Source organism: Hoplias malabaricus, chromosome 11 (genome assembly GCF_029633855.1).
Source record: "Hoplias malabaricus isolate fHopMal1 chromosome 11, fHopMal1.hap1, whole genome shotgun sequence".
Lineage (NCBI taxonomy): Eukaryota > Metazoa > Chordata > Actinopteri > Characiformes > Erythrinidae > Hoplias > Hoplias malabaricus.
The window spans coordinates 30,835,964-31,115,077 of NC_089810.1; the positions used below are offsets into that span (position 1 = coordinate 30,835,964).

Here is a 279,114-nt window from a genome sequence, read left to right on the forward strand (position 1 = left end):
ATGGGAAGATAAAAAGTGATTTCATTCAATTCATTATCTTTCTAAACTGCTGTATCCTGTTGTACAAGCTCTCAGAACTCGTCTGGAGTCTATTGATTCCTATGAAATTGACTTTCCATGCAGTAGTTTCCTACTATACAGCCTTGTCACATTTTTACAGGTGCTTTCACATGACACTGACTGTATGTATGCATAAAAGCTAAGAACCTTTCATATATCAGCTCATTCAGGCCAAAATACCTTTATAGAAAATGGGTGTTGCTAATCCCCTAAAATAAATAAATAAATAAATACATTTATTTATTTATTTGTTTTTTTATATTCGTGAGTCGTGATATCTGTCATTCAAAACTAATCACCTTGTTACCTTATGCTTATCGCTACCTCATGTGACTGAATACCACCACATCTTCATAGAGATGCTTCAAAATATGATGCAAACTTTTCAGAAGAGTAGAAACTACCCATTAATTTTTTATTATATTATATATAATGTTATATATTATTTTATATAAGAAATATTGCATGAGTTTTTCTAGAATGTTTTAGAACAGTCACACAAGCCATACAAGTCATTCACTTATTTACCGTCAACTGCAACCTGTAGTTTGATATGAAACATTTAGTTAAGCAGATGCAGCTCAGTGGAAAGCTAGGTGGGTTAAAGGTTTTAGCAGTTTAAACTAAAAAAAAATGAACAGTCTGATCTCTCATTAAGCTTTTAAGCTTATTCTCAGTCTAACAGGTTACTAAATATTGGCAAGCAGTGGGAGGGAAAGAAGCTGAAGGTAAGCGACAGGGCTGAAGGCAAAGGTTGAATCAGGTGCCAGTCTGTAATCTATGCATTTGAACAATATTCAAGACCTGTAGTGTATCTAGTGGAATGGAATTAGTGGGTCTTCACTATTGAAACAGAACCTCATATCTTCAAAATACTGACTTTTTCAAAAGAAGGAATCTTAACTTTGTTTGGCAAGTAATGTAAAAGTACTCAGGTAAAGGTAATGTCTATGATTCTGGGGAACTGCATTTCTATCTGGTTCATTTATGTTCAGAAGCTTTGTGTCTTTTTTTAAATTACAATTTAGAATGCCTTTAAAGTAAATCTGGATGTAGCACAGGATAAAGGACATCCTATTCTGCTCAAAATATGTCAAAGAGAAATGGAGGTACATTTTCTTTTCCTGACAACAATGCTATGCAGAAATAGCTTAGGTTGATTGTAGGTCAGATCTAAAAAAAAAAAAAAGACTGTAGCCTTGATTGTTCAGACTAGTAACACTTAAATATTTCATACAAAATAGATATTTTGGAGCGTTTTTTTAATTTCCTCTGAAGAAACATTTGACAGGATGACCTCTACCTGTCAACTCCAACTGGTGGAAAAAATCCCTCAGAAATTCTGCAAGATACTACAGCATGGTGGAGCAAAGATGAGAAGTCATCAACTTAAAGAGAACACAGCATGTTAACAATGAACACAGTTATATTCAAGCAGAACTTTAAATGTAATTCAATAACAAATTCAGTTCACTCATTGGTTAACTTCGCAACTTTTAAGAGTGCACTTCTGCATTTGAGTGCTCATCAGAAGGTTGTTTATACCTTTATAAGTGTTTAAGTTTGCAAATGTATAAGTTTACAAGAGTCCAGCTTCACTCCATTTGATTGTTTGGCAGAAGATCCGCCACCTTACACAAAATATTTTTTTTTCTTTGTAATAACATGTAATCCAAACAAATTATATTTATATCTATAGAAAACAAACATAATGAGATGATTCATAGGTATATTTCCAGTTTTCTCCAGGGAGGAGATAAAAGACTGCAACTTATGCCACATCTTGTAATCTCAATTATCATCATTACAAGTGGTACATATGACTTTGTCAGCCTTTCTGACACAATTTACAACTGGGAAACTTGGTATTCCTTAGTTTCCAACATCACTCGAATGCAGCAGTAATTCCACTCCTACAAGGCCCTGCTCCGATATCTTTCAAAAGATCTTTAAATGCAAAATATAAAGCACTTCCATTATTGAAATGCTCTTAATTTGATCATGAAAGCTTAGCAATGGGTCTTTGGATATGATAAAACACACACACACACATGTCTAGCCAGGGCTGCTCTATTCATTTTGCAGATTGTCAGGGAGGCTTTTGGAGCATGCCAGTTCAGTGTTATATTTTCATTGCCACTTGTCTGTAGCAGATCATGGCTCATTTTTGATAAGGCACACATTACGGCAGGAGTGCAAATGGTACATGAGGCCCATGAAAGCTAATCAAAGAGGTGTGTGTGTGACAGAGAGAGCAAGAGAGACAGAGAGAGAGAAAGAGTGGTGTGGGAATATTCACAAACAATTATCAGTTTAATGTCAGAACATGCAGAGTGCATTGATGCTTTGATATGTGCGAAGACTAGAGAACTGAAGGAGTTTATGAGGACCTGTGTTACGCCTTATAAAGATAGTTCAAATAACTTCAGTTTGCATTTAAGTTGGTTTTGTTTCATCTTGAATGCCCACATGAATGGAACAATTGGATCTTCATATTCTGTTTGGAGTGCCGTGTTGAAAAAGAGTCCTTGCCATGTGTTGCATGAGTGAACAGTGAAAAAAAATACACAAAATATCCAGAAACTTTTAGGCAGTTTATAATTTGTCAATTCTTCTACTTTAAAGTACACACATTTTGGACACACAGTTCTTTGTAGAAAAACATGAAATGTTATAAGATATTCAGGGACAATTTCAAGACTTTAGATGCTCAATGCCAAGTGTTGGCTAAAACAGTGCTCTACATTCTCTCTGTTGATTAAGCAAAAATGACATTGCTGTTATTCTCCTCCAAATTCTTTGGCTGTCTCATGATTATAACACTTACGTAAACAAAACTTATCACTAACACCGAAACATATGAACAGACAACAAGATACTTACTGTTCCAACTTGTGTCTACATGTCAGTTTCAGCTCACTCTACTGAGTAAAGTCAGTCCAGTATTAACTCTTCAACAGATGCTCTCACTACCTCTCTCCTCCTTGCTCTCTCTGCGTTAATGTCTGTACCAGGAAGCCTTACACATTTCTTGCAAAAGATCTCTGCCCCATGGTTCTGAAGTTGCATGGCCGTGTTTCTTTTAGAAAATCACTACAAGGAGCAGTGAGAGAGGCACTATTCTCCCTATTCGGAGGAGTCTCACAATCTTTTTTAAGCTGTCATTTTTAGGGTAAAAATACTAAATAGTGATTCTTCTAATCAAAAGCATGTGTCAAAAGTAAGTTTTTAAATTGAGATTTAAAGATATAGAGTGTGTCTCCAAACTGTAACAGGAAAACTATTCCAGATTTAAGGAGCTTTTTGAGAATAGGCTCCTCCTACTGCAGTGTTTTTCCTAATGAGAGGAACTAAGAGTATTATTGAACAAAGTATACATGATAGGTGATAGGGTAGGAGAAGTTTAGTAAAATACCGTGGGCCTAAACCATTTAGTGTTTTATAGGCAAAGATAAGTATTTTATAGTCGAGGCAAAATTTTATGGGTGGCCAGTTATGGGTTTTTATTGTCAAATTTTTAGCTCTTGTGAGTACTCTGGTTGCTGCATTTTAAACTAACTGAAGCTTGTGTAGCATTTGCATGAGCTTCCCCTCCACAAGCATATTGCAGTAATCTAGCTGTGAAGTTTTAAATGAATATACTAGTTTTTCTGAATCTTTTAAGGATAAGATATGCTGAATTTTGAATATTGCATAAGTTGAAGAAGGTGGTTGGAAATTAGTGTCAAATTGCCGAATCAAATGCAACCCAATGGCAAGACATAGAGGGTGAATAATAGAGAACAAAGCACTGACCCCTGTGGAACACCATATTAAACTAACGTATGAGGTGAAGATTTATTATTCAGATAAACAAATTGATAATTGTCAGGCAAATAGGGTCTGAACCAAGAAAGGGCCAGACCCTTTTTTCCCCCAGATTTTCCAACCTGTCAAGTAACATGATCTATGGTATTAAACCCCACACTAAGATTGAGCAGCACCAGAATTTAGATAAAGCAGTGTAAAGCTTAGCATAAAATAAAACAAAACTGCAAAAGAACTATGAGTAAAGTATGGTCCAGATGGTTTAGTAGGCTTCAAATGTATGAATTTTATCCAGTCCGTTTGATGTATTTGTTCCTATGACTTATGTTTTCAATTTATGATTTGATGAGCAATCTGATTTCAGAGTCAGATATTCATCTTTAACACAGTGGTTCAGTTAATGTTTTGTCTGATAGATGTCTTTGGTCTAAAGCATATCCCACTTCCACGGTTTGGATGGCAGCATTCACAGTTGATGCGAGTAACCATACCGACAAAGCAATAACACCAGGGTTTGTTTTGATGCCAAAAATCCTGCCAAGTGTGAACACACCTTCACATTGGCCAAGCCCTTCCACAAATAGAGCAATTGTTAGCAAACTTGGCACATAAATGCAGAATTAATGACAGTTACATCACCACACACAGCTGTCTCTAAGCACTACATCAAGTAAAGAAAAACTGAAAACTATTCTCAACAAATCTTAAATGGAAATAGCCGTGAATTGGCCAAGTGTTTTAGAAGAGTGCATAATATTCCAATCATCTATAAGATTTAGTTTATTTCCTGAAACTGTTGGTTTAGATTTATGAACTAAGGTAAGGAAATCTTTATATAAGTTACTGTTTTTTCACTCATTCAATAGGATATTTACCAATTTTCATTGCCAGTACCAAATCCTGTTAAATCTTTCCCAATCACATGATGCTACCAAGTTAGGAGGGTGAACATTAGCACATACATACTACTATACATGTGATACAAGCTACACTTTTTTGCTGAGCTATTGTTAATTCAACATTATCAGAAAGCTTATCACGCTCTGAGAAATTCACTAAAAATGCATTTATGGCAGAAGACTATAATTTTTATCAGTTATTTATTAAAATACCTTAAACATTTTTTCATTTATTTTCTGGTTTAATGGGTCATATGTAAAATAAAAGAATAGCCTTAATGACATTTTAATAATTTGTTAAAAGATCAATGGGGTCAAACAAAGGGACCTTGGCTCTCTCTTATTAATCATCCTGATCATATTCTGTCTAGTGAATTTGTTATAATGCAATCAGCTCTGAATTATAATGTGCCTTTTAGAATAATAAATCACTATTCCATGTCTTTTATTCTATCTGTTATCTAACAGTTTTTTTTTAGTAAGTAGTGATTTGAGTAGTGATTTTGTAGGCATTTTAACTGATTTTAGTAGTGATTTTTCACATGTCATAAATATTATGCAGGAGGCAGTGTAGAGATCTTTAAAAGCAGTGCAGATAAAGTGAGTGTACACTGCAAGACAGATACGACCCAGTAACAACCACTAAATAAACAGTGAACATGTTAACTGAAAATACTCTATATATGTAAAATGATATTGTGAGCCAAGCAGTGAAAATAAAAAAAAAGTTAGGCTTTGCATTGTAAGTAGTGTAATTAACATATAAAAATATATGTGCATATAGTCCAAATAACATGGTATAACAGTGTATAATGATATTAAATTGACCACCATATTTCCAATTTAACTTTAAAATTAAAAATGTAATAATTTAGACCCCACATGCCTCATGCTCTGTACATCCCACATGTTTGAACCAAGCATACTCAAAATATCTTGCCCTAGAGGTGTGTATATTGGTGCCATCAATTAGGTTTGGAATTTAAGGAGGGAAGCAAGGGCTTGAAGTAATATTTTGAAAGATGGTTAGGTTAATGCTTAAACAAGTTGCAATGCCTTGACCATTTGAATATTGACAGATTAAAATTTTGCAAATTTAAAGAGGTACTTTTGAGTTTTCATCTTCTCTACTTCCAATGTAAAGTTCTAGTTTACTAGTACCATGACTCCAAAGTTTGTGAAGTGTCCCTACCTTAGCTTGTCCCACATGGCCGTGAATGTAGTGCACAGAACACAACTTTCATAGTGAGTAATGTAAAAGGAATCGCATATGTGTGGCACCAGTTATCAGGCACTCATTAAAGTGCTTCCTGGGGATGTAAACTGTGTGTGTGTGTGTGTGTGTGTTAGACCAAATTTCTCTCTCTCTCTCTCTCTCTCTCTCTCTCTCTCTGTCTGTCTGTCTCTAACATATATTACCTCATTCAGACATTCCCCTGTGTTCCTTTATTCACATTCAAAATAATTTCATTCATAATTGAATGGTGCAAGGGAAAACAAATCACTATATTTTACCTATCAGGTTTCTACTTCTGTGTCTGTGTTTTCATCCAGCACATCAGTGGTCCCAAATGTGTGGCACTACTCAATGGGAATAATCCTTCTGTCATCCCTGCAGCGGCGACAGTGAGAAGTTAGGATCAGCATAAGCCTCAAAGTATCATCAACTGCTCTTTTAAAGAGGAGCTAGAAAGAGAAAGATAAAAGTAAATAAAAGTAAAAAAAAAAAGCAGCAGTGCTGAAAGAATCAAGGATAAGAAAATCATCTCTTCTGAGGGGAAAAAATGCTATACAATATGTGTATGAGTTTTTTTTAAATTGTGGCCACAAATTTTTATTTTGTTCTCATGAATTATTCTCAGTTCTTTAAATTGACATATTGTATGAAAAATATTTTTACCAGTGCACAACATTTTTTGTGTATTTTTCCACAATTTACAAAACATTATTTAATATTGTATGATGTATGATATTTTAAGTTGTTCAAAACACCAGGTCTTTTATTTAAATGAAGAAACCAACCTTTAACACACACACACACACATACACACAGAGACATACATGCAATAAAAAAGTAATTAATTTTTACTAATTAACTTTGGTATGGATTAAGAGATTGTCAATAGCCAAAAGATTATATTCATCTGTTAACCCATGTGTAAAAATGCAGGTCACCTATATTCCTTCTTTGCCACAATAACAGTTTCTATTCTTCTGGGAAGGTTTTACACTAGATTTTGGGGTAACACCTTAGAATAGATCTACATTTACAAAGGTCTATAAATGGTTAACAAATTATTTTTTTAATTAATTTGTGTTAATTGTGTTAATGCTCATTAATTAAGTTGTAAACACATTAAAAGTAATAAACAATCACATATATTAGCACATATATTTTTAATAACTTTAACCATTCAACAACTGAGTCTGATCAAATAACCACTGCTCTTATTTCATCCTTTGCCGCTACATTTTCAGTACATTCTGACACTTTCAGTATTAGACAAAAAAGGGTCAATGTTTTTAATAAAAACATTGACAAAAAATAAAAAATAATAATAAATTGATTTTTAAACTCTTTATAAACCTAGTTAAAAAATAGTCTTTATTTTAAAGTGGTACCAATTTTGGAACATTGCAGTGAGGTTTTATAATTTGTCCCTAGATAATACTTAGAATTTGCCCTTAATATCATTTAGCCAGACTGCCTTCGGTCTTACCATTTTAATACAGTATAAATGACTAGCAGATATGCCTATTTCTCCCTCTTATTCCATAATATTACTGAATGTGTAGCTGTCTACACAGCTGTCCTTACAGTACAGCAGCTGTAACTGTTCTTCTACTTTTTACCCAGCTTGTAAATGCCCAAGCATAAATGATACTCTGGTCTTGCTCAACCACCATAGTGTGTGTTATTTGACCTCATGGAGGATATTTTTGGCACCAGAAGAGAGCCACATCGATTTGTAATTGTTTCCATACATGGATCATTTTGTATTCATTACACACAAGGAATTAGAGAGGAGATAATGGCCCCAAACTGAATCTTCAAAACCAATTTTAATCTACGAACTCCCGCCAGATAAAGCTACATTGATTTTGAAAATAATTTGGAGGTCTATTACATCGCCTTTTATCAGCTTTCATTATCAGAGGACCAATATTTCATGTTTTGTTGTTTCATTCATCAACTAATTGTTCAATCCGAAATATCAATATGTTTGTGCTAGAAGGAATTGGAGTGAGCGTCTCTCCTTTTTAGAGGATTCAAGAATGCACTGCAAAGATCTGATCTTTCTAATTTGTTCACTATATATATCTCCTATTTCTCATGTTGTTATTATTGTCAGAAAATTTTACTTTTTTTCTAAACTTTTCACTTTTGTTAAGTGATTGTATGTGGTTAAAATGTTGTTTCATTATATAATAATAATAATAATAATAATAATAATAATAATAATAAAAATTTTATTTGTTGGCACCTTTCATGACACGCAAGGTCACTTTATATTAACATACAGTAAGTTATTACAGCTACAACAAACAAATGATCACAACACATAAGCATAAAACAAAGGTATAAAATGTGTTAAAGTGAATAGGCCAGCTTAATAAGATGAGTTTTCAGAGCAGTTTTGAATTCTGCAATGGAAATCAATGTTCGGATATGAGTGAGGAGTGTGTTCCAGAGTTTGTGTGCAACATAGGAGAATGCCCTGGCACCCATTGGGCTAAGATTAATGGTTGCAGATAATATAAACAAAAACAATTTTAAAATAGTGCAGATTAATTTGCACTTTTAAAGAGATTATGCTTGAAGCAAGCAAAATAACTTACAGGTGGAATAAGATGCTTTTTCCAAATTAAACAGCTTAAATCAAATCTAGGTACATCTTAAAAACTCCTATGATATTTTTACTCATAATTTCATAATGAGAAGTATAAGCTACTTTTACCTGATTTAACATGATTCAACTTTCCAAGATATATTTCAAGCTACCAAGCTCTATGATCCAAGGACCACGCTGCCCCTGCCATAATTGGAAATATTCCAATAAATATGGAGTCTGAATGGACCTCATTTAAAACCACTAGGGTGGAAGATTCTGGATGTGGCCTTTGCCAAAATCATGTCAGCACCTGCAATGGTGCCAGTGAGAGAACCCAGTCATGGACACCAGTAGCAAGGGAGGTAGACATGCAAAGTAGAATTAATGTGAAGGTGGGCAGTATGAAAGACTTCGTTTTTTTCTAAACATATGTTAGAATAATGTAGTCTATAGAATGTCTCTCATATTTTACTGGTATTGTGCCCAATGATTCCAGGTAAGACTCCGGACCCACTGCGACCCTGAACTGGATAAGTGGTTACAGATCATGAATGAATGAATTAATTAATTTTACTGGTAAATATAGCCCATTTTAACAGCTGGCTTATTCACCTAATGCCTTTTTCTTTTGCACATACTCTTCCCCCTTGATCCCAGCTCCCAGCACCCATCCAATCTTTTCAAGAGTATAGAATGTCCTGTGCTGACACCCCTATAGGTTTCAGGTAAGTGTAGTTTTAAATATGAGCAACTGATTTTGGTACTTCTGCCCTTCATTTTTCTCATCCATTTCCAGTGTGAAATTGGCTCCCATCAGATAATATTTTAATGAATCCAATGCCCATTTCACAGCTAGGGCTCCTTTTATTTCCCTGGGGAACAGCTTCCCTTTTTTTTTTTTTTGATCCTCCATAGTCCCTTGCTCCAGTACCCGATGAGTCCATCTGCACTATGGATGGTTTTTTAGTGAATGTAAAGCTGGCCCTGAGTATAAGCATGTTTTAAAATTGTTAAAAGCTGTTTAGCAGTCTGACTTTTTCTAACCCTACTGCCCAAACTCTAAATAAGGTGTCAGGTGTCAGCCCTGAATCCTCGTTTCTTTGGAGGACTATATTCACAAGATGCCATCCCACATTGTACTGTGGAATTCTACATAATCAATGTAAGCTGCAGCAAAGTCTTGTTGGCTCTATTCCTCCTAGCTTCAGAATAGTCTCCACATACCTCTTTAAGTCTGGAATCAGGCATGCTGGTACTTTGCAATTCGACTCTGCCTCATTTTACTGCATTATGTTTGTAGGTCTTGGCTCTTCTCTGAACAATTGGGCTGGAATAACATGCTTTAGATTTATCTGCTGGGAAGTACTGCTCTCTGATTTCTTTTTCATCTTTGACTGTCCGAATCCAGAGCTGTTCTATGATGTCTTTACTCGTATCTCCCCTTGGCCTCAGAATTTAGATGTGAAATGACTGCAGATTTTTCTTGCTCTCCTAGAGTAACAGTTCATAGCCTGCCTGACTCGTCTTTGGACTTCATCTCATTTCTGAAGTTGATAACAGAACGAGTGACTTCTGTCAGCTCTTTGGCAGCCTTGTTTGCACCACTACGTCTGTCAGCTCTGCTTCTTTTCCATGTCCTTAAAGACACATTCTGTCTTGTAGTCCCTCATCTTGAGCACATAGGTCAGGATGTTCATTTTCATTCCTGAATTTTCTCCTTCCAGTGCCTCTTTTAAGAGATCCAGAGGGCCCTGACATCTGTTCCTTACAATATCTGGAAAGTGAGAAGGCAGTAGATGCTTGTTGTACTTCTTTGTATTCGAATAAATGGCAAGGAAGCCACTTGAACCAGTCTGATCCAGTTTCTGACACAAATCTGGAGGAGGTATGGCATGGTGTTGATACTGTTTATAGTCAAAAATGCAAAAACATTTCTAATCTTTTTACAAGTGAAACTTGTTCCTTGGCCTGGTTCAGGTGGTTTGGGTACCCTGAAATGGGTATGCCCTGGTTGCCTCCCATCAGAGGTGTATTAGGTACTGCTAATTTGGATGAGGCCTTAAAACAGACCCAGGACACACTTGAAGATAGATATGGAGATTATGGTTACACAAGAAATGTTTTAAGGGAAAGCTTGTTAAAATATGGTGGGAAAGCAAAAAATGCTCAACATACTATATAAGTAGATTCTTAGAATTAAAGCCCTGCCCCTCATTATAATGGAAATGTACAAATGGAAAATTTAAGCTAAATCTTAAAAAACCTGTTATGTACTTTTTGTCAAATTTCAAATTTGTTTTTGAAGTGTATTTTTTGCTATTTGTTTTGGGTTTATAGGTCACTCATAATTCAGAGATTTGAGCCTGGTGTTGCATGCATGAATATAACTGTCAAGATCTCCAACAATAGGACAGACTTGGGTTTATGCCATTTTTTATGGCATATAAAATATTAGTTTGAAATATCCTCAAACCCAAATATCAGTTTGAAGCACATGACAGAATTAGTTACTATTTATTGAGCTATATGATGATGCTTGGCTATTTTCATACAACATACTGTATTTTTGGGTTCATATGCCTGTAGTCCTTAAATTCCTTTAACAAACACCTCTCCCTGGTGATTAAAGTGAAATGTGGTTATGTTAGTGTTAGCAACTGAATTTCTAGTATATGAGAGTTCATTGTCATTTATGTTTTTGACCCATTTGTTTTTTGACTTGCAAATTCATTTTGGGTTAACCTGTGTATATTGTGGGTGTGTCCTGCCCTGCTGGGTCTAGTCACAGCACTGCCTGGACACTCTTGCAGTGTATAGCCCTTTCTTTTTCATACCAAAATGCTTGACAGAGATATGGTGATTGTGCAAGCCACTGATGCAATCCCAACTGGTAGTCAGGTTCCTGCAACAAATCAGTGCTGAAACAGGCCTTGTGACATGTTGTCACAGGCCTTGTTATGTTGGAAATGTGCATGTGGTTCCTCAACCTGGACATATAGTTACTAATAAATGGCCTGTTCTGTTCACACACAAAACTGGTTTTTATCCCGTTTCTCTTTGTTCTATTTGTTTCCATTCTCATTTACGATATTTGAACAGCACTCTTATGTGGTCATTTTGTGTTTTGCTTCATCTAACCTGGTCTTTGCACCCTCAGATAAAAGCATGCCCTGCATGTTTGGAGAGTCTCAGATGTGTCCAGAGCTATGATTGAAGAGACTCAGACAAAGAGGACAGACAGCTTTTTAGTGTCTGCTATCCACACAAGACACAGGACAAAATCAGAGCAAATCTTTTTATCCCACGTTTTAAGCAGATCATAAAAATGACTTAATAATTCATATATACTCTTTAAATTATGATTGGTCCTTTAAATAACATTCAGATTTAGACCATTTACACAGGCGTAAATGGAATGCATTTACTTTTATTATATGCATGAAATTTGATGAGCAGTTTAACAAAAACTTCTTCCACTTCTAAGCAAATGCTTTTATTTACTCTGGTCCACTGAAAGCATCCTAGAAAACAAAATGATTCACATTAATAAACTGGAAATTATGTATAAATTGATTTTTATGTACTTAATAAAGTAAGATCAGATGAGATCTTACTTCAGTAAGATCAGTAAGAAACATTTTGGAAGAGGTGTAAATTTAGCCAAATTATATCCAGTTGAAAACTGGGCATGAAACACTTGTAAATGCTGGGAATAAACAAGCTGTAGATGATGCTAGAAATTCTGCTTTTTCTGATTTATACTACACCCCACAGGCATATACAGAAGCGAATGGTTTATTGGAGTCTAAAATTGTGAGAAGGTAGGAGTAACACTACAAAAATAAAATCATTGTATATTGAAAACATAATTTCTTAAAACATCATGCAAACCTGTTATTATGTCTGGCATTTAATTTGCCATTCTCTGTTAATAACAGTGTTCTCAGAGCTATTTTCTTTCTTTGCTGCATTTTCTTTTAAGTTAGTACCATTTGCCAAACACTATCTCACAAACCTTTTTAATTAGCCAACACATGAAAATTAGTATAATTCACACAAAATGAATATAATTGATCCAAATGGTTTTTAAATGAGCCCATGCTTCCCATTACTAGGGGAAAAAATATCACAGAGCACCCAACAATCCTGAAAGCCTCAGGTATCTTTTTTATACAGTGATAGAAAATGTTATAGCACAAAGAAAGCACCGATTTGATGCACTTACACATGCCAATAACTTCACTATTGGTGAATTGACATGAGTTTGAATGGCCTCTGATTAATCACCAATTAAATGCTCAGTTTGAAACATTTAAATTAATGTTTTAATACTTATTTACAGCACATAATGTAAATCTGTAAATTCAGCCAATCCATAGGCCTGCTTTGTACCCTTTTACATTTGTGCCTTTCTTGTTAGACAAATTCTTTGCATGGCATCTTCATTGCATGGCACACTTAAGAAGTGCTTTATAATTAGCTGTGGATTTCAATCAGGTGGGCTAGACCCATCGGGAATTGCTTATCTGTGCAAAGCTGCTTTACTTTTCAAGACTAGATTTGAGTCTGCACTGTCTGGGTTTTTCTTTGCATTTGCTGTTTTTGCTTTCAAGAGTAGACTTGCTTAGCCAGCCAGACTCTCTGTGGATCCCTGTGTCCTGGACTAAGCCGTGTTTGTGGAGCGTCTTTATGCCTTGCAGTGTGTCTGGTGTCTGTAAACCATATTTGTGTTATTCTGTAGATGCTGCAGAGTCTCTTTTCCCTCTCTCTCACACACACTTACTCACTCACTCTGATTCTCTCTCTTATGGATCTGACTCACTTTGATTGTGTGCCGTTTATCAGCCTTTGCAGAATGCATGCTGTGTGTGTGTGCTGAACAGGACTCAAATGTATTTCGTCTGCTTCTATCAGTATGGATTCATGTGGGAGAGCCAAAGATAGCCAGTGAATAGGCATTCAGTATGCAATATGTATTTGTTTGTACATTTGTATGCCAAGGTAAGTGTGTATGCAGTCTGTATCTGTCTGAATGCATGTGTACTTTTGTTCGTGTTTTACTCCAGTGATCCTCTAAGAGGCAGCAGTGCCCCACCAGTCTAGAGTTGACTCCACCTTCTGCCTGCCAAGCTTCTTAAGTGCTGGCAGGGCTCATGGCAATGGCAGAAGAAACAGTCTTCGTTTTGAAGCATGCACTCTTTTTTTTTTTTTTTTTTTTTGCTCACTGTAATGTCCTGCACAGCTTTAGCAGCCCATGGGTAACAAAGTGTAGCTTTCCCTTACTGACAGCTGTGGCCATAGAGTGTTTAGGCTGGCTTCAAAAACACAGGCTGTCCATGTATGGGGGCTTTCATAAATGCTGTCACTACCTTAATTTAATTTCTTACTCAAAAAGAAATCAAGATTACTAAATTAAACAGCAAAAATTAGAAACCCCCAAAATGATTTACATCATAACTTGTTTCCAGAGACATACAAAGATTCTCTACGGATAGTTGCTATGAGACTGATTTCAGCTATGCAACAAACATGGATAATTAATGTTCATTCCTTTCATTTAACAGCAGGAAGATGGCCTTCCATGTCATCTAGAGCAACTGGAAATTAAAAATCTTTTTTTTTTTTTTTTTTTTTTTTTTTTTAGAAATGTTCACAATGGCAGTGATAGAAACCATCTTATTTGTTATAATGTCTCTAAAAGCAACACCACCGAATGTTATTACATGAAATATCTATCATTATATTTCCAGGATCAAACTAATATCATACATCTGACACGTAGTTTTCACATGCAGTTTAATGTAGTGAATAACATGGTGGTATGTTGATGCAACAGCTAAAGTCCTTCTAACAGAGCTCCAGGGTCCTGGAGTTGTGAGTTTGATCCCCGCTTCAGGTCGCTGCCTGTGAAGAGATTGGTGTATTCTCCCAGTGTTTGCATGGGTGCTCTCTGGGTGTGCTGGTTTCCTCCCACAGTCCAAAAACACATGTTGGTAGATAGCTTAGCCAAAAAAATGGTCCACAGGTGTGAGTGTGTGTTGCCCTGTGTTGGACTGGCATCCTGAATGTGCTCCTGCCATGAGCTTAGTAATTTCATGTAAGCTCAAGGCCCATCCTGACCCAGAACTAAATAAGTGGAGACAATGAATGAATGAATGTCATGAAATGCTGAGAACTTTCTTCAGATGTTATGTTGCACTCTTGGAAGGTGACTATACAAAAATCTCATTTAAAGCAATGTCATTAATTATTTAAGCAGCTTTGTGTAAGATTTGTTTGTAAAACCTGAAAAAGTCAAGAAGTCGTTACTGATTCAAGATGAAAATATCTGTTAAAATATAGTGTCCTGCTGCTCCATGTATAGCCTGAAATATTAGTTCAATTGCTGGAATTGTTGGGTCATATTTGGTAAGGGTTTTTCAGACATCAGACATTTTTACAATTTAATGTCAGATGCACAAGCTCAAAAAGTGCTCCAGATACATGGGCTGGTTACCTGGGTAACATTACTGGAGGAATGGCAAAATATGCTGTTAGAAAATGGGTGAACTTTCAGTTCCTATTTTACAGACACATGGCTTCTTATTTTACTTTTCCAGTCCACTAAAAAGGGTGCACTCAGCTTTGTGTTAGTTGAAATATATTTTAACATACAACATTAACATTTAGGTTACAAATTTATGAGCTCTCACCTGCAGCACATACATTTCTGTTCTAACATAAGTCATGCAATAGTTACTTACAACCTACCTTGTTCATTTTTAGACACAGTGCATTAAGGAGACTTGTTTGGGAAAAAAATTCCAAATTTCATCATTTTGATCATTTATAAGTTTCAGATGATTATATTTTATGTTGAAAAACTATGTTCAATATATCTGACACAAACCTAACTTAATAACATAAAAAATATCTCTTTCACCCTGAATGCTCTTTTAACCTGAACATTGTCACAATCATCATATTTGCATATTTGACATGGAACACAACACAGCCCACATTACAAAGTGTTCTTCCATTTATGTTTGGTACAATCCCATATTTCTACCTGAAAGGATGCCAATTTCCTACATTTGACATCCATACAGAATGTAATTGCATTGGCATTTAATAGGACTGAAAATAAAAAGATGTTATAAACATCTCCATGGCTCTTGTTTATTAAAAAAATAGCTAAAACCACTTTGGCTGGCAGTAAAACCACAGTTACTGTTCAGGTTTTCTTTATAGTGGCCTTTTAAGGTGATGTCACAATATGCTATACAGGCTACAAAATAGCATAGATAAAAGATGGATGTGATCTAAATGAAAATCCCCATTTAAAAAATCTAAATAAATAGATAAAACAAAAATATCACAACATATCATGCAACTAACTTTTAGATATTGGCCAAAGTTAATTCCCTCCCATCATTCCAGTAGGAGGATTGAGTTCCTAAGGCAATTAGTTATGTCTGAGAAGCAAATGTGAGCTGTTTCTCATAGCATTGCAAAAAATAAATAAATAAATAATAAAAAGAAACGTGGGGAATAACATGTGCCATTTACTAAAGCTTTTATCTTCTGTTGACTTCTGTCAGTAGCATTGGTTTTCTAGCCAGTAAGGTAAACAAGTTAACCTACATTTCACTGTAAATAAAGCATCAAACACTTCTGGATTCTGCGAGCCACAGCCTTTGCTTGTCTTTGATATTTTGTGAGTTGCAAAAAGTGCTGAAATATAATAAACAAATGTGCCAAGTGTGTGCATTTAGATAAGCACCCAGATGTCTATCATCAACATTTAGAAGCTTTAGATGCTAGCTGAAACATCCATCCATCCATTATCTGTAACCGCTTATCCAATTTAGGGTCGCGGGGGGTCCAGAGCCCACCTGGAATCATCGGGCGCAAGGCGGGAACACACCCTGGAGGGGACGCCAGTCCCTCACAGGGCAAGCTAGCTGAAACAGTGTAGTCCATTACATTTAACACCCACATGAATGGTGTACTTTGTCAGAGAATTTAATATTTTAATTGGTACCACATTAAAATAACTACTCTTATGAAGGTTTACAAATGTTTTAAAAATCTGTTTACTCAATTCAATGTTTGATGTTTAAACTTATTAACAAACATATACTGATGCTGACAGGGTTAATGTCGACTGATGGAGAAGACCAAATAAAGGTCTGTTTTGCAAGATCTGAGGTTTAACAGTGCAGATAGATGTGGATACAAAATTTGGCAAATAACATCACTGTTTCACCTTCTACCTAAGTGTTAAAAAGGAATATTAATGGATTTTAATGTGTTCATAACTTAATTAATAACATTAATAAACAGAACATTAACCATTTATAAACCTATATAAATGTATTCTTATTCTAAAGCTGTACCTTTCTATTTGTACTATATTTCCAACCAAGAACATGTTTGTTGTGGGCTATCAATCTAGTTCATAGTTGCAGGTATATTAGATTAATAGTTTAATTAGCATATTATCACTATGATGCTAGACAGATGATGTGTTAAATATAATGTTTTAGGCTGAGATTATCTTTCATGTACCTCCATACTTCACCCTGCTAGACTTGCTACCAGCAAAATGGTAGCATATATCAACCAATATGATCAGCACTAGGCAATCATTAGGGTGTGTAAATCATAACAGACCAGTATGGAAAGTTGGTGATGTGGGCACTCATAAACAATCCTGTCATTAGGAAATGGATGTAACATAACCTAGGATGGCTGAAACCCCTCACTAAAGATCAGTAGATGTTTATTAATGTTCAGAATGATCAGTTGTGCCCAGTTAGGGTGGCTCTTAGTGTCTGCTTATATGTTTAGATCTTCATTGCAAGTATCTTATTTATGGTTTATAGGATTAAGTTTGAGCATATCAGGTACAGATTAACATGACACATATGCTTGTGCTTGTTGTTTTTGAAGGCCGACATGGAGAGAGACAAATGTATCCTTTCTCTTCCATGCCGTGTGAAGTGACATATCACTCGAAAGACTAGAAAAAGTGTGAATAGAAGAGATCGGAAGATGGTATGTGAGAGATAGGGAGAGAGAGACGGAGAGGAAAAGAGTACCTCGTGCACAGCCCAGCTGCACAGATGGTGCGGCAGATGAGACGAGAGGAGGAGGAGGCAATGCTGGGACAAGGAGGGAGAGTGAGACAGAGCAGGATGGGAGAAGGATGAGGAATGCCATAAGTGCAGATGTGTGACAGGACACATAAGGAAGCATTTGTTGGAGTCCTTCCAAGGATTCGGAGAACAGCACAGAAATGTTCCTTTCGTTCTACAATCCTTGATGGAGAGAAATGACGAAGGATTGGGAGGGATTAATCTGGGAGACCGAAGAAGAAAGGGATAGAAGGCTTATAAAACAGCATCTAGAGCAAAGGAATGGAGGGTTATTACTATAATTATTGTCACTTAGACATTTGCCCAGAATGACTTACGAATACTAATTACACAGAGCAATAGCAAGCACAAGCACAGCCACTTGGGATTAGGTGCTTTGCTCAAGGGCACGATGGCAGTTGCAGTTTACCATCATCCTCTTGGATGATTTCTTGGTTTATAGCCAAGTTCTTGTGCCATTGGGCTTTAAAATGGCAAAAACAAGGAGAGTATGATAGAAGGAATACAAATATGACATTAGCAGGCCAACAGCAACCTGAAAATATATGAATGGTTTTCGCAGAACCAAAGCAGTCAACTCGGCTGATGAATATATTGAGGCACAAATATAGAACAGGGGCTTTCTTTCATGAGCTAAACCCACAAACATGATCCATTATTCAGTAGCATTCTTTTTGAAAGCAGAAGTGTTTCTTGGAAGACTCTAGTTTGTCCCAGTTGTGTACTGAGCTGCGTTTTCAGAGTCCAGAAGATGTTCAACAGATTGCCACTGGTGCCTTAGGCCTTTCTTAAAGTGGAAGCAAGTGTTGCAGTGTATCAAAAGTCAACATGACAAAGCTATTAAAGCCCTGTGCCAAATCAGTCATGAAATATTCCTCCCATGTCTTTTCACATTTCTTTATTTCTCTTTTGCCTCCTCGGTGTGGTGTGAGACTTTTGTGCTCAAGTGTTTATGCTCAAGTGCAATTATAATTAAGTTGCATATTTCTTACAGTCAGACTGTATGGGTGGATTATGTTAAAGAAAAGAAAATTAACTAAAAACTTCAAATATACTTCCTTATTTGCAAGTGATTCCAAGGATTGTAGGTGTTCCACACACTACTCACAAACTGATTAAGGAAAACTAGAGGAATGTGGGTGTAAAGGGTCAATTCTTCTAATTAACTAACTTAATTATCATCACATTCAATCACTGCATTAAAAATAGCCACATATACACTGAACGATCACTAAATTAGGAGCACTTACCTTGTATCTACACACATTGTCCATTTTTTAACTTGTACAAGTGGATCGGACACAGCAGTTGATGCTCGAGTTTTTAAACACTGTGTCCACTCAGTGTATATTTTGTTAAACATACCTACCTTGTAGACTTCCCAAATCATACCTGCTCTGTGGTGGGTCCTAACCATTTAAGAACAGGGTAAATGTGGGCTAAGAATTTATGCACCTCCCAACATGCGTTTTTGGACTGTGGGAGGACAACACGGAGAACACACCCAAATTCTCACACACAGTGACTGAAGGCAGGACTTGAACCCACAACCCAAGGTGCCTTGAGCTGTGTGAAAGCGACACTAATTGTTATATCTCTGTGCCACCCCACAACAGAGGAACTACAATCTGTAATTGTTAAAGTATAAAGTGTATATGGTTAGTGGAGCTAGAAGAGAATTGAGAATCATCCATGCAGTAGTCAAAACATACAGAAGTCCTCAAAACCTTGTTATAATAGTGAATTCAGCCATTTTAAGGTGCCCTTGTTCAAGTTCAAGAAGTTTATTGTCAATTCAGCAGTATACAGTGTTTACAGTACACAGTGAAACGAAATAGCGTTCCTCCAGGACCAAGGTGCTACATAAAACAATACACAACATTAAACTGCAACTAGTGCAAAGCTAGTGCAAAAATAAAACAGTGCATACACATTAAAGTGCAAAAGATTCACATAGATGTTCAGTTATGCACCCACATTTTTTATGGGAATGGGAGACAATTAAATAAAAAATGTTACATATATCATTAAAATCTTAGAAAATGTCGTGGCCCAACAACTTAGTTCATATCTACATAAGAATCATATATATGAAAAATTCCAATCTGGATTCAGGCCACACCATAGTACAGAGACAGCTCTAGTCAAGATAACAAATGATCTTCTTCTTGCCTCTGATCAAGGCCACTTATCCCTGTTGGTGCTTCTTGACCTCAGTTCAGCCTTCGATACAATAGACCACAATATTCTCCTAGAAAGGTTAGAAAACATGGTTGGAATTACAGGGACAGCCCTATTATGTTTCAAATCTTACTTAAGAGTACGTTATCAATTCGTAAAAGTAAACAATCTAAATTCAAATTATTCTAAAGTAAGATTTGGAATTCCACAAGGCTCTATTTTAGAACCATTATTATTTACATTATACATGTTACCGCTAGGCACAGTTATAAGAAATCATGACATTAACTTTCACTGTTACGTAGACGACACACAATTGTATATTTCAGCCAAGCCCGATGGCAAACCCAAATTAAAGAAAATAGAGGACCGTGTAAAAGACGTGAAAGGCTGGATGTTGCGTAACTTCCTCCTTCTAAACAGCAACAAAACAGAGGTCCTGCTTTTGGGTCCAAAGGTGGCAAGAAATAAATTATCAGATTTAATTTTAAATCTCGCTGACTTTCCAGTTAAACCTGGTTCAGCAGCAAAAAATCTTGGTGTCATAATTGACCCGGATTTATCATTTGATCAACACATAGGCAGTATCACTAGGACAGCTTTTTTACATCTTCGCAATATTGCTAAGATTAGAAATGCCTTATCCCTTCAGGACGCAGAAACATTAGTACATGCCTTTATTACTTCAAGGCTTGACTACTGTAATGCACTACTGTCAGGATGCACCAGCAGCAACTTCAACTAGTTCAAAATGTTGCAGCCAGGGTCCTCACTAAAACTAGAAAATTTGAACATATCAGCCCAGTTCTATCATCACTTCATTGGCTGCCTGTAAAATTCTGCATCGACTACAAAATTCTGTTATTAACATATAAAGCTCTACATGGGTTTGCTCCTGAATACCTTCAAGATACAATTTTCTATTATGAGCCTCCACGTTTACTCAGATCACAGAATTCTGGATTTTTAATTGTTCCCAGAATTCAGAAGGCCTCAGCTGGGGGAAGAGCCTTTTCTTATAAAGCCCCCAAACTCTGGAATGATTTTCCAGAAAATGTTTGGGACTCAGTCGCAATCTTCAAATCTAGGCTAAAAACTCATTTGTTTAGTTTATCTTTTGGTAGTTAATGCTCCCCCATAGATAAAGGCGGGGGGTCCATGGACACAGGAAATTATAGTAAACTGAGACGCTGGTGCTGTCGTCCCACCGCTTCACGCAATCACTCAAGTTTGTTGACGGTGGAGCGGAGGGATGCCTGTGTTTCAGGATGCTACCGTGTCTGTGTGTCCTTCTGGTTCTCTTCTTTTAGTTAAAGATGTCATAGTCAGATCTGCCGGAGTCATTAGCCACACTCTGGAAATGTTCACATTTTCTGCTTTACAAACACCAAACAGTTCAAAATTAATTCCATCTCTTTACATTTTTCCGAGTAAAACGACTGCCCACCTGTCTGTCTGGACACTGATGGATGACTGTCGAGACCCTCCTCCACGCTTCAGACCAGCTGCCCACGCTCCAGCAACCACCAAGTGCCTTGAAGCTGCCCCTACACTGAAGTTCTCATGGACTACTAACTATCATCACCAGTAGATTGACCAGAGGAGGATAGGTCACCCCTTGTGAGCCTTGGTTCCTCCCAAGGTTTCTTCCTCAGCTGGGGGAGTTTTTCCTTGCCACTGTCGCCCCTGGCTTGCTCACTTGAGGGTTTTTACCTTTTTTTTTTTACATTTCATGTCAAATCTTTGTCTTACTGGAATTCTGTGAAGCTGCTTTGTGACAACATCAGTTGTAAAAAGCGCTATACAAATACATTTGAAATGTAGTTCAGTTCTTTTGATGTTTAACCCCTGTATTACCTCTGCCTGAATTCTGTATACTATGTATGCGCCTACACCACAGATTTTTCTGTTTCACAGCACAGATACCTACACGCCTAAAATCAAAGTGATCAGGAGCTAAGAAGCAAAGGGGAATAGGGCTTCCCTAAAGAGAATTGTATCAAAGTCTTGGCTGGAGCTGGATCTCACGCATACAGTTGGAATGGAGCTGAAAGTTCGAGCTAAATGTGCACTCTCCGTACAGAAATCACTCCTTATCCTCGCTTCAGCAGTGCAAACTCACTGGCAAAAGTTCATAGCATGAGAATGATTCGTAGTTGAGTTCTGAGTGGGTAGATTTAGGTTCTGTGCATATAAATGTTATATTCATCCAAGCCATGTACTGGTGTTTTTCTGCCTGGATTTATATACAGTGTCCAATATAATCACTGATGATAAAATCAGCAAGTAAAGATTCTGGAATTTGCCTTATTGTTTCTTAGCTTGTTCTGAAATCTGATCTTTCCAATAAAACTCCAGGAAATAATTCACTTTATCATTTTTCCTTCTCGAAAACCATGCCACAGGTACTAGACATTCGAACACTCAGCCAAAATGATAATCTTGATTTTTTTCCCCCTAATTCTTGATGAGAACAATTCCTCTATATACAATGAGGATTTAGGACAGAAGATGGCCACTGCAAATGCAGTGTGAATATTTGACATGTGTTTTTGGAAATATTCTTGTGAATTTTATTTTTCTGCTAGAAAAACTAAGCATGACCTAGGTTTAGGCAATATTAAATATTGTCTGAGTTTGCCTGATGTGTTCACATATATTCACATAAAACTCTGAAATCGTCCATAAATAACTCCTTACAGTGCTGCTGAGGCATTTATATTTCTGACACCATCTATCCAAACTTTCCCAAAGCTTTAAGAAATAAAACAGCACACAAAATCTCAGACACGCCACCACAATGGGAAAATGGGCTGCAGAGGCCACAAGATAATATATTAATGCCATTAAATATATTGAAGCCACAAGATAATATATTAAGGCCATGATATAATATAATCAGACCACAATATATTATATTAATGCCACAAAATAATATTTGGTCATTGAATAATATATTGTGGCACTTAAATAATACACTGTGGTCACAAGATTTTATATTGAGGCCACAAAATAATTTATCATGTTATGGCCTCAGAATACAACTGGGGGCCAAAATATATTATTTTGTGTTCGCAAAATATATCATGACCTCCAAAAATTATCTTGTGGTCACAGTATAATTGTGATAATAATACTGAGGGCACCAAATTATGAATTATCTCATGGCTTAAATATATTATTTTGTGGCCTATATATATATATATAATTATGTGACCATGCCTTATTAAAAACAACCACCCTTTCATTTTAGTGGCTCTGTATGACAATGCATCCTAATCTCTATCCTTATGTCTTTCCTTTTAATATTTAGCCTCTTTCATCCTTAATTTCTGTTCATTGTATTTCATTTAGCCTAAATGGTAAACCGTGTGTGAGGAACTGTTGAATTCCAAGAACTGTGTAAGCTGAGATTCAGTGAAACATTCAGGCAGTACTTCATCTTTCCCCTGAATAGCTTAGGCATGAGTGGGGTTTTTAAGAGGCTGAGGAATCACCTGTGCCAGTCCTACAAGTGTTAGTCCTTCCCCTGCTACATTAGAAGCCTTATCTCAGGTTGTCACTTCAAGTAGTTTTTGGACCACGGCGGTGGTGCTGGATTCAGATGGTAATGCATTTTCCCTGGTGTCAGCTCAGACTGTGCCTATGGAGAGAGAGAGAGAGAGAGAAAGAGAGAGAGAGAGAGAGAGAGAGAGAGAAAGAGAGATGTGCTGTGGGAATTATCCTCTTTCATTGCTAGAGAATGTAGTTGGGGGGTCTTGGGGTCACAGACAGACAAAAAAAAAGACAGGATAAGGGGTCTGTAGAGAAGGAGGGGAGAGAGAATAAGAAAAAACCTGAAAGATACACTGATGCTCCAGCAGGGGTCCTCGCCTCAGGGGCTGGACGCTGCTGATGGCCCATCCTGGGGTGTCTGTTATTGGGAATCACTGCGTAGAGAGCTGTGGCTTCCCTCAGAGACTCTAAAACATCTCCTTCATAGTCCGTATGAAAAACAGCTTGAAGCAGAGCTAGCGTGATTTGGAGCTGGCCTGATAAGGCTGATAGTCTGGCAAGTCACTAGTAGCTGAGGCTCATTTATTGACACCCTCACAACCTTCCTTGATGTAACATTTACATCATGTAGGATCATTATTTCCAAAATAATGTGAAATACAGCATAGGCAAAGATAAAATATTCCAAATTAAGTCAACTAGTGAGAGATTTCCCATCAAATACATTTATGCGGAGATGAAACCGGTACTCTCTTGTTAATTTGTGCTGGTAACACCACAATTAACCTTTCTTAAATAGATGTATTTTTCCATCACTCAGGTCATTGAGCTTATGATAAAATGAAAACAGACGGGGAGAAAATATGACCCAGGATGAAGAACTACTTCATAGATACTGGATTAAGCCTTGGAGTTATAATGATACTTTTTTTTCAGTACAAATCAGAAATAGCTCGTCTGAATCCATCTACCTCTGAATATCACTTAAAACTAGTGATACCGATAACGATACTGAATCCCAATCCGATACTTATATTTTCCTAGATAATACTGTTACACAGTGCACACTTCAAGTATATTATAGTTATTATAATCAGCCCAGTGTATCTGCTTGACACTGAATATCTCATGTTAAGAAATTGCCTGCATCCAAGCTGCTGCTTAATTTTAATTTATAACCAAGTAAAGAAAAGGTGTTTACACAAACAGCTCATATAAATTCCACCAAGTGCATAACTGAAGTAGTAAAAATAGCACATTTCAGAATCAAGTAATATAATCCCAATACCACTATGAAGTACCAGAGTAACTTAACATGTCACAACAAATAAAAACTGCAGTTCCACTCAGTCCATCAGATTTACTGCTGCTGCTTCAGACTTTTTTTGAAAGCTTTGCAGAGGGCTTTTAATTTGAAATTACAGATACAGGAAATGGAGATGTGGTGACCCAAATGTGTGTTTGGACTGTGGGATGAAACCAGAGCACATGGAATAAACCCACACAGACACAGGGGGAACACATAAAACTCCTCACAGTTTGTTACCCTAGGTGAAACTTGAACCCACAACCCCAGGACCCTGGTGCCACTGTCCTGCTGGGGTCCCATTTTACAAACTGTAACAACTTTGTAGTTCATGTTGCATGGATTGTTAATGTGCATCTCAGCAATTGTTACACACCCATCATGAACTGTCAAAACTGCTGTATAAATTGTACATTTATAAGCATCTCATTTTATAATCTGTAAGAACTTTTGGCTGAAACTTTTCACTGCATCCCTAACAAAAATCTATAAACCATGGCGTCCTTATATTACATTATATGTATTTATATACATCCTTTCATTTACTTGATGAAAATGGAAATGTAATGAAAAGCAAATCACTTCTGCTTTGAGAGATTAAGATGGCAATTAAAGTGATTAAGATTATCTTAACTCTGTGAAACCATTAGGGAAGAAGTCTAGAGTTTGGGTGTTTGTGTCACCCTGCTCTGTGCAAGGAGGCTGGAGAGGCCTTGTAGGGGACGGTTGAGTTTATCACTCTTAATGAGAGCCTCTCCACTCGGCCACGCTCCATTACACTGAGCTGATGACAAATGGCACGGTCCTTCTCGTCTGACTGACCTCGGGGGCTTTTTAATTAATCAGTTCTGGCCACCAAGCAGGCGGTGGTCAATGGGCTCTGTGGAAAGGGTGGCATCCTGGAATGTCCTAAAACTTTGGTAAGTAAACATGCCTTGTGCCTGAACTCACCCAATCAAAACAATCGCAACCCTCTACTTTGCCTGGCCTCCATTAACTGACCTTTGGCAGGTGCTGTAGTAAATACATTTGAGAGTTTCTGATGTCTGTAGGAAGAGATCCTAACTCCTTGTTTATTCACTCCAGCTTGCTCTCTATTCATGGCCTGTCTCTAAATCTTGCTTGTATACTCAGCAGGTCATGACCTGGTTGAGGCATTGCTCCACATACCTGTTCACTGGTTGCATGGAAAAAACAGCAGGAGATATCATGTGAGTAACTGTGAAAGGAACATGCCTCAGTGTCTGTGTAATACATTAGTTCCCATGCTTTTAAGCAGCTGAGAAATATTAGGTACACAAATAAATTTTAAAATGTTTTTATGTAATATATAATTGTAGGTCAATATTCAAATATTGTCCTGCATTTATTATTTTATGTTTTTATTTTAATTCGTATACAATAAAAAATGACTATTTTCTTTTATTATAAAAAAATATTAACTTGCTACACTTATGAGTGCAAACATTAAAATCACCAACTATAAATCATTTGAATCAAACTCATACATATTTTTGGATACAGTATTATCCCCAATAAAAGAACAAATCCATCCACATGCTTTTGCAGCACATTTGCTTGATGGAATTCCTTTGATAACAAATGAAAAGATTGAAAGAAGCCATTTTTAAAATACTTAATTTTTAAATTTTTTTTTTTTTGAAAAAGAAAAAATTTATTAAAAGTTTATCAATTAAAAGTCACTTTTAATACTACACAACAGCTAACATAAGATGATGGAGCAGGAGAAAATTTATGTTTTGAATTACAGTTACAATTACACAAATGTTAAATTTATTTGTACACCTAATATGTACCCAAAACTGTTTTTCAATGAACAGTAGGTGTTAATGAATGTGACAATGTGAGCAGCCGATGATCATGACCCACTAAATCTATATGCTTCGATTATGGCAAGCAGTCAAAAGCAGTGCTGTTTAGTTGATTAGTTTTGTAGCACATTTGGTCTGTATTCGGTTTCATGCAGCTATCCATCTCCAGAATTTAGAATGGGTTTCTACCTAAATCATCTGAAAGACAATAGTTCCCACCACCTAAGGAGCAGGAATAAGAAATAGCCTCATCTATTTTCATGTTTTTCAATATTTGGAGAGCTCGTTGTTGTATTTCTGCCATGAGCAAAGAGAGAAGCAGCATAGCAAGTCTAACCGAGTCACATTTTTTTTTTTTTTTACTTGTTTACTGACATGGGGCTTTGTAAACATATTAGATAAGTTTTCGGTGCACAAACAGACTGGAGAGCTAGCAAATGATGAGAAAACATCTGAATTTGATAAAAAAGATTTTTTTACAATCATGAACTCTGCCTTTAACTTACAGTTTTCCTTCTGGTTTCCAATGCCTCCTGTGTTTGCTACCCTAATAAAAAGCATAGAATATGGTCTGTTTATTCGCTTTTAATGTCTTACAATGCATTTACTTTCAGGTATGTGCCATTTTCACACTCTCAAGAGAACATAAAAAGATATATCCCCTAATATTTCATGGAAAGGACTGAACCTCAAATAAAAATTTGTTTTTATAATAATATTACTCACATAAATAATAAGAACATAATGGGATTTTGGGAATCCCTCCCCTCCAATTACTTCTGCAATATGACCTGATATTAATGATCCATGCCCTATAGAACTCACATTGATTGTGAATCAGTGCTGTAGAACATAACCTCTTAGAGAGAGCTGGGTTTCCTTCTCCTGAAATAAATGCCTTCCTGGGTGAAGAAATCAGTTCAAAATTCGAGCTGTTGATTGTTAAGGTTATGGCTGCTATTTCCAAGGGTTTGATACCTGCAAATAAATAAAAGATAAGGCATAGGATCAAAATACACATAATGTAAGTATGGCTCATGGTGTACTCCTCAGAATTTCTTATTTCAATGCACGATCTCTTGTTGGTGGATAAATAGCATTGATATTTATGATGTAACCCGGTTAAAGTGAAAGAAGCAGCAGAAATGCATGAAGACACGAAAATAGGTAAGCATTGTACAATGTCAAATCCAGATAAATGGAGTGAGCGGATGTAAGAACATTTTTGACAGTGTTCTCATGAAAACCCAGTATATCCAGATACACCATGAACTGTCCAATATGTTTCAGTGCTTTCTGTCTAGCTGAACAGCTGAAAGTCAGTCATCTGTATAACAATATATAACACTCCTCCGTCTAAGTGGTGCTGTGGCCTCTTTGTTGCATTTGATAAAAACCTGAGAACTCTGGACAGGGACTAGATGTAGACGGATTACACTGAGGGACAAATCTCAGACATGCTTATTGAAAATGTATGTAGGAATCTGAAAGCAGTCCATCTATAAGCTTGGAGAAAATAACCAATTATCTAACATACAGAAAGCATTTAACGCTAGTATCTTGAAATAGTGCTTTCTGAGTTTTGTGCACAGTAGAATTGACTCTCTTACATTATTTTGTAACCAGAAAATTGCCTGAGAATGGACTACTTGCTCATAAAATGCAAACTATCACTGTGGTGGTACCCTCAAGGGTACATATACAGTGTGTTTAGAAATGGAACATCATTATACCATATTCTATTTCTTTAGACAATTGTAGATTTTGGATGTGTGTTGATTTCATACTCCCCATTTCATCCGCAGGACTTATATTTTATTATTTTATTTTACACTGTAATTGGTCAAACCTATATGTATGTATATGTATGGTCCCCAATGAATGAATTATAGATAATAAAATCATTCACAAATGTTCTGGTCATACTCAGCTAATCATGAACAACATTATGCTCAGGGTTAGGTTTAGGAGTAGGTGTGGGTTTTGACTTGAGCTTAACATTAATATTAGGGTTAGGTTTAGGGATATATTTATTACATTAAACTTATAGATATTTAGTTGATGGATACTTAAAGACATACTGAGCAAACTCTTCAAACCATAAACAGTGGATCGTACAAATAAAGTGTTACCCACAACTGGACTTTAAAACCTTTGCTGTACTTTTAGAGGTTTACATTTTGCTTTAGTGAACAATAATGGCTCCCATGATGCATAAGTGCCCACTCCCATTGATATGTTTGAAGGTGTTTATGCTCCTGTTATTCTTCATCATAATGTTGAGTGTTCCCCATGGTCAATCCATTCTATTTTAAGGGTAAGCGTTAGTTCGTAACTTAGTGTTTGTCCACATAGTCCACAATGGAACATCTGGTGAGAGTTAAAGATTTTCTTTCAACAGATAACATACGCTTTTTTTAAAGTTGAGACTCTCATACCCCTGATAGTGATAGGACATTCCAGGTCAGAGAGTCCTCGAAGCTGTCAGATTTGATGAATTGTGGTGTGCTGGTAGAGGTCATAGCTTTCTGGCTTATATGTAAGTGAAAGGGTATCAGGGGACTGATGTCCACAAATTCAACCCTGACCCCCTTGGACAGGATTCTTTTCAAAGAAAGTTAAATTTCAGCATGAGTGACCTCTTCTGTGTGTTCAGAAAAGATTGGCAGGAGTTGTCTTCTTGCCCGTTTGGCTTGGGTTATTGTTCTGCATTTGACGAGAGATGGTGCTAATTTTATTCCCGCTCACTCAGTAAAATTACCTTGTCATACATTCTAAGGCCAAACATTTGTGGACATCCGCTTTTCTTTTAAAATCAAAAGGATTCACAGGGTATTTGTTTGTGGATTTGATGTCATTCAGCAACACTCAAGTGCTAATTTTGAATGACAAAATCTGAACCCCAAATATCACTCCATCTCATCCCAAAAGGATGGAGGAGCCCCATTACTATAGAGTACACACTTTAATGCTGGGTGACTTTATATTTATTTTGGCAAGAGGCACAGCATTTGGCATGATCACTTTAGATGATGTATGTACTCTGTATGTATCTATGTAGAGCTGCTCCACAGAAAGCCATTTGGTAGATTAATGCATTTCCATGGAAATCATACAGACTTTATGCACAATTGAATACGTGTCTAGCTAAACTCGCTCATTTGAACTCACTACCAATGAACCTAGAAGTGGTCCTGCAGCATATCCTGTATTTATTATGATACATCCCTAATACAACCCTTAGCATCTAGCTCCTCAAAAATGTTTTCCCCCTTTTCATCTGGGTATAAGGATAATAATAATAGTAATAATAATAATAATAATAATAATAATAATAATAATAATAATAATAATAATAATCCACCCCCTGCTGGTCAAAGCTGGAAGAACATGCTAAATGTTAGACTTATTTTAACCCTAAGATGCACCTCGCTAGTAGCAAAAAAAAAAAAATTGTGGAAGGAAAAAATAATTATTTTGCTTTTGATGATTAAAATTGTACTGTGTTTCTAGTAAGTGATGCTAGAAATATTTAGTTATATTTTTGTTATACACTGTTTTTCATGTGTATAACTGACAGACAAAAAATGTGGAACTTAGTCTCAGGAACATACTTTAAACTTTTTTTTTCACATTGTCATTCAGGGCTTCATTAGTTTTTTAGAGGTTGTAGGTAGAGTTTATAGTCAATGCAGACAGAGCTCTGTCATCATCTCTTAGCTCTGCATTTGGTTGGAGAGCAACTCAGCAGCTACAAAACTGCCTGACTACAAGTCTCATCCATTCACATAAAATCCTGAGATTATTTCATCATGCCTATATCATCATGACATACCAGTGCACCTGACGGAAGCATTTTACTCAGCCTAGTAGTGATTGATCCCAAGTTGACCAAGCTTATTGAGATGCTGCATCAGCCATTAAATATGCACCCCATAGTGCTGACAACTTGACAGTCAGCCAGTAGGGACTAGAGTGTCAGAATACAAGATTCAGAGCAGTCTCCAGAGGGGGAGACTATCCACAGGGAGAGATTTACTCTTAACTTACTATTGCTTTAAAAAGAGCTGAAATTTCTGTGGTAAGGAATGCACACACACGCAAGTGGAGCCTCTCCACATCATCTCAAGACATAACTCCACCCTCCCACCTGCTTCCCAAGCCCCCGCTAATCTGACAGCTGCTATTTACCCACAGAAAGTCAAGACATATTGGACTGTGACATAACTGCTTGTCTCCTTTTCCCTTCTCTGTACAGTGTCAGCAAAATGGAGCAGTCAAAGCAGAGCCTTGTCCTTGGATTATCAATGAAATAGGCCTTAATATCTGCAGGCACTCTAATTTTTCACTTTTATTTCTGTGCTCAGTAGGCAGGAGGATATGGGATGACTTTTGGCTGATCTTAATTATCACAAGGCTGTAGCTGACTCTCCTGATTAGAAACCCCAGTGAGGGAGGTTAATAATACAGTGGTAAAACATGGTGCACTTCCCCGCCTCCCTACTTCTTCTAATTCTTGAAGCAATTGCACATAACAGGTTGGACTTTGTTCTTATTCTTCTCTGAGAATTGAATGACTGAGGATTTATTCATAAGCTTGCTACAGAGTAACATTGCTGTGCCAGCTGAATCATTTTTCCCCTCATACTATACTAAGGCCAAATGTGGCAATATTTTAAAAGGGAATCACTTTCAGTTGTGCTCAGACAGCATGTATAATCTCCATAAAAACTCATTCATTCATTCATTGTCTGTAACCGCTTATCCAGTTCAGGGTCATGGTGGGTCTACCCAGAATAATTAGACTCAAGGCAGAAATACACTCTGGTCTGGGCGCCCTCACAAACTTGTCCACTCGCACTCACCTACGGACACTACTGGATAACTACTCAACATTAATGTGTTTTTGGACTGTGGGAGGAAATCCACACCGATACAGTGATCTAAGGAGAAGTTCAGACCTAGGACCCCAGGACCCTGGAACTGTGTGGCAGTTACACTGCTCCCTACTTCCTTGTAGCAACTGTTAAAATCAGAAACCATCTTTGAAAAGTTTGTATATGACTCAGCTGAATGTGAATGCTCCGACCACTATTACTGTCTTTGCTGCTTTTAAAATGAAAAAATATTATATGCACACTACTTGTAGCCACTTTTCTAATTCGTCCAATTTAATTGAGTCTAAAGCCTTTCCACACTGTAAAAGATGTCCCTAGATTATATGCTGCCAAACCATGACAGTTTCTGTAACAGTAAATATATATATATATCAGCCAAAAATATTGATTTTTACACATATCTGTACTCGATAAATACTCCAATAATCCAATGTTAAACAAATTAGCACTGTGTTTATAAGGGAAATATTCCATAATATTCAGATAACAAACAACACTACAATTTTTTGCTGTTACTGTTTTGTGAAAAATTCATCCTTTCACTGTTAAATCCACAAACCATTTATAGGCAATACAAGTGGCCAAGGACTAGGAGGAGCAGAGACTTAGAGAGCATCCAGCTTGTCTAATGACTCCATTTGCTGTGATTTTCAGGAAACCCTGTTTCTTTCTTGTTTTTTTTTTTTATGACCTTCTATAAAATTCAGGCCTCTTTCCATTTCCACTTGAAATTACATACACAAAACTGGAGGCTTCCTGCTCAGGAATTTGTAATAGAAACAATTTAGTGGTATTGCGTGTTTTGGGAAACGGTCGAACTTCAGATGTTGGTTAGTTTAATAATGCATTGTACAACGTTAGTTCAATGCTAGGCTCCGTTATGGTGTGGAAAACACACCCCGGGTCAGTACGACTTCCGTAAACATCACAAATTCTCTTTATTTTGGAACTCCTGCACCTAAAATAAAATATCTGACGAGTGAAAAATCTATAGAATTTTATATGAGCAGTGATAAAGCTGGTCTCCCTTCAAAATATCTGTGAGGGCGACTCAATGGCAATTTATTTGTTCATGACCGCAGTTGTTTGTTAATCTAATTCGCTGTAGAAGAAAAGTAACTTTATTGAAGAAGACATTTATAGTAAACTCCTGGATAAAGCTCTCCACAAATACTGTACAGTATGTAGATAAAGAGAAAGCATTATGAATCTAGTGATTACTGGTGGTATTTCTACATGAGGTGACCACAGAAAGATTTGGATTTGGAATTAGATTTGGAATCTTAGATTAGTTAGATTCCTGATTAATCTGTACAGTGCAATGTGGCAGTTGCCTAGAGTGCTAGCTCTCAATTTACCCACTGAACAAGTCGTCATAGCAATCATTGACCCCTTGAAAAATTTGGCAGGAGCCGCCACTCATGCTATCACTAATATTTTTCCATAACAACTTTCCTGGCAAGGTATATTTTGACCAAAAATTTAATATAAAATGTAAGGTTGCCAAAAAAAGCACACTGCAATATTGTGTATTTCTGTATATTTTTGTGGTAAAATTCTGGCAAACACATCTGTCAGTATTTTACCATGAATTAAAAAAAAAATTAGTTTTATGTTTTTTTTTGTTTTTTTGTTTTTTGCAGTATATGATAAGCTTTCACTGCAGTTAAGTGTAAAAAAATACCCACTGATTAAAACTCAAATAATTTTGAATTCGCAGATATCTGACTTTGTTTAATGTTAATATTTACAGACACCAATTTTAATTTCACTTTTAATATATTAACATTTGTGTTTTGTAACATTTGTGTAACATTTGCTAACAGTATATTGAGACTTTTCCCAGTCCTGTATAATGATCGTATTGACATTTTTCCCCCACAATCTGATTACTGAGTACTAAATCTTCAAATATGAACTTAATTTACCTAATCTTAACAAAATCTGCTTATTGTTACATCCACATAAACACTGATATGACATGTACATATATAATGTGCTGCTACAGAATACAGATTTACTTTTCATTGGCAGAGAGAAGCTGCCTGTCATCTGTCCACTCATATTAAAACTGACAGCAGGGTAAGACCAGAGTGGATATAGGTCACAAATGAGGAGAGATGTTTGTGCTGGGACAGCAAGGAGAGAGTGTGCATGCTTGTCACTCATACAAATCTCCACCGCCTGAGGAGAGATTACTATGCTGTCCCTGGGCTGGTGGGGGTACATTAACACACCATCAAAATATAGCACCGCATTGAAATTCTTATCTGCTTGTTTCAAGTATTCTGCTTGTTAACATGAGGCACAGCATATTTCATCTGTAGTACAGATGAGCAAGGTAACCTGGCCAGGATTGTGACACCAGGTATTGGCCCTCCAAATTACTTAAGCTGTCCACTAGAAATTTGATGCAGATTCCAAATCCAATTAAGTGAAATTAGCTTTTGTTTAAGGAACACTTTTTTTAAGGTGTTTATTTTTTACCTTAAATTTGCAGACTTAAAATCATCATTATTTTTCACTGACCTGCAATAGTGAAAACAGACCTCCTGTCATTGATACTCTGGGCTCAGCACTGCAGAAACTGCACTGTGTAGGAGGGTAGGTTAGGGTAGGAAACCACCCCTTCCCCCTCCATCTTGATTATAGGGCAGAACTCTATAACAGTAGTGGGAGCCCAGGAGCAAAACTTGATTCATTTTCATTCATTATCTGTAACCACTTATCCAGTTCTAGTTCTAGTTCAGGGTCGCAGTGGGCCCAGAGCCTACCTGGAATCATTGGGTGCAAGGCAGGAATACACCCTGGAGGGGGCGCCAGTCTTTCACAGGGCAACACACACACACACACACACACACACACACACACACACACACACACACACACACACACATTCACTCACACCTACGGACACTTTTTTGAGTCAGCAATCCACCTACCAATGTATGTGTTTTGGACTGTGGGAGGAAATCGGAGCACCCGGAGGAAACCCACACGGATACGGGGAGAACACAGGATTAAAAATATTAAATCTTACCTAGTGTTCCTTTAAGATGCAGCCCTGGTCCATGTAGATATTCAGTGGCACAAATTAAATCCTCACAGTAATTTTCTAAAGGCTGTTAAAATAGCAAAAATGACAAACTCTGATCATCTTTGACATTAGGAAACTTATTTTATTTTAAAGGTGAGTATCATTACATAGTGTGCATTTTATGAGGTGACTGTCTCTTTTTACTGAAGGACAGGGCCCTTCACAATACAACAGCCATGCTGTGTTTTACAAGGGACTCCATTCATATTTTGAGCAGCAGAGTTATGTCTCAGATAGTGACAAGACGATGGAGAGAGATAAGAGCTAAGCTGAGCCAGCACCAAAGCTCAGAGACTTCAAAGGAGAAAATACGTGGAATTGAAAGAGAAGGAGGGCTCATTGAATAAAATGACTCACACTCCTCTGAGCCAGTGTGTGTGTGTGTGTGTGTTTTTGTAGATAAGTGACATAATCAGTGAAGGCATCATGGGCCACTGTGTATGTAGCCATTGAACCTAGTGTTTTACCTTTAGGATGTTCAAATGACGCTTATAAACAAATGCTTCAGATGCAGATAAAGTCATTGAGGCTACAGCAAAAAACAAAATGAACTGGCAGAGCAGTTTGTCTCTGTGAGATAATGAGAAATATGTATGGGTGTCCTGTTCTGTCAGTGGGTGGGGAAAGATATTTTTGTTGTTTGCTGTTCTGCTTAAGCAACACTAAGAACACAGTGTAAGATTTGGTATTTTTGTTCTTTGTGTGCTTCCTCTACTGCTACAGAGTGTAATCCACTTTTGAAACACTGCCCTGAAATCAACAGGTGAAAGGCACTAGGCAACAATCATGTAATCACACTATATGCCCATACATTTATAGACATCCACATGCCTAATTTTTCTTCTGAAATTAAGGGTATCTTGAATTAGTTTCCAGTTTTGGATGTTCCAACTTTGGAACATGTTTTGAAGCATTTGACTGCATTCAGATGCATAACAATTAGTGACCTGATCTTTAGTGCTGATCTTTGATGATTAGGTCTGGATCATCAACATCACTCCAACTGCCAGATATTAGATGGTGCTATCACTCCACAGAATGGAAATCCACTGCTCCTCAGCTCAATGCAGGTCTCCTCTATACCTCTCTGGCCAGTACTTGGCCTTGTACCTGGTGACTTCAGATTTAAACATGGCTGCTCCCAAATGATGCATTTCTATGGTCGTTGTGTGGGCAATGGGTGTAGCTGATGTAGATAAAAACATGGAGGATATAGTTAATTCAGCCAGCATGATGTAGCAAAGCAGTTTGACTCTAAGTATAAACAAGAAAGATGTATTGGTCTCTTGCCAGTCTCTCTGGAAAGGGCATTTTCATTACAACACTCCCCTACTATCCTTGCAGGCTCCAGACACAAGATGGGCACTGGCAGGAATAACAGAGGCTCTTTTTTTCTTGAGCGTGCGCTAGTGACGAGGTGAAGAGAGGGAGGAAAGCCGCACAGCATGTTTGTGCACTGGTTCATTTCCTGGGCTCCTGCAGGGCCGGCTAGAAGGTGAATCTGTCTGCATCCTTCTGAAAATCCCACAGAAGAGCTAATACTAAGGCGACAGAGGAAGAAAAGGATCTGGGGTGGAAAAGGGTGTCTCTGTATGTATGAGGAAAAAATAGAAAAGAAAAGGAAGAAAGACTGCCATGAATATAGCTGCTGGCTTCATCCTCTGTACTGCAACATGTCTCCCATGTGAACAAGCCTCAGATCTAGTAACGAAACACATGAACTCTTTCTTGAAAGAAGATCAATGGCCTTCCTTGAAGTTCAAGGGCATTTAAATAAGAATGGTTATTTTTCTTTTATATTTATGGCCTGGTAACCCCTGTTTGTCACTGTTGGAACAAAACCTTTCATCCCCAGAATGGTAACTTTACTTGAGGAGAATTAAATGTCCTTAAACTGTAATGAAATATTATGGAAAATATGTTTTAAAATCTATTTTTGACCATTTAAACTGGTATATTATTCATGAAATTGTAGGCAAGGACTGGAGTTTTCAAATGATAAAAAAAATTCAAACCTGGCACTAATATTTTTTGAGATAGGAGCCTGTGGTCCATTGACATTGCCAAGATTTCTAATTTGACTTACATGCCTATGTCTTTGTTTGAATTCACTCATCACTGACATCATGAAACTACAGCCCAGCCATTGCTGCCCACCATGAAGGAACCCAGCATAAAAAAATATTCAGTTTTCTATGGATCTGTTCCCCCAGCTTTAGCTTCTATGGATTTGGCACTTCCTCTCAGACATGTGGGTCATGCCTGGCCGGCTCTACCCACTGATCCCCTGCTGACCCTGGTTGGATTTCAGTAGTGTGGACCCAAGCCCTCAGGCGTGGCCCTCCTCTCGGGAGGAGAGCTTTTGAGATGCTGGGAGAAAATGCTCTATTTGTGTCTTTAGCTTGGTCATAGCAGAGGTTGCTCTGTGGTCTTTTTAAGCAAGATAATCTTCATAATAACAAATTCAAATCATATTGCCATATTTATTTTGATATGTAAAAAAGAAAAAAATTATTTTATGTCACATACAAACAATCAAATATATAGAACATTATATTTCATATGTCAGTTCACTTTTATTGTTGTTATTTATAAACATAATGAAACCATAAAGAAAACAACAGTATGAAAACAACAGAAACCATAAACAAACAACAATTTCATTCATTCATTCATTACCTGTAAGCTCTTATCCAGTTCAGGGTCGTGGTGGGTCCAGAGCCTAACTGGAATCATTGGGTGCAAGGCAGGAATACACCCTGGAGGGGGCCTTAACAATTTGAATGCCTTTATTAATATACATACACACTTGCTTAGCAACTATCCGGTAATAAACCAATATTTTGCTTTGCCCAATTTTGCAATCAAGCTATAAGGGCAGAGGATAATTGTTACTTCCTCCAAGACATGTGAAGCAAACATCCTAATATTTAGTTAATGTTGCTAACAAAATGCCATTGAACAGCCCAACATAAGCAGAGAAATAACTATTTTTAATTTTATTGTTAACCAACCAGTTTGTCTGTGAAAAAACAAAACAAAACACATTTTAAGACTTAGAATGCTTCCACACCATGTCCTGCTCTCCAGTCCTTTGCATGCTCAAAACAAATGTATTTATGAAGTCCCAGTGTCAGTAAATGGATAAAAAAAATAAATAAATAAAAAATAAAAACTGTCCCAATCCATTATGCTAGGCTTTCTCTTACTGTTCAATAAAGATACCTCCAAACTTTGAAAATCATGAAGCTGTGATATTGCTCTAGTCCTGTTCCAAATGGGGGAAAGATTTTTTTATTTTTGATGCAAATAGAACTGACTGTATATTCAGAACAGTGCTAAGTGCAACTCGACTTGTAAATGATTTTCTGTGGTTACTTAAAATAATAATTAAAAAAAATTATAAAAAATGACAGACAAGGTAAACTTCAATCACATACCAACAAAAGTTGTTTTTCCTCCTTAAATATACTGTTCCAGCTTAAAAAAACGTGGCACTTCTTAAAGTAAACAAACCAGAGATTAAAATTTCCCCATAATTTTAGATATTCACTTCACTTTTAAGTTTAAAGTGTTTGAACCAGACTTGGGTGTATTTTTCAGAAAACAATGTTGCTTCCAAAAAGGCTTTATTGAAACAAATTGCCCTGTCTAGTGTTGTTAATGTATAGGAACCAAAGCGTAGGGTTGGTGTGAGGAGGGAAGAGAATTAGTAATAATTCCGTATTTGAATATTTGAGTGTTTAAGAAATTGTTCCTCATCTCCCACACCTTGTTGTTCAGTATCGTTCCATGTTCCTCATGCAGCCCCTGCTTGCACTGTTATGAAATTACAACTGAATGTAATACAGAGAGAGAGAGAGAGAGAGAGAGAGAGAGAGAGAGAGGAATAGTGTGAGAGACATAGCAAATGAGTGTCTAAGCTCAGGAAGCTCACAAATAGGATTGATCTCCAGGCGTAGTGAAAGCGTGGGAGTTCAGGGTTTGGCATAATAAAAGGTGCTTGTATCCACAGGGGAAAATCCTCTTCTTCCTTGCCATCTTTCTCTCTTTCTCTCCATCCTCATCCCTCACTTCATTCCCTTTGGCTTCCACCCTGCTACTCAAGATCAATTATGACTGACAGGCTCTCTGCTTGGGTGCTTATTGCGGTTGCTTGATCTCTGATTAGGCTCTATTCCCTCTTCCCCTGATGGAGAGTCAAGTATCAGAGCCATCTCTCTCTTCTCCCTCTCTCTCTCTTTTGCTCTGCCTTTTTCTCTCCCACTTCATCCCTCTTGCTCTCAATCTGTCTTACTCTCTAATGTTCGTCTCATGGTGCTTCAGCAAGTACCTGTCTGTGTTTAAGGTCGTATATTCCAATTCACAAGGCCTACTTTGAGGTGAGACATTCCAATTCATCAACGTGAAAGCTTGATCTTTCATGTTGCACATTTATGAGTGGTATTTATGACTGGAGGTGCTCTAGATTTATGGTTTGAAGATCCAGCAATGCTCTTTTTTCTTCATCGGTCTTGTAACAAATACTGTTTGGCTGTGAGCTTTATATCTTTATACATCCAAGAACACCTCTCTTCAGTCATGCTTGTCCTCAGTGATGTGAATCTATTGTTTGTAAAAGAACATTGATCTAAGCAAAATCACTCACTGCAGTTTTACTCCACATCCAAAGCCATGGTAATCATCGCTGAGCACTTGCACAACATTACACTCCCTGTTTACCGCCAAGCGCAGCACTGATGCGCCAGATAACAAGCCCAACATGGCATTTCAATTACTATTCTGCATAAATAAGTGTGCAGGGCTGCAATTCACCCAAACTCTTCCCAAATGTAGGCACTGATGGGATTGTTATTCTCTGCACTGGGTTAAGTTACAGGCCACACACATACACCCGTAGCTCTGCGAGCCTGCTTAATCACATACCGTCTACAAAATTGAGTCAATTGTGGAATTAAATTGATTTGTTCAAAACAAAACACTGGTATGAATTGTTGGTGGAGGCTCCCAGCATCTGATGGTGTTGAATCCACTCATTTGTCTGGCACTTTGGAGAAGTAAACACTAAGCATGCTGGAAATATTGGTGTAGCACACCCTGGGGAATGATGCTTTCAGTCGTCTGTGGTATTTAACGGAGGGGAAACTGTGATGTGACAACAGTGGTGATATATCTGCATCCAATGTATAAAATGAGTAAGTCCAGCTATTTTAAGATGTCCATGGAGGAAACAGATGTTCCGATACCATAATCTCCACAGAAAGTCAACATTACCGAAGTTAAGTCTCTTAATTCTGCAAGCAATGCATTGTACAATAGTAAATCCGTATTAAACACCTGTCAGGTTCAGCACGTCTTCAAATAATAAACCTTGTATTACAGAAAATCCCTCCCTGTAGGACAGAACTGAAGCACTTCAGACAGTAAATGTGGTCTTTAAGGTAGAAAGAAAAAACAGCTTGAAACCATTGTAACTGCTGATCCCACTAGTAAGCATAGTGGATTAAAAAAAAACTGTGATCTGTAACTTATACTTTCAGGAATATCAGCTTCTGTAAATAATTTTTTAATGTTCTGCATTTTAAAATTTATTTTAAACAAGTGAGTGTTTACCTCAGTTAATTCTTCTTTAATCTTTGATTTTTAATCTTTATTAGTTATAGACTGATACCTGTGAGGATGGTTTTCACATTTACTTGCAATTCTCTATTTTACCACATGATGTCACCAATTTGCAATCTCTCTGCAAAGTTTGAAATATACGCATGTAAATAAATATATATTATATTAAATATATGCTCCTTTTTACGCAAAGTATTTTTTTACAGATCACAATTTCTGCGTAAGATGTTTCGTACGCACATTTCAGACCTGTTTTTGTGCATACATACCCTTTATAAATGAAGTCCCTGGTCACCTCTAGTCGGCCCACAAGTAGACGGAGATTCAGATACATTCAGTGCACTAATCTGTCAGGATTCGGCCAGTCGCATTCTGATTGGCTTATCTGCATCTGCTCTGCATATACGTACTTTCATGTATCATTCTGTACTGGCGCTGATACTGGTCCGACATAATTCATAAAGATTGCCTCCTTTAAAACATCATGTCAAAATAGCAAATTTGTTATTGGTCCATTTCAGTCAGATTTGTTTTCTTGCAGTAATAGGTGGTTCTTGGCCAGGTTAAGTGACCAAAGGTACCAGTGTGATCTGTCATTTATACTGCCAGAAAACTCCTCAGATTGGTCTAAACATCCAAACCATACAAAAAAGAGATTTCATACTGTACTCAAACTGAAACTGGCTCAGTTTGAATTGAGCTGAGACTACTTCTTTTAGCTGGAACAAATTTTGATCCACTGGTCTGAGGCATCTTTCACACAAGCTATATTGGTGCAGACAAAACTGGACAGTATGAACCAAATAAGGCATGTGTGAAATCACCTATAGGGTCCGATTTTGGAGCTTAAATGTACACTATGTAACATAATCCTCTAAGTTATTTTATATGCTGAAAATATTCATGTTCAGTTTGAAGGTTCAAGTCAAATCTAACTTAATGCTAGCACATGGTTACATTGGAAACTGGAGAGCTCTTACTCAATTATAGCTGGCACTGAATTTAATTTTCAAATTTAGTTTCTAACTTAAGTTTGCATTTTTTTCAGTATGCATATTATTGCTCAAAAGAATCTGAGATAGGTCTTTAGCCTCGGATTAAATTTAGAGCTGTTTCCCAACACAGCCTGGAAATCATCAGCTTATTTAATCTCTGAAGTGACTGATGGAAATGTTTAGCACATAAATAATAACATTTTTTCATCACATTTTTGACACTGGAAGTTCAGAGGGTGGTGGCCATAGGATTCCGAATTGCTTGTGAATATGAATATTGGGCTGATTTGATGTATTTTCATGCATAACCTTTGCTGAGGAAAGCCAGTCTCATCCAGGCCTGGCTGAGTGCTGTGTTTATTTATGCTTTCAGCTGTGAAATGTCAGTGTGACAGGGGCACCACACAGGCAGAGACGAGAAGCTACTGTAGCTACTGACCCCAATTTATGAAAGGTGCGGGGGAGACTCGTTCAATACTTGAAAAAAACAGAGGAATGTATCATTGTCATGCATCCAGCATCCTCATAGTTAACACTGCTAACTAGCTATTTACTTAAAAGTAGTCATTTAAATGTGTGTATAAGTGCAAAGACATACTGGGAGTCAAATGCTGCTGTCATATCAAGTCTTTAAATGCTACTTTAAACTATTTTAATTATTTTTTTCCATTTTTAAACACAATTTATAAATGTGTATCTGTATTCAAACTTAATTAATAATTAATTAATAATTGTATAAATATTATTTATGTAAATATAATATTATTTATGAAGCATTATATGGAAATCAATACTTTATATTATCTTTAAATATCTGGCATAGAAAAGCATGTAAATCTGCTTTTAAATGTTTTACAAATAGCTATAATTTCTTATAAAGCACTTTATAAGGAATGAGTTATAACAGTGATTATATATTATAACCCATATGTTTTGCGTGTTTGCAATATTATTATCAAATTGTTTTATAATGCATTATAAAACACAAGATTATGCATGTATAAAGCCTCGCTTCAAAAGAGGTAACTGAGCTATGTTCATTGAGTAATGTGTAGTGCAGCGCAATTATCACTACTGCACGATGCTGTTGTGGGCGGCTGCCCTATGTGGCCCGATATCGATACCGATACCAATACATGGTGGTGGTGGTGGTGGGGGAGGGTATGGTTTTTGGGGTAAGCTTGAGTATCAATCTTTTTACATGAATATTGATCAATACTAATACCAGCGTTGGTATCGATATTATCGATGTTTGGATCGATCCGCCCACCTCTACAGCACTGTGTAAAAGCCATTTGAGTCTCATGCTCTATTTCTTTTGTTCTCTTTAACTTTCAGTCTCATCTTTCTATTGCCTTGCCTTTTTTATCCTTTGTTTTCTCACTGGTACCCTACTGAAGCTTTTATATTTCTACAACTATCACTGCGCTTCTTTATCCTCATTGTTTCTTTTACTTCATTCTCTCATGGTGTGTTTCTCTTCCTCACTCTGGCAATTATCTCTCTCTCTTTCTATCTCTGTGTATCTTATAACCTGTTTCATTTTCTGTCCATGTCTTGCTTTTTTCTCATTTTATCTTTTTTCTCATTCCTACTATGTGCATATCACTCCCCCTAGTTGACTCTTCCTTTCACCTTCCCACTGCCGACTTCCATGCTCTCTCTCTCTCTCTCTCTCTCTCTCTCTCTCTCTCTCACTCCATGCAGTATTACTAAAACATAGCAATAACTAGAAGAATAATAACTACAACAAATAAATATATTTATAGAGTAATTTTAAAAATAAGTCTTCAACTTAAATTTTCTTCTTATTTTTATTACTATTATCATGATTAGATGAAATATTTTTTTTTACATTTTTAACATAGCTTATTGTGGTTGGAGTCAGTAGGAAGGTGATAAGCGGCATGCGGTTTTGTGGTTTGGGTTAAAGTGTGTGGTTTACTGGGGGTAGGACTTGGTAGTGTTTCACGCTGTCTCTCATGCTGTTTCATAATTACCAACAAGGGGGAACCTGTGTCACTTTCCAAAAACGCTTTTTAATTTCACCAATTCTGTAAAAATTTCACATGCATTTTTGAAATTTCAAAATTTGATCTTAATTTTTCACACTGAAAAACAAGAATTTGCAATTCTGTTGACCTCACCAGTCTCGGGCGGCCAAGACTGTACTGGTCGATTTCTATGGTCAGGCAGTGGTCACTGAGTCTGTACTTGACCAGGATCTGTCTCTGATTTGTATCTCCGACAGTGAGGCTGCAGATAACAGCTTCAACTAGTTCTGATTATAGGATTATTGTTTATTTTGCTGAGGTTTATGAGTTGTTAGAGGATTAAAATCCTTAGGACCAACTGACTGAGGGAAGTTTTCTCATGTTTCAGTTGTTGACTGTGCATTGTCTCTAAGTGCAGCATTTATCCATATCCCTCCATAATTCCCCTTCGTTTTTCCTGTTGACCCCCATCTTTTTTTCTCTGAGTTAAAATGAGGCTCATCCCTCTTTTGTCAATTCTGTGGCTGATAGTATAAATGTGGTGGTCTTTCTCTGCTAAGCAAGGCACCACGATTCACCCTCCCCCTTTCCAACTCAGCCCCCTGCCCTAATAGAGCTATCTGTCACTCTGATATGACTTCGTACCTAATGTTTATTGAGTTTTATTTCCAGCAACAACCATTAAAGCAACAAGTGAAACACACTGGTAGGAGAGAAGGTTCCCAACATTTTACTATGAGGAGATGTGCAATATAGATAGAAAACTGTCAGAAAATTAGGAAAAATTGGCAGCAGGGAAATTTTCTATACTTTGTGCCTATGAATATAAATGGCAGGCACTTGAGCGGTGGTCTCACCCCTGGCCTCCATCTTCAGCAGTTGTTTTAGCATAATAAGCACATTAACTCCACCCATGTACGTGCACACACACACACACACACACACACACACACACACACACACACACATACACTGGACTCTGCTCTCAAGATGAATCTTTCCCTACCACATAAAATAATTTACAAACATTATCTCTCTTCATGAATTATTCACTGAGAGTTAGAGAGTTCAAGGAAAGTGCTTCCTGTGGATGAGATCAGAGAGGGAGAAACCAACACACTACATTCTCTCTCTCTCTCTCTCTCTCTCTCTCTGTGTCTGAGTTTTGAGCACTGAGACATAGTTTCAGTTTTTCTATTTCTTTCTCTATATCTCCCTTTCTCCAGTTTCCCATCCCATCCCTTTTCTTTTTTCTTCTGTCTTTCTCTCACTCTCCATCTCTCTCTGTTAAACACTGATATATATTTTTTATCATTTAAGTTAATCAATTGCAATAAGCTGCAGATAGAAAAAGAGCTTTAAGACATTTCTTTGCGTCTCATGGTTATTTCAATTTTTTTTTTGGTTCATTTTCATATTTAAATTTCTTCTAAAAGGTACGGCTGAATATATTTTTACAGGGTTCCTTGAGGGATTAAATACAGACACGTTGCTTCCCCGAGGCTGCTTTTGAACATTTCTTTAGAAAACTAAATAATAAGAAAATGTCTCTCACTGTTTGTCATGTATCTTTTTTATTTTAATAATCTGCAGAAGCTTCTGGGATTTTATTTTCTGCTAGTGAAATTTCCTTGAAGATGACATTTAAGATGTGATTATTGCACCTGAGCACACATCGGAAAACAGCTGAACAGAAAGTTAGGTCCTGAAGAGAATATCAACCTTGACATCAAGGCCTTTTGACATATTCGTAATAAAAACCCTGCCTACACCTGAGGTAAACATCTGTACTTTTTTTTTGACTAATTTTTATAACTCCCCCATATATCAAAGCTGTCTTATGTCGTAACATCTTCTGGTGGTGTCAAAATGAAAAGAGGAAACCAGTCTGGATGCAATAATTTCTTTTATTGTGTGCTCAGGTTCCAGGATGAGGTCTAGAAGATCCAGAAGGTCTCAGATGTCTGAGATTGAATACAGCCTTTGTCCAGGCCTGTGTCCAGACTGTGTCTAGGCCTGAATCAGAAATACTTTATTGATCCCAGAGGAAATTGCAGTTATTAAAGTTGCAACCATAACCATTCATGTAAAAGAATTAAAAAAATGTAATAATAATAAAAAATAAAAAAAAACCAAGAAAGACACAGTGGCACAGCAGGTAGTGTTGCAGTCACACAGCTCCAGGGACCTGGAGGTTGTAGGTTCAAGTCCCGTTTCGGGAGACTGTCTGTGTTTTGACTGTCACAGTTTGGTGTGTTCTCCCTATGTCCATGTTGTGGTTTCCTCTGGGTGCTCCAGTTTCCTCCCAAAACACAAAAACACACATTGGTAGGTGGATTGGTGACTCAAAAAGTGTCCATAGTTGTGAATGTGTGTCACCCTGTGAAGGACTGGCAGCCCTTCCATGGTGTGTCCCTGCCTTGTGCCCAGTGATTCCAGGTAGGCTCTGGACCCACCGCGACCCTGAACTGGATAAGCAGTTCCAGACAATGAGTGAATGAAATTATTGCACTATGAACCATAGTGTCACACACTGAGGGAGAAGTTATCGAGTTAGGTGGCCACAAGTAGGAATGACCTCTTGTGGTGCTCTGTAGTCCATTTTAGTGGACCTCCTGTGGCACTCTGTAATGCATTTTGGTGGACTGTGTCTAAATTGACCATATATATTGGACACACTAAATTTAGGGGTGAGTTAAGGGAGCGTGTGACCCTTCAAAATGTGCTTGATGTTAATAATTAATAATTTACAACACTTACAAATTACTTTTTTTGTTGAAACAAGCAGAGATTCGAGTGACACATTAAATCTGGAGAGGGAAATTTATTGTTTAGAATGAATGAATGTATTATTTGTGGCATGTACAGGACGGTAAACCACATGTCAAATCCTTTCATTTGGTCCGAATGTACTGGTTTAATAGCCTACAATCCTGCTTACCTTCCTACCTCTCCATCTGTCCACATATGAGGGCTCTGCTTTTCTGCATGTGGTACTCATTGTTCACAAGATTTACACAGCTAAACCTGCACATTGCTGAAAGCTAGTGAGCTAGTTGCAAAGGAATTGCAGAGAAAAGTCCTCCAATACCAACAACTTTCAGTGCTAAACAAAAAACCCTCCAAACTCTCTTGAGGACTTCTTCAGCTGTAGTCAGGCTTTGTGTATTAATGTGGTCTGGGTTAATGGCTTTGGAATAAAGACTGAAGGTAGGAGTAGAGGACTGATTATCTACTTCAGCTTCAGTGGAAATACACTCCTGTGCAGGAGTCTTGTTTACATAGGACACTCCCCAGTTGTGCCTTATTTACATGTAATTCATGCCAATGTTTCATTACATTTAATTCTTAAATCATAGCATTTAATTCTTAATTCATGAAGTTATTTCTACTAAGAACCAATAAGAGAAAAGCATTAAATAAATTTTGAGCCAATGGTTATCATCATAAGTAGTGGGAACATAGCTCATTTACTTGCCAGAGCTTTAGTGCATCATAATTACAATGTTTTAAAATAATAAACGTGAAATATCTTACTTTTTCTACTCTTACACTCCGAAAACCGTTTTGTTTATTCTGAGTGGAAAAGTATTCAAAACGAGCAGTTTGTTTGCGGTGGCAAACAACTTACCACAACCGAAAGCAGGGACTTGAACTTGCACTTAAGCTTCATGTGGACAGATCCACAATCACTTTACTAATAACTTAAAGAGCTTTTATAGGCAATACATTCTTATAACGACCCAAAGTCTCAGTACACCTAAGCATTAAGGATACACACAAAGGATGACAACACAAATTCATTAAGGCATAAAACAGAAACATTAAAACAGTCTCTTAAATCAGAAATTAATGAAAACTATTGTTTGGGCTTGTTACATACTGAATAATATTTGATTTTGCCAGTAAGTCATGACTGGTTGACCAAGCTTCTTAGAGGTTTTGGCTTCTGAGATGAGAACAGGCTCGATTTGAGGGAATAGGAGACCCTGCATTGCATGTGAAATAAAGATTCTCCCTGAATGCTCTTATCTATAGGCTGGATGTTGGCTTGGAAGCTCCATTAGAATTGACCTGCCTGGGCTTTGATCATGTGGCTGCTGCCTTGTGAATCCACATGCCCGTGATGTCTGTGTGTGCAGTTGTGAGCTTGTCTCTGTGCTGCTGACATACACACATAGCAAACATTCTTCTGTCTCATTCTTTCTGTTTAAATGACACTGTGGCAAAATAGTGACATTCTACATATCTGCAATATTTTAATATTTCAAAGTGTGAGTTTACAGGGGAAATTAAAAAAAAAATAGTTTAATAATTGTTCAAAGGCTGCACATTGTATTTGAGAGTTACATGATAGAGCTTGTTCATTCATTTTATTTCTATTTTATTTTCCTAAGGAATAAGTGTCACCTTGCAGTGACAACTTCTGCTCTCAGAACATTGTTCTGAGTTTATTTCATTCAGCCACATTTAAATTAGTGTCATCTGGATCACAAACACCATTCCAGCCATCCCAAATGCATTGGATGTAGTGCCATTTTCAAGTTAGTGCTTGGTGATTTTACACCCTTCTAGCTGACACTTTGCATTGAGCATGGTGAGCTTAAGCTTGTGCACATATGCTATAGTGCATCCCATTATACGTTATTCTTGCTTATTGTAGTGGACCCAGATCAAGAAATGAAAAATTAAGACTCTTACTCTCCACTCTGATGATAAGTTTTGGGACAAGACCTACATTCCGCAGAGTGTGTGTGTGTGCTAAGAGACTCCGCACCCCCCCCACCCCCCCACAAACACACACACAAACCCACGCACACACCTATGTCTGACAACAAAGGCTAAGCAGAACACTTTTCCTTGACCCCCCAAATAACCACTCCCCCTTCTTCTGGAATGTAAAGTGAAAACCCAAGTTTATGACCCCATTAAGCCTAAAAGGTCAATCAGAGCCTTAGAGACCAGGATTAAAGTACCCCAGCTTTATTGCCATCAGCGTCAGGATGGCAACCCCTTATCTAATTGTAAAAATCAACAGATGACCCAGTCTCGCAACTCAAACCAGTTCAAACCAGACAAACAGCATGGACCAACAGTGCTCCCAAGTGGACATTTGCGAAATCACTTTTCGCCCTATCTCCCTCTAAACACATAATGGACGCATATGGGACACTGTTTATAAACATGTTTTATGCAATGTGTATTAATGTTATCCTCTGTTATTCTCAGGTGACTGTCTACTCACTAACCGAGTGATGTAAATTACTGTTTCAATCACCAGGAAAAATTCCTCTCTCCATTTAGAAAGACGAATTAATTTCTAACATCTAGAATAGTTGAAAGTCACGTGAACCTCAGACCCAGGATCCAATCAGAGAATAGAGACCTCCCAAATGGGCGTGACCGCGCCTCCTATTGAAAAAGGGGAGCCATTACATATATTTTAACAGATTAACATTTCTGTTGTCGTCATAATCTGCTTCCCAGAGTCTGTGACTGCAGGATAGGTCAGCGAGTGGTGGTTTAAAGTACCAAAGTATGAATCAAAGCTAGAAAAAATTTCACAGTATAAGCTGTCTTGATTATTGCCCACAAGTCAGTTCACAAATGATTTTAATGAGCAAAAACATGAAACATTTTTTCAAGATAATAACAGTGTTGTCCTGCTATTATGTATGATTCCCATTGATTGAGACCAGGTTTTCATCTTTTATCTGAATCCAGCATTGTCCAGATCAACTGAATTTTTGAATATGCTTTTAAATGTGGTCTCAGGGCAAACAGGGTAAACTGACATCTCTTTTGGGGCTAAGTATTGTCTCATTTACCATACAGTACAGTCTTGTGATGAAATGCAATAGAAAGAGCAGTGTCTACACATTCAGAGAGTAATTTAACTGTATTTCTGCACTGCAGTATGCACTGCAGATTGCAAGGTCGAATTTGATGCACAAGTGAATTGTTCAGTGCCAGGGATTAAACATGGTTAATGAGAAAAAGATTTACTTTCATAAGGGTGTCATGGTATTTGCTTATGGATTCATGAATGTCATGTGTAAAGCAAAATAAAAAGCAATTACTGTCATCTGTAATCACAGCAACACCAACAAAAAAAGCTAGTGTCAGTTGTCATAACATACTATGTCATGTCACCCCAGAAACGCAAAAGTCACCAAAAGTCTATTTTATTTGACACAGCTGTTATGTCTTCTTGACAACAAAGTTGAAAAAAGAAGCTTTTGGAATGAGTGCTTAAGTGTTTATGTATGCTTGAGCATTTATACAGTGCCTTGCGAAAGTATTCAGGCCCCTTGAACTTTTCAAACTTTTGCCACATTTCAGGCTTCAAACAAAGATATAAAATTATTTTTTTGTGAAGAATCAACAACAAGTGGGACACAATTGTGAAGTGGAATGAAATTTATTGGATGTGTCAAACTATGACAAATTAAAAAACTGAAAAGTGGGGCGTGCAATATTACTCAGCCACTTTAATACTTTGTAGTGCCACCTTTTGCTGCAATTACAGCTGCAAGTCGCTTGGGGTATGTCTCTCAGTTTTGCACATCGAGAGACTGAAATTCTTGCCCATTCTGCCTTGCAAAACAGCTCAAGCTCAGTGAGGTTGGATGGAAAGAGTTTGTGAACAGCAGTCTTCAGCTCTTTCCACAGATTCTCGGTTGGCTTCAGGTCCGGATTTTGACTTGGCCATTCCAAAACCTGGACACGTTTGTGAACCATTCCATTGTAGATTTGGCTTTATGTTTTGGTTCATTGTCTTGTTGGAAGAAATCTCCATCCCAGTCTCAGGTCTCTTGCAGACTCCAACAGGTTTTCTCCCAGAATGGTCAAGTATTTGGCCCCATCCATCTTCCCATCAATTTTGACCATCTTTCCTGTCCCTGCTGATGAAAAGCAGGCCCAAACCATGATGCTTCCACCACCATGTTTGACAGTGGGATGGTGTGTTCAGAGTGACGAACTGTGTTGCTTTTACACCAAATATTGTTTTGCATTGTGGCCAAACAGTTCGAATTTGGTTTCGTCGGACCAGAGCACCTTCTTCCACATGTTTGGTGTGTCTCCCAGGTGGCTTGTGGCAAACTTTAAATGAGACTTTTTATGGATATCTTTGAGAAATGGCTTTCTTCTTGCCACTCTTCCATAAAGGCCAGATTTGTGCAGTGTATGACTGATTGTTGTCCTATGGACAGACTCCCACCTCAGCTGTAGATCTCTGCAGTTCATCCAGAGTGATCATGGGCCTCTTGGCTGCATCTCTGATCAGTCTTCTGCTTGTTTGAGATGAAAGTTTAGAGGGACGGCCAGGTCTTGGTAGATTTGCATTGGTCTGATACTCCTTCCATTTTAATATGATTGCTTGCACCGTGCTCCTTGGGAAATCTTTTTGTATCCAAATTCTGCTTTTAACTTCTCCACAACAGTATTCCAGACCTGCCTGGTGTGTTCCTTGGGCTTCGTGATGCACTCTGCACTTTGAATAGAACCCTGAGACTGTCACAGAGCAGGTGCATTTATACAAAGACTTGATTAGATCTGGCAACCCGTTTGGCTGTTTCTGTACCCGTTTGGAAGCTGTTTTGATCGCTCGGGTTTTCCTGTTTACTCGTTTCCACTGTTATTTCTATATTTATATCTGTTTTTATAACCTACTAACCATCCATAGATCTATCTTTTAGATTGTCTCCGCAGGAATATTCATTACAGAGGCACTAAAACTGCCGCTGGACCCTGGAGTAACGTTCTTGGTGTAAGTTACTAAAATCAAATAAAAGCGGTAAGTACCTGCAATTCCATGGCTACTACTGGCTGTTTTGCCTGCTCAGAGTGTGGCATGTTTAGTTTAACCCCCTTTTCCACCTCTAGCGATAAAGATAGTGGTTGTGTTTGTACTAAGTGTCAGCTAGTTAGCTCTCTGGTGGATAAAGTGGACCAGCTAGAAGTGCGCATCCGGAGCTTATTATTGTTAAGGGATAAACAGCGAGATTCAGTGTTAGCAACTCCGGGTGCCTTAGGGAGAGTTAGCACCCCCACGACTCCGGCGTTAGAGCCCTCACAGCGGGGTGAATGGGTGACGTCTTGGTGTCATAGCCGGAAAGCTAAGGCTGATGCTAACGCTGAGGCCAAAGCTAGCCCACCGGGACACCACGCTCCTCCGATTCGCGTGTCAAACAGGTTTGCCCTGCTCAGCGAAGCACCCGCTGAGGAGCCTGTTAAGAGTGCTCTGGTTATAGGAGACTCTATTGTTCGACACGTGAAATTAGCTACTCCTTTAGGGGCGCCGGCAGTAACAGTTAGCTGTTTATCGGGAGCCAGAGCGCCGGATATTAGTGGCAACCTTAGACTGTTAGCTAATAGGAGATATTCGAGGGTAGTCATTCATGTAGGGGCCAATGATATTCGTCTGCGGCAGTCTGAGGTAACTAAGGGTAATATTACAGAGGTGATTAAACTGGCCCAGACGATGTCCGATGCCGTAATCTGCTCTGGCCCCATACCAATTAGTCTTAAACAATGTGACACCTTCTCTTCTTTTGAGGTACTCTCCACTATTATTACAAATCCGGTCACAAAAAAGGACGCATTTTTATTATGCAACATTTATAGACCACCAGGGCCTTACTTAGAATTTCTGAAAGAATTCAGCGATTTTGCTACAAACCTAGCGGTGTGCAATCATAAAGTTATAATTGTAGGAGATTTCAATATCCATTTTGAGAAGGAAAGTGACCCACTAAAAAAGGCATTTACCTCAATCTTAGACTCTATTGGTATTTCTCAAAATGTAACAGGGCCTACACACTACTGCAGCCACACTTTAGACTTAGTTCTGACACTAGGTCTTAACATTGATAAAATTAATATCTTACCGCAATCCTCAGCAATCTCCGATCATTACTTAATTTCATATGAGCTACGTTTTAGCCATAATATATGTAAGAACCCTCGCTATTCTACAAGGCGTATAATAAAACCATCTACCGCCCTACAATTTATAGAAAACCTACCAGAACTATCGACCCCAGTTCCAACTCCATCAGACCCAATGGACCTAGATGTACTAACTGATTACCTAGAAAATACCTGTCAATCTACTTTAGAAAAGGTAGCACCACTTAAACATAAAAGTATAAGACAGAAAAAGCTCGCACCATGGTATAATGATAAGACCCGTACTTTAAAACAAACATTACGAAAACTAGAGCGGAAATGGCGATCAACCAAGCTTGAAGTGTTCCATTCTGCCTGGAAGGACAGCCTTATAGAGTATAGAAATGCCCTCACTAAAGCTCGCTCAGCATATCTGGCCTCGCTGATCTCCAATAATAAAAATAATCCGAGAGCACTGTTTAGTGTGTTTTCTAGAATTACAAAAAATCAAGCAGGTTCTGAACAACTAATTCCAGCAACTCTTACCAGTAAAGATTTTATGGACTTTTTTAATAATAAAATTGAGAATATTAGACAACAAACTCAAGCCACAGGATCAAATCCATCCTGGCTGCCACCCGATGTGAATGATATAAAACATAATATAACTGTAAAAGAAAGACTTGAAACCTTTTACCCACTCCCACAATTAGAACTACAGAAGATTATCACCTCCGCAAACTGTACAACTTGCACACTTGATGCAATTCCCACAAAGTTGCTCAAAGAAGTACTACCAGCTATTATCGATCCTCTTTAAACTATAGTAAACTCATCCCTTAGTCTGGGCCGTTATTAAACCTATGATCAAGAAACCAAATCTTGATGCTAGTACACTGTCTAATTACAGGCCTATTTCTAATTTGCCATTTCTGTCCAAGATCTTAGAAAGAGCTGTGGCCCAACAACTTAGTTCATATCTACATAAGAATCATATATATGAAAAATTCCAATCTGGATTCAGGCAACATCATAGTACAGAGACAGCTCTAGTCAAGATAAAAAATGATCTTCTTCTTGCCTCTGATCAAGGCCACGTATCCCTGTTGGTGCTTCTTGACCTAAGCGCAGCCTTCGATACAATAGACCACAATATTCTCATAGAAAGGTTAGAAAACATGGTTGGAATCACAGGGACAGCCCTATTATGGCTCAAATCTTACTTAACGGAACGTTATCAATTCGTAAAAGTAAACAATCTAAATTCAAATTATTCTAAAGTAAGATTTGGAATTCCACAAGGCTCTATTTTAGGACCATTATTATTTACACTATACATGTTACCGCTAGGCACAGTTATAAGAAACCATGACATTAACTTTCACTGTTACGCAGACGACACACAATTGTATATTTCAGCCAAGCCCGATGACAAACACAGATTAAAGAAAATAGAGGACTGTGTAAAAGACGTGAAAGGCTGGATGTTGCGTAACTTCCTCCTTCTAAACAGCAACAAAACAGAGGTCCTGCTTTTGGGTCCAAAAGTGGCAAGAAATAAATTATCAGATTTAATTTTAAATCTAGCTGACTTTCCAGTTAAACCTGGTTCAGCAGCAAAAAATCTTGGTGTCATAATTGACCCGGATTTATCATTTGATCAACACATAGGTAGTATCACTAGGACAGCTTTTTTACATCTTTGCAATATTGCTAAGATTAGAAATGCCTTATCCCTTCAGGACGCAGAAACATTAGTACATGTCTTTATTACTTCAAGGCTTGACTACTGTAACGCACTACTGTTAGGATGCACCAGCAGCAATTTAAGAAAACTTCAACTAGTTCAAAATGCTGCAGCTAGGGTTCTCACTAAAACTAGAAAATTTGAACATATCAGCCCAGTTTTATCATCACTTCATTGGCTGCCTGTTAAATTCCGCATTGACTACAAAATTTTGTTATTAACATATAAAGCTCTACATGGGCTTGCTCCTGAATATCTTCAAGATACAATTTCCTATTATGAGCCTCCACGTTCACTCAGATCACAGAATACTGGATTTTTAATTGTTTCCAGAATTCAGAAGGCCTCAGCTGGGGGAAGAGCCTTTTCTTATAAAGCCCCCAGACTCTGGAATGATCTTCCAGAAAATGTTCGGGACTCAGACACAGTCGCAATCTTCAAATCTAGGCTAAAAACACATTTGTTTAGTTTATCTTATGGTAGCTAATGCTCCCCCATAGATAAAGGCGGCAGATCCGGGGGGTCCATGGACACAGGGAATTATAGTAAACTGAGACGCTGGTGCTGTCGTCCCGCCGCTTCTCGCCATCAATCAGGTTTGTTGACGGTGGAGCGGTGTCTGTGTGTCCTCCTGGTTCTCTCCTTTTAGTTAAAGCTGAGTCATTAGCCACACTCTGGAAATTTTCATATTTTCTACTTTATAAACACAAAACAGTTCAAAACTAATTCCATCCCTTTACATCTTTCCGAGTAAACAACTGCCCACCTGTCTGTCTGGACACTGATGGATGACTGTCGAGACCCTCCTCCACGCTTCAGACCAGCTGCCCACGCTCCAACAACCACCAAGTGCCTTGAAGCTGTCCCTACACTGAAGTTCGCATGGACTACTAACTATCATCACCTGTAGATTGACCAGAGGAGGATGGGTCACCCCTTGTGAGCCTTGGTTCCTCCCAAGGTTTCTTCCTCAGCTGGGGGAGTTTTTCCTTGCCACTGTCGCCCCTGGCTTGCTCACTTGAGGGTTTTACATTTGTCTTTTACATTTCATGTCAAATCTTTGTCTTACTGGAATTCTGTGAAGCTGCTTTGTGACAACATCAGTTGTGAAAAGCGCTATATAAATAAATTTGATTTGATTTGATTTGATTGCACACAGGTGGATTCTATTTACCATCATCAGTCATTTGGGACAACATTGGATCATTCAGATATCTTCACTGAATTTCTGGAGTTAGTTTGCTGAAGTCCAGTGAAGATATCTGAATGATCCATTTTTTTACTTTCAGTAAAGGGGCCGAATAATATTGCACGCCCTACTTTGTTTTTTCATTTGTTAAATAGGTTTGATACATCCCATAAATTTCATTCCACTTCAGGATTGTGTCCCACTTGTTGATTCTTCACAAAAAAATTATTTTATATCTTTATGTTTGAAGCCTGAAATGTTGCAAAAGGTTGAAAAGTTCAAGGGGCCTAAATACTTTCGCAAGGCATTGTAAGTCTTTATGTATGCTTAAGTCAGTTGTGACTATGCATCTATTTACTCATCTCCTTTTGTGTTCATGAACAACCATGGTAACCATGCTTAATGGTAACCATTAGGACACTGGGAACATAAAAGCACAGAAGTAAAGAAACTTTGTTCATTCGTTCATTCATTATCTGTAACCGCTTATCCAATTCAGGATCGCGGTGGGTCCAGAGCCTACCTGGAATCATTGAGCACAAGGCAGGAATACACCCTGGAGGGGGCAAGAAACTTTGTGCTGCAGATATTGCTTTCTCACCTGAAAGAGCACAATAGAATTCACAATTGTGTTTAGAATTTGGCATTCATTTTGTTTGTTTAACAGAGTCAAAAAGAGCAACCCACTGGATGCGCCAGCCGGGAATCAAACCCAGGTTAAAAGAATGGGAATCTCACATGATACCACTATATCACTGGCACTTGTTCATGCAGAGCAGCAGGTTTTCATCATAGATATAACACTAGGATAGACAGCAGATTAACAATGAAATTTTGGATCCTACGTGTACATTTATTAACAGATAACATTCTGTTTTTCCAGTACGTCCCCAAGTGCAGAGTGAATTTTAGTTTCTTGTCACCAAGATGTGTGATTTAGATTGTGGCTTTCACGAGGACTTGGCTATGCCATTTCCTTCATCACAATGTTGTGCACTTTGAAATTCACTAAAAAATAAAGTTGAGGACAAGAGAGTAGAGGTTGCAAGAGGCAGGCGATGAGCTTAATTTGTCTGGTGAGCTGAGCGGTATGGCTGTTGTTACTGAGTGTAAAATTCCGCCTACCTCATAACAACTTTCGTTGACTTAAGACAGCTGTGTCTCTTGCAGTTCATTCAGAATATAGATCTTGGAACCAAAGCCAACGATTTTTAATGGCTGGGACTTAATTCGATTAGGACAAGTTGGTTTACTTGTGAATGTATTCCCTCTAGTCACATATCAGTTAGCACTAACAGGACGAGGCGACACAATAGTCAGTACAGAGATATTGTGGTAATCATTAGGGCACTGGGAACATAAAAGCACAGAAGTAAAGAAAATTTTCGCTGTAGATATTGCTTTATCACCTGAAAGAGCACAATAATATTCACACCTGTGTTTAGCATTTGGCAATACATTTTGTCTTGTTTTACAGAGTCATGAAAAGGAACCCATTGGTTGCGCCAGCCGGGAATCGAACCCGGGTTACAAGAATGGGAATCTTGCATGATACCACTACACCACTGGCACTTGGTTAACAGCAAAATTTTGAATCCTATGTGTACATTTATTAACAGATTACATTCTCTTTTTACAATACATCTCCAAGTGCAGATTGAAGTTTAGTTTATGGTCACCAAGATGTGTGATTTAGATTGATATGCCGGTATTAGTGATTTGAGATTCCAAGGTCTACATTTTCAACCCAAAACTTTTTTTTTTTCCATTACATAAAAACAGATTCAAATAGGGTTCCTACAGACAATTTGTAGCCCAAAATAGATTTCAATTTATCCTGTTTCCCCTGAGACAAGAGTGGATTGACATATTCAAAAATTCAGATGATTTGGTCAGTGCTGAATTCAGCTAAAAATCAATACCTGCTCTCAAGAATAATGCAAAATAGCAGGACATAATATTTACTGTCTTGAAAAGAACGCAATGTTACTTTTCACGTTTTATAAGATTGCGCTCATTGAAATCACTCAGAAATAAACGTGTGGACAAAGATTTAGGCTGTGGCACATAATATGGCAATTCTTGCAGTTTGTGTCCTGTCAATACAATTCCTCTTAAAGATAAGACTGCCCAAGGAATCATGCAGAGGATTTTATAGAAAGTCCATAGACCAATGCGGCTGAACGCCATTTGGCATGATATGCTTTTTCCATCTAATTTATAAGTTGACCCAGATGGGACTCCAACCCACAATCCTCAGCTCCGAAGGCTGATGCCTTATCCATTAGGCCACTGGGCCTCTGCACTAATTGATAAAGTTGTAACAAGCTTTATATGTGCTCATGCATCTGTTTACTCATGTCCTTTGGCTTTCACGAGGACTTGGCTATGCCATTTCCTTCCTCACAATGTTGTGCACTTTGAAATTCACTAAAAAATAAAGTTGAGGACAAGAGAGTAGAGGTTTCAAGAGGCAGGCGATGAGCTTAATCTGTCTGGTGAGCTGAGCTGTATGGCTGTTGTTACTGAGTGTAAAATTCCGCCTACCTCATAACAACTTTCGTTGACTTAAGACAGCTGTGTCTCTTGCAGTTCATTCAGAATATAGATCTTGGAACCAAAGCCAACGATTTTTAATGGCTGGGACTTAATTCGATTAAGACAAGATGGTTTACTTGTGAATGTATTCCCTCTAGTCACATATCAGTTAGCACTAACAGGACGAGGCGACACAATAGTCAGTACAGAGATATTGTGGTAATCATTAGGGCACTGGGAACATAAAAGCACAGAAGTAAAGAAAATTTTCGCTGTAGATATTGCTTTCTCACCTGAAAGAGCACAATAATATTCACACCTGTGTTTAGCATTTGGGAATACATTTTGTCTTGTTTTACAAAGTCATGAAAAGGAACCCATTGGATGCGCCAGCCGGGAATCGAACCCGGGTTAGAAGAATGGGAATCTTGCATGATACCACTACACCACTGGCACTTGATTAACAGCAAAATTTTGGATCCTATGTGTACATTTATTAACAGATTACATTCTCTTTTTACAGTACATCTCCAAGTGCAGATTGACGTTTAGTTTATGGTCACCAAGATGTGTGATTTAGATTGATATGCCGGTATTAGTGATTTGAGATTCCAAGGTCTACATTTTCAACCAAAAACTTTTTTTTTCCATTACATAAAAACAGATTCAAATAGGGTTCCTACAGACAATTTGTAGCCCAAAATAGATTTCAATTTATCCTGTTTCCCCTGAGACAAGAGTGGATTGACATATTCAAAAATTCAGATGATTTGGTCAGTGCTGAATTCAGCTAAAAATCAATACCTGCTCTCAAGAATAATGCAAAATAGCAGGACATAATATTTACTGTCTTGAAAAGAACGCAATGTTACTTTTCACGTTTTATAAGATTGCGCTCATTGAAATCACTCAGAAATAAACGTGTGGACAAAGATTTAGGCTGTGGCACATAATATGGCAATTCTTGCAGTTTGTGTCCTGTCAATACAATTCCTCTTAAAGATAAGACTGCCCAAGGAATCATGCAGAGGATTTTATAGAAAGTCCATAGACCAATGCGGCTGAACGCCATTAGGCATGATATGCTTTTTCCATCTAATTTATAAGTTGACCCAGATGGGACTCCAACCCACAATCCTCAGCTCCGAAGGCTGATGCCTTATCCATTAGGCCACTGGGCCTCTGCACTAATTGATAAAGTTGTAACAAGCTTTATATGTGCTCATGCATCTGTTTACTCATGTCCTTTGGCTTTCACGCGGACTTGGCTATGCCATTTCCTTCATCACAATGTTGTGCACTTTGAAATTCACTTAAAAATAAAGTTGAGGACAAGAGAGTAGAGGTTGCAAGAGGCAGGCGATGAGCTTAATCTGTCTGGTGAGCTGAGCTCTATGGCTGTTGTTACTGAGTGTAAAATTCCGCCTACCTCATAACAACTTTCGTTGACTTAAGACAGCTGTGTCTCTTGCAGTTCATTCAGAATATAGATCTTGGAACCAAAGCCAACGATTTTTAATGGCTGGGACTTAATTCGATTAAGACAAGATGGTTTACTTGTGAATGTATTCCCTCTAGTCACATATCAGTTAGCACTAACAGGACGAGGCGACACAATAGTCAGTACAGAGATATTGTGGTAATCATTAGGGCACTGGGAACATAAAAGCACAGAAGTAAAGAAAATTTTCGCTGTAGATATTGCTTTCTCACCTGAAAGAGCACAATAATATTCACACCTGTGTTTAGCATTTGGGAATACATTTTGTCTTGTTTTACAAAGTCATGAAAAGGAACCCATTGGATGCGCCAGCCGGGAATCGAACCCGGGTTAGAAGAATGGGAATCTTGCATGATACCACTACACCACTGGCACTTGATTAACAGCAAAATTTTGGATCCTATGTGTACATTTATTAACAGATTACATTCTCTTTTTACAGTACATCTCCAAGTGCAGATTGACGTTTAGTTTATGGTCACCAAGATGTGTGATTTAGATTGATATGCCGGTATTAGTGATTTGAGATTCCAAGGTCTACATTTTCAACCAAAAACTTTTTTTTTTCCATTACATAAAAACAGATTCAAATAGGGTTCCTACAGACAATTTGTAGCCCAAAATAGATTTCAATTTATCCTGTTTCCCCTGAGACAAGAGTGGATTGACATATTCAAAAATTCAGATGATTTGGTCAGTGCTGAATTCAGCTAAAAATCAATACCTGCTCTCAAGAATAATGCAAAATAGCAGGACATAATATTTACTGTCTTGAAAAGAACGCAATGTTACTTTTCACGTTTTATAAGATTGCGCTCATTGAAATCACTCAGAAATAAACGTGTGGACAAAGATTTAGGCTGTGGCACATAATATGGCAATTCTTGCAGTTTGTGTCCTGTCAATACAATTCCTCTTAAAGATAAGACTGCCCAAGGAATCATGCAGAGGATTTTATAGAAAGTCCATAGACCAATGCGGCTGAACGCCATTAGGCATGATATGCTTTTTCCATCTAATTTATAAGTTGACCCAGATGGGACTCGAACCCACAATCCTCAGCTCCGAAGGTTGATGCCTTATCCATTAGGCCACTGGGCCTCTGCGCTAGTTAATAAAATTGTAACAAGCTTTATATGTGCTCATGCATCTGTTTACTCATGTCCTTTGGCTTTCACGCGGACTTGGCTATGCCATTTCCTTCATCACAATGTTGTTAACTTTGAAATTCACTTAAAAATAAAGTTGAGGACAAGAGAGTAGAGGTTGCAAGAGGCAGGCGATGAGCTTAATCTGTCTGGTGAGCTGAGCTGTATGGCTGTTGTTACTGAGTGTAAAATTCCGCCTACCTCATAACAACTTTCGTTGACTTAAGACAGCTGTGTCTCTTGCAGTTCATTCAGAATATAGATCTTGGAACCAAAGCCAACGATTTTTAATGGCTGGGACTTAATTCGATTAAGACAAGATGGTTTACTTGTGAATGTATTCCCTCTAGTCACATATCAGTTAGCACTAACAGGACGAGGCGACACAATAGTCAGTACAGAGATATTGTGGTAATCATTAGGGCACTGGGAACATAAAAGCACAGAAGTAAAGAAAATTTTCGCTGTAGATATTGCTTTCTCACCTGAAAGAGCACAATAATATTCACACCTGTGTTTAGCATTTGGCAATACATTTTGTCTTGTTTTACAAAGTCATGAAAAGGAACCCATTGGATGCGCCAGCCGGGAATCGAACCCGGGTTACAAGAATGGGAATCTTGCATGATACCACTACACCACTGGCACTTGATTAACAGCAAAATTTTGGATCCTATGTGTACACTTATTAACAGATTACATTCTCTTTTTACAGTACATCTCCAAGTGCAGATTGAAGTTTAGTTTATGGTCACCAAGATGTGTGATTTAGATTGATATGCCGGTATTAGTGATTTGAGATTCCAAGGTCTACATTTTCAACCAAAAACTTTTTTTTTTTCCATTACATAAAAACAGATTCAAATAGGGTTCCTACAGACAATTTGTAGCCCAAAATAGATTTCAATTTATCCTGTTTCCCCTGAGACAAGAGTGGATTGACATATTCAAAAATTCAGATGATTTGGTCAGTGCTGAATTCAGCTAAAAATCAATACCTGCTCTCAAGAATAATGCAAAATAGCAGGACATAATATTTACTGTCTTGAAAAGAACGCAATGTTACTTTTCACGTTTTATAAGATTGCGCTCATTGAAATCACTCAGAAATAAACGTGTGGACAAAGATTTAGGCTGTGGCACATAATATGGCAATTCTTGCAGTTTGTGTCCTGTCAATACAATTCCTCTTAAAGATAAGACTGCCCAAGGAATCATGCAGAGGATTTTATAGAAAGTCCATAGACCAATGCGGCTGAGCGCCATTAGGCATGATATGCTTTTTCCATCTAATTTATAAGTTGACCCAGATGGGACTCCAACCCACAATCCTCAGCTCCGAAGGCTGATGCCTTATCCATTAGGCCACTGGGCCTCTGCACTAATTGATAAAGTTGTAACAAGCTTTATATGTGCTCATGCATCTGTTTACTCATGTCCTTTGGCTTTCACAAGGACTTGGCTATGCCATTTCCTTCATCACAATGTTGTGCACTTTGAAATTCACTAAAAAATAAAGTTGAGGACAAGAGAGTAGAGGTTGCAAGAGGCAGGCGATGAGCTTAATCTGTCTGGTGAGCTGAGCTCTATGGCTGTTGTTACTGAGTGTAAAATTCCGCCTACCTCATAACAACTTTCGTTGACTTAAGACAGCTGTGTCTCTTGCAGTTCATTCAGAATATAGATCTTGGAACCAAAGCCAACGATTTTTAATGGCTGGGACTTAATTCGATTAAGACAAGATGGTTTACTTGTGAATGTATTCCCTCTAGTCACATATCAGTTAGCACTAACAGGACGAGGCGACACAATAGTCAGTACAGAGATATTGTGGTAATCATTAGGGCACTGGGAACATAAAAGCACAGAAGTAAAGAAAATTTTCGCTGTAGATATTGCTTTCTCACCTGAAAGAGCACAATAATATTCACACCTGTGTTTAGCATTTGGCAATACATTTTGTCTTGTTTTACAAAGTCATGAAAAGGAACCCATTGGATGCGCCAGCTGGGAATCGAACCCGGGTTACAAGAATGGGAATCTTGCATGATACCACTACACCACTGGCACTTGATTAACAGCAAAATTTTGGATCCTATGTGTACACTTATTAACAGATTACATTCTCTTTTTACAGTACATCTCCAAGTGCAGATTGAAGTTTAGTTTATGGTCACCAAGATGTGTGATTTAGATTGATATGCCGGTATTAGTGATTTGAGATTCCAAGGTCTACATTTTCAACCAAAAACTTTTTTTTTTTCCATTACATAAAAACAGATTCAAATAGGGTTCCTACAGACAATTTGTAGCCCAAAATAGATTTCAATTTATCCTGTTTCCCCTGAGACAAGAGTGGATTGACATATTCAAAAATTCAGATGATTTGGTCAGTGCTGAATTCAGCTAAAAATCAATACCTGCTCTCAAGAATAATGCAAAATAGCAGGACATAATATTTACTGTCTTGAAAAGAACGCAATGTTACTTTTCACGTTTTATAAGATTGCGCTCATTGAAATCACTCAGAAATAAACGTGTGGACAAAGATTTAGGCTGTGGCACATAATATGGCAATTCTTGCAGTTTGTGTCCTGTCAATACAATTCCTCTTAAAGATAAGACTGCCCAAGGCATCATGCAGAGGATTTTATAGAAAGTCCATAGACCAATGCGGCTGAACGCCATTAGGCATGATATGCTTTTTCCATCTAATTTATAAGTTGACCCAGATGGGACTCCAACCCACAATCCTCAGCTCCGAAGGCTGATGCCTTATCCATTAGGCCACTGGGCCTCTGCACTAATTGATAAAGTTGTAACAAGCTTTATATGTGCTCATGCATCTGTTTACTCATGTCCTTTGGCTTTCACGCGGACTTGGCTATGCCATTTCCTTCATCACAATGTTGTGCACTTTGAAATTCACTTAAAAATAAAGTTGAGGACAAGAGAGTAGAGGTTGCAAGAGGCAGGCGATGAGATTAATCTGTCTGGTGAGCTGAGCTCTATGGCTGTTGTTACTGAGTGTAAAATTCCACCTACCTCATAACAACTTTCGTTGACTTAAGACAGCTGTGTCTCTTGCAGTTCATTCAGAATATAGATCTTGGAACCAAAGCCAACGATTTTTAATGGCTGGGACTTAATTCGATTAAGACAAGATGGTTTACTTGTGAATGTATTCCCTCTAGTCACATATCAGTTAGCACTAACAGGACGAGGCGACACAATAGTCAGTACAGAGATATTGTGGTAATCATTAGGGCACTGGGAACATAAAAGCACAGAAGTAAAGAAAATTTTCGCTGTAGATATTGCTTTCTCACCTGAAAGAGCACAATAATATTCACACCTGTGTTTAGCATTTGGCAATACATTTTGTCTTGTTTTACAAAGTCATGAAAAGGAACCCATTGGATGCGCCAGCTGGGAATCGAACCCGGGTTACAAGAATGGGAATCTTGCATGATACCACTACACCACTGGCACTTGATTAACAGCAAAATTTTGGATCCTATGTGTACACTTATTAACAGATTACATTCTCTTTTTACAGTACATCTCCAAGTGCAGATTGAAGTTTAGTTTATGGTCACCAAGATGTGTGATTTAGATTGATATGCCGGTATTAGTGATTTGAGATTCCAAGGTCTACATTTTCAACCAAAAACTTTTTTTTTTCCATTACATAAAAACAGATTCAAATAGGGTTCCTACAGACAATTTGTAGCCCAAAATAGATTTCAATTTATCCTGTTTCCCCTGAGACAAGAGTGGATTGACATATTCAAAAATTCAGATGATTTGGTCAGTGCTGAATTCAGCTAAAAATCAATACCTGCTCTCAAGAATAATGCAAAATAGCAGGACATAATATTTACTGTCTTGAAAAGAACGCAATGTTACTTTTCACGTTTTATAAGATTGCGCTCATTGAAATCACTCAGAAATAAACGTGTGGACAAAGATTTAGGCTGTGGCACATAATATGGCAATTCTTGCAGTTTGTGTCCTGTCAATACAATTCCTCTTAAAGATAAGACTGCCCAAGGAATCATGCAGAGGATTTTATAGAAAGTCCATAGACCAATGCGGCTGAACGCCATTAGGCATGATATGCTTTTTCCATCTAATTTATAAGTTGACCCAGATGGGACTCGAACCCACAATCCTCAGCTCCGAAGGCTGATGCCTTATCCATTAGGCCACTGGGCCTCTGCACTAATCGATAAAGTTGTAACAAGCTTTATATGTGCTCATGCATCTGTTTACTCATGTCCTTTGGCTTTCACGAGGACTTGGCTATGCCATTTCCTTCCTCACAATGTTGTGCACTTTGAAATTCACTAAAAAATAAAGTTGAGGACAAGAGAGTAGAGGTTGCAAGAGGCAGGCGATGAGCTTAATCTGTCTGGTGAGCTGAGCTCTATGGCTGTTGTTACTGAGTGTAAAATTCCGCCTACCTCATAACAACTTTCGTTGACTTAAGACAGCTGTGTCTCTTGCAGTTCATTCAGAATATAGATCTTGGAACCAAAGCCAACGATTTTTAATGGCTGGGACTTAATTCGATTAAGACAAGATGGTTTACTTGTGAATGTATTCCCTCTAGTCACATATCAGTTAGCACTAACAGGACGAGGCGACACAATAGTCAGTACAGAGATATTGTGGTAATCATTAGGGCACTGGGAACATAAAAGCACAGAAGTAAAGAAAATTTTCGCTGTAGATATTGCTTTCTCACCTGAAAGAGCACAATAATATTCACACCTGTGTTTAGCATTTGGCAATACATTTTGTCTTGTTTTACAAAGTCATGAAAAGGAACCCAGTGGATGCGCCAGCCGGGAATCGAACCCGGGTTACAAGAATGGGAATCTTGCATGATACCACTACACCACTGGCACTTGATTAACAGCAAAATTTTGGATCCTATGTGTACATTTATTAACAGATTACATTCTCTTTTTACAGTACATCTCCAAGTGCAGATTGAAGTTTAGTTTATGGTCACCAAGATGTGTGATTTAGATTGATATGCCGGTATTAGTGATTTGAGATTCCAAGGTCTACATTTTCAACCAAAAACTTTTTTTTTTCCATTACATAAAAACAGATTCAAATAGGGTTCCTACAGACAATTTGTAGCCCAAAATAGATTTCAATTTATCCTGTTTCCCCTGAGACAAGAGTGGATTGACATATTGAAAAATTCAGATGATTTGGTCAGTGCTGAATTCAGCTAAAAATCAATACCTGCTCTCAAGAATAATGCAAAATAGCAGGACATAATATTTACTGTCTTGAAAAGAACGCAATGTTACTTTTCACGTTTTATAAGATTGCGCTCATTGAAATCACTCAGAAATAAACGTGTGGACAAAGATTTAGGCTGTGGCACATAATATGGCAATTCTTGCAGTTTGTGTCCTGTCAATACAATTCCTCTTAAAGATAAGACTGCCCAAGGAATCATGCAGAGGATTTTATAGAAAGTCCATAGACCAATGCGGCTGAACGCCATTAGGCATGATATGCTTTTTCCATCTAATTTATAAGTCGACCCAGATGGGACTCGAACCCACAATCCTCAGCTCCGAAGGCTGATGCCTTATCCATTAGGCCACTGGGCCTCTGCACTAATTGATAAAGTTGTAACAAGCTTTATATGTGCTCATGCATCTGTTTACTCATGTCCTTTGGCTTTCACGAGGACTTGGCTATGCCATTTCCTTCCTCACAATGTTGTGCACTTTGAAATTCACTAAAAAATAAAGTTGAGGACAAGAGAGTAGAGGTTGCAAGAGGCAGGCGATGAGCTTAATCTGTCTGGTGAGCTGAGCTCTATGGCTGTTGTTACTGAGTGTAAAATTCCGCCTACCTCATAACAACTTTCGTTGACTTAAGACAGCTGTGTCTCTTGCAGTTCATTCAGAATATAGATCTTGGAACCAAAGCCAACGATTTTTAATGGCTGGGACTTAATTCGATTAAGACAAGATGGTTTACTTGTGAATGTATTCCCTCTAGTCACATATCAGTTAGCACTAACAGGACGAGGCGACACAATAGTCAGTACAGAGATATTGTGGTAATCATTAGGGCACTGGGAACATAAAAGCACAGAAGTAAAGAAAATTTTCGCTGTAGATATTGCTTTCTCACCTGAAAGAGCACAATAATATTCACACCTGTGTTTAGCATTTGGCAATACATTTTGTCTTGTTTTACAAAGTCATGAAAAGGAACCCAGTGGATGCGCCAGCCGGGAATCGAACCCGGGTTACAAGAATGGGAATCTTGCATGATACCACTACACCACTGGCACTTGATTAACAGCAAAATTTTGGATCCTATGTGTACATTTATTAACAGATTACATTCTCTTTTTACAGTACATCTCCAAGTGCAGATTGACGTTTAGTTTATGGTCACCAAGATGTGTGATTTAGATTGATATGCCGGTATTAGTGATTTGAGATTCCAAGGTCTACATTTTCAACCAAAAACTTTTTTTTTCCATTACATAAAAACAGATTCAAATAGGGTTCCTACAGACAATTTGTAGCCCAAAATAGATTTCAATTTATCCTGTTTCCCCTGAGACAAGAGTGGATTGACATATTCAAAAATTCAGATGATTTGGTCAGTGCTGAATTCAGCTAAAAATCAATACCTGCTCTCAAGAATAATGCAAAATAGCAGGACATAATATTTACTGTCTTGAAAAGAACGCAATGTTACTTTTCACGTTTTATAAGATTGCGCTCATTGAAATCACTCAGAAATAAACGTGTGGACAAAGATTTAGGCTGTGGCACATAATATGGCAATTCTTGCAGTTTGTGTCCTGTCAATACAATTCCTCTTAAAGATAAGACTGCCCAAGGAATCATGCAGAGGATTTTATAGAAAGTCCATAGACCAATGCGGCTGAACGCCATTAGGCATGATATGCTTTTTCCATCTAATTTATAAGTTGACCCAGATGGGACTCGAACCCACAATCCTCAGCTCCGAAGGCTGATGCCTTATCCATTAGGCCACTGGGCCTCTGCACTAATCGATAAAGTTGTAACAAGCTTTATATGTGCTCATGCATCTGTTTACTCATGTCCTTTGGCTTTCACGAGGACTTGGCTATGCCATTTCCTTCCTCACAATGTTGTGCACTTTGAAATTCACTAAAAAATAAAGTTGAGGACAAGAGAGTAGAGGTTGCAAGAGGCAGGCGATGAGCTTAATCTGTCTGGTGAGCTGAGCTCTATGGCTGTTGTTACTGAGTGTAAAATTCCGCCTACCTCATAACAACTTTCGTTGACTTAAGACAGCTGTGTCTCTTGCAGTTCATTCAGAATATAGATCTTGGAACCAAAGCCAACGATTTTTAATGGCTGGGACTTAATTCGATTAAGACAAGATGGTTTACTTGTGAATGTATTCCCTCTAGTCACATATCAGTTAGCACTAACAGGACGAGGCGACACAATAGTCAGTACAGAGATATTGTGGTAATCATTAGGGCACTGGGAACATAAAAGCACAGAAGTAAAGAAATTTTTCGCAGTAGATATTGCTTTCTCACCTGAAAGAGCACAATAATATTCCCACCTGTGTTTAGCATTTGGCAATACATTTTGTCTTGTTTTACAAAGTCATGAAAAGGAACCCATTGGATGCGCCAGCCGGGAATCGAACCCGGGTTACAAGAATGGGAATCTTGCATGATACCACTACACCACTGGCACTTGATTAACAGCAAAATTTTGGATCCTATGTGTACACTTATTAACAGATTACATTCTCTTTTTACAGTACATCTCCAAGTGCAGATTGAAGTTTAGTTTATGGTCACCAAGATGTGTGATTTAGATTGATATGCCGGTATTAGTGATTTGAGATTCCAAGGTCTACATTTTCAACCAAAAACTTTTTTTTTTTCCATTACATAAAAACAGATTCAAATAGGGTTCCTACAGACAATTTGTAGCCCAAAATAGATTTCAATTTATCCTGTTTCCCCTGAGACAAGAGTGGATTGACATATTCAAAAATTCAGATGATTTGGTCAGTGCTGAATTCAGCTAAAAATCAATACCTGCTCTCAAGAATAATGCAAAATAGCAGGACATAATATTTACTGTCTTGAAAAGAACGCAATGTTACTTTTCACGTTTTATAAGATTGCGCTCATTGAAATCACTCAGAAATAAACGTGTGGACAAAGATTTAGGCTGTGGCACATAATATGGCAATTCTTGCAGTTTGTGTCCTGTCAATACAATTCCTCTTAAAGATAAGACTGCCCAAGGAATCATGCAGAGGATTTTATAGAAAGTCCATAGACCAATGCGGCTGAGCGCCATTAGGCATGATATGCTTTTTCCATCTAATTTATGAGTTGACCCAGATGGGACTCGAACCCACAATCCTCAGCTCCGAAGGCTGATGCCTTATCCATTAGGCCACTGGGCCTCTGCACTAATTGATCAAGTTGTAACAAGCTTTATATGTGCTCATGCATCTGTTTACTCATGTCCTTTGGCTTTCACGAGGACTTGGCTATGCCATTTCCTTCATCACAATGTTGTGCACTTTGAAATTCACTAAAAAATAAAGTTGAGGACAAGAGAGTAGAGGTTGCAAGAGGCAGGCGATGAGCTTAATCTGTCTGGTGAGCTGAGCTCTATGGCTGTTGTTACTGAGTGTAAAATTCCGCCTACCTCATAACAACTTTCGTTGACTTAAGACAGCTGTGTCTCTTGCAGTTCATTCAGAATATAGATCTTGGAACCAAAGCCAACGATTTTTAATGGCTGGGACTTAATTCGATTAAGACAAGATGGTTTACTTGTGAATGTATTCCCTCTAGTCACATATCAGTTAGCACTAACAGGACGAGGCGACACAATAGTCAGTACAGAGATATTGTGGTAATCATTAGGGCACTGGGAACATAAAAGCACAGAAGTAAAGAAAATTTTCACTGTAGATATTGCTTTCTCACCTGAAAGAGCACAATAATATTCACACCTGTGTTTAGCATTTGGCAATACATTTTGTCTTGTTTTACAAAGTCATGAAAAGGAACCCATTGGATGCGCCAGCTGGGAATCGAACCCGGGTTACAAGAATGGGAATCTTGCATGATACCACTACACCACTGGCACTTGATTAACAGCAAAATTTTGGATCCTATGTGTACACTTATTAACAGATTACATTCTCTTTTTACAGTACATCTCCAAGTGCAGATTGAAGTTTAGTTTATGGTCACCAAGATGTGTGATTTAGATTGATATGCCGGTATTAGTGATTTGAGATTCCAAGGTCTACATTTTCAACCAAAAACTTTTTTTTTTCCATTACATAAAAACAGATTCAAATAGGGTTCCTACAGACAATTTGTAGCCCAAAATAGATTTCAATTTATCCTGTTTCCCCTGAGACAAGAGTGGATTGACATATTCAAAAATTCAGATGATTTGGTCAGTGCTGAATTCAGCTAAAAATCAATACCTGCTCTCAAGAATAATGCAAAATAGCAGGACATAATATTTACTGTCTTGAAAAGAACGCAATGTTACTTTTCACGTTTTATAAGATTGCGCTCATTGAAATCACTCAGAAATAAACGTGTGGACAAAGATTTAGGCTGTGGCACATAATATGGCAATTCTTGCAGTTTGTGTCCTGTCAATACAATTCCTCTTAAAGATAAGACTGCCCAAGGAATCATGCAGAGGATTTTATAGAAAGTCCATAGACCAATGCGGCTGAGCGCCATTAGGCATGATATGCTTTTTCCATCTAATTTATAAGTTGACCCAGATGGGACTCGAACCCACAATCCTCAGCTCCGAAGGCTGATGCCTTATCCATTAGGCCACTGGGCCTCTGCACTAATTGATCAAGTTGTAACAAGCTTTATATGTGCTCATGCATCTGTTTACTCATGTCCTTTGGCTTTCACGAGGACTTGGCTATGCCATTTCCTTCATCACAATGTTGTGCACTTTGAAATTCACTAAAAAATAAAGTTGAGGACAAGAGAGTAGAGGTTGCAAGAGGCAGGCGATGAGCTTAATCTGTCTGGTGAGCTGAGCTCTATGGCTGTTGTTACTGAGTGTAAAATTCCGCCTACCTCATAACAACTTTCGTTGACTTAAGACAGCTGTGTCTCTTGCAGTTCATTCAGAATATAGATCTTGGAACCAAAGCCAACGATTTTTAATGGCTGGGACTTAATTCGATTAAGACAAGATGGTTTACTTGTGAATGTATTCCCTCTAGTCACATATCAGTTAGCACTAACAGGACGAGGCGACACAATAGTCAGTACAGAGATATTGTGGTAATCATTAGGGCACTGGGAACATAAAAGCACAGAAGTAAAGAAAATTTTCGCTGTAGATATTGCTTTCTCACCTGAAAGAGCACAATAATATTCACACCTGTGTTTAGCATTTGGCAATACATTTTGTCTTGTTTTACAAAGTCATGAAAAGGAACCCAGTGGATGCGCCAGCCGGGAATCGAACCCGGGTTACAAGAATGGGAATCTTGCATGATACCACTACACCACTGGCACTTGATTAACAGCAAAATTTTGGATCCTATGTGTACACTTATTAAGAGATTACATTCTCTTTTTACAGTACATCTCCAAGTGCAGATTGACGTTTAGTTTATGGTCACCAAGATGTGTGATTTAGATTGATATGCCGGTATTAGTGATTTGAGATTCCAAGGTCTACATTTTCAACCAAAAACTTTTTTTTTTCCATTACATAAAAACAGATTCAAATAGGGTTCCTACAGATAATTTGTAGCCCAAAATAGATTTCAATTTATCCTGTTTCCCCTGAGACAAGAGTGGATTGACATATTCAAAAATTCAGATGATTTGGTCAGTGCTGAATTCAGCTAAAAATCAATACCTGCTCTCAAGAATAATGCAAAATAGCAGGACATAATATTTACTGTCTTGAAAAGAACGCAATGTTACTTTTCACGTTTTATAAGATTGCGCTCATTTAAATCACTCAGAAATAAACGTGTGGACAAAGATTTAGGCTGTGGCACATAATATGGCAATTCTTGCAGTTTGTGTCCTGTCAATACAATTCCTCTTAAAGATAAGACTGCCCAAGGAATCATGCAGAGGATTTTATAGAAAGTCCATAGACCAATGCGGCTGAGCGCCATTAGGCATGATATGCTTTTTCCATCTAATTAATAAGTTGACCCAGATGGGACTCGAACCCACAATCCTCAGCTCCGAAGGCTGATGCCTTATCCATTAGGCCACTGGGCCTCTGCACTAATTGATAAAGTTGTAACAAGCTTTATATGTGCTCATGCATCTGTTTACTCATGTCCTTTGGCTTTCACGAGGACTTGGCTATGCCATTTCCTTCATCACAATGTTGTGCACTTTGAAATTCACTAAAAAAATAAAGTTGAGGACAAGAGAGTAGAGGTTGCAAGAGGCAGGCGATGAGCTTAATCTGTCTGGTGAGCTGAGCTCTATGGCTGTTGTTACTGAGTGTAAAATTCCGCCTACCTCATAACAACTTTCGTTGACTTAAGACAGCTGTGTCTCTTGCAGTTCATTCAGAATATAGATCTTGGAACCAAAGCCAACGATTTTTAATGGCTGGGACTTAATTCGATTAAGACAAGATGGTTTACTTGTGAATGTATTCCCTCTAGTCACATATCAGTTAGCACTAACAGGACGAGGCGACACAATAGTCAGTACAGAGATATTGTGGTAATCATTAGGGCACTGGGAACATAAAAGCACAGAAGTAAAGAAAATTTTCGCTGTAGATATTGCTTTCTCACCTGAAAGAGCACAATAATATTCCCACCTGTGTTTAGCATTTGGCAATACATTTTGTCTTGTTTTACAAAGTCATGAAAAGGAACCCAGTGGATGCGCCAGCCGGGAATCGAACCCGGGTTACAAGAATGGGAATCTTGCATGATACCACTACACCACTGGCACTTGATTAACAGCAAAATTTTGGATCCTATGTGTACATTTATTAACAGATTACATTCTCTTTTTACAGTACATCTCCAAGTGCAGATTGAAGTTTAGTTTATGGTCACCAAGATGTGTGATTTAGATTGATATGCCGGTATTAGTGATTTGAGATTCCAAGGTCTACATTTTCAACCAAAAACTTTTTTTTTCCATTACATAAAAACAGATTCAAATAGGGTTCCTACAGACAATTTGTAGCCCAAAATAGATTTCAATTTATCCTGTTTCCCCTGAGACAAGAGTGGATTGACATATTCAAAAATTCAGATGATTTGGTCAGTGCTGAATTCAGCTAAAAATCAATACCTGCTCTCAAGAATAATGCAAAATAGCAGGACATAATATTTACTGTCTTGAAAAGAACGCAATGTTACTTTTCACGTTTTATAAGATTGCGCTCATTGAAATCACTCAGAAATAAACGTGTGGACAAAGATTTAGGCTGTGGCACATAATATGGCAATTCTTGCAGTTTGTGTCCTGTCAATACAATTCCTCTTAAAGATAAGACTGCCCAAGGAATCATGCAGAGGATTTTATAGAAAGTCCATAGACCAATGCGGCTGAACGCCATTAGGCATGATATGCTTTTTCCATCTAATTTATAAGTTGACCCAGATGGGACTCGAACCCACAATCCTCAGCTCCGAAGGCTGATGCCTTATCCATTAGGCCACTGGGCCTCTGCACTAATTGATAAAGTTGTAACAAGCTTTATATGTGCTCATGCATCTGTTTACTCATGTCCTTTGGCTTTCACGAGGACTTGGCTATGCCATTTCCTTCATCACAATGTTGTGCACTTTGAAATTCACTAAAAAATAAAGTTGAGGACAAGAGAGTAGAGGTTGCAAGAGGCAGGCGATGAGCTTAATCTGTCTGGTGAGCTGAGCTCTATGGCTGTTGTTACTGAGTGTAAAATTCCGCCTACCTCATAACAACTTTCGTTGACTTAAGACAGCTGTGTCTCTTGCAGTTCATTCAGAATATAGATCTTGGAACCAAAGCCAACGATTTTTAATGGCTGGGACTTAATTCGATTAAGACAAGATGGTTTACTTGTGAATATATTCCCTCTAGTCACATATCAGTTAGCACTAACAGGACGAGGCGACACAATAGTCAGTACAGAGATATTGTGGTAATCATTAGGGCACTGGGAACATAAAAGCACAGAAGTAAAGAAAATTTTCGCTGTAGATATTGCTTTCTCACCTGAAAGAGCACAATAATATTCAAACCTGTGTTTAGCATTTGGCAATACATTTTGTCTTGTTTTACAAAGTCATGAAAAGGAACCCATTGGATGCGCCAGCCGGGAATTGAACCCGGGTTACAAGAATGGGAATCTTGCATGATACCACTACACCACTGGCACTTGATTAACAGCAAAATTTTGGATCCTATGTGTACACTTATTAACAGATTACATTCTCTTTTTACAGTACATCTCCAAGTGCAGATTGAAGTTTAGTTTATGGTCACCAAGATGTGTGATTTAGATTGATATGCCGGTATTAGTGATTTGAGATTCCAAGGTCTACATTTTCAACCAAAAACTTTTTTTTTCCATTACATAAAAACAGATTCAAATAGGGTTCCTACAGACAATTTGTAGCCCAAAATAGATTTCAATTTATCCTGTTTCCCCTGAGACAAGAGTGGATTGACATATTCAAAAATTCAGATGATTTGGTCAGTGCTGAATTCAGCTAAAAATCAATACCTGCTCTCAAGAATAATGCAAAATAGCAGGACATAATATTTACTGTCTTGAAAAGAACGCAATGTTACTTTTCACGTTTTATAAGATTGCGCTCATTGAAATCACTCAGAAATAAACGTGTGGACAAAGATTTAGGCTGTGGCACATAATATGGCAATTCTTGCAGTTTGTGTCCTGTCAATACAATTCCTCTTAAAGATAAGACTGCCCAAGGAATCATGCAGAGGATTTTATAGAAAGTCCATAGACCAATGCGGCTGAACGCCATTAGGCATGATATGCTTTTTCCATCTAATTTATAAGTTGACCCAGATGGGACTCGAACCCACAAACAAGAGAGTAGAGGTTGCAAGAGGCAGGCGATGAGCTTAATCTGTCTGGTGAGCTGAGCTCTATGGCTGTTGTTACTGAGTGTAAAATTCCGCCTACCTCATAACAACTTTCGTTGACTTAAGACAGCTGTGTCTCTTGCAGTTCATTCAGAATATAGATCTTGGAACCAAAGCCAACGATTTTTAATGGCTGGGACTTAATTCGATTAAGACAAGATGGTTTACTTGTGAATGTATTCCCTCTAGTCACATATCAGTTAGCACTAACAGGACGAGGCGACACAATAGTCAGTACAGAGATATTGTGGTAATCATTAGGGCACTGGGAACATAAAAGCACAGAAGTAAAGAAAATTTTCGCTGTAGATATTGCTTTCTCACCTGAAAGAGCACAATAATATTCACACCTGTGTTTAGCATTTGGCAATACATTTTGTCTTGTTTTACAAAGTCATGAAAAGGAACCCAGTGGATGCGCCAGCCGGGAATCGAACCCGGGTTACAAGAATGGGAATCTTGCATGATACCACTACACCACTGGCACTTGATTAACAGCAAAATTTTGGATCCTATGTGTACATTTATTAACAGATTACATTCTCTTTTTACAGTACATCTCCAAGTGCAGATTGACGTTTAGTTTATGGTCACCAAGATGTGTGATTTAGATTGATATGCCGGTATTAGTGATTTGAGATTCCAAGGTCTACATTTTCAACCAAAAACTTTTTTTTTCCATTACATAAAAACAGATTCAAATAGGGTTCCTACAGACAATTTGTAGCCCAAAATAGATTTCAATTTATCCTGTTTCCCCTGAGACAAGAGTGGATTGACATATTCAAAAATTCAGATGATTTGGTCAGTGCTGAATTCAGCTAAAAATCAATACCTGCTCTCAAGAATAATGCAAAATAGCAGGACATAATATTTACTGTCTTGAAAAGAACGCAATGTTACTTTTCACGTTTTATAAGATTGCGCTCATTGAAATCACTCAGAAATAAACGTGTGGACAAAGATTTAGGCTGTGGCACATAATATGGCAATTCTTGCAGTTTGTGTCCTGTCAATACAATTCCTCTTAAAGATAAGTCTGCCCAAGGAATCATGCAGAGGATTTTATAGAAAGTCCATAGACCAATGCGGCTGAACGCCATTAGGCATGATATGCTTTTTCCATCTAATTTATAAGTCGACCCAGATGGGACTCGAACCCACAATCCTCAGCTCCGAAGGCTGATGCCTTATCCATTAGGCCACTGGGCCTCTGCACTAATTGATAAAGTTGTAACAAGCTTTATATGTGCTCATGCATCTGTTTACTCATGTCCTTTGGCTTTCACGAGGACTTGGCTATGCCATTTCCTTCCTCACAATGTTGTGCACTTTGAAATTCACTAAAAAATAAAGTTGAGGACAAGAGAGTAGAGGTTGCAAGAGGCAGGCGATGAGCTTAATCTGTCTGGTGAGCTGAGCTCTATGGCTGTTGTTACTGAGTGTAAAATTCCGCCTACCTCATAACAACTTTCGTTGACTTAAGACAGCTGTGTCTCTTGCAGTTCATTCAGAATATAGATCTTGGAACCAAAGCCAACGATTTTTAATGGCTGGGACTTAATTCGATTAAGACAAGATGGTTTACTTGTGAATGTATTCCCTCTAGTCACATATCAGTTAGCACTAACAGGACGAGGCGACACAATAGTCAGTACAGAGATATTGTGGTAATCATTAGGGCACTGGGAACATAAAAGCACAGAAGTAAAGAAAATTTTCGCTGTAGATATTGCTTTCTCACCTGAAAGAGCACAATAATATTCACACCTGTGTTTAGCATTTGGCAATACATTTTGTCTTGTTTTACAAAGTCATGAAAAGGAACCCAGTGGATGCGCCAGCCGGGAATCGAACCCGGGTTACAAGAATGGGAATCTTGCATGATACCACTACACCACTGGCACTTGATTAACAGCAAAATTTTGGATCCTATGTGTACATTTATTAACAGATTACATTCTCTTTTTACAGTACATCTCCAAGTGCAGATTGACGTTTAGTTTATGGTCACCAAGATGTGTGATTTAGATTGATATGCCGGTATTAGTGATTTGAGATTCCAAGGTCTACATTTTCAACCAAAAACTTTTTTTTTCCATTACATAAAAACAGATTCAAATAGGGTTCCTACAGACAATTTGTAGCCCAAAATAGATTTCAATTTATCCTGTTTCCCCTGAGACAAGAGTGGATTGACATATTCAAAAATTCAGATGATTTGGTCAGTGCTGAATTCAGCTAAAAATCAATACCTGCTCTCAAGAATAATGCAAAATAGCAGGACATAATATTTACTGTCTTGAAAAGAACGCAATGTTACTTTTCACGTTTTATAAGATTGCGCTCATTGAAATCACTCAGAAATAAACGTGTGGACAAAGATTTAGGCTGTGGCACATAATATGGCAATTCTTGCAGTTTGTGTCCTGTCAATACAATTCCTCTTAAAGATAAGACTGCCCAAGGAATCATGCAGAGGATTTTATAGAAAGTCCATAGACCAATGCGGCTGAACGCCATTAGGCATGATATGCTTTTTCCATCTAATTTATAAGTTGACCCAGATGGGACTCGAACCCACAATCCTCAGCTCCGAAGGCTGATGCCTTATCCATTAGGCCACTGGGCCTCTGCACTAATCGATAAAGTTGTAACAAGCTTTATATGTGCTCATGCATCTGTTTACTCATGTCCTTTGGCTTTCACGAGGACTTGGCTATGCCATTTCCTTCCTCACAATGTTGTGCACTTTGAAATTCACTAAAAAATAAAGTTGAGGACAAGAGAGTAGAGGTTGCAAGAGGCAGGCGATGAGCTTAATCTGTCTGGTGAGCTGAGCTCTATGGCTGTTGTTACTGAGTGTAAAATTCCGCCTACCTCATAACAACTTTCGTTGACTTAAGACAGCTGTGTCTCTTGCAGTTCATTCAGAATATAGATCTTGGAACCAAAGCCAACGATTTTTAATGGCTGGGACTTAATTCGATTAAGACAAGATGGTTTATTTGTGAATGTATTCCCTCTAGTCACATATCAGTTAGCACTAACAGGACGAGGCGACACAATAGTCAGTACAGAGATATTGTGGTAATCATTAGGGCACTGGGAACATAAAAGCACAGAAGTAAAGAAAATTTTCGCTGTAGATATTGCTTTCTCACCTGAAAGAGCACAATAATATTCACACCTGTGTTTAGCATTTGGCAATACATTTTGTCTTGTTTTACAAAGTCATGAAAAGGAACCCAGTGGATGCGCCAGCCGGGAATCAAACCCGGGTTACAAGAATGGGAATCTTGCATGATACCACTACACCACTGGCACTTGATTAACAGCAAAATTTTGGATCCTATGTGTACACTTATTAACAGATTACATTCTCTTTTTACAGTACATCTCCAAGTGCAGATTGAAGTTTAGTTTATGGTCACCAAGATGTGTGATTTAGATTGATATGCCGGTATTAGTGATTTGAGATTCCAAGGTCTACATTTTCAACCAAAAACTTTTTTTTTCCATTACATAAAAACAGATTCAAATAGGGTTCCTACAGACAATTTGTAGCCCAAAATAGATTTCAATTTATCCTGTTTCCCCTGAGACAAGAGTGGATTGACATATTCAAAAATTCAGATGATTTGGTCAGTGCTGAATTCAGCTAAAAATCAATACCTGCTCTCAAGAATAATGCAAAATAGCAGGACATAATATTTACTGTCTTGAAAAGAACGCAATGTTACTTTTCACGTTTTATAAGATTGCGCTCATTGAAATCACTCAGAAATAAACGTGTGGACAAAGATTTAGGCTGTGGCACATAATATGGCAATTCTTGCAGTTTGTGTCCTGTCAATACAATTCCTCTTAAAGATAAGACTGCCCAAGGAATCATGCAGAGGATTTTATAGAAAGTCCATAGACCAATGCGGCTGAACGCCATTAGGCATGATATGCTTTTTCCATCTAATTTATAAGTTGACCCAGATGGGACTCGAACCCACAATCCTCAGCTCCGAAGGCTGATGCCTTATCCATTAGGCCACTGGGCCTCTGCACTAATCGATAAAGTTGTAACAAGCTTTATATGTGCTCATGCATCTGTTTACTCATGTCCTTTGGCTTTCACGAGGACTTGGCTATGCCATTTCCTTCCTCACAATGTTGTGCACTTTGAAATTCACTAAAAAATAAAGTTGAGGACAAGAGAGTAGAGGTTGCAAGAGGCAGGCGATGAGCTTAATCTGTCTGGTGAGCTGAGCTCTATGGCTGTTGTTACTGAGTGTAAAATTCCGCCTACCTCATAACAACTTTCGTTGACTTAAGACAGCTGTGTCTCTTGCAGTTCATTCAGAATATAGATCTTGGAACCAAAGCCAACGATTTTTAATGGCTGGGACTTAATTCGATTAAGACAAGATGGTTTATTTGTGAATGTATTCCCTCTAGTCACATATCAGTTAGCACTAACAGGACGAGGCGACACAATAGTCAGTACAGAGATATTGTGGTAATCATTAGGGCACTGGGAACATAAAAGCACAGAAGTAAAGAAAATTTTCGCTGTAGATATTGCTTTCTCACCTGAAAGAGCACAATAATATTCACACCTGTGTTTAGCATTTGGCAATACATTTTGTCTTGTTTTACAAAGTCATGAAAAGGAACCCAGTGGATGCGCCAGCCGGGAATCAAACCCGGGTTACAAGAATGGGAATCTTGCATGATACCACTACACCACTGGCACTTGATTAACAGCAAAATTTTGGATCCTATGTGTACACTTATTAACAGATTACATTCTCTTTTTACAGTACATCTCCAAGTGCAGATTGAAGTTTAGTTTATGGTCACCAAGATGTGTGATTTAGATTGATATGCCGGTATTAGTGATTTGAGATTCCAAGGTCTACATTTTCAACCAAAAACTTTTTTTTTCCATTACATAAAAACAGATTCAAATAGGGTTCCTACAGACAATTTGTAGCCCAAAATAGATTTCAATTTATCCTGTTTCCCCTGAGACAAGAGTGGATTGACATATTCAAAAATTCAGATGATTTGGTCAGTGCTGAATTCAGCTAAAAATCAATACCTGCTCTCAAGAATAATGCAAAATAGCAGGACATAATATTTACTGTCTTGAAAAGAACGCAATGTTACTTTTCACGTTTTATAAGATTGCGCTCATTGAAATCACTCAGAAATAAACGTGTGGACAAAGATTTAGGCTGTGGCACATAATATGGCAATTCTTGCAGTTTGTGTCCTGTCAATACAATTCCTCTTAAAGATAAGACTGCCCAAGGAATCATGCAGAGGATTTTATAGAAAGTCCATAGACCAATGCGGCTGAACGCCATTAGGCATGATATGCTTTTTCCATCTAATTTATAAGTTGACCCAGATGGGACTCGAACCCACAATCCTCAGCTCCGAAGGCTGATGCCTTATCCATTAGGCCACTGGGCCTCTGCCCTAATCGATAAAGTTGTAACAAGCTTTATATGTGCTCATGCATCTGTTTACTCATGTCCTTTGGCTTTCACGAGGACTTGGCTATGCCATTTCCTTCCTCACAATGTTGTGCACTTTGAAATTCACTAAAAAATAAAGTTGAGGACAAGAGAGTAGAGGTTGCAAGAGGCAGGCGATGAGCTTAATCTGTCTGGTGAGCTGAGCTCTATGGCTGTTGTTACTGAGTGTAAAATTCCGCCTACCTCATAACAACTTTCGTTGACTTAAGACAGCTCTGTCTCTTGCATTTCATTCAGAATATAGATCTTGGAACCAAAGCCAACGATTTTTAATGGCTGGGACTTAATTCGATTAAGACAAGATGGTTTACTTGTGAATGTATTCCCTCTAGTCACATATCAGTTAGCACTAACAGGACGAGGCGACACAATAGTCAGTACAGAGATATTGTGGTAATCATTAGGGCACTGGGAACATAAAAGCACAGAAGTAAAGAAAATTTTCGCTGTAGATATTGCTTTCTCACCTGAAAGAGCACAATAATATTCACACCTGTGTTTAGCATTTGGCAATACATTTTGTCTTGTTTTACAAAGTCATGAAAAGGAACCCAGTGGATGCGCCAGCCGGGAATCGAACCCGGGTTACAAGAATGGGAATCTTGCATGATACCACTACACCACTGGCACTTGATTAACAGCAAAATTTTGGATCCTATGTGTACATTTATTAACAGATTACATTCTCTTTTTACAGTACATCTCCAAGTGCAGATTGACGTTTAGTTTATGGTCACCAAGATGTGTGATTTAGATTGATATGCCGGTATTAGTGATTTGAGATTCCAAGGTCTACATTTTCAACCAAAAACTTTTTTTTCCATTACATAAAAACAGATTCAAATAGGGTTCCTACAGACAATTTGTAGCCCAAAATAGATTTCAATTTATCCTGTTTCCCCTGAGACAAGAGTGGATTGACATATTCAAAAATTCAGATGATTTGGTCAGTGCTGAATTCAGCTAAAAATCAATACCTGCTCTCAAGAATAATGCAAAAGAGTAGGACATAATATTTACTGTCTTGAAAAGAACGCAATGTTACTTTTCACGTTTTATAAGATTGCGCTCATTGAAATCATTCAGAAATAAACGTGTGGACAAAGATTTAGGCTGTGGCACATAATATGGCAATTCTTGCAGTTTGTGTCCTGTCAATACAATTCCTCTTAAAGATAAGACTGCCCAAGGAATCATGCAGAGGATTTTATAGAAAGTCCATAGACCAATGCGGCTGAACGCCATTAGGCATGATATGCTTTTTCCATCTAATTTATAAGTTGACCCAGATGGACCTCGAACCCACAATGCTCAGCTCCGAAGGCTGATGCCTTATCCATTAGGCCACTGGGCCTCTGCACTAATTGATCAAGTTGTAACAAGCTTTATATGTGCTCATGCATCTGTTTACTCATGTCCTTTGGCTTTCACGAGGACTTGGCTATGCCATTTCCTTCATCACAATGTTGTGCACTTTGAAATTCACTAAAAAATAAAGTTGAGGACAAGAGAGTAGAGGTTGCAAGAGGCAGGCGATGAGCTTAATCTGTCTGGTGAGCTGAGCTCTATGGCTGTTGTTACTGAGTGTAAAATTCCGCCTACCTCATAACAACTTTCGTTGACTTAAGACAGCTGTGTCCCTTGCAGTTCATTCAGAATATAGATCTTGGAACCAAAGCCAACGATTTTTAATGGCTGGGACTTAATTCGATTAAGACAAGATGGTTTACTTGTGAATGTATTCCCTCTAGTCACATATCAGTTAGCACTAACAGGACAAGGCGACACAATAGTCAGTACAGAGATATTGTGGTAATCATTAGGGCACTGGGAACATAAAAGCACAGAAGTAAAGAAAATTTTCGCTGTAGATATTGCTTTCTCACCTGAAAGAGCACAATAATATTCACACCTGTGTTTAGCATTTGGCAATACATTTTGTCTTGTTTTACAAAGTCATGAAAAGGAACCCAGTGGATGCGCCAGCCGGGAATTGAACCTGGGTTACAAGAATGGGAATCTTGCATGATACCACTACACCACTGGCACTTGATTAACAGCAAAATTTTGGATCCTATGTGTACATTTATTAACAGATTACATTCTCTTTTTACAGTACATCTCCAAGTGCAGATTGACGTTTAGTTTATGGTCACCAAGATGTGTGATTTAGATTGATATGCCGGTATTAGTGATTTGAGATTCCAAGGTCTACATTTTCAACCAAAAACTTTTTTTTTCCATTACATAAAAACAGATTCAAATAGGGTTCCTACAGACAATTTGTAGCCCAAAATAGATTTCAATTTATCCTGTTTCCCCTGAGACAAGAGTGGATTGACATATTCAAAAATTCAGATGATTTGGTCAGTGCTGAATTCAGCTAAAAATCAATACCTGCTCTCAAGAATAATGCAAAATAGCAGGACATAATATTTACTGTCTTGAAAAGAACGCAATGTTACTTTTCACGTTTTATAAGATTGCGCTCATTGAAATCACTCAGAAATAAACGTGTGGACAAAGATTTAGGCTGTGGCACATAATATGGCAATTCTTGCAGTTTGTGTCCTGTCAATACAATTCCTCTTAAAGATAAGTCTGCCCAAGGAATCATGCAGAGGATTTTATAGAAAGTCCATAGACCAATGCGGCTGAACGCCATTAGGCATGATATGCTTTTTCCATCTAATTTATAAGTCGACCCAGATGGGACTCGAACCCACAATCCTCAGCTCCGAAGGCTGATGCCTTATCCATTAGGCCACTGGGCCTCTGCACTAATTGATAAAGTTGTAACAAGCTTTATATGTGCTCATGCATCTGTTTACTCATGTCCTTTGGCTTTCACGAGGACTTGGCTATGCCATTTCCTTCCTCACAATGTTGTGCACTTTGAAATTCACTAAAAAATAAAGTTGAGGACAAGAGAGTAGAGGTTGCAAGAGGCAGGCGATGAGCTTAATCTGTCTGGTGAGCTGAGCTCTATGGCTGTTGTTACTGAGTGTAAAATTCCGCCTACCTCATAACAACTTTCGTTGACTTAAGACAGCTCTGTCTCTTGCATTTCATTCAGAATATAGATCTTGGAACCAAAGCCAACGATTTTTAATGGCTGGGACTTAATTCGATTAAGACAAGATGGTTTACTTGTGAATGTATTCCCTCTAGTCACATATCAGTTAGCACTAACAGGACGAGGCGACACAATAGTCAGTACAGAGATATTGTGGTAATCATTAGGGCACTGGGAACATAAAAGCACAGAAGTAAAGAAAATTTTCGCTGTAGATATTGCTTTCTCACCTGAAAGAGCACAATAATATTCACACCTGTGTTTAGCATTTGGCAATACATTTTGTCTTGTTTTACAAAGTCATGAAAAGGAACCCAGTGGATGCGCCAGCCGGGAATCGAACCCGGGTTACAAGAATGGGAATCTTGCATGATACCACTACACCACTGGCACTTGATTAACAGCAAAATTTTGGATCCTATGTGTACATTTATTAACAGATTACATTCTCTTTTTACAGTACATCTCCAAGTGCAGATTGACGTTTAGTTTATGGTCACCAAGATGTGTGATTTAGATTGATATGCCGGTATTAGTGATTTGAGATTCCAAGGTCTACATTTTCAACCAAAAACTTTTTTTTTCCATTACATAAAAACAGATTCAAATAGGGTTCCTACAGACAATTTGTAGCCCAAAATAGATTTCAATTTATCCTGTTTCCCCTGAGACAAGAGTGGATTGACATATTCAAAAATTCAGATGATTTGGTCAGTGCTGAATTCAGCTAAAAATCAATACCTGCTCTCAAGAATAATGCAAAATAGCAGGACATAATATTTACTGTCTTGAAAAGAACGCAATGTTACTTTTCACGTTTTATAAGATTGCGCTCATTGAAATCACTCAGAAATAAACGTGTGGACAAAGATTTAGGCTGTGGCACATAATATGGCAATTCTTGCAGTTTGTGTCCTGTCAATACAATTCCTCTTAAAGATAAGACTGCCCAAGGAATCATGCAGAGGATTTTATAGAAAGTCCATAGACCAATGCGGCTGAACGCCATTAGGCATGATATGCTTTTTCCATCTAATTTATAAGTTGACCCAGATGGGACTCGAACCCATAATCCTCAGCTCCGAAGGCTGATGCCTTATCCATTAGGCCACTGGGCCTCTGCACTAATCGATAAAGTTGTAACAAGCTTTATATGTGCTCATGCATCTGTTTACTCATGTCCTTTGGCTTTCACGAGGACTTGGCTATGCCATTTCCTTCCTCACAATGTTGTGCACTTTGAAATTCACTAAAAAATAAAGTTGAGGACAAGAGAGTAGAGGTTGCAAGAGGCAGGCGATGAGCTTAATCTGTCTGGTGAGCTGAGCTCTATGGCTGTTGTTACTGAGTGTAAAATTCCGCCTACCTCATAACAACTTTCGTTGACTTAAGACAGCTGTGTCTCTTGCAGTTCATTCAGAATATAGATCTTGGAACCAAAGCCAACGATTTTTAATGGCTGGGACTTAATTCGATTAAGACAAGATGGTTTACTTGTGAATGTATTCCCTCTAGTCACATATCAGTTAGCACTAACAGGACGAGGCGACACAATAGTCAGTACAGAGATATTGTGGTAATCATTAGGGCACTGGGAACATAAAAGCACAGAAGTAAAGAAAATTTTCGCTGTAGATATTGCTTTCTCACCTGAAAGAGCACAATAATATTCACACCTGTGTTTAGCATTTGGCAATACATTTTGTCTTGTTTTACAAAGTCATGAAAAGGAACCCAGTGGATGCGCCAGCCGGGAATCAAACCCGGGTTACAAGAATGGGAATCTTGCATGATACCACTACACCACTGGCACTTGATTAACAGCAAAATTTTGGATCCTATGTGTACACTTATTAACAGATTACATTCTCTTTTTACAGTACATCTCCAAGTGCAGATTGAAGTTTAGTTTATGGTCACCAAGATGTGTGATTTAGATTGATATGCCGGTATTAGTGATTTGAGATTCCAAGGTCTACATTTTCAACCAAAAACTTTTTTTTTCCATTACATAAAAACAGATTCAAATAGGGTTCCTACAGACAATTTGTAGCCCAAAATAGATTTCAATTTATCCTGTTTCCCCTGAGACAAGAGTGGATTGACATATTCAAAAATTCAGATGATTTGGTCAGTGCTGAATTCAGCTAAAAATCAATACCTGCTCTCAAGAATAATGCAAAATAGCAGGACATAATATTTACTGTCTTGAAAAGAACGCAATGTTACTTTTCACGTTTTATAAGATTGCGCTCATTGAAATCACTCAGAAATAAACGTGTGGACAAAGATTTAGGCTGTGGCACATAATATGGCAATTCTTGCAGTTTGTGTCCTGTCAATACAATTCCTCTTAAAGATAAGACTGCCCAAGGAATCATGCAGAGGATTTTATAGAAAGTCCATAGACCAATGCGGCTGAACGCCATTAGGCATGATATGCTTTTTCCATCTAATTTATAAGTTGACCCAGATGGGACTCGAACCCACAATCCTCAGCTCCGAAGGCTGATGCCTTATCCATTAGGCCACTGGGCCTCTGCCCTAATCGATAAAGTTGTAACAAGCTTTATATGTGCTCATGCATCTGTTTACTCATGTCCTTTGGCTTTCACGAGGACTTGGCTATGCCATTTCCTTCCTCACAATGTTGTGCACTTTGAAATTCACTAAAAAATAAAGTTGAGGACAAGAGAGTAGAGGTTGCAAGAGGCAGGCGATGAGCTTAATCTGTCTGGTGAGCTGAGCTCTATGGCTGTTGTTACTGAGTGTAAAATTCCGCCTACCTCATAACAACTTTCGTTGACTTAAGACAGCTCTGTCTCTTGCATTTCATTCAGAATATAGATCTTGGAACCAAAGCCAACGATTTTTAATGGCTGGGACTTAATTCGATTAAGACAAGATGGTTTACTTGTGAATGTATTCCCTCTAGTCACATATCAGTTAGCACTAACAGGACGAGGCGACACAATAGTCAGTACAGAGATATTGTGGTAATCATTAGGGCACTGGGAACATAAAAGCACAGAAGTAAAGAAAATTTTCGCTGTAGATATTGCTTTCTCACCTGAAAGAGCACAATAATATTCACACCTGTGTTTAGCATTTGGCAATACATTTTGTCTTGTTTTACAAAGTCATGAAAAGGAACCCAGTGGATGCTCCAGCCGGGAATCGAACCCGGGTTACAAGAATGGGAATCTTGCATGATACCACTACACCACTGGCACTTGATTAACAGCAAAATTTTGGATCCTATGTGTACATTTATTAACAGATTACATTCTCTTTTTACAGTACATCTCCAAGTGCAGATTGACGTTTAGTTTATGGTCACCAAGATGTGTGATTTAGATTGATATGCCGGTATTAGTGATTTGAGATTCCAAGGTCTACATTTTCAACCAAAAACTTTTTTTTTCCATTACATAAAAACAGATTCAAATAGGGTTCCTACAGACAATTTGTAGCCCAAAATAGATTTCAATTTATCCTGTTTCCCCTGAGACAAGAGTGGATTGACATATTCAAAAATTCAGATGATTTGGTCAGTGCTGAATTCAGCTAAAAATCAATACCTGCTCTCAAGAATAATGCAAAAGAGTAGGACATAATATTTACTGTCTTGAAAAGAACGCAATGTTACTTTTCACGTTTTATAAGATTGCGCTCATTGAAATCATTCAGAAATAAACGTGTGGACAAAGATTTAGGCTGTGGCACATAATATGGCAATTCTTGCAGTTTGTGTCCTGTCAATACAATTCCTCTTAAAGATAAGACTGCCCAAGGAATCATGCAGAGGATTTTATAGAAAGTCCATAGACCAATGCGGCTGAACGCCATTAGGCATGATATGCTTTTTCCATCTAATTTATAAGTTGACCCAGATGGACCTCGAACCCACAATGCTCAGCTCCGAAGGCTGATGCCTTATCCATTAGGCCACTGGGCCTCTGCACTAATTGATCAAGTTGTAACAAGCTTTATATGTGCTCATGCATCTGTTTACTCATGTCCTTTGGCTTTCACGAGGACTTGGCTATGCCATTTCCTTCATCACAATGTTGTGCACTTTGAAATTCACTAAAAAATAAAGTTGAGGACAAGAGAGTAGAGGTTGCAAGAGGCAGGCGATGAGCTTAATCTGTCTGGTGAGCTGAGCTCTATGGCTGTTGTTACTGAGTGTAAAATTCCGCCTACCTCATAACAACTTTCGTTGACTTAAGACAGCTGTGTCCCTTGCAGTTCATTCAGAATATAGATCTTGGAACCAAAGCCAACGATTTTTAATGGCTGGGACTTAATTCGATTAAGACAAGATGGTTTACTTGTGAATGTATTCCCTCTAGTCACATATCAGTTAGCACTAACAGGACAAGGCGACACAATAGTCAGTACAGAGATATTGTGGTAATCATTAGGGCACTGGGAACATAAAAGCACAGAAGTAAAGAAAATTTTCGCTGTAGATATTGCTTTCTCACCTGAAAGAGCACAATAATATTCACACCTGTGTTTAGCATTTGGCAATACATTTTGTCTTGTTTTACAAAGTCATGAAAAGGAACCCAGTGGATGCGCCAGCCGGGAATTGAACCTGGGTTACAAGAATGGGAATCTTGCATGATACCACTACACCACTGGCACTTGATTAACAGCAAAATTTTGGATCCTATGTGTACATTTATTAACAGATTACATTCTCTTTTTACAGTACATCTCCAAGTGCAGATTGACGTTTAGTTTATGGTCACCAAGATGTGTGATTTAGATTGATATGCCGGTATTAGTGATTTGAGATTCCAAGGTCTACATTTTCAACCAAAAACTTTTTTTTTCCATTACATAAAAACAGATTCAAATAGGGTTCCTACAGACAATTTGTAGCCCAAAATAGATTTCAATTTATCCTGTTTCCCCTGAGACAAGAGTGGATTGACATATTCAAAAATTCAGATGATTTGGTCAGTGCTGAATTCAGCTAAAAATCAATACCTGCTCTCAAGAATAATGCAAAATAGCAGGACATAATATTTACTGTCTTGAAAAGAACGCAATGTTACTTTTCACGTTTTATAAGATTGCGCTCATTGAAATCACTCAGAAATAAACGTGTGGACAAAGATTTAGGCTGTGGCACATAATATGGCAATTCTTGCAGTTTGTGTCCTGTCAATACAATTCCTCTTAAAGATAAGACTGCCCAAGGAATCATGCAGAGGATTTTATAGAAAGTCCATAGACCAATGCGGCTGAACGCCATTAGGCATGATATGCTTTTTCCATCTAATTTATAAGTTGACCCAGATGGACCTCGAACCCACAATGCTCAGCTCCGAAGGCTGATGCCTTATCCATTAGGCCACTGGGCCTCTGCACTAATTGATCAAGTTGTAACAAGCTTTATATGTGCTCATGCATCTGTTTACTCATGTCCTTTGGCTTTCACGAGGACTTGGCTATGCCATTTCCTTCCTCACAATGTTGTGCACTTTGAAATTCACTAAAAAATAAAGTTGAGGACAAGAGAGTAGAGGTTGCAAGAGGCAGGCGATGAGCTTAATCTGTCTGGTGAGCTGAGCTCTATGGCTGTTGTTACTGAGTGTAAAATTCCGCCTACCTCATAACAACTTTCGTTGACTTAAGACAGCTGTGTCCCTTGCAGTTCATTCAGAATATAGATCTTGGAACCAAAGCCAACGATTTTTAATGGCTGGGACTTAATTCGATTAAGACAAGATGGTTTACTTGTGAATGTATTCCCTCTAGTCACATATCAGTTAGCACTAACAGGACGAGGCGACACAATAGTCAGTACAGAGATATTGTGGTAATCATTAGGGCACTGGGAACATAAAAGCACAGAAGTAAAGAAAATTTTCGCTGTAGATATTGCTTTCTCACCTGAAAGAGCACAATAATATTCACACCTGTGTTTAGCATTTGGCAATACATTTTGTCTTGTTTTACAAAGTCATGAAGAGGAACCCAGTAGATGCGCCAGCCGGGAATCGAACCCAGGTTACAAGAATGGGAATCTTGCATGATACCACTACACCACTGGCACTTGATTAACAGCAAAATTTTGGATCCTATGTGTACACTTATTAACAGATTACATTCTCTTTTTACAGTACATCTCCAAGTGCAGATTGACGTTTAGTTTATGGTCACCAAGATGTGTGATTTAGATTGATATGCCGGTATTAGTGATTTGAGATTCCAAGGTCTACATTTTCAACCAAAAACTTTTTTTTTTCCATTACATAAAAACAGATTCAAATAGGGTTCCTACAGACAATTTGTAGCCCAAAATAGATTTCAATTTATCCTGTTTCCCCTGAGACAAGAGTGGATTGACATATTCAAAAATTCAGATGATTTGGTCAGTGCTGAATTCAGCTAAAAATCAATACCTGCTCTCAAGAATAATGCAAAATAGCAGGACATAATATTTACTGTCTTGAAAAGAACGCAATGTTACTTTTCACGTTTTATAAGATTGCGCTCATTGAAATCACTCAGAAATAAACGTGTGGACAAAGATTTAGGCTGTGGCACATAATATGGCAATTCTTGCAGTTTGTGTCCTGTCAATACAATTCCTCTTAAAGATAAGACTGCCCAAGGAATCATGCAGAGGATTTTATAGAAAGTCCATAGACCAATGCGGCTGAACGCCATTAGGCATGATATGCTTTTTCCATCTAATTTATAAGTTGACCCAGATGGGACTCGAACCCACAATCCTCAGCTCCGAAGGTTGATGCCTTATCCATTAGGCCACTGGGCCTCTGCGCTAGTTAATAAAATTGTAACAAGCTTTATATGTGCTCATGCATCTGTTTACTCATGTCCTTTGGCTTTCACGCGGACTTGGCTATGCCATTTCCTTCATCACAATGTTGTTAACTTTGAAATTCACTTAAAAATAAAGTTGAGGACAAGAGAGTAGAGGTTGCAAGAGGCAGGCGATGAGCTTAATCTGTCTGGTGAGCTGAGCTGTATGGCTGTTGTTACTGAGTGTAAAATTCCGCCTACCTCATAACAACTTTCGTTGACTTAAGACAGCTGTGTCTCTTGCAGTTCATTCAGAATATAGATCTTGGAACCAAAGCCAACGATTTTTAATGGCTGGGACTTAATTCGATTAAGACAAGATGGTTTACTTGTGAATGTATTCCCTCTAGTCACATATCAGTTAGCACTAACAGGACGAGGCGACACAATAGTCAGTACAGAGATATTGTGGTAATCATTAGGGCACTGGGAACATAAAAGCACAGAAGTAAAGAAAATTTTCGCTGTAGATATTGCTTTCTCACCTGAAAGAGCACAATAATATTCCCACCTGTGTTTAGCATTTGGCAATACATTTTGTCTTGTTTTACAAAGTCATGAAAAGGAACCCATTGGATGCGCCAGCCAGGAATCGAACCCGGGTTACAAGAATGGGAATCTTGCATGATACCACTACACCACTGGCACTTGATTTAGATTGATATGCCGGTATTAGTGATTTGAGATTCCAAGGTCTACATTTTCAACCAAAAACTTTTTTTTTCCATTACATAAAAACAGATTCAAATAGGGTTCCTACAGACAATTTGTAGCCCAAAATAGATTTCAATTTATCCTGTTTCCCCTGAGACAAGAGTGGATTGACATATTCAAAAATTCAGATGATTTGGTCAGTGCTGAATTCAGCTAAAAATCAATACCTGCTCTCAAGAATAATGCAAAATAGCAGGACATAATATTTACTGTCTTGAAAAGAACGCAATGTTACTTTTCACGTTTTATAAGATTGCGCTCATTGAAATCACTCAGAAATAAACGTGTGGACAAAGATTTAGGCTGTGGCACATAATATGGCAATTCTTGCAGTTTGTGTCCTGTCAATACAATTCCTCTTAAAGATGAGACTGCCCAAGGAATCATGCAGAGGATTTTATAGAAAGTCCATAGACCAATGCGGCTGAACGCCATTAGGCATGATATGCTTTTTCCATCTAATTTATAAGTTGACCCAGATGGGACTCGAACCCACAATCCTCAGCTCCGAAGGCTGATGCCTTATCCATTAGGCCACTGGGCCTCTGCACTAATTGATAAAGTTGTAACAAGCTTTATATGTGCTCATGCATCTGTTTGCTCATGTCCTTTGGCTTTCACGAGGACTTGGCTATGCCATTTCCTTCCTCACAATGTTGTGCACTTTGAAATTCACTAAAAAATAAAGTTGAGGACAAGAGAGTAGAGGTTGCAAGAGGCAGGCGATGAGCTTAATCTGTCTGGTGAGCTGAGCTCTATGGCTGTTGTTACTGAGTGTAAAATTCCGCCTACCTCATAACAACTTTCGTTGACTTAAGACAGCTCTGTCTCTTGCAGTTCATTCAGAATATAGATCTTGGAACCAAAGCCAACGATTTTTAATGGCTGGGACTTAATTCGATTAAGACAAGATGGTTTACTTGTGAATGTATTCCCTCTAGTCACATATCAGTTAGCACTAACAGGACGAGGCGACACAATAGTCAGTACAGAGATATTGTGGTAATCATTAGGGCACTGGGAACATAAAAGCACAGAAGTAAAGAAAATTTTCGCTGTAGATATTGCTTTCTCACCTGAAAGAGCACAATAATATTCACACCTGTGTTTAGCATTTGGCAATACATTTTGTCTTGTTTTACAAAGTCATGAAAAGGAACCCAGTGGATGCGCCAGCCGGGAATCGAACCCGGGTTACAAGAATGGGAATCTTGCATGATACCCCTACACCACTGGCACTTGATTAACAGCAAAATTTTGGATCCTATGTGTACATTTATTAACAGATTACATTCTCTTTTTACAGTACATCTCCAAGTGCAGATTGACGTTTAGTTTATGGTCACCAAGATGTGTGATTTAGATTGATATGCCGGTATTAGTGATTTGAGATTCCAAGGTCTACATTTTCAACCAAAAACTTTTTTTTTCCATTACATAAAAACAGATTCAAATAGGGTTCCTACAGACAATTTGTAGCCCAAAATAGATTTCAATTTATCCTGTTTCCCCTGAGACAAGAGTGGATTGACATATTCAAAAATTCAGATGATTTGGTCAGTGCTGAATTCAGCTAAAAATCAATACCTGCTCTCAAGAATAATGCAAAATAGCAGGACATAATATTTACTGTCTTGAAAAGAACGCAATGTTACTTTTCACGTTTTATAAGATTGCGCTCATTGAAATCACTCAGAAATAAACGTGTGGACAAAGATTTAGGCTGTGGCACATAATATGGCAATTCTTGCAGTTTGTGTCCTGTCAATACAATTCCTCTTAAAGATAAGACTGCCCAAGGAATCATGCAGAGGATTTTATAGAAAGTCCATAGACCAATGCGGCTGAGCGCCATTAGGCATGATATGCTTTTTCCATCTAATTTATAAGCTGAACCAGATGGGACTCGAACACACAATCCTCAGCTCCGAAGGCTGATGCCTTATCCATTAGGCCACTGGGCCTCTGCACTAATCGATAAAGTTGTAACAAGCTTTATATGTGCTCATGCATCTGTTTACTCATGTCCTTTGGCTTTCACGAGGACTTGGCTATGCCATTTCCTTCCTCACAATGTTGTGCACTTTGAAATTCACTAAAAAATAAAGTTGAGGACAAGAGAGTAGAGGTTGCAAGAGGCAGGCGATGAGCTTAATCTGTCTGGTGAGCTGAGCTCTATGGCTGTTGTTACTGAGTGTAAAATTCCGCCTACCTCATAACAACTTTCGTTGACTTAAGACAGCTGTGTCTCTTGCAGTTCATTCAGAATATAGATCTTGGAACCAAAGCCAACGATTTTTAATGGCTGGGACTTAATTCGATTAAGACAAGATGGTTTACTTGTGAATGTATTCCCTCTAGTCACATATCAGTTAGCACTAACAGGACGAGGCGACACAATAGTCAGTACAGAGATATTGTGGTAATCATTAGGGCACTGGGAACATAAAAGCACAGAAGTAAAGAAAATTTTCGCTGTAGATATTGCTTTCTCACCTGAAAGAGCACAATAATATTCACACCTGTGTTTAGCATTTGGCAATACATTTTGTCTTGTTTTACAAAGTCATGAAAAGGAACCCATTGGATGCGCCAGCCAGGAATCGAACCCGGGTTACAAGAATGGGAATCTTGCATGATACCACTACACCACTGGCACTTGATTAACAGCAAAATTTTGGATCCTATGTGTACACTTATTAACAGATTACATTCTCTTTTTACAGTACATCTCCAAGTGCAGATTGAAGTTTAGTTTATGGTCACCAAGATGTGTGATTTAGATTGATATGCCGGTATTAGTGATTTGAGATTCCAAGGTCTACATTTTCAACCAAAAACTTTTTTTTTTTTCCATTACATAAAAACAGATTCAAATAGGGTTCCTACAGACAATTTGTAGCCCAAAATAGATTTCAATTTATCCTGTTTCCCCTGAGACAAGAGTGGATTGACATATTCAAAAATTCAGATGATTTGGTCAGTGCTGAATTCAGCTAAAAATCAATACCTGCTCTCAAGAATAATGCAAAATAGCAGGACATAATATTTACTGTCTTGAAAAGAACGCAATGTTACTTTTCACGTTTTATAAGATTGCGCTCATTGAAATCACTCAGAAATAAACGTGTGGACAAAGATTTAGGCTGTGGCACATAATATGGCAATTCTTGCAGTTTGTGTCCTGTCAATACAATTCCTCTTAAAGATAAGACTGCCCAAGGAATCATGCAGAGGATTTTATAGAAAGTCCATAGACCAATGCGGCTGAGCGCCATTAGGCATGATATGCTTTTTCCATCTAATTTATAAGTTGACCCAGATGGGACTCGAACCCACAATCCTCAGCTCCGAAGGCTGATGCCTTATCCATTAGGCCACTGGGCCTCTGCACTAATTGATAAAGTTGTAACAAGCTTTATATGTGCTCATGCATCTGTTTACTCATGTCCTTTGGCTTTCACGAGGACTTGGCTATGCCATTTCCTTCATCACAATGTTGTGCACTTTGAAATTCACTAAAAAATAAAGTTGAGGACAAGAGAGTAGAGGTTGCAAGAGGCAGGCGATGAGCTTAATCTGTCTGGTGAGCTGAGCTCTATGGCTGTTGTTACTGAGTGTAAAATTCCGCCTACCTCATAACAACTTTCGTTGACTTAAGACAGCTGTGTCTCTTGCAGTTCATTCAGAATATAGATCTTGGAACCAAAGCCAACGATTTTTAATGGCTGGGACTTAATTCGATTAAGACAAGATGGTTTACTTGTGAATGTATTCCCTCTAGTCACATATCAGTTAGCACTAACAGGACGAGGCGACACAATAGTCAGTACAGAGATATTGTGGTAATCATTAGGGCACTGGGAACATAAAAGCACAGAAGTAAAGAAAATTTTCGCTGTAGATATTGCTTTCTCACCTGAAAGAGCACAATAATATTCCCACCTGTGTTTAGCATTTGGCAATACATTTTGTCTTGTTTTACAAAGTCATGAAAAGGAACCCATTGGATGCGCCAGCCAGGAATCGAACCCGGGTTACAAGAATGGGAATCTTGCATGATACCACTACACCACTGGCACTTGATTAACAGCAAAATTTTGGATCCTATGTGTACACTTATTAACAGATTACATTCTCTTTTTACAGTACATCTCCAAGTGCAGATTGACGTTTAGTTTATGGTCACCAAGATGTGTGATTTAGATTGATATGCCGGTATTAGTGATTTGAGATTCCAAGGTCTACATTTTCAACCAAAAACTTTTTTTTTCCATTACATAAAAACAGATTCAAATAGGGTTCCTACAGACAATTTGTAGCCCAAAATAGATTTCAATTTATCCTGTTTCCCCTGAGACAAGAGTGGATTGACATATTCAAAAATTCAGATGATTTGGTCAGTGCTGAATTCAGCTAAAAATCAATACCTGCTCTCAAGAATAATGCAAAATAGCAGGACATAATATTTACTGTCTTGAAAAGAACGCAATGTTACTTTTCACGTTTTATAAGATTGCGCTCATTGAAATCACTCAGAAATAAACGTGTGGACAAAGATTTAGGCTGTGGCACATAATATGGCAATTCTTGCAGTTTGTGTCCTGTCAATACAATTCCTCTTAAAGATAAGACTGCCCAAGGAATCATGCAGAGGATTTTATAGAAAGTCCATAGACCAATGCGGCTGAGCGCCATTAGGCATGATATGCTTTTTCCATCTAATTTATAAGTTGACCCAGATGGGACTCGAACCCACAATCCTCAGCTCCGAAGGCCAATGCCTTATCCATTAGGCCACTGGGCCTCTGCACTAATTGATAAAGTTGTAACAAGCTTTATATGTGCTCATGCATCTGTTTGCTCATGTCCTTTGGCTTTCACGAGGACTTGGCTATGCCATTTCCTTCCTCACAATGTTGTGCACTTTGAAATTCACTAAAAAATAAAGTTGAGGACAAGAGAGTAGAGGTTGCAAGAGGCAGGCGATGAGCTTAATCTGTCTGGTGAGCTGAGCTCTATGGCTGTTGTTACTGAGTGTAAAATTCCGCCTACCTCATAACAACTTTCGTTGACTTAAGACAGCTGTGTCTCTTGCAGTTCATTCAGAATATAGATCTTGGAACCAAAGCCAACGATTTTTAATGGCTGGGACTTAATTCGATTAAGACAAGATGGTTTACTTGTGAATGTATTCCCTCTAGTCACATATCAGTTAGCACTAACAGGACGAGGCGACACAATAGTCAGTACAGAGATATTGTGGTAATCATTAGGGCACTGGGAACATAAAAGCACAGAAGTAAAGAAAATTTTCGCTGTAGATATTGCTTTCTCACCTGAAAGAGCACAATAATATTCACACCTGTGTTTAGCATTTGGCAATACATTTTGTCTTGTTTTACAAAGTCATGAAAAGGAACCCAGTGGATGCGCCAGCCGGGAATCGAACCCGGGTTACAAGAATGGGAATCTTGCATGATACCACTACACCACTGGCACTTGATTAACAGCAAAATTTTGGATCCTATGTGTACATTTATTAACAGATTACATTCTCTTTTTACAGTACATCTCCAAGTGCAGATTGACGTTTAGTTTATGGTCACCAAGATGTGTGATTTAGATTGATATGCCGGTATTAGTGATTTGAGATTCCAAGGTCTACATTTTCAACCAAAAACTTTTTTTTTCCATTACATAAAAACAGATTCAAATAGGGTTCCTACAGACAATTTGTAGCCCAAAATAGATTTCAATTTATCCTGTTTCCCCTGAGACAAGAGTGGATTGACATATTCAAAAATTCAGATGATTTGGTCAGTGCTGAATTCAGCTAAAAATCAATACCTGCTCTCAAGAATAATGCAAAATAGCAGGACATAATATTTACTGTCTTGAAAAGAACGCAATGTTACTTTTCACGTTTTATAAGATTGCGCTCATTGAAATCACTCAGAAATAAACGTGTGGACAAAGATTTAGGCTGTGGCACATAATATGGCAATTCTTGCAGTTTGTGTCCTGTCAATACAATTCCTCTTAAAGATAAGACTGCCCAAGGAATCATGCAGAGGATTTTATAGAAAGTCCATAGACCAATGCGGCTGAACGCCATTAGGCATGATATGCTTTTTCCATCTAATTTATAAGTTGACCCAGATGGGACTCGAACCCACAATCCTCAGCTCCGAAGGCTGATGCCTTATCCATTAGGCCACTGGGCCTCTGCACTAATTGATAAAGTTGTAACAAGCTTTATATGTGCTCATGCATCTGTTTGCTCATGTCCTTTGGCTTTCACGAGGACTTGGCTATGCCATTTCCTTCCTCACAATGTTGTGCACTTTGAAATTCACTAAAAAATAAAGTTGAGGACAAGAGAGTAGAGGTTGCAAGAGGCAGGCGATGAGCTTAATCTGTCTGGTGAGCTGAGCTCTATGGCTGTTGTTACTGAGTGTAAAATTCCGCCTACCTCATAACAACTTTCGTTGACTTAAGACAGCTCTGTCTCTTGCAGTTCATTCAGAATATAGATCTTGGAACCAAAGCCAACGATTTTTAATGGCTGGGACTTAATTCGATTAAGACAAGATGGTTTACTTGTGAATGTATTCCCTCTAGTCACATATCAGTTAGCACTAACAGGACGAGGCGACACAATAGTCAGTACAGAGATATTGTGGTAATCATTAGGGCACTGGGAACATAAAAGCACAGAAGTAAAGAAAATTTTCGCTGTAGATATTGCTTTCTCACCTGAAAGAGCACAATAATATTCACACCTGTGTTTAGCATTTGGCAATACATTTTGTCTTGTTTTACAAAGTCATGAAAAGGAACCCAGTGGATGCGCCAGCCAGGAATCGAACCCGGGTTACAAGAATGGGAATCTTGCATGATACCACTACACCACTGGCACTTGATTAACAGCAAAATTTTGGATCCTATGTGTACATTTATTAACAGATTACATTCTCTTTTTACAGTACATCTCCAAGTGCAGATTGACGTTTAGTTTATGGTCACCAAGATGTGTGATTTAGATTGATATGCCGGTATTAGTGATTTGAGATTCCAAGGTCTACATTTTCAACCAAAAACTTTTTTTTTCCATTACATAAAAACAGATTCAAATAGGGTTCCTACAGACAATTTGTAGCCCAAAATAGATTTCAATTTATCCTGTTTCCCCTGAGACAAGAGTGGATTGACATATTCAAAAATTCAGATGATTTGGTCAGTGCTGAATTCAGCTAAAAATCAATACCTGCTCTCAAGAATAATGCAAAATAGCAGGACATAATATTTACTGTCTTGAAAAGAACGCAATGTTACTTTTCACGTTTTATAAGATTGCGCTCATTGAAATCACTCAGAAATAAACGTGTGGACAAAGATTTAGGTTGTGGCACATAATATGGCAATTCTTGCAGTTTGTGTCCTGTCAATACAATTCCTCTTAAAGATAAGACTGCCCAAGGAATCATGCAGAGGATTTTATAGAAAGTCCATAGACCAATGCGGCTGAGCGCCATTAGGCATGATATGCTTTTTCCATCTAATTTATAAGTTGACCCAGATGGGACTCGAACCCACAATCCTCAGCTCCGAAGGCTGATGCCTTATCCATTAGGCCACTGGGCCTCTGCACTAATTGATAAAGTTGTAACAAGCTTTATATGTGCTCATGCATCTGTTTACTCATGTCCTTTGGCTTTCACGAGGACTTGGCTATGCCATTTCCTTCATCACAATGTTGTGCACTTTGAAATTCACTAAAAAATAAAGTTGAGGACAAGAGAGTAGAGGTTGCAAGAGGCAGGCGATGAGCTTAATCTGTCTGGTGAGCTGAGCTCTATGGCTGTTGTTACTGAGTGTAAAATTCCGCCTACCTCATAACAACTTTCGTTGACTTAAGACAGCTCTGTCTCTTGCAGTTCATTCAGAATATAGATCTTGGAACCAAAGCCAACGATTTTTAATGGCTGGGACTTAATTCGATTAAGACAAGATGGTTTACTTGTGAATGTATTCCCTCTAGTCACATATCAGTTAGCACTAACAGGACGAGGCGACACAATAGTCAGTACAGAGATATTGTGGTAATCATTAGGGCACTGGGAACATAAAAGCACAGAAGTAAAGAAATTTTTCGCTGTAGATATTGCTTTCTCACCTGAAAGAGCACAATAATATTCACACCTGTGTTTAGCATTTGGCAATACATTTTGTCTTGTTTTACAAAGTCATGAAAAGGAACCCATTGGATGCGCCAGCTGGGAATCAAACCCGGGTTACAAGAATGGGAATCTTGCATGATACCACTACACCACTGGCACTTGATTAACAGCAAAATTTTGGATCCTATGTGTACACTTATTAACAGATTACATTCTCTTTTTACAGTACATCTCCAAGTGCAGATTGAAGTTTAGTTTATGGTCACCAAGATGTGTGATTTAGATTGATATGCCGGTATTAGTGATTTGAGATTCCAAGGTCTACATTTTCAACCAAAAACTTTTTTTTTTCCATTACATAAAAACAGATTCAAATAGGGTTCCTACAGACAATTTGTAGCCCAAAATAGATTTCAATTTATCCTGTTTCCCCTGAGACAAGAGTGGATTGACATATTCAAAAATTCAGATGATTTGGTCAGTGCTGAATTCAGCTAAAAATCAATACCTGCTCTCAAGAATAATGCAAAAGAGTAGGACATAATATTTACTGTCTTGAAAAGAACGCAATGTTACTTTTCACATTTTATAAGATTGCGCTCATTGAAATCACTCAGAAATAAACGTGTGGACAAAGATTTAGGCTGTGGCACATAATATGGCAATTCTTGCAGTTTGTGTCCTGTCAATACAATTCCTCTTAAAGATAAGACTGCCCAAGGAATCATGCAGAGGATTTTATAAAGGTCCATAGACCAATGCGGCTGAGCGCCATTAGGCATGATATGCTTTTTCCATCTAATTTATAAGTTGACCCAGATGGGACTCGAACCCACAATCCTCAGCTCCGAAGGCCAATGCCTTATCCATTAGGCCACTGGGCCTCTGCACTAATTGATAAAGTTGTAACAAGCTTTATATGTGCTCATGCATCTGTTTACTCATGTCCTTTGGCTTTCACGAGGACTTGGCTATGCCATTTCCTTCATCACAATGTTGTGCACTTTGAAATTCACTAAAAAATAAAGTTGAGGACAAGAGAGTAGAGGTTGCAAGAGGCAGGCGATGAGCTTAATCTGTCTGGTGAGCTGAGCTCTATGGCTGTTGTTACTGAGTGTAAAATTCCGCCTACCTCATAACAACTTTCGTTGACTTAAGACAGCTGTGTCTCTTGCAGTTCATTCAGAATATAGATCTTGGAACCAAAGCCAACGATTTTTAATGGCTGGGACTTAATTCGATTAAGACAAGATGGTTTACTTGTGAATGTATTCCCTCTAGTCACATATCAGTTAGCACTAACAGGACGAGGCGACACAATAGTCAGTACAGAGATATTGTGGTAATCATTAGGGCACTGGGAACATAAAAGCACAGAAGTAAAGAAAATTTTCGCTGTAGATATTGCTTTCTCACCTGAAAGAGCACAATAATATTCACACCTGTGTTTAGCATTTGGCAATACATTTTGTCTTGTTTTACAAAGTCATGAAAAGGAACCCATTGGATGTGCCAGCCGGGAATCGAACCCGGGTTACAAGAATGGGAATCTTGCATGATACCACTACACCACTGGCACTTGATTAACAGCAAAATTTTGGATCCTATGTGTACACTTGTTAACAGATTACATTCTCTTTTTACAGTACATCTCCAAGTGCAGATTGAAGTTTAGTTTATGGTCACCAAGATGTGTGATTTAGATTGATATGCCGGTATTAGTGATTTGAGATTCCAAGGTCTACATTTTCAACCAAAAACTTTTTTTTTTTCCATTACATAAAAACAGATTCAAATAGGGTTCCTACAGACAATTTGTAGCCCAAAATAGATTTCAATTTATCCTGTTTCCCCTGAGACAAGAGTGGATTGACATATTCAAAAATTCAGATGATTTGGTCAGTGCTGAATTCAGCTAAAAATCAATACCTGCTCTCAAGAATAATGCAAAATAGCAGGACATAATATTTACTGTCTTGAAAAGAACGCAATGTTACTTTTCACGTTTTATAAGATTGCGCTCATTGAAATCACTCAGAAATAAACGTGTGGACAAAGATTTAGGCTGTGGCACATAATATGGCAATTCTTGCAGTTTGTGTCCTGTCAATACAATTCCTCTTAAAGATAAGACTGCCCAAGGAATCATGCAGAGGATTTTATAGAAAGTCCATAGACCAATGCGGCTGAGCGCCATTAGGCATGATATGCTTTTTCCATCTAATTTATAAGTTGACCCAGATGGGACTCGAACCCACAATCCTCAGCTCCGAAGGCTGATGCCTTATCCATTAGGCCACTGGGCCTCTGCACTAATTGATAAAGTTGTAACAAGCTTTATATGTGCTCATGCATCTGTTTACTCATGTCCTTTGGCTTTCACGAGGACTTGGCTATGCCATTTCCTTCATCACAATGTTGTGCACTTTGAAATTCACTAAAAAATAAAGTTGAGGACAAGAGAGTAGAGGTTGCAAGAGGCAGGCGATGAGCTTAATCTGTCTGGTGAGCTGAGCTCTATGGCTGTTGTTACTGAGTGTAAAATTCCGCCTACCTCATAACAACTTTCGTTGACTTAAGACAGCTGTGTCTCTTGCAGTTCATTCAGAATATAGATCTTGGAACCAAAGCCAACGATTTTTAATGGCTGGGACTTAATTCGATTAAGACAAGATGGTTTACTTGTGAATGTATTCCCTCTAGTCACATATCAGTTAGCACTAACAGGACGAGGCGACACAATAGTCAGTACAGAGATATTGTGGTAATCATTAGGGCACTGGGAACATAAAAGCACAGAAGTAAAGAAAATTTTCGCTGTAGATATTGCTTTCTCACCTGAAAGAGCACAATAATATTCACACCTGTGTTTAGCATTTGGCAATACATTTTGTCTTGTTTTACAAAGTCATGAAAAGGAACCCATTGGATGCGCCAGCCGGGAATCGAAGCCGGGTTACAAGAATGGGAATCTTGCATGATACCACTACACCACTGGCACTTGATTAACAGCAAAATTTTGGATCCTATGTGTACACTTATTAACAGATTACATTCTCTTTTTACAGTACATCTCCAAGTGCAGATTGAAGTTTAGTTTATGGTCACCAAGATGTGTGATTTAGATTGATATGCCGGTATTAGTGATTTGAGATTCCAAGGTCTACATTTTCAACCAAAAACTTTTTTTTTTTCCATTACATAAAAACAGATTCAAATAGGGTTCCTACAGACAATTTGTAGCCCAAAATAGATTTCAATTTATCCTGTTTCCCCTGAGACAAGAGTGGATTGACATATTCAAAAATTCAGATGATTTGGTCAGTGCTGAATTCAGCTAAAAATCAATACCTGCTCTCAAGAATAATGCAAAATAGCAGGACATAATATTTACTGTCTTGAAAAGAACGCAATGTTACTTTTCACGTTTTATAAGATTGCGCTCATTGAAATCACTCAGAAATAAACGTGTGGACAAAGATTTAGGCTGTGGCACATAATATGGCAATTCTTGCAGTTTGTGTCCTGTCAATACAATTCCTCTTAAAGATAAGACTGCCCAAGGAATCATGCAGAGGATTTTATAGAAAGTCCATAGACCAATGCGGCTGAGCGCCATTAGGCATGATATGCTTTTTCCACCTAATTTATGAGTTGACCCAGATGGGACTCGAACCCACAATCCTCAGCTCCGAAGGCTGATGCCTTATCCATTAGGCCACTGGGCCTCTGCACTAATTGATAAAGTTGTAACAAGCTTTATATGTGCTCATGCATCTGTTTACTCATGTCCTTTGGCTTTCACGAGGACTTGGCTATGCCATTTCCTTCATCACAATGTTGTGCACTTTGAAATTCACTAAAAAATAAAGTTGAGGACAAGAGAGTAGAGGTTGCAAGAGGCAGGCGATGAGCTTAATCTGTCTGGTGAGCTGAGCTCTATGGCTGTTGTTACTGAGTGTAAAATTCCGCCTACCTCATAACAACTTTCGTTGACTTAAGACAGCTGTGTCTCTTGCAGTTCATTCAGAATATAGATCTTGGAACCAAAGCCAACGATTTTTAATGGCTGGGACTTAATTCGATTAAGACAAGATGGTTTACTTGTGAATGTATTCCCTCTAGTCACATATCAGTTAGCACTAACAGGACGAGGCGACACAATAGTCAGTACAGAGATATTGTGGTAATCATTAGGGCACTGGGAACATAAAAGCACAGAAGTAAAGAAAATTTTCGCTGTAGATATTGCTTTCTCACCTGAAAGAGCACAATAATATTCACACCTGTGTTTAGCATTTGGCAATACATTTTGTCTTGTTTTACAAAGTCATGAAAAGGAACCCATTGGATGCACCAGCCGGGAATCGAACCCGGGTTTCAAGAATGGGAATCTTGCATGATACCACTACACCACTGGCACCTGATTAACAGCAAAATTTTGGATCCTATGTGTACACTTATTAACAGATTACATTCTCTTTTTACAGTACATCTCCAAGTGCAGATTGAAGTTTAGTTTATGGTCACCAAGATGTGTGATTTAGATTGATATGCCGGTATTAGTGATTTGAGATTCCAAGGTCTACATTTTCAACCAAAAACTTTTTTTTTCCATTACATAAAAACAGATTCAAATAGGGTTCCTACAGACAATTTGTAGCCCAAAATAGATTTCAATTTATCCTGTTTCCCCTGAGACAAGAGTGGATTGACATATTCAAAAATTCAGATGATTTGGTCAGTGCTGAATTCAGCTAAAAATCAATACCTGCTCTCAAGAATAATGCAAAATAGCAGGACATAATATTTACTGTCTTGAAAAGAACGCAATGTTACTTTTCACGTTTTATAAGATTGCGCTCATTGAAATCACTCAGAAATAAACGTGTGGACAAAGATTTAGGCTGTGGCACATAATATGGCAATTCTTGCAGTTTGTGTCCTGTCAATACAATTCCTCTTAAAGATAAGACTGCCCAAGGAATCATGCAGAGGATTTTATAGAAAGTCCATAGACCAATGCGGCTGAACGCCATTAGGCATGATATGCTTTTTCCATCTAATTTATAAGTTGAACCAGATGGGACTCGAACCCACAGTCCTCAGCTCCGAAGGCTGATGCCTTATCCATTAGGCCACTGGGCCTCTGCACTAATCGATAAAGTTGTAACAAGCTTTATATGTGCTCATGCATCTGTTTACTCATGTCCTTTGGCTTTCACGAGGACTTGGCTATGCCATTTCCTTCCTCACAATGTTGTGCACTTTGAAATTCACTAAAAAATAAAGTTGAGGACAAGAGAGTAGAGGTTGCAAGAGGCAGGCGATGAGCTTAATCTGTCTGGTGAGCTGAGCTCTATGGCTGTTGTTACTGAGTGTAAAATTCCGCCTACCTCATAACAACTTTCGTTGACTTAAGACAGCTCTGTCTCTTGCATTTCATTCAGAATATAGATCTTGGAACCAAAGCCAACGATTTTTAATGGCTGGGACTTAATTCGATTAAGACAAGATGGTTTACTTGTGAATGTATTCCCTCTAGTCACATATCAGTTAGCACTAACAGGACGAGGCGACACAATAGTCAGTACAGAGATATTGTGGTAATCATTAGGGCACTGGGAACATAAAAGCACAGAAGTAAAGAAAATTTTCGCTGTAGATATTGCTTTCTCACCTGAAAGAGCACAATAATATTCACACCTGTGTTTAGCATTTGGCAATACATTTTGTCTTGTTTTACAAAGTCATGAAAAGGAACCCAGTGGATGCGCCAGCCGGGAATCGAACCCGGGTTACAAGAATGGGAATCTTGCATGATACCCCTACACCACTGGCACTTGATTAACAGCAAAATTTTGGATCCTATGTGTACATTTATTAACAGATTACATTCTCTTTTTACAGTACATCTCCAAGTGCAGATTGACGTTTAGTTTATGGTCACCAAGATGTGTGATTTAGATTGATATGCCGGTATTAGTGATTTGAGATTCCAAGGTCTACATTTTCAACCAAAAACTTTTTTTTTCCATTACATAAAAACAGATTCAAATAGGGTTCCTACAGACAATTTGTAGCCCAAAATAGATTTCAATTTATCCTGTTTCCCCTGAGACAAGAGTGGATTGACATATTCAAAAATTCAGATGATTTGGTCAGTGCTGAATTCAGCTAAAAATCAATACCTGCTCTCAAGAATAATGCAAAATAGCAGGACATAATATTTACTGTCTTGAAAAGAACGCAATGTTACTTTTCACGTTTTATAAGATTGCGCTCATTGAAATCACTCAGAAATAAACGTGTGGACAAAGATTTAGGCTGTGGCACATAATATGGCAATTCTTGCAGTTTGTGTCCTGTCAATACAATTCCTCTTAAAGATAAGACTGCCCAAGGAATCATGCAGAGGATTTTATAGAAAGTCCATAGACCAATGCGGCTGAACGCCATTAGGCATGATATGCTTTTTCCATCTAATTTATAAGTTGAACCAGATGGGACTCGAACACACAATCCTCAGCTCCGAAGGCTGATGCCTTATCCATTAGGCCACTGGGCCTCTGCACTAATCGATAAAGTTGTAACAAGCTTTATATGTGCTCATGCATCTGTTTACTCATGTCCTTTGGCTTTCACGAGGACTTGGCTATGCCATTTCCTTCCTCACAATGTTGTGCACTTTGAAATTCACTAAAAAATAAAGTTGAGGACAAGAGAGTAGAGGTTGCAAGAGGCAGGCGATGAGCTTAATCTGTCTGGTGAGCTGAGCTCTATGGCTGTTGTTACTGAGTGTAAAATTCCGCCTACCTCATAACAACTTTCGTTGACTTAAGACAGCTCTGTCTCTTGCATTTCATTCAGAATATAGATCTTGGAACCAAAGCCAACGATTTTTAATGGCTGGGACTTAATTCGATTAAGACAAGATGGTTTACTTGTGAATGTATTCCCTCTAGTCACATATCAGTTAGCACTAACAGGACGAGGCGACACAATAGTCAGTACAGAGATATTGTGGTAATCATTAGGGCACTGGGAACATAAAAGCACAGAAGTAAAGAAAATTTTCGCTGTAGATATTGCTTTCTCACCTGAAAGAGCACAATAATATTCACACCTGTGTTTAGCATTTGGCAATACATTTTGTCTTGTTTTACAAAGTCATGAAAAGGAACCCATTGGATGCGCCAGCCGGGAATCGAACCAGGGTTACAAGAATGGGAATCTTGCATGATACCACTACACCACTGGCACCTGATTAACAGCAAAATTTTGGATCCTATGTGTACACTTATTAACAGATTACATTCTCTTTTTACAGTACATCTCCAAGTGCAGATTGAAGTTTAGTTTATGGTCACCAAGATGTGTGATTTAGATTGATATGCCGGTATTAGTGATTTGAGATTCCAAGGTCTACATTTTCAACCAAAAACTTTTTTTTCCCATTACATAATAACAGATTCAAATAGGGTTCCTACAGACAATTTGTAGCCCAAAATAGATTTCAATTTATCCTGTTTCCCCTGAGACAAGAGTGGATTGACATATTCAAAAATTCAGATGATTTGGTCAGTGCTGAATTCAGCTAAAAATCAATACCTGCTCTCAAGAATAATGCAAAAGAGTAGGACATAATATTTACTGTCTTGAAAAGAACGCAATGTTACTTTTCACGTTTTATAAGATTGCGCTCATTGAAATCACTCAGAAATAAACGTGTGGACAAAGATTTAGGCTGTGGCACATAATATGGCAATTCTTGCAGTTTGTGTCCTGTCAATACAATTCCTCTTAAAGATAAGACTGCCCAAGGAATCATGCAGAGGATTTTATAGAAAGTCCATAGACCAATGCGGCTGAACGCCATTAGGCATGATATGCTTTTTCCATCTAATTTATAAGTTGACCCAGATGGGACTCGAACCCACAATCCTCAGCTCCGAAGGCTGATGCCTTATCCATTAGGCCACTGGGCCTCTGCCCTAATCGATAAAGTTGTAACAAGCTTTATATGTGCTCATGCATCTGTTTACTCATGTCCTTTGGCTTTCACGAGGACTTGGCTATGCCATTTCCTTCCTCACAATGTTGTGCACTTTGAAATTCACTAAAAAATAAAGTTGAGGACAAGAGAGTAGAGGTTGCAAGAGGCAGGCGATGAGCTTAATCTGTCTGGTGAGCTGAGCTCTATGGCTGTTGTTACTGAGTGTAAAATTCCGCCTACCTCATAACAACTTTCGTTGACTTAAGACAGCTCTGTCTCTTGCATTTCATTCAGAATATAGATCTTGGAACCAAAGCCAACGATTTTTAATGGCTGGGACTTAATTCGATTAAGACAAGATGGTTTACTTGTGAATGTATTCCCTCTAGTCACATATCAGTTAGCACTAACAGGACGAGGCGACACAATAGTCAGTACAGAGATATTGTGGTAATCATTAGGGCACTGGGAACATAAAAGCACAGAAGTAAAGAAAATTTTCGCTGTAGATATTGCTTTCTCACCTGAAAGAGCACAATAATATTCACGCCTGTGTTTAGCATTTGGCAATACATTTTGTCTTGTTTTACAAAGTCATGAAAAGGAACCCATTGGATGCGCCAGCCGGGAATCGAACCCAGGTTACAAGAATGGGAATCTTGCATGATACCACTACACCACTGGCACTTGATTAACAGCAAAATTTTGGATCCTATGTGTGCATTTATTAACAGATTACATTCTCTTTTTACAGTACATCTCCAAGTGCAGATTGAAGTTTAGTTTATGGTCACCAAGATGTGTGATTTAGATTGATATGCCGGTATTAGTGATTTGAGATTCCAAGGTCTACATTTTCAAGCCAAAACTTTTTTTTCCATTACATAAAAACAGATTCAAATAGGGTTCCTACAGACAATTTGTAGCCCAAAATAGATTTCAATTTATCCTGTTTCCCCTGAGACAAGAGTGGATTGACATATTCAAAAATTCAGATGATTTGGTCAGTGCTGAATTCAGCTAAAAATCAATACCTGCTCTCAAGAATAATGCAAAATAGCAGGACATAATATTTACTGTCTTGAAAAGAACGCAATGTTACTTTTCACGTTTTATAAGATTGCGCTCATTGAAATCACTCAGAAATAAACGTGTGGACAAAGATTTAGGCTGTGGCACATAATATGGCAATTCTTGCAGTTTGTGTCCTGTCAATACAATTCCTCTTAAAGATAAGACTGCCCAAGGAATCATGCAGAGGATTTTATAGAAAGTCCATAGACCAATGCGGCTGAACGCCATTAGGCATGATATGCTTTTTCCATCTAATTTATAAGTTGACCCAGATGGGACTCGAACCCACAATCCTCAGCTCCGAAGGCTGATGCCTTATCCATTAGGCCACTGGGCCTCTGCACTAATCGATAAAGTTGTAACAAGCTTTATATGTGCTCATGCATCTGTTTACTCATGTCCTTTGGCTTTCACGAGGACTTGGCTATGCCATTTCCTTCCTCACAATGTTGTGCACTTTGAAATTCACTAAAAAATAAAGTTGAGGACAAGAGAGTAGAGGTTGCAAGAGGCAGGCGATGAGCTTAATCTGTCTGGTGAGCTGAGCTCTATGGCTGTTGTTACTGAGTGTAAAATTCCGCCTACCTCATAACAACTTTCGTTGACTTAAGACAGCTCTGTCTCTTGCATTTCATTCAGAATATAGATCTTGGAACCAAAGCCAACGATTTTTAATGGCTGGGACTTAATTCGATTAAGACAAGATGGTTTACTTGTGAATGTATTCCCTCTAGTCACATATCAGTTAGCACTAACAGGACGAGGCGACACAATAGTCAGTACAGAGATATTGTGGTAATCATTAGGGCACTGGGAACATAAAAGCACAGAAGTAAAGAAAATTTTCGCTGTAGATATTGCTTTCTCACCTGAAAGAGCACAATAATATTCACACCTGTGTTTAGCATTTGGCAATACATTTTGTCTTGTTTTACAAAGTCATGAAAAGGAACCCAGTGGATGCGCCAGCCGGGAATCGAACCCGGGTTACAAGAATGGGAATCTTGCATGATACCACTACACCACTGGCACTTGATTAACAGCAAAATTTTGGATCCTATGTGTACATTTATTAACAGATTACATTCTCTTTTTACAGTACATCTCCAAGTGCAGATTGACGTTTAGTTTATGGTCACCAAGATGTGTGATTTAGATTGATATGCCGGTATTAGTGATTTGAGATTCCAAGGTCTACATTTTCAACCAAAAACTTTTTTTTTCCATTACATAAAAACAGATTCAAATAGGGTTCCTACAGACAATTTGTAGCCCAAAATAGATTTCAATTTATCCTGTTTCCCCTGAGACAAGAGTGGATTGACATATTCAAAAATTCAGATGATTTGGTCAGTGCTGAATTCAGCTAAAAATCAATACCTGCTCTCAAGAATAATGCAAAATAGCAGGACATAATATTTACTGTCTTGAAAAGAACGCAATGTTACTTTTCACGTTTTATAAGATTGCGCTCATTGAAATCACTCAGAAATAAACGTGTGGACAAAGATTTAGGCTGTGGCACATAATATGGCAATTCTTGCAGTTTGTGTCCTGTCAATACAATTCCTCTTAAAGATAAGACTGCCCAAGGAATCATGCAGAGGATTTTATAGAAAGTCCATAGACCAATGCGGCTGAACGCCATTAGGCATGATATGCTTTTTCCATCTAATTTATAAGTTGACCCAGATGGGACTCGAACCCACAATCCTCAGCTCCGAAGGCTGATGCCTTATCCATTAGGCCACTGGGCCTCTGCACTAATCGATAAAGTTGTAACAAGCTTTATATGTGCTCATGCATCTATTTACTCATGTCCTTTGGCTTTCACGAGGACTTGGCTATGCCATTTCCTTCCTCACAATGTTGTGCACTTTGAAATTCACTAAAAAATAAAGTTGAGGACAAGAGAGTAGAGGTTGCAAGAGGCAGGCGATGAGCTTAATCTGTCTGGTGAGCTGAGCTCTATGGCTGTTGTTACTGAGTGTAAAATTCCGCCTACCTCATAACAACTTTCGTTGACTTAAGACAGCTCTGTCTCTTGCATTTCATTCAGAATATAGATCTTGGAACCAAAGCCAACGATTTTTAATGGCTGGGACTTAATTCGATTAAGACAAGATGGTTTACTTGTGAATGTATTCCCTCTAGTCACATATCAGTTAGCACTAACAGGACGAGGCGACACAATAGTCAGTACAGAGATATTGTGGTAATCATTAGGGCACTGGGAACATAAAAGCACAGAAGTAAAGAAAATTTTCGCTGTAGATATTGCTTTCTCACCTGAAAGAGCACAATAATATTCACACCTGTGTTTAGCATTTGGCAATACATTTTGTCTTGTTTTACAAAGTCATGAAAAGGAACCCAGTGGATGCGCCAGCCGGGAATCGAACCCGGGTTACAAGAATGGGAATCTTGCATGATACCACTACACCACTGGCACTTGATTAACAGCAAAATTTTGGATCCTATGTGTACATTTATTAACAGATTACATTCTCTTTTTACAGTACATCTCCAAGTGCAGATTGACGTTTAGGATGTGTGATTTAGATTGATATGCCGGTATTAGTGATTTGAGATTCCAAGGTCTACATTTTCAACCAAAAACTTTTTTTTTCCATTACAAAAAAACAGATTCAAATAGGGTTCCTACAGACAATTTGTAGCCCAAAATAGATTTCAATTTATCCTGTTTCCCCTGAGACAAGAGTGGATTGACATATTCAAAACTTCAGATGATTTGGTCAGTGCTGAATTCAGCTAAAAATCAATACCTGCTCTCAAGAATAATGCAAAATAGCAGGACATAATATTTACTGTCTTGAAAAGAACGCAATGTTACTTTTCACGTTTTATAAGATTGCGCTCATTGAAATCACTCAGAAATAAACGTGTGGACAAAGATTTAGGCTGTGGCACATAATATGGCAATTCTTGCAGTTTGTGTCCTGTCAATACAATTCCTCTTAAAGATAAGACTGCCCAAGGAATCATGCAGAGGATTTTATAGAAAGTACATAGACCAATGCGGCTGAACGCCATTAGGCATGATATGCTTTTTCCATCTAATTTATAAGTTGACCCAGATGGGACTCGAACCCACAATCCTCAGCTCCGAAGGCTGATGCCTTATCCATTAGGCCACTGGGCCTCTGCACTAACCGATAAAGTTGTAACAAGCTTTATATGTGCTCATGCATCTGTTTACTCATGTCCTTTGGCTTTCACGAGGACTTGGCTATGCCATTTCCTTCCTCACAATGTTGTGCACTTTGAAATTCACTAAAAAATAAAGTTGAGGACAAGAGAGTAGAGGTTGCAAGAGGCAGGCGATGAGCTTAATCTGTCTGGTGAGCTGAGCTCTATGGCTGTTGTTACTGAGTGTAAAATTCCGCCTACCTCATAACAACTTTCGTTGACTTAAGACAGCTCTGTCTCTTGCATTTCATTCAGAATATAGATCTTGGAACCAAAGCCAACGATTTTTAATGGCTGGGACTTAATTCGATTAAGACAAGATGGTTTACTTGTGAATGTATTCCCTCTAGTCACATATCAGTTAGCACTAACAGGACGAGGCGACACAATAGTCAGTACAGAGATATTGTGGTAATAATTAGGGCACTGGGAACATAAAAGCACAGAAGTAAAGAAAATTTTCGCTGTAGATATTGCTTTCTCACCTGAAAGAGCACAATAATATTCACACCTGTGTTTAGCATTTGGCAATACATTTTGTCTTGTTTTACAAAGTCATGAAAAGGAACCCAGTGGATGCGCCAGCCGGGAATCGAACCCGGGTTACAAGAATGGGAATCTTGCATGATACCACTACACCACTGGCACTTGATTAACAGCAAAATTTTGGATCCTATGTGTACATTTATTAACAGATTACATTCTCTTTTTACAGTACATCTCCAAGTGCAGATTGACGTTTAGTTTATGGTCACCAAGATGTGTGATTTAGATTGATATGCCGGTATTAGTGATTTGAGATTCCAAGGTCTACATTTTCAACCAAAAACTTTTTTTTCCATTACATAAAAACAGATTCAAATAGGGTTCCTACAGACAATTTGTAGCCCAAAATAGATTTCAATTTATCCTGTTTCCCCTGAGACAAGAGTGGATTGACATATTCAAAAATTCAGATGATTTGGTCAGTGCTGAATTCAGCTAAAAATCAATACCTGCTCTCAAGAATAATGCAAAATAGCAGGACATAATATTTACTGTCTTGAAAAGAACGCAATGTTACTTTTCACGTTTTATAAGATTGCGCTCATTGAAATCACTCAGAAATAAACGTGTGGACAAAGATTTAGGCTGTGGCACATAATATGGCAATTCTTGCAGTTTGTGTCCTGTCAATACAATTCCTCTTAAAGATAAGACTGCCCAAGGAATCATGCAGAGGATTTTATAGAAAGTCCATAGACCAATGCGGCTGAACGCCATTAGGCATGATATGCTTTTTCCATCTAATTTATAAGTTGACCCAGATGGGACTCGAACCCACAATCCTCAGCTCCGAAGGCTGATGCCTTATCCATTAGGCCACTGGGCCTCTGCACTAATCGATAAAGTTGTAACAAGCTTTATATGTGCTCATGCATCTGTTTACTCATGTCCTTTGGCTTTCACGAGGACTTGGCTATGCCATTTCCTTCCTCACAATGTTGTGCACTTTGAAATTCACTAAAAAATAAAGTTGAGGACAAGAGAGTAGAGGTTGCAAGAGGCAGGCGATGAGCTTAATCTGTCTGGTGAGCTGAGCTCTATGGCTGTTGTTACTGAGTGTAAAATTCCGCCTACCTCATAACAACTTTCGTTGACTTAAGACAGCTCTGTCTCTTGCATTTCATTCAGAATATAGATCTTGGAACCAAAGCCAACGATTTTTAATGGCTGGGACTTAATTCGATTAAGACAAGATGGTTTACTTGTGAATGTATTCCCTCTAGTCACATATCAGTTAGCACTAACAGGACGAGGCGACACAATAGTCAGTACAGAGATATTGTGGTAATCATTAGGGCACTGGGAACATAAAAGCACAGAAGTAAAGAAAATTTTCGCTGTAGATATTGCTTTCTCACCTGAAAGAGCACAATAATATTCACACCTGTGTTTAGCATTTGGCAATACATTTTGTCTTGTTTTACAAAGTCATGAAAAGGAACCCAGTGGATGCGCCAGCCGGGAATCGAACCCAGGTTACAAGAATGGGAATCTTGCATGATACCACTACACCACTGGCACTTGATTAACAGCAAAATTTTGGATCCTATGTGTACATTTATTAACAGATTACATTCTCTTTTTACAGTACATCTCCAAGTGCAGATTGACGTTTAGTTTATGGTCACCAAGATGTGTGATTTAGATTGATATGCCGGTATTAGTGATTTGAGATTCCAAGGTCTACATTTTCAACCAAAAACTTTTTTTTTCCATTACATAAAAACAGATTCAAATAGGGTTCCTACAGACAATTTGTAGCCCAAAATAGATTTCAATTTATCCTGTTTCCCCTGAGACAAGAGTGGATTGACATATTCAAAAATTCAGATGATTTGGTCAGTGCTGAATTCAGCTAAAAATCAATACCTGCTCTCAAGAATAATGCAAAATAGCAGGACATAATATTTACTGTCTTGAAAAGAACGCAATGTTACTTTTCACGTTTTATAAGATTGCGCTCATTGAAATCACTCAGAAATAAACGTGTGGACAAAGATTTAGGCTGTGGCACATAATATGGCAATTCTTGCAGTTTGTGTCCTGTCAATACAATTCCTCTTAAAGATAAGACTGCCCAAGGAATCATGCAGAGGATTTTATAGAAAGTCCATAGACCAATGCGGCTGAACGCCATTAGGCATGATATGCTTTTTGCATCTAATTTATAAGTTGACCCAGATGGGACTCGAACCCACAATCCTCAGCTCCGAAGGCTGATGCCTTATCCATTAGGCCACTGGGCCTCTGCCCTAATCGATAAAGTTGTAACAAGCTTTATATGTGCTCATGCATCTGTTTACTCATGTCCTTTGGCTTTCACGAGGACTTGGCTATGCCATTTCCTTCCTCACAATGTTGTGCACTTTGAAATTCACTAAAAAATAAAGTTGAGGACAAGAGAGTAGAGGTTGCAAGAGGCAGGCGATGAGCTTAATCTGTCTGGTGAGCTGAGCTCTATGGCTGTTGTTACTGAGTGTAAAATTCCGCCTACCTCATAACAACTTTCGTTGACTTAAGACAGCTCTGTCTCTTGCATTTCATTCAGAATATAGATCTTGGAACCAAAGCCAACGATTTTTAATGGCTGGGACTTAATTCGATTAAGACAAGATGGTTTACTTGTGAATGTATTCCCTCTAGTCACATATCAGTTAGCACTAACAGGACGAGGCGACACAATAGTCAGTACAGAGATATTGTGGTAATCATTAGGGCACTGGGAACATAAAAGCACAGAAGTAAAGAAAATTTTCGCTGTAGATATTGCTTTCTCACCTGAAAGAGCACAATAATATTCACGCCTGTGTTTAGCATTTGGCAATACATTTTGTCTTGTTTTACAAAGTCATGAAAAGGAACCCATTGGATGCGCCAGCCGGGAATCGAACCCAGGTTACAAGAATGGGAATCTTGCATGATACCACTACACCACTGGCACTTGATTAACAGCAAAATTTTGGATCCTATGTGTGCATTTATTAACAGATTACATTCTCTTTTTACAGTACATCTCCAAGTGCAGATTGAAGTTTAGTTTATGGTCACCAAGATGTGTGATTTAGATTGATATGCCGGTATTAGTGATTTGAGATTCCAAGGTCTACATTTTCAAGCCAAAACTTTTTTTTCCATTACATAAAAACAGATTCAAATAGGGTTCCTACAGACAATTTGTAGCCCAAAATAGATTTCAATTTATCCTGTTTCCCCTGAGACAAGAGTGGATTGACATATTCAAAAATTCAGATGATTTGGTCAGTGCTGAATTCAGCTAAAAATCAATACCTGCTCTCAAGAATAATGCAAAATAGCAGGACATAATATTTACTGTCTTGAAAAGAACGCAATGTTACTTTTCACGTTTTATAAGATTGCGCTCATTGAAATCACTCAGAAATAAACGTGTGGACAAAGATTTAGGCTGTGGCACATAATATGGCAATTCTTGCAGTTTGTGTCCTGTCAATACAATTCCTCTTAAAGATAAGACTGCCCAAGGAATCATGCAGAGGATTTTATAGAAAGTCCATAGACCAATGCGGCTGAACGCCATTAGGCATGATATGCTTTTTCCATCTAATTTATAAGTTGACCCAGATGGGACTCGAACCCACAATCCTCAGCTCCGAAGGCTGATGCCTTATCCATTAGGCCACTGGGCCTCTGCACTAATCGATAAAGTTGTAACAAGCTTTATATGTGCTCATGCATCTGTTTACTCATGTCCTTTGGCTTTCACGAGGACTTGGCTATGCCATTTCCTTCCTCACAATGTTGTGCACTTTGAAATTCACTAAAAAATAAAGTTGAGGACAAGAGAGTAGAGGTTGCAAGAGGCAGGCGATGAGCTTAATCTGTCTGGTGAGCTGAGCTCTATGGCTGTTGTTACTGAGTGTAAAATTCCGCCTACCTCATAACAACTTTCGTTGACTTAAGACAGCTCTGTCTCTTGCATTTCATTCAGAATATAGATCTTGGAACCAAAGCCAACGATTTTTAATGGCTGGGACTTAATTCGATTAAGACAAGATGGTTTACTTGTGAATGTATTCCCTCTAGTCACATATCAGTTAGCACTAACAGGACGAGGCGACACAATAGTCAGTACAGAGATATTGTGGTAATCATTAGGGCACTGGGAACATAAAAGCACAGAAGTAAAGAAAATTTTCGCTGTAGATATTGCTTTCTCACCTGAAAGAGCACAATAATATTCACACCTGTGTTTAGCATTTGGCAATACATTTTGTCTTGTTTTACAAAGTCATGAAAAGGAACCCAGTGGATGCGCCAGCCGGGAATCGAACCCGGGTTACAAGAATGGGAATCTTGCATGATACCACTACACCACTGGCACTTGATTAACAGCAAAATTTTGGATCCTATGTGTACATTTATTAACAGATTACATTCTCTTTTTACAGTACATCTCCAAGTGCAGATTGACGTTTAGTTTATGGTCACCAAGATGTGTGATTTAGATTGATATGCCGGTATTAGTGATTTGAGATTCCAAGGTCTACATTTTCAACCAAAAACTTTTTTTTTCCATTACATAAAAACAGATTCAAATAGGGTTCCTACAGACAATTTGTAGCCCAAAATAGATTTCAATTTATCCTGTTTCCCCTGAGACAAGAGTGGATTGACATATTCAAAAATTCAGATGATTTGGTCAGTGCTGAATTCAGCTAAAAATCAATACCTGCTCTCAAGAATAATGCAAAATAGCAGGACATAATATTTACTGTCTTGAAAAGAACGCAATGTTACTTTTCACGTTTTATAAGATTGCGCTCATTGAAATCACTCAGAAATAAACGTGTGGACAAAGATTTAGGCTGTGGCACATAATATGGCAATTCTTGCAGTTTGTGTCCTGTCAATACAATTCCTCTTAAAGATAAGACTGCCCAAGGAATCATGCAGAGGATTTTATAGAAAGTCCATAGACCAATGCGGCTGAACGCCATTAGGCATGATATGCTTTTTCCATCTAATTTATAAGTTGACCCAGATGGGACTCGAACCCACAATCCTCAGCTCCGAAGGCTGATGCCTTATCCATTAGGCCACTGGGCCTCTGCCCTAATCGATAAAGTTGTAACAAGCTTTATATGTGCTCATGCATCTGTTTACTCATGTCCTTTGGCTTTCACGAGGACTTGGCTATGCCATTTCCTTCCTCACAATGTTGTGCACTTTGAAATTCACTAAAAAATAAAGTTGAGGACAAGAGAGTAGAGGTTGCAAGAGGCAGGCGATGAGCTTAATCTGTCTGGTGAGCTGAGCTCTATGGCTGTTGTTACTGAGTGTAAAATTCCGCCTACCTCATAACAACTTTCGTTGACTTAAGACAGCTCTGTCTCTTGCATTTCATTCAGAATATAGATCTTGGAACCAAAGCCAACGATTTTTAATGGCTGGGACTTAATTCGATTAAGACAAGATGGTTTACTTGTGAATGTATTCCCTCTAGTCACATATCAGTTAGCACTAACAGGACGAGGCGACACAATAGTCAGTACAGAGATATTGTGGTAATCATTAGGGCACTGGGAACATAAAAGCACAGAAGTAAAGAAAATTTTCGCTGTAGATATTGCTTTCTCACCTGAAAGAGCACAATAATATTCACGCCTGTGTTTAGCATTTGGCAATACATTTTGTCTTGTTTTACAAAGTCATGAAAAGGAACCCATTGGATGCGCCAGCCGGGAATCGAACCCAGGTTACAAGAATGGGAATCTTGCATGATACCACTACACCACTGGCACTTGATTAACAGCAAAATTTTGGATCCTATGTGTACACTTATTAACAGATTACATTCTCTTTTTACAGTACATCTCCAAGTGCAGATTGACGTTTAGTTTATGGTCACCAAGATGTGTGATTTAGATTGATATGCCGGTATTAGTGATTTGAGATTCCAAGGTCTACATTTTCAACCAAAAACTTTTTTTTTTTCCATTACATAAAAACAGATTCAAATAGGGTTCCTACAGACAATTTGTAGCCCAAAATAGATTTCAATTCATCCTGTTTCCCCTGAGACAAGAGTGGATTGACATATTCAAAAATTCAGATGATTTGGTCAGTGCTGAATTCAGCTAAAAATCAATACCTGCTCTCAAGAATAATGCAAAATAGCAGGACATAATATTTACTGTCTTGTTACTGAGTGTAAAATTCCGCCTACCTCATAACAACTTTGTCTTGTTTTACAAAGTCATGAAAAGGAACCCAGTGGATGCGCCAGCCGGGAATCGAACCCGGGTTACAAGAATGGGAATCTTGCATGATACCACTACACCACTGGCACTTGATTAACAGCAAAATTTTGGATCCTATGTGTACATTTATTAACAGATTACATTCTCTTTTTACAGTACATCTCCAAGTGCAGATTGACGTTTAGTTTATGGTCACCAAGATGTGTGATTTAGATTGATATGCCGGTATTAGTGATTTGAGATTCCAAGGTCTACATTTTCAACCAAAAACTTTTTTTTCCATTACATAAAAACAGATTCAAATAGGGTTCCTACAGACAATTTGTAGCCCAAAATAGATTTCAATTTATCCTGTTTCCCCTGAGACAAGAGTGGATTGACATATTCAAAAATTCAGATGATTTGGTCAGTGCTGAATTCAGCTAAAAATCAATACCTGCTCTCAAGAATAATGCAAAATAGCAGGACATAATATTTACTGTCTTGAAAAGAACGCAATGTTACTTTTCACGTTTTATAAGATTGCGCTCATTGAAATCACTCAGAAATAAATGTGTGGACAAAGATTTAGGCTGTGGCACATAATATGGCAATTCTTGCAGTTTGTGTCCTGTCAATACAATTCCTCTTAAAGATAAGACTGCCCAAGGAATCATGCAGAGGATTTTATAGAAAGTCCATAGACCAATGCGGCTGAACGCCATTAGGCATGATATGCTTTTTCCATCTAATTTATAAGTTGACCCAGATGGGACTCGAACCCACAATCCTCAGCTCCGAAGGCTGATGCCTTATCCATTAGGCCACTGGGCCTCTGCACTAATCGATAAAGTTGTAACAAGCTTTATATGTGCTCATGCATCTGTTTACTCATGTCCTTTGGCTTTCACGAGGACTTGGCTATGCCATTTCCTTCCTCACAATGTTGTGCACTTTGAAATTCACTAAAAAATAAAGTTGAGGACAAGAGAGTAGAGGTTGCAAGAGGCAGGCGATGAGCTTAATCTGTCTGGTGAGCTGAGCTCTATGGCTGTTGTTACTGAGTGTAAAATTCCGCCTACCTCATAACAACTTTCGTTGACTTAAGACAGCTCTGTCTCTTGCATTTCATTCAGAATATAGATCTTGGAACCAAAGCCAACGATTTTTAATGGCTGGGACTTAATTCGATTAAGACAAGATGGTTTACTTGTGAATGTATTCCCTCTAGTCACATATCAGTTAGCACTAACAGGACGAGGCGACACAATAGTCAGTACAGAGATATTGTGGTAATCATTAGGGCACTGGGAACATAAAAGCACAGAAGTAAAGAAAATTTTCGCTGTAGATATTGCTTTCTCACCTGAAAGAGCACAATAATATTCACACCTGTGTTTAGCATTTGGCAATACATTTTGTCTTGTTTTACAAAGTCATGAAAAGGAACCCAGTGGATGCGCCAGCCGGGAATCGAACCCGGGTTACAAGAATGGGAATCTTGCATGATACCACTACACCACTGGCACTTGATTAACAGCAAAATTTTGGATCCTATGTGTACATTTATTAACAGATTACATTCTCTTTTTACAGTACATCTCCAAGTGCAGATTGACGTTTAGTTTATGGTCACCAAGATGTGTGATTTAGATTGATATGCCGGTATTAGTGATTTGAGATTCCAAGGTCTACATTTTCAACCAAAAACTTTTTTTTTCCATTACATAAAAACAGATTCAAATAGGGTTCCTACAGACAATTTGTAGCCCAAAATAGATTTCAATTTATCCTGTTTCCCCTGAGACAAGAGTGGATTGACATATTCAAAAATTCAGATGATTTGGTCAGTGCTGAATTCAGCTAAAAATCAATACCTGCTCTCAAGAATAATGCAAAATAGCAGGACATAATATTTACTGTCTTGAAAAGAACGCAATGTTACTTTTCACGTTTTATAAGATTGCGCTCATTTAAATCACTCAGAAATAAACGTGTGGACAAAGATTTAGGCTGTGGCACATAATATGGCAATTCTTGCAGTTTGTGTCCTGTCAATACAATTCCTCTTAAAGATAAGACTGCCCAAGGAATCATGCAGAGGATTTTATAGAAAGTCCATAGACCAATGCGGCTGAACGCCATTAGGCATGATATGCTTTTTCCATCTAATTTATAAGTTGACCCAGATGGGACTCGAACCCACAATCCTCAGCTCCGAAGGCTGATGCCTTATCCATTAGGCCACTGGGCCTCTGCCCTAATCGATAAAGTTGTAACAAGCTTTATATGTGCTCATGCATCTGTTTACTCATGTCCTTTGGCTTTCACGAGGACTTGGCTATGCCATTTCCTTCCTCACAATGTTGTGCACTTTGAAATTCACTAAAAAATAAAGTTGAGGACAAGAGAGTAGAGGTTGCAAGAGGCAGGCGATGAGCTTAATCTGTCTGGTGAGCTGAGCTCTATGGCTGTTGTTACTGAGTGTAAAATTCCGCCTACCTCATAACAACTTTCGTTGACTTAAGACAGCTCTGTCTCTTGCATTTCATTCAGAATATAGATCTTGGAACCAAAGCCAACGATTTTTAATGGCTGGGACTTAATTCGATTAAGACAAGATGGTTTACTTGTGAATGTATTCCCTCTAGTCACATATCAGTTAGCACTAACAGGACGAGGCGACACAATAGTCAGTACAGAGATATTGTGGTAATCATTAGGGCACTGGGAACATAAAAGCACAGAAGTAAAGAAAATTTTCGCTGTAGATATTGCTTTCTCACCTGAAAGAGCACAATAATATTCACGCCTGTGTTTAGCATTTGGCAATACATTTTGTCTTGTTTTACAAAGTCATGAAAAGGAACCCATTGGATGCGCCAGCCGGGAATCGAACCCAGGTTACAAGAATGGGAATCTTGCATGATACCACTACACCACTGGCACTTGATTAACAGCAAAATTTTGGATCCTATGTGTACACTTATTAACAGATTACATTCTCTTTTTACAGTACATCTCCAAGTGCAGATTGACGTTTAGTTTATGGTCACCAAGATGTGTGATTTAGATTGATATGCCGGTATTAGTGATTTGAGATTCCAAGGTCTACATTTTCAACCAAAAACTTTTTTTTTTTCCATTACATAAAAACAGATTCAAATAGGGTTCCTACAGACAATTTGTAGCCCAAAATAGATTTCAATTCATCCTGTTTCCCCTGAGACAAGAGTGGATTGACATATTCAAAAATTCAGATGATTTGGTCAGTGCTGAATTCAGCTAAAAATCAATACCTGCTCTCAAGAATAATGCAAAATAGCAGGACATAATATTTACTGTCTTGTTACTGAGTGTAAAATTCCGCCTACCTCATAACAACTTTGTCTTGTTTTACAAAGTCATGAAAAGGAACCCAGTGGATGCGCCAGCCGGGAATCGAACCCGGGTTACAAGAATGGGAATCTTGCATGATACCACTACACCACTGGCACTTGATTAACAGCAAAATTTTGGATCCTATGTGTACATTTATTAACAGATTACATTCTCTTTTTACAGTACATCTCCAAGTGCAGATTGACGTTTAGTTTATGGTCACCAAGATGTGTGATTTAGATTGATATGCCGGTATTAGTGATTTGAGATTCCAAGGTCTACATTTTCAACCAAAAACTTTTTTTTTCCATTACAAAAAAACAGATTCAAATAGGGTTCCTACAGACAATTTGTAGCCCAAAATAGATTTCAATTTATCCTGTTTCCCCTGAGACAAGAGTGGATTGACATATTCAAAACTTCAGATGATTTGGTCAGTGCTGAATTCAGCTAAAAATCAATACCTGCTCTCAAGAATAATGCAAAATAGCAGGACATAATATTTACTGTCTTGAAAAGAACGCAATGTTACTTTTCACGTTTTATAAGATTGCGCTCATTGAAATCACTCAGAAATAAACGTGTGGACAAAGATTTAGGCTGTGGCACATAATATGGCAATTCTTGCAGTTTGTGTCCTGTCAATACAATTCCTCTTAAAGATAAGACTGCCCAAGGAATCATGCAGAGGATTTTATAGAAAGTACATAGACCAATGCGGCTGAACGCCATTAGGCATGATATGCTTTTTCCATCTAATTTATAAGTTGACCCAGATGGGACTCAAACCCACAATCCTCAGCTCCGAAGGCCGATGCCTTATCCATTAGGCCACTGGGCCTCTGCACTAACCGATAAAGTTGTAACAAGCTTTATATGTGCTCATGCATCTGTTTACTCATGTCCTTTGGCTTTCACGAGGACTTGGCTATGCCATTTCCTTCCTCACAATGTTGTGCACTTTGAAATTCACTAAAAAATAAAGTTGAGGACAAGAGAGTAGAGGTTGCAAGAGGCAGGCGATGAGCTTAATCTGTCTGGTGAGCTGAGCTCTATGGCTGTTGTTACTGAGTGTAAAATTCCGCCTACCTCATAACAACTTTCGTTGACTTAAGACAGCTCTGTCTCTTGCATTTCATTCAGAATATAGATCTTGGAACCAAAGCCAACGATTTTTAATGGCTGGGACTTAATTCGATTAAGACAAGATGGTTTACTTGTGAATGTATTCCCTCTAGTCACATATCAGTTAGCACTAACAGGACGAGGCGACACAATAGTCAGTACAGAGATATTGTGGTAATCATTAGGGCACTGGGAACATAAAAGCACAGAAGTAAAGAAAATTTTCGCTGTAGATATTGCTTTCTCACCTGAAAGAGCACAATAATATTCACACCTGTGTTTAGCATTTGGCAATACATTTTGTCTTGTTTTACAAAGTCATGAAAAGGAACCCAGTGGATGCGCCAGCCGGGAATCGAACCCGGGTTACAAGAATGGGAATCTTGCATGATACCACTACACCACTGGCACTTGATTAACAGCAAAATTTTGGATCCTATGTGTACATTTATTAACAGATTACATTCTCTTTTTACAGTACATCTCCAAGTGCAGATTGACGTTTAGTTTATGGTCACCAAGATGTGTGATTTAGATTGATATGCCGGTATTAGTGATTTGAGATTCCAAGGTCTACATTTTCAACCAAAAACTTTTTTTTTCCATTAAAAAAAAACAGATTCAAATAGGGTTCCTACAGACAATTTGTAGCCCAAAATAGATTTCAATTTATCCTGTTTCCCCTGAGACAAGAGTGGATTGACATATTCAAAACTTCAGATGATTTGGTCAGTGCTGAATTCAGCTAAAAATCAATACCTGCTCTCAAGAATAATGCAAAATAGCAGGACATAATATTTACTGTCTTGAAAAGAACGCAATGTTACTTTTCACGTTTTATAAGATTGCGCTCATTGAAATCACTCAGAAATAAACGTGTGGACAAAGATTTAGGCTGTGGCACATAATATGGCAATTCTTGCAGTTTGTGTCCTGTCAATACAATTCCTCTTAAAGATAAGACTGCCCAAGGAATCATGCAGAGGATTTTATAGAAAGTACATAGACCAATGCGGCTGAACGCCATTAGGCATGATATGCTTTTTCCATCTAATTTATAAGTTGACCCAGATGGGACTCAAACCCACAATCCTCAGCTCCGAAGGCCGATGCCTTATCCATTAGGCCACTGGGCCTCTGCACTAACCGATAAAGTTGTAACAAGCTTTATATGTGCTCATGCATCTGTTTACTCATGTCCTTTGGCTTTCACGAGGACTTGGCTATGCCATTTCCTTCCTCACAATGTTGTGCACTTTGAAATTCACTAAAAAATAAAGTTGAGGACAAGAGAGTAGAGGTTGCAAGAGGCAGGCGATGAGCTTAATCTGTCTGGTGAGCTGAGCTCTATGGCTGTTGTTACTGAGTGTAAAATTCCGCCTACCTCATAACAACTTTCGTTGACTTAAGACAGCTCTGTCTCTTGCATTTCATTCAGAATATAGATCTTGGAACCAAAGCCAACGATTTTTAATGGCTGGGACTTAATTCGATTAAGACAAGATGGTTTACTTGTGAATGTATTCCCTCTAGTCACATATCAGTTAGCACTAACAGGACGAGGCGACACAATAGTCAGTACAGAGATATTGTGGTAATCATTAGGGCACTGGGAACATAAAAGCACAGAAGTAAAGAAAATTTTCGCTGTAGATATTGCTTTCTCACCTGAAAGAGCACAATAATATTCACACCTGTGTTTAGCATTTGGCAATACATTTTGTCTTGTTTTACAAAGTCATGAAAAGGAACCCAGTGGATGCGCCAGCCGGGAATCGAACCCGGGTTACAAGAATGGGAATCTTGCATGATACCACTACACCACTGGCACTTGATTAACAGCAAAATTTTGGATCCTATGTGTACATTTATTAACAGATTACATTCTCTTTTTACAGTACATCTCCAAGTGCAGATTGACGTTTAGTTTATGGTCACCAAGATGTGTGATTTAGATTGATATGCCGGTATTAGTGATTTGAGATTCCAAGGTCTACATTTTCAACCAAAAACTTTTTTTTTCCATTACATAAAAACAGATTCAAATAGGGTTCCTACAGACAATTTGTAGCCCAAAATAGATTTCAATTTATCCTGTTTCCCCTGAGACAAGAGTGGATTGACATATTCAAAAATTCAGATGATTTGGTCAGTGCTGAATTCAGCTAAAAATCAATACCTGCTCTCAAGAATAATGCAAAATAGCAGGACATAATATTTACTGTCTTGAAAAGAACGCAATGTTACTTTTCACGTTTTATAAGATTGCGCTCATTTAAATCACTCAGAAATAAACGTGTGGACAAAGATTTAGGCTGTGGCACATAATATGGCAATTCTTGCAGTTTGTGTCCTGTCAATACAATTCCTCTTAAAGATAAGACTGCCCAAGGAATCATGCAGAGGATTTTATAGAAAGTCCATAGACCAATGTGGCTGAACGCCATTAGGCATGATATGCTTTTTCCATCTAATTTATAAGTTGACCCAGATGGGACTCGAACCCACAATCCTCAGCTCCGAAGGCTGATGCCTTATCCATTAGGCCACTGGGCCTCTGCCCTAATCGATAAAGTTGTAACAAGCTTTATATGTGCTCATGCATCTGTTTACTCATGTCCTTTGGCTTTCACGAGGACTTGGCTATGCCATTTCCTTCCTCACAATGTTGTGCACTTTGAAATTCACTAAAAAATAAAGTTGAGGACAAGAGAGTAGAGGTTGCAAGAGGCAGGCGATGAGCTTAATCTGTCTGGTGAGCTGAGCTCTATGGCTGTTGTTACTGAGTGTAAAATTCCGCCTACCTCATAACAACTTTCGTTGACTTAAGACAGCTCTGTCTCTTGCATTTCATTCAGAATATAGATCTTGGAACCAAAGCCAACGATTTTTAATGGCTGGGACTTAATTCGATTAAGACAAGATGGTTTACTTGTGAATGTATTCCCTCTAGTCACATATCAGTTAGCACTAACAGGACGAGGCGACACAATAGTCAGTACAGAGATATTGTGGTAATCATTAGGGCACTGGGAACATAAAAGCACAGAAGTAAAGAAAATTTTCGCTGTAGATATTGCTTTCTCACCTGAAAGAGCACAATAATATTCACGCCTGTGTTTAGCATTTGGCAATACATTTTGTCTTGTTTTACAAAGTCATGAAAAGGAACCCATTGGATGCGCCAGCCGGGAATCGAACCCAGGTTACAAGAATGGGAATCTTGCATGATACCACTACACCACTGGCACTTGATTAACAGCAAAATTTTGGATCCTATGTGTACACTTATTAACAGATTACATTCTCTTTTTACAGTACATCTCCAAGTGCAGATTGACGTTTAGTTTATGGTCACCAAGATGTGTGATTTAGATTGATATGCCGGTATTAGTGATTTGAGATTCCAAGGTCTACATTTTCAACCAAAAACTTTTTTTTTTTCCATTACATAAAAACAGATTCAAATAGGGTTCCTACAGACAATTTGTAGCCCAAAATAGATTTCAATTCATCCTGTTTCCCCTGAGACAAGAGTGGATTGACATATTCAAAAATTCAGATGATTTGGTCAGTGCTGAATTCAGCTAAAAATCAATACCTGCTCTCAAGAATAATGCAAAATAGCAGGACATAATATTTACTGTCTTGTTACTGAGTGTAAAATTCCGCCTACCTCATAACAACTTTGTCTTGTTTTACAAAGTCATGAAAAGGAACCCAGTGGATGCGCCAGCCGGGAATCGAACCCGGGTTACAAGAATGGGAATCTTGCATGATACCACTACACCACTGGCACTTGATTAACAGCAAAATTTTGGATCCTATGTGTACATTTATTAACAGATTACATTCTCTTTTTACAGTACATCTCCAAGTGCAGATTGACGTTTAGTTTATGGTCACCAAGATGTGTGATTTAGATTGATATGCCGGTATTAGTGATTTGAGATTCCAAGGTCTACATTTTCAACCAAAAACTTTTTTTTTCCATTACAAAAAAACAGATTCAAATAGGGTTCCTACAGACAATTTGTAGCCCAAAATAGATTTCAATTTATCCTGTTTCCCCTGAGACAAGAGTGGATTGACATATTCAAAACTTCAGATGATTTGGTCAGTGCTGAATTCAGCTAAAAATCAATACCTGCTCTCAAGAATAATGCAAAATAGCAGGATATAATATTTACTGTCTTGAAAAGAACGCAATGTTACTTTTCACGTTTTATAAGATTGCGCTCATTGAAATCACTCAGAAATAAACGTGTGGACAAAGATTTAGGCTGTGGCACATAATATGGCAATTCTTGCAGTTTGTGTCCTGTCAATACAATTCCTCTTAAAGATAAGACTGCCCAAGGAATCATGCAGAGGATTTTATAGAAAGTACATAGACCAATGCGGCTGAACGCCATTAGGCATGATATGCTTTTTCCATCTAATTTATAAGTTGACCCAGATGGGACTCGAACCCACAATCCTCAGCTCCGAAGGCCGATGCCTTATCCATTAGGCCACTGGGCCTCTGCACTAACCGATAAAGTTGTAACAAGCTTTATATGTGCTCATGCATCTGTTTACTCATGTCCTTTGGCTTTCACGAGGACTTGGCTATGCCATTTCCTTCCTCACAATGTTGTGCACTTTGAAATTCACTAAAAAATAAAGTTGAGGACAAGAGAGTAGAGGTTGCAAGAGGCAGGCGATGAGCTTAATCTGTCTGGTGAGCTGAGCTCTATGGCTGTTGTTACTGAGTGTAAAATTCCGCCTACCTCATAACAACTTTCGTTGACTTAAGACAGCTCTGTCTCTTGCATTTCATTCAGAATATAGATCTTGGAACCAAAGCCAACGATTTTTAATGGCTGGGACTTAATTCGATTAAGACAAGATGGTTTACTTGTGAATGTATTCCCTCTAGTCACATATCAGTTAGCACTAACAGGACGAGGCGACACAATAGTCAGTACAGAGATATTGTGGTAATCATTAGGGCACTGGGAACATAAAAGCACAGAAGTAAAGAAAATTTTCGCTGTAGATATTGCTTTCTCACCTGAAAGAGCACAATAATATTCACACCTGTGTTTAGCATTTGGCAATACATTTTGTCTTGTTTTACAAAGTCATGAAAAGGAACCCAGTGGATGCGCCAGCCGGGAATCGAACCCGGGTTACAAGAATGGGAATTTTGCATGATACCACTACACCACTGGCACTTGATTAACAGCAAAATTTTGGATCCTATGTGTACATTTATTAACAGATTACATTCTCTTTTTACAGTACATCTCCAAGTGCAGATTGACGTTTAGTTTATGGTCACCAAGATGTGTGATTTAGATTGATATGCCGGTATTAGTGATTTGAGATTCCAAGGTCTACATTTTCAACCAAAAACTTTTTTTTTCCATTACAAAAAAACAGATTCAAATAGGGTTCCTACAGACAATTTGTAGCCCAAAATAGATTTCAATTTATCCTGTTTCCCCTGAGACAAGAGTGGATTGACATATTCAAAAATTCAGATGATTTGGTCAGTGCTGAATTCAGCTAAAAATCAATACCTGCTCTCAAGAATAATGCAAAATAGCAGGACATAATATTTACTGTCTTGTTACTGAGTGTAAAATTCCGCCTACCTCATAACAACTTTGTCTTGTTTTACAAAGTCATGAAAAGGAACCCAGTGGATGCGCCAGCCGGGAATCGAACCCGGGTTACAAGAATGGGAATCTTGCATGATACCACTACACCACTGGCACTTGATTAACAGCAAAATTTTGGATCCTATGTGTACATTTATTAACAGATTACATTCTCTTTTTACAGTACATCTCCAAGTGCAGATTGACGTTTAGTTTATGGTCACCAAGATGTGTGATTTAGATTGATATGCCGGTATTAGTGATTTGAGATTCCAAGGTCTACATTTTCAACCAAAAACTTTTTTTTTCCATTACAAAAAAACAGATTCAAATAGGGTTCCTACAGACAATTTGTAGCCCAAAATAGATTTCAATTTATCCTGTTTCCCCTGAGACAAGAGTGGATTGACATATTCAAAACTTCAGATGATTTGGTCAGTGCTGAATTCAGCTAAAAATCAATACCTGCTCTCAAGAATAATGCAAAATAGCAGGACATAATATTTACTGTCTTGAAAAGAACGCAATGTTACTTTTCACGTTTTATAAGATTGCGCTCATTGAAATCACTCAGAAATAAACGTGTGGACAAAGATTTAGGCTGTGGCACATAATATGGCAATTCTTGCAGTTTGTGTCCTGTCAATACAATTCCTCTTAAAGATAAGACTGCCCAAGGAATCATGCAGAGGATTTTATAGAAAGTACATAGACCAATGCGGCTGAACGCCATTAGGCATGATATGCTTTTTCCATCTAATTTATAAGTTGACCCAGATGGGACTCGAACCCACAATCCTCAGCTCCGAAGGCCGATGCCTTATCCATTAGGCCACTGGGCCTCTGCACTAACCGATAAAGTTGTAACAAGCTTTATATGTGCTCATGCATCTGTTTACTCATGTCCTTTGGCTTTCACGAGGACTTGGCTATGCCATTTCCTTCCTCACAATGTTGTGCACTTTGAAATTCACTAAAAAATAAAGTTGAGGACAAGAGAGTAGAGGTTGCAAGAGGCAGGCGATGAGCTTAATCTGTCTGGTGAGCTGAGCTCTATGGCTGTTGTTACTGAGTGTAAAATTCCGCCTACCTCATAACAACTTTCGTTGACTTAAGACAGCTCTGTCTCTTGCATTTCATTCAGAATATAGATCTTGGAACCAAAGCCAACGATTTTTAATGGCTGGGACTTAATTCGATTAAGACAAGATGGTTTACTTGTGAATGTATTCCCTCTAGTCACATATCAGTTAGCACTAACAGGACGAGGCGACACAATAGTCAGTACAGAGATATTGTGGTAATCATTAGGGCACTGGGAACATAAAAGCACAGAAGTAAAGAAAATTTTCGCTGTAGATATTGCTTTCTCACCTGAAAGAGCACAATAATATTCACACCTGTGTTTAGCATTTGGCAATACATTTTGTCTTGTTTTACAAAGTCATGAAAAGGAACCCAGTGGATGCGCCAGCCGGGAATCGAACCCGGGTTACAAGAATGGGAATCTTGCATGATACCACTACACCACTGGCACTTGATTAACAGCAAAATTTTGGATCCTATGTGTACATTTATTAACAGATTACATTCTCTTTTTACAGTACATCTCCAAGTGCAGATTGACGTTTAGTTTATGGTCACCAAGATGTGTGATTTAGATTGATATGCCGGTATTAGTGATTTGAGATTCCAAGGTCTACATTTTCAACCAAAAACTTTTTTTTTCCATTACAAAAAAACAGATTCAAATAGGGTTCCTACAGACAATTTGTAGCCCAAAATAGATTTCAATTTATCCTGTTTCCCCTGAGACAAGAGTGGATTGACATATTCAAAACTTCAGATGATTTGGTCAGTGCTGAATTCAGCTAAAAATCAATACCTGCTCTCAAGAATAATGCAAAATAGCAGGACATAATATTTACTGTCTTGAAAAGAACGCAATGTTACTTTTCACGTTTTATAAGATTGCGCTCATTGAAATCACTCAGAAATAAACGTGTGGACAAAGATTTAGGCTGTGGCACATAATATGGCAATTCTTGCAGTTTGTGTCCTGTCAATACAATTCCTCTTAAAGATAAGACTGCCCAAGGAATCATGCAGAGGATTTTATAGAAAGTACATAGACCAATGCGGCTGAACGCCATTAGGCATGATATGCTTTTTCCATCTAATTTATAAGTTGACCCAGATGGGACTCAAACCCACAATCCTCAGCTCCGAAGGCCGATGCCTTATCCATTAGGCCACTGGGCCTCTGCACTAACCGATAAAGTTGTAACAAGCTTTATATGTGCTCATGCATCTGTTTACTCATGTCCTTTGGCTTTCACGAGGACTTGGCTATGCCATTTCCTTCCTCACAATGTTGTGCACTTTGAAATTCACTAAAAAATAAAGTTGAGGACAAGAGAGTAGAGGTTGCAAGAGGCAGGCGATGAGCTTAATCTGTCTGGTGAGCTGAGCTCTATGGCTGTTGTTACTGAGTGTAAAATTCCGCCTACCTCATAACAACTTTCGTTGACTTAAGACAGCTCTGTCTCTTGCATTTCATTCAGAATATAGATCTTGGAACCAAAGCCAACGATTTTTAATGGCTGGGACTTAATTCGATTAAGACAAGATGGTTTACTTGTGAATGTATTCCCTCTAGTCACATATCAGTTAGCACTAACAGGACGAGGCGACACAATAGTCAGTACAGAGATATTGTGGTAATCATTAGGGCACTGGGAACATAAAAGCACAGAAGTAAAGAAAATTTTCGCTGTAGATATTGCTTTCTCACCTGAAAGAGCACAATAATATTCACACCTGTGTTTAGCATTTGGCAATACATTTTGTCTTGTTTTACAAAGTCATGAAAAGGAACCCAGTGGATGCGCCAGCCGGGAATCGAACCCGGGTTACAAGAATGGGAATCTTGCATGATACCACTACACCACTGGCACTTGATTAACAGCAAAATTTTGGATCCTATGTGTACATTTATTAACAGATTACATTCTCTTTTTACAGTACATCTCCAAGTGCAGATTGACGTTTAGTTTATGGTCACCAAGATGTGTGATTTAGATTGATATGCCGGTATTAGTGATTTGAGATTCCAAGGTCTACATTTTCAACCAAAAACTTTTTTTTTCCATTACAAAAAAACAGATTCAAATAGGGTTCCTACAGACAATTTGTAGCCCAAAATAGATTTCAATTTATCCTGTTTCCCCTGAGACAAGAGTGGATTGACATATTCAAAACTTCAGATGATTTGGTCAGTGCTGAATTCAGCTAAAAATCAATACCTGCTCTCAAGAATAATGCAAAATAGCAGGACATAATATTTACTGTCTTGAAAAGAACGCAATGTTACTTTTCACGTTTTATAAGATTGCGCTCATTGAAATCACTCAGAAATAAACGTGTGGACAAAGATTTAGGCTGTGGCACATAATATGGCAATTCTTGCAGTTTGTGTCCTGTCAATACAATTCCTCTTAAAGATAAGACTGCCCAAGGAATCATGCAGAGGATTTTATAGAAAGTCCATAGACCAATGCGGCTGAACGCCATTAGGCATGATATGCTTTTTCCATCTAATTTATAAGTTGACCCAGATGGGACTCGAACCCACAATCCTCAGCTCCGAAGGCCGATGCCTTATCCATTAGGCCACTGGGCCTCTGCACTAACCGATAAAGTTGTAACAAGCTTTATATGTGCTCATGCATCTGTTTACTCATGTCCTTTGGCTTTCACGAGGACTTGGCTATGCCATTTCCTTCCTCACAATGTTGTGCACTTTGAAATTCACTAAAAAATAAAGTTGAGGACAAGAGAGTAGAGGTTGCAAGAGGCAGGCGATGAGCTTAATCTGTCTGGTGAGCTGAGCTCTATGGCTGTTGTTACTGAGTGTAAAATTCCGCCTACCTCATAACAACTTTCGTTGACTTAAGACAGCTCTGTCTCTTGCATTTCATTCAGAATATAGATCTTGGAACCAAAGCCAACGATTTTTAATGGCTGGGACTTAATTCGATTAAGACAAGATGGTTTACTTGTGAATGTATTCCCTCTAGTCACATATCAGTTAGCACTAACAGGACGAGGCGACACAATAGTCAGTACAGAGATATTGTGGTAATCATTAGGGCACTGGGAACATAAAAGCACAGAAGTAAAGAAAATTTTCGCTGTAGATATTGCTTTCTCACCTGAAAGAGCACAATAATATTCACACCTGTGTTTAGCATTTGGCAATACATTTTGTCTTGTTTTACAAAGTCATGAAAAGGAACCCAGTGGATGCGCCAGCCGGGAATCGAACCCGGGTTACAAGAATGGGAATCTTGCATGATACCACTACACCACTGGCACTTGATTAACAGCAAAATTTTGGATCCTATGTGTACATTTATTAACAGATTACATTCTCTTTTTACAGTACATCTCCAAGTGCAGATTGACGTTTAGTTTATGGTCACCAAGATGTGTGATTTAGATTGATATGCCGGTATTAGTGATTTGAGATTCCAAGGTCTACATTTTCAACCAAAAACTTTTTTTTTCCATTACAAAAAAACAGATTCAAATAGGGTTCCTACAGACAATTTGTAGCCCAAAATAGATTTCAATTTATCCTGTTTCCCCTGAGACAAGAGTGGATTGACATATTCAAAACTTCAGATGATTTGGTCAGTGCTGAATTCAGCTAAAAATCAATACCTGCTCTCAAGAATAATGCAAAATAGCAGGACATAATATTTACTGTCTTGAAAAGAACGCAATGTTACTTTTCACGTTTTATAAGATTGCGCTCATTGAAATCACTCAGAAATAAACGTGTGGACAAAGATTTAGGCTGTGGCACATAATATGGCAATTCTTGCAGTTTGTGTCCTGTCAATACAATTCCTCTTAAAGATAAGACTGCCCAAGGAATCATGCAGAGGATTTTATAGAAAGTACATAGACCAATGCGGCTGAACGCCATTAGGCATGATATGCTTTTTCCATCTAATTTATAAGTTGACCCAGATGGGACTCGAACCCACAATCCTCAGCTCCGAAGGCCGATGCCTTATCCATTAGGCCACTGGGCCTCTGCACTAACCGATAAAGTTGTAACAAGCTTTATATGTGCTCATGCATCTGTTTACTCATGTCCTTTGGCTTTCACGAGGACTTGGCTATGCCATTTCCTTCCTCACAATGTTGTGCACTTTGAAATTCACTAAAAAATAAAGTTGAGGACAAGAGAGTAGAGGTTGCAAGAGGCAGGCGATGAGCTTAATATGTCTGGTGAGCTGAGCTCTATGGCTGTTGTTACTGAGTGTAAAATTCCGCCTACCTCATAACAACTTTCGTTGACTTAAGACAGCTCTGTCTCTTGCATTTCATTCAGAATATAGATCTTGGAACCAAAGCCAACGATTTTTAATGGCTGGGACTTAATTCGATTAAGACAAGATGGTTTACTTGTGAATGTATTCCCTCTAGTCACATATCAGTTAGCACTAACAGGACGAGGCGACACAATAGTCAGTACAGAGATATTGTGGTAATCATTAGGGCACTGGGAACATAAAAGCACAGAAGTAAAGAAAATTTTCGCTGTAGATATTGCTTTCTCACCTGAAAGAGCACAATAATATTCACACCTGTGTTTAGCATTTGGCAATACATTTTGTCTTGTTTTACAAAGTCATGAAAAGGAACCCAGTGGATGCGCCAGCCGGGAATCGAACCTGGGTTACAAGAATGGGAATCTTGCATGATACCACTACACCACTGGCACTTGATTAACAGCAAAATTTTGGATCCTATGTGTACATTTATTAACAGATTACATTCTCTTTTTACAGTACATCTCCAAGTGCAGATTGACGTTTAGTTTATGGTCACCAAGATGTGTGATTTAGATTGATATGCCGGTATTAGTGATTTGAGATTCCAAGGTCTACATTTTCAACCAAAAACTTTTTTTTCCATTACATAAAAACAGATTCAAATAGGGTTCTTACAGACAATTTGTAGCCCAAAATAGATTTCAATTTATCCTGTTTCCCCTGAGACAAGAGTGGATTGACATATTCAAAAATTCAGATGATTTGGTCAGTGCTGAATTCAGCTAAAAATCAATACCTGCTCTCAAGAATAATGCAAAATAGCAGGACATAATATTTACTGTCTTGAAAAGAACGCAATGTTACTTTTCACGTTTTATAAGATTGCGCTCATTGAAATCACTCAGAAATAAACGTGTGGACAAAGATTTAGGCTGTGGCACATAATATGGCAATTCTTGCAGTTTGTGTCCTGTCAATACAATTCCTCTTAAAGATAAGACTGCCCAAGGAATCATGCAGAGGATTTTATAGAAAGCCCATAGACCAATGCGGCTGAACGCCATTAGGCATGATATGCTTTTTCCATCTAATTTATAAGTTGACCCAGATGGGACTCGAACCCACAATCCTCAGCTCCGAAGGCTGATGCCTTATCCATTAGGCCACTGGGCCTCTGCACTAACCGATAAAGTTGTAACAAGCTTTATATGTGCTCATGCATCTGTTTACTCATGTCCTTTGGCTTTCACGAGGACTTGGCTATGCCATTTCCTTCCTCACAATGTTGTGCACTTTGAAATTCACTAAAAAATAAAGTTGAGGACAAGAGAGTAGAGGTTGCAAGAGGCAGGCGATGAGCTTAATCTGTCTGGTGAGCTGAGCTCTATGGCTGTTGTTACTGAGTGTAAAATTCCGCCTACCTCATAACAACTTTCGTTGACTTAAGACAGCTCTGTCTCTTGCATTTCATTCAGAATATAGATCTTGGAACCAAAGCCAACGATTTTTAATGGCTGGGACTTAATTCGATTAAGACAAGATGGTTTACTTGTGAATGTATTCCCTCTAGTCACATATCAGTTAGCACTAACAGGACGAGGCGACACAATAGTCAGTACAGAGATATTGTGGTAATCATTAGGGCACTGGGAACATAAAAGCACAGAAGTAAAGAAAATTTTCGCTGTAGATATTGCTTTCTCACCTGAAAGAGCACAATAATATTCACACCTGTGTTTAGCATTTGGCAATACATTTTGTCTTGTTTTACAAAGTCATGAAAAGGAACCCAGTGGATGCGCCAGCCGGGAATCGAACCCGGGTTACAAGAATGGGAATCTTGCATGATACCACTACACCACTGGCACTTGATTAACAGCAAAATTTTGGATCCTATGTGTACATTTATTAACAGATTACATTCTCTTTTTACAGTACATCTCCAAGTGCAGATTGACGTTTAGTTTATGGTCACCAAGATGTGTGATTTAGATTGATATGCCGGTATTAGTGATTTGAGATTCCAAGGTCTACATTTTCAACCAAAAACTTTTTTTTTCCATTACAAAAAAACAGATTCAAATAGGGTTCCTACAGACAATTTGTAGCCCAAAATAGATTTCAATTTATCCTGTTTCCCCTGAGACAAGAGTGGATTGACATATTCAAAACTTCAGATGATTTGGTCAGTGCTGAATTCAGCTAAAAATCAATACCTGCTCTCAAGAATAATGCAAAATAGCAGGACATAATATTTACTGTCTTGAAAAGAACGCAATGTTACTTTTCACGTTTTATAAGATTGCGCTCATTGAAATCACTCAGAAATAAACGTGTGGACAAAGATTTAGGCTGTGGCACATAATATGGCAATTCTTGCAGTTTGTGTCCTGTCAATACAATTCCTCTTAAAGATAAGACTGCCCAAGGAATCATGCAGAGGATTTTATAGAAAGTACATAGACCAATGCGGCTGAACGCCATTAGGCATGATATGCTTTTTCCATCTAATTTATAAGTTGACCCAGATGGGACTCGAACCCACAATCCTCAGCTCCGAAGGCCGATGCCTTATCCATTAGGCCACTGGGCCTCTGCACTAACCGATAAAGTTGTAACAAGCTTTATATGTGCTCATGCATCTGTTTACTCATGTCCTTTGGCTTTCACGAGGACTTGGCTATGCCATTTCCTTCCTCACAATGTTGTGCACTTTGAAATTCACTAAAAAATAAAGTTGAGGACAAGAGAGTAGAGGTTGCAAGAGGCAGGCGATGAGCTTAATATGTCTGGTGAGCTGAGCTCTATGGCTGTTGTTACTGAGTGTAAAATTCCGCCTACCTCATAACAACTTTCGTTGACTTAAGACAGCTCTGTCTCTTGCATTTCATTCAGAATATAGATCTTGGAACCAAAGCCAACGATTTTTAATGGCTGGGACTTAATTCGATTAAGACAAGATGGTTTACTTGTGAATGTATTCCCTCTAGTCACATATCAGTTAGCACTAACAGGACGAGGCGACACAATAGTCAGTACAGAGATATTGTGGTAATCATTAGGGCACTGGGAACATAAAAGCACAGAAGTAAAGAAAATTTTCGCTGTAGATATTGCTTTCTCACCTGAAAGAGCACAATAATATTCACACCTGTGTTTAGCATTTGGCAATACATTTTGTCTTGTTTTACAAAGTCATGAAAAGGAACCCAGTGGATGCGCCAGCCGGGAATCGAACCTGGGTTACAAGAATGGGAATCTTGCATGATACCACTACACCACTGGCACTTGATTAACAGCAAAATTTTGGATCCTATGTGTACATTTATTAACAGATTACATTCTCTTTTTACAGTACATCTCCAAGTGCAGATTGACGTTTAGTTTATGGTCACCAAGATGTGTGATTTAGATTGATATGCCGGTATTAGTGATTTGAGATTCCAAGGTCTACATTTTCAACCAAAAACTTTTTTTTCCATTACATAAAAACAGATTCAAATAGGGTTCTTACAGACAATTTGTAGCCCAAAATAGATTTCAATTTATCCTGTTTCCCCTGAGACAAGAGTGGATTGACATATTCAAAAATTCAGATGATTTGGTCAGTGCTGAATTCAGCTAAAAATCAATACCTGCTCTCAAGAATAATGCAAAATAGCAGGACATAATATTTACTGTCTTGAAAAGAACGCAATGTTACTTTTCACGTTTTATAAGATTGCGCTCATTGAAATCACTCAGAAATAAACGTGTGGACAAAGATTTAGGCTGTGGCACATAATATGGCAATTCTTGCAGTTTGTGTCCTGTCAATACAATTCCTCTTAAAGATAAGACTGCCCAAGGAATCATGCAGAGGATTTTATAGAAAGCCCATAGACCAATGCGGCTGAACGCCATTAGGCATGATATGCTTTTTCCATCTAATTTATAAGTTGACCCAGATGGGACTCGAACCCACAATCCTCAGCTCCGAAGGCTGATGCCTTATCCATTAGGCCACTGGGCCTCTGCACTAACCGATAAAGTTGTAACAAGCTTTATATGTGCTCATGCATCTGTTTACTCATGTCCTTTGGCTTTCACGAGGACTTGGCTATGCCATTTCCTTCCTCACAATGTTGTGCACTTTGAAATTCACTAAAAAATAAAGTTGAGGACAAGAGAGTAGAGGTTGCAAGAGGCAGGCGATGAGCTTAATCTGTCTGGTGAGCTGAGCTCTATGGCTGTTGTTACTGAGTGTAAAATTCCGCCTACCTCATAACAACTTTCGTTGACTTAAGACAGCTCTGTCTCTTGCATTTCATTCAGAATATAGATCTTGGAACCAAAGCCAACGATTTTTAATGGCTGGGACTTAATTCGATTAAGACAAGATGGTTTACTTGTGAATGTATTCCCTCTAGTCACATATCAGTTAGCACTAACAGGACGAGGCGACACAATAGTCAGTACAGAGATATTGTGGTAATCATTAGGGCACTGGGAACATAAAAGCACAGAAGTAAAGAAAATTTTCGCTGTAGATATTGCTTTCTCACCTGAAAGAGCACAATAATATTCACACCTGTGTTTAGCATTTGGCAATACATTTTGTCTTGTTTTACAAAGTCATGAAAAGGAACCCAGTGGATGCGCCAGCCGGGAATCGAACCCGGGTTACAAGAATGGGAATCTTGCATGATACCACTACACCACTGGCACTTGATTAACAGCAAAATTTTGGATCCTATGTGTACATTTATTAACAGATTACATTCTCTTTTTACAGTACATCTCCAAGTGCAGATTGACGTTTAGTTTATGGTCACCAAGATGTGTGATTTAGATTGATATGCCGGTATTAGTGATTTGAGATTCCAAGGTCTACATTTTCAACCAAAAACTTTTTTTTTCCATTACATAAAAACAGATTCAAATAGGGTTCCTACAGACAATTTGTAGCCCAAAATAGATTTCAATTTATCCTGTTTCCCCTGAGACAAGAGTGGATTGACATATTCAAAAATTCAGATGATTTGGTCAGTGCTGAATTCAGCTAAAAATCAATACCTGCTCTCAAGAATAATGCAAAATAGCAGGACATAATATTTACTGTCTTGAAAAGAACGCAATGTTACTTTTCACGTTTTATAAGATTGCGCTCATTGAAATCACTCAGAAATAAACGTGTGGACAAAGATTTAGGCTGTGGCACATAATATGGCAATTCTTGCAGTTTGTGTCCTGTCAATACAATTCCTCTTAAAGATAAGACTGCCCAAGGAATCATGCAGAGGATTTTATAGAAAGTCCATAGACCAATGCGGCTGAACGCCATTAGGCATGATATGCTTTTTCCATCTAATTTATAAGTTGACCCAGATGGGACTCGAACCCACAATCCTCAGCTCCGAAGGCTGATGCCTTATCCATTAGGCCACTGGGCCTCTGCACTAATCGATAAAGTTGTAACAAGCTTTATATGTGCTCATGCATCTGTTTACTCATGTCCTTTGGCTTTCACGAGGACTTGGCTATGCCATTTCCTTCCTCACAATGTTGTGCACTTTGAAATTCACTAAAAAATAAAGTTGAGGACAAGAGAGTAGAGGTTGCAAGAGGCAGGCGATGAGCTTAATCTGTCTGGTGAGCTGAGCTCTATGGCTGTTGTTACTGAGTGTAAAATTCCGCCTACCTCATAACAACTTTCGTTGACTTAAGACAGCTCTGTCTCTTGCATTTCATTCAGAATATAGATCTTGGAACCAAAGCCAACGATTTTTAATGGCTGGGACTTAATTCGATTAAGACAAGATGGTTTACTTGTGAATGTATTCCCTCTAGTCACATATCAGTTAGCACTAACAGGACGAGGCGACACAATAGTCAGTACAGAGATATTGTGGTAATCATTAGGGCACTGGGAACATAAAAGCACAGAAGTAAAGAAAATTTTCGCTGTAGATATTGCTTTCTCACCTGAAAGAGCACAATAATATTCACACCTGTGTTTAGCATTTGGCAATACATTTTGTCTTGTTTTACAAAGTCATGAAAAGGAACCCAGTGGATGCGCCAGCCGGGAATCGAACCCGGGTTACAAGAATGGGAATCTTGCATGATACCACTACACCACTGGCACTTGATTAACAGCAAAATTTTGGATCCTATGTGTACATTTATTAACAGATTACATTCTCTTTTTACAGTACATCTCCAAGTGCAGATTGACGTTTAGTTTATGGTCACCAAGATGTGTGATTTAGATTGATATGCCGGTATTAGTGATTTGAGATTCCAAGGTCTACATTTTCAACCAAAAACTTTTTTTTTCCATTACAAAAAAACAGATTCAAATAGGGTTCCTACAGACAATTTGTAGCCCAAAATAGATTTCAATTTATCCTGTTTCCCCTGAGACAAGAGTGGATTGACATATTCAAAACTTCAGATGATTTGGTCAGTGCTGAATTCAGCTAAAAATCAATACCTGCTCTCAAGAATAATGCAAAATAGCAGGACATAATATTTACTGTCTTGAAAAGAACGCAATGTTACTTTTCACGTTTTATAAGATTGCGCTCATTGAAATCACTCAGAAATAAACGTGTGGACAAAGATTTAGGCTGTGGCACATAATATGGCAATTCTTGCAGTTTGTGTCCTGTCAATACAATTCCTCTTAAAGATAAGACTGCCCAAGGAATCATGCAGAGGATTTTATAGAAAGTACATAGACCAATGCGGCTGAACGCCATTAGGCATGATATGCTTTTTCCATCTAATTTATAAGTTGACCCAGATGGGACTCGAACCCACAATCCTCAGCTCCGAAGGCTGATGCCTTATCCATTAGGCCACTGGGCCTCTGCACTAACCGATAAAGTTGTAACAAGCTTTATATGTGCTCATGCATCTGTTTACTCATGTCCTTTGGCTTTCACGAGGACTTGGCTATGCCATTTCCTTCCTCACAATGTTGTGCACTTTGAAATTCACTAAAAAATAAAGTTGAGGACAAGAGAGTAGAGGTTGCAAGAGGCAGGCGATGAGCTTAATCTGTCTGGTGAGCTGAGCTCTATGGCTGTTGTTACTGAGTGTAAAATTCCGCCTACCTCATAACAACTTTCGTTGACTTAAGACAGCTCTGTCTCTTGCAGTTCATTCAGAATATAGATCTTGGAACCAAAGCCAACGATTTTTAATGGCTGGGACTTAATTCGATTAAGACAAGATGGTTTACTTGTGAATGTATTCCCTCTAGTCACATATCAGTTAGCACTAACAGGACAAGGCGACACAATAGTCAGTACAGAGATATTGTGGTAATCATTAGGGCACTGGGAACATAAAAGCACAGAAGTAAAGAAAATTTTCGCTGTAGATATTGCTTTCTCACCTGAAAGAGCACAATAATATTCACACCTGTGTTTAGCATTTGGCAATACATTTTGTCTTGTTTTACAAAGTCATGAAAAGGAAACCAGTGGATGCGCCAGCCGGGAATCGAACCCGGGTTACAAGAATGGGAATCTTGCATGATACCACTACACCACTGGCACTTGATTAACAGCAAAATTTTGGATCCTATGTGTACATTTATTAACAGATTACATTCTCTTTTTACAGTACATCTCCAAGTGCAGATTGACGTTTAGTTTATGGTCACCAAGATGTGTGATTTAGATTGATATGCCGGTATTAGTGATTTGAGATTCCAAGGTCTACATTTTCAACCAAAAACTTTTTTTTTCCATTACATAAAAACAGATTCAAATAGGGTTCCTACAGACAATTTGTAGCCCAAAATAGATTTCAATTTATCCTGTTTCCCCTGAGACAAGAGTGGATTGACATATTCAAAAATTCAGATGATTTGGTCAGTGCTGAATTCAGCTAAAAATCAATACCTGCTCTCAAGAATAATGCAAAATAGCAGGACATAATATTTACTGTCTTGAAAAGAACGCAATGTTACTTTTCACGTTTTATAAGATTGCGCTCATTGAAATCACTCAGAAATAAACGTGTGGACAAAGATTTAGGCTGTGGCACATAATATGGCAATTCTTGCAGTTTGTGTCCTGTCAATACAATTCCTCTTAAAGATAAGACTGCCCAAGGAATCATGCAGAGGATTTTATAGAAAGTCCATAGACCAATGCGGCTGAACGCCATTAGGCATGATATGCTTTTTCCATCTAATTTATAAGTTGACCCAGATGGGACTCGAACCCACAATCCTCAGCTCCGAAGGCTGATGCCTTATCCATTAGGCCACTGGGCCTCTGCACTAATCGATAAAGTTGTAACAAGCTTTATATGTGCTCATGCATCTGTTTACTCATGTCCTTTGGCTTTCACGAGGACTTGGCTATGCCATTTCCTTCCTCACAATGTTGTGCACTTTGAAATTCACTAAAAAATAAAGTTGAGGACAAGAGAGTAGAGGTTGCAAGAGGCAGGCGATGAGCTTAATCTGTCTGGTGAGCTGAGCTCTATGGCTGTTGTTACTGAGTGTAAAATTCCGCCTACCTCATAACAACTTTCGTTGACTCAAGACAGCTCTGTCTCTTGCAGTTCATTCAGAATATAGATCTTGGAACCAAAGCCAACGATTTTTAATGGCTGGGACTTAATTCGATTAAGACAAGATGGTTTACTTGTGAATGTATTCCCTCTAGTCACATATCAGTTAGCACTAACAGGACAAGGCGACACAATAGTCAGTACAGAGATATTGTGGTAATCATTAGGGCACTGGGAACATAAAAGCACAGAAGTAAAGAAAATTTTCGCTGTAGATATTGCTTTCTCACCTGAAAGAGCACAATAATATTCACACCTGTGTTTAGCATTTGGCAATACATTTTGTCTTGTTTTACAAAGTCATGAAAAGGAACCCATTGGATGCGCCAGCCGGGAATCGAACCCAGGTTACAAGAATGGGAATCTTGCATGATACCACTAAACCACTGGCACTTGATTAACAGCAAAATTTTGGATCCTATGTGTGCATTTATTAACAGATTACATTCTCTTTTTACAGTACATCTCCAAGTGCAGATTGAAGTTTAGTTTATGGTCACCAAGATGTGTGATTTAGATTGATATGCCGGTATTAGTGATTTGAGATTCCAAGGTATACATTTTCAAGCCAAAACTTTTTTTTCCATTACATAAAAACAGATTCAAATAGGGTTCCTACAGACAATTTGTAGCCCAAAATAGATTTCAATTCATCCTGTTTCCCCTGAGACAAGAGTGGATTGACATATTCAAAAATTCAGATGATTTGGTCAGTGCTGAATTCAGCTAAAAATCAATACCTGCTCTCAAGAATAATGCAAAATAGCAGGACATAATATTTACTGTCTTGAAAAGAACGCAATGTTACTTTTCACGTTTTATAAGATTGCGCTCATTGAAATCACTCAGAAATAAACGTGTGGACAAAGCTTTAGGCTGTGGCACATAATATGGCAATTCTTGCAGTTTGTGTCCTGTCAATACAATTCCTCTTAAAGATAAGACTGCCCAAGGAATCATGCAGAGGATTTTATAGAAAGTCCATAGACCAATGCGGCTGAACGCCATTAGGTATGATATGCTTTTTCCATCTAATTTATAAGTTGACCCAGATGGGACTCGAACCCACAATCCTCAGCTCCGAAGGCTGATGCCTTATCCATTAGGCCACTGGGCCTCTGCACTAATTGATAAAGTTGTAACAAGCTTTATATGTGCTCATGCATCTGTTTACTCATGTCCTTTGGCTTTCACGAGGACTTGGCTATGCCATTTCCTTCCTCACAATGTTGTGCACTTTGAAATTCACTAAAAAATAAAGTTGAGGACAAGAGAGTAGAGGTTGCAAGAGGCAGGCGATGAGCTTAATCTGTCTGGTGAGCTGAGCTCTATGGCTGTTGTTACTGAGTGTAAAATTCCGCCTACCTCATAACAACTTTCGTTGACTCAAGACAGCTCTGTCTCTTGCAGTTCATTCAGAATATAGATCTTGGAACCAAAGCCAACGATTTTTAATGGCTGGGACTTAATTCGATTAAGACAAGATGGTTTACTTGTGAATGTATTCCCTCTAGTCACATATCAGTTAGCACTAACAGGACAAGGCGACACAATAGTCAGTACAGAGATATTGTGGTAATCATTAGGGCACTGGGAACATAAAAGCACAGAAGTAAAGAAAATTTTCGCTGTAGATATTGCTTTCTCACCTGAAAGAGCACAATAATATTCACACCTGTGTTTAGCATTTGGCAATACATTTTGTCTTGTTTTACAAAGTCATGAAAAGGAAACCAGTGGATGCGCCAGCCGGGAATCGAACCCGGGTTACAAGAATGGGAATCTTGCATGATACCACTACACCACTGGCACTTGATTAACAGCAAAATTTTGGATCCTATGTGTACATTTATTAACAGATTACATTCTCTTTTTACAGTACATCTCCAAGTGCAGATTGACGTTTAGTTTATGGTCACCAAGATGTGTGATTTAGATTGATATGCCGGTATTAGTGATTTGAGATTCCAAGGTCTACATTTTCAACCAAAAACTTTTTTTTTCCATTACATAAAAACAGATTCAAATAGGGTTCCTACAGACAATTTGTAGCCCAAAATAGATTTCAATTTATCCTGTTTCCCCTGAGACAAGAGTGGATTGACATATTCAAAAATTCAGATGATTTGGTCAGTGCTGAATTCAGCTAAAAATCAATACCTGCTCTCAAGAATAATGCAAAATAGCAGGACATAATATTTACTGTCTTGAAAAGAACGCAATGTTACTTTTCACGTTTTATAAGATTGCGCTCATTGAAATCACTCAGAAATAAACGTGTGGACAAAGATTTAGGCTGTGGCACATAATATGGCAATTCTTGCAGTTTGTGTCCTGTCAATACAATTCCTCTTAAAGATAAGACTGCCCAAGGAATCATGCAGAGGATTTTATAGAAAGTCCATAGACCAATGCGGCTGAACGCCATTAGGCATGATAAGCTTTTTCCATCTAATTTATAAGTTGACCCAGATGGGACTCGAACCCACAATCCTCAGCTCCGAAGGCTGATGCCTTATCCATTAGGCCACTGGGCCTCTGCAGTAATTGATAAAGTTGTAACAAGCTTTATATGTGCTCATGCATCTGTTTACTCATGTCCTTTGGCTTTCACGAGGACTTGGCTATGCCATTTCCTTCCTCACAATGTTGTGCACTTTGAAATTCACTAAAAAATAAAGTTGAGGACAAGAGAGTAGAGGTTGCAAGAGGCAGGCGATGAGCTTAATCTGTCTGGTGAGCTGAGCTCTATGGCTGTTGTTACTGAGTGTAAAATTCCACCTACCTCATAACAACTTTCGTTGACTTAAGACAGCTGTGTCTCTTGCAGTTCATTCAGAATATAGATCTTGGAACCAAAGCCAACGATTTTTAATGGCTGGGACTTAATTCGATTAAGACAAGATGGTTTACTTGTGAATGTATTCCCTCTAGTCACATATCAGTTAGCACTAACAGGACGAGGCGACACAATAGTCAGTACAGAGATATTGTGGTAATCATTAGGGCACTGGGAACATAAAAGCACAGAAGTAAAGAAAATTTTCGCTGTAGATATTGCTTTCTCACCTGAAAGAGCACAATAATATTCACGCCTGTGTTTAGCATTTGGCAATACATTTTGTCTTGTTTTACAAAGTCATGAAAAGGAACCCATTGGATGCGCCAGCCGGGAATCGAACCCAGATTACAAGAATGGGAATCTTGCATGATACCACTACACCACTGGCACTTGATTAACAGCAAAATTTTGGATCCTATGTGTACATTTATTAACAGATTACATTCTCTTTTTACAGTACATCTCCAAGTGCAGATTGACGTTTAGTTTATGGTCACCAAGATGTGTGATTTAGATTGATATGCCGGTATTAGTGATTTGAGATTCCAAGGTCTACATTTTCAACCAAAAACTTTTTTTTTCCATTACATAAAAACAGATTCAAATAGGGTTCCTACAGACAATTTGTAGCCCAAAATAGATTTCAATTTATCCTGTTTCCCCTGAGACAAGAGTGGATTGACATATTCAAAAATTCAGATGATTTGGTCAGTGCTGAATTCAGCTAAAAATCAATACCTGCTCTCAAGAATAATGCAAAATAGCAGGACATAATATTTACTGTCTTGAAAAGAACGCAATGTTACTTTTCACGTTTTATAAGATTGCGCTCATTGAAATCACTCAGAAATAAACGTGTGGACAAAGATTTAGGCTGTGGCACATAATATGGCAATTCTTGCAGTTTGTGTCCTGTCAATACAATTCCTCTTAAAGATAAGACTGCCCAAGGAATCATGCAGAGGATTTTATAGAAAGTCCATAGACCAATGCGGCTGAACGCCATTAGGCATGATAAGCTTTTTCCATCTAATTTATAAGTTGACCCAGATGGGACTCGAACCCACAATCCTCAGCTCCGAAGGCTGATGCCTTATCCATTAGGCCACTGGGCCTCTGCAGTAATTGATAAAGTTGTAACAAGCTTTATATGTGCTCATGCATCTGTTTACTCATGTCCTTTGGCTTTCACGAGGACTTGGCTATGCCATTTCCTTCCTCACAATGTTGTGCACTTTGAAATTCACTAAAAAATAAAGTTGAGGACAAGAGAGTAGAGGTTGCAAGAGGCAGGCGATGAGCTTAATCTGTCTGGTGAGCTGAGCTCTATGGCTGTTGTTACTGAGTGTAAAATTCCACCTACCTCATAACAACTTTCGTTGACTTAAGACAGCTGTGTCTCTTGCAGTTCATTCAGAATATAGATCTTGGAACCAAAGCCAACGATTTTTAATGGCTGGGACTTAATTCGATTAAGACAAGATGGTTTACTTGTGAATGTATTCCCTCTAGTCACATATCAGTTAGCACTAACAGGACGAGGCGACACAATAGTCAGTACAGAGATATTGTGGTAATCATTAGGGCACTGGGAACATAAAAGCACAGAAGTAAAGAAAATTTTCGCTGTAGATATTGCTTTCTCACCTGAAAGAGCACAATAATATTCACGCCTGTGTTTAGCATTTGGCAATACATTTTGTCTTGTTTTACAAAGTCATGAAAAGGAACCCATTGGATGCGCCAGCCGGGAATCGAACCCAGATTACAAGAATGGGAATCTTGCATGATACCACTACACCACTGGCACTTGATTAACAGCAAAATTTTGGATCCTATGTGTGCATTTATTAACAGATTACATTCTCTTTTTACAGTACATCTCCAAGTGCAGATTGAAGTTTAGTTTATGGTGACCAAGATGTGTGATTTAGATTGATATGCCGGTATTAGTGATTTGAGATTCCAAGGTATACATTTTCAAGCCAAAACTTTTTTTTCCATTACATAAAAACAGATTCAAATAGGGTTCCTACAGACAATTTGTAGCCCAAAATAGATTTCAATTCATCCTGTTTCCCCTGAGACAAGAGTGGATTGACATATTCAAAAATTCAGATGATTTGGTCAGTGCTGAATTCAGCTAAAAATCAATACCTGCTCTCAAGAATAATGCAAAATAGCAGGACATAATATTTACTGTCTTGAAAAGAACGCAATGTTACTTTTCACGTTTTATAAGATTGCGCTCATTGAAATCACTCAGAAATAAACGTGTGGACAAAGATTTAGGCTGTGGCACATAATATGGCAATTCTTGCAGTTTGTGTCCTGTCAATACAATTCCTCTTAAAGATAAGACTGCCCAAGGAATCATGCAGAGGATTTTATAGAAAGTCCATAGACCAATGCGGCTGAACGCCATTAGGCATGATATGCTTTTTCCATCTAATTTATAAGTTGAACCAGATGGGACTCGAACCCACAATCCTCAGCTCCGAAGGCTGATGCCTTATCCATTAGGCCACTGGGCCTCTGCACTAATTGATAAAGTTGTAACAAGCTTTATTTGTGCTCATGCATCTGTTTACTCATGTTCTTTGGCTTTCACGAGGACTTGGCTATGCCATTTCCTTCCTCACAATGTTGTGCACTTTGAAATTCACTAAAAAATAAAGTTGAGGACAAGAGAGTAGAGGTTGCAAGAGGCAGGCGATGAGCTTAATCTGTCTGGTGAGCTGAGCTCTATGGCTGTTGTTACTGAGTGTAAAATTCCGCCTACCTCATAACAACTTTCGTTGACTTAAGACAGCTGTGTCTCTTGCAGTTCATTCAGAATATAGATCTTGGAACCAAAGCCAATGATTTTTAATGGCTGGGACTTAATTCGATTAAGACAAGATGGTTTACTTGTGAATGTATTCCCTCTAGTCACATATCAGTTAGCACTAACAGGACGAGGCGACACAATAGTCAGTACAGAGATATTGTGGTAATCATTAGGGCACTGGGAACATAAAAGCACAGAAGTAAAGAAAATTTTCGCTGTAGATATTGCTTTCTCACCTGAAAGAGCACAATAATATTCACACCTGTGTTTAGCATTTGGCAATACATTTTGTCTTGTTTTACAAAGTCATGAAAAGGAACCCATTGGATGCGCCAGCCGGGAATCGAACCCGGGTTACAAGAATGGGAATCTTGCATGATACCACTACACCACTGGCACTTGATTAAGAGCAAAATTTTGGATCCTATGTGTGCATTTATTAACAGATTACATTCTCTTTTTACAGTACATCTCCAAGTGCAGATTGAAGTTTAGTTTATGGTCACCAAGATGTGTGATTTAGATTGATATGCCGGTATTAGTGATTTGAGATTCCAAGGTATACATTTTCAAGCCAAAACTTTTTTTTCCATTACATAAAAACAGATTCAAATAGGGTTCCTACAGACAATTTGTAGCCCAAAATAGATTTCAATTCATCCTGTTTCCCCTGAGACAAGAGTGGATTGACATATTCAAAAATTCAGATGATTTGGTCAGTGCTGAATTCAGCTAAAAATCAATACCTGCTCTCAAGAATAATGCAAAATAGCAGGACATAATATTTACTGTCTTGAAAAGAACGCAATGTTACTTTTCACGTTTTATAAGATTGCGCTCATTGAAATCACTCAGAAATAAACGTGTGGACAAAGATTTAGGCTGTGGCACATAATATGGCAATTCTTGCAGTTTGTGTCCTGTCAATACAATTCCTCTTAAAGATAAGTCTGCCCAAGGAATCATGCAGAGGATTTTATAGAAAGTCCATAGACCAATGCGGCTGAACGCCATTAGGCATGATAAGCTTTTTCCATCTAATTTATAAGTTGACCCAGATGGGACTCGAACCCACAATCCTCAGCTCCGAAGGCTGATGCCTTATCCATTAGGCCACTGGGCCTCTGCACTAATTGATAAAGTTGTAACAAGCTTTATATGTGCTCATGCATCTGTTTACTCATGTCCTTTGGCTTTCACGAGGACTTGGCTATGCCATTTCCTTCCTCACAATGTTGTGCACTTTGAAATTCACTAAAAAATAAAGTTGAGGACAAGAGAGTAGAGGTTGCAAGAGGCAGGCGATGAGCTTAATCTGTCTGGTGAGCTGAGCTCTATGGCTGTTGTTACTGAGTGTAAAATTCCGCCTACCTCATAACAACTTTCGTTGACTTAAGACAGCTGTGTCTCTTGCAGTTCATTCAGAATATAGATCTTGGAACCAAAGCCAACGATTTTTAATGGCTGGGACTTAATTCGATTAAGACAAGATGGTTTACTTGTGAATGTATTCCCTCTAGTCACATATCAGTTAGCACTAACAGGACGAGGCGACACAATAGTCAGTACAGAGATATTGTGGTAATCATTAGGGCACTGGGAACATAAAAGCACAGAAGTAAAGAAAATTTTCGCTGTAGATATTGCTTTCTCACCTGAAAGAGCACAATAATATTCACGCCTGTGTTTAGCATTTGGCAATACATTTTGTCTTGTTTTACAAAGTCATGAAAAGGAACCCATTGGATGCGCCAGCCGGGAATCGAACCCAGGTTACAAGAATGGGAATCTTGCATGATACCACTACACCACTGGCACTTGATTAACTGCAAAATTTTGGATCCTATGTGTGCATTTATTAACAGATTACATTCTCTTTTTACAGTACATCTCCAAGTGCAGATTGAAGTTTAGTTTATGGTCACCAAGATGTGTGATTTAGATTGATATGCCGGTATTAGTGATTTGAGATTCCAAGGTATACATTTTCAAGCCAAAACTTTTTTTTCCATTACATAAAAACAGATTCAAATAGGGTTCCTACAGACAATTTGTAGCCCAAAATAGATTTCAATTCATCCTGTTTCCCCTGAGACAAGAGTGGATTGACATATTCAAAAATTCAGATGATTTGGTCAGTGCTGAATTCAGCTAAAAATCAATACCTGCTCTCAAGAATAATGCAAAATAGCAGGACATAATATTTACTGTCTTGTTACTGAGTGTAAAATTCCGCCTACCTCATAACAACTTTCGTTGACTTAAGACAGCTGTGTCTCTTGCAGTTCATTCAGAATATAGATCTTGGAACCAAAGCCAACGATTTTTAATGGCTGGGACTTAATTCGATTAAGACAAGATGGTTTACTTGTGAATGTATTCCCTCTAGTCACATATCAGTTAGCACTAACAGGACGAGGCGACACAATAGTCAGTACAGAGATATTGTGGTAATTATTAGGGCACTGGGAACATAAAAGCACAGAAGTAAAGAAAATTTTCGCTGTAGATATTGCTTTCTCACCTGAAAGAGCACAATAATATTCACACCTGTGTTTAGCATTTGGCAATACATTTTGTCTTGTTTTACAAAGTCATGAAAAGGAACCCATTGGATGCGCCAGCCGGGAATCGAACCCGGGTTACAAGAATGGGAATCTTGCATGATACCACTACACCACTGGCACTTGATTAAGAGCAAAATTTTGGATCCTATGTGTGCATTTATTAACAGATTACATTCTCTTTTTACAGTACATCTCCAAGTGCAGATTGAAGTTTAGTTTATGGTCACCAAGATGTGTGATTTAGATTGATATGCCGGTATTAGTGATTTGAGATTCCAAGGTATACATTTTCAAGCCAAAACTTTTTTTTCCATTACATAAAAACAGATTCAAATAGGGTTCCTACAGACAATTTGTAGCCCAAAATAGATTTCAATTCATCCTGTTTCCCCTGAGACAAGAGTGGATTGACATATTCAAAAATTCAGATGATTTGGTCAGTGCTGAATTCAGCTAAAAATCAATACCTGCTCTCAAGAATAATGCAAAATAGCAGGACATAATATTTACTGTCTTGTTACTGAGTGTAAAATTCCGCCTACCTCATAACAACTTTCGTTGACTTAAGACAGCTGTGTCTCTTGCAGTTCATTCAGAATATAGATCTTGGAACCAAAGCCAACGATTTTTAATGGCTGGGACTTAATTCGATTAAGACAAGATGGTTTACTTGTGAATGTATTCCCTCTAGTCACATATCAGTTAGCACTAACAGGACGAGGCGACACAATAGTCAGTACAGAGATATTGTGGTAATTATTAGGGCACTGGGAACATAAAAGCACAGAAGTAAAGAAAATTTTCGCTGTAGATATTGCTTTCTCACCTGAAAGAGCACAATAATATTCACACCTGTGTTTAGCATTTGGCAATACATTTTGTCTTGTTTTACAAAGTCATGAAAAGGAACCCATTGGATGCGCCAGCCGGGAATCGAACCCGGGTTACAAGAATGGGAATCTTGCATGATACCACTACACCACTGGCACTTGATTAACAGCAAAATTTTGGATCCTATGTGTGCATTTATTAACAGATTACATTCTCTTTTTACAGTACATCTCCAAGTGCAGATTGAAGTTTAGTTTATGGTCACCAAGATGTGTGATTTAGATTGATATGCCGGTATTAGTGATTTGAGATTCCAAGGTATACATTTTCAAGCCAAAACTTTTTTTTCCATTACATAAAAACAGATTCAAATAGGGTTCCTACAGACAATTTGTAGCCCAAAATAGATTTCAATTCATCCTGTTTCCCCTGAGACAAGAGTGGATTGACATATTCAAAAATTCAGATGATTTGGTCAGTGCTGAATTCAGCTAAAAATCAATACCTGCTCTCAAGAATAATGCAAAATAGCAGGACATAATATTTACTGTCTTGAAAAGAACGCAATGTTACTTTTCACGTTTTATAAGATTGCGCTCATTGAAATCACTCAGAAATAAACGTGTGGACAAAGATTTAGGCTGTGGCACATAATATGGCAATTCTTGCAGTTTGTGTCCTGTCAATACAATTCCTCTTAAAGATAAGTCTGCCCAAGGAATCATGCAGAGGATTTTATAGAAAGTCCATAGACCAATGCGGCTGAACGCCATGATATGCTTTTTCCATCTAATTTATAAGTTGACCCAGATGGGACTCGAACCCACAATCCTCAGCTCCGAAGGCTGATGCCTTATCCATTAGGCCACTGGGCCTCTGCACTAATTGATAAAGTTGTAACAAGCTTTATATGTGCTCATGCATCTGTTTACTCATGTCCTTTGGCTTTCACGAGGACTTGGCTATGCCATTTCCTTCCTCACAATGTTGTGCACTTTGAAATTCACTAAAAAATAAAGTTGAGGACAAGAGAGTAGAGGTTGCAAGAGGCAGGCGATGAGCTTAATCTGTCTGGTGAGCTGAGCTCTATGGCTGTTGTTACTGAGTGTAAAATTCCGCCTACCTCATAACAACTTTCGTTGACTTAAGACAGCTGTGTCTCTTGCAGTTCATTCAGAATATAGATCTTGGAACCAAAGCCAACGATTTTTAATGGCTGGGACTTAATTCGATTAAGACAAGATGGTTTACTTGTGAATGTATTCCCTCTAGTCACATATCAGTTAGCACTAACAGGACGAGGCGACACAATAGTCAGTACAGAGATATTGTGGTAATCATTAGGGCACTGGGAACATAAAAGCACAGAAGTAAAGAAAATTTTCGCTGTAGATATTGCTTTCTCACCTGAAAGAGCACAATAATATTCACGCCTGTGTTTAGCATTTGGCAATACATTTTGTCTTGTTTTACAAAGTCATGAAAAGGAACCCATTGGATGCGCCAGCCGGGAATCGAACCCAGGTTACAAGAATGGGAATCTTGCATGATACCACTACACCACTGGCACTTGATTAACTGCAAAATTTTGGATCCTATGTGTGCATTTATTAACAGATTACATTCTCTTTTTACAGTACATCTCCAAGTGCAGATTGAAGTTTAGTTTATGGTCACCAAGATGTGTGATTTAGATTGATATGCCGGTATTAGTGATTTGAGATTCCAAGGTATACATTTTCAAGCCAAAACTTTTTTTTCCATTACATAAAAACAGATTCAAATAGGGTTCCTACAGACAATTTGTAGCCCAAAATAGATTTCAATTCATCCTGTTTCCCCTGAGACAAGAGTGGATTGACATATTCAAAAATTCAGATGATTTGGTCAGTGCTGAATTCAGCTAAAAATCAATACCTGCTCTCAAGAATAATGCAAAATAGCAGGACATAATATTTACTGTCTTGTTACTGAGTGTAAAATTCCGCCTACCTCATAACAACTTTCGTTGACTTAAGACAGCTGTGTCTCTTGCAGTTCATTCAGAATATAGATCTTGGAACCAAAGCCAACGATTTTTAATGGCTGGGACTTAATTCGATTAAGACAAGATGGTTTACTTGTGAATGTATTCCCTCTAGTCACATATCAGTTAGCACTAACAGGACGAGGCGACACAATAGTCAGTACAGAGATATTGTGGTAATTATTAGGGCACTGGGAACATAAAAGCACAGAAGTAAAGAAAATTTTCGCTGTAGATATTGCTTTCTCACCTGAAAGAGCACAATAATATTCACACCTGTGTTTAGCATTTGGCAATACATTTTGTCTTGTTTTACAAAGTCATGAAAAGGAACCCATTGGATGCGCCAGCCGGGAATCGAACCCGGGTTACAAGAATGGGAATCTTGCATGATACCACTACACCACTGGCACTTGATTAAGAGCAAAATTTTGGATCCTATGTGTGCATTTATTAACAGATTACATTCTCTTTTTACAGTACATCTCCAAGTGCAGATTGAAGTTTAGTTTATGGTCACCAAGATGTGTGATTTAGATTGATATGCCGGTATTAGTGATTTGAGATTCCAAGGTATACATTTTCAAGCCAAAACTTTTTTTTCCATTACATAAAAACAGATTCAAATAGGGTTCCTACAGACAATTTGTAGCCCAAAATAGATTTCAATTCATCCTGTTTCCCCTGAGACAAGAGTGGATTGACATATTCAAAAATTCAGATGATTTGGTCAGTGCTGAATTCAGCTAAAAATCAATACCTGCTCTCAAGAATAATGCAAAATAGCAGGACATAATATTTACTGTCTTGTTACTGAGTGTAAAATTCCGCCTACCTCATAACAACTTTCGTTGACTTAAGACAGCTGTGTCTCTTGCAGTTCATTCAGAATATAGATCTTGGAACCAAAGCCAACGATTTTTAATGGCTGGGACTTAATTCGATTAAGACAAGATGGTTTACTTGTGAATGTATTCCCTCTAGTCACATATCAGTTAGCACTAACAGGACGAGGCGACACAATAGTCAGTACAGAGATATTGTGGTAATTATTAGGGCACTGGGAACATAAAAGCACAGAAGTAAAGAAAATTTTCGCTGTAGATATTGCTTTCTCACCTGAAAGAGCACAATAATATTCACACCTGTGTTTAGCATTTGGCAATACATTTTGTCTTGTTTTACAAAGTCATGAAAAGGAACCCATTGGATGCGCCAGCCGGGAATCGAACCCGGGTTACAAGAATGGGAATCTTGCATGATACCACTACACCACTGGCACTTGATTAACAGCAAAATTTTGGATCCTATGTGTGCATTTATTAACAGATTACATTCTCTTTTTACAGTACATCTCCAAGTGCAGATTGAAGTTTAGTTTATGGTCACCAAGATGTGTGATTTAGATTGATATGCCGGTATTAGTGATTTGAGATTCCAAGGTATACATTTTCAAGCCAAAACTTTTTTTTCCATTACATAAAAACAGATTCAAATAGGGTTCCTACAGACAATTTGTAGCCCAAAATAGATTTCAATTCATCCTGTTTCCCCTGAGACAAGAGTGGATTGACATATTCAAAAATTCAGATGATTTGGTCAGTGCTGAATTCAGCTAAAAATCAATACCTGCTCTCAAGAATAATGCAAAATAGCAGGACATAATATTTACTGTCTTGAAAAGAACGCAATGTTACTTTTCACGTTTTATAAGATTGCGCTCATTGAAATCACTCAGAAATAAACGTGTGGACAAAGATTTAGGCTGTGGCACATAATATGGCAATTCTTGCAGTTTGTGTCCTGTCAATACAATTCCTCTTAAAGATAAGTCTGCCCAAGGAATCATGCAGAGGATTTTATAGAAAGTCCATAGACCAATGCGGCTGAACGCCATGATATGCTTTTTCCATCTAATTTATAAGTTGACCCAGATGGGACTCGAACCCACAATCCTCAGCTCCGAAGGCTGATGCCTTATCCATTAGGCCACTGGGCCTCTGCACTAATTGATAAAGTTGTAACAAGCTTTATATGTGCTCATGCATCTGTTTACTCATGTCCTTTGGCTTTCACGAGGACTTGGCTATGCCATTTCCTTCCTCACAATGTTGTGCACTTTGAAATTCACTAAAAAATAAAGTTGAGGACAAGAGAGTAGAGGTTGCAAGAGGCAGGCGATGAGCTTAATCTGTCTGGTGAGCTGAGCTCTATGGCTGTTGTTACTGAGTGTAAAATTCCGCCTACCTCATAACAACTTTCGTTGACTTAAGACAGCTGTGTCTCTTGCAGTTCATTCAGAATATAGATCTTGGAACCAAAGCCAACGATTTTTAATGGCTGGGACTTAATTCGATTAAGACAAGATGGTTTACTTGTGAATGTATTCCCTCTAGTCACATATCAGTTAGCACTAACAGGACGAGGCGACACAATAGTCAGTACAGAGATATTGTGGTAATCATTAGGGCACTGGGAACATAAAAGCACAGAAGTAAAGAAAATTTTCGCTGTAGATATTGCTTTCTCACCTGAAAGAGCACAATAATATTCACGCCTGTGTTTAGCATTTGGCAATACATTTTGTCTTGTTTTACAAAGTCATGAAAAGGAACCCATTAGATGCGCCAGCCGGGAATCGAACCCGGGTTACAAGAATGGGAATCTTGCATGATACCACTACACCACTGGCACTTGATTAACAGCAAAATTTTGGATCCTATGTGTGCATTTATTAACAGATTACATTCTCTTTTTACAGTACATCTCCAAGTGCAGATTGAAGTTTAGTTTATGGTCACCAAGATGTGTGATTTAGATTGATATGCCGGTATTAGTGATTTGAGATTCCAAGGTATACATTTTCAAGCCAAAACTTTTTTTTCCATTACATAAAAACAGATTCAAATAGGGTTCCTACAGACAATTTGTAGCCCAAAATAGATTTCAATTCATCCTGTTTCCCCTGAGACAAGAGTGGATTGACATATTCAAAAATTCAGATGATTTGGTCAGTGCTGAATTCAGCTAAAAATCAATACCTGCTCTCAAGAATAATGCAAAATAGCAGGACATAATATTTACTGTCTTGAAAAGAACGCAATGTTACTTTTCACGTTTTATAAGATTGCGCTCATTGAAATCACTCAGAAATAAACGTGTGGACAAAGATTTAGGCTGTGGCACATAATATGGCAATTCTTGCAGTTTGTGTCCTGTCAATACAATTCCTCTTAAAGATAAGTCTGCCCAAGGAATCATGCAGAGGATTTTATAGAAAGTCCATAGACCAATGCGGCTGAACGCCATTAGGCATGATAAGCTTTTTCCATCTAATTTATAAGTTGACCCAGATGGGACTCGAACCCACAATCCTCAGCTCCGAAGGCTGATGCCTTATCCATTAGGCCACTGGGCCTCTGCACTAATTGATAAAGTTGTAACAAGCTTTATATGTGCTCATGCATCTGTTTACTCATGTCCTTTGGCTTTCACGAGGACTTGGCTATGCCATTTCCTTCCTCACAATGTTGTGCACTTTGAAATTCACTAAAAAATAAAGTTGAGGACAAGAGAGTAGAGGTTGCAAGAGGCAGGCGATGAGCTTAATCTGTCTGGTGAGCTGAGCTCTATGGCTGTTGTTACTGAGTGTAAAATTCCGCCTACCTCATAACAACTTTCGTTGACTTAAGACAGCTGTGTCTCTTGCAGTTCATTCAGAATATAGATCTTGGAACCAAAGCCAACGATTTTTAATGGCTGGGACTTAATTCGATTAAGACAAGATGGTTTACTTGTGAATGTATTCCCTCTAGTCACATATCAGTTAGCACTAACAGGACGAGGCGACACAATAGTCAGTACAGAGATATTGTGGTAATCATTAGGGCACTGGGAACATAAAAGCACAGAAGTAAAGAAAATTTTCGCTGTAGATATTGCTTTCTCACCTGAAAGAGCACAATAATATTCACGCCTGTGTTTAGCATTTGGCAATACATTTTGTCTTGTTTTACAAAGTCATGAAAAGGAACCCATTGGATGCGCCAGCCGGGAATCGAACCCAGGTTACAAGAATGGGAATCTTGCATGATACCACTACACCACTGGCACTTGATTAACTGCAAAATTTTGGATCCTATGTGTGCATTTATTAACAGATTACATTCTCTTTTTACAGTACATCTCCAAGTGCAGATTGAAGTTTAGTTTATGGTCACCAAGATGTGTGATTTAGATTGATATGCCGGTATTAGTGATTTGAGATTCCAAGGTATACATTTTCAAGCCAAAACTTTTTTTTCCATTACATAAAAACAGATTCAAATAGGGTTCCTACAGACAATTTGTAGCCCAAAATAGATTTCAATTCATCCTGTTTCCCCTGAGACAAGAGTGGATTGACATATTCAAAAATTCAGATGATTTGGTCAGTGCTGAATTCAGCTAAAAATCAATACCTGCTCTCAAGAATAATGCAAAATAGCAGGACATAATATTTACTGTCTTGTTACTGAGTGTAAAATTCCGCCTACCTCATAACAACTTTCGTTGACTTAAGACAGCTGTGTCTCTTGCAGTTCATTCAGAATATAGATCTTGGAACCAAAGCCAACGATTTTTAATGGCTGGGACTTAATTCGATTAAGACAAGATGGTTTACTTGTGAATGTATTCCCTCTAGTCACATATCAGTTAGCACTAACAGGACGAGGCGACACAATAGTCAGTACAGAGATATTGTGGTAATTATTAGGGCACTGGGAACATAAAAGCACAGAAGTAAAGAAAATTTTCGCTGTAGATATTGCTTTCTCACCTGAAAGAGCACAATAATATTCACACCTGTGTTTAGCATTTGGCAATAAATTTTATCTTGTTTTACAAAGTCATGAAAAGGAACCCATTGGATGCGCCAGCCGGGAATCGAACCCGGGTTACAAGAATGGGAATCTTGCATGATACCACTACACCACTGGCACTTGATTAAGAGCAAAATTTTGGATCCTATGTGTGCATTTATTAACAGATTACATTCTCTTTTTACAGTACATCTCCAAGTGCAGATTGAAGTTTAGTTTATGGTCACCAAGATGTGTGATTTAGATTGATATGCCGGTATTAGTGATTTGAGATTCCAAGGTATACATTTTCAAGCCAAAACTTTTTTTTCCATTACATAAAAACAGATTCAAATAGGGTTCCTACAGACAATTTGTAGCCCAAAATAGATTTCAATTCATCCTGTTTCCCCTGAGACAAGAGTGGATTGACATATTCAAAAATTCAGATGATTTGGTCAGTGCTGAATTCAGCTAAAAATCAATACCTGCTCTCAAGAATAATGCAAAATAGCAGGACATAATATTTACTGTCTTGAAAAGAACGCAATGTTACTTTTCACGTTTTATAAGATTGCGCTCATTGAAATCACTCAGAAATAAACGTGTGGACAAAGATTTAGGCTGTGGCACATAATATGGCAATTCTTGCAGTTTGTGTCCTGTCAATACAATTCCTCTTAAAGATAAGTCTGCCCAAGGAATCATGCAGAGGATTTTATAGAAAGTCCATAGACCAATGCGGCTGAACGCCATTAGGCATGATAAGATTTTTCCATCTAATTTATAAGTTGACCCAGATGGGACTCGAACCCACAATCCTCAGCTCCGAAGGCTGATGCCTTATCCATTAGGCCACTGGGCCTCTGCAGTAATTGATAAAGTTGTAACAAGCTTTATATGTGCTCATGCATCTGTTTACTCATGTCCTTTGGCTTTCACGAGGACTTGGCTATGCCATTTCCTTCCTCACAATGTTGTGCACTTTGAAATTCACTAAAAAATAAAGTTGAGGACAAGAGAGTAGAGGTTGCAAGAGGCAGGCGATGAGCTTAATCTGTCTGGTGAGCTGAGCTCTATGGCTGTTGTTACTGAGTGTAAAATTCCGCCTACCTCATAACAACTTTCGTTGACTTAAGACAGCTGTGTCTCTTGCAGTTCATTCAGAATATAGATCTTGGAACCAAAGCCAACGATTTTTAATGGCTGGGACTTAATTCGATTAAGACAAGATGGTTTACTTGTGAATGTATTCCCTCTAGTCACATATCAGTTAGCACTAACAGGACGAGGCGACACAATAGTCAGTACAGAGATATTGTGGTAATCATTAGGGCACTGGGAACATAAAAGCACAGAAGTAAAGAAAATTTTCGCTGTAGATATTGCTTTCTCACCTGAAAGAGCACAATAATATTCACGCCTGTGTTTAGCATTTGGCAATACATTTTGTCTTGTTTTACAAAGTCATGAAAAGGAACCCATTGGATGCGCCAGCCGGGAATCGAACCCAGGTTACAAGAATGGGAATCTTGCATGATACCACTACACCACTGGCACTTGATTAACAGCAAAATTTTGGATGCTATGTGTGCATTTATTAACAGATTACATTCTCTTTTTACAGTACATCTCCAAGTGCAGATTGAAGTTTAGTTTATGGTCACCAAGATGTGTGATTTGGATTGATATGCCGGTATTAGTGATTTGAGATTCCAAGGTATACATTTTCAAGCCAAAACTTTTTTTTCCATTACATAAAAACAGATTCAAATAGGGTTCCTACAGACAATTTGTAGCCCAAAATAGATTTCAATTCATCCTGTTTCCCCTGAGACAAGAGTGGATTGACATATTCAAAAATTCAGATGATTTGGTCAGTGCTGAATTCAGCTAAAAATCAATACCTGCTCTCAAGAATAATGCAAAATAGCAGGACATAATATTTACTGTCTTGAAAAGAACGCAATGTTACTTTTCACGTTTTATAAGATTGCGCTCATTGAAATCACTCAGAAATAAACGTGTGGACAAAGATTTAGGCTGTGGCACATAATATGGCAATTCTTGCAGTTTGTGTCCTGTCAATACAATTCCTCTTAAAGATAAGTCTGCCCAAGGAATCATGCAGAGGATTTTATAGAAAGTCCATAGACCAATGCGGCTGAACGCCATGATATGCTTTTTCCATCTAATTTATAAGTTGACCCAGATGGGACTCGACCCCACAATCCTCAGCTCCGAAGGCTGATGCCTTATCCATTAGGCCACTGGGCCTCTGCACTAATTGATAAAGTTGTAACAAGCTTTATATGTGCTCATGCATCTGTTTACTCATGTCCTTTGGCTTTCACGAGGACTTGGCTATGCCATTTCCTTCCTCACAATGTTGTGCACTTTGAAATTCACTAAAAAATAAAGTTGAGGACAAGAGAGTAGAGGTTGCAAGAGGCAGGCGATGAGCTTAATCTGTCTGGTGAGCTGAGCTCTATGGCTGTTGTTACTGAGTGTAAAATTCCGCCTACCTCATAACAACTTTCGTTGACTTAAGACAGCTGTGTCTCTTGCAGTTCATTCAGAATATAGATCTTGGAACCAAAGCCAACGATTTTTAATGGCTGGGACTTAATTCGATTAAGACAAGATGGTTTACTTGTGAATGTATTCCCTCTAGTCACATATCAGTTAGCACTAACAGGACGAGGCGACACAATAGTCAGTACAGAGATATTGTGGTAATTATTAGGGCACTGGGAACATAAAAGCACAGAAGTAAAGAAAATTTTCGCTGTAGATATTGCTTTCTCACCTGAAAGAGCACAATAATATTCACGCCTGTGTTTAGCATTTGGCAATACATTTTGTCTTGTTTTACAAAGTCATGAAAAGGAACCCATTGGATGCGCCAGCCGGGAATCGAACCCGGGTTACAAGAATGGGAATCTTGCATGATACCACTACACCACTGGCACTTGATTAACAGCAAAATTTTGGATCCTATGTGTGCATTTATTAACAGATTACATTCTCTTTTTACAGTACATCTCCAAGTGCAGATTGAAGTTTAGTTTATGGTCACCAAGATGTGTGATTTAGATTGATATGCCGGTATTAGTGATTTGAGATTCCAAGGTATACATTTTCAAGCCAAAACTTTTTTTTCCATTACATAAAAACAGATTCAAATAGGGTTCCTACAGACAATTTGTAGCCCAAAATAGATTTCAATTCATCCTGTTTCCCCTGAGACAAGAGTGGATTGACATATTCAAAAATTCAGATGATTTGGTCAGTGCTGAATTCAGCTAAAAATCAATACCTGCTCTCAAGAATAATGCAAAATAGCAGGACATAATATTTACTGTCTTGTTACTGAGTGTAAAATTCCGCCTACCTCATAACAACTTTCGTTGACTTAAGACAGCTGTGTCTCTTGCAGTTCATTCAGAATATAGATCTTGGAACCAAAGCCAACGATTTTTAATGGCTGGGACTTAATTCGATTAAGACAAGATGGTTTACTTGTGAATGTATTCCCTCTAGTCACATATCAGTTAGCACTAACAGGACGAGGCGACACAATAGTCAGTACAGAGATATTGTGGTAATCATTAGGGCACTGGGAACATAAAAGCACAGAAGTAAAGAAAATTTTCGCTGTAGATATTGCTTTCTCACCTGAAAGAGCACAATAATATTCACGCCTGTGTTTAGCATTTGGCAATACATTTTGTCTTGTTTTACAAAGTCATGAAAAGGAACCCATTGGATGCGCCAGCCGGGAATCGAACCCGGGTTACAAGAATGGGAATCTTGCATGATACCACTACACCACTGGCACTTGATTAACAGCAAAATTTTGGATCCTATGTGTGCATTTATTAACAGATTACATTCTCTTTTTACAGTACATCTCCAAGTGCAGATTGAAGTTTAGTTTATGGTCACCAAGATGTGTGATTTAGATTGATATGCCGGTATTAGTGATTTGAGATTCCAAGGTATACATTTTCAAGCCAAAACTTTTTTTTCCATTACATAAAAACAGATTCAAATAGGGTTCCTACAGACAATTTGTAGCCCAAAATAGATTTCAATTCATCCTGTTTCCCCTGAGACAAGAGTGGATTGACATATTCAAAAATTCAGATGATTTGGTCAGTGCTGAATTCAGCTAAAAATCAATACCTGCTCTCAAGAATAATGCAAAATAGCAGGACATAATATTTACTGTCTTGTTACTGAGTGTAAAATTCCGCCTACCTCATAACAACTTTCGTTGACTTAAGACAGCTGTGTCTCTTGCAGTTCATTCAGAATATAGATCTTGGAACCAAAGCCAACGATTTTTAATGGCTGGGACTTAATTCGATTAAGACAAGATGGTTTACTTGTGAATGTATTCCCTCTAGTCACATATCAGTTAGCACTAACAAGACGAGGCGACACAATAGTCAGTACAGAGATATTGTGGTAATTATTAGGGCACTGGGAACATAAAAGCACAGAAGTAAAGAAAATTTTCGCTGTAGATATTGCTTTCTCACCTGAAAGAGCACAATAATATTCACACCTGTGTTTAGCATTTGGCAATACATTTTGTCTTGTTTTACAAAGTCATGAAAAGGAACCCATTGGATGCGCCAGCCGGGAATCGAACCCGGGTTACAAGAATGGGAATCTTGCATGATACCACTACACCACTGGCACTTGATTAACAGCAAAATTTTGGATCCTATGTGTGCATTTATTAACAGATTACATTCTCTTTTTACAGTACATCTCCAAGTGCAGATTGAAGTTTAGTTTATGGTCACCAAGATGTGTGATTTAGATTGATATGCCGGTATTAGTGATTTGGGATTCCAAGGTATACATTTTCAAGCCAAAACTTTTTTTTCCATTACATAAAAACAGATTCAAATAGGGTTCCTACAGACAATTTGTAGCCCAAAATAGATTTCAATTCATCCTGTTTCCCCTGAGACAAGAGTGGATTGACATATTCAAAAATTCAGATGATTTGGTCAGTGCTGAATTCAGCTAAAAATCAATACCTGCTCTCAAGAATAATGCAAAATAGCAGGACATAATATTTACTGTCTTGAAAAGAACGCAATGTTACTTTTCACGTTTTATAAGATTGCGCTCATTGAAATCACTCAGAAATAAACGTGTGGACAAAGATTTAGGCTGTGGCACATAATATGGCAATTCTTGCAGTTTGTGTCCTGTCAATACAATTCCTCTTAAAGATAAGTCTGCCCAAGGAATCATGCAGAGGATTTTATAGAAAGTCCATAGACCAATGCGGCTGAACGCCATGATATGCTTTTTCCATCTAATTTATAAGTTGACCCAGATGGGACTCGAACCCACAATCCTCAGCTCCGAAGGCTGATGCCTTATCCATTAGGCCACTGGGCCTCTGCACTAATTGATAAAGTTGTAACAAGCTTTATATGTGCTCATGCATCTGTTTACTCATGTCCTTTGGCTTTCACGAGGACTTGGCTATGCCATTTCCTTCCTCACAATGTTGTGCACTTTGAAATTCACTAAAAAATAAAGTTGAGGACAAGAGAGTAGAGGTTGCAAGAGGCAGGTGATGAGCTTAATCTGTCTGGTGAGCTGAGCTCTATGGCTGTTGTTACTGAGTGTAAAATTCCGCCTACCTCATAACAACTTTCGTTCACTTAAGACAGCTGTGTCTCTTGCAGTTCATTCAGAATATAGATCTTGGAACCAAAGCCAACGATTTTTAATGGCTGGGACTTAATTCGATTAAGACAAGATGGTTTACTTGTGAATGTATTCCCTCTAGTCACATATCAGTTAGCACTAACAGGACGAGGCGACACAATAGTCAGTACAGAGATATTGTGGTAATTATTAGGGCACTGGGAACATAAAAGCACAGAAGTAAAGAAAATTTTCGCTGTAGATATTGCTTTCTCACCTGAAGGGCACAATAATATTCACACCTGTGTTTAGCATTTGGCAATACATTTTGTCTTGTTTTACAAAGTCATGAAAAGGAACCCATTGGATGCGCCAGCCGGGAATCGAACCCGGGTTACAAGAATGGGAATCTTGCATGATACCACTACACCACTGGCACTTGATTAAGAGCAAAATTTTGGATCCTATGTGTGCATTTATTAACAGATTACATTCTCTTTTTACAGTACATCTCCAAGTGCAGATTGAAGTTTAGTTTATGGTCACCAAGATGTGTGATTTAGATTGATATGCCGGTATTAGTGATTTGAGATTCCAAGGTATACATTTTCAAGCCAAAACTTTTTTTTCCATTACATAAAAACAGATTCAAATAGGGTTCCTACAGACAATTTGTAGCCCAAAATAGATTTCAATTCATCCTGTTTCCCCTGAGACAAGAGTGGATTGACATATTCAAAAATTCAGATGATTTGGTCAGTGCTGAATTCAGCTAAAAATCAATACCTGCTCTCAAGAATAATGCAAAATAGCAGGACATAATATTTACTGTCTTGTTACTGAGTGTAAAATTCCGCCTACCTCATAACAACTTTCGTTGACTTAAGACAGCTGTGTCTCTTGCAGTTCATTCAGAATATAGATCTTGGAACCAAAGCCAACGATTTTTAATGGCTGGGACTTAATTCGATTAAGACAAGATGGTTTACTTGTGAATGTATTCCCTCTAGTCACATATCAGTTAGCACTAACAGGACGAGGCGACACAATAGTCAGTACAGAGATATTGTGGTAATCATTAGGGCACTGGGAACATAAAAGCACAGAAGTAAAGAAAATTTTCGCTGTAGATATTGCTTTCTCACCTGAAAGAGCACAATAATATTCACGCCTGTGTTTAGCATTTGGCAATACATTTTGTCTTGTTTTACAAAGTCATGAAAAGGAACCCATTGGATGCGCCAGCCGGGAATCGAACCCGGGTTACAAGAATGGGAATCTTGCATGATACCACTACACCACTGGCACTTGATTAAGAGCAAAATTTTGGATCCTATGTGTGCATTTATTAACAGATTACATTCTCTTTTTACAGTACATCTCCAAGTGCAGATTGAAGTTTAGTTTATGGTCACCAAGATGTGTGATTTAGATTGATATGCCGGTATTAGTGATTTGAGATTCCAAGGTATACATTTTCAAGCCAAAACTTTTTTTTCCATTACATAAAAACAGATTCAAATAGGGTTCCTACAGACAATTTGTAGCCCAAAATAGATTTCAATTCATCCTGTTTCCCCTGAGACAAGAGTGGATTGACATATTCAAAAATTCAGATGATTTGGTCAGTGCTGAATTCAGCTAAAAATCAATACCTGCTCTCAAGAATAATGCAAAATAGCAGGACATAATATTTACTGTCTTGTTACTGAGTGTAAAATTCCGCCTACCTCATAACAACTTTCGTTGACTTAAGACAGCTGTGTCTCTTGCAGTTCATTCAGAATATAGATCTTGGAACCAAAGCCAACGATTTTTAATGGCTGGGACTTAATTCGATTAAGACAAGATGGTTTACTTGTGAATGTATTCCCTCTAGTCACATATCAGTTAGCACTAACAGGACGAGGCGACACAATAGTCAGTACAGAGATATTGTGGTAATTATTAGGGCACTGGGAACATAAAAGCACAGAAGTAAAGAAAATTTTCGCTGTAGATATTGCTTTCTCACCTGAAAGAGCACAATAATATTCACACCTGTGTTTAGCATTTGGCAATACATTTTGTCTTGTTTTACAAAGTCATGAAAAGGAACCCATTGGATGCGCCAGCCGGGAATCGAACCCGGGTTACAAGAATGGGAATCTTGCATGATACCACTACACCACTGGCACTTGATGAAGAGCAAAATTTTGGATCCTATGTGTGCATTTATTAACAGATTACATTCTCTTTTTACAGTACATCTCCAAGTGCAGATTGAAGTTTAGTTTATGGTCACCAAGATGTGTGATTTAGATTGATATGCCGGTATTAGTGATTTGAGATTCCAAGGTCTACATTTTCAACCAAAAACTTTTTTTTTTCCATTACATAAAAACAGATTCAAATAGGGTTCCTACAGACAATTTGTAGCCCAAAATAGATTTCAATTTATCCTGTTTCCCCTGAGACAAGAGTGGATTGACATATTCAAAAATTCAGATGATTTGGTCAGTGCTGAATTCAGCTAAAAATCAATACCTGCTCTCAAGAATAATGCAAAATAGCAGGACATAATATTTACTGTCTTGAAAAGAACGCAATGTTACTTTTCACGTTTTATAAGATTGCGCTCATTGAAATCACTCAGAAATAAACGTGTGGACAAAGATTTAGGCTGTGGCACATAATATGGCAATTCTTGCAGTTTGTGTCCTGTCAATACAATTCCTCTTAAAGATAAGACTGCCCAAGGAATCATGCAGAGGATTTTATAGAAAGTCCATAGACCAATGCGGCTGAACGCCATTAGGCATGATATGCTTTTTCCATCTAATTTATAAGTTGACCCAGATGGGACTGGAACCCACAATCCTCAGCTCCGAAGGCTGATGCCTTATCCATTAGGCCAATGGGCCTCTGCACTAATTGATAAAGTTGTAACAAGCTTTATATGTGCTCATGCATCTGTTTACTCATGTCCTTTGGCTTTCACGAGGACTTGGCTATGCCATTTCCTTCCTCACAATGTTGTGCACTTTGAAATTCACTAAAAAATAAAGTTGAGGACAAGAGAGTAGAGGTTGCAAGAGGCAGGCGATGAGCTTAATCTGTCTGGTGAGCTGAGCTCTATGGCTGTTGTTACTGAGTGTAAAATTCCGCCTACCTCATAACAACTTTCGTTGACTTAAGACAGCTGTGTCTCTTGCAGTTCATTCAGAATATAGATCTTGGAACCAAAGCCAACGATTTTTAATGGCTGGGACTTAATTCGATTAAGACAAGATGGTTTACTTGTGAATGTATTCCCTCTAGTCACATATCAGTTAGCACTAACAGGACGAGGCGACACAATAGTCAGTACAGAGATATTGTGGTAATCATTAGGGCACTGGGAACATAAAAGCACAGAAGTAAAGAAAATTTTCGCTGTAGATATTGCTTTCTCACCTGAAAGAGCACAATAATATTCACACCTGTGTTTAGCATTTGGCAATACATTTTGTCTTGTTTTACAAAGTCATGAAAAGGAACCCATTGGATGCGCCAGCCGGGAATTGAACCCAGGTTACAAGAATGGGAATCTTGCATGATACCACTACACCACTGGCACTTGATTAACAGCAAAATTTTGGATCCTATGTGTACACTTATTAACAGATTACATTCTCTTTTTACAGTACATCTCCAAGTGCAGATTGAAGTTTAGTTTATGGTCACCAAGATGTGTGATTTAGATTGATATGCCGGTATTAGTGATTTGAGATTCCAAGGTCTACATTTTCAACCAAAAACTTTTTTTTTTCCATTACATAAAAACAGATTCAAATAGGGTTCCTACAGACAATTTGTAGCCCAAAATAGATTTCAATTTATCCTGTTTCCCCTGAGACAAGAGTGGATTGACATATTCAAAAATTCAGATGATTTGGTCAGTGCTGAATTCAGCTAAAAATCAATACCTGCTCTCAAGAATAATGCAAAATAGCAGGACATAATATTTACTGTCTTGAAAAGAACGCAATGTTACTTTTCACGTTTTATAAGATTGCGCTCATTGAAATCACTCAGAAATAAACGTGTGGACAAAGATTTAGGCTGTGGCACATAATATGGCAATTCTTGCAGTTTGTGTCCTGTCAATACAATTCCTCTTAAAGATAAGACTGCCCAAGGAATCATGCAGAGGATTTTATAGAAAGTCCATAGACCAATGCGGCTGAACGCCATTAGGCATGATATGCTTTTTCCATCTAATTTATAAGTTATAACAACTTCATAACAACTTTCGTTGACTTAAGACAGCTGTGTCTCTTGCAGTTCATTCAGAATATAGATCTTGGAACCAAAGCCAACGATTTTTAATGGCTGGGACTTAATTCGATTAAGACAAGATGGTTTACTTGTGAATGTATTCCCTCTAGTCACATATCAGTTAGCACTAACAGGACGAGGCGACACAATAGTCAGTACAGAGATATTGTGGTAATCATTAGGGCACTGGGAACATAAAAGCACAGAAGTAAAGAAAATTTTCGCTGTAGATATTGCTTTCTCACCTGAAAGAGCACAATAATATTCACACCTGTGTTTAGCATTTGGCAATACATTTTGTCTTGTTTTACAAAGTCATGAAAAGGAACCCATTGGATGCGCCAGCCGGGAATTGAACCCAGGTTACAAGAATGGGAATCTTGCATGATACCACTACACCACTGGCACTTGATTAACAGCAAAATTTTGGATCCTATGTGTACACTTATTAACAGATTACATTCTCTTTTTACAGTACATCTCCAAGTGCAGATTGAAGTTTAGTTTATGGTCACCAAGATGTGTGATTTAGATTGATATGCCGGTATTAGTGATTTGAGATTCCAAGGTCTACATTTTCAACCAAAAACTTTTTTTTTTCCATTACATAAAAACAGATTCAAATAGGGTTCCTACAGACAATTTGTAGCCCAAAATAGATTTCAATTTATCCTGTTTCCCCTGAGACAAGAGTGGATTGACATATTCAAAAATTCAGATGATTTGGTCAGTGCTGAATTCAGCTAAAAATCAATACCTGCTCTCAAGAATAATGCAAAATAGCAGGACATAATATTTACTGTCTTGAAAAGAACGCAATGTTACTTTTCACGTTTTATAAGATTGCGCTCATTGAAATCACTCAGAAATAAACGTGTGGACAAAGATTTAGGCTGTGGCACATAATATGGCAATTCTTGCAGTTTGTGTCCTGTCAATACAATTCCTCTTAAAGATAAGACTGCCCAAGGAATCATGCAGAGGATTTTATAGAAAGTCCATAGACCAATGCGGCTGAACGCCATTAGGCATGATATGCTTTTTCCATCTAATTTATAAGTTGACCCAGATGGGACTGGAACCCACAATCCTCAGCTCCGAAGGCTGATGCCTTATCCATTAGGCCAATGGGCCTCTGCACTAATTGATAAAGTTGTAACAAGCTTTATATGTGCTCATGCATCTGTTTACTCATGTCCTTTGGCTTTCACGAGGACTTGGCTATGCCATTTCCTTCCTCACAATGTTGTGCACTTTGAAATTCACTAAAAAATAAAGTTGAGGACAAGAGAGTAGAGGTTGCAAGAGGCAGGCGATGAGCTTAATCTGTCTGGTGAGCTGAGCTCTATGGCTGTTGTTACTGAGTGTAAAATTCCGCCTACCTCATAACAACTTTCGTTGACTTAAGACAGCTGTGTCTCTTGCAGTTCATTCAGAATATAGATCTTGGAACCAAAGCCAACGATTTTTAATGGCTGGGACTTAATTCGATTAAGACAAGATGGTTTACTTGTGAATGTATTCCCTCTAGTCACATATCAGTTAGCACTAACAGGACGAGGCGACACAATAGTCAGTACAGAGATATTGTGGTAATTATTAGGGCACTGGGAACATAAAAGCACAGAAGTAAAGAAAATTTTCGCTGTAGATATTGCTTTCTCACCTGAAAGAGCACAATAATATTCACACCTGTGTTTAGCATTTGGCAATACATTTTGTCTTGTTTTACAAAGTCATGAAAAGGAACCCATTGGATGCGCCAGCCGGGAATCGAACCCGGGTTACAAGAATGGGAATCTTGCATGATACCACTACACCACTGGCACTTGATTAAGAGCAAAATTTTGGATCCTATGTGTGCATTTATTAACAGATTACATTCTCCTTTTACAGTACATCTCCAAGTGCAGATTGAAGTTTAGTTTATGGTCACCAAGATGTGTGATTTAGATTGATATGCCGGTATTAGTGATTTGAGATTCCAAGGTATACATTTTCAAGCCAAAACTTTTTTTTCCATTACATAAAAACAGATTCAAATAGGGTTCCTACAGACAATTTGTAGCCCAAAATAGATTTCAATTTATCCTGTTTCCCCTGAGACAAGAGTGGATTGACATATTCAAAAATTCAGATGATTTGGTCAGTGCTGAATTCAGCTAAAAATCAATACCTGCTCTCAAGAATAATGCAAAATAGCAGGACATAATATTTACTGTCTTGTTACTGAGTGTAAAATTCCGCCTACCTCATAACAACTTTCGTTGACTTAAGACAGCTGTGTCTCTTGCAGTTCATTCAGAATATAGATCTTGGAACCAAAGCCAACGATTTTTAATGGCTGGGACTTAATTCGATTAAGACAAGATGGTTTACTTGTGAATGTATTCCCTCTAGTCACATATCAGTTAGCACTAACAGGACGAGGCGACACAATAGTCAGTACAGAGATATTGTGGTAATCATTAGGGCACTGGGAACATAAAAGCACAGAAGTAAAGAAAATTTTCGCTGTAGATATTGCTTTCTCACCTGAAAGAGCACAATAATATTCACACCTGTGTTTAGCATTTGGCAATACATTTTGTCTTGTTTTACAAAGTCATGAAAAGGAACCCATTGGATGCGCCAGCCGGGAATTGAACCCAGGTTACAAGAATGGGAATCTTGCATGATACCACTACACCACTGGCACTTGATTAACAGCAAAATTTTGGATCCTATGTGTACACTTATTAACAGATTACATTCTCTTTTTACAGTACATCTCCAAGTGCAGATTGAAGTTTAGTTTATGGTCACCAAGATGTGTGATTTAGATTGATATGCCGGTATTAGTGATTTGAGATTCCAAGGTCTACATTTTCAACCAAAAACTTTTTTTTTTCCATTACATAAAAACAGATTCAAATAGGGTTCCTACAGACAATTTGTAGCCCAAAATAGATTTCAATTTATCCTGTTTCCCCTGAGACAAGAGTGGATTGACATATTCAAAAAATCAGATGATTTGGTCAGTGCTGAATTCAGCTAAAAATCAATACCTGCTCTCAAGAATAATGCAAAATAGCAGGACATAATATTTACTGTCTTGTTACTGAGTGTAAAATTACGCCTACCTCATAACAACTTTCGTTGACTTAAGACAGCTGTGTCTCTTGCAGTTCATTCAGAATATAGATCTTGGAACCAAAGCCAACGATTTTTAATGGCTGGGACTTAATTCGATTAAGACAAGATGGTTTACTTGTGAATGTATTCCCTCTAGTCACATATCAGTTAGCACTAACAGGACGAGGCGACACAATAGTCAGTACAGAGATATTGTGGTAATTATTAGGGCACTGGGAACATAAAAGCACAGAAGTAAAGAAAATTTTCGCTGTAGATATTGCTTTCTCACCTGAAAGAGCACAATAATATTCACACCTGTGTTTAGCATTTGGCAATACATTTTGTCTTGTTTTACAAAGTCATGAAAAGGAACCCATTGGATGCGCCAGCCGGGAATCGAACCCGGGTTACAAGAATGGGAATCTTGCATGATACCACTACACCACTGGCACTTGATGAAGAGCAAAATTTTGGATCCTATGTGTGCATTTATTAACAGATTACATTCTCTTTTTACAGTACATCTCCAAGTGCAGATTGAAGTTTAGTTTATGGTCACCAAGATGTGTGATTTAGATTGATATGCCGGTATTAGTGATTTGAGATTCCAAGGTCTACATTTTCAACCAAAAACTTTTTTTTTTCCATTACATAAAAACAGATTCAAATAGGGTTCCTACAGACAATTTGTAGCCCAAAATAGATTTCAATTTATCCTGTTTCCCCTGAGACAAGAGTGGATTGACATATTCAAAAATTCAGATGATTTGGTCAGTGCTGAATTCAGCTAAAAATCAATACCTGCTCTCAAGAATAATGCAAAATAGCAGGACATAATATTTACTGTCTTGAAAAGAACGCAATGTTACTTTTCACGTTTTATAAGATTGCGCTCATTGAAATCACTCAGAAATAAACGTGTGGACAAAGATTTAGGCTGTGGCACATAATATGGCAATTCTTGCAGTTTGTGTCCTGTCAATACAATTCCTCTTAAAGATAAGACTGCCCAAGGAATCATGCAGAGGATTTTATAGAAAGTCCATAGACCAATGCGGCTGAACGCCATTAGGCATGATATGCTTTTTCCATCTAATTTATAAGTTGACCCAGATGGGACTGGAACCCACAATCCTCAGCTCCGAAGGCTGATGCCTTATCCATTAGGCCAATGGGCCTCTGCACTAATTGATAAAGTTGTAACAAGCTTTATATGTGCTCATGCATCTGTTTACTCATGTCCTTTGGCTTTCACGAGGACTTGGCTATGCCATTTCCTTCCTCACAATGTTGTGCACTTTGAAATTCACTAAAAAATAAAGTTGAGGACAAGAGAGTAGAGGTTGCAAGAGGCAGGCGATGAGCTTAATCTGTCTGGTGAGCTGAGCTCTATGGCTGTTGTTACTGAGTGTAAAATTCCGCCTACCTCATAACAACTTTCGTTGACTTAAGACAGCTGTGTCTCTTGCAGTTCATTCAGAATATAGATCTTGGAACCAAAGCCAACGATTTTTAATGGCTGGGACTTAATTCGATTAAGACAAGATGGTTTACTTGTGAATGTATTCCCTCTAGTCACATATCAGTTAGCACTAACAGGACGAGGCGACACAATAGTCAGTACAGAGATATTGTGGTAATCATTAGGGCACTGGGAACATAAAAGCACAGAAGTAAAGAAAATTTTCGCTGTAGATATTGCTTTCTCACCTGAAAGAGCACAATAATATTCACACCTGTGTTTAGCATTTGGCAATACATTTTGTCTTGTTTTACAAAGTCATGAAAAGGAACCCATTGGATGCGCCAGCCGGGAATTGAACCCAGGTTACAAGAATGGGAATCTTGCATGATACCACTACACCACTGGCACTTGATTAACAGCAAAATTTTGGATCCTATGTGTACACTTATTAACAGATTACATTCTCTTTTTACAGTACATCTCCAAGTGCAGATTGAAGTTTAGTTTATGGTCACCAAGATGTGTGATTTAGATTGATATGCCGGTATTAGTGATTTGAGATTCCAAGGTCTACATTTTCAACCAAAAACTTTTTTTTTTCCATTACATAAAAACAGATTCAAATAGGGTTCCTACAGACAATTTGTAGCCCAAAATAGATTTCAATTTATCCTGTTTCCCCTGAGACAAGAGTGGATTGACATATTCAAAAATTCAGATGATTTGGTCAGTGCTGAATTCAGCTAAAAATCAATACCTGCTCTCAAGAATAATGCAAAATAGCAGGACATAATATTTACTGTCTTGAAAAGAACGCAATGTTACTTTTCACGTTTTATAAGATTGCGCTCATTGAAATCACTCAGAAATAAACGTGTGGACAAAGATTTAGGCTGTGGCACATAATATGGCAATTCTTGCAGTTTGTGTCCTGTCAATACAATTCCTCTTAAAGATAAGACTGCCCAAGGAATCATGCAGAGGATTTTATAGAAAGTCCATAGACCAATGCGGCTGAACGCCATTAGGCATGATATGCTTTTTCCATCTAATTTATAAGTTATAACAACTTCATAACAACTTTCGTTGACTTAAGACAGCTGTGTCTCTTGCAGTTCATTCAGAATATAGATCTTGGAACCAAAGCCAACGATTTTTAATGGCTGGGACTTAATTCGATTAAGACAAGATGGTTTACTTGTGAATGTATTCCCTCTAGTCACATATCAGTTAGCACTAACAGGACGAGGCGACACAATAGTCAGTACAGAGATATTGTGGTAATCATTAGGGCACTGGGAACATAAAAGCACAGAAGTAAAGAAAATTTTCGCTGTAGATATTGCTTTCTCACCTGAAAGAGCACAATAATATTCACACCTGTGTTTAGCATTTGGCAATACATTTTGTCTTGTTTTACAAAGTCATGAAAAGGAACCCATTGGATGCGCCAGCCGGGAATTGAACCCAGGTTACAAGAATGGGAATCTTGCATGATACCACTACACCGCTGGCACTTGATTAACAGCAAAATTTTGGATCCTATGTGTACACTTATTAACAGATTACATTCTCTTTTTACAGTACATCTCCAAGTGCAGATTGAAGTTTAGTTTATGGTCACCAAGATGTGTGATTTAGATTGATATGCCGGTATTAGTGATTTGAGATTCCAAGGTCTACATTTTCAACCAAAAACTTTTTTTTTTCCATTACATAAAAACAGATTCAAATAGGGTTCCTACAGACAATTTGTAGCCCAAAATAGATTTCAATTTATCCTGTTTCCCCTGAGACAAGAGTGGATTGACATATTCAAAAATTCAGATGATTTGGTCAGTGCTGAATTCAGCTAAAAATCAATACCTGCTCTCAAGAATAATGCAAAATAGCAGGACATAATATTTACTGTCTTGAAAAGAACGCAATGTTACTTTTCACGTTTTATAAGATTGCGCTCATTGAAATCACTCAGAAATAAACGTGTGGACAAAGATTTAGGCTGTGGCACATAATATGGCAATTCTTGCAGTTTGTGTCCTGTCAATACAATTCCTCTTAAAGATAAGACTGCCCAAGGAATCATGCAGAGGATTTTATAGAAAGTCCATAGACCAATGCGGCTGAACGCCATTAGGCATGATATGCTTTTTCCATCTAATTTATAAGTTATAACAACTTCATAACAACTTTCGTTGACTTAAGACAGCTGTGTCTCTTGCAGTTCATTCAGAATATAGATCTTGGAACCAAAGCCAACGATTTTTAATGGCTGGGACTTAATTCGATTAAGACAAGATGGTTTACTTGTGAATGTATTCCCTCTAGTCACATATCAGTTAGCACTAACAGGACGAGGCGACACAATAGTCAGTACAGAGATATTGTGGTAATCATTAGGGCACTGGGAACATAAAAGCACAGAAGTAAAGAAAATTTTCGCTGTAGATATTGCTTTCTCACCTGAAAGAGCACAATAATATTCACACCTGTGTTTAGCATTTGGCAATACATTTTGTCTTGTTTTACAAAGTCATGAAAAGGAACCCATTGGATGCGCCAGCCGGGAATTGAACCCAGGTTACAAGAATGGGAATCTTGCATGATACCACTACACCACTGGCACTTGATTAACAGCAAAATTTTGGATCCTATGTGTACACTTATTAACAGATTACATTCTCTTTTTACAGTACATCTCCAAGTGCAGATTGAAGTTTAGTTTATGGTCACCAAGATGTGTGATTTAGATTGATATGCCGGTATTAGTGATTTGAGATTCCAAGGTCTACATTTTCAACCAAAAACTTTTTTTTTTCCATTACATAAAAACAGATTCAAATAGGGTTCCTACAGACAATTTGTAGCCCAAAATAGATTTCAATTTATCCTGTTTCCCCTGAGACAAGAGTGGATTGACATATTCAAAAATTCAGATGATTTGGTCAGTGCTGAATTCAGCTAAAAATCAATACCTGCTCTCAAGAATAATGCAAAATAGCAGGACATAATATTTACTGTCTTGAAAAGAACGCAATGTTACTTTTCACGTTTTATAAGATTGCGCTCATTGAAATCACTCAGAAATAAACGTGTGGACAAAGATTTAGGCTGTGGCACATAATATGGCAATTCTTGCAGTTTGTGTCCTGTCAATACAATTCCTCTTAAAGATAAGACTGCCCAAGGAATCATGCAGAGGATTTTATAGAAAGTCCATAGACCAATGCGGCTGAACGCCATTAGGCATGATATGCTTTTTCCATCTAATTTATAAGTTATAACAACTTCATAACAACTTTCGTTGACTTAAGACAGCTGTGTCTCTTGCAGTTCATTCAGAATATAGATCTTGGAACCAAAGCCAACGATTTTTAATGGCTGGGACTTAATTCGATTAAGACAAGATGGTTTACTTGTGAATGTATTCCCTCTAGTCACATATCAGTTAGCACTAACAGGACGAGGCGACACAATAGTCAGTACAGAGATATTGTGGTAATCATTAGGGCACTGGGAACATAAAAGCACAGAAGTAAAGAAAATTTTCGCTGTAGATATTGCTTTCTCACCTGAAAGAGCACAATAATATTCACACCTGTGTTTAGCATTTGGCAATACATTTTGTCTTGTTTTACAAAGTCATGAAAAGGAACCCATTGGATGCGCCAGCCGGGAATTGAACCCAGGTTACAAGAATGGGAATCTTGCATGATACCACTACACCACTGGCACTTGATTAACAGCAAAATTTTGGATCCTATGTGTACACTTATTAACAGATTACATTCTCTTTTTACAGTACATCTCCAAGTGCAGATTGAAGTTTAGTTTATGGTCACCAAGATGTGTGATTTAGATTGATATGCCGGTATTAGTGATTTGAGATTCCAAGGTCTACATTTTCAACCAAAAACTTTTTTTTTCCATTACATAAAAACAGATTCAAATAGGGTTCCTACAGACAATTTGTAGCCCAAAATAGATTTCAATTTATCCTGTTTCCCCTGAGACAAGAGTGGATTGACATATTCAAAAATTCAGATGATTTGGTCAGTGCTGAATTCAGCTAAAAATCAATACCTGCTCTCAAGAATAATGCAAAATAGCAGGACATAATATTTACTGTCTTGAAAAGAACGCAATGTTACTTTTCACGTTTTATAAGATTGCGCTCATTGAAATCACTCAGAAATAAACGTGTGGACAAAGATTTAGGCTGTGGCACATAATATGGCAATTCTTGCAGTTTGTGTCCTGTCAATACAATTCCTCTTAAAGATAAGACTGCCCAAGGAATCATGCAGAGGATTTTATAGAAAGTCCATAGACCAATGCGGCTGAACGCCATTAGGCATGATATGCTTTTTCCATCTAATTTATAAGTTGACCCAGATGGGACTGGAACCCACAATCCTCAGCTCCGAAGGCTGATGCCTTATCCATTAGGCCAATGGGCCTCTGCACTAATTGATAAAGTTGTAACAAGCTTTATATGTGCTCATGCATCTGTTTACTCATGTCCTTTGGCTTTCACGAGGACTTGGCTATGCCATTTCCTTCCTCACAATGTTGTGCACTTTGAAATTCACTAAAAAATAAAGTTGAGGACAAGAGAGTAGAGGTTGCAAGAGGCAGGCGATGAGCTTAATCTGTCTGGTGAGCTGAGCTCTATGGCTGTTGTTACTGAGTGTAAAATTCCGCCTACCTCATAACAACTTTCGTTGACTTAAGACAGCTGTGTCTCTTGCAGTTCATTCAGAATATAGATCTTGGAACCAAAGCCAACGATTTTTAATGGCTGGGACTTAATTCGATTAAGACAAGATGGTTTACTTGTGAATGTATTCCCTCTAGTCACATATCAGTTAGCACTAACAGGACGAGGCGACACAATAGTCAGTACAGAGATATTGTGGTAATCATTAGGGCACTGGGAACATAAAAGCACAGAAGTAAAGAAAATTTTCGCTGTAGATATTGCTTTCTCACCTGAAAGAGCACAATAATATTCACACCTGTGTTTAGCATTTGGCAATACATTTTGTCTTGTTTTACAAAGTCATGAAAAGGAACCCATTGGATGCGCCAGCCGGGAATTGAACCCAGGTTACAAGAATGGGAATCTTGCATGATACCACTACACCACTGGCACTTGATTAACAGCAAAATTTTGGATCCTATGTGTACACTTATTAACAGATTACATTCTCTTTTTACAGTACATCTCCAAGTGCAGATTGAAGTTTAGTTTATGGTCACCAAGATGTGTGATTTAGATTGATATGCCGGTATTAGTGATTTGAGATTCCAAGGTCTACATTTTCAACCAACAACTTCTTTTTCCATTACATAAAAACAGATTCAGATTGGGTTCCTACAGACAATTTGTAGCCCAAAATAGATTTCAATTTATCACGTTTCCCCTGAGACAAGATTGGATCGACATATTAAAAAATTCAGATGAGTTGGTCAGTGCTGAATTCAGCTAAAAATCAATACCTGCTCTCAAGAATAATGCGAAATAGCAGGACATAAAATTTACTGTCTTGAAAAGAACACAACATTACTTTTTAAGTTTTATAAGATTATGCTCATTGAAATCACCCAGAGAGGTCCTAGATCAATGCAGCTGAAGATTTGCTGAATGCATCTAAGGTATAAGTTGACCCAGAAGGGTCTCGAAGCCACAATGCTCAGCTCCGAAGGCTTATGTTTTATCCATTAGGCCATTTGGCTTTTGCATTTGTGTTTTGACGAATTGTTAAAATTGTAACAAGCCCTATATGTGCCCATGCATCAGTTTACTCATGTACTTTTGCTTTCACGAGGACTCGGCTATGCCATTTCTTTCATCACAATGTTGTGCACTTTGAAATTCACTAAAAAATAAAGTTGAGGACAAGAGATTTGAGGTTGCAAGAGGCAGTCGATGAGCTTAATCTGTCTGGTGTGCTGAGCTCTATGGTTGTTGTTACTGAGTGTAAAATTCCGCCTACCTCATAACAACTTTCGTTCACTTAAGACAGCTGTGTCTCTTGCATTTCATTCAGAATATAAATCTTGGAACTGTCGTTCTCACAGCGTATTGATCTTATATCTAGTCTTACTATAATACTTGAAAGGATAAGTTCAAATAATAGTTTCTAGTTCTTCTAAATATATTTAAAAGATGAAGACAACTTTCTTGGAAGATTAGCAGGCTTTTTAATTTCTTAAAACATTGGGAAGCAGTCTCAGACGGGCTCCTAAAGAATCACTCACCAAGACACATGGAAAACCACAGTTTACGTACACTTTTTGGTGTGAGGTCATCTCGCCCCTCCTATTAGGTTGCATCCCATAGGACACAACATGGTACCCTTATCTCCCCAAGGACTCAGTATATCATAGAAGCTCAATTAAAAAGTATCCTTGTCTTCTAAGGAAGTCATATTTCACACTGTACCAGCCAATCTCATGCTACACAATTTTTTCTACAGAGTCCAGGCCTGAATTCTAAACTCAAGTATCCCTTTGACCATTTTTGCCATAAAACTCATTTGTTTAAAATAATTCTCATGTCTCTATATTCTTACCTCTGGGGAAATGTCCCATACCTGATCTATGTATAAGTGGATTCATATATTTTTCATATGCTCACTTTTTTCTTAATTCTCCATCATTCCCCCCTTTCACGACTACTAGTCGTGAACCCCTGCATCTTTTTTATTTATAAATGAAAATAAAAGTGCATATATGCATTTATATAGATGTTAGTATATACTGTGTATAATAGCTGGATATATGTGTCTAAATAATGCAGAGTATTGAATTAAAAATAAAGTAAAAGTTGTCCTGTTATTTTGTTACTGCAGCAGAGGCGGCGCTTGGTTCACTCCTCAAACTGAGCTAAAAAAAAATAAAAATAAAAATAAAAAATAAAAATGAGTCTGGATAACTGTTTGCCAGCCGTTGCCTAGACCCATAACATCAATCAGTCAGAGTCGTCAGCTGATGGTGGTGTAGCTCTAGTGACACTCCTAGTTACTGGTCTTTGTACTCTACTCAGACCTGGCTTGATGACGTCCTAGCGTTGTCTGGTCCCTTTCTTCAGCTCCTGTGTCTGTGCTTTGTTGTTGCACAGTGGGTGTAGCTGATGGGGGTGGTTTAAACAGATCTGGAGCTCTGGAGCAATGATTACTTTTACCTTTACAGCTGTTGGGGTAGCTAGAATCACTTCAAATCATCCTTCCCGTTTGGGCTCAGTACAGCCTCTCTTTTTTTTTGACGTTTTGACGTAGACGTAGTCCCCGGGGAGCACTTCCATCAGTCCTTCATCAGCAATAGTTGAGGTCCTCTCTCTGGTGGCTCCTTTCACCTGAATGAAAATCTCTCTGTGGATTTTTGTCAGACATTTGACATATTCTTGTAGTTCTTTTTGCAACTGTTCAAGGTTGGGGCCATGGGTGGGTCCCCTCAAATATGTTACTGGCATTGGTCGACCAGTTAACATTTCATGAGGCGTTAGGTGAGTGACTCCGTTGGTTGACATTCTCATGCTCATCAATGCTAAAGGCAGTGCATCTAACCAATTGATTTTCTGTTTACTATCTGCCATAATCTTTGCAATCTTTGCACGAATTATTCCATTTTGCCTTTCTACTCTGCCTTGTGACTGAGGATGATAAACACACCCTAGTCTGTGTTTGATTCTCAGTGCTTGTGAAATTTTCTGAATAACTTTGTTCACAAAGTGTTGTTCATTATCTGAACTTATTTTATCAGGTATTCCAAATCTAGGTATGACTTCTCTAAGGAGAAATCTAGCTGCTGCATCTGCTGTTTACCTAGTTGTAGCCTGAGCCTCTGTCCACCTACTGAAAATGTCAACGATCACAATTATGTACCTATACTTCCCTACAGGCTTTCCCATGTCCATATAATCCATCATCAAATGCCTAAATGGTCCATCTGGGACAGGAATATGACCTAAAGGTGCAGTCATAGATTTTCTGTAGTTATATTCTACACAAACAGTGCAATTAGTCAAAACATGATCTACTGTTGGACCCAAATAAGGAGACCACCAATCTTGCTTTATCTGCTTTATCACTTCCTTCCTATGCACATGAGATTGTCCATGCGCCTCTTGTATAAGAATGTTCAGCAGTGTTAATGGAGCTACAAACAGACCATTTGGTCAATACCAGATATCATTAATATTTACGGTCCCCCTTTTCAAGCAGTTGTCTTTCTCGTAAAGGCTTGCTTGTTCCTGTGCCTCCTTCAGGCTAGTCAGATCATCCACTAACCCTGTATTTTCTCCATCTGCTATATGAAACCTCCCCATAGTGGGAAATTGTGTCATGGCTGTTGCTGCATCGTTATCCTCTTGATCTGCAAAATTATTACCCCTAGTAACAATGGAATCATCAGTTCTGTGTCCTGCACATTTCACTATAGCTAGCTTATCTGGAAGTTGGATTGCAGCCAATAGTTCAGATATGGCTTGCCCATGTGCTATTTGTGAACCATCAGTTCGTACAAACCCTCTCTGTGCCCATGTTGCAGCATGCAGATGACACACTCCTCCTGCATATGCACTATCTGAATACACTGTAACTTTCTTACCCTTGGCTAGTTGGCATGCAGTAGACAGTGCTTAAATTCAGCCAATTGTGCTGAACAAGGTTGTGGAATACTAGCTTTAAACAGCATCTCAAAGTGATCACTTTAGTGATTGTACTTGACTACAGCAAAACCAGCTGGGTTGCCTTCGGGTCCCCTAAAGCATGAGCCATCTTCAAAGAGAATTAAGTCATTTTCCAGTAATGTTTCCAAATCTAACCTAGATTTCAACAAAGTTCTAGTTACCACTTCACAGTCATGTGGTGTTCCCTCATCTGGAGTTGCTACTCTTTCTGCTGGGTTGACTCTTGAACATCGTCTTATGATTAACTCTGGTGCAGACAGAATAACATCATATCCAGTTCTCCTAGCATTTGTCAAAACAAAAGATCCTGATGTCAACAGAATGTGTATAGCATGATTTGTAAATAACTCAACTCTGTGTCCCATTGTGATTGCTGTTGCTTTCTCATATGCAAACGCTGCTGCAGCTAACCCTTGGTAGCATGGTGGCATACCTTGTTCTATTTTGTCTAGCAGACTGCTAAAATAGGCAATTGGTTGGCTTTGCTTGTTGTTTTCCTGTGTCAATACTGCATTTACATATACCTTTTTAACTGCTACGAACAATTGAAAGGTCTTAGAATAATCTGGATTGGCAAGTGCAGGTGCTGTACATAAATCTGTTTTAATGTTCTCAAATGCTTGATCTGCTTCTTCATCCCAGACTATTTTTCCTTTCAAGTTCTGTTGCCACGGACTGCAAATTAACATCCTTAAAGGAGCAGTTTTTAAGGCAAAGTCACAAATCCACTGCCTGCTATATCCTGCCATACCCAAAAAGGTTAACATTTCAGATACTGATGTTGGTTTGGGTGCCCATTTAACCTTCTCAATGTGTGATGGCATTATTGCTCTTTCATTCCCTCTTAGTCATCTCCCTAAATAATCTACCTCTTCTCTGCAGAACTGTAGTTCCTCCCGGTTCACTTTGTGTCCTTTCTCTGCCAAAATAGTTAAGACAATAATCGTATTAGCTTCACATTGTGCCTTATTGGGAGAAGCTACATACATCAACAAGGTACTTTCAATCTTTACATCATTTAAATCTACTGCCAGTACTGTTAAATACTGATGGACTCTCACAATACTCTTGTGGCATTCTAGTGTATGTATACTGTTTTCCTCCTAAAAGCAAAGAGGTGCCTTGATTGTTCATGCAGAGGGATGGTAAAAAATGCTGAACACAAATCAATCACTGAATAATATTTAGCATCTGATGGAATGCTTGACAGTAAAGTGTAAGGGTCTGGTACTATCGGCATTTCTGCTTCAACTATTGCATTAATAGTTCGCAAATCATGTACCAACCTCCACTTGTCAGAATTTAGCTTTATTACAGGAAATATGGGCGTATTACATGGGCTTCTAGGTTTCTACCAGCACACCAGCTTGCACTAGGCCCTCAATTGTTGGTCTAATCCCTTCATGTGCAGCTGTGCTCAAAGGATATTGTCTCTGATAGGGAAGTTGCACATTTGGCATTACTTTAATTTGTACTGCAACAGCTGACTTTACTAACCCTACTTCTGTATGTTGCTGAGTCCACAATTGGTTTAGAATCTGTTTCAGCAGTTCTTCTTGCTCAGAAGTCAGCACATATTGTGTTATTTGTCTACTTCTGTTCACTACCACCCTCTCTGCTACTGCTCTGTCTACTGCTCTCATAGTCACCTTGAAGTACGCACCATCTAATGATATGTAAATATTTTCATTGTCAGTTTTTATCCAATTAATTTCTTTACTAGCCTTCATCATTGGCCTTAAATCTTTTTGCTCACTGTCTTTTGTTATGATTAAAGAAACGTGGAATAGCGTTTGTCACTTTATACCACTGTATCATGGTCTCATCTAAACTTGCCTCCACTGCTGCACCTTGTGGTCCTATTATAAGACCACCTGTTGTGAGTAGATTATGCTTTCCTTCCAAATTTTCTTCCCATGCTGTGTTGTAGGCCTCGTGCACACTATCTTGGTCATACAGCAATGTGCAGTGTAATTCATCCGAAACTCTCCTCAAGTCAGGTCTAATTGCCTTCAGCCATCTTTCCCAAATTAGAAAATTATTTAGTAAGTTTTGTCCTTCTAATCTCAACCAATATACAGTAGGCCTTATTTATTCACGTTCATTTACTGTATTCAGAAGCATCTGCCACACTTGAGTTTGAGGAAACTTATCAGTACTCCATCCAGTCCTTTTAGTTCAGGACCTTTTTGATGACTGTGTTATAACTGCCATCACTTCCTCTTTCTTTTTCTCTTTTTTCTTCAGCTCTGTCAATTGGGCTCTTTGTAACTGTAAAGTTAGTTTTTCCATGTTTTTCTTCTCCTGCTCTTTCTTTTTCCTGTGTCTTTCTACATGGTGTATAATGTGGTCTTTATATACAGCCCATTTCATGTTTGCTAGTCCAACTACCTCATCCAAAGCATTCTGCACTTCTTGGGGAAGGCCTTTCTTTAGTAGCATTTGAAATAATCTACGGTTAGTTTCAGTTTGGTCCCAAGCTGAACCTGTTTCCTCCATCCACTTCCTTTGAAATTTATTAATGAATTCATTTACACATTCTCCTGTCTTTAACTCCATGGTCTCTAACTGACCTGGATCCATTTTTGTTGGGAATTCTTTTCTGATTGCATCCCATAGCCTGTTCCTGTACTGATCTAATGGGTCCTCATCCCATCTCTGCGATATAGACATAGATTTTAAGTGAGCCATGGAAAAAAAAATTTCCATCCTTATTTTTCCAACTGTCTGTGACAGTATAGCTTTAACATCTCCTACAGCTAATTTGTGTCCTGTGGTTCTCTCTTCAAAGGCAGTTATCCACCTTTGTCCCCCAGTATTGATATTAGGCAGCTGATCAATAAGCCCTTTCAGATCCATAAAGGACCATGGGACATATGCACTTTTTATCCCTTTATACAGTAATGGACATTGCTTGGATAACTGTTTACTCTTCAGCCTTTCTTATTGCATGAGGTATGATTGCTCTTCTGTCTTTTCACTAGTGTCTTCCTCACTCCTCTCATCACTGATTTCAAATCTTTCTGATATTTGATATATGCTATTTCTAACTGTCCCCTTAACTATTTTTTTTATCCTCTTCAGCATGTTCTAGTTCCCATAGCTTCTGTGTCCTTTTCCTCTCTAGCTTTTCACGTACTTCCCTAGATATCTCCTGAAACTTCTCTCTTGCTTCCTCTCTTTGCTGTATTCTTTCAAGCTCTTCTGGAAAATCTTTGTGTTATTGTTGTGCTAATTCAGTCTCCATCTTTCCTATTTCATTTAATATTTTCCGCTGTCTTGCTCTAGCATGCTCTTCCGCTTCTATCACTACCTCTCCCATTATTCTCCTAGGCACTCCTTCTGTATTAGTACACAAGGATGCTCTAGACCAAGAGTCATGTTTTAGCTCGCCCTCAGCTGCTCGTGCTGAGGCTGTTGGCTTTGCGGCTGTTAACAATCCCCCATTAAGGGTATTTACTGAAAAAACATAATTTCTCTGCATTTGACTTCATCATCCCAAATCTGTCATAGACAGGCCTCTGTTTTCACACACTTCAACTTCCACTGGTGTCATGACCAGAATAGAAATGCTGTTCATTGGGATAAATTCTAATACCTCCAGTCATCTTGATCTCAGCATTCTGCCATCCTGTTTCTGACAAAACAGGATACATACCTGTACTCTTTATTTCAGGGGCATATGGTGGAGGTCTATCTTTAACTCTCTGTCTTCCTTCGTCACTGTGTCTCATATCTTTTCCAGAATCTTCCCTTTCTTTCTAATGCAATTTTTCTCTCATGGGTTCCTGTCTGTACTCCTGTTCTTTTTCTCTGACTTTAATTGCATGAGTTTCAAAAGCTTGTATTATAGCCAAGCACCATAATTTTTTCTCTACCTGTGCCTTAGTTCTAGTAATTTTCCTTTCCACAATTTCTTTCACCTCCTGACATAATTCAACATCAAATGAACCTCTAAGTGGCCATTGCTTTTCTTTTTTAGCTGTTTTTTTATTCCACTGCTTCATGCATTCTGACAATTCTGCCTTCGTTCCCACTTTTAGACAACATCAGGGAAAATGGTGTAATCTCACGTTTTTCGGGTTTCATTAAGTTATTCCCCATTTTTTTTTATTTCACTAATCCTGTGTTAGTGTATATATGTGAGAATATATTCACACTTCCCTTACTCAGTTTGGCTTTTCTTTCTCTCTCTCGTTGTCTTTCTCCTTCTGCCTTGTATTGATGGCACCACCTGCTTTCAGCTTTATTTTGGTGGTCCTGCAACACACAAATTTACTTGACAAAAATATATACATGTTATTTTATACTATATTTCCCTTTTATTTTAGATCATTTTAATTCAGCTGTGCTCACATACAACTCCATACATACACCACAACCATTGAAAAAAACCAGTTCAACCGCACCCAGTCTCAGGAGCTCCAAACCCCTGCACAGCACTATACAACAATATTTTTCATACATTTATATTTTTAATTTGCCCCAGTAACTATTATTTTCCATTTTGACCAAATCAACGTGTTTTTTATCAGTACATCACAAATCAAAGTCCTGCCATCTCTCTCTTTTTCAAGAGTGTAACTTAGGCCTTACACACTTGCCAGAGGAGAGCCCCAATCAAAGTGTAAGATCTCAAAGCTTCAGCGAAATTGAGAGGAACTTAGACCCATGATCTCTTTTTTCTCCCAATAAAAGCCATCATATAGAGATTTCAAATTTTCTCCTTTTCTCTAATACTAATTTTACCTTTAATTCCCATGATTACACCTTACAATTTCCCCAATATACCCTCAGCTTTAACACCTTGCTCTCCTTTTGTTCAAGGCTCATTTCCATAACAAATACAAAACCCTCAATCTAGAGGCTCATAAAATAATTTACACTACCTGTCCTTGAATGAAGCTCATACATTTTACCATTACAAATTTCTTCATTCTTTATCACATTTTCCCACTTTTCTCTAAGCACTTTTTTTACTCTCTCTGACACTATCTGAGCAGAGGTGTTTCTTTCCTACTTTCTCCAAACACACACACAGAAAATGTATGGCTCTTTACGGCACAAGGGAGAGACCAGTTCTCCCCACACACTCATGATGGACCAAAGAAAGGAGGGGGGTGATCATTCCCCCACCTGCATTCTACATTCACAAACATAACTCTTTGAACTGACCATACACACACATAGAATGAGAAAAGGGAAGGGTGAGAAACACACTCACACTGACACACACACACACACACACACACACACACACACACACACACACATATCACCTTCAACATTTAACACAATTCTCATCCTGTCTCTTTGTACACACACGATGCTCTCCTGGAGCTGTATTTTTGTGCATGGGTCTGGAGTTAAGCACAGCCTCCTTCTTCCAATCAAACTCCACCACTAATTTTTGCAAAGTCACACCTTTTTTTCTCTTGGGCAATTCCAGATCATATCTCGCTACTAGATAGTCAATTTTATTGACCAGGAGAGAAATGGCCCTTTCTCTCTCCCAAAAAACTTCTCTTTTTTTCCATGATCACCTTCGCACGTAACTCTCTGCACTGTCTGTGGTCCACTTCTTCATTTTGAAACATCCCAAACTGTCCCTGTGGCAACCATTCGAGACCCATTATTGCTTCTAACCCCAGACTATCTAACAGTAAAACATTCATTACAGGCATTAACAAACTCGTCCAGACCATTCTTATTTTTTCTGGCAACCTCAAATGTGGAAACATAGCATGTAACAAATACAAATTACTAAAGTCTGTAAGCCACCAAAATTTGTTATTTATCAACTCTGTAGACTGCAAACACTCTTTGCCTGTTCTGTTTTTTCAAGCCAAAAATGAGCCCTTATTCCTTGCGTTTCTACTAGTAAGTCAAGGTTCTCATCCATAGTGGACATTTTTCATTCAATTTCACACCAATAAGCCTTACTGACAAATCACTTCCTGCCTGACAGTCAACTAGATAATGTGGTAATCATTAGGGCACTGGGAACATAAAAGCACAGAAGTAAAGAAAATGTTCGCTGTAGATATTTCTTTCTCACCTGAAAGAGCACAATAATATTCACAACTGTGTTTAGCATTTGGCAATACATTTTGTCTTGTTTTACAGAGTCATGAAAAGGAACCCATTGGATGTGCCAGAAGGGAATCAAATCCGAGTTACAAGAATGGGAACCTTGCATGATACCACTACACCACTGGCACTTGACTAACAATGAAATTTTGGATCCTACATGTACATTTATTTAACAGATCACATTCTGATTTTCCAGTAAATCTCCAAGTGCAGATTGAAGTTTAGTTTATGGTCACCAAGATGTGTGATTTAGATTGATAAGCTGGTATTAGTGATTTGAGATTCCAATGTATACATTTTCAACCAAAAACTCTTTATTTTTCCATCACATAAAAACAGATTCAGATAGGGTACCTACAGACAATTTGTAGCCCAAAATAGATTTCATTTGCCCCTGAGACCAGAGTGGATTGATATATTTAAAACTTCAGATGATTTGGTCAGTGCTGAATTCAGCTAAAAATCAAGAATAATGCAAAATAGCAGGACATAATATTTACTGTCTTGAAAAGAATGCAATATTACTTTTTAAGTTTTATAAGATTGCACTCATTGAAATCACTCAGAAATAAACGTGTAGACATAAATTTTGGCTGTGGCACATAATATGTCAATTCTTGCAGTTGTTGTCCTGTCAATACAATTCCTCTTAAAGATAAGAACACCCAAGGAATGCAGAGGATTTTATAGAAAGTCAATAGACCGATGCAGCTGAAGATTTGCTGAATGCCATGATATGTTTTTTCCATCTAAAGTACAAATTGACCCAGATTGGACTCAAAATCACAATCCTCAGATCCAAAGGCTGATGTCTTATCCATTAGGCCACTGGGACTCTGTGCTTGGGTTTTGAAGAATTGTTAAAATTGTAACAAGCTTTATATGTGCCCATGCATCTGTTTACTCATGTCTTTTTGCTTTCACAAGGACTTGGCCATGCCATTTCTTTCATCACAATGTTGTGCACTTTGAAATTCACTAAAAAATAAAGTTGAGGACAAGAGAGTAGAGGTTGCAAGAGGCAGTCGATGAGCTTAGTCTGTCTGGTGTACTGAGCCAAAGCCAATGATGGTTTACTTGTGCAGGTATTCCCTCTTATTAACAGATCACATTCTGTTTTTCCAGTACGTCACCAAGTGCAGATTGAATTTTAGTGTCTGGTCACCTAGATATGTGATTTAGGTTGGTATGCCAGTATTTGTGATTTGAGTCAGTGTGGGTTTCCTCCTACAGTCCAAAAACACACATTTGTAGGTGGATTGGTGACTCCAATGTGTCCATAGGTGTGTATGTGAACGTGTGAGTGTGTGTTTTGTCTTGTGAAGGTCTTGACGAGGCCTGTTATGAGCAGATCGGGCACTGTTGGTGTGCTAGGGGGTGTTCTCTGTGAATGTATCCATGTATGTTTCTCTGCAGTTTGGAAATAAACATGACCTTCATGGGACGAGCCCTGGGCTATATAATCTGCAGTCACACAGGAAATGGGGCTCACATATGAAGTGGGGTCTGTTCTGTGTGTATGCGCCATTGGTTGTCCCTTTCTGCTAACACCATTGCTATGTCTCTGTCTGTGTGTTTGTTTATGAGTAGTTTTTTATATACTCTTAAGGTTGCAAACTATTTCTAGACATCCAAATCTATACAAGCCTGAGGAGTTCAACAGGTAAGGATAAGGTGCTTTTATACATTACATCATGTAGATATCTGTATGTATAAATAAATCAGGTTAGCAGGCAGGTGCCTTAATTGTATTTTTGTTTATATGTTAAGTATGTAGTACTTTTTTAGACAAGGTATATTTTAACTTAATGCTTTTTTATGTTTCTTTTCTTTTTTTTTTGGCACAGTCGTTGTTGGCACCTTTTAGGCCTAAATTACACCTAGGCCCTGTTTGTTGTGGATGTTCTTTGTTTTTTCTTTGAAAGTTCTATTAAACCTGCTCTATGACGAACCTCAAATTTGGGCTGGTCCCTTCACTCCTCTTGTGTTACCTTTTCGTTTTTGTTGTAACCATATTTTAAAACAAGCCACTCTAGGTTGTAACAAGGTCAAAGCTGTTCACTGAAAACCATTCCAGTTAATGAACTCATGAAACTGACTGAGAAAATGCCAAGAGTGTGCAAAGCCGTCATCAAAGCAAAAGGGGGTTACTTTGAAGAATCTAGAGTATAAAACATATTCTACCATTTTCTACATGAGTATGCACGAGGGGAGCGTGCTACCACAGCAAGTATGGCATTCCTTTCCTCTTCCTCTCCCTCCCACATGATTGGGAAAAATGTCTGTGTTGTTTGTGTGCACTCTTGGCCGCAAGTTGTAGATTCCAGGAGATTTTATCTGACTTGCGGGCATCAGGATCTTTCGGGACTTGGGATGTCTGCAGTCTACGGAGGTCTATCCTTCCTGAAGTCTAAACTGAAATGGAGCAGTCTACTCTGCAGTGGATTTCCTGTTTGACTGCTGTTACCATCATTAAATCCCACTCCTGGCAGGTCCTGCACCTTAAAGGCAGAGCCTGAAACTTTCATTTAATTATTTTTCTCAGTTTTGTTAGCTGGAGCTGGAGATGTAAGTGTTTAATTATAATTGATTTCACAGAAAAGATATCACAAATAAGTAAATCATAATTTGAAACATATACAGTCTTTTTGATTGAATGTTTTGCTGGGTTTACTGTTATAACATACTTGTGGCTCTATATTTGTTTTTGGTTAATTTTTTTTACAGTGATAATAATTAGTGCACCCTTTCAATTTATTTTTTCACAAAAACCCAATGATGAAAGTAGATATTGGAATAGCTTATTGAACGTAATTAAACAAAAATTCTCTCTCTGTTTCTCATCTTTCTCTTTTTTCGTAATTGTAAATATACCGTAATTGTAACACAAAATACACGTAACTGAAATCTTTAAAATAAACAGCAATCATTTAAATCAGTGATTGTGTAAAATGGAAGGGCTATATTAGTAACCATGACAGCTTTCTGAAGTGAACAGATCTCAATAGCACTCCCTTATAAACATATATTTTACAGAAATATTCGTTCTGCTTCAACTTCATTCGCTGTGTATTTGCCTCAGATCAGTGTCGTTTAACTCAGTGGGAGATAAGCGAGAGATAAAACAGATAATTTATAGATAAACAGTACATTTCCCTACAGTTTAATAAACTGCTCATTGCTCCTTAAACAAAGGAAACATTTTCCTTCTTAATATTCGTACACATAATGATTTGATGTTAAGAACAGTATGTTTAAAACCCATTCGCTCCTCTGCTGACGTCTCCATATTCTGAAATCCCAACGGCACACAATGAACCATGGGATATCTTGGCTGTTGAAGGATAGTCATGTTGCATCCTTTATTTCTCAGGAAAAGAAAGATGCATTTGTTGGCCACATATGTAGGAGCCTCCGAATTGGGACAGTCTAGTCATGCTGCTCTGACATAATGCATCTACAAATGCATCCTTTGAAGGATACAACCCCTGAATTGAGATGCAGCTGCAGCTCACATCTAGCCAAGTAGAATCCAGATATGCAGATGTATTCTTGCTCCGCCCGTATTATCAAGAATGCACTGGGATGAGACTTCTTTAGACTTGAGAGAGTCAGATATTTCAGAATGTGTTTCACACCAACCTCAGCGTAATGGCTTTTTCCCACCAGTGAGACAGTGATTCATCAAGTACATTGGCGTTCCACCAAGTCTGTACAACCAAGTATGGCCAATTGAACTTGAGGCACTTTGTATTTAGAAAAAGCCTAAGTGAAATGCAAAAACCCAGTGTGCCCAGGGCTTAACACTGCTGGTGCCAAAAAGATAAAAAGCAAACCAATCAATGAGCACAGCCCCAATTTCAGGTATATTGTTTCAACCCACTGCTGTCACTTCTCTCGTTGACTGGTGAATAAAATAAAATTAAATAAAATAACTGTAGTCGGTTTGGCCTAACTATTTACATAGACTTAATAATAATCATGATCATTGTAATAATGATTACTGAAAAAAAAAATTTGTCCCATACTATATGAAATAGCATGAGAATGACACACTGGCCCAGGACTTTGTGATGATGTGATGTTGGATGTGGCCCTTGAGGAACAGTATTTTGGGACCCCAGCTGTAGATGGATATACAAAACATTTTTGTATAGGCAGCAGCTCCTTGTGACTTTGCTTAACATGTAGCTCATCAAAGAAATCTGCTGCTATGAGGCAATTACCCCCAGACACTCCTGATTGAAGTTTAGCCCTCTAACATTTAATCTCTAGTGACAGCCCTGTGAAACATGCAGTGTTTTCATATGTGCTTATATAAAGGATGTAAATCCAGGGGATCTACGATGCAATCATTTAGGTTTGTTAAAGATGTAGTGGTGGATACCAATATTTCAGGGTGCTCTCATATTATTACCTTCAGTTTCTTTCCTTGTATTTAGACAGTTTAGACTGCTGGAGTTGCTCACTATCAAGAGTCAAGAGAGTTTTATTGTCAATTCTGCATATGTACTGGACATAGAAAGGATTAAAATTATGTTACTCTCCTCTCCAAGATGCAGTAACATTTAACAAAAAATAGACTAAAATCAACTAAGCTAAGTAAATAAATATATGAAAGTGAACAAACAGAAGACAAGTGCAGGATATACGATACCAGCAGCTCACTGATAGACATACATGAGACAATGGGACACTGACTGAAGACAATAACCTGATTTGAAGGTAGGATAATGGATATAAAAGGCAGTGTAAACAATAGTGCAAAAAGTTGTAATAGAAGGAGGTAGGATACTGGATGTACAAGGCAGTGTAAATAATAGTGCAAGATAATCGTAATAGAAGGAGGTAGGATACTGGATGTACAGGGCAGAGTAAACAATAGTGCAAAATAATCATAATATGAGGAGGTTGGATACTGGATGTACAAGGCAGAGTAGATAATAGTGCAATATAAACATATAACAAGTAAATAAAGTGAACAAGTGCATACCAGTTCTATTGAAAAAGTGACAGTTAGGTCTGATGAGGAGCTTAAGTGACAATACCAATATTAACAGGACCGGTGTAAACAGTAGTGCAATATAGGGATATGAAGCTTGAGGCTGGTTAAAGTGGCTGCCTGATTTTCAAAGTCACAGTTGGTTATTGGTGGCAATTGATGATTTTGCTGAGTAGTGTGTGCGGGGGGCAGAAGTGGGAGTGGGGGCAGAGCAGGGAGAGAGTTCAGTATTCTCACAGCCTGATGGATGGATCTATCCCTCAGTCTGCTGGTCCTAGCCCTGAGACTACGCAGTCTTCGCCCTAATGGCAGCAGGCTGAAGAAGCTGTGTAGCGGGTGGGTGGGATCACCTGCCAAGCAGAGGGCTTTTCGTAGGAGGCGGGAGCTGTATAATTCCTGAAGGCAGGGGAGAGAGGTATCAATGATCTTCTCAGCAGTTCTCACAATACGCTGGAGAGTTCTGTGGCAGGATGCTGTGCAGGCCCCGTACCAGGCAGTGAAACAGCTAGTCAGGATACTCTCGATGGTCCCCTTGTAGAAGGTGATCATGATGGGGGTGGGAGCTCTTGTTCTTCTTAGCTTTTGGAGAAAGTAGAGCCATTGGTGAGTCTTCTTGCCCAGTGATGCTGTGTTGATGGTCCAGGAGAGGTCCTAAGTGACGTGCACACCCAGGAACTTGGTGCTGCTCATCCTCTCCGCAACAGCCCTGTTGATGGATAGAGGGGCATTTTGTGTGCGAGTTCTCCTGAAGTCCACAACAATCTCTTTGGTCTTCTCAGTGTTCAAAGAGAGATTGGTGTGTTTGCACCAAGAGGCCAGCCAGCTCACCTCGCTCCTGTAGTGTGACTCATTGTTGTTGCATCGTTGTTGATGAAGAGGTTGGAGGTGTGTGATGGAGATCAGTCATGGGTTAGCATGGAGGTGTGTGATGGAGAGCAGTCGTGGGTTACCAAGAGCAGTCGTGGGTAAGCATGACTAAGCTCTGATAATATTTATAATCTCTATAACCCATACAGAACTAATACAAACTCTCTGTTCTTTTCAGAGGTAATGAATGCCCTTCTGTCTGGCACGACTCTGATAGAGGACTGATCATTGGTGAGCAGTGCCTCCACACTAATTATCTGCCCTCCATTTTCCTTTTTACTGTCACCTTTGGCTTGCTCACATGGGGTTATTCATTTTGTTTTCTTTCTGGATTACTGTAACCATTTTGTAAGCTGCTTTGCAACACCAGGTTGTAGAAAGTGCTATACAAATAAATTTGAGTCTACTTGTCTGGTCTAACAAAACAGTGAGCTCACCAACGTTCCTCTGGCTTAATGCCATCAAAACAATCAAATCAGCAATGCCCCAGCCTCTAGTCTAAAGCCTTCCCAGAAGAGTAGAGCCCCTTATTGCAGTAATGGGTAAAAATGACCTAGTTATACCCTTCATTTAAGAAGAAATATTGGATAAGCTGGTGCCCGTAAAGGGCGGCGTGGTGGCGCAGCAGGTAGTGTCGCAGTCAAACAGCTCCAGGAACCTGGAGGATGTGGGTTCGATTCCCACTCCGGGTGACTGTCTGTGAGGAGTTGGTGTGTTCTCCCCATGTCCGCGTGGGTTTCTTCCGGGTGCTCTGGTTTCCTCCCACAGTCCAAAAACACACGTTGGTAGGTGGATTGGCGACTCCAAAGTGTGTGTGTGTTGACCTGTGAAGGACTGGTGCCCTCTCCAGGGTGTATTCCTGCCTTGCGCCCAATGATTCCAGTTAGGCTCTGGACCCACCGTGACCCTGACTTGGATAAGCGGTTACAGATAATGAATGAATGAATGGTGTCCAGAAATCTAAAATCAACTATACATACCCACATATATAAAAAGGGTGCTTGCTGTGATATATGTGTAAAATATGCATCCATGCTAGACCGTCTGTAAAATGTGTAAGCCACTGACAGGCTCCCAATCTATTGATGACTTCCTAGAACACACAGATTCACAAAAGAGATGAAATCAAGAACAAGACTGGACATGTTCCAGGAAAGAACTGGCTGTTGTGAGCACAGGGTGAACAGGAAAAATCAGATATCTAATGTACAGGGATGATCAACTTAAGTCCTACACCAGTCCACAATTTGCGCTGGACCATGAACCAGCTGTAACAATATAATGTAATTATCTTCATTCACCAGCTGTATGTTGTAGGTCACTGAAATGGAGGTTTTCCAAAGGTGGAGATTTTTGAAAACTCAGTTGTACGTGTGCTTGTGTTTATGGGGGCTCTATGAGCCATGTAGCTCTGTTTACATTACCTGAGAGTGTTCAGAATCTCACATTGTTGTATCTCAGAACTGTGTGTGTGTGTGTGTGTGTGAGAGAGAGAGAGAGAGAGAGAGAGAGAGAGAGAGAGAGAGACAGAGAGAGAGAAAAAAAATGTCTGCATTTTCAAGATGTTAATAATGTTTTTAAATATATCTGGATAACCTGTGTGTGGGGCCCAAATGAGCACAGAACATTAGCTGTTGGTTGGCTAGACTATGCCCAGATATAATCTGCCTTCCAGAAAATACTTAGCACTGACATGAAAAAAAGGATAAATGTGTGGGCTTAGATATAAAGCTATGCATTGCATTATTACTAACATTACTAAATAATGATTTTAACCTTGCAGATATTATGCCTGAGTTAATGTGCAGGAGAATTGAATAGAAGTAAAAGTGTAGCATAAATAAATTCCTTTGGAATGCAATTTAATGCATTTTGTCTCTTGAGCCATCAATGAGCAACTTTTGAGACTTTTAAGAAATGTTCTCAGAGCTTGTACACGCAACTAAAGAAAAAAGAATTAATCCTGCATCTTAGGACCCTGGCTTAGAGATACCAGGGGCTCTCACCCAAGGTACGACAGGGTTTCAGTGCCTTGCTTGGACTCAGCACGCCATATGGTGACTTGAATTGACCAGAGTCATCAGAGAGCTTGAAGTATTATGTGCCATCTGTGTTTGGCTTTCTTTGCCTGCTCTATGTTGCATTTTCTTTAAAGAACCTTTTTTACCGGACCAGGCTGGCCTAGAAGAGACATTTGCGCTTACTGACTGACTAACTGACACCTAATGTTAAAACGCGCATGAGTCCTTTCACAGAGAGAACTTAAGGTGGTGCCACTACACTGTCTGTTATTTCAGCCATATTTCACATTCCAGTTCGTGAACTACATCTGGAACAGTTCAGCCGTGACATTTTCCCTGGACAAGTACACTTTTTGGGACTTAGTGGTCAGAGAGTTGAGAGCTGAATTGGGACACTCTCACACCACTTCAGCACTGTAGTTTCACCATACACTGCAGTGAGCAGCTCAGTGTTTTACTGGAAATGATGAACACTGTTGAGGTAATATATATCATAGTCTCTTCTTTATGTTTGGAGAACATTTCTGTGACCCAGCCTGTTGTTTTCTACTATATAGTTTATGGACGTAAAAATAATAAGTTAACTGATTGCATATTCTGCAGGTTTACAGTGTAGGCTTAGGCTTACATTTAGGAATTGCCCCAGCGACTTGATAAAATTACTAGTAGGCGCATAGTGCACTACATAGCTAGAGGAGGAAACCTGCTCATGAAGTGAATGGTATCTCTCTTTGCTGCAGTAACAGCTTCTAAAATTCTGCAAAGTATTTACATTGCATTTTCTAACATTTATGTAATTTAATGGCAGCATTCAGTCATGAGAGCATTAGTGAGGCCCAGTACTGATGTGAGGACCACAAATGAGACAACCACAATTCATCCCACAGAAATTGACTAGTGCTTCAGTTCTGTAGTGAGAGCATGTCAACTGCTGTAAAGTCCAGTGCCTGGGTGATTTATAGCCCTCAAGCCAACACTTAGCACTGGGAATGGCAGGTTCAGTTCATGCCATTTCAATTCATGCTTTTTATGGTGAGGCTTTTGTGCATACAGATTATGTTGGCACTACTGAAAGTTAGTTCCCAATAAAGATGAATTTAAACATTATAAGGAATTCCTTCAACATTTTACTCCCAACATTAAAGTCGATATTTCAGATTAGGAATGGTATTGTTTTTAACACAGTATTTTCATGGTTGCCCTCTTCATTACAACTGATTATCTATTGCAACACAGGACATGATTATACTACTTAAATTAGTTTAACCTGAACATAATGAAGTAAAGCTAATTTGGTCCATATAATGTACTGGACTTTGCACTTTATTGGCTTGTGCTGTCTTGGAGAGTGGTTTTGATGACCGTGTAAAAACAACCAAGCTGAATTACATTTGGAAAGTTATGGCTCTTGCTAGCAGCTGCCTCATGTTTGAATTCTAATGTTGTAAATACAAAACAGGGGCACCAGATGGGGAATATAAAAGCGAAGAATGTGCAGTGGTACTTGGCACATCCACACTTAATCCAATCATGTTCCCATAAGGAAGATGGAGGAGTAATCAAATGAAAAATAAGCATTTAGAATAATGTAATCAAAGATGGTATGATTCGCAGCACAAATCTGACCTTGTATGATAAGAACCAGATTGGCAGAAGTGCCAGTGACAGGATTAAGATGGCAACAGGCCTAGAACATTGGTTTTCAATGCCCATGCATGACGGACATGCCAGCAGGGCACTGCCACCTAAAATGGATAGACAACACGAGGGTGCTCAAAAATGTTTTTGGTGGTGCGCCTTTACAGATTCACTCAGGTTTGACAATTTTTAGTTTTGGGATATAAGTTTTTTTTTTTTAAGCTAAAAGAAAAATAGCTGTATGGCTTGATTAAATAGCTTTGAAGGTGTAATTCACTCAAATAACAGCTTGGCAAATAACATTAAGCCTTTTTTAAGGATGGCATGGGTGGGTATTTATATGCAGAGCTTAAAGGCAGCTTTGACCTCTGCCTTGACAGAGTATCCCATTCTGTGTGGTGGAAGACAAATTCTCTCTCTCTCTCTGCTACAGATTTTAGCAGCACCTAACATGCTCTATACTTAGTCTGTGCTGGCAGGCACACATGCATATCCATCCACATCCAGACCAAACAGTCAATGTACAAGTTGCAAAATAGGCAGGACTATGGAGCTAAATCAATGACATACGTATTTGAATCTGAATTTTGAATATTTGAATGATATTTGTCTGAATGAACATTCTATTTACAAACAGAATAATTTTTATTTTTAATTATATTTTCCCAATTGTAATGGTAATGTGGTATATCTAGACTACACACCCCTTTTGATGTTTAACATTTCTTAAAGGCAACAAAGATGATTCTGGAGAACTATTGCTGTCACAGGAAATATAACTACCTCTCCTGTTTGTGATCTTTAGGAAACACTGCATCATTTAAGGTGGAAAGGTGTTTGGGTAAGAAATCATCTGTAGCTTGTTCATGGTTGAAATTTAACCTATTTGTAATTTTTTATTCACAGTTTTAATTAGTGCCTCCAGATGCTGTTTTTCTTAGTCATGCCTGAACAAGCAAAGCAGAGAGAGAACTCCTGAGTCAGTTTGGACTGAGACAGTTTTGTTTGTTTCACATATATCGAGCCAGGGCTGCATGCAAACAGTGGACCTTTTTTCCAGTTCACAACCAGACCAGAAAGCTAGCGACTTTAGTGGATTAGAACAATTCCTTTACTTCCTTCCCTATACTCAAGTGCTATCCAAAATTACTTGTACAAGACATTAATAATAACAAATATTTCTTTCATCATGAAACAGCAATTATTCTAACACGTAGTGACCTGCATGTGTTAGAGTTTCTGTTCTAAAAATGTTTTAACCATGGATGGCATATAGTCAGCGTGGGCCAATGGTCTTGTGTGGTTTGTAAAATGTTACTCTCCTCCAGTGTCCTTGTTGCCAGACTCTGTAATAATTTATATTATATTGAGAGTAGCCAATTCTCTTCCTCCCTTACTCTCTCTCTCTCTCACATACCCTTCCTTTCTGTTCTCATTAGTCTATTTCTCCTGTCATACAGAATCTTTGGGCTAATTTGACTAATTGCCTCTCTGCTGAAATGGCAGTTCATTTCTGATAGAGACAGAGAGAGAGTGCATGCTTGGATGATTTTCATATGCTTTTTATACCCATACTTCAACTTATCATAGCTTTTATGTCTGTTCAGTTCAATGATTTATATGATTTAATACCAAACAGGACAAATTAATTGATGAATTTTTCTACAAATGGTGCTGTTCTGGTCTTAAGAAGACCACAGTATTTGTTGTATGTGTGCAGCATGTGTTATGAAACACATTTCACACAGATACATATATTTCTTTTCTCTTCCAGTAAAAAAAAAAAAACACACAGAGATACACTGCTGGGATCTCCGGAACTGGGATCAGTTGGGCACTAATTATCCAGAACTGTTGGAATGATTTTCACACAACTCTGCGGAGGCTCACTGGCTGGGGAGGTCTGTTTTTTTCTTTTAAAATTGTTTTTCCACCTAGTGCAGAGTAACAACAGGAGGAAAAAAGAACTGGAACCTGAAAGGGACCACTATCCAAATTAATGGGCCATTGATTTCTTCTAGTATGCACAATCACTTAATATTATTTACAGTTGCAGAACAACACTTAAATCAAACCTGAGACCAATGTTTCAAAGAAAATGAGAACATATGTCACGCTTTTGCCCTGTTTTACTGTTCTGTCTTTGTGTCTTATGAGATTCCTTGTTTGCCATCTGCTAAAGGAGTACATGGCTCTGTTTGTCATATTGTCTTGACTTATTTTGCCTTAGCACCATCTTGTGTTCCCACTTGTGTCTCCTTTGTTGCCCCGCCTTCTTGTTATCTCTCCCAGGTGTTCCTTGTCTGTGTGTTTGTTTGCATATAATCTCATTAATTCCTGGTTGTTTTCTATTTTGATTCTCTTCAGTATATTGTAGATTGTTTCCAGTGTCCTGCTTGTGTTTATTTTCTTTTTGTGCTTTTGTTGTTAATAAAGACATTACTTGCGTGTCTGTCTGCCTCAGTCCTCCCTAAAACCCTGACACCAAAGAAGGGAAAAAAGGCAGAACTAACAAAGAGCTGGTTAGTATACTGTATAGTTTGGATAACACGTATGTAGCGAGTATGCTATAGCTAAAATACAACTCATTTAGCCAGATATATTAGCTTAACTAGCTGATGTATCATTTAATTACAGATTACTTTTGTCTTTAAAATTTTATTTTATGGAGCTGTATTAAAGCAGCTGATAAGACAAAACAGATGTAACTATAAATGTATGACTTGACTCAGAGGATGTTTTTTTTCCAAATCAGATATTAAAACTCATTTAATTAAAGATTAAGTGATATTTAATAGAACAACTTTGCTTCTTTCAGCCTCATCAATTTAATTTTTATTTTTTTCTTTATATTGTATTATGATAGAATGAAAAAAAATCAGTGTGAAGTTGTTTTTTTATCAAAAAATGATGTCATCCTTGTGTCATGGTTATGGTAGCGAATACACCTACTACTTGATTGTATGGGCATAGCTTGCAGTTTAATAAGATTACTCCTAGAACGTATAAAATAATAATTTATTTTTGATATTGTAGATTTAATTTAAATTTGGGCTTTCATATAATTTTCACTGTTAAGCGATAGAGGTTTGTTAGTTTGTAACAAAAAATTTCCCCCTAAAAAGCACAACTCACATGAGATAAAGAAAACCTATACTGTAGACAGAGTGGGTCATGCCCATGAAGTTGTCAATCTTTTAAATTTGGTTAATGCAGAATCTCTTATATATCTGGGCCACTATGTTTCAGTATAACAGTCATTTTATAATATGCAAAATATACAGTGTAAAGAAAATAAAACTAAATACTATGAAAATACACAGCTGAAAACACATGATAACAAAACACACTCGTGTAATATTCCATGTGGTTGGTAAGGGGTTACAAGACAGACAAATGCAAATTTATATACTATTTGTGTCCAAACCATTTATCCCTCTTTGATATCATATCATTGACAATTGCTGTGAGTAATGGGGTGAATGTTGATATTAATAATGATGATATTGTAGTGGAGTATGGGCCAAATATGAATACCGGACAATGAAGAAATAATGAAATGAAAGGCTTTGAATTAAACCTTTCTCACTCTGACCAGGACCCTGCACCCCCACAAACACACACACACACACACCCAATCTAAAACATCAAAGAACCCTTTAAAGTAACACATGGCCCCAACACCCCCTTCTCTCTTTTAACTAACAGGAACTGTCGAGATAACCAATTTTTATAATGCTTTTAAGAGACAGGAACCTCAAACAAAAGGAAGGGTTATAATCCCGTTTATGACAAAGTGGCACCTCAATGTCTCGTTATCTTCCACGGGAATCAACAAATGTTTAAACCAAAAGTGACCTCGAGTGAACCCCGTTGACTCACCTACACATGGACCAACAGCGACCCCAAATGGACACTGGCGAAACTACTCCTCGCTCGGAGTCGCCGAAACCATAGCGGAAAATAGTCGAACTCTGAATTATTTGTGTATAAACAAATGTATTAATGTCACTTTCTGTACCCTTAGATGAATGCCTACCTCCTAATGAAATGTTGTAAATTGTGGATTGTTTCTATCATGAAAAAAAAATCCTACCTCTGAATAAGAGAAAACGGATTAGTATTCCTTTCTAGCATAGCATCATAAATGGGACGTAAAGATGGAACCTTATGTAAACGTTTGATATTAATAGTCCAGTGTACTCATTGTTATATGTTGATAACAGGTATAAGAATTTCGATACGCGAAATTCATATTCTTTCTCTGTGAATCAATGATTCAAACCCCCTTCTACTCTCTCCCCCTCGCGAGAGTCACGTGAGACTGAATTTGTGCCCAATCAGGAAAAGGACATCTCCCGTTAGGGCGTGACCGCGCCAGCCTTGAAAACACAGAGCAGCTCAACGGAGAAGTTCAGATCAGTTCGAAGTTCAGCAGTTGAGAAGATCCAAAAGTTCAGTTCAGTTCAGCAGCCAAGAAGAGAAGAGTTCAGCCGACGAGAAGAAACAGTTCACGGAGAAGAAAAGACAACAATAACGGCGAGAAAATCCGAGAAACTTTGAAACGACAAAGAAACGCTTTCTTCTCCACGCCAACAACGAAACAAAGAAAAACCTCAGAGACTTCATTGAAAGCTTACGAGAGACGTCTCGAAATTAGCTAATAGTATGAAGTTTTACTAATACGTCGAGTAATTTGAATATCTTCTTTTCTTTTAATCTTGTTTATGTTTTATTACCCATCAAAGTGTGATCTCACGAGTGATCAAAGCAGGTGAAACTTATTTGTGGCCAGAATAAGATATCAACCTTTTGATTAGTCGATAGCAGATATATTAACGTTATAAGCTGATTCCTGAAGACATTACTACTGGAAAACTGAACAACGAGATGAGCTAATACTCGGAGAAAGCCGCTCCATTCCGGTGGAAACCAGCCACGCCTGTGAAACCCTAAAAGAGGGGAAACCTCGATCGACGCAGCTCTGCCTGGAAGCCGAGAGCTTCCAACTCAACAGGAAAGAAATCCCCTCCACAAGCGGGCCTGTCTCTCACCACGTGGGAACGACGAGAACAACCCCAGAGCACAGAGATTAAACAGCAGGACGCGACGGCTCGGTGAAACGGCAAACGAGTAAGCTAGCGTATCTCACACCTTTTCCAGTAGCTAATGTCTAAGTAAACCCTTCTTTATAATTTACCATTTATTAACCTTAGTTAGCAACAATTTAATCACAAGCCAGTAGTGCCTAGCCCACCTTAAGGTCAAAATCGGTTTTCCCTGCTGTGATACCGTGAGATTATAAGGCTACGCTATGTTAATTAAATATCTTCTCTTTATTTGAATTCTCATTATTTGAAATCACAGTGTTGGCAATTTGTTCATTATTTTGCTGAAAATCCTGACGTACTCACTTAGCGTGATTATTATTCACTCTCAAACTAATTAGTAATGTTTTAATTGCCTAAGCCAATTATAAACTTTAGTTAATATCATTAAGTCAAATATCAGAGATTAGAGGAGTTTGAATAAAGTCAACGCTATAAAACTATAGATATAAATATAGAAATATATTTATATTTTTCGGTGTACCTTACTACACTACAATATTATTAATGCTGATGTTAATGTTAAATCAGGAGTTGGGGCAATGGTAATAAAGATCAATGAGGATGATGTGCCTGATGAGAAACATCTGGGTGAGTAAAAGCTTCAGTCAATTTGCATAATAATATCTTGGGAGAAAATATTCATATTTAATTCATATAAGAGCAGAAATTGAATTTGGTCAATTACAGTAATATAGTTGTTAGCAGTTTGTTTCTTTCTACTACATCCAGTCAGAAGATGTACACATTCCAGCATTTAATAATCAAACCAGACCCATCAGGTTTATTGTCATAATCTTGAAAATTGATAATTAGAAGAAGATATTCATTGTGGTATTTGAGCTGGAATAGTGTATTTTTATTATTGTGAAATAGTATAAATTCTCATATTGACAGCTTATTATTAAATGCTACTATACACATGGAGCAGTTGCTGATTTTTCCAATTTTATCCTGTAGTCAAGAAGGGCAAGATAAAATATCAAAAATATAAGAAAAAACCTGGATTGCATAGGGATGAAAATACAATATAAAAAAGAGAGTTAAGCACAGAACAGTTCCTGACACAGAGAAGAGACCACAGGAAAGATGCTATGTTTATCCACCACTGCCTAGGAAAATGGTGGACCTGCAAGATAGGAGAGAAATCATACAGTGGAACAGGTAAGGAGTCCCTAAACTTTGGTTCTTTTACCTTGTCATGGGTCATGCCTGCTATGATGTGTTGTGTGTGTTTCTTGCTGTCCTGTCCCCTGTGTCATGTGACGGCCCCCACAGGTGTTTGTCACCTAGTGATCCTTCGTAAGCTCCCTGTATGTCTTTAGTGTTTGTTGTTTGTTATTGTTTGCTGCAGTAAATTATTATGTTTACAGTATTTCTGTGTGTCTCTATGTTTAATAAATGTCCATTTCTGTGTATGCCTCCACCTTCCATGCCTTGAATCAGCAAACCTCTAGTCCAGGTCCCTTAGCCCTTGTCCTTAAAAAAGGTGTACAGGTACAGTGTTATTCACTAAAGGTTCAGACAAGGTAAAAGTCAGCAAAGATACAGCAGTGCACTTAGACTCAAGTTGTGTTCCTTAAAGGTACATCAAATTCTCTTCTCCAGAAGGAAAGGCAAATATTTGTACATTTTTTCATGACAGAACTGTTTAAATATAAAAACAATATAAAAATGCTGGCATTTTAAATGAGAGTAAATTAATGCAACTTAAAATCCACAATTAAAACAGAATGTGATTCAATTATGAACAAGGGTTTAGGAGATACTGAGCAGAAGCAGAGGATGGACTGCTGGAAATTTTATCCTGTGGGCAGCATCCAGTGATCACTGATGAAGAACTACATAATGGCCAACACAAACTTTGCAGCAAAAGATTAGTTACTGCCTCTGACATGCAGTGGACCTTCTAGTTGTATCTAACAGACACACCTATATGTGATATATATGCACATCACAAATTACAAAAACATTGGCCCCAGAACAAAAGGTTATGGCACAACTGTAGGAAAAAAAATTGGAAGGCTGTGTAAAACTGTAAATAAATATAAATAAAAACAATGCAATTGTTTGCAAATCTCAAACCATTGTGAATAAAATATAACATAGAAAATATCTCAGATGTTTAAAGTGAGATACTATTTAATGAAAAATATCAACACATTTAGAAATTGATAGCAGCATTCATTCATTCATTCACTCATTCATTGTCTGTAACCACTTATCCAGTTTAGGGTCACAGTGGGTCCAGAGCCTACCCAGAATCACTGGACACAAGGCAGGAACACACCCTGGAGGGGTTGCCAGTTCTTCACAGGGTAACACACACTCACACATGGACACTTTTGAATCGCCAATCCACCTTCCAGCATTTTTTTTTGGAGCACCTGAAGGAAACACATGCAGAAATGGGGAGATCACACATTCTATACAGGTATCTGTAAAATATACAGTCATAACATCATGAAAAAAAACATAAACATCAATTCAGTTTGCCCTAATTACTGCAGTGTTTAAAGCATGAACACTTCTACTGGCTTTTTAAACAGGCTTACTTTACGTTCATCAGTAATCAGGTTTCCTCTGCATGCATAATGCTATTTCAACTAAGGTGGTATATTTTAAAATCCTGTAATAAAACTTAACATGATTCTGCAAGTAGTTAGTGCTCTACTGTTACAGAGAATTTTTACATTTACATAATTGCCATTTAGTAGATGTGTCAAAATCTCATTCATTTCCCTCTAATTTGCTGCAATGCGTGACACAAATCCGACACCTGGGGCTAAAATATTTTGCAAGCAAAACTTTGTGCCATGTTCAAATTTGTGTCTTCGTGTCACATCTTGACATTTTCTTGTTTGTTTTTCCCTTCTATGTGGCTCTCTCTTTGTTGTTTTCCTATCTCCGCACATGGCTTTGTTTATGTTCATTCTCCGCCTTTGTCCCGCCTTCTTTTCCCTCGTTATCCGTGTCAGGTGTGTCTAGTTTGTTCTGTTATTTAAGCCCTCTTCCCTCACTTCCTGGTATCGGTCATTTTGTTTGTTTTCGTTGTCGTTTGTTTTCTTGTTTCTCGTTTCTGGTTTCTCGTTCCTCGTTCGCTCTCTTACTCCTCTCATGACCCTCTAGTTCGTTTGTGTTTTGTAGTGTTTGTTTCTCTAGCTTGTTCTCTCGTTTCTCGTGCCTCGTTCGGTCTCCTGCCTGTTTCACGCCCCAGTCTTGTAGTTTTGTTTCCTGCTCATTCCCATGTTTATTAGTAATGTTATTTCATGTCCCTCGTCTAGTACGTTTGTTTTGTTTGCTCTCCATTAAACTGTCTGTGTTGTAGCGAGTGTGTCCGCCTCCCGTAAATCTACTCCTCACGTCCCCCGCGTGACAGAATGACCGATCTGTATAAGGACACAGCTAGCACGGACTACCCGTTTAAAAGATGTGTTATTCGCAGAACTCCATTCCGCACAGGCCCCAAGGAGCCGATGGAGGAGGCTTTAAGAGCGGCCTCGGAGTGGAGTCAATGGCTCCAGAACATGCCCGGTGCGGATAATTATCTTCGTCATAAGGACTCGATTCAGGAATCGAGTAATTGCTCCAGCGGGAATCGACGGATCCGGAGGAGAAAGCGAACTGGAGTCTCCCATTCGCTGGAGGATTATCCCCTCAGGTCCGGGGAAATTCTTGGGGGGGGGGTTAAGGGTAGGGGCTGTTAGCCTCCTACCTCAGGACGACGGAGGTGAGGCTAACAGGGGCGCACCTCAGGGGGAATCCCTCAAGAGTGCGCCCATCGGTGCCCCTAAACCCGATAAATCCTCAACTCGTGCTCGCCGAGCAGCACGAGCACCTGCCTCGTTGGACGTCTCAGCTCCAGTCTCCGAGATCACGGCGCCAACGGCTGCTCCAGTCTCCGTAAGCGCGGCTCCTCCAGCCGCTCCTGTCTTCGTGAGTGCAGCGCCCGCCTCTCCGGTTTCCAAAAATGGTGCTGCAGTCCCTTCTGCCATCCAGGAGAAGCTGGCAAGCCTCATGGCAGATCTGGAAGCTCTTAAGAGAGTGGCGTCTCCTGCCGTTTCTGTTCCTATGAGAGCGGCGCCTATGGCCGCTCCTGTTCCTGGAAGAGCAGCACCTACGGCCGCGCCTGTCTTCGTAAGCGCGGCGCCAACGGACGCTTCTGTCTCCCTGAGCGCGGCGCCTACGGCCGCGCCTATCTCCCTGAGCGCGGCGCCTTCGGACGCGCCTGTTTTCGTGAGCTCGGCGCCTCCAGCCGCGCCTGTTTTCGTGAGCTCGGCGCCTCCAGCCGCGCCTGTCTTCCTGAGCTCGGCGCCTCCGGCCGTGCCTGTCTTCCTGAGCGCGGCGCCTCCGGCCGCGCCTGTCTCCGTGGACGACGTCGCAGATCCTTCTGCCTCCGTGGACGTCGTCGCAGTCTCTCATGTCTCCGTGGACGACATCGCAGATTCCTCTGCCTCCGTGGACGTCGTCGCAGTTCCGCCTGCCTCCGTGGACGTCGTCGCAGTTCCGCCTGCCTCCGTGGACGTTGTCGCAGGTTCCCCTGTCTCCGTGGACGTCGCTGCAGGTTCCCCTGTCTCCGTGGACGTCGCTGCAGGTTCCCCTGTCTCCGTGGACGTTGTCGCAGGTTCCCCTGTCTCCGTGGACGTCGCCGCAGGTTCCCCTGTCTCCGTGGACGTCGCCGCAGGTTTTCCTGTCTCCGTGGACGTCGCCGCAGGGCCTCCTGTCTCCATGAGTGCGGCTCCCTCAGCCACTCCTACTCCTGTGACTTTGGCTTCGGCCGCTTTTGAGCCTGAGACTTTGGCTACGGCCGTTTCTACTCCTGAGACTGTGGCTACGGCCGTTTCTGCCCCCGAGACTGTGGGTACGGCCGCTCCCGGTCATACCCGTAGGGGGCCGATCCCCAGAACTGTGCCCAGGCTGGTACCTCAGACAGTTCCTCGGACATTTGCCAGCCCTGGGCACCCACATGTTGTCTTTGTTCCTGTATCTGTCCCTGTTCTGGTTCCTGTATCTGTCCTTGTCCCTGTGCTTTTGTCTGCTTTTCTTTCAGTTCCGGTCCCTGTCACCGTGTTAATGTCTGTCCCTGTGAAAGTCTTGGTTCCTGTACCCCTGCCAAGCCCAGTCCAGTCAACAGTTAAACCCTTTGTCCAGTCTCATGTCCAATTCCCTTTTAGTCATGTTCAGTCACAAGTTAAACCCTCTGTCCAGACCCATGTCCAGTTCCCAGTCCCGTCACGTGTATCTGCTCCTTTCCAGTCTCAGTCTCCGTTCAGTGTTCAGCCAAAGGTCCAGTCACGTGTGTTGTCTCCTGCTTTGTCTCCTGTCTTCTCTCGTTTCCCGTCTCTTCTTTCCAGTTCTGTCCAGTATCCGTTTAAGTCCAGTCTCTTTTCACCATTTCCATTTCCTACCCTATCATGAGTATTCTAGTTTCGTTTTTTGTCTTGTTCTTCTGGCCCCCTCCTGCGCCAGCTCCTGGAGAGTCTCGTTTTTCGCGCTCCGGGAGGTGCGCGTCTTGGGGGGGGGCGTCTGTCACATCTTGACATTTTCTTGTTTGTTTTTCCCTTCTATGTGGCTCTCTCTTTGTTGTTTTCCTATCTCCGCACATGGCTTTGTTTATGTTCATTCTCCGCCTTTGTCCCGCCTTCTTTTCCCTCGTTATCCGTGTCAGGTGTGTCTAGTTTGTTCTGTTATTTAAGCCCTCTTCCCTCACTTCCTGGAATCGGTCATTTTGTTTGTTTTCGTTGTCGTTTGTTTTCTTGTTTCTCGTTCGCTCTCTTACTCCTCTCATGACCCTCTAGTTCGTTTGTGTTTTGTAGTGTTTGTTTCTCTAGCTTGTTCTCTCGTTTCTCGTGCCTCGTTCGGTCTCCTGCCTGTTTCATGCCCCAGTCTTGTAGTTTTGTTTCCTGCTCATTCCCATGTTTATTAGTAATGTTATTTCGTGTCCCTCGTCTAGTACATTTGATTTGTTTGCTCTCCATTAAACTGTCTGTGTTGTAGCGAGTGTGTCCGCCTCCCGTAAATCTACTCCTCACGTCCCCCGCATGACACTTTGACCAATAACACTGTTGGTCTGGCCATGATGACATGAAGGGACGTGGGTTTGTACAGCAGAACTTCAAATTCACAATGGAAGAAACATCAATTTAACTTCATGTAAACACTAAGTTTTATATAATATGGTCAGACCCCATTACATAATACTACATAAACATGTATTTTGTAGAGTAATGCAAATGTCTAGTGAGACCACAGCTTTAAGCATAAAATGTATATGATGTAAAGTTGTGGGTAAGCTTAATGTTAATGTTAGAATGATGCCTGCTATTAGGGTTAGGGTTAGGGCAGGGTGTAGGGGTATGAATTAAGCTCTAGGTGTGCAAACCTTGGTAGCTGCAGGATCCAAGCAGGCACTTTAAGCATGCGACCTGCTGTTCCTGTGGTTCTTCCAGACTTTAGCAGTGGCCCTCCTCCGTTTACACCCCAGTCCCTGTTTATCACACCTCACAATGGGCCTCATTACTGGAGCATCAGCTGCCTGCACCAAACCTCTCTAGCTCTCTCGGAAGGTATGCTTCATTAATACAGTAATACCCATAGCCCCGGTCCCTCACACCCTAGCCAATTAATCCTAATATAATTAGAAAGTGGCGTAGAGCAAAAGGGTCAGGTATTTATATCAAAATCACCAGCTTCACTCCAGCTCCCTTCTCCCAAACCCACCTATCCTCCCCTGACTAAAGCCTGTAGGCTTTCCTCCAACCACTATTAAATATGAAACTTACAGATTACCCTTTGGCTTCCATTCAAGGAGATGTCCTCTTCTAAGTGATGATGCAGAGCGTGTGGGCTTTTCTGCTAGTGGATTGCACGGGGACAAAGACAAGTTTGGGTGGGAAGTTAGTTGGCTGTCAGAAACCATCTGCATGGAAATTTCTTGCAAAATATTTATCTGTGCGCAAAGCACTCAAGTGGCATGTATAACAAGTTAAAATTAATTGATGATATCAAATATTTAGTGTTTTGGGGAGGTTCAACGAATGCCGCATAAATATTGAAATAAATTAACAGGCAAATGGTGCGTGGCATATTTATAATTCAGCTGGAGAAGCAAGCAAGGATTTACCCTGGACCTAAGTTAAATTCAAATTTGGCAATTTCATGTTGGCCAGGGGAAAATAAAAACGCACATCCCCTTTGCAATCACATTTTTCATATTTACATTTATGAGGTGCTGATGCATATCGTGCAGTTCTAATTACTGAAGCAACAGAGTGCAGATACACCAGTTTGATACATTGGCTCTGTGCAAAGAAACTTTCTGTCCAGTTGTGCTCATATAAGTGGATCAGACAAAGCAGGGCTGCTTGAGATTTTAAATACTGTGTTCATTCACTGTCCACTTTGTTGGGATAGACCTACCTACACATCCACCTTGTAGAAGTATATTCAGAGACAGAAGCTCATCTTTTGCTGCACAGTTTGTGTTGGTCATCCTCTAGGCCTTTATCAGTCAGCACAGGACACTGTTGGCTGGATATTTTTGGTTGGTGGTCTATGCAGAGTGGACAGTCAATGGTTAATGTCCCTAAACCAGTGATTGTTCAGTCTATTACATTCACATAAATGCATGATATAAAAAGGGATGTTCTGAAACCACTGCACATTACCTTAAAGCCACATTGCCCAGTGTCATGTGTTTGCTATAGAAGTATAAACTCACCAAGCATTGCACTGTATCATCCAATAAGCTGAAGCAGCATTTGAATGGAATATTTGACATTGAATTGTTTCAGATATGTTCCAGTACTTCAAAAATCTTCTGAGAAAATAATTACTGAAGCTAATTGGGATTAAAAAGAATCCCTTACTCTCTTTAATTAATGCTCTTAAATTCAGAGGAGGGCAGCACGTAGTGTCGCAGTCACACAGCTCCAGGGGCCTGGAGGTTGTAGGTTCAATTCCCGCTCCAGGTGACTATCTGTCAGGAGTTGGTGTGTTCTCCCTGTGTCTGCGTGGGTTTCCTCTGGGTGCTCTGGTTTCCTCCCACAGTCCAAAAACACATGTTGGTAGGTGGATTGGTGACTCAAAAGTGTGTGTGTGTCACCCTGTGAAGGACTGGCACCCCCTCTAGGGTGTATTCCTGCCTTGATGTGCCCAATGATTCCAGATAGGCTCTGGACCCTGAACTGTGACCCTGAACTTGATAAGTGGTTGCAGATAATGAATGAATGAATTTCAGAGGAAATATGAGATAATCAGGTTTCCTCACACTTTGGACCTTTTATGTAATAAAAGGATTCAGGTCACAATAAATAGATGATGCAGTGAAAGGGACCATTTAGCACTGTGGTCCACACCACATGAATAAGTGCTACACATTAAAGCTTAAAAATGTAATCAGTGATTAGTGTTTATTCTTCTCTAACACACCTGATTTAATTTGACAGCTAGTTATCAAACCCTCAGACAGGTAAAGCAGACATTTATGTCTCAATGTTAGAGCTCCAGCTGTGGTAGGTAGAAGAGACCTTGTTAGGGCTAGGATAGTGCTAGCATAAAATGGATTTCAGCACTCACACTGAAATGGCCTTAGCAGACTGTAATGATACTTCAGGGCTTCTGACAAGAGAAGTGATACATGATTTAATTCACATTTACATACTTTTAAATGAGTCTTCTCCTGATTTTTTAAAGTCATGGCCAGTTTCCACTTCCTACCTAGGTCTTCCATTCAGCGAGGGCGTGTAATAGTAAAAACATGATTAGCTTTTTTTTCTTCAGTAATTATTAGTTAACTGTACTGAAGTGCCCAAGTAATGAATGGCACATGGGACCCACATGTGTACCGAGCTATTCCTGCTGTCAGATTCCAGTCAATACTAAATGCATTTAATGGCATTCGAATCTTTGCTGTTTTTGGAGCAATTAACTAGTGCCATTATAAAATCAATAGGAAACAAATGACTCTGAGTGGAGTATATGCTAATGTAGCGAATTGCTAGAAAAGAGTAGTGACTTAGCTAGATTCCAATATTTAAATACCAGCGCTAAATACCAAAGGTAAGTATCTGGGATTAATTAACAAGAAATATAAAATAATACTGTGGGCCAATCAGAAAAACCTAGGATCGTCTACGGAGCCAAGGACAACACCACGCAAGAGATGACACTGCACCACTGCTCTGAGATTTGGAGGTTAGCCTCCTTTTAATAAAAAGGTAAGTAAAATATTATAAAATAAAATACAAAAAACAGGCAGGATATTCAATATAAATAATACACCTTATATTACTGTTATTACCATATATATATATATTGGATAACTGTATCTGTATCAATATTTATATACTACTACCCGGGTAGGAAAATATGTATATCAATAAGAAAATATATATTTATATATTTATTTATACACCAATATCTATTAATATCAAAATATCTTTTTTTTTTCTGTGTGTGTATATATGAGAAATTAATGTCCGGTTGTTTCACAGGTGGCAGTTGGAACTGAGTATGCGCAAACAGGTCCAGTCTGTGGAAAGGTATGTGTTTCTCCTACCACACTGGAGAGTAGTGAAAGTTCAGCAACAATAGAAAAGAAGGGGGTTTCACAGAGCAGAGTTGTCCACAGCACTTATGGACAGCTTCCAGGGTCGGGATCCAGGGAGGCTCGCCATCAAATGTAGAAAAGGGGGGTCCAAATTGAATCTAGCCAAAAAACCTGACCGATGCAAAACTCAGTGTAACCAGCTAATAAAACTCCTCTTCGCCACGGAGGGCTTCCCAGGTCCACCAGCTCGGTGATCTAGCCCAAAGAGGGTTTACTTGCAACACTGCAGCTTTCTACCACACAAATCCAAATTCTAATCTATCCTTCTCCTTTCCTCTGCAGATGCCCTCCGCTCACGACGGCTGCTCGACCCAAAAGAAAGAACTGGGTCCAGATCAGCAGAATTACCCGCGCTTATCAACGTAGTCAATCACCTTATTGGCTGTAGTGTGTGACGTACTACTAAACAAATTAAATATTCTCAAAAATATATAAAATAATTATTTTTTAAGTGAATAAAGTTTCTGTTACTCACATATTTGTGTCTTTATTTATTTATAATATTTCAATTATTATATTATGCTTCATATTCAATTTCAGCTTCAGTCTAACTCAACTTTTGTGCCCTTTTAATAATAAAATATTCTTTTAATAAATCAAGCTTTTATAACCTGGGTTACACCCTCCCCGCTTGAACATATGCACGTCCCTGTGCATCTGTATGGCTGTACAGTAATAGGTTTGGTATGGGGATGAGGTAAGTAATCAGGTTCTGGACTATCTCTCAAAGCTTCAGTGAAAGCTGTGCTCAGGCCATGGAATAAGGACTGAACAATGGAGACCATTGGGTTTCCAAACTGAGCATAGTGCAGGCGCTCAGGTTGCTCCCTTTTACGGTTAGACCGTCTGACACAATCTGGTTCACCAGAGCCAGTGTCTTCACTCAATTTGCTCTGTTCAACTCCAGGCAGAGCATCTTGGGTTTGTCTTTCAGCTCCCACTTGGGTACTTGAATCTTTGTCTTTCTCAACCTCTGACTCAGTAAAGGATTCAGGTGACATTACAGGTATGTCAACAGACTCAATGCTTGCAGGTTTGGATGCTACTGGCAGGTGTACTGACAGGCTTTCAGCACTGATTTCTTTACTTTTTCCAATTCTAGGTGCACTGACATCCAAGTTGTCATCAGTAGTATTAGGTAAGTCATTTGCAGATACGGCTTTTTCAGGTAAGTTCCCTTCAGGTAAGTCTTTTGCAGATACGGCTTTTTCAGGCAAGTTCTCTTCAGGTAAGTCTTTTGTTTCTCTTCTCATAGGTACTTCATAGATAGTAGTGAAACTGGTGGGTCTGACTACTGGTCGCACTGTGACTCTCTGGTATGGGTGTTCATCATCAAAAGCCCAATCTTGGTATACTGATTCTTGTTCCACAGATTGTCGTGTTCTGGGCTTTCGTGAAGGTTGTGAAATAGTTGGTTCTGGAGCAGTTTCTGGCAAGAAATTACAAGGGAGTAGCAAATCTCTGTGCAAAGTTCTCAGCGGACCTTCTTTAGTCTCCGGCTTGACTGTGTAGACTGGAAAGTTTTCAGCCTGTTTAACCACTATGTGGATGTCTGGCTCCCACTTATCAGCAAGTTTGTGCTTTCCACGGAGTCTGACTGCCCTTACAAGGACTCTGTCACCAACTTCTAGTCTAGAGGCTGTGACATGCCGGTCAAATCTGGTCTTGTTAGCTTTTGCAATTTTGTCTGCCCCTTGCTTGGCTAATTTGAAGCTTTCGTCGAGATGTGACTTGAGATCTTGGACGTACTGAGAATGTGACTTATAACGCTTATCTCTCAGAGGTAAGCCGAATGCTAGGTCTACAGGTAGTTTTGGCTGTCTTCCAAACATTAATTCATATGGGCTATACCCAGTCACATCATTCTTTGTGCAGTTGTATGCATGCACCAAAGGTTTGACAAACTGCTTCCACTTTGACTTGTCTTCCTCGTTAAGAACGCCAAGGAGATTTAGCAGAGTTCGGTTAAAGCGTTCGACTGGATTCCCACGGGGGTGATATGGCGTAGTACGTGACTTGCGGATTCCCATAATCTGACATAATTCCTTAATGACATGTGATTCAAAGTCTGTACCTTGGTCACTGTGTAGACATTCAGGGATGCCATAATGAATTATGAAGTTTTCCCAGAGGCATTTTGCAACAGTTTGGGCTTTTTGGTTTGGTGTGGGAATTGCTACAGCATACTTCGTGAAATGGTCTGTAATCACGAGAATATCCTTGGTGTTGCTTCGGTCGGGCTCTATGGATAGGAAGTCCATGCATAAAAGTTCAAGTGGTCTGGTCGAAGTGATGTTCATCAGGGGTGCTGCTTTCTCTGGTAGTGTCTTCCTTCTGACGCATCTGTCACAGGTCTTGACTTTTCTTTCAACATCCTCAGACATCTTTGGCCAATAGAATCTAGACCTTACCAGGTTAAGTGTCCGCTCCATTCCCATATGACCCATGTCATCATGTAGACTTTTGAGAACAACAGCTCGTAATGACTCAGGTAAGACCATTTGGTAAGTAGGGTTCTCCCCATCCAAGCGCTGACGATATAAGATCTTGTTGTGCAATCTTAGCTTTTTCCACTGTTTCAGGAAATGGTTGATTTGTGGCAGCTCTTCTCTGACCATTGGAGGAATTGTCTCTCCTGTCTCCATCTGGTGGATGACTTCCCTTAAACATGGATCAGCCTTTTGTTGTTTCTGAATCTCTTCCTCAGACATTTGTGTAATTATAGGTAGCCCACTTTGTTCTTCGTTGATGAAACAATCCGGGATAGAATCTGAAGAAACAACTAGAGAATGTATCTGTGCCACAGTGTCATTGTCGTGCTGACATTCATCCAAAGTACGTCTGACAAAATGCTTTTCACAGACAGCTTTGACAACATCTTGGCCCATATAGACATCTGAATCTTCCAGGTGAGTATTAGCAAACTGGTAGATTCGTTCTTGTTCTTTTCGGGAAACAGCGTCATTGGTCAGTTCACCATGGGGCCTTCTAGAAAGACCATCAGCATCTGCATTTTGCTTCCCAGCCCTGTACTTCAGCTTGAAGTCGAAAGTTGACAGCGAGGCTAGCCACCGGTAACTTGTGGCATCCATCTTGGCAGTAGTGAGAATATATGTTAATGGGTTACTATCAGTCACAACAGTAAATGGACTCCCATACAAATAGTCACTGAATTTTTCTGTGACTGCCCACTTGAGCGCCAAAAACTCAAGCTTATGTGCAGGGTACTTAGATTCACTTCTTGACAACCCTCTACTTGCATAGGCTATAACCCTCATTTTGCCTTCTTGCTCTTGGTACAGGGCTGCCCCCACTCCAGTAGTACTGGCATCAGTATGGAGAACATATGGAAGCTGGGGGTCCGCAAACCCTAGGACAGGTGCTGAGGTGAGGTTTTCAATGATGACCTGGAATGACTGTTCGCACTCAGGAGTCCAGCGACTACCAAACGGCTGTTTCGGATCATGATACTGTTTTTGTTCTTTCTTGGGTTGGTTACTCCTCCTCAAAGGTGGGTATCCAACAGTTAGGTCTGTGAGTGGTTTGACAATCCTTGAGTAATTTTTAATGAAACGCCTGTAGTAGCCTGAAAAACCAAGAAAAGATCTCAGTTCTTTTAACCCTTTGGGTCTTGGCCATGTTTTTAGGGCTTCTACTTTGTTAGGGTCTGTCTCAACTCCATTTTGGGAAACGATGTGACCCAAGTATCGAACAGAAGTTTGAAAAAACTTACATTTAGTTGGAGAAAGCTTCAAACCATAATCTTTGAGACGATTCAAAACTTTTAGTAGCCTTGCTTCGTGCTCTTCTAAGGTCTTGGAGAAAACAATCAAGTCGTCAAGGAATACAAGGACTTCTCTCAGGTTAATGCCACTCATACATTTTTCCATCAAGCGTTGAAATGTGCTTGGCGCATTTGTGATTCCTTGTGGCATACGACTGAATTCCCAAAATCCAAGGGGACACACGAATGCAGTCTTGGGTTTATCAGTTTCTTCAACTTCAATTTGGTAGTACCCTGATTTCAAGTCTAACACAGAGAACCATTTTGATCCTGTGAGCGTGGAAAAGGTCTCCTCTAAGTTTGGAAGAGCATAAGCGTCTTTAACTGTTTGAAGGTTCAGCTTCCTGTAGTCTATGCATAAGCGCACATCTCCATTTTTCTTGCGCACAACTACTATGGGAGATGAAAAAGAAGATTCAGACTCTCTGATTATACCAGCCTGCAGCAGCTCTTGCAGATGGTTACGAACAGCTTCTAGGTCTTGCGGGTGAATAGGTCGAGCTCGATGCTTGAATGGAGTTTCATCAGAGAGTGTTATGTGATGTTTGACTCTATTGGCTCTCCCATAATCCAGGTCATTTTGTGCAAAGACTTCAGGCATGTTGTTCAACTTCTGAGTGACACGCTCTTTCCATTCAATAGAAATGGGAGAATCTTCAAAGTTAAAACTCAATCCAGGGTTGACTGGTACATACTCAGCTGAATTGGATGACTGGGGTAGTAAAGCCTGAACAGCGTTAAGTTCTGCAATGATGCATTTCTGGGGCATCACTATATCATGCCCAGACTCATTTTTTAACATCACAGGAACTTTTCGGGGTAGCTTAGCAGGGATGCTCACCAAACAGGGCTTTACCAACAGTCCCCCAGGCAAGGTGGAACAGGTGGGGTGCTCTAAAACAGCCATAATTCCTGATGTCTGTTTGTTGACTAGAATACAACCCTCCAAAACCACATTTTCTCCAGCAGGAATGACTTGCGGGTCCTTACTGTGGAGTTTGACTAACCCATGAGTGAGATGTTGTTGTTGTTTATGTCTTGCTCTGAGAATTTTTAATACAGCTTCATAACCGTACCGATGAGGATAGTGTCTTTCCAGAACCTTGTCAGTGATGGTCATATACAAAATATCTAAAGTGTTCGTACCAATGAGGACTTGGGGTTGGGTTTCAGAACTCAAGTCTGGAACAACCAAGGCTAGTGTTGGCACTTCCACCTCCACTCCGGCGAATTCTTTGGGAAAGGCGATACTCAGATCTACATATCCCAAGTAAGGTACCATCTGCCCATTAGCTCCTTCCACTTCCAACAAGTCACCAAGTGGTTCTATCTTATGCGCTGGTAAGTGTTGGTTGAAGAAGGATTGAGAGATTGTGGTCACCTGGGAACCAGTATCCAGTAGACAATTTGTCTGAGTTTCTCCAATTTTTACTCGAGCTGTGCACTTGGTTCCTATCAGTCCTTTAGGTATAATACAGGATCGTTTTGTTTGTGCACATTTTAGTGAAGCTCGTTGAGTATGTGGGATTTCAGCTTTCTTGATAGCGGGACGTGAATGAGCTTCAGTTCCTGGCTGTCCCATGACAGAAACTGGATTCAGTTTAAAGGGTTCTGTTCATCTTCCCATACTCTTTGTCTCTCTCTTAACTCTTTTCTCTTGGCAGCAACAAGAGCAGGATTCACGTCGGCCTCGCAATTAGCCACGATGTGTCCATCTTCTCCGCAACGGAAACAATACCAGGGCTTTGGCTTTTCACTGGTATGTTTCTTAGCCTGAGATTTTTTATATTTCTTCTGTGCATGGTCAGGTTTTGTAGGTCTAGGTTGTGTCAGTGGCTCTCCTGTTGAAGATTCCGACTTCACACTGGCTTTTCTTATACTTTTCTGTGTCAAAATGGAAGTTAACTGGCTCTTAATCTGAGCTAGTTCTTTTCTTAATTCGCTCATTTCACTGGAATCTGGCTCAACATGAAGTACACTACTGTTGCACATAGTGTGTAAGTGCACTGCTGCTTTTTGTCTTCCTAAGCCTAGGTGCTGTTTTCTTCTTGCAACTTTAGCTTCATACTTGTTTTCAGCTGTACGCAGTAGTAGCAGCAACTCAGCGAACGGTGGGGGGTGTTTTATCTTGTGCTCTAGCTGTAGGTCTGTTAGCAAACTATCATTCCAGCAGCCTCTGCAAAACTGCTTAAGGAGCTGCTGATTAATATCACAAGTCTTAACCCCACCTGCTCTTTCAGCTCGACTCAGTGCAGACTGAAGACGTTGCAGGTATGCTGACGGTTTTTCTCCTGCATCTTGCAGAGTGCTCATGAATTGTGCAAACAACTCTTCTCCATCCTCCACAGTACCATAGGCTGAATCCAACAGCTCCAAATATATTGTAGCTGCAGCCTCTGGACTAATGTGCTTGATTATGTCAGCAGCGGGGGACAGAAGACTTTCATGTATTCTACGCGTTACTTCCCTATCAGGGACTGATGAATCATTAAGCATCAGACCAACTTGAGAACGCCAAGTGTCGTAGTCGACCTCGCTATATGGCTTGGGAACTTTTCCAGAAAAGGTTCTCAATCTCACAGTTGAACCAGCGAATGGAGACTTTTCTTCGCTTCTCACGATGTGCTCCACTATCACTTTCTGCACTTCAGGTGGATTAAATGTAGAATAATCGAGCAATGGAACTGTTCTCTGCTTAGCAGGTGACAAGGAGTGTGCAGAATGATGGCTCCTGCTGTCATCAGAGGTAGGTTTCAGGTGAGATCCGAACACGGCTTGGGACGAAATTTCAGACTGGTTTTGCTCTGATGTTTGGTCGGGGCTTGGTGCAGGATGAGAGTCATTTTTTAGTTCGGCAACATCAGGTGTATCAATGATATCACCTATCTGATCCAGGGCTTCTCGTAGGATAGCTTCTAAATCCCTCCCACTTAGTTTAGCTACTCTCTGTAACTCACCTACATAAGTGTGAGTAATCTTACTACCCACTCCCTGAGAGTAAACATCCGCTAGTGCTCGTACACAGCACACAGTATTATCAGCGAGTGTACAACGGTAGGGTAGAAGGGGTTCTAATGTCTGCAAAGCAGAACCGGAACTGTATTCTACAATTACCTGCGAATGTAGCTCGGAACTAGCGTCGTCCACTTTTAGTGTCCTATTTATTGTACCATGTTCTTTCAGAAATGTCAACACCTCTCCACCACAGTCTGACCCAGTTAATCCATTAACTATCACAGAATTAGGGACTTTTACACTGTTATGTTCAATGAACTCCATTTTTAGCATGTGAAACACTTTTGATTAGACAGTTTGTGCAGTGTTGCTCTTGAGTATTTAACGTAACTAGGCTCCTGGCTGGCTCGCCAAGTTTTATGTAGCGAATTGCTAGAAAAGAGTAGTGACTTAGCTAGATTCCAATATTTAAATACCAGCGCTAAATACCAAAGGTAAGTATCTGGGATTAATTAACAAGAAATATAAAATAATACTGTGGGCCAATCAGAAAAACCTAGGATCGTCTACGGAGCCAAGGACAACACCACGCAAGAGATGACACTGCACCACTGCTCTGAGATTTGGAGGTTAGCCTCCTTTTAATAAAAAGGTAAGTAAAATATTATAAAATAAAATACAAAAAACAGGCAGGATATTCAATATAAATAATACACCTTATATTACTGTTATTACCATATATATATATATTGGATAACTGTATCTGTATCAATATTTATATACTACTACCCGGGTAGGAAAATATGTATATCAATAAGAAAATATATATTTATATATTTATTTATACACCAATATCTATTAATATCAAAATATCTTTTTTTTTTCTGTGTGTGTATATATGAGAAATTAATGTCCGGTTGTTTCACAGGTGGCAGTTGGAACTGAGTATGCGCAAACAGGTCCAGTCTGTGGAAAGGTATGTGTTTCTCCTACCACACTGGAGAGTAGTGAAAGTTCAGCAACAATAGAAAAGAAGGGGGTTTCACAGAGCAGAGTTGTCCACAGCACTTATGGACAGCTTCCAGGGTCGGGATCCAGGGAGGCTCGCCATCAAATGTAGAAAAGGGGGGTCCAAATTGAATCTAGCCAAAAAACCTGACCGATGCAAAACTCAGTGTAACCAGCTAATAAAACTCCTCTTCGCCACGGAGGGCTTCCCAGGTCCACCAGCTCGGTGATCTAGCCCAAAGAGGGTTTACTTGCAACACTGCAGCTTTCTACCACACAAATCCAAATTCTAATCTATCCTTCTCCTTTCCTCTGCAGATGCCCTCCGCTCACGACGGCTGCTCGACCCAAAAGAAAGAACTGGGTCCAGATCAGCAGAATTACCCGCGCTTATCAACGTAGTCAATCACCTTATTGGCTGTAGTGTGTGACGTACTACTAAACAAATTAAATATTCTCAAAAATATATAAAATAATTATTTTTTAAGTGAATAAAGTTTCTGTTACTCACATATTTGTGTCTTTATTTATTTATAATATTTCAATTATTATATTATGCTTCATATTCAATTTCAGCTTCAGTCTAACTCAACTTTTGTGCCCTTTTAATAATAAAATATTCTTTTAATAAATCAAGCTTTTATAACCTGGGTTACACTAACATCTCACCGTCTGGCAATTCTGGAGCTTTTGCTTTCTAAAGCAAAGATATTAAATAATTTTTTTTAACCAAATTCACAGTTAAAGAGGCAATGATGCATTGATGAATTTGTGATCTGAGATAAGCTTTTCATAGATTACTTGGTAGAGCAACAAGATAAGGTGAGCGGTAAAAAAAAAAACAGTACTTAATGTTGTTTTAGTAGCTTTTATCTTTGAGAGAAACGAAGAGAATTCAGTTAAAAATTTCTTCAACAATCAAACAAATAAATAAATATATATATATAACAGCATTTCTACTGTTACTCATGTATAATTTTCTGTCTCCCAAAGTAGTCATTTCCAAACAGTTTTTTTTTTATTTTTATTTTCCAAATATTGAGTGACCATTTTGACTGGACATTAAATTAATAAAAGTTATGTGGGGCAGCAAGATGTTCTTATATATAGTGTTACAGTAACACAGGTCCAGTGTCTTTAGGTTATTTTGTTCAATATCCTCACTGTTTGGTTTGCCACAGTTACTACAGACCCTTAATAAGCTGTTGGCCATTGTGGACAATACTTATCCCCTGAAAACTACAGTGGACAAACAGAGAGGCATGTTCAGTGGAAGACTGATACTGCTGTGCTGTGCTAAAGAGCACCGTTTGAGGTTGTTTCTTCCCACAGCAATAAGGCTTTACAACTTACAACTTTCTACTTACTGCAGGAACACAACTGATCTCCTGCTGCTGAAGTGTGCTGAATTACACCATACTGTTACGTGTCCAGTCAATACTGTAATTTATACCATTATGATGCACTCATTGTCACTGCTATCTTCTCTGACCCGTTACTACGCAATCCACATTATTATTCTGCTCTTATTCTTATTATTAGTAATAAGAAAGACTTTTGTAGGGGGTTTTCTTATTATAATTATTATGATTTTTCTTATTCTACATATGATTTTTCTTCTTCTATTTATGATTTTCCCCTTAAAAACCTGTGCAGAAGAGACTGTATGTCATACAGGTACCAGACTTGTAGATATAGTTTCTGTGTATCTTGGTGGGCAACAAAAATAACAATGATTGCCCTTATGGTGGCGCTATAGCAAAGCTATAATTTTTTTTTCCCTTGTTCCCAAAAATGCCTCTAGAACCTTTGCCCACTAATCACACACATTTTTGAGAGTGAACTTGTCCCTGAATATTTACCCAATATGGACCAGCAGAATCCTAAGAACCTGAATTTTAATTATTATCATAAAAAAATTTGGAATTGCGGCACGGTGGCGCAGCAGGTAGTGTCGCAGTCACATAGCTCCAGGGACCTGGAGGTTGTGGGTTCGATTCCCGCTCCGGGTGACTGTCTGTGAGGTGTTGGTGTGTTCTCCCCGTGTCCGCGTGGGTTTCCTCCGGGTGCTCCGGTTTCCTCCCACAGTCCAAAAACACATGTTGCAGGTGGATTGGCGACTCAAAAGTGTCCGTAGGTGTGAGTGAATGTGTGTGTGTGTCTGTGTTGCCCTGTGAAGGACTGGCGTCCCCTCCAGGGTGTATTCCTGCCCTGCGCCCAATGATTCCAGGTAGGCTCTGGACCCCCTGCGACCCTAAATTGGATAAGCGGTTACAGATAATGGATGGAAATTTGGAATTTCATCACTACATGGCTTCCAGACTATTCTGAAAAGCAAGGATGGAACTTGTTTTTAAAAAAATCTGATCAATACAGGTTTAACTCACAAATGCTTTTCCGGAATGTTACAGAACGTAACTCTTCCTCTAAATCAACAAATCTTAATTTAGGTTCAATGTGGAGACACAAATTTGTTTTATGTTGTGTAATGACAATAATGAAAAAAAGGAAAGTGTCCAAAGGTATGTGTGTGTGATAACCCTTTGAAAGACTGGCAGCCTGTCCTGTATGGGTTCCTGCTATACATTCCTGCTTACTGATTCTTTTTACGAGCTGGACCCAGCACGATGCTGATCAGGATGAAACTACAGAAGGTTGAATGAATGAAAAAAGGTAATATTCACAGTATTTTAACTATTGGGGTAAAAAAAATACTTTATACCTTACAATGGAAGATCTTGCGAGATCTTGTCATCTTACAAAAGTCTGGCCTGTGAGAAGGTCACAGTAAACTGACCCAGCAAACAGCAGACAGATATATTCTTTTTTTTTTGCTTGTTATTAGGAAAATTTCTGGAGTGGCCCAGCAATTACAAACAGGTATGACATGCCAGTCAGAAAAAGATCTTCTTGATTCAGTTAACTTTTAATTAATGCTTACAAATGCATTCTATTTTGGCAAGAACAGTTGTTATGATAAATTGTTTCATGGCCCACAGAGTCTTTTTCGATATGAAAAGTGGACAAAGAGTAAGCCAAGGTTGTTTTCATGGCCTAGTAACTGGGAAAAGTCCCTCTGGAGGCCAGTGACAGTAGTTTGTGCTCCAGGTGAACCTCAGACTTGTGCCTCTGGGATTATGGGTGCAACCATCCTGTGGCTCTGCAAGAACCAAGCCACTCTTCCTATTTACCCTCTCCTGCCCTCTCTGGCTGTCTGACCATCTGTTGCATTTTCCTACTGCTGGCTGTGCCATGGCAGTGAAGGGATCGTGATCACAGCAGGTCCAGAAGCACCAGGCTAACACCAGCATCTGTTCCCTACATCCACAGCAACTCCAGTCAACCACTGACTGGCATGTAGTGTCTTCAGTTTATCTAAACCCAAAGAGCTGGTTAGGTTTAAATACCATTTTTTTATTCCATTTATTTATTGTGTCCAGGCCAGGATTGTGTCCCTCATTTGTACTCCAATGGAAGGTAGTATTGTGAAAGGGACAGGGGTACTATGGAGAATATAGGTGGCATGTGTGGAAATGTTTGGTTTGGGCTCTGGCACTGCAACTCCATTTGTTTTGTGACTTTAGTCCATAAGAGGAAAATCAGTTTAGGTGTTTTGCTAAAGCCATGGGGCCTAGGACTGCTTTGGTTGCCTGCCCCTTTAAAACTCTGTGGGGTTGGGACATCTATAAAAGGGATAGTGTAGGCACTAGTTTGGGTGGTTTTACAAACAATTACCTTCACTTATTCTTCTTCATATTATGAAACAGCCACTATACTATCACCTAGTGCCTGGGATGTATTAGAGAAATTGATTTAGCTAGTGCTGTCAAAATTAATGTGTTAATGCATGTTAAATCATGCACAAATAATTTTTTTCATGCTAATTAATCATTGGATCTGCACAGTGGCACAACAGGTAGTGTTGATGTCACAAAGCTCCAGAGTTCTGGGGTTGTGGGTGTGAGCCCCACTACGTCGAACTGTCTGTAAGGAGTTTAGTGTGATCTCTCCGTGTCTGTGTGGGTTTCCTGGTTCTCTGATTTCCTCCCACAGTCCAAATACATGTTGGTAGGTGGATATACAATGTGACATATTAGCCATTTTATCTAGCAATGTAAACACAGTATCACTACTTTTGGATTCATGCTGAAATAAGTATTAATGTATATTATCATAACTCTCACAGTTACATCTCTCTCTCTCTCTCTCTCTCTCTCTCTCTCTCTCTCTCATGCACACACACACAAATAAACACACAAACTATATATTTTGCAGTCACACATCTCCAGGGACCTGGACGTTGTGGGTTCAAGTCCTGCTCCGAGTGACTTTATATATATATATATATATATATATATATATATATATATATATATATATATATATATATATATATAAATTTGGTAATTACCAAAAAGAACTTTACCTCTTGAGATATTTGGGTGGAAGTACAGTTCTGTAGATGATTTTGGGTTGGGACAGAGTTACAGAGTTGGGTTGTGATGAGCATTATTATATTTTTTGAAAAGCCCATAGGCAAAGAGCACCATTTGTGCACTGTGCCTACAGAGACTGTCTGTTGTCTGCTGTCACACTTCCAGCCTACTTGATGCCTCCCTGCCGCTACTAGCGACAATGGTAGTCACCTCTGACTCTCCTTCTCACTCTCTGACAAAGTCACTTGCCCTCTCTTACACTCCCCACAATTCTGTCTCTTGTGCTCTGTGACCTCTACATCACTTCCTCTTTCATAGCCTTCTGGCCCATAGGTCATTTATCATGCTGTCTGGAAATCTTTGCTCCCCCTCCCCTGGCAAAAGCATGATTTCCAATTAAACCTCCTAACTGTTAGGTTAAGAGCCAATTTCATGCACCTTACTTCTGATAAATAGGTGATGGAGTCTGTCTTTCTTTGTCTCTTTCTTTCCTGCATCTTCTTGCACTTTTCTCTGAAAGGCACAGACCAGATGTAACGGGAAAAATTCTCTAAATTAGTCTCTCTCTCACTCACTCACACACACTCACTCACTCACACACACACATGCACAGTCATACTTGCTTTCCCCTGCATAATACCATAATACAAACTAAGACAACGACAGTGAAAGTAATAGAAACTGTGCCTATTTGAACTTTATTTGAAAAAGATCCACTCTAAATATCAGTATTTGGTTCACTCTAAAGCTAAACCCCATCTGTATATGTGTTCAACACATCTACATGGTGAGGATACATAAACCTCTGCCCACCTAGAAAAGTCCCTTGATGAATTTGGACACACACACACACACACACACACACACACACACACATATATATATATATATATATATATATATATATATATATATATATAAACATATATTTAAAACTGAAACTGTATTTTTACATACATTATAAAAATAAACAGGATTAAAAATGAAATTGGAAGCCAAAATTATATTTTATATACACCATGAAATAAAAGGCAGTATATATAGTACCATAAATAGAATAGAACAGATTTTGAATGAATCAATGCATGAAGTTAAATAATATTAATTAATCGTTAATTTGCCATAATGGTTGTAGAACCCAAGCACACACACACACACACACACACACACATAGAATGAATGCTGATATATGTAGAATGAACGCTGATATATGTATATCAGCTATATATATATATATATATATATATATATATATATATATATATATATATATATATATATATATATATACACATACAGGTGCTGGTCAGAAAATTAGAGTAATGTGAAAGGGTTCAATATTGAGGTCCAGTGTAAAGTTTCCACAGTCTTGGTTTGGGGTGTAATGTCATCTGCTGATGTTGGTCCACTGTGTTTTCTGAGGTCCAAGGTCAAGGCAGCCATCTGCTATGTCACATTTAAAATCTAAGAACTAAGGGATGTGATTGGCCAAGTACAATACGGAAGAGCAGGCCTTGGGTCAGGTGATTCATGCATAGCTTTTAGTAAGGCCACATCACCACAGAGAAGGCAAATGATGACTAATTTTATTTGTGAGAAGGAGGAGGAGGCACCGTATGCAACAGCAGCATCACAGACAAAACAAGGCCAGTGGCTTCAATGGGAGAATCTAGAGAAGCGGAATATTTCCTGGCAAGAGCTGTGGGCAATGGAGGCAAGTCATATTACGTTTTTGCTGGGAGCTACTTATGACGTCCTTCCAACACCGCAAAATCCTGGACAGTGGGTTGGTAAAGACCCTAGTTGTGGATTATGTACATGCTTGGCATGCTGAAGCATATTCTCTCAGCTTGTAAAGTTAGTGTGTCACAGGCTTGGTATACATGGACACATAATCAGGTGCTAAGGGTTTTAGCATGTTTGTTCACAGCAAACAGCTAGAGGTTAATGCTTGGCAAGTAGCTGTAGTAATAAAATTGTTAGCTTTGTACGTGAGGGGGAAGGTGTTCGAGAAAATGTGCAGGCTACAAATATTGGTAGATGGTGTAAAGCACGAGACTGGAAATTACTGGTGGATGTAGGAAAAGACCTGCAGGTTCCAGAGTGCATTGTGTTAACTACACTGAGTCCAGACATAGTGCTCTACTCTGAAAGTAAACAGATAGTTTATTTCATAGAGTTAACTCTTAGGAAGAACCTGAAAGATGCTGACTTGGGAGCTGAGGTGAGGGAATGCGGGTGGCAGGCACCTGTAAGACTGGTGGAGATAGGTGTTAGAGGATTTGTAGCCAAATCTGCTACATCCCTGCTTAAGCAGTTTGGCATCAGGGGCCAGAAACTAAGGGGCAGCTGTGAAGGAGTTATCAAAAATAGCTGAACGATCTACTGAGTGGTTGTGGATAAGGAGAGCACAGATTACTTGGGGAAATGCACTGTAAAAGTGCTTTTGGGATTGTTGGTGATGTAGCATGTAAAATTCACATCGAACTGGTGGCACTGAGCATGCATTAACAGTGCCATTTTTAAAAATAATATTTGAATTTTGAATTTGGGCTCATTCATTGTTTTTACTCTGTTTCAAATAGTTAATTATAAATTGCTTTAGCCAGTCTTAAATTCTAATTTACACGGACATCAGCTCATGCCAACTTGGTAATCATTTAGCTTTGGGAGAGCAATGAATCTGAGGATGTAATGGCAGTTATATTTTAGAAACCTTATATTTTAACTATGAAATTGGATGAAGAAGACAGGGAATTCATCATGTTCCATATGAGGGCTACGCCTGAAGGCTTTTTTAGACCAATAATTAATTATTGCTGTCCAGCTGGAAAACAAAGCATTGATCTAAGCCAGTGACGAAGTGGAGAGGATTAAAGTCATAAGCAGTCTTTGATTTATGAAGACTGGCCAAGCCAAGAAAAGTTAATTTCTTTTGGACAGTTTGCCATTCATTTAGCTCAAGGGAACTCACTATTTATGGTTCAGTTGAAAAGTTATCAGCTATCTGGCAATACAAATGCCAGCAGGAATTCTTCTGCCACTATCACATGATGTGTGACAAACAGAGTGTGGAGCATCCAGCTAACACTTTCACCATTTTATACAATAATTGAAAAGTCCATTTTCTGGAACAAAGGAGGGAGTTGGTTTGTGGCAGTTTGTCTATCTCCATGGAATGATATATACCATTTCTAAATAGAGAAATAGCAAGAAAAATATCTTCCTTTTGTTCAGAAAATCTTCAATCAACAGGAATTAAAGGATGAGCTATTTGTGGCCAAACCTCTCCAAGGAATGACCTATGGTTCCAGACTGCAAACAGAGCTATTCTTGCTTGCAGATTCCATTCAATATTACATGCTTCAAATGGCATCACCATCATTGTAGCTTTTAGGGTAATTAACTAGTGCCAATGTAAAATCTATACTGGACAAATGGCTTACAGTGGTGCTGATGCTTATTTCTCACAATCTTTGCCGTTCTCCAGCTATTGTTTTCAAAGTGTATACTTTAGCAAATGGAAAAATCATTCAAGATTATACACAAAGTTATTAATGTCATGTTAACAGGTTTTATTAATATGATTTATCACAAAAGGTGAAGCTCAGCTGTTCATGTCCTACATTTTGCTTTTGTTGAATTCATACATGTAGTCCTGTTGTGGCTTTTAAACCCAATTTTTCAGAAGATCAGAACCTATACCTATAAATACATCAATGATCATCAGCAGCAAGTCCTAAGACACTGTAGCGGAAATTTGTATTTATGAAATGTAAAGACAGCTAAAAGTTAAAAGTTCTTAAACTTCTTAAAGTTGATATTGGAAACCTAAGATTTAGAGCACCTTTAACAATGACCAAATTTTGAAACCTGGGTCAAAGCACTTTCAAATGGCAAGTCTTGGCAAAGTGGTTAGTACCTACCAAAAGTTTTCATTGTCTGACAACTGGGTTATGAGTTCTGAAGGTTCATTGATGTAAGTGGGGAACAAAGGCTAACCCATCTAATCTGATCACAAACAAATTTACTGTATCACACATTGCTAAAAGGTTTAATGCCGGATAGAAAGATGTCAGCAAATTGCAGAATTATTTTATGTTACTAACACAGAATAAGTAGTTTAAGCTTTTAGATTTTTTTTATTCAGCAAATAATTAATTTTTTTATTACATGGTTCTTTACACTATATACTATATATTTAAAAAGAAAGAACTAAAATAAAGTCGTACAAAGTTTTTACATATAGGTGTATGTACATACTAAGAAGCATTTGGGATCATTTATTTCTGAAAAAATAACATTTCAGCTGAAGCATTTTCAGTTACACTTGCACTGAGATGTGTGGGATTTCAAAAAGACTGTCAGACTGTTTTCAGTGGTCATGTTAACATACATAAACAGTTGACAAGGAACAGACAAGTTGTGTCAAATAATCTTTGATCTGAATTCATCCAGAATTTCATCTACAGCCAAAAAATACACTGTGGCCTGTCTACAGCTGATGATTGTCTTCATTCCTGAATTTGCTCTTTGAAACCACCAATAAGAATATTTCAATCTAGTGGCTTTGTGTGGTTGGTGTGATCATCTTTCTGCTGCTACTTCAGAGTTATTTTATACAGACTGAGTGAAACAGGGCTGTTCTTACTAGTTTGGAATACTTTGATAAGGGAAGGTAACCTATTTTTATTGATGCAAATGTTATATGTGTGATATGTGCTTCTAAAGAGAGTGAGGACAGAGTGGTTTTTTTAGGACAATAATGCACAACAGGATAGGAATGAAGGTAAATACATATATACATGGAATTATATGAGCTGTTAAATTTGAAGGTGAATCCACATATTTTGTGATATTTATTTCCAACTGACATTACATTTAGACATATGTATGTAAATAAAAATATGTAATAGAAGTTGCTATATCCAACTTCTCTATTACTGTACTTTACATTCACCTTTTCTGAATACTTGTACAAGTAAAATTGTATGGTTTTGGCATTAATATATGAAATATTTAAAATCTCATCCTGAGTCATCCATCACAGTTTATAAAAAAAAATGCATCCCAGAATTAACCTGAATATGTTGCCTGAACACATTTGCCTTTATTATATATTTAGATGATCTGAAAGCCATCTTTTTAATTAAATTATTAATTCATTCATTCATTGTCTTTAAAAGCTTATCTAATTCAGGGTGGGTCCAGAACCTACTCGGAATCACTGGGCCCCTGGAGGTTGCGCCAGTCTTAATTAAATTAGGATTCATAAAATATAAAACATAATGTGGGAGGCCCAGTGGCCCATCAGGTAGTATTGCAGTCACACAAATCCAGGGGCCTGGAGGTTGTGGGTTCGATTCCCACTCCGGGAGACTGTCTGTGAGGAGTTGGTGTGTTCTCTCTGTGTCCACATGGGTTTGCTCTGGTTTCCTCCAACAGTCCAAAAAACACACGTTGGTAGGTGGATTGGCAACTCAAAATTTTGTGTGTGTGTGTTTTTTTTTTTGCCCTGTGAAGGACTGGTGCCCCCTCCAGGGTGTATTCCCACCTTGTGCCCAATGATTAGAGGTAGGCTCTGGACCCACCGCAACCCTGAACTGGATAAGCGGTTACAGATAATGAATGAAAATATAATGTGTGGCATGGGGGTGCAGCAGGTAGTATCGCAGTTCCAGGGACCTGGAGGTTGTGAGGAGTTTGGTGTGTTCTCCCTGTGTCTTTGTGGGTTTCCTCCCAAGATCCAAAAAACACATGTTGGTAGGTGTATTGGCTATTCTAAAGTGTCTATAGGTGGGGGTGAATGTGTGAGTGTGTGTCACCCTGCGAAAGACTGGCGCCCCCTCCAAGGTATGCTCCCACCTTGCTCCGAGTGATTCATTTAAATCATCAATAGCCAAGAAACCTGAAACATTGTACACTTTTCCCAAAACACAGTGCCATATTTAATGTGTTTAGAGGTACAAGGTTCCTAATGTTCATTCATACATTTTTATCATGTGGGGCCTACTCAGTTAAATCTTGCTTTTTATCAGATGGGACTTACTCAGTTAAATCTTGCTTTGCGAAATAGCCCCCAGCTCTAAAAACAAAATAAAACTCTATAATAATAATAATAATAACAATAAATATAATCAAACACGAACAGATATAATAGTTTGGATATGAGTTGGATAAATATGAAACAAAACACACTGAGACCACAGACTAAAACTGGCAAGACACATGGCTGGGAACAAGACATATACAGACATTAGTACTACAGCTCAACTCTGTCTTAATAAAACAAATCCCATATAACTAACCACATGCTAGTTTTAAAAATCATCTTGTAGAACTGCAGACCAAACCTGTTACTGCAAACATATCTTATGATTATGTTTTTGTTGACAATACAAATGGACATTTTAATGTAAAAAGTTTGAAAGGATGATATACAGAAACACATCACTACCCTCTACATCCAAATCAGAAAAACTCCCTGGTGAGTAATAGGACTGCATATATTTTGTTGTGCATAGGTCCATGAGATGAAAAAAGGAGAATATAATATTTTAGCATTAACAGTGAATTAGAACCAAAACAAGCAATTTTGCTTTCCTGTCCCATGTCTTGCAGAAGCTTGTGAGAGGAAATGTTATTATAAAAATAAAAGGCAGAATGTTTTTTTTTTTTTAGCAAAAGTGCAGAATTAGATGTAGGAGATAACGTCATAACATAAACCCTCATGACAAAGCATATATACATTTATACAGGTTCATTACAGCAGGTGCCAATTGTTTGACAACGAGTTTATCAATTTTAACGTTAAATTGACACAACTTGTAAATAAAATTATACCTTCACACTTTCTGGGGTGGAATAACATGGCAATATCTAATGCTAACATAAATGGGACTGTAAGTTCACTTGTTTGGTCCCCACAACCAGTAGGAAAATCTCGGTGGGAGTTGAAGGATCAGTGCTGTCTGCTGGGTGTGTGTTTGTTTGTGTACAAACAACAAAAAAAAAACCTATGTGATAGTGATAGTGGGTCCCAGGGTCCTGGGCTTAAGTCCCTTGCATCACTGTCTGTGAGGAGTTTGTTGCATTAACCCTGTGTCTGTGTGAGTTCCTTCTGGGTGCCCTGGTTTAATTTCATAGCCCCACATCACATGTTGCTAGTTGGACTGGCTATGACACACTGAGTGTGTGATACCTTGCAATGGACTTATGCCTTTTGCCCAATGATTCTTGGTAGATTCCAGACCTGTCAGATCCTGAACAAGATGAAGCTGACATAGAAGATGAATGAACAAACGAATGAATGAATGACAACTTTATTTAATGTTTCAGTGTCACAAAATCCCTTCCTGGATCAGGGCCTTGTCGTGGCGGAAGGGCTTGTGTTAGCTCCCAGTAGGGTCTCCCATGGCGAACAGATCTGGAGTGAAGATCCAGACAAACAAGATCCAAAAGCATCCCTATGAGTACACCCATTAAAATTCAGTGTACCCTGCCCGGGAGAGGGTTACCGGGACCTACCCCTGGAGTCAGGCCTGGGGGTAGTGTCCGACGGCGAGCGCCTGGTGGCCGGGCAGCCCACGTAACCCGGCTGTGCTCAGCCCGAAATGGCAACGTGGGAGGATCATGTGGGCTCACCACCCGCAAGATCCAGAGTAGGGGTGTGGTGCAATGCCCATCGGGCACAGAGTGGGGGCGAAGGGGCCCCTGGCGTTGTGGAACTTGTCAGCGGAAACTGGTTCTTGGTACGTGGAACATAACCTCACTGGGGGGGAATGAGCCAGAGCTGGTGGGTGAGGTTGAGAGATACCAGCTAGATATAGTTGGGCTCACCTCTACACATAGTGTAGGCTCTGGAACCAAACTCCTCGATAGGGGTTGGTCTCTCTCCTACTCAGGGGTTGCACAGGGTGAGAGGCGCCAGGCGGGTGTGGGGATACTCACAAGTCCCCGGCTGGCGCCTGTACAGCTGGGGTTTGTCCCAGTAAACGAGAGGGTCGCCTCAATGTGGCTCCAGCTTGCAGAGAGGAAAACTTTGACTGTTGTGTGTGCGTATGCACCGAACAGCAGCTCAGAGTATCCGGCCTTCTTGGAGGCAGCGAGTGGAGTTCTAGAGGCGATTCCATGCACTGACTCTATTGTTTTACAGGGGGACTCCTATGCTCACGTTGGCAATGACTGGGAAACCTGGAGAGGAGTGATTGGGAGGAACGGACTGCCTGATCTAAACCCGAGTGGTGTGATGTTGTTGGACTTCTGTGCTAGCCATGGTTTGTCCATAACGAACACCATGTTCGAACACAAGATTGCTCATAAGCACTCTGGGCCAAAGGTCAATGATCAACTTTGTGGTTGTGTCTTCTGACCTGAGGCTGTATGTTTTGGACACTCGGGTAAAGAGAGGGGCTGAGCTGTCAACCGACCTGGTAAACCCAAACTTATAGTGAGGGTGTGCTGGGATAAGCTGGCAGATGACTCTGTCTGAATGGATTTCAACTCTCACCTCCGAGAGAACTTCTCACATGTTCCGGAGGAGGTAGGCGGAATGGAGTCTGAATGGACACTGTTCCGGACCTCCATCGTGGAAGTGGCTGCATGTAGCTGTGGTCAAAAGCTTGTCGGTGCCTGTTATGGCGGCAACCCAAGAACCCGTTGGTGGGAAGTTGTCAAGCGGAAGAAGGAGGCTTTTTGAGATTGGCTTGCTCTGGGAACTTCCAATTCTGCGGATAGGTACCGGCAGGCAAAAATGCCTGCAGCTGTGGCAGCTGCTGAAGCAAAATCCAGAGCACGGGAGGAGTTTGGAGAGGCCATGGAGAATGACTTCCGGGCGGCCTCAAAGAGGTTCTGGAAAACACTCCGACAGCTCAGGAGGTGGAGGGGGGAGACTGTCCAAGCTGTGCTCAGCAAGGATGGTGAAACCCTGAACTCGACTGAGCGTATTGTTGGGCGTTGGAAGGAGCACGTTGAGGAACTCCTTAACCCGAGAGACATGCCTCCTGTGTAGGAGGTAGGGCCAGAAGTGTCTGGGGGGTCAGATTCCATTTCCCCGAATCTCTCGGGGAACACGGTCATATGCCTACTCCAAATCCTCAAAGCATGTGTAGAGTGGAGTAGCAAATTCCCACGCCCCCTCAATCATCTGTAAAAAAGTAAAGAGTTGGTCCATAGTTCCACGGCCAGGACAAAATCCGCATTGTTCCTCCAAAATCCTAGGTTCGACTATCGGACGGATTCTCCTTTCCAGCACCTTGGCATAGACTTTCCCCGGGAGGCTGAGAAGTGTAATGCCACAATAATTGTCACACTTTCTCCGGTCCCCTTTTTTGATAATAGGAACCACCACCCCGGTTTGCCAATCCAAAGGCACCGTTCCCGAAGTCCATGCAATATTGTATAGGCGTGTCATCCAGGACAGCCCCACAGTATCGAGTGCCTTCAGTAACTCTGGGCGAATCTCATCCACTCCTGGAGCTTTGCCACTGCGAAGCTTTTTCACCACCTCAGTGACAGTCAGTATGCGGATCAGCACCTCCAATCTGAGGCCATGGTTATCTCCCGGAAACAGATGGCATGTTCCCTTCAGGTAAGGGGCGAGAACCTGCCCCAAGTGAAGGAGTTCAAGTATCTCGGGTTCTTGTTCACCAGTGATGGGAAGAGGGATGGTGAGATTGACCGTAAGATAGGTGCAGCGTCTGCAGTAATGCGGTCACTGTACCACACCATTGTGGTGAAGAGAGAGCTGAGCCATAAAGCAAAGCTCTCAATTTACCGGTCAGTCTACATCCCCACTCTCACCTATGGTCATGAGCTCTAGGTAATGACCGAAAGAACAAGATCGCGGATACAAGCGGCCGAAAAGAGCTTTCTCCGACGGGTCGCTGGGTGTACTCTCCGTGATCGGGTGAGGAGCTCAGTGACTAGGGAGGAGCTCGGAGTAGAGTCGCTGCTCCTTCGCATTGAGAGAAGTCAGTTGAGGTGGTTTGGGCATCTGATCAGGATGCCTCCTGGATGCCTCCCACTGGAGGTATACCAGGCACATCCAACTGGAAAGAGGTCCCGGGGTAGACCCAGGACACGCTGGAGGGATTATATCTCCCGGCTGGCCTGGGAACACCTTGGGATCCCCCAGGAGGAATTGGTGGATGTTGCAAGGGACAGAGACGTCTGGGCTTCTTTGCTCGCCCTGTTGCCACCGCGACCCTGAAATGTAAAAGCGGAAAAGAAGATGTATGTATGTATGTATGTATGTGTCACAAAATTTAGGGGCAGTCCCTGACTAAGTTTGATTACGCCACCTCTCCTTGCTAGGATTCAGAATGCCATCATCTAAAATGGCTCCCCACCACTTTTAGCAAAACATTGTTTTATTATTTGTTATTTTTTTATGGTTTATTAACACACTGTGTTCTAAATCTAAACCACATGGCCTTGGCTGTACAAACTTAATGAAGGAATTTGAGGCCATTTTAAGTGATCATATATTAGAAGAGCATTTCTTGACTACTTCCAGAGTAAGTAATAATATTTTGTACATTTGATTTGACATCAAACCATCTTTTCAAGGTGCCAAACCAATTATTATACCTACAGTTTCCTTTGGGATCTGTAAAGTGTTATTTTGTTAAGTAATTATTAACTAAGCTTCACTGAGATCTCTTCTAATACTCACAAATAGATGTATGTGAGATTCTTTGACTCTCCTCTGGACAAATATCTGATAAGCTAAAGACACAGTGTCTTTCCATCATACAAACAAGAGAGATATAAAGTACATCTCTTTATCAGATGTTTTGTTCCAGTAGGCTAGCTCTAATACCTAGTCCAACAACATATGGATGAAGTAAAAAAAAGTGCTGGACTGTCACTTTTTTTCTGCTGGGTTTAGGCAGGTGGGCCAATGGCCCAAAATGTGAACAGTATTTACCCATGAAGCTTACACTGGCACTTTTTGGAGTTCAATTAATTTTATCTCTGTGACCAGCTATTTGCAGATTGTTATGGGTGCAGTTCAAGCCCCCTCCCTCAACTCACACCCCACCCCCACTTTGGACGACCACTAGTGCTGCTTTGGCCTTGCAAAGGCTTGTTTACTCATTCATTTATTTATGTTATTCAAATCCGTTATTCAAATGCTGTCCATTTGGGATGCTAACGAACTGGTTCAAGGTTGTTGCACTGGGCCAGGGGAGCTAACAGTGGGAAGTGTGCCAGCTGGCTTAGTTTTTTTCAGCACTCTCCCCTAACTTGACTATCCCAGTCCAGTGTCTAAAACGCTAATTTCTGAAGTGTAACACCGTGGAAATGTTAGCTGTCAGGCTGCCAAAGGCTGGGCTGAGAAGAAGAGTGGAGTGGGGCCAACACCAATGAACCGGAGCCTGGGCTTAGTGTCCTAGAGCCAGCCAGTGTGTGCCAAGTGTGGTTCTCCACCGGCATCAACTTCTGTTAGCTATTCGAGACCGCTCCAAGCTCTAATAATAGCATGAATACCTCATTTACTTTGGTTATATTGGAAGATGCAGCGGACATTGAGATATCTCTGCTTGGAAATGATTCAGAGCTACTCCAGTATTAACCATATGTTTATTGCAATTGAACTTCATGATGTTGACATAGCCATGACATAATAAACAAGAAGGTCATAAGTTTTTTGCACCCTGGTCATCCAGCACATCTTCTGAATTTAGGAGTATAAATAGACAGTTAATCTCCCTGGTAACATTAGAGTAGATGTTGGAACAATGTTGGAACAGTGTGTATGTGAATTAAGGTACAGATGTTGGATGATTAGTTCTGGATCACCAACACCACTCTAATTCATCCCAAGGGTATTACCTGGTGCTTCATCACTCCAGAAAAAGCAAATCTTCACAGTGCAAATTTTTGGGGGTTTTATAACTCTTGCAGCCAAGCATTTGGGCATTGAGCATTAGTCACATGTGTGATTAACAACTGTCCACTTGTTCTTACTTTTCCTCTAACCACTAGGTCTCTCTTTTGTAATGAATATGCTCTGAATTGGCACAGAGAGAAAGATGCAGGTTTTTGTCTTTTGAATTTTGTTAGATGGGCCTTAATGTGGCAGTAATTATGTAAGGTTTGCCAAGGAACCAATTACAATTAGCAACGTTTACATCACACAATGTTTAAAAAACACACTGAAGCCCTGCTGAAGCCCATCTAAAGCCCTGCAGGGATTGGATGGGTATCTGGTACAGTGAGGCTGTTTATAAGCTGGTTTCTCAGGATATAATCACAGGGACACTGTGTGTGTGTGTGTGTGTGTGTGTGTGTGTGTGTGTGCTTGTTTTATACATATTGTATCATAGACTACTACAGTTTTGGTGCTGGTCACATCTGCCATTCACTGCTGGGGCATTCCATCCCAGGCTAGCCTTAGGGTTTTCTTTTTTTTTTTTTTTTTTTCAATGGGGTTCTCACTAGTGGTATCAGACTGCTACATACACTGCATTGTATATGTTGTCATATTAATGCTGCTGTCAGTTGTTCGTTGACACACCCTTGCAGTTCTAAACCAGCTGCAGGTACAGATATGTGGACAATTTAAAAAGCATTAACGTGTTAATGTATATTAAATATAACATTGTTAAATGCTTGAAAGCAGCTTCACTTGATTCTAAAATCATCATTCTTAATGTTGCCAAGGTGTTGCCAAGTTGGGTACAAGCTATTCAATTGTTTCTCTGGAGTGATGGAGCTGCATTCAGTACTTGCTGGATGAGCTAGGGTGGTGTTTGTGCTCCAGAAATAATCAGCAAAAAAAAAAAGGAAAAACAATATCTGTGCTCACCAAAGTTTATACAGCTGCATATATTAAACTTCTAAAACATCTGGAGTAAGAAGAAGAAACACCTTTATTTATCCCCTTTATGTAATCGCTTCTCTGAAATTGACCCATCTGTGGTAGTGAACACACAAACACATATTAGTGAGCAATTCTTCAGACACACAAACAAGGGGCAGTGAAAACACACACAACTGGAGCATAGGGCTGCCAACCACCACAGCACCCAGGGAGCAGTTTCGAGGTTAGGTGTGTTGCTCAAATGCACTTTAGCTGTGAATATTTTTTTTGCCGGTCCTGGAAACTGAACTGGCAATCCTTCTGCCTCAAGCTCGCTTCTATAGCCTTAAGGCCATGGCTGCCCCCAGAAGAAAGAAGAATATGTCTTTATGCTCTTGATTTTCAGGACTATTTTGTTAGGTCGCAGGGTCAGATAAGATGGTGCCCAAATGAGCTTAAATCATAGCTTTGAAGCTTCTGTTCCACATTAAGCTTGTTTACTAACCTTTAATGAGAATGCAGATCTAAAAGATGAGCTGCCAGTAGGCCATTATGTGGAGGACTAATTAGATAACAGAGATGGATTTCTATCGGATATCATGGATATATAGCATGAGCTGTATTAATGAATTGATATGATTATTAATGAAGGCAACTTCTTTAAACATGGGCTATAAATTGCTTTATAGTCAGGATTTAAAAAATGACTTGCTGTTGTCCTTCCATCTGTGAAGCTAAGGTGCAATATGACTTGTGACCACACAGGGGCAGTAGTATGCCTTTGTAGTCAGGAAGCAACTGCATGTACAATGAATGGATGAGGCATTTTAAGCAATGTGAATGAGGATGGGAGGGAGGGATAGAGAAAGTAAGAGAGAGTGGTGAATGGAGGCTTTTGCTGTCTTCTTTTTCTCTCCTCTACTCCTCTCCCCTGACTCACAATGCCCCAGAAAGAAGGTACATCCGTCTAATTGCTCTAATGGCTTTTCCTCTTCATTAGGCCCTTGACCTTGGCAGTACATGATAAGAGTAGGTCGTCGTGGATTTGAACACAGCCCCGAAGGTCCCATTCTGAGCTTTTCCAACTGCTAAGTGCACATCCACCTGCCTTCACACACCTGAATTCAAACGTCATACATTTAAAGGAGCATTTGTCTTTTTTACCCCAGGAATGTAGCAAAGGTACCTTGTTGGCCAACTGTGTAGATTTAAATTAAGAAACAGTAGCTTATCTATTGTTACATAGTTTGTACATGGGTTTTTCATCTTCTCTGCATACTTAATTATCCCCATGACACCCTGCTCTTCGATGGTAAGCCAACAGCGTCCTGTGTCCACTGGTGAAAGACTAGAAGACGGTCAACACAAATTTCAGCAACAAGGTGGACCACAAGGAAGGTGTGTCTAACAGGGTGGACAGTGAGTGGACACAATGTTTAAAAACTTGAGCAGCACTGTTGTGTCTGATCTACTCATACCATCGCAACAAACACTAATGGACCACCACCATGTCAGTGTTACTGCAGCACTGAGTATGATCCAACACTCAGATCATACCTGCTCTGTAGTGATCCTGACCATTGGGAGCAGGGTAAAAACAATGGTGGTGAACTGAAAACTGAAAATAGCAGTGGAATGTTAATTTTTACTCTGCATATCAATAAAACTGGTTCTTGGCTCTGAGGTACCTACACATTTTCACAAGACTCAACAGGTCAGGGCTAGAGACACACGTATACTGAAATGGCTGTTGCAATGGTGCAGAAATCTTGATCAGCCAGAGTCAAAAATCAATACCCAGCTCAGTGAGTTAAGCTGTAGTTAACCACTAAAAGGGGCACATTTACAATGACTTAAGGCCCTGACAGCAAAGACATGACTTCACACTTTGGTGCTTGTGATTCAAGACCATTCAGCTGTTTCTGTTCCTCTTTACAGGCTCCTGGAGCAGCAGGTGTCAGGTTTATGGTATTTAGCATTTTTTTAGTGTTTTAGCATTTAGTGTTTATATCTGTTTTCAAAATTAATACAGAAAAAGTAATACCTAAAAAAAACTATGATAATGATAACAAACATTTTATTAACAGACATGACAAACAAAAACAAATACAAACCAAATAGGAATAGGCTGAAGCATTCGCTTTGGAAACTATTTGCATGAATCATTTGGCTCACATTAGTATATGCCAAACTTTTCATAGGCTTATTGTTTTTTTATAGATCCATAATTTCAAATCTCAAGCAGCATTTTTTCCAATAAAGCTAAAAGTTGAAAAGGTGGCGCTGCAGATAGCATCACACGGCTTCAGGGACCTGGAGGTTGTGGGTTCAAGTCCTGCTCTGGGTGGCTGTATGGTGTATTCTGCATAGGTTTCCTCCACAGATGGGAGTTGTAGTTACACAAACTTGTTCTGAGGGCATAAACAAAAATTATTGGTTCAGAAAGATAACCAATCAAACTGTAGTGGGGGTGGGGCAAAATAGGTGGAACAAAAATTTGAAAGACAAAAAAATAAATAACACTCTCCTGCAGTGCAAGATTGTGGTTGTGCAGCTGAGAAAATTGGAGCATACTTTCACGAAAGGTAAGCATTTTTCTGTCTTTTTTGTTTTATTTGGATTTTTGAGCTTATATTATTTAGCAAACTTCAACTAAGTGAGTGCAAGTTAGATGATTTACCTCATAGTTAGCAGTAGTTTCACTTATGTCAGCCAGCAGGTTGAATTATGTCCGTTTGGTAACATTTCACAGACAAATATAACTTCACTAGCATGATTTGGTGGAGAACCAAGAAATGAAGCTTGCATCTGAGAGCTTAGTAACCTATAGCAAAATTAGCTAATTGTAATGACAGTGAAATATCACTTAATGTTGACTGGTAGCTATGTTAGCTAGATGTTTACATGCAACCCCATACTAGGCATACTTATATATTTGGGATTGAGTTATTTGAGATTAACTGAGTATTGTGGACCATAGCAAACTGAGTTAGCTAACTTAGATCATTAGCTCATATCATACTACACAGTGTGGGGTAGGTGCTGCTTTTGGGGCAGGAGTGCTGCCTATTAGAAGGATGCATAGAGAGAAATGTGAGAGAAACTTTGTTCTTGGGGCAGGAGTACAGTGTATTTTTGGGTAAATTATGCTTACTTAAGCAGTGTTTTAATGACTATTTTATTGCTTAATACTGTACTTAAAGCAAAAATATACTGTGTAGTGTAACAGTGCTGCTCTAATGGGAGGGGGAATGTACTGTATTGCTGCTCTGAGGGCAGGAGGAACATAGCTACTGCTCTGAGGGCAGGGGGGAATTTAGCTAGTGTAGGGTGGTACTGCTCTGAGGGCAGAAGGAATGTAGCTACTGCTTTGAGGGCAGGTAGAATGTATCTAGTGTAGTGTGGTACTGCTCTCAGGTAGAAGGAATGTTGCTACTGCTTTGAGGGCAGGGGAATATAGCTAGTGTTGACACTAACAAAAGTTGACACTCTCCCATATAGGCATAATCATTTTTGGGCCATTAATTGCTTTTCAAGAGGGGTAGTATTTTATTAACAGTCTAGTAATTATGGGATATATACTATATATGTTAGGCTGAGTGACATTATATTGAATGGATACTTTTTGTGTTTAAATAATGTACTTGAAAATTGCCAATAAGAAGAAAAACGAGAAATAGTTTGTTTCAAGGTAATTAGAAAATGTTTTTATCCTTTCAACTTCACACTTTTTTCTTTCTTTTATGTCAAGAGTTTGTGTGGATCAAGGACCAGAGAAGCCTGACATTGCTTATTTCATGTCCACTAAGGGTGTTCAAATTTGGTTAAGGTTCATCTCTGGAAAAAGCATGCACAACCAAATTTAAGCTGAAGTAAGCCAGGCTATTAGTAGGAATAACTATGTTAACATATAAAGGTATTTGATTCATACAAGATATTTTTGAGACAGCAACTTAAATATCAACGTGCCATGCATTTTAACCAATAAATGTTAACTATGGTGTGATTTGTGAACAGCAATGAGAAGCCTATATGATTCTCTGCATAGCCTGAACATGCTGCACATGTTCCTTGAGCATTAGGTGACTCATCGCTAACTCAACAATGACCATCAGACCTTTGCTCAGGGCTGGAGTCATCCCCTCCCTGCGCTTAGTTTTCCTTTAATTGTTATTTTTCTGCAAGTTTGCATTTCTCTTATTTTTCTATTGAACACATATTTTCCCTAAATAGGGATAAGTGGTTACAGATAATTGATGGATGGATGAATATACACCTTGATTAAATATCATGTGCTACACCAAAATACACAAGTGTATGCTAAGTAAAAACCCCATACCAGTAATCATAACAGAAAGCATCTGTAAATCCAATCTGATCCATATTAAAAAAAAAATTAAAACAAAAACAATATATTTAATATGGTATTTTACCATGACTGTTTACTCTGTTCTCTCTCTCTCCCTCTCAAATATATGTTAGTTTAGAAACCAGGGGCTGCAACAAATTCAAAAGCATTGGGACAGCTGCATTTTTAAACTACAAACAAGTAAAATGCTCCACAAATGATCTAACTACACGTATTATAAAAACATGTTCAAGGGTAGGGCTAGTACATTAAGAGTACTTATTAATAGAGGCCCAGGCCAGCAAAAGAACATTTAGGTTATGTGCAGTGAGTGAATGTAGCTACTGTATTGTATTACTGCTCTAAGGGCAGGAGGAATGTATCTACTGCTCTAAGGGCAGGAGGAATGTAGCCACTGTCTGAGGGCAGGGGGAATGTAGGTAGTGTACTGCAGTACTGCTCTGAGGGCAGGAGGAATATAGCTACTCCATGTAGCAGAAGAAACTGAATACATGCATATATGTAGACTTCATAGAAAATATTTTGAGCTGTGGTTGCACAATACATATAAGCTTATAGACATAGGGTTGATAACACAGTATGTTTAAACATTCCAATCAAAATGTAATATTGCATAATCCAAAAAAGTAAAGGGAATACTTACAAGGCAATGATAGCTGATTTTGGTTGTTTCATTGTTTATCATATTGAAATATTTCAAATGGATGTACTGCATGTGTATGCACACTCTTATAGCATAACATTACTAATGAGTGCTAAAAATGAAAATGTCACACTGCAAAATATATTTGTCTGAAATGCATGTTTCAGTTTCAGTGTTTTGTTTCAAAACAGTACTGTCATTCTCCATACATTCCTGAAGCTGCTGCCTGTACCGCTTTAAATAAGGAATGGTTTGCCACTATATGGCTCTGATATCATGGGCAAATGTTCAAAAATCTGCCAGCCACTTTTCACCCCTGGTGTAGAAACGACTGTAAGCACATATAGTTGGAATTATAGAATAAAAATTTATTCCATCTGGCTGATGGAGATTCTCAATTGGAAGTGACTTTAATGAACCATATGGAAGACTTAATCCAGGAACTGCAGAAAGTTTATATATATGTGTGTTTTGTTTTTTTTCTCTCTTTTTTTACAAACATCAATCCATCCATTATCTGTAACCGCTTATCCAATTTAGGGTCGCGGGGGGTCCAGAGCCTACCTGGAATCATCGGGCGCAAGGCGGGAATACACCCTGGAGGGGACGCCAGTCCTTCACAGGGCAACACAGACACACACACATTCACTCACACCTACGGACACTTTCGAGTCACCAATCCACCTGCAACGTGTGTTTTTGGACTGTGGGGGCAAGGTGTATATAATGCAATGAAAATAATTGGGTTTGTATTCATAATTCACTTGTGCTGAAAGGTAGAAAGGAGGTTTATTTGAATTTTATATTATCCATTTTGAACCACACATTGATTGATTACAGATTGATCACAAGTCTCTTTAAACCTGTTGAGAGCATACATGTTTGAAAGATCTAAAATTAGTTCTCATTACTGCAAGAAAAATGGATTTAATATTATTCAACAATTATTGTTCAATAAATTATAGCATAAAAATACAAAAGGAAAACTTAGAGGATATGATCTTAGTATAATTCATTAAACTTATAACCTACCTTTACTGCAGCGGATTAAGAACATCCAAACTTTAAATATCCCTTGTGCCAGATATGAAATCAGGTAATTTCACAGTTTTGTGAAAAGCAGACTCTCTCTCTCTCTCTCTCTCTCTCTCTCACACACACACACACACACACACACACATACACACAAACACACATAAACCCCAATCCACTACTGGATAATTATGTCTCTTTCAGGTGGGTCAACGAGTCCTCTGGCAGGTGATACATTTAGAAGAAGTGGCTTTTTTCCCCTGACTGGCTCATTCCCACTCAGATGTGAGCCGAGCACAGGGCACACAACACATTATGAGCGGTACCATCATCCACAAACAAATTAAAATTCACCATCTGAAACTACAAACAGTAATGCTCCACGAATAAATGAATAGGAAAAGAGGGAGGAGGCAATTTGGAAAAAATGTTTTGTGTATCCAAAACAGAATTTCATACAGGAAAAATGTCATAAATGAATACAACAAATATATTAGGAGTTAAATATCTTAAACATGTTTCAGTAACCTTCAGGGGTTTCAGTTAGTGCAGGACAAAACAAAAGCATGCAGAAGGAAGAATGCTTGTTTCTGAGGGTGGGGAAAAAGGATAGTCGGCCCTCCTGGCCAAACACATATCTACATACACTGCAGAAATATCTCTACTCCTCTGAGTGCTTCTTGCACTCTCTGAATGGCAGTCTGCTCTTCTGAGTGTGTGCTCTCTGCCCCAAGTGTGTATGTTGTAAAAATGCAAGTGTGTGTTCATTCACTTCTAAATGCAGAGACTCAAAGTGAGATTTCCCAAAGGGGATTAATAAAGTAACAATTTCTCATTCATCAATTCATTTGCTGTAACCACTTCATCCTGGTCGGGGTTGTGGTGTGTCTAATGCCTATACTAGGAATCATTGGGCACAAGGCAGGTACACTCCCTGGATGTAGCACCAATCCAGGGCCTCACACACTCACACCCATGGACACTTGAATAAGATAAGGATTGTGAGAGGAAACAAGTACCTGGAGGAAACCTATGCAGACACAAGGAGAACACACCCAACTCCTCACAATAGGGATTTGACATAGGGATTAGATCTACAAACCAAGGACCCTGGAGCTGTGTGGCAGTGCCTGTTGCACCACTGTGTTAGGTTTGTGTTATTTTTTGACATTGAAATTCAGCAAAATATAGACTCCAAATACAGAATTTAACTCAAATGCATTTGTAATTATTTGTGAATTTAAATATTAGAATATGGGAAAATTGAGCTACTTTGTTACTGTAAACTTAAATCTGTTTCAAAATTTGTTGAAAGTGCTGCAAAAATCTTGTCCTTGTCACTCAGTCCGTACGTTTGGTTCAATGTTATGTTTCGTGTTTTATGTTTGTTAATTTTCTTCTAGTCATGTGCTTCCATCTCCTTGCATCCCTGTGACACACAGCAGGTAGTGTAGCAGTCACACAACTCCAGGATCCTAGGGGTTGTGGGTTTCAATCCCTCGCCGGGTGACTGAAATTCATTACAAAAATGAATTTTTTTGTTTTATAATAACTTAAAAAGACACAGTATGTATTTATTTGTTCATATGTTTACCATTTGCAACATTACTGTCATTACCACAGCAGCCTATAATGTCTTTAGGGAATTATTTCAAGGTAACACTTGTTTATGATGTAACTATGGATACCGAGACTGACAGGGGAGCAACTGCCAGCCATGAGAGAATACTTGACATGTTGATGTCTGGAAATGAGTGTGTAATTTAATAAAGTTTTCCACCTGATCATAATGTAGGTTCATTCATCATCATTAGCATTTATGCCATTACTGCAGTATTTAAATAAAATAATGTACATAATATATGTGTATATATAGTGTATCTTGTACTAGCTGTTTATTTGATAAAGTGAAAATTGTCATAACTGCAACACATGTTGAGGTGGTAAAGTTACTTGGTAATGGTAATGGCAATTTGTTTAGAAGTTAAAGCTAATTAAGCCTAAGAGGCTTAATTTTACAATGAATGTCGAGATTTAAAAAAAAAAATGTTAAAAAGAGTCCACAATTGAACAATCACCTCATTATACAATTACATTTGCATGCTCTAGCAAAACCAAAGCATTGCCCGTCTGTTTCTAAGGGTTACACTGACACAATGAAATGCGTATCTTTTAATTAACCTCATGGAAGAGGCAGGAGGCAGATGCAGAAGCATGGCCTCTATTGAGATTCAGTCAGACGTGTTTGTACACAGACCCACAGCTCCTTCCCTCAAAACACTCTCTGCATAACAACTGCACTGTTCATTAGCACTTGATTAGCAGGTAGAGTCTGGTGAGAGGAGACATGTTAACTGAGGGAACATTTGGAATCACTAGGTTAAAACATGCAACACCAGCCAGTTGGAGAACAATGAGCATGTATTCATTTTGGAAATTGAAAAGTTGTAGGGGAGGGAAAAGGAAAAAAAAAGAGACAGAACCCAAGGTTTCATCACTAAATAATAGCTATCCACAGGCACTTAATTCCGATCCAGAGTGTGATGAAGTGCTCTGGAAGATTGGTGATGCATCACTCAGACAGTTCCACACTCTCATTCTTTTTGGGCCCTCTCCAGCAGATCTGAGGAGGCTGGCATATCTCGATTCCCTTCACACCACCACAGAGCACTCTGACAAGTGGGACACTAGCGTCACAAAGCTATTTATTGACTGCTGCTCTGACTAAAGTGCAAGCAATACTTCCAAGCTTGGTCTTGCCTTTATACATCCTGTTTATTTCAGCTGAGAACTCTGTGGCATGCATTTGTACAAGATTGGTGGTGGTAGGGCTGGACAAATCATAGAGAATTATTTGAAGTCTATGTTTTGAACTTCCAATCAATCTAATCTTACCTATATCAATTCTGTTCATCCTTTTTTTTTTGGTTAATTTTCTTAATAAATCCCCATATGTGTGGTCATATAATGTCCCCTTAAAACCACACCACCACGCATGTAGTCACATGATTCTGCCCTGTCCAACCTCTCCACCATGGAGAACTTAAACACCAAGCAATTAGTCAATCACACTCAATCCCAGTCTGTTATAAGCACAGTCACATGACCAAATATGAACAGTGCACAGCTCAAAAAGAGACTGTCAAGCTAACAGAAACATTACAAAATCATCCCAGCTTTAATACTTGAGCATTTTTACAATAAATGTTTGGCCAGTGAACTATAAGGGCAAAAACAGCAACAAAATAATAATTTATAAATTGTATTTGAGGTCAAATGTTGTGATATTGATTATTCATTGTGATAAATAATTATAGGCTCTGGTGTGGCATGCCTGCCCTTGCTATATGGTGAGAAATATAAACAAACCACATATGGGTAGATGAGCCTTGATCTCTTGTTATTGTGTGAGCTTTGACCCTGTCAGAAAATAGATTAGTCGGCAACATTGCTACCTTCCATACAGCAGCTTGAGTCCAAGCCCACCTGAAACCTCGCCCTATACCTTTAAGTGTCCTTGAGCAAGACTCCTAGCATTGCATTAGCCTACCCTTATGACATGATTAAAATAGTAATTTCCTCTAGAATTACTCTCTGCCAAAAGCCACATATATAAATGTAGTTCTATCATTGCCAATGTCATAGAACATTGCGACTGGCAGTCTAAAAGAGCATAACTAGACTTAGACAATATGGGTGTGTAGGGTGGCCCTCTGTTTCTCCATTGATTAGTGCTAGCTTCTGTTAGCTTACATAACAGAATTGTAGTGACAGAGTTCTCATTTAAATGAATGACCTTTAATATATTTACTATGCTAAATCATGCAATGATCAAGAGACTTAGTTCTAAGTTGAAGCACTGGTATCTATGACAACAGTGCTACAGCCAGTATGTTCTTCTGTGAGAAGTGTCCATTCTGGAGAGGAATTATGTTTGGTTTTGCCTGTGATCCCAACAACTGCCCAATTCTAATAGTTTCTATAACCCGGGTTGCCATGTATGGCACCCAATAGCAGACAAACACGCCAACAAAGATAAAGTTGGTTTCTGTCAGACAAAAAAAACACATCATCCTTTTAAAAATCTCCATGACCAGAGATGTATTAAAACAAGGGTAAATATTGGCAATTTATTGAAAACATGGACACAGCCCAGCAGGACTACCAGACAGAAACAATTTGCTATTGTTTTCCTGAACAGGTAACAGTAAGTAATTAACAAAAACACTATAAAAGTAAATGTAGAGGTGTGTACATGTATTGATTACAAGTGTAAACTTCATGGGTTATGTGTTTCATACAAAGAAATTGAGGAATAAGTTTTGTGTTTCAAACGTTTTTTTCAACCTTGCATAGTGGCTTAATTAAGACAGAACAGAACATTCAAATACAAAGCTGAAGAACATGCCAATATAAGCCACATAAATGGATCCACTTAAGGTGGAACTAACTGTTTCAATATGAAAACTGTGACTAAGAAGCAAACGTCTGCTTCTGAAGGTGCAAGGGAAAAACTGATAAGGAAGATAACATCAGCCTCATCTAGGAAAGTGTTTAATGTGGAATGGGAAAGATAATATATGTAGCTGGTAAATGTGGGAAAAATGGTGGTGGCTCATTCATGTTTTGCTTTTAGATAGCTAGATGTTTTAGTTAATTGATGTACACTTTTCTGTGTAAATATGCTGATGGTCTCATTCTTTTTAGCTATGAAATTCCAAGGTTTTACAACATATCTTGTGCTTATTTGTGTAGTCCTTAAATTAGCGACTTGACTGAGCTTTTTTGTCAAGCCTGTTTTACTATGAAAGAGTATATTTAAGGGAAGACCATGCACAGGTCAAGTTCCTCTATGTGCAGAAGAGAGCCTTTGATGTACCTTGCCCAAACAAAAAATAAGATGCCTCATAGAAAATGGACAAATATTAACCATTTAAGTGTATCTTGAATCTTTTATATTGATTTAGACATGTATTTTGAGTCATGTTTTATAAATGCTTCTGTTAAGGGAAATGCCCTGTTTAACTGTAGTAATGTAAATGTACCAGACAGTTCAGGAGAATGTATGGAAAACCTTTTATATTTTTACATGAGAAAACTGATAATGACAGGAATTTCATTTCCACAGTTATTTTATCATTATGTAAGTTAATTTATACTTTATCAACCAGAAGTAATATGCTATAAAGGAACAGGACATCTCTGATAACTAGAAATGCATGTGTCCAGTATATTAGTTAGAATTATAGGGTGAAATTTGATCATTTTGTTTAGACCTGTGGGTCTAAGCCTCCAAAGATCTATAACATATAAATTTTCTTAACAACATTAAACAAATCTATGTTTAAGTGTCTAATTAAGCACTGTAAATTTAAGCTCAGTTTGTTTTTTGGCTGCTGTGTTTCATGTTTTGGAAAGAAGAGCCTATATTTGTCACCATGTTATTGAAAAATAAAATTACTGTCTTGTGCAAGTGTCCTGCTTCATCATGTGCATGGATTGGTCTCACACTCGCAGACAGCTTTTGCCATTTAACATGGCCAAAAACAGCCTATGACTGCAGGAAAAGAAATTTGACAGATATGCAAAAAGACCATGCAAAGGGGACAGTCTTTCATGTTGGACCAGTAGCAGAGCCAGTACAAAACAATACATGGAAGTGTGTATACGTGGATGTACAGAAAGCCAATCAGAATACAACTGGCAGAATTCTGACAGTGAGACCAGGTTAGTGCACTGAAAGTGTCAGACTCTCTGTCAGCTTATGGGCAAAGTACCTGTGGCTGAAACTAGGCATGGACAATCTTTAAAGAGGAAATTTTTGATCTAAATGAAGATTATTAATCCCTTTTGTGCAGTCCTGTCTTTGTGGCTGTCTCCCACTGTGGAAGTACCCTCAAGGGTATATATCTTTAGAGTGTATAATATATTAACTTATAATATGGTTTACATAGTTCTATAATGACAAATTACAAATATTCACCTCTTTCTAGAGAAGATAATTTAATGTATATTTAGGGAACACACCTCGACTTTAAAACAACTGGTGTCCTTTTTACTATTATTTTTTTTAAAAGGTAGAATTATACTATTTGTACATTTAGTGACCAATAATGTGTCTCTATTGTACATTTTTTTCTGAGACTTTAGGAACACTAAGGAATTGAGGGCATGTAGCCATGAGCATAGCAAAGTTAGCTAAACATGTGGCATAATTAGTTTTGATTTACAAAAGCCTCTTTAGCTATCCAGATAACAAAGATGCATTGTCTAAAGCAGTGGTTCTCAAACTGTGGTATGTGTATCACTATTGGTACGTGAAGCAGCAAGAGGTGGTATGCCAAATGACCTCGAAAAATTTACTACTTAATTAAGTAATTTATTCATAACTAAAAATCTAATGTTTTTATGTGTAAATTACATAACATTTCACGATTTTCATAAGTATGCCCCAATGAAATTCATTTGTGTTGTAGAACAATAGAAAGTGCTAGGCATACACCATAGTTGATTAAATCTGTAAGGGAATGGCGGGACATTCATTCCTCTATTTTTTCAGGGAGGGAACGCGATCCCCCAGTTTTTTAAGTCTGTGTAAGCAAAGGCTCGAGAAAGGTGCAAGTAATTTGGATAAGGGCAAAGCGATAATGAAAAAAACAAGCCAAAACCAAGCCTGAGAAATATTACGAAGCCCAGGACTAAATCCAGAGGCAAAAATAGAGAAAAACTAAGTGAGAATTCTATACATGTGAAGACAAAATAGAAGAAAACACTCGGCTGAAGAATTATTACAGCTCTAAAACAAGGTTTAACACAGCGCTCCTCCTCCATCACCTACTGCTACAAGTGCAGAGAGCTGCTGTGAGCACCTGCCCCAAATGCCATGCTGTTTTCACCTTTAACCTATTAAAGCACATAACTGATATTATATTAACCTCTTCTCATAAATGTATATTTGTGTTTAAAGCATTCAGTTTAGGCCTAGTTATTTGGATTTTCTCAAATATAAAATAATTTTTAGTAATTATTTAAGATAAGTATGTGTTAAGCATGCAAAAGTAAAAAAAAGCAAAAAAAAAAAAAAAAACATGCAAAAATTTAGGCAAGAATTTCAGCCAAGAGGAAGAACCAGGGGTGCACATGTTTCTGTAGTAGTGATGGGAATTACGGCTCTTTTTGGGGAGCCGGCTCTTTTGGCTCGGCTCTTCATAAAGAGCCGGCTCTTTCGGATCCTAAATGGCTCTTTGTTTTACCACTTATTTCCACTGGTACATAACAATATTACCTACATTTTACATGACTATATGGACAAAATAATATTGTTCAATATTAAAAATAACTCACTGATTGCACTCACACATTCAATTGTATAAATAACTGGAGTTTTATTTAAACTGTGAGTGTAATCAGTGAGTTATTACAAGACAGACATAAAAACAATTGGCAATTGCAACACTATGTAATATTTTTAATATTGAACAATATTATTTTGTCCATATAGTCATGTAAAATGTAGGTAATATTGTTCTGTACCAGTGGAAATAAGTGGTAAAACAAAGAGCCATTTAGGAGCCGAAAGAGCCGGCTCTTTATGAAGAGCCGAGCCAAAAGAACCGGCTCCCCAAAAAGAGCCGAAATTCCCATCACTACAATGTACTAAGAAAACAAATGTTGTTTAACTACTCTAGCACGTTCTAGTAACATTGAGTGAGAGAAAAAGTAGAATTAACTTACTATACTTAATCTCTTTCACACATAGCTCCAACAGGCTTCCTTTTCAGGTGCTCATGCAGTGATGTTGTGCTGCTGTGCCATGCGAGATCAGCTGTGCACATTTTGCACATAACGTTGTTCCTTGAAGGCATTAATGTAAAGTGTTCCCATACTTTTGATGACTTGGGTCGTACATTTTTCTCTCTGTTTGTGCTAACATTATCCTCTGCTGTGACCGCCTCAGCCATTTTTCAAACCCTTCTTCCAGAGTTCGTCACATGTAGCAACTGTACCTATGTGTATAATAACTTAGACCCAACTAATCGATTATTAAATTAGTTGCAAACTATTTTAACACTCGATTTTAATCGATTAGTTGTTGCAGCCCTAGAGGGCAGATTGGCATTCAGGAAAACCAAGTGTCTCAGCTTTGCTTGTTGTTCTCTGATTTGTTGAATGACAAGCCTTAGAAAAAAATGGCTCTGTCTTTCACTTACAAGAGCCGGCTCTTTGAACCGGTTCGTTCGCGACCGACACATCACTATTCTGTAGTAAAAAGCATAGGTGGTACTTGGAGGTTTTGGTTTGATAATTAGTGCTACTTGATCTTAAAAGTTTGAGAGCAACTAGTCTAAATGACTTTATTGACCTCTACATAAAATTTGCATTAAGCCTGATGGTGTTTAGATCAAGTACAGTTGTTCAAGGGCACTGCATTTTCAGTTTTTTTGGTGAGAGATTATACATTTGAATACCCTGTGCCCTCAATGGATACTCCTTTTAAATTGGCTGGATTAGGGATGTTTACAAACGTTTGGGCATATAATATATAAATGTGAGTTATAATATTTTCATAAAGGCAAGATATGAAATGTACAGGTGCATCTCAATAAATCAGAACACTTGACAGATGTCCAGAAGCAGTCATTGACACTCTCCCGCTGTATCCAAGCATATTAATAGACACTTGAGTGGAAAAAATAGTGTGGTAGAAAACAGTTCTCAAGCAACAGGGATAACTGCAGCCTTGAAAAGGTTGCCAAGAAAAGTCAATTCAAATACTTTAAAGTCCATTCTAAGCCTTTAAAATGGTACCTTAGTCTAGTTCAGTAGGCTTACATAATCATGGGGAGGACTGCTGACTTGACAGATGTCCAGAAGCAGTTATTGACACCCTCCTGCTGTATCCAAGCATATTAGTGGAAAGTGTGGTAGAAAATGGTGCACAAGCAACAGGGATAACTAGAGCCTTCAAAGGATTGTGAAGAAAAGGCCATTCAAAAATTTTGGGCAGATTTACAAGGATTTGACTGCTGCTAGAATCAGTGCTTCAAGAGCCATCACACACAGACATATCTAGGATGTGGGCTACAATTGTTGCATTCTTTGTGTCAAGCCACTCATGACCCAGAGAAAACGCCAGAAGCGTCTTACATGGGCCCAGGGGAAAAAGGACAGGACTGATGCTTAGTGTCCAAAGTGTTGTTTTCAGATGAAAGTAAATTTTGCAATTCCTCTGGAAATCAAGGTCCCAGAGTCTGGAGGAACGGTGGACTCAAGCTGCTTGAGTCTAGTGTGAAGTTTCCATAATCAATGATGATATGGGGAGCCATGTCATCTGCTGGTGTTGCTCCACTGTGTTGTACCAAGTCTAAATTCAGCACAGCCATCTACCAGGAAATTTTAGAGCACTATATGCTTCCCTCTGCTGAAAAGCTTTATGGAGGTGTGGATTTCATTTTCCAGCAGGACTTGGCACTTTTCCACACTGCCAAAAGGACCCATACCTGGTTTAATAACCACAATATCACTGTGCTTGATTGGCCAGCAAAGTCACCTTACCTGAACCTCATAAAGAATCTATGGGATATATAGGATTTATGGGAGACCCAACAATGCAGAAGAGCTGAAGGCCACTATCAAAGCAACCTGGGCTTCCATAACACATCAGCAGTGCCACAGGCTGATTGCCTCCATTCCATGCCACATTGATGCAGTAATTCATGCAAAAGGAGCCCTGACCAAGTATTGAGTGCATTAACTGTTGTATACTTTTCACTATTTCACATTAAAAAACATTTTAAATTTTGTCTAATTTATATATATATATATATATATATATATATATATATATATATATATATATATATATATATATATATATATATATATATATATTCTAATTTCCTGAGACAATTGGGTGCTTTAAAATCTACATGTAGTTAATATATAGTAAGTTTAATATTTACCTTAAAATTATAGCTTCAAAATCCTTTTGATGCTCCACTGGCAGAAATTACACTATGTAACTTTTGGAAGTTACATAATGACACCCCACAGCCCCACCCCACCCCACCCCCCGCCAACTTCAGGACAGTGCTGTAAAATTGAATTACAATATTTAACTATAGAGAGAGCCCGGGAGCAAAAACGCCACATCTTATCTAGTGTTGCTTTAAAGCCCAGCAGCATGTCTGCTTCCTGTGGAGACTTTGGGAAGCTCTCCCTGCTCCCCTTCCCTCACATCCCATCCCCACCATGCTTTATAGTGGGACTATAGAGAGCATCCTGAGCACCTGCATCACTGTTTGGACTTAGGACTGCAACTCCTTTGACAGCAAGACTCTAAAGAGTAGAGTGAGGACAGCTGAGAATATCACTGGGCTGTCTCTCCGTGCCATCATGGACATAAAAAACCACCTGCTGCATTCGCAAAGACACCCACATCATAGATGATCCCATCCATCCCTCACCCACACTCTTTTCTCTTCTGCTGTCTGGCAGAAGGTACAGCAACATCCAGGGCATAAGTGCATTATGAGTCTGCTTCAGCTTCTTCTCCCAGGCCATCAGATTCCCAAACAGTCAAAACTGAACAAAACCCCTCACCCATTTCTCAGATCTTATTATGTCCTGACTGCCTATAGCAGCCTGGGAGGGGATGGGTACAAACACTCAACAGATAAATATAATACTGGAGGGTCCCTGTCCTGGTGGCCCTTGCCAATTAGTTTTTCAACCAGTAGACTCTGGAGTATAAGAGCAGTTACAGCCTTCATTTGGAATAACTGTTAGGACGATTGGCTGCTTTGGACAAAAGAAAACTCTGGTTATCAGTTGGCCTTTTAGAATGCTATGGACAAATAAAAATGCAGGGGTGCTCAGATCCAGTGTTGCTTTGGCTGAATTTAGCACCAGTACCAGAGCCAGAGATAAATGTATAGAGTTAGAAATATAGAGAGTCATGGTGGAAATGATGTGTTCTATCTGTTAAACCTTTGGAGTAAAGCCCTGCTGAGCTTGAACAGTGGAATAAAGTAGAAAACACACTGTCATGTTGGCACACACACACAAAATAAAAAAAAACGAAGGCTTCTGATGAGAAGGTTTCAAATGCTCCAAATGACCCCATCCAGCTCTGCTGTGCAATAACATATTGTTTGATGCTCTGTGCTACTTTTGAAGCTTCTTCAAAGCACATGTCCAAAAAGTTTGAAAACCCCTGGTCTATACAACCTTGATTCATATTTATCAAAGGCATTGTATCAAAGGCTTAAACTTCAGCAGCACTGCTGTGTCTGATTAGACTTGACACAGTAAGTAACACAACTGGTATCCTATAATGTACATTGTGTCACACAATTTGTTACCCCATCAACATTGTCAGTAATTATATGATGTAAATGGCCAGATAGAGACAAAATAGACTGAATATATTTCTGTGGTGATTCTGTGACACAGTAGAACTGTGATGAAGTCTAGGCTAACAAGCCCTCTGCTGATGATGATGACAGCCATGTGGAACAGCTGATTAAAGACATCTTCTGCTCGTGGCTATCATTAAAGAGGAAATCCCCATATGCCTTACTATAGCATTGCTCATGGACCATCAGCAGAGAAGAATTTCACACACGAGGATGTGATCAACCGTTCATATGACTGCAGAGACATACACACACACACACACACACACAGAGAGAGAGAGAGAGAGAGAGAGAGAGAGAGAGAGAGAGAGAGAGAATATGTATTAACATTAGCATGTATGTACTGAATAAAGATTAAAGAGGCCGCTCCACTGTGCTCCACAGAGGTGGACCGGTAGTCTATCTGAAAGAGTAGAACTACAATATTTTTCTCTGCATACATTGTTCGCCCCTTTTCACCCTGTCCTTCAATGGTCAGGATGATCAGAAGTGATGACTTAAGGGTAAGAATGAATGTGATGAATTAAGGGTAAAGAGGCAGAGAGGCTGTTTACAAAGAGGTTGTAAACAATTATCCAGTTCAGGGTCACGGTGGGTCCAGTGAGTACCTGGAATCATTGGGCGCAAGGCGGGAATACACCAGTTCTTCACAGGGAAACACAACAGAGACACACACACACACGTGTATTTGGACTATGGGAGGAAATCGGAGCACCCGGAGGAAACCCATGCAGACATGGGGAGAACACACCAACTCCTCACAGACAGCCACTCAGAGTGGGAATCGAATCCACAACCTCCAGGCCCCTGGAGCTGTGTGACTGTGACACTACCTGCTGTGCCACCGTGCCTCCCACTGCATAATAATCTAAACTCAAACTCACTTTTGGATCATATATTATACTCAAGAACAGAAAAAATCTATTATTTTTCACTGCTTTTTTTATGGAATTCACAACGAATGCAGTGACATGTATAAGCAGCTAAGAGTTGACCTAACACTCCTGAAACAATAACATTCCAGTCACTTCAATAATGCTTGTTACAATGAAGGCGATTCCAGAGGACTGTGTGTGTTTTATCTATAGTCAAATATGCCATGAATAATTACAGGCATATATGTTTGAAAATTATTTTCCATTCTCCAGTCTCACAGTGATACCCTGGTGGTCCTTCCTCTGCTACTCAAGGGTATTAATACAGAATTTTACTTCATTGGCAGTAGTAGAAGCCTTATATGTTCCAGGATTCATTCTTTCATTCATTGTATGTAACCTTGTATCCAGTTCAGGGTCACGGTGAGTCCAGAGCGTACACGGAATCACTGGGCGCAAGGCAAGAACACACCCTGGAGGGGGTGCCAGTCCTTCACAGGGCAACACACACTCACACTTATGGATACTTTTGAGTCACCAATCCACCTACCAATGTGTGTTTTTGGACTCTGGGGGAATCCAGAGCCCCCAGAGGAAACCCATGTGGACACGGGGAGAACACACCAACTCCTCTGAGTCATCCTGAGTGGGACTTGAACCCACAACCTCCAGGTCCCTGGAGCTGTGTGACTGGATGTTGTTGTAATTTCATGTTGGAACATTTATATGAATGTGATGGCATTTAGCCACAAACATTTGTGAGGTCAGATATCGGATGATTACTTCTGGATCGCAGACAGTGCTCCTTGAAACACTTACACTGCTCCACATCACAACGGGGTTCTTTATACTCTTCTGTCAGACAAACCTTTAAGCATAGTGTTTTTTTTTTTTTTTTTTAGCTCAAGTGCAGATGCAACAATACCAATTTTATTGGTTAATACTTTTCAATGCAGGCGCACATATAATTAGCAACTTTAAAATTGTATGTGCAGGCTTGGAGACACATTAAAATTACATTATTGACAGCAATACCAGTGAAGTGTTGTAAAGGAAATTAAATGACAGAGTAAGAGTGAAGGAGGAGAAGGAAAAGAGTAAGAGGGGAGGGAATGCATTAATCTACATTTGTGGAGACCTTTTACCACTATCTGTGTTTGCATTACCAGCTCTGATGGAGTAAGGAAGATTAGAGGACAGCTTTTTGCATTATTAACTACATAGTCCATTCAATGAAAGCAGCTAATCAATACTGGCCAGGGAGGGCAGACAGGTGGATGAGTCAGGAACCCCATCTTGATCTATTACTGCAAAGTATTCACTTTCCTTTATTTCAGCTACGAGGTGAGAACAGCTCAGTGACTGTACCTGAATACATGTTTAACAACTGCACTCAGAGCTGGTCCAGATTTTCCTGGGGCCCTAAGCAAATTTTTGAAAAGGGGGCCTCCTACCGGAACCTCCTGCTTTTTTGGCTTAAGATTAAACAGCCATATACACAACAAAGTGATGTGTAAACAAGCAATGTTTATTCAAAAACATAATTAACCTTTTGATCAGCCCTCCAGCATCTAAGTTAGCATTAATCATTTAAGGTGGAACTGAAACTTTGAAGAACTCAACTTAGTACTTGGATCTAACTCTGTAATTTTTAAAAAATGGGATGGAACTTTTTGAGTGTACTAATGGAGTGGTTCTGGAGTTATTGCAGTTTGGCGTACTGCAAGGCAAATGAGCTACACATGTTTCAGCACTGCTAGCAAAAGATGGAAAAGTTTGTGAGACCTAAACATGCAGCAGATGATGAGTTTTCTCAAGCCACAACTTCCAAAGGGAAAACAAGAAAATATGATGTGGCAAATCTCTGAAGAGATGATATTACTGAAGAGATGAGGAGATTAAATGTGTCATTTTTGCAGGGCAAATGTACAGGTTTTATGCTTTTTCTCTCAGGCAGCTGTTTATAAAATGTATTTTTTTACATTTGTATGTATTTTTGACCAGGGAAGCAATTAGGAGCAAATATGTTTAACAATGACTGTTAAGCACAATCAGTTTATTTTTGTTTATTTCTGTAAGGGGCGGCACAGTGGCGCAGCAGGTAGTGTCGCAGTCACACAGCTCCAGGGACCTGGAGGTTGTGGGTTCAATTCCTGCTCTGGGTGACTGTCTGTGAGGAGTTGGTGTGTTCTCCCCGTGTCTGCGGGTGCGCCGGTTTCCTCCCACGGTCCAAAAACACGTGTTGATAGGTGGATTGGCGACTCAAAAGTGTCCGTAGGTGTGAGTGAATGTGTTTGTTTGTGTGTGTGTCTGTGTTGCCTTGTGAAGAACTGGCATCCCCTCCAGGGTGTATTCCTGCCTTGCGCCCAATGATTCCAGGTAGACTCTGGACCCGCCGGAACCCTGAACTAGATAAGCGGTTACAGATAACGAATGAATTTCTATAAGTAGCTTGGAAATAAAAGCTGTGTACATGTGTCAATTTGTGTCATCTACAAAATGGGGGGACAGCAGAAAAAGATTGGGAACCACTCTACTAGTGTGTTTGGTGAAGTTAAAACAAGTATTAGACAGTATAAAAACACTTTCCATTCCAACTTTGAGAAGAACAGTCACATGTTTACCTGACTGCTGGGAAAATTATGTGTAAAGTGTAGACCTCTAACAGTTTTCTGCTATATTGTAACATAAAAGTTAATACATTTTCTTGGGAAACAAACATTTGTCATTTTCTGCAGTTCATCTTGTTTTATAAACAGGCCAACATCTCTCCAAATCCCCTCAGTAATGAGGAAAGCTAATTTCACACACTTTTGTTTCAGCTAGGAGATCTTATATCCTGTGTGCTTAACCTTAACAACGATAACATGCCACAGGCCCCCACAACGATCCTTCACTGGGCAATTCAGGACAACACACATTTCCATTTCCTTTTCTGCATTGTTTTATAGAAAATCAAGTTCAAGTTCAAGTTCAAGAAGTTTATTGTCATTTCAGCAGTATACAGTGTTTACAGGTCACAGTGAAACGAAATAGCGTTCCTCCAGGACCAAGGTGCTACATAAGACAATACACAACATTAAAGTGCAACTAGTGCAAAGCTAGTGCAAATATAAAACAATACACAACATTAAAGTGCAACTAGTACAAATCTAGTGCAACATAAACCAGTGCATACACATTAAAGTGCAAAAGATATGGCTAAGAAAATACAAAACAATGTCCCTACAGTACAATACAATACAATGCAATACAAGACAAGGCAAAACCATAAGTACGGAGGGGGTGAGGAAGAGGGACACTGCAATTTAAAGCGTATTTGTGCTGTAAATGGTAACTGGATGTAAACATGATGTAAACCGGATATGTGTAAACAGTAAATGTAAAAACTCATTTTCAGTCCAACAGACCAGTGTTTGCGCGAAGAAGTGTGTGTGTGTGTGTGTGTGTGTGCTTCATCAGTCCAGTCTCAGTCTCTAGGTGTTCAGGAGTCTGATAGCATGTGGGAAGAAGCTGTTACAGAGTCTGGATGTGAGGGCTCGAATGCTTCGATACTTTTTTCCAGACGGCAGTAGGTTGAGGAGTGTGTGTGAAGGGTGTGTGTGATCTCCCACAATGCTGAGGGCTTTGCAGGTGCAGCGAGTGGTGTAGATGTATGTAATGGAGGGAAGAGACACACCGATAACCTTGGTACTATGGAAAATAACAGAGAGCAGGACCTTAATTGTGTTTCACAAATTCCTGTACTAATGCATGAACAACCTATATCAATTATTTACATTTACTTTGAATTTTGAAACTCACAAATATCTCACTAACACACAGTTAAAGGAGGCATATCAGGAAATAATATCACTTGAAGTGCCTTAAAACAATCATGTGGGTATCTGGAGCTCCTACCAATCCACGTAATGTGAAATAAAAGAACTCCATCAGTTCTCTGTGACCTGAATAATGACTTGGATAAATTATATGATTTTTAAGTTAGTGCAGATTATAAACAGACTGGGTATGTCAGGCACACTTTACACTTCCCATCCTCCATGCTGGAGGCTTCATTCCACCTTAAATGGTTCAGACGTGCAGCAGTAGTACACGCCACAGATAATTTGTGTACTTGCTGCATCATTTAAGGTAGAACAGGAAATTACAATAAATAAATGAAGGCTGTTTCTGTTACAGGTAATACTAGTTATTTGGGAACATATTATGTAAAGACATAAGGGCTGAAACCTGGTGTTCTGAACTGGGCTGTATGGACATGGTGAAAATAATTATGTACTGTTTTGATCCTTGTGGTTTTATTTTATTAAAGGTGGTGACCACTATTTTATGAAGATTCCAGAACAGAAAATGACTTGTCACAGCTTATAACACACATTATGGTATATATTCACATTTGTCCAAACATTATGTAAAAATGGAAAGTGAGTGGGCTGAAAGTGATGAGAATTAATTTTAGTCTCGTATTCTGAACAAATTTAATTGAACTTAATGGCACTTTTGGTTTGACTGATGGAGCTGAATCATTTTCTTATTGAAAGCAAGACTTTAACTGTCAAGGAACCAAAAGACCCCATGCTTTTAGAGTAGTTAATAAACCCTGTTTATGACTAGCCCAAATAGTCATAAAACCTGTCATTTTCTTAAATAATCACAACAGGTTCACTGTATAACAGCCCCTGCAGAGTGTGTGTGAAGAAAGAAAATAGATGCATTACCTCCAAGAGTTATTGCTGGCCCCACGATCACTTAAAATTTTGTGGAGAGGCAATTTTCATCCACAAAACACTGACAATTCATCAAATAAACAGTACTATCCCCCTTATTAAGGTTAACCTCTTAACGGCTCAAAAGCTGCACATTAATGAAAGTCAGAGGGAGGCAGAAAAAGCCAAAGGAAGGGGGAAAAAACACTCTAAAATATAGAACCCAAACAAGGTTCCAGTGAGGTTTTCTACTCCAGGGACAATGGCTGAGCTCTGTGGGGGGCTTCAGGAGTAGTGGGCCTGTGCTCACATACAGCTGCACACCCACAGAGCCAGTTATCTGTCCTGACAGAAGCAATTTGCAGCTACGCCAACCCAAACGCATTGAGCTCACAAACAAGAGCAGGATTTACAGCAGCTGAGAGAGAGAGAGAGAGAGAGAGATTGTGAGTGAAAGATCACAACTGGCCAAAGAAAAATCAAGGTTGTGAATCACAAGGATCACAATTGGCCAGTGAGATACTGATATTTGTGAACGAAAGATCACAATTGGACCCTGATGACCAAACACACAAAAACATTGGCCACCAGGGTATGGACCCTACTATGGAATATGTTACATCCTGTCCAGACATTGGTAAACACTCACAATTTGTTCATTAATGTACTTTAAGTATGATGTATGATGGTGTTCAATATTGCATGAATATCAGCTTCACATGATTCCAAAGTCACCATGCACAATATCAAGCATTACCCAGATGGGTAGAAGGTCCTCAGCAGTGTGCTGGGAAGCACTTGGAGGTGATATATATGCTCCAAATATAATCACCTCAGCACTCTAATGTTGCTGTTGTTAAGCATTGAAGCATATATGATGTTAAGCATATTCCAAAAATTGGGTCATAAGGCCTGTTATCAGAAGAACAGACAGTAAACAAATCCAGAGAGATTGCTCAGCCAAAGAATATAACCGATGGGTTTTAAAACTGAATGCATAAAGTGAATATATGAGTTGTCTTTAGGAAAAAACAGAAATCAACAAATGAATGAAGACGATGAACTAGAACCAAATTAGAGTTAGCTAAACTGCTGTAAATCAGACAGGACATACAAACCAACTTGCATTCTTTAACAAATATATTATTCATCATTAACTGCTATAATATATAATATATTTTTAGTTTTAAATTTGTGGGTTTTTTTTTTTTTTTTTGATCATTTGATCAGCTTCCACTGTTCTTTTCCTGTGTTCTTTCCCCCTAATGTATTTTCCTGTACTTTTCTGCTGGCTGTACCTTTAATTTATGAACTGCATCAGTATTAAAATAGGAATCGATTTAATGCAGATGACAGAGAAGATCCGAGAGCTCACTGGGACACAGGAAAAGGCCTCAAGGTTAAAAATGAGGAGAGAAATGAAAGAGGAGGAAGAAGAAAAAAAGTTCATTTTGCTTGCTACGGATAACAGATGTGAAAAATAAAAGCAATCCTTTGCTATTACAAAAAAGCTAATTTTCCACGGGTGTCACAGAACCCACTTTGATGAGTTTCGTTAGATCAATAAAGCACTAACAAGCAAATGAGAAAAAAATGCCCGTGGAAAATATGATTCTCCATTATTCCAGGCCTCTTAGGAGATGCAATGTAACAGCTATCACAGTGCTTTAAATCACTTTAAGATGCACAGGATGAAGCAGGTAAACTCAGCTTGCACTTTCTCTAATATCCCAAACATCCATGGAAAACACAGATTGCTGTAACACAAATGCAGCAAACAAAGCTCATAAATAGCACATGTGTTTTGTATGTGGAGGAATATTAGTAAATGTGCATGTAAATATTTTAACAGGGTGAATTTATAGACTGTGTAGTATGTTCTTCTCCTCAAAGGTCAATATCATTTTTAAAACATAACCATGTTTTTATGTAACTGCATTGCAGTACAACAAAACTGTTTAGAGGCATTGAGCGCACAGAAACACACTGACATGAAGACATCCCAGTACTCAGGGAGCAGTTGGGGGTACCTCAAGTGTGGATGTTGAGGGAGAAGACGGTGCTGTTCTTTAACTCACCTAACCCCCATTTACTGACAGTTGTGGGGATGGAACTGCTTCTTAGACCTTTAGACCTAGTCCACACTACAAGATAAACTTTGAGGCTGATTTTGCTCCTTCTGACAGTTTCAAAAGGTCTCCTAGTGCACTCAGGGCCACTCTGATTTTGAATCGTAAATATGAAAAGTTTAATATTTATGACTCAATATTGTGGGGTGGATGGCGACTCTCAGGTGTGAAAGGCAACATTACCATCATGCCTGAAAGACTGTAAACCAATGAAAGTTGAGCTAGGGTTATGATTTCACTGCCATTCACTCTGCTGACTCCTAAAAAAAAATGTGCTATAAAAGGTTCTATGAGCGATGCCATAGAATAACAACTTTTTGTTCCAAAAGATCAAACTTGAAAAGGTTTTTCACACTCTGTCAGGGATCATGGAGCGGACTGACAGAGGCGAACACACTTGCTAAAACACAGTGAGTTTAATTTAACAAAAGATATAACAAAACAAAGACAGGCAACAGTGAAAACAACAAGACTAGGATTTTAAACAAAATGACATGACTGGGAATGGGAAGAAACAACACGACATGACTAGGAACAGGAAATACACAGAATGACTAAACTAGGAAACACTAATGACCTGACAAGAAGCGGGAGATAAACAACACGACATGACTTAAGAACAACCAAGGTAAAATGTCCGACAAACAGGATAGACACAAGGGAACTTAAATACAAGACACAGACACAGACAAGGGTAACAGATGAGACACAGACGAGGAGGCAGAACAAAGGCAGGACTAGGGTAACAACAAACAGATCCATGTGCTAAATGAGAACATGGCAGGGACAACAGACAAGACAGAACAAGGGCGTGACAGATGCCACCCCCCCCCCCCCCCCCTGAACACCTGTACACCTAAACCCCCCAGGAGCTGGTGCAGGAGAGGGCACAGAAAACAAGACAACGAACCAACAGAAGACAGGACTCAGGACAAGACAGGAAAAGACACAGGAATAGGAGCTGGGGACTTGACAGGACCGGAAACTGGGAACTGGACTCGGGACATGACAGGAGACTGACAAAAGGGGGGTGACAGGAGTTGGGACTAGGGACTGGAACGGACTAGACAGGACGGGAGTGGAAACACAAGACTTGACAGGAGATTGAGGTGGCACACTGAACAGGAATTGAGACAATACTGGGGACTGAACAGGTTTAGAGACAGAAGGCTGGACATGGACAGGTGACAGAACAGGGGACTGGAATGGAGGCAGGACTGAGGCTTGTACTCTGGACAGGGACTGAGACATGACTGGGGACCAGGACAGATGGTTGAAATGGGGACTGGCCTGGAGACTGGACATGAGAAGAGACAGGTGACATGACACTAGACTGAAACGTGGACTGGACTGGATTAACAGGGGTCTGGACATGAGACAGGACAGAGGGTTGAAATGGGGACTGGACTGGAGACAAGACAGGAGAAGAGACAGTTGACATGACACTAGACTGAAACGGGGACTGGACTGGATTATTAACAGGGGACTGGACAGGACTTGGCAGGGGAACAGGGACCAGGATGTTTTCGGGGACAGACACGAACACAGTGACAGACAGGAACAGAGACAAATGCAGACACAGGCACAGGAACAAGGACAGAGACAGGGACCAGAACAGGGACAGACAGGGGAACCAAAACAACTGGGGAATGCCCAGGACTGGCAAAAGTCTGTGGAGGAGTCTGAGGAACCAGCCTGGGCACAGTTCTGGGGATCGGCCCCAAGGACTTCGGACACAACCAGGAGTGGCCGGGGCCACAGTCACGGTTGCAGAAACGGCCGAAGCCATAGTCACGGGTGCAGAGGCAGCCGGGGCCACAGTCACTGGGACAGGAGCGGCAGAGGAAGCCGCCTTCACGGGGACAGGAGCGGCAGAGGAAGCCGCCTTCACGGGGACAGGAGCGGCAGAGGAAGCCGGGGCCACAGTCACTGGGACAGGAGCGGCTGAGGAAGCCACCTTCACGGGGACAGGAGCGGCAGAGGAAGCCGCCTTCACGGGGACAGGAGCGGCAGAGGAAGCCGCCTTCACGGGGACAGGAGCGGCAGAGGAAGCCGCCTTCACGGGGACAGGAACGGCAGAGGAAGCCGCCTTCACGGGGACAGGAGCGGCAGAGGAAGCCGCCTTCACGGGGACAGGAGCGGCAGAGGAAGCCGCCTTCACGGGGACAGGAGCGGCAGAGGAAGCCGCCTTCACGGGGACAGGAGCGGCAGAGGAAGCCGCCTTCACGGGGACAGGAGCGGCAGAGGAAGCCGCCTTCACGGGGACAGGAGCGGCAGAGGAAGCCGCCTTCACGGGGACAGGAGCGGCAGAGGAAGCCGCCTTCACGGGGACAGGAGCGGCAGAGGAAGCCGCCTTCACGGGGACAGGAGCGGCAGAGGAAGCCGCCTTCACGGGGACAGGAGCGGCAGAGGAAGCCGCCTTCACGGGGACAGGAGCGGCAGAGGAAGCCGCCTTCACGGGGACAGGAGCGGCAGAGGAAGCCGCCTTCACGGGGACAGGAGCGGCAGAGGAAGCCGCCTTCACGGGGACAGGAGCGGCAGAGGAAGCCGCCTTCTCGGGGACAGGAGCGGCTGAGGAAGCCGCCTTCACGGAGACAGGAGCCGCGGGTGCCGCCTTCACGGAGAGAGGAGTGGCTGGGTTCGCCGCCTTCATGGAGACAGGAGCGGCCCAGGTGGCCGCCTTCACTGGGACAGGAGCGGAGGGTGCCGCCTTCTCGGAGACAGGAGCGGTGGGTACCGCGTTCACGGTGACAAGAGCGATGGGCGCCGCGTTCACTGGTGCAGAAGCGGCTGAGGAAGCCGCGTTCACAGAGACCAGGACGTCCTCGGGAGCAGCCCGGGAGAATCTTGTTTTTAAAAGTTCACAAAATAAATCCACAGTAAGTTCCGGGGCTCTTTCTTTCAGCACTTCCTCTGCCCATTTCAATGCTTCTCCTCTGAGGAGGGATTTAACAAACATGACCTGGATCAGGTCAGGAGGAGCAGGACAGGTTAAAAACTGAAAATAAAGTTTGCACTGTAATATAAAACCCTCGCACATGGGACCGCCTTCAAACCCTGTAGGGACTCCCATAAAAGACTGTAAAACAGCAGGTTGATCACCCACCATTCTGGCCAGTAATTTCTCCCCTTGTTTAAGGGGTTTGTCCAGTATTACGGCTGTGTCAGCTGTGGGTCGGACATTCTGTCAGGGATCACGGAGCGGACTGACAGAGGCGAACGCACTTGCTAAAACACAGTGAGTTTAATTTAACAAAAGATATAACAAAACAAAGACAAGCAACAGTGGAAACAACAAGACTAGGATTTTAAACAAAACGACATGACTGGGAATGGGGAGAAACACACGACATGACTAGGAACAGGAAATACACAGAATGACAAAACTAGGAAACACTAACGACCTGACTAGAAGCATGAGATAAACAACACGCCATGACTTAAGAACAACCAAGGTGAAATGTCCGACAAACAGGAGAGACACAAGGGAACTTAAATACAAGACACAGGCAAGATACACCTGGACAGATAACGAGGGGGCAGGGTAACAGATGAGACACAGACGAGGAGGTGGAACAAAGGCGGGACTAGGGTAACAGCAAACAGAGCCATGTGCTAAATGAGCACATGGCAGGGACAACAGACAAGACAGAACAAGGGCGTGACACACTCACACATCTCTTAAACTAACATGGTCCTTTATGGAACCAAGAGTAGTTCTTGTTTGTCATCTCTCAAACATTTTTGTACCACCATTATTTTTAAGAGTGATTGTTTACATCTGGCTTTCAAGAGCCTTGCCTGCTCTCATGATGTGGCTATTTGCAAGTCGCAAAGTTTCAAGAATGGCAGCTGTCTTACGGATGTGGTCAATCTGAAAGTGTGTTGTTATCCACCGTGGAGTGTATGGTGTTGGGACTTTGAGGACTAACAAAGATGAAGCACAGAAAAAAAAAGTTAAAAAATCATTGTGTGGCATGTCCCACATTTTCAAAATCATTAGGTTATGATTTTATCTTTTACAAATGATTAATTGCAGCTTTATAACGTATGCTTTTTTTAAGTTGACTTTCAACTCTTCAATGTTGTAAATATGACATGATTCAAGTGGTGTTGATATTGTGCATATTTTCAAAGTTGTATAATGTAATAAAATTGAAGGCAGAAGATGACTATTAAACATTAATGCATTTATCAAGTTAAACACCATCACAGAGCACACACCCTATGACCAAATTATTTTAGAAAAATTAGAGTGGCTAATACGAAATATTAAGGAATCTTTGGGCTAAAAGTACAATTTAACCAGACCCGTCATTTTTTAAATATATAATTTTAGACCTCTTAAACGGCAGCAATTTGTAAAAAGTGTACTGAGAGGAGGGAAATAAAAAGCAGCACTCAATAGACTGTTGACCCCACTTGACCTGTGTTTATTTTAACATGATTAAGGGACATGAATAGACAAATGGCTGTTTAATGCTCCCCTTTAATTACTGCTCACTCCTGAGCTCTAAACCCAGGTTAGAGAAAAGGAAGCTGTAGAGATTATTAATGTCCATTCTGTTCTCTTAATTTGGCTTTCTCCAGGAGCCTCCATTCTTAAAGGAATGATCAATCCTATCGTCAATGTTTCTTACTTGTACTATGAAACTGCCTGTTTACTGGCATTTTTGCTGCACACAGATTTGTAATCAAATATGATTTTTTTGTCTTCTGCTCTACACACTGTCTATATAATGTGACTTATAGCTGACATTAGTATGAACAGATCATGCTCTAAATCTGACCTTGGTTTAGAACAATTATAAAAAATGCTTGTGTGAGGAACCCTTTAAAGGTTTAAAATTGCATAAATCAAGGGTTTTCAGGTTTTTTTTATCTATTTAAACATATTAGCAAAATGGTTCTTTATGATACCAAAAGTGGTTCATCTATGGCAATGGTTCTCAAACTTTTTAAGCCAAGTACCACACATTATCAAACAAAAACCTCCAAGTTCCATTTATGATTTTTACCACAGAAACATGTGCGCCCCTGTTCCTTCCTTTGTGCCGAGGGCATAAGGCAACACCTTGCTTGAATTTTTGCATGTTTTTGTTGCTTTTTATTTACTTGAAATCTGCATGCTTAACAAAAACATTACTAAACTTTATAGAGAGAACCCAAATTACTAGGCCTAAACTGAATGTTTTAAACACAATTATACATTTATGAGAACATATAAAATTTATGGACTATAAACGTTTTGAAAGAAATAAAGAACGAGAGGAGTTCAATTTAATATAATTGATGTGCTTTGATAGGCTACAGGTGAATACCTGATATCATCATTCATTCATTATCTGTAATCGCATTTTTCCAGTTCAGGGTCACTGTGGGTCTGGAGTTTACCTGTAAAAAGTGAAAGTGGCCCAAATTTTAAAATGTCACCTCTTGTGTGGTTGTGTGTTCACACGGCCACACAAACATGAAGAAGCAGATCGGATTTGGGTTACTTTTACCTGCTGTTTGAACATAGCCCTTGTTTTTCTGGATGTGTCAAAGGGACACACTCTGAGCATAAACAGCTCATTCAGGGTCTATAAATATACAAATTTGATACTTCATTTGACAAAAATTCATAATTAAAATTATTTTAAACATGAAGCAGATGTAGCACTTCATTAATGTAGCATAAACCTGTTCCTGCAGAGATTACAAAGCAGCTTGTTTAATCATTTTATGTGAGCTTCACATCACAGATAAAAGTGGAAACATTTTAGATAACCACTTTCAAACTATTGTTTGCTACTTTTTGGTCATAAAAAGTGACTTATGGCCCTATTATGTCTGAGAGCAAGATCATCTGCTGTAATAATCTGCAGTGCACTGACAGGTTCCAATGGGGAGAGGGAGAATTTAATAAAAAAGGACATTCTCACTCTTCATTTCCATTCTTAAAGCAAGCTGTCAGCTCAGAACCACATGATGGGGTCTCCACTCTCTACACAGACAGAGTAGGATTAGGGCACCACAGCACAGGCTTATTAAGCTCAGGACAACAAAGACAGCCAATCATTCAGCCAAATCCCCTCATATCTGCAGCTTCTCATCTCCAATTTCTGTTTACAGTAGCACTCAGAGGACTCTGAGTGCTCGCTCTCTGTCTCTGGACATTCCTGCAAAGCTGCTTTTTAACTAAAGGGTGATTACTTTCAATATTTAAGATGCTTTATTAAGTTTACATATAAGTATATAAGTTTAACCAGCTCCATCCCCAATGGATTTTACATCGGTTTTAAAGTGAAGTTATGCTAATAACATAATTTTGGGAGTAGGACCACGCCCGAACTCCTCCTCTCAGCCCTATATATACCCTGCAAATTCACGTCATTTCCACGTCAGACAAACTTGCCTCATTTAGTTCAGGAAACAGATCTCGACTCGACTGCTTCACGACGTCAGCTCGCACTGGGTCATTCCTGCTGATCCCCATATTTGGAGCCGTGTTCGGCCTTTATCAAGCCCACTGAGCCTCCTGTTTTAAACTCGCTCCCGCCTCCACCCTGTCTCCACCCTTTTCTCATATTCATTTATCCAACGGGGGAGTCCGGCTTCATACGCATTCATAAGCCGCCCTGAACTCTTCCCCAAAAGACTTCTGAGTTCGCCTTCCCATTTCAGCCTCTACGGGCGTGGTCCGTACTAGCAAAATGAGTGTATATTTATAAAAATCATTAAAATTACAGAGGTTAAATATTTAAATTTTTGTTTTCATACGGTTTAAATTTGAATTAGACACAATTTTCATTTTGCATAGTCTGAGTTTTAATCAAGAAATATCAATAAAAAACATCAACTGAACAGAACTAATTTTCCATTAAATCCACAAAGAAACTCCTCATAAAACCATCATCTAGTGCAATACATTCTATGAAGATGTTAATAATGTATCAAAAGCTTGGTGAAAGGTGAAACATCTTGCTACGTACTTCAGCAGAAATCAGCAGTTCCCTTTTGTGAAAGTTACAATCCTGCAAAGAAATTTTGATACAGAAAATATGTTAGGATTTTAAGTGGAGCATACGCCCCAGCTTTACACATCACAGTATAAAGTGTGCATACGTCAGTATAGCCACTCGTTTCAAGAAGCATTACAATATTACATATTTTGCCCAAGAGATAGTAAATAATCATCTGCAGAGGGCAGAAGCATTTCTCATTTTCTCCAAAGTGAGTCAAAAGCAAATAAAAAATGAAAAAAAGGCAGCTACCAATAGGTCTGCCACTTGACCCTGATGGAAGGCAGGTCACAAGCAAAGTTAAGCTGCGGGAGTGCAGATAGTGAAATGGAAAATGACGGGCAAGGAATAGCATCCATGAAAAACGGCTGACGGGGGGGAAAAACAAGGCTTCAAGACTTCGGCCAGCCATCTGAAGAGTAAAACAATATCAAGGCAATTCCATTTCTAAAATTAAACTGCCTGGCCTGGGCTGTTTTTGTGAGAGAGATACAATCTTGAGAGCATGCGCATGGAGAAAAGGTCAGCGATAAGCTGCTCCTTTTCAACTCAGTTTGCCACTCGTTCCTCTATAAAAATGCAATGTTTCGTGCAAGTTATTATCTTTTTGTTTCAGCTACCCTCATCTTGCAGACATAGTGGCTTCTCTGCCTTCTTCCTTCTCACCCTGGAGCCAAGCTGGGCCAGAGAACTCCCAGTAGTTTTGGAAGTATTAGGTTATGGGATTAATGCAAGGCACATGGTAATGAGGCCCTATGAATATGTGAATGCACAGAAGCCATTAATTAATCATAACAAATAAAAGCATGGCAAAGGCTTTGTTCTAATTATACCACTAAGCCATGATATTAAATCAAAGATCAGGGCTCAGGAGACTCTTGTTTTGCTATCTCCCCCATGGCATGGTGATTAAGCTGGGTGCTTGTGAGGCTGTGGAGCACTGAATTAATGACAAAGCATTTTGCTTTTAAATTAAGGAGTGCCTGAATGCTTACATATGCCATATATCAAGTTGGACATAATAAACAAATCTCATAAGCTCTCAGGTGCAATTATTTGTTCATATTTAAAACATGTTCATGTTTAAAATAGTGGTCTATATTAGTTTATAAGGGTTAAGTCTAGCCACCATAGTTTCTCTGAAGTTAATGTTACAGTATGCAAAGACATTGTAGACTTTTATCATTCTACAATCTTCTGGCAACAGTTTAGGTACGTTTAGATTACATGGCTGTGCCCCTGTGCACAAAGCAAGTGGATTACAAAACAGATGTCTAAAACCTTCATATAGTTATAATTGTCAGGTGACAACACACATTTTGCCATACATTATTTATTAACATATAGAAATATCATAAAGAAATGTCCCCTTATGTAAAGGGTGGAAATGAATGACCTTTAACAAATAGGGACAAATTGACATTAGACATTAGGCTTTTATAGACTCACAATTTGTCATTGTATCTCTTATGAAAATATGTACAATGTGAAGTCTCTGTTGTGAGGGTGTACTGAGCATTACAAAAGGACATGCCACACCCTATTCTAATACTAATCACACTTTTAAAAAAGGTCAAATTAACTCTGGTGCTTCATTCAATTGCTTTTTTAATGTTTTATTTATTTATTAAAGCTAGATATTTAGATTATATTTCTGTTCAAAAGTCAAGCAATTTCTGAACAGGCTCTTCCAATAATAGATCTAGTCAGAGACACGTGTAAATATTTATTGAAGAAATTACTTTGCACTCAACATAGAAGTGTTGATTGACCTGCACTTTCCCAGTGAAATTAAATTGAACAAACTAAACTAAATTAAATGTTTAAATACCCTAAATATTGGATGAGCAAGTGCTCCCAGGTTTTTTGGACATATTGTATTATATTGGTTTGTATTATTTTCAATCCATCATGCTTTTTCCCAACTCAGTGATCACTGTATTAAATAGAGAGCTTAAATTCTACTGAGATTATTGGTATCATTTCAAATTAACCCTTTCCATACTTATGGAACCTAGATATTGGATTTGAGCACTTTGGAATTGGGGACTTTGGTATGATGGGTTAGATAATGTTGAGGGTTGTGGTATGTTTTTATATTATAGTTTAAACCCTACTGGAATAATGGATTGCAAACTGCTTTAAGAAATGAACACAATACAATATGCAATATACCTTCATATGCAGTATTACTAAAAATATAAAAAGTGCCTTTCAGTTAAGAGACATGTAGTGTGCTGTGTGTGTCGGATAGAGGAAATATTTCAGATTTACTTATGGGCATTTATGTTAATAGTTACAGTTGTTGTTAATAGTTATTTTGTTGTAATATATTCTATTTGTGAGATATTGGATTTGTCATTCTTGTTTCCCATATAACAAGCAAGGATTGACGGACATGGATGAAAAATGTTGTCTTGGATCCTCTGCAGGACTTTACAGAAAAAAAAAACAATACAGGAAACCACTTTTTGTTATAAATTAGACCAGTGGGTGGCTAATCACATGCCCAACCAATGTCAGTGTTTTAAAGTCAACCACCCCAGGCACCAGACAGCATCTGTCATCAACATCCACTACATGGTAGTGCACTGGGCCTGATTTAAACTTAATGTTCTATTGCCGGGCATTTCGAGAATCATTGTGTGATGTCCTAGTGAGATGGAGTGAGGGGAAATTTGGAAAAGTTTTGACAATGTTTTTAAGAATTATAAGCAATATTGCAAATGATGTGGTATGTACTTAAATTCAACTTTAAGCTAATGGTACACATTGAAATCATTATTCAAATTCTTCTTGTGTTGTAAGGTGCTTGTAACAGGTTTGGTGCTACTTTTATTTTTGCAAGAAATAAATCAAAAGCTACATATAATCCTAGCAACATTGTGTTTTGAAACATCACATAATTTAATATGAATAACTTGATCTAAAATATATTATGTGCCTTTGCATATTTATATAATTGTGATTGTAAGAGTTGTAATTCACTTTACATAATGCAGGTCACAACAGCAATTCAGAAGCAGGCAAAAGACACAGAAAATGTTGTTGCATTCTGCCTTTAAAATTGAGAATAAAGAACTTTAAATATACAAATGCATTAGGAAAAATGGAACATATATTATGAGACAGCACTTTATAGTTCTACAATTATATACTAGCACATCTGTTGCTCAGTTTTGGAGCTAAATCAATAATATAACTATTTGAATCTGTCAGGAACAAGGGGCGGACTGATGGAGCATACGCACATGCTAAAGCACAGAAAAACTTTACGAAAAAATTACGAAAAATAACAAGACAAAGATGCTTTAACAGAAGGAAAAGAAACGGGGATCCAAGCAGGCAAAACGGGACACGGGGAGCTAAACCCTCCCTCCCTCCCTGCATGCCTGCCTGCCTGCCTGCCTGCCTGCCTGCCTAACTTGACATAGTACAAAGAACAAATGACCAACAAACAGGAAGTGCAGGAAGGGGACTTAAATACAAAACACAGACGAGACACACCTCAGACAGATAACAAGGGGGCAGGGTAACAAATGACACAGTTGAAGAGGCGGAACAAAGGCGGGACTAGGAAACAACAACAAACATAGCCATGTGCTCGCTCTCAGCACATGGCCGGACAAAACAGACATGACGAGGGCGTGACAGATTCTAATATATATTTTAATTATTTTTATATGGCATTTATTGATACATTTTAAATTTTGAGGTGGTGATGTATTCAGATTAGAAAAAAATCACAACTGAATTTCAGATACACTATCAGCTTAAACACAGTTAATGCCTTTTAGCAGAACTCTGCTCAATATTACAGTATTTTAATGACTGCTCAGACAGAATTGTCTTTGAAGGCATTATGTGAAGGTGTTTCTTTTACACACATTTTTAACTTTCTGACTGAAAGTCAGCTCCTCTGTCCATGACCCACACTAGACACAGACTGTTACTGCCTTTCTGACTAATTCACCACAGCTTTTCTGTTTAACTTTACACAATAACAGATGAAATCTCCAAACTATTAAACCCTACGGTTGCTGCAGCCATTTATGATCTGATCAACAACCAGCTACTCTTAACAACTATGGTTACTCATTGAGACCATCACATGAGTACCCAAACCACCCACACTAGCTCTTCACAGGGATAATCACATAGGATCCTCCCCTCGTAAATGTTTTGCTGAATTAAGCCCACGACACCTCCGGAAGGCTCAACGGTGAAGTCTGGTATACCAGACCCAACACCTTCCAAGATTTCTATACAGTCCTACCTTATATTTAACCATGAACAACCATAAATTCACACTGGCCTCCCTGGTGACTAAGGCTGTAACAAGCCCCACTGGCACTGTTAATGAATGCTCAGTGCTACCAGTAGGAATTCTATGGCTGATTGGTGTATAATCAATTTAAAATAAAAGTATGGAAAAAAATGCTTTGGAAGTACATGAGCCTAAGTTTATCTAATGCAAACTCAGGTTTCCAGTGGCCCAGAATGTCAAACAGGGTATCATTTGAGCAGGAGGTTAAATCTATATACAGGGTGGGCCAGTATTTCCTTAAACATTATTATATGGGAACAGTATTTCCTTAAACATTACAGTGACATACATTTACGGTGGCCCAGAATGAATAAATGTACAGGGTGGGCCATTTATATGGATACACCTTAATAAAATGGGAATGGTGATATTAACATCCTGTTTGTGTCACATTAGTATATGGGGGAAAAACATTTCAAGATGGGTGGTGACCATGGTGGCCATTTTGAAGTTGGCCATTTTGGATCCAACTTTTATTTTTTCAATGGGAAGAGTGTCATTGGACACATCAAACTTATTGGGAATTTCACAAGAAAGACAATGGTGTGCTTGCTTTTAATGTAGCTGTGTCAGGTCCGAGCATTCCTAGATGAACAGTTTCCTGGAAAGTGGATTGGTCGTCGTGGGCCAGTTGAATGGCCCCCAAGGTCTCCCGATCTGATCCCCTTAGACTTTTATCTTTGGGGTCATCTGAAGGCAATTGTGGGTGGCACAGTGGCGCAGCAGGTAGTGTCGCAGTCACACAGCTCCAGGGTCCTGGAGGTTGTGGGTTCAATTCCCGCTCCGGGAATGACTGTCTGTGAGGAGTAGGTGTGTTCTCCCCGTGTCCGCGTTAAAAGCAAGCACACCATTGTCTTTCTTGTGAAATTCCCAATAAGTTTGATGTGTACAATGATAAAAGTTGGATCCAAAATGGCCACCATGGTCACCACGCATCTTGAAAAGTCTCTCCCCTCCCATATACTAATGTGCCACAAACCAGATGTTAATATCATCATTCCCATTTTATTAAGGTGTATCCATATAAATGGCCCACCCTGTATATTTATTCATTCTGGGCCACCGTAAATGTATGTCACTGTATTGTTTAAGGAAATACTGTTCCTGAGTCAAAAATAGTTAACTGATTCTGTAACAAGCAGGTTAAATACATTACGAAACACAAGACTCATAAATGCACTTTGATTGATATCTCTATTAAACTTATTTTTTCCATTAGCTGGCAGCCTTAAAGTGTCCTTTGTAATGAGCCATGTTGCCAGGATTCTGTCCTTCTAAAAAGAGGGAGAAAAGGCAGAGTGATGGATTGCTTATGTTAACCCAGCAGCCGGTTGGACATTCCAGCCAGGCTAAAAGTGAGGCCTAAACTCTAGCTTAGGGAAACTATGAACAAAGTGTACTACCTCATTTATTACTGTTAGACATGGTAGTAAGAAAAACATCATGCTTTCTTTACAGTATTAAGTAGATATAGGTTCTTTGTTGAATTCATAGTTAAAGTTGGAATAGGTGATTTTGTACGAATTAACATTCAGCCAGTTTTCCCACAAATGCAACCAAATTTGGCAAATTCTCTTCCAAAGCCATTCCTCTAACACACAGAAATGCCATGTGTTGATAATCAGACACCTCAGGATCACCTTCAAATACCATCCACCTACCTCAATCCTCACTCACATGTAAAAAACATCTTCACTGGTGTTCACTCTGGTTGCCCTCACCCAGCTGGCCACCAACGTCAAAAGACGTTGATATGTGGTTGAATGTTGGTCGTGACGTCGGATGACCAAAATTTTACGTCAGTGTAACGTCTAATACCGATGTTAAACTGACGTAAGAAACTGACGACATATGACACTGATATTTTGTTAGATTTAAGTCATGATATTATGTAACCACAATCCAACGTCTAACAAACGTCATATCCTCATGTCAAATAGACGTAAAATAGCAACATTTAGTTGTAAGGTATGGTGACCAAATCCCAACGTCTGATAAATGTCTGCATTTTAACGTCAGTTCAAACTGCAATTCTAACATCAATAGACATTGAAAATTTGTTGGTTTTAATTTGTGATGTTATGTAACCAAAATCCAACATCTTCCAAACATCACATCCTGATGTCAAACTGATATAAAATAACAAGAAATAGTTTTAATGTATGGTGACCAAAACCCAACACCTTGTAAACGTCAGTCTTCTAATGCCAGTTCAGCATGCCAGTCTAACATCAATAGATGATGAATATTTGTTGGTTTTAAGTAGTGATGTTATGTAACTAAAATCCAACATCATCCAAACGTCACATCCTGATGTCAAATTGACGTAAATTACCAACATTAAGTTGTAAAGTATTGTGACCAAATCCCAACATCTGATAAACGTCTGAAATTTAACGTCAGCTCAATGTGCCATCCTAACATCAATAGACGTTGATAATTTGTTGGTTTTAATTTGTGCTGTTATGTAACCAAAATCCAATATCTTCCAATCGTCACATCCTGATGTCAAATTGCCATAAAATACCAACAAATTGTTTTAATGTATGGTGACCAAGACCCAACATCTTGTAAACGTCAGACTTCTAATGTCAGATCAACCTGCCATTCTAACATCAATAGACGTTGAAAATTTGTTGATTTTAAGTCATGATGTTATGTAACCAAACTCCAACATCTTCCAAACGTCACATCCTGATGTCAAGTTGATATAAAAAAAATGACAACCTTAAGTTAGACTAACATCAGAACATTAGACTAACATCAATAGACATGATATTTTGTTGGTTTTAGGTCGTGAGGTTTAGTACTTCAAATTTAACATCATCTTGATGTAAAATACCTACGTTTATTTGTTAGGTATTGGTAACCAAAATTCAGTGTATGATAAACATCATAATCTAAATGTCAACTCAATGTGACATTCTAACAATATTGTATATACTTAGTTGGTTTAAGATGCAATATTCATTTATTCATTTATTAAATTTAACTGCTTATCCACTTTAGGGTTGTAGTGGGTCGGGAGCCTACCTGGAATCAGTGGGGCACTTCTCCTTCACAGGGCGACACACTCTCACACACTCATTCATACACTTATACTTATGGACAGTTTTGAGTAGCCAATTGAGCTACCAACATGTGTTTTTGGACCATGGGAGCAAATTGGAGCACCCGGAGAAAACCCACATGAACACAGGGAAAACACACCCAACTAATCACAGTCATGTGGAGCAGGGTTCGAATCTACGGCTGCAGCACCCTAGATTTGTGTGACAGTGACACTACCTGTTGCAGTCCCAAGTTGAATTTTATAAAACCAAAATCCAGTGTCTTCCAAACATCATTCTGATGCCATACTGAAATTAATTAATTAATTAATTCATTCATTCATTGTCTGTAAACGCTTATCCAGTTCAGGGTCGCAGTGGGTCCTGAGCCTACTCGGAATCACTGGGAGCAAGGTAGGAACACACGCTGGAGGGGTCGCCAGTCCTTCGCAGGGTGACACACACTCATACATTCACACTTATGGACACTTTTGAGTCGCCAATCCACCTAACAACATGTGTTTTTGGACCTTGGAAGGAAACCGGAACACCTGGAGGAAACCCCCGTGGACACAGGAAAAACACATCAAACTACTCACAGTCACCTGGCGCTCCAGGACCCTAGAGCTATGTGACAGCGACAGTACCTGCAGCACCATTGTGCTGCCCCAAGCTGCAATGTTAAGAAACCAAAATGCAGTGTCTTCAAAACATCATTCTGATGCCATATTGACATAACATAACAAAAATTCAGTTGTGAGATACCATAACCAAAATCCAAATCTTCCAAATGTCACATCCAACTTAAAGTTAGAGGAAGTGTTATTATAATATAATGGGTGTATTTTAATGTAAAATTATAGAATAAGAAATCATTAAAATCATTTAAAATTAGTTTGAGGAGATCAAAAACTACTGAGATGTTCTTCAGTGGGCAATAATCTGATGGACCAGCAGTGGCCTACCATCCAGTAGCGGTATTAACATGGAAAGGCATCGGCATCTTACGTTCGCGTGACACTGGCACATGCCAGTAACATCGGCACCTTACGTACGGGTGACAGTGGCATCTATTTTTTTTTTTTGGGTGACAGTGGCTTGTGCCAATGGCATCTATTTTTTTTTTTTTTTAGTGGCATGTGCCAATGGCATCGATTTTTTTTTTTTGGTGACAGTGGCATGTGCCAATGGCATCTATTTTTTTTTTTTTTTTAGTGGCATGTGCCAATGGCATCGATTTTTTTTTTTTGGTGACAGTGGCATGTGCCAATGGCATCGATTTTTTTTTTTTTTGGTGACAGTGGCATGTGCCAATGGCATCGATTTTTTATTTTTTTTTGACAGTGGCATATGCCTCTGTTTTGCGCAAATGCCGATGACATTGACATCCGTTTTATGACACTGACATATACTCCACTTCATTGTTGAACATCTGCCAGTAGACTAAGTTTAGCTAGCATTTGGATGTTTAAACTAGCTATATATTTAACTAGCACACGTATGCTACTAGCATGTAAACGGACCAAACATGTGACATGCTACAAACATAGCATCCCTTATTCGCACACAGTCCACTGTCTCTGTGTTCATGGACAACTGAACTACAAGTTCTTCACAGTTAGGGGTATGCGACACTCCTCAAAACCACCACTTTTAAGACGTCGACATACCACAATGCTGTCGTGCGATAACATGAGAGGCAGTAATATATATATTTATATATATATATATAAATGTGTGTGTGTGTGTATGTATATGTATGTGTGTGTGTATATAGAGTGAAAATGTAATATGACAGTGTATTAAATGAAACATTACTTTTTAAAATTTTCGAATTTAAATTGAGGTAGCAACCCTGCTAATCCTAATCAGAAAATTGAACACTGGCATCATCTAGGGGCCAAAGGTCTTTCTCAAGAAGAACGAGAAAACAATATGGGGACATTGCACGGTAGGTGTGTTGTACTATTACGTATTAAATGAGTACAAATAGTGGTGTAGCTAACATTATTATTTATATTATTTTATACAGGTAATGTTAAAAGCCGTGTAGTATCATGTTCACTGGTTATCAGTAATATATGGGAAATACATTTTATACTGCTAATATACAATAGAATGCTGTATAGGAATGCTATTAAAAGTGGCAGAGGACTATACTATAAGGTTTAGTGTGCCTGAGTTCTGGTGCTGCAAGTCTCTGACATGTTAACATTGATACCTTAATTCTATCCTGTATTTATTTTACTTTTTAGGACACACATTTAAAACACTTGATGGTCTGTTTCATGACATCCAGGCTCACAGTACTTGTCCATTCTGTAGAAAGTGTGATGAGTGCACCCAGGACCACATCTCTAAAAAACATCTCAAGTATTCTGTTTTTTTTAAAGATGCTAGCAATAGTAAGCAGTCTGTTTCTAATCTGAATTTCTATGTTAATAATGGTATATTTATTTTGATAAATGCTGAGGAAATACTAATGGCCAAAATGTTCCTTTGTGATCAGTATGATTGTCTTATTATTGAGATTAAAAACTTAAAAAATGATGTGCTGTTTATGATCTGTTGTTTTTGTAGACTTTTGATGACTTGTACAGTTAAACTAAATGTTCAGTAGTAATTACATAATGTTGAATTTTTTTTTCTGTCAGATCTTTTCACAGTGCCATGTTTTTGTGGACAAGTTAAAGACTTAAAAAGAAGTCATTAAATAAATAAATGGGCTTTATTGTAAAGGAGAAATTTAGGGGAATTCTGGATTATATGTCAGTAGAATTGGATGTCAGCACATATTATGAGCCTTCATCAGAAAGTCATACATTGTCTTGGTTGAAACGTCAGCTTTCAAGAATCTGACATGCAGTGTTGTACAAGGCTTTTAGAGCTTCACGTGCCATAAAGACATTTTAATTAATCTAGTAGTCCAGTAGTAATGTTGCTTGGCAGCATTGTGGTATGTGGACATCTTGAAAGTGGTGAGTTTGAGGAGTGTCGTATACCCCTTACTGGGAAGAACTTGTAGTTCACTTGTCCATGAACACAGTGACATGACTATGTTTGTAGCATGTCACTTGTTTGGTCCGTTTATATGCTAGTAGCATATGTGTGCTACCCAGTAAATAATTAGCCATTGATTCGACGTTGAAATAACGTAATGACTGCCATCAACGTTCTCTTAAGGTTGAAAGTGAACGTTGAAAAGACG

At 38.9% G+C, this 279,114-nt stretch overlaps 158 non-coding genes across 158 annotated transcripts; all 158 read right to left on the bottom strand.

Annotated features, from left to right (window-relative positions):
- Window positions 1-56,488: 56,488 nt before the first annotated feature.
- trnag-ccc (transfer RNA glycine (anticodon CCC)) lies at window positions 56,489-56,559 on the bottom strand. The gene has a single exon. It is a non-coding gene; the product is annotated as a tRNA-Gly (tRNA).
- A 654-nt stretch (window positions 56,560-57,213) lies between these two features.
- trnar-ucg (transfer RNA arginine (anticodon UCG)) lies at window positions 57,214-57,286 on the bottom strand. Its single transcript has one exon. It is a non-coding gene; the product is annotated as a tRNA-Arg (tRNA).
- Window positions 57,287-57,910: 624 nt separating this feature from the next.
- Window positions 57,911-57,981, bottom strand: trnag-ccc (transfer RNA glycine (anticodon CCC)). The gene has a single exon. It is a non-coding gene; the product is annotated as a tRNA-Gly (tRNA).
- Window positions 57,982-58,633: 652 nt separating this feature from the next.
- Window positions 58,634-58,706, bottom strand: trnar-ucg (transfer RNA arginine (anticodon UCG)). The gene has a single exon. It is a non-coding gene; the product is annotated as a tRNA-Arg (tRNA).
- Window positions 58,707-59,330: 624 nt separating this feature from the next.
- Window positions 59,331-59,401, bottom strand: trnag-ccc (transfer RNA glycine (anticodon CCC)). Its single transcript has one exon. It is a non-coding gene; the product is annotated as a tRNA-Gly (tRNA).
- A 653-nt stretch (window positions 59,402-60,054) lies between these two features.
- Window positions 60,055-60,127, bottom strand: trnar-ucg (transfer RNA arginine (anticodon UCG)). Its single transcript has one exon. It is a non-coding gene; the product is annotated as a tRNA-Arg (tRNA).
- A 624-nt stretch (window positions 60,128-60,751) lies between these two features.
- On the bottom strand, window positions 60,752-60,822 carry trnag-ccc (transfer RNA glycine (anticodon CCC)). Its single transcript has one exon. It is a non-coding gene; the product is annotated as a tRNA-Gly (tRNA).
- Window positions 60,823-61,476: 654 nt separating this feature from the next.
- Window positions 61,477-61,549, bottom strand: trnar-ucg (transfer RNA arginine (anticodon UCG)). The gene has a single exon. It is a non-coding gene; the product is annotated as a tRNA-Arg (tRNA).
- A 624-nt stretch (window positions 61,550-62,173) lies between these two features.
- trnag-ccc (transfer RNA glycine (anticodon CCC)) lies at window positions 62,174-62,244 on the bottom strand. The gene has a single exon. It is a non-coding gene; the product is annotated as a tRNA-Gly (tRNA).
- A 654-nt stretch (window positions 62,245-62,898) lies between these two features.
- Window positions 62,899-62,971, bottom strand: trnar-ucg (transfer RNA arginine (anticodon UCG)). The gene has a single exon. It is a non-coding gene; the product is annotated as a tRNA-Arg (tRNA).
- Window positions 62,972-63,595: 624 nt separating this feature from the next.
- trnag-ccc (transfer RNA glycine (anticodon CCC)) lies at window positions 63,596-63,666 on the bottom strand. The gene has a single exon. It is a non-coding gene; the product is annotated as a tRNA-Gly (tRNA).
- A 653-nt stretch (window positions 63,667-64,319) lies between these two features.
- Window positions 64,320-64,392, bottom strand: trnar-ucg (transfer RNA arginine (anticodon UCG)). Its single transcript has one exon. It is a non-coding gene; the product is annotated as a tRNA-Arg (tRNA).
- Window positions 64,393-65,016: 624 nt separating this feature from the next.
- trnag-ccc (transfer RNA glycine (anticodon CCC)) lies at window positions 65,017-65,087 on the bottom strand. The gene has a single exon. It is a non-coding gene; the product is annotated as a tRNA-Gly (tRNA).
- Window positions 65,088-65,740: 653 nt separating this feature from the next.
- trnar-ucg (transfer RNA arginine (anticodon UCG)) lies at window positions 65,741-65,813 on the bottom strand. Its single transcript has one exon. It is a non-coding gene; the product is annotated as a tRNA-Arg (tRNA).
- A 624-nt stretch (window positions 65,814-66,437) lies between these two features.
- On the bottom strand, window positions 66,438-66,508 carry trnag-ccc (transfer RNA glycine (anticodon CCC)). Its single transcript has one exon. It is a non-coding gene; the product is annotated as a tRNA-Gly (tRNA).
- Window positions 66,509-67,160: 652 nt separating this feature from the next.
- On the bottom strand, window positions 67,161-67,233 carry trnar-ucg (transfer RNA arginine (anticodon UCG)). Its single transcript has one exon. It is a non-coding gene; the product is annotated as a tRNA-Arg (tRNA).
- Window positions 67,234-67,857: 624 nt separating this feature from the next.
- On the bottom strand, window positions 67,858-67,928 carry trnag-ccc (transfer RNA glycine (anticodon CCC)). Its single transcript has one exon. It is a non-coding gene; the product is annotated as a tRNA-Gly (tRNA).
- Window positions 67,929-68,582: 654 nt separating this feature from the next.
- trnar-ucg (transfer RNA arginine (anticodon UCG)) lies at window positions 68,583-68,655 on the bottom strand. Its single transcript has one exon. It is a non-coding gene; the product is annotated as a tRNA-Arg (tRNA).
- Window positions 68,656-69,279: 624 nt separating this feature from the next.
- trnag-ccc (transfer RNA glycine (anticodon CCC)) lies at window positions 69,280-69,350 on the bottom strand. The gene has a single exon. It is a non-coding gene; the product is annotated as a tRNA-Gly (tRNA).
- Window positions 69,351-70,003: 653 nt separating this feature from the next.
- Window positions 70,004-70,076, bottom strand: trnar-ucg (transfer RNA arginine (anticodon UCG)). Its single transcript has one exon. It is a non-coding gene; the product is annotated as a tRNA-Arg (tRNA).
- Window positions 70,077-70,700: 624 nt separating this feature from the next.
- On the bottom strand, window positions 70,701-70,771 carry trnag-ccc (transfer RNA glycine (anticodon CCC)). The gene has a single exon. It is a non-coding gene; the product is annotated as a tRNA-Gly (tRNA).
- Window positions 70,772-71,424: 653 nt separating this feature from the next.
- Window positions 71,425-71,497, bottom strand: trnar-ucg (transfer RNA arginine (anticodon UCG)). The gene has a single exon. It is a non-coding gene; the product is annotated as a tRNA-Arg (tRNA).
- A 625-nt stretch (window positions 71,498-72,122) lies between these two features.
- Window positions 72,123-72,193, bottom strand: trnag-ccc (transfer RNA glycine (anticodon CCC)). Its single transcript has one exon. It is a non-coding gene; the product is annotated as a tRNA-Gly (tRNA).
- A 652-nt stretch (window positions 72,194-72,845) lies between these two features.
- trnar-ucg (transfer RNA arginine (anticodon UCG)) lies at window positions 72,846-72,918 on the bottom strand. Its single transcript has one exon. It is a non-coding gene; the product is annotated as a tRNA-Arg (tRNA).
- Window positions 72,919-73,542: 624 nt separating this feature from the next.
- trnag-ccc (transfer RNA glycine (anticodon CCC)) lies at window positions 73,543-73,613 on the bottom strand. Its single transcript has one exon. It is a non-coding gene; the product is annotated as a tRNA-Gly (tRNA).
- A 1,153-nt stretch (window positions 73,614-74,766) lies between these two features.
- trnag-ccc (transfer RNA glycine (anticodon CCC)) lies at window positions 74,767-74,837 on the bottom strand. The gene has a single exon. It is a non-coding gene; the product is annotated as a tRNA-Gly (tRNA).
- A 652-nt stretch (window positions 74,838-75,489) lies between these two features.
- trnar-ucg (transfer RNA arginine (anticodon UCG)) lies at window positions 75,490-75,562 on the bottom strand. Its single transcript has one exon. It is a non-coding gene; the product is annotated as a tRNA-Arg (tRNA).
- Window positions 75,563-76,186: 624 nt separating this feature from the next.
- trnag-ccc (transfer RNA glycine (anticodon CCC)) lies at window positions 76,187-76,257 on the bottom strand. Its single transcript has one exon. It is a non-coding gene; the product is annotated as a tRNA-Gly (tRNA).
- A 652-nt stretch (window positions 76,258-76,909) lies between these two features.
- Window positions 76,910-76,982, bottom strand: trnar-ucg (transfer RNA arginine (anticodon UCG)). Its single transcript has one exon. It is a non-coding gene; the product is annotated as a tRNA-Arg (tRNA).
- A 624-nt stretch (window positions 76,983-77,606) lies between these two features.
- On the bottom strand, window positions 77,607-77,677 carry trnag-ccc (transfer RNA glycine (anticodon CCC)). Its single transcript has one exon. It is a non-coding gene; the product is annotated as a tRNA-Gly (tRNA).
- Window positions 77,678-78,329: 652 nt separating this feature from the next.
- trnar-ucg (transfer RNA arginine (anticodon UCG)) lies at window positions 78,330-78,402 on the bottom strand. The gene has a single exon. It is a non-coding gene; the product is annotated as a tRNA-Arg (tRNA).
- Window positions 78,403-79,026: 624 nt separating this feature from the next.
- trnag-ccc (transfer RNA glycine (anticodon CCC)) lies at window positions 79,027-79,097 on the bottom strand. Its single transcript has one exon. It is a non-coding gene; the product is annotated as a tRNA-Gly (tRNA).
- A 652-nt stretch (window positions 79,098-79,749) lies between these two features.
- On the bottom strand, window positions 79,750-79,822 carry trnar-ucg (transfer RNA arginine (anticodon UCG)). Its single transcript has one exon. It is a non-coding gene; the product is annotated as a tRNA-Arg (tRNA).
- Window positions 79,823-80,446: 624 nt separating this feature from the next.
- On the bottom strand, window positions 80,447-80,517 carry trnag-ccc (transfer RNA glycine (anticodon CCC)). Its single transcript has one exon. It is a non-coding gene; the product is annotated as a tRNA-Gly (tRNA).
- A 1,348-nt stretch (window positions 80,518-81,865) lies between these two features.
- Window positions 81,866-81,936, bottom strand: trnag-ccc (transfer RNA glycine (anticodon CCC)). The gene has a single exon. It is a non-coding gene; the product is annotated as a tRNA-Gly (tRNA).
- Window positions 81,937-82,588: 652 nt separating this feature from the next.
- Window positions 82,589-82,661, bottom strand: trnar-ucg (transfer RNA arginine (anticodon UCG)). The gene has a single exon. It is a non-coding gene; the product is annotated as a tRNA-Arg (tRNA).
- A 624-nt stretch (window positions 82,662-83,285) lies between these two features.
- On the bottom strand, window positions 83,286-83,356 carry trnag-ccc (transfer RNA glycine (anticodon CCC)). Its single transcript has one exon. It is a non-coding gene; the product is annotated as a tRNA-Gly (tRNA).
- A 652-nt stretch (window positions 83,357-84,008) lies between these two features.
- On the bottom strand, window positions 84,009-84,081 carry trnar-ucg (transfer RNA arginine (anticodon UCG)). The gene has a single exon. It is a non-coding gene; the product is annotated as a tRNA-Arg (tRNA).
- Window positions 84,082-84,705: 624 nt separating this feature from the next.
- Window positions 84,706-84,776, bottom strand: trnag-ccc (transfer RNA glycine (anticodon CCC)). The gene has a single exon. It is a non-coding gene; the product is annotated as a tRNA-Gly (tRNA).
- Window positions 84,777-85,428: 652 nt separating this feature from the next.
- On the bottom strand, window positions 85,429-85,501 carry trnar-ucg (transfer RNA arginine (anticodon UCG)). Its single transcript has one exon. It is a non-coding gene; the product is annotated as a tRNA-Arg (tRNA).
- Window positions 85,502-86,125: 624 nt separating this feature from the next.
- On the bottom strand, window positions 86,126-86,196 carry trnag-ccc (transfer RNA glycine (anticodon CCC)). Its single transcript has one exon. It is a non-coding gene; the product is annotated as a tRNA-Gly (tRNA).
- A 1,349-nt stretch (window positions 86,197-87,545) lies between these two features.
- Window positions 87,546-87,616, bottom strand: trnag-ccc (transfer RNA glycine (anticodon CCC)). Its single transcript has one exon. It is a non-coding gene; the product is annotated as a tRNA-Gly (tRNA).
- A 1,349-nt stretch (window positions 87,617-88,965) lies between these two features.
- Window positions 88,966-89,036, bottom strand: trnag-ccc (transfer RNA glycine (anticodon CCC)). Its single transcript has one exon. It is a non-coding gene; the product is annotated as a tRNA-Gly (tRNA).
- Window positions 89,037-89,689: 653 nt separating this feature from the next.
- trnar-ucg (transfer RNA arginine (anticodon UCG)) lies at window positions 89,690-89,762 on the bottom strand. Its single transcript has one exon. It is a non-coding gene; the product is annotated as a tRNA-Arg (tRNA).
- Window positions 89,763-90,386: 624 nt separating this feature from the next.
- On the bottom strand, window positions 90,387-90,457 carry trnag-ccc (transfer RNA glycine (anticodon CCC)). The gene has a single exon. It is a non-coding gene; the product is annotated as a tRNA-Gly (tRNA).
- A 537-nt stretch (window positions 90,458-90,994) lies between these two features.
- trnar-ucg (transfer RNA arginine (anticodon UCG)) lies at window positions 90,995-91,067 on the bottom strand. Its single transcript has one exon. It is a non-coding gene; the product is annotated as a tRNA-Arg (tRNA).
- A 624-nt stretch (window positions 91,068-91,691) lies between these two features.
- trnag-ccc (transfer RNA glycine (anticodon CCC)) lies at window positions 91,692-91,762 on the bottom strand. The gene has a single exon. It is a non-coding gene; the product is annotated as a tRNA-Gly (tRNA).
- A 1,349-nt stretch (window positions 91,763-93,111) lies between these two features.
- Window positions 93,112-93,182, bottom strand: trnag-ccc (transfer RNA glycine (anticodon CCC)). Its single transcript has one exon. It is a non-coding gene; the product is annotated as a tRNA-Gly (tRNA).
- A 655-nt stretch (window positions 93,183-93,837) lies between these two features.
- On the bottom strand, window positions 93,838-93,910 carry trnar-ucg (transfer RNA arginine (anticodon UCG)). The gene has a single exon. It is a non-coding gene; the product is annotated as a tRNA-Arg (tRNA).
- A 624-nt stretch (window positions 93,911-94,534) lies between these two features.
- Window positions 94,535-94,605, bottom strand: trnag-ccc (transfer RNA glycine (anticodon CCC)). The gene has a single exon. It is a non-coding gene; the product is annotated as a tRNA-Gly (tRNA).
- A 652-nt stretch (window positions 94,606-95,257) lies between these two features.
- On the bottom strand, window positions 95,258-95,330 carry trnar-ucg (transfer RNA arginine (anticodon UCG)). The gene has a single exon. It is a non-coding gene; the product is annotated as a tRNA-Arg (tRNA).
- A 624-nt stretch (window positions 95,331-95,954) lies between these two features.
- Window positions 95,955-96,025, bottom strand: trnag-ccc (transfer RNA glycine (anticodon CCC)). The gene has a single exon. It is a non-coding gene; the product is annotated as a tRNA-Gly (tRNA).
- A 652-nt stretch (window positions 96,026-96,677) lies between these two features.
- Window positions 96,678-96,750, bottom strand: trnar-ucg (transfer RNA arginine (anticodon UCG)). The gene has a single exon. It is a non-coding gene; the product is annotated as a tRNA-Arg (tRNA).
- Window positions 96,751-97,374: 624 nt separating this feature from the next.
- On the bottom strand, window positions 97,375-97,445 carry trnag-ccc (transfer RNA glycine (anticodon CCC)). Its single transcript has one exon. It is a non-coding gene; the product is annotated as a tRNA-Gly (tRNA).
- A 652-nt stretch (window positions 97,446-98,097) lies between these two features.
- On the bottom strand, window positions 98,098-98,170 carry trnar-ucg (transfer RNA arginine (anticodon UCG)). Its single transcript has one exon. It is a non-coding gene; the product is annotated as a tRNA-Arg (tRNA).
- Window positions 98,171-98,794: 624 nt separating this feature from the next.
- On the bottom strand, window positions 98,795-98,865 carry trnag-ccc (transfer RNA glycine (anticodon CCC)). Its single transcript has one exon. It is a non-coding gene; the product is annotated as a tRNA-Gly (tRNA).
- Window positions 98,866-99,517: 652 nt separating this feature from the next.
- On the bottom strand, window positions 99,518-99,590 carry trnar-ucg (transfer RNA arginine (anticodon UCG)). The gene has a single exon. It is a non-coding gene; the product is annotated as a tRNA-Arg (tRNA).
- A 624-nt stretch (window positions 99,591-100,214) lies between these two features.
- On the bottom strand, window positions 100,215-100,285 carry trnag-ccc (transfer RNA glycine (anticodon CCC)). The gene has a single exon. It is a non-coding gene; the product is annotated as a tRNA-Gly (tRNA).
- A 654-nt stretch (window positions 100,286-100,939) lies between these two features.
- trnar-ucg (transfer RNA arginine (anticodon UCG)) lies at window positions 100,940-101,012 on the bottom strand. Its single transcript has one exon. It is a non-coding gene; the product is annotated as a tRNA-Arg (tRNA).
- Window positions 101,013-101,636: 624 nt separating this feature from the next.
- On the bottom strand, window positions 101,637-101,707 carry trnag-ccc (transfer RNA glycine (anticodon CCC)). Its single transcript has one exon. It is a non-coding gene; the product is annotated as a tRNA-Gly (tRNA).
- A 654-nt stretch (window positions 101,708-102,361) lies between these two features.
- Window positions 102,362-102,434, bottom strand: trnar-ucg (transfer RNA arginine (anticodon UCG)). Its single transcript has one exon. It is a non-coding gene; the product is annotated as a tRNA-Arg (tRNA).
- A 624-nt stretch (window positions 102,435-103,058) lies between these two features.
- Window positions 103,059-103,129, bottom strand: trnag-ccc (transfer RNA glycine (anticodon CCC)). The gene has a single exon. It is a non-coding gene; the product is annotated as a tRNA-Gly (tRNA).
- Window positions 103,130-103,781: 652 nt separating this feature from the next.
- Window positions 103,782-103,854, bottom strand: trnar-ucg (transfer RNA arginine (anticodon UCG)). The gene has a single exon. It is a non-coding gene; the product is annotated as a tRNA-Arg (tRNA).
- A 624-nt stretch (window positions 103,855-104,478) lies between these two features.
- On the bottom strand, window positions 104,479-104,549 carry trnag-ccc (transfer RNA glycine (anticodon CCC)). The gene has a single exon. It is a non-coding gene; the product is annotated as a tRNA-Gly (tRNA).
- A 1,349-nt stretch (window positions 104,550-105,898) lies between these two features.
- On the bottom strand, window positions 105,899-105,969 carry trnag-ccc (transfer RNA glycine (anticodon CCC)). Its single transcript has one exon. It is a non-coding gene; the product is annotated as a tRNA-Gly (tRNA).
- Window positions 105,970-106,621: 652 nt separating this feature from the next.
- On the bottom strand, window positions 106,622-106,694 carry trnar-ucg (transfer RNA arginine (anticodon UCG)). The gene has a single exon. It is a non-coding gene; the product is annotated as a tRNA-Arg (tRNA).
- A 624-nt stretch (window positions 106,695-107,318) lies between these two features.
- trnag-ccc (transfer RNA glycine (anticodon CCC)) lies at window positions 107,319-107,389 on the bottom strand. Its single transcript has one exon. It is a non-coding gene; the product is annotated as a tRNA-Gly (tRNA).
- A 651-nt stretch (window positions 107,390-108,040) lies between these two features.
- On the bottom strand, window positions 108,041-108,113 carry trnar-ucg (transfer RNA arginine (anticodon UCG)). The gene has a single exon. It is a non-coding gene; the product is annotated as a tRNA-Arg (tRNA).
- A 624-nt stretch (window positions 108,114-108,737) lies between these two features.
- trnag-ccc (transfer RNA glycine (anticodon CCC)) lies at window positions 108,738-108,808 on the bottom strand. The gene has a single exon. It is a non-coding gene; the product is annotated as a tRNA-Gly (tRNA).
- A 652-nt stretch (window positions 108,809-109,460) lies between these two features.
- On the bottom strand, window positions 109,461-109,533 carry trnar-ucg (transfer RNA arginine (anticodon UCG)). Its single transcript has one exon. It is a non-coding gene; the product is annotated as a tRNA-Arg (tRNA).
- Window positions 109,534-110,157: 624 nt separating this feature from the next.
- On the bottom strand, window positions 110,158-110,228 carry trnag-ccc (transfer RNA glycine (anticodon CCC)). The gene has a single exon. It is a non-coding gene; the product is annotated as a tRNA-Gly (tRNA).
- Window positions 110,229-110,866: 638 nt separating this feature from the next.
- Window positions 110,867-110,939, bottom strand: trnar-ucg (transfer RNA arginine (anticodon UCG)). Its single transcript has one exon. It is a non-coding gene; the product is annotated as a tRNA-Arg (tRNA).
- Window positions 110,940-111,563: 624 nt separating this feature from the next.
- On the bottom strand, window positions 111,564-111,634 carry trnag-ccc (transfer RNA glycine (anticodon CCC)). The gene has a single exon. It is a non-coding gene; the product is annotated as a tRNA-Gly (tRNA).
- A 651-nt stretch (window positions 111,635-112,285) lies between these two features.
- trnar-ucg (transfer RNA arginine (anticodon UCG)) lies at window positions 112,286-112,358 on the bottom strand. Its single transcript has one exon. It is a non-coding gene; the product is annotated as a tRNA-Arg (tRNA).
- A 624-nt stretch (window positions 112,359-112,982) lies between these two features.
- trnag-ccc (transfer RNA glycine (anticodon CCC)) lies at window positions 112,983-113,053 on the bottom strand. Its single transcript has one exon. It is a non-coding gene; the product is annotated as a tRNA-Gly (tRNA).
- Window positions 113,054-113,705: 652 nt separating this feature from the next.
- trnar-ucg (transfer RNA arginine (anticodon UCG)) lies at window positions 113,706-113,778 on the bottom strand. The gene has a single exon. It is a non-coding gene; the product is annotated as a tRNA-Arg (tRNA).
- A 624-nt stretch (window positions 113,779-114,402) lies between these two features.
- On the bottom strand, window positions 114,403-114,473 carry trnag-ccc (transfer RNA glycine (anticodon CCC)). Its single transcript has one exon. It is a non-coding gene; the product is annotated as a tRNA-Gly (tRNA).
- A 651-nt stretch (window positions 114,474-115,124) lies between these two features.
- On the bottom strand, window positions 115,125-115,197 carry trnar-ucg (transfer RNA arginine (anticodon UCG)). The gene has a single exon. It is a non-coding gene; the product is annotated as a tRNA-Arg (tRNA).
- A 624-nt stretch (window positions 115,198-115,821) lies between these two features.
- trnag-ccc (transfer RNA glycine (anticodon CCC)) lies at window positions 115,822-115,892 on the bottom strand. Its single transcript has one exon. It is a non-coding gene; the product is annotated as a tRNA-Gly (tRNA).
- Window positions 115,893-116,544: 652 nt separating this feature from the next.
- On the bottom strand, window positions 116,545-116,617 carry trnar-ucg (transfer RNA arginine (anticodon UCG)). The gene has a single exon. It is a non-coding gene; the product is annotated as a tRNA-Arg (tRNA).
- A 624-nt stretch (window positions 116,618-117,241) lies between these two features.
- On the bottom strand, window positions 117,242-117,312 carry trnag-ccc (transfer RNA glycine (anticodon CCC)). Its single transcript has one exon. It is a non-coding gene; the product is annotated as a tRNA-Gly (tRNA).
- A 477-nt stretch (window positions 117,313-117,789) lies between these two features.
- trnag-ccc (transfer RNA glycine (anticodon CCC)) lies at window positions 117,790-117,860 on the bottom strand. The gene has a single exon. It is a non-coding gene; the product is annotated as a tRNA-Gly (tRNA).
- Window positions 117,861-118,511: 651 nt separating this feature from the next.
- trnar-ucg (transfer RNA arginine (anticodon UCG)) lies at window positions 118,512-118,584 on the bottom strand. The gene has a single exon. It is a non-coding gene; the product is annotated as a tRNA-Arg (tRNA).
- Window positions 118,585-119,208: 624 nt separating this feature from the next.
- Window positions 119,209-119,279, bottom strand: trnag-ccc (transfer RNA glycine (anticodon CCC)). The gene has a single exon. It is a non-coding gene; the product is annotated as a tRNA-Gly (tRNA).
- Window positions 119,280-119,931: 652 nt separating this feature from the next.
- On the bottom strand, window positions 119,932-120,004 carry trnar-ucg (transfer RNA arginine (anticodon UCG)). Its single transcript has one exon. It is a non-coding gene; the product is annotated as a tRNA-Arg (tRNA).
- Window positions 120,005-120,628: 624 nt separating this feature from the next.
- trnag-ccc (transfer RNA glycine (anticodon CCC)) lies at window positions 120,629-120,699 on the bottom strand. The gene has a single exon. It is a non-coding gene; the product is annotated as a tRNA-Gly (tRNA).
- Window positions 120,700-121,176: 477 nt separating this feature from the next.
- On the bottom strand, window positions 121,177-121,247 carry trnag-ccc (transfer RNA glycine (anticodon CCC)). Its single transcript has one exon. It is a non-coding gene; the product is annotated as a tRNA-Gly (tRNA).
- A 652-nt stretch (window positions 121,248-121,899) lies between these two features.
- Window positions 121,900-121,972, bottom strand: trnar-ucg (transfer RNA arginine (anticodon UCG)). The gene has a single exon. It is a non-coding gene; the product is annotated as a tRNA-Arg (tRNA).
- Window positions 121,973-122,596: 624 nt separating this feature from the next.
- On the bottom strand, window positions 122,597-122,667 carry trnag-ccc (transfer RNA glycine (anticodon CCC)). Its single transcript has one exon. It is a non-coding gene; the product is annotated as a tRNA-Gly (tRNA).
- A 652-nt stretch (window positions 122,668-123,319) lies between these two features.
- On the bottom strand, window positions 123,320-123,392 carry trnar-ucg (transfer RNA arginine (anticodon UCG)). Its single transcript has one exon. It is a non-coding gene; the product is annotated as a tRNA-Arg (tRNA).
- A 624-nt stretch (window positions 123,393-124,016) lies between these two features.
- Window positions 124,017-124,087, bottom strand: trnag-ccc (transfer RNA glycine (anticodon CCC)). Its single transcript has one exon. It is a non-coding gene; the product is annotated as a tRNA-Gly (tRNA).
- A 652-nt stretch (window positions 124,088-124,739) lies between these two features.
- Window positions 124,740-124,812, bottom strand: trnar-ucg (transfer RNA arginine (anticodon UCG)). The gene has a single exon. It is a non-coding gene; the product is annotated as a tRNA-Arg (tRNA).
- A 624-nt stretch (window positions 124,813-125,436) lies between these two features.
- trnag-ccc (transfer RNA glycine (anticodon CCC)) lies at window positions 125,437-125,507 on the bottom strand. The gene has a single exon. It is a non-coding gene; the product is annotated as a tRNA-Gly (tRNA).
- Window positions 125,508-125,984: 477 nt separating this feature from the next.
- trnag-ccc (transfer RNA glycine (anticodon CCC)) lies at window positions 125,985-126,055 on the bottom strand. The gene has a single exon. It is a non-coding gene; the product is annotated as a tRNA-Gly (tRNA).
- Window positions 126,056-126,707: 652 nt separating this feature from the next.
- On the bottom strand, window positions 126,708-126,780 carry trnar-ucg (transfer RNA arginine (anticodon UCG)). Its single transcript has one exon. It is a non-coding gene; the product is annotated as a tRNA-Arg (tRNA).
- Window positions 126,781-127,404: 624 nt separating this feature from the next.
- trnag-ccc (transfer RNA glycine (anticodon CCC)) lies at window positions 127,405-127,475 on the bottom strand. The gene has a single exon. It is a non-coding gene; the product is annotated as a tRNA-Gly (tRNA).
- Window positions 127,476-127,950: 475 nt separating this feature from the next.
- trnag-ccc (transfer RNA glycine (anticodon CCC)) lies at window positions 127,951-128,021 on the bottom strand. The gene has a single exon. It is a non-coding gene; the product is annotated as a tRNA-Gly (tRNA).
- A 652-nt stretch (window positions 128,022-128,673) lies between these two features.
- trnar-ucg (transfer RNA arginine (anticodon UCG)) lies at window positions 128,674-128,746 on the bottom strand. Its single transcript has one exon. It is a non-coding gene; the product is annotated as a tRNA-Arg (tRNA).
- Window positions 128,747-129,370: 624 nt separating this feature from the next.
- Window positions 129,371-129,441, bottom strand: trnag-ccc (transfer RNA glycine (anticodon CCC)). The gene has a single exon. It is a non-coding gene; the product is annotated as a tRNA-Gly (tRNA).
- Window positions 129,442-130,093: 652 nt separating this feature from the next.
- Window positions 130,094-130,166, bottom strand: trnar-ucg (transfer RNA arginine (anticodon UCG)). Its single transcript has one exon. It is a non-coding gene; the product is annotated as a tRNA-Arg (tRNA).
- A 624-nt stretch (window positions 130,167-130,790) lies between these two features.
- Window positions 130,791-130,861, bottom strand: trnag-ccc (transfer RNA glycine (anticodon CCC)). Its single transcript has one exon. It is a non-coding gene; the product is annotated as a tRNA-Gly (tRNA).
- Window positions 130,862-131,513: 652 nt separating this feature from the next.
- trnar-ucg (transfer RNA arginine (anticodon UCG)) lies at window positions 131,514-131,586 on the bottom strand. The gene has a single exon. It is a non-coding gene; the product is annotated as a tRNA-Arg (tRNA).
- A 624-nt stretch (window positions 131,587-132,210) lies between these two features.
- Window positions 132,211-132,281, bottom strand: trnag-ccc (transfer RNA glycine (anticodon CCC)). Its single transcript has one exon. It is a non-coding gene; the product is annotated as a tRNA-Gly (tRNA).
- A 652-nt stretch (window positions 132,282-132,933) lies between these two features.
- Window positions 132,934-133,006, bottom strand: trnar-ucg (transfer RNA arginine (anticodon UCG)). The gene has a single exon. It is a non-coding gene; the product is annotated as a tRNA-Arg (tRNA).
- Window positions 133,007-133,630: 624 nt separating this feature from the next.
- Window positions 133,631-133,701, bottom strand: trnag-ccc (transfer RNA glycine (anticodon CCC)). The gene has a single exon. It is a non-coding gene; the product is annotated as a tRNA-Gly (tRNA).
- A 651-nt stretch (window positions 133,702-134,352) lies between these two features.
- On the bottom strand, window positions 134,353-134,425 carry trnar-ucg (transfer RNA arginine (anticodon UCG)). The gene has a single exon. It is a non-coding gene; the product is annotated as a tRNA-Arg (tRNA).
- Window positions 134,426-135,049: 624 nt separating this feature from the next.
- Window positions 135,050-135,120, bottom strand: trnag-ccc (transfer RNA glycine (anticodon CCC)). Its single transcript has one exon. It is a non-coding gene; the product is annotated as a tRNA-Gly (tRNA).
- Window positions 135,121-135,772: 652 nt separating this feature from the next.
- On the bottom strand, window positions 135,773-135,845 carry trnar-ucg (transfer RNA arginine (anticodon UCG)). The gene has a single exon. It is a non-coding gene; the product is annotated as a tRNA-Arg (tRNA).
- Window positions 135,846-136,469: 624 nt separating this feature from the next.
- trnag-ccc (transfer RNA glycine (anticodon CCC)) lies at window positions 136,470-136,540 on the bottom strand. The gene has a single exon. It is a non-coding gene; the product is annotated as a tRNA-Gly (tRNA).
- Window positions 136,541-137,191: 651 nt separating this feature from the next.
- Window positions 137,192-137,264, bottom strand: trnar-ucg (transfer RNA arginine (anticodon UCG)). Its single transcript has one exon. It is a non-coding gene; the product is annotated as a tRNA-Arg (tRNA).
- Window positions 137,265-137,888: 624 nt separating this feature from the next.
- Window positions 137,889-137,959, bottom strand: trnag-ccc (transfer RNA glycine (anticodon CCC)). Its single transcript has one exon. It is a non-coding gene; the product is annotated as a tRNA-Gly (tRNA).
- Window positions 137,960-138,611: 652 nt separating this feature from the next.
- On the bottom strand, window positions 138,612-138,684 carry trnar-ucg (transfer RNA arginine (anticodon UCG)). Its single transcript has one exon. It is a non-coding gene; the product is annotated as a tRNA-Arg (tRNA).
- Window positions 138,685-139,308: 624 nt separating this feature from the next.
- Window positions 139,309-139,379, bottom strand: trnag-ccc (transfer RNA glycine (anticodon CCC)). Its single transcript has one exon. It is a non-coding gene; the product is annotated as a tRNA-Gly (tRNA).
- Window positions 139,380-140,031: 652 nt separating this feature from the next.
- On the bottom strand, window positions 140,032-140,104 carry trnar-ucg (transfer RNA arginine (anticodon UCG)). Its single transcript has one exon. It is a non-coding gene; the product is annotated as a tRNA-Arg (tRNA).
- Window positions 140,105-140,728: 624 nt separating this feature from the next.
- On the bottom strand, window positions 140,729-140,799 carry trnag-ccc (transfer RNA glycine (anticodon CCC)). The gene has a single exon. It is a non-coding gene; the product is annotated as a tRNA-Gly (tRNA).
- Window positions 140,800-141,451: 652 nt separating this feature from the next.
- On the bottom strand, window positions 141,452-141,524 carry trnar-ucg (transfer RNA arginine (anticodon UCG)). The gene has a single exon. It is a non-coding gene; the product is annotated as a tRNA-Arg (tRNA).
- Window positions 141,525-142,148: 624 nt separating this feature from the next.
- trnag-ccc (transfer RNA glycine (anticodon CCC)) lies at window positions 142,149-142,219 on the bottom strand. The gene has a single exon. It is a non-coding gene; the product is annotated as a tRNA-Gly (tRNA).
- A 651-nt stretch (window positions 142,220-142,870) lies between these two features.
- On the bottom strand, window positions 142,871-142,943 carry trnar-ucg (transfer RNA arginine (anticodon UCG)). The gene has a single exon. It is a non-coding gene; the product is annotated as a tRNA-Arg (tRNA).
- A 624-nt stretch (window positions 142,944-143,567) lies between these two features.
- trnag-ccc (transfer RNA glycine (anticodon CCC)) lies at window positions 143,568-143,638 on the bottom strand. Its single transcript has one exon. It is a non-coding gene; the product is annotated as a tRNA-Gly (tRNA).
- Window positions 143,639-144,290: 652 nt separating this feature from the next.
- Window positions 144,291-144,363, bottom strand: trnar-ucg (transfer RNA arginine (anticodon UCG)). The gene has a single exon. It is a non-coding gene; the product is annotated as a tRNA-Arg (tRNA).
- A 624-nt stretch (window positions 144,364-144,987) lies between these two features.
- Window positions 144,988-145,058, bottom strand: trnag-ccc (transfer RNA glycine (anticodon CCC)). The gene has a single exon. It is a non-coding gene; the product is annotated as a tRNA-Gly (tRNA).
- A 652-nt stretch (window positions 145,059-145,710) lies between these two features.
- Window positions 145,711-145,783, bottom strand: trnar-ucg (transfer RNA arginine (anticodon UCG)). Its single transcript has one exon. It is a non-coding gene; the product is annotated as a tRNA-Arg (tRNA).
- A 624-nt stretch (window positions 145,784-146,407) lies between these two features.
- On the bottom strand, window positions 146,408-146,478 carry trnag-ccc (transfer RNA glycine (anticodon CCC)). Its single transcript has one exon. It is a non-coding gene; the product is annotated as a tRNA-Gly (tRNA).
- A 651-nt stretch (window positions 146,479-147,129) lies between these two features.
- On the bottom strand, window positions 147,130-147,202 carry trnar-ucg (transfer RNA arginine (anticodon UCG)). Its single transcript has one exon. It is a non-coding gene; the product is annotated as a tRNA-Arg (tRNA).
- Window positions 147,203-147,826: 624 nt separating this feature from the next.
- Window positions 147,827-147,897, bottom strand: trnag-ccc (transfer RNA glycine (anticodon CCC)). The gene has a single exon. It is a non-coding gene; the product is annotated as a tRNA-Gly (tRNA).
- A 651-nt stretch (window positions 147,898-148,548) lies between these two features.
- On the bottom strand, window positions 148,549-148,621 carry trnar-ucg (transfer RNA arginine (anticodon UCG)). Its single transcript has one exon. It is a non-coding gene; the product is annotated as a tRNA-Arg (tRNA).
- A 624-nt stretch (window positions 148,622-149,245) lies between these two features.
- Window positions 149,246-149,316, bottom strand: trnag-ccc (transfer RNA glycine (anticodon CCC)). The gene has a single exon. It is a non-coding gene; the product is annotated as a tRNA-Gly (tRNA).
- A 798-nt stretch (window positions 149,317-150,114) lies between these two features.
- Window positions 150,115-150,185, bottom strand: trnag-ccc (transfer RNA glycine (anticodon CCC)). Its single transcript has one exon. It is a non-coding gene; the product is annotated as a tRNA-Gly (tRNA).
- A 798-nt stretch (window positions 150,186-150,983) lies between these two features.
- On the bottom strand, window positions 150,984-151,054 carry trnag-ccc (transfer RNA glycine (anticodon CCC)). Its single transcript has one exon. It is a non-coding gene; the product is annotated as a tRNA-Gly (tRNA).
- Window positions 151,055-151,698: 644 nt separating this feature from the next.
- Window positions 151,699-151,771, bottom strand: trnar-ucg (transfer RNA arginine (anticodon UCG)). The gene has a single exon. It is a non-coding gene; the product is annotated as a tRNA-Arg (tRNA).
- Window positions 151,772-152,395: 624 nt separating this feature from the next.
- On the bottom strand, window positions 152,396-152,466 carry trnag-ccc (transfer RNA glycine (anticodon CCC)). Its single transcript has one exon. It is a non-coding gene; the product is annotated as a tRNA-Gly (tRNA).
- A 798-nt stretch (window positions 152,467-153,264) lies between these two features.
- Window positions 153,265-153,335, bottom strand: trnag-ccc (transfer RNA glycine (anticodon CCC)). Its single transcript has one exon. It is a non-coding gene; the product is annotated as a tRNA-Gly (tRNA).
- A 798-nt stretch (window positions 153,336-154,133) lies between these two features.
- On the bottom strand, window positions 154,134-154,204 carry trnag-ccc (transfer RNA glycine (anticodon CCC)). The gene has a single exon. It is a non-coding gene; the product is annotated as a tRNA-Gly (tRNA).
- A 644-nt stretch (window positions 154,205-154,848) lies between these two features.
- trnar-ucg (transfer RNA arginine (anticodon UCG)) lies at window positions 154,849-154,921 on the bottom strand. Its single transcript has one exon. It is a non-coding gene; the product is annotated as a tRNA-Arg (tRNA).
- Window positions 154,922-155,545: 624 nt separating this feature from the next.
- trnag-ccc (transfer RNA glycine (anticodon CCC)) lies at window positions 155,546-155,616 on the bottom strand. The gene has a single exon. It is a non-coding gene; the product is annotated as a tRNA-Gly (tRNA).
- A 651-nt stretch (window positions 155,617-156,267) lies between these two features.
- Window positions 156,268-156,340, bottom strand: trnar-ucg (transfer RNA arginine (anticodon UCG)). The gene has a single exon. It is a non-coding gene; the product is annotated as a tRNA-Arg (tRNA).
- Window positions 156,341-156,964: 624 nt separating this feature from the next.
- trnag-ccc (transfer RNA glycine (anticodon CCC)) lies at window positions 156,965-157,035 on the bottom strand. Its single transcript has one exon. It is a non-coding gene; the product is annotated as a tRNA-Gly (tRNA).
- A 798-nt stretch (window positions 157,036-157,833) lies between these two features.
- trnag-ccc (transfer RNA glycine (anticodon CCC)) lies at window positions 157,834-157,904 on the bottom strand. Its single transcript has one exon. It is a non-coding gene; the product is annotated as a tRNA-Gly (tRNA).
- A 651-nt stretch (window positions 157,905-158,555) lies between these two features.
- trnar-ucg (transfer RNA arginine (anticodon UCG)) lies at window positions 158,556-158,628 on the bottom strand. The gene has a single exon. It is a non-coding gene; the product is annotated as a tRNA-Arg (tRNA).
- A 624-nt stretch (window positions 158,629-159,252) lies between these two features.
- On the bottom strand, window positions 159,253-159,323 carry trnag-ccc (transfer RNA glycine (anticodon CCC)). The gene has a single exon. It is a non-coding gene; the product is annotated as a tRNA-Gly (tRNA).
- Window positions 159,324-159,967: 644 nt separating this feature from the next.
- Window positions 159,968-160,040, bottom strand: trnar-ucg (transfer RNA arginine (anticodon UCG)). Its single transcript has one exon. It is a non-coding gene; the product is annotated as a tRNA-Arg (tRNA).
- A 624-nt stretch (window positions 160,041-160,664) lies between these two features.
- On the bottom strand, window positions 160,665-160,735 carry trnag-ccc (transfer RNA glycine (anticodon CCC)). Its single transcript has one exon. It is a non-coding gene; the product is annotated as a tRNA-Gly (tRNA).
- A 798-nt stretch (window positions 160,736-161,533) lies between these two features.
- On the bottom strand, window positions 161,534-161,604 carry trnag-ccc (transfer RNA glycine (anticodon CCC)). Its single transcript has one exon. It is a non-coding gene; the product is annotated as a tRNA-Gly (tRNA).
- A 798-nt stretch (window positions 161,605-162,402) lies between these two features.
- Window positions 162,403-162,473, bottom strand: trnag-ccc (transfer RNA glycine (anticodon CCC)). The gene has a single exon. It is a non-coding gene; the product is annotated as a tRNA-Gly (tRNA).
- A 644-nt stretch (window positions 162,474-163,117) lies between these two features.
- trnar-ucg (transfer RNA arginine (anticodon UCG)) lies at window positions 163,118-163,190 on the bottom strand. The gene has a single exon. It is a non-coding gene; the product is annotated as a tRNA-Arg (tRNA).
- A 623-nt stretch (window positions 163,191-163,813) lies between these two features.
- Window positions 163,814-163,884, bottom strand: trnag-ccc (transfer RNA glycine (anticodon CCC)). The gene has a single exon. It is a non-coding gene; the product is annotated as a tRNA-Gly (tRNA).
- Window positions 163,885-164,682: 798 nt separating this feature from the next.
- Window positions 164,683-164,753, bottom strand: trnag-ccc (transfer RNA glycine (anticodon CCC)). Its single transcript has one exon. It is a non-coding gene; the product is annotated as a tRNA-Gly (tRNA).
- Window positions 164,754-165,551: 798 nt separating this feature from the next.
- trnag-ccc (transfer RNA glycine (anticodon CCC)) lies at window positions 165,552-165,622 on the bottom strand. Its single transcript has one exon. It is a non-coding gene; the product is annotated as a tRNA-Gly (tRNA).
- Window positions 165,623-166,972: 1,350 nt separating this feature from the next.
- Window positions 166,973-167,043, bottom strand: trnag-ccc (transfer RNA glycine (anticodon CCC)). The gene has a single exon. It is a non-coding gene; the product is annotated as a tRNA-Gly (tRNA).
- Window positions 167,044-168,081: 1,038 nt separating this feature from the next.
- trnag-ccc (transfer RNA glycine (anticodon CCC)) lies at window positions 168,082-168,152 on the bottom strand. The gene has a single exon. It is a non-coding gene; the product is annotated as a tRNA-Gly (tRNA).
- Window positions 168,153-169,502: 1,350 nt separating this feature from the next.
- On the bottom strand, window positions 169,503-169,573 carry trnag-ccc (transfer RNA glycine (anticodon CCC)). The gene has a single exon. It is a non-coding gene; the product is annotated as a tRNA-Gly (tRNA).
- Window positions 169,574-170,371: 798 nt separating this feature from the next.
- On the bottom strand, window positions 170,372-170,442 carry trnag-ccc (transfer RNA glycine (anticodon CCC)). Its single transcript has one exon. It is a non-coding gene; the product is annotated as a tRNA-Gly (tRNA).
- Window positions 170,443-171,242: 800 nt separating this feature from the next.
- trnag-ccc (transfer RNA glycine (anticodon CCC)) lies at window positions 171,243-171,313 on the bottom strand. The gene has a single exon. It is a non-coding gene; the product is annotated as a tRNA-Gly (tRNA).
- A 1,350-nt stretch (window positions 171,314-172,663) lies between these two features.
- trnag-ccc (transfer RNA glycine (anticodon CCC)) lies at window positions 172,664-172,734 on the bottom strand. Its single transcript has one exon. It is a non-coding gene; the product is annotated as a tRNA-Gly (tRNA).
- A 1,038-nt stretch (window positions 172,735-173,772) lies between these two features.
- On the bottom strand, window positions 173,773-173,843 carry trnag-ccc (transfer RNA glycine (anticodon CCC)). Its single transcript has one exon. It is a non-coding gene; the product is annotated as a tRNA-Gly (tRNA).
- Window positions 173,844-174,881: 1,038 nt separating this feature from the next.
- Window positions 174,882-174,952, bottom strand: trnag-ccc (transfer RNA glycine (anticodon CCC)). The gene has a single exon. It is a non-coding gene; the product is annotated as a tRNA-Gly (tRNA).
- Window positions 174,953-175,990: 1,038 nt separating this feature from the next.
- Window positions 175,991-176,061, bottom strand: trnag-ccc (transfer RNA glycine (anticodon CCC)). Its single transcript has one exon. It is a non-coding gene; the product is annotated as a tRNA-Gly (tRNA).
- Window positions 176,062-177,410: 1,349 nt separating this feature from the next.
- trnag-ccc (transfer RNA glycine (anticodon CCC)) lies at window positions 177,411-177,481 on the bottom strand. Its single transcript has one exon. It is a non-coding gene; the product is annotated as a tRNA-Gly (tRNA).
- Window positions 177,482-279,114: the final 101,633 nt, after the last annotated feature.